At 37.0% G+C, this 288,358-nt stretch overlaps 3 protein-coding genes across 3 annotated transcripts; all 3 read left to right on the forward strand.

The window, feature by feature from the left end:
* Positions 1 to 73,966: 73,966 nt before the first annotated feature.
* On the forward strand, positions 73,967 to 229,172 carry LOC145664815 (uncharacterized). The gene is made up of 2 exons (XM_081731806.1): positions 73,967 to 74,565; positions 225,348 to 229,172. Exons 1-2 carry the CDS (start codon positions 74,561 to 74,563, stop codon positions 225,973 to 225,975), a joined length of 633 nt encoding a protein of 210 aa, XP_081587932.1. The 5' UTR covers positions 73,967 to 74,560; the 3' UTR covers positions 225,976 to 229,172.
* A 50,747-nt stretch (positions 229,173 to 279,919) lies between these two features.
* On the forward strand, positions 279,920 to 283,186 carry LOC145665492 (uncharacterized). Its single transcript, XM_081732800.1, has one exon. It carries the CDS (start codon positions 279,920 to 279,922, stop codon positions 283,184 to 283,186), a length of 3,267 nt encoding a protein of 1,088 aa, XP_081588926.1.
* Positions 283,187 to 283,248: 62 nt separating this feature from the next.
* Positions 283,249 to 285,120, forward strand: LOC145665493 (uncharacterized). Its single transcript, XM_081732801.1, has 2 exons — positions 283,249 to 283,584; positions 283,789 to 285,120. Exons 1-2 carry the CDS (start codon positions 283,249 to 283,251, stop codon positions 285,118 to 285,120), a joined length of 1,668 nt encoding a protein of 555 aa, XP_081588927.1.
* The last annotated feature ends 3,238 nt before the right edge of the window (positions 285,121 to 288,358 follow it).

Below are 288,358 nucleotides of genomic sequence, written 5' to 3' on the forward strand. Positions count from 1 at the left end.
CTAGCAAAATAACGTTGTACATTCTGCTATTACATCTGGTGCACTTTTTGGTAGAACGAAACTAGAACAACATTGTATCAATGTCCCACTTTGTTTCGGACATTGTCCCACAGTCGACACATATGAAAAGAAATCTCTTAATCCATGGTTCAAATTGTGATAGAGCGTGAAAATTACAAACTTGTATCATGTCTCACGTCTTCTCGGACATATGACGTACTCGATATCAAATACCTCCAGAAATATGTATCTTACACACAGTACACATGCCAAGACAAAGACGAAAATGAACCAATTTGGCACATGTAACACTACAGCTGGAACACCATACACATGGAAAATAAAACGACATGAGAAATAGGAAGGAACGTCTTAAAGCTCTGATTGTTTACAACTGTGCAGTAGTAGTAGGAAAATGTAACACACAAACATGTCGGGAGGCTGTACAAGAGCGCTTGCCGAACAAAGAGGGTACTCCTCAAAGAAATGTATACAGAGAAAGTCAGGCTCCGTCGAGCCTCGGGGCTAGAGAGCTTGCTTTCGCTCGCGTGGTCGCAGTTTCCAATCCTACTGGGAGCCCACGGCCTCAGATTCAAGATCCGAGTAGTTATTTTCATATTTTTCCCACGTGGGACGGTGTCCCAGCAGTAGTGGCACATGTTGATATTTCTAAACTAGCTCCATATCGATATCAATACACAAATTGTCCGCATTTCAATATCGATCATGTGATCTCACTAGAGACATTCATTTAGTTTACGCAGTTTCTTAGGGAGTCCCCTTGCACAATTTCAATTTGTCCTCAGTTGTTGCATCCTTATTGGTATGCAACCGTGTACATCATATTGCGTCGGTTTGAGAGAATATTATTGGTGAATTGGTTTTCATGTTCCTGACGCTAATCCTTACATTTCCGACGCTTTGAACTCACGGTTACTGAGTATGAGTGCATTTCTGGGCATTTTTCGTTACGTGTTTCCACACATGTGAATCACCCTGCTCCATGTGTTGCGCTTTACCGACACTCCAGATGTCTTTCTAGAGCATCTGAGTACAATTTCGCTACACTTAATACTCAGAACTTCTTTGTTGGCCAGCATCCGTACCTAGCGATTATGCAACCACACATAACATGCATCAAAGTGTCCGCCATTTTGTATTTGTTCCAAATATCGACTTAATACAAACGAATTATTGTTACTTGGTAGAAACCCCATCAATTCATATGCATTTAGACCGATTTGCATTTAGCAGATTATTCGGGACTCCCTACGTTCCTTTGGGGAATCCCTTGCGCGTGCATGGTAGGATTGTGAAACACGCAAAATTCAATACAGCAGGTATGACTTCTTCAGTGAATTTTTTACAAGCCCTCTTTATGTTGGATAGTTTCCGAACTATTGGCGTCCGAAAGTCATTTTCCCACGCTTTCGGCACCTTGTAGATTTGAAACTATGTCCGATAGCAGAAAGTTGAAGAGAACTTTTTTTCTTGTCTAAGGGGCAGGATTCACCTCCCAAGAGTTGTAATACTTATTTTGCAACACCCGATATATATATATATATATATATATATATATATATATATATATATATATATATATATATATACAAGGTGTGATCAAAAAATACAGTGAACAATTTTATTAGAAACAAAGTAATAAGCTTACATAGAATTCGATTTAATATTTTTCAAAGTACTGTTTATGGAAAGCAATGCACTTATCCCAATGTTGAATCCATGACTGGGAGCATTTTGTGGAAGGCTTCTTTTGGAAGAGTGTTCAGCTGCTCTGTCTTGGCTCTCTCAATGTGAGGAATGGTGTCAAAACGTTTTCCTTTAACCACGGCTTTAATGTTTGGTAAGAGCCAGAAATCGCATGGTGCTAAATCTGGTGAGCGAAGTGGACAGGAACCCTTCTTCGGGCCAAAAACTCGCTGATCAAAACCAGGGTGAAACACGGTGCATTTTCGTGGTGAAGAAGTAAGCCATTTGCTTATATAATCGGTGGTTAAAGTGCTTTTCACGAACCCATACGAGATATTTAGTTCTTCGGAAAGGTATCGAATAGTCATTCACCTCTTTGAGCAAATCATTTGTGCTACTTTTTGCACGTTTTGACCTGTTTTTGACGTCGAAGGACGTCTCGATCGTTGCTCATTTTCAACCGACTCTTTGCCGCTTTTGAATCGCTCATAACACTTATAAACAATATTCAATGCCACACACTGATTTTGACATTTTGCGACCTTCTTTGGCGCCTTTTGTACCTCAGAACAAAACAATGTTTGCGCGCGACAGACACTCTTAACACATCCTCACTCTTCTGTCTCTGGAAGCCAACTAACATGTCACAACTCGTTCAAACTCTACACTGACTATGCCAAAAGATCATTCTATCGTAAGACGGGGTCACTTTGCACATCATGCGTTACTTTTCACAAAATGTGAAAAGAGTTCCATAGTCCTCTGTCGGTAAAACTATGAACAGTAAAAAGGAAGTTTCAACTGTCACCGTAAGATAGAACGTCTAACTGTATTTTTTGTATAATGTTGGCGGTTAACATCAGTTCTAATTACCGGGAGTGTTCGTTGTTGTAGTGGTATGAAAAGCAGTCACTGTAAAGACCACCAAAATTTGAAAGATATTACGTACAAGAATTCACGTCAAAGTTAAATCACTTTCGTAGAATACTACTGTGTATAATGGGACTTTGATGCAATAATTGAAATTGAAATGTGAAACGTTTTAAAGTCATAAAAGAAGTAAAACTGGAAGAAGGCGGTTTCAGCCTCTACTCGGGGTTACTTTGCACCGGTTAAAAATACCCCTTAGATAGGAAATTATTACCACTAGAACCTCCTGCATTCTAAATTTAGGTAAATTTCCTATTTAGGTAGATGCCGGGATGAATTTCTTGTTGGAAAATAAATTACGAACAGTACCGGATCCAGAAAATTAGTTTAAGAAAGTGTTCACTCAGGAAAGCTTAGTTTTTTTTTATTAGAAATCACTGAATTTTTTTTTGGGGGGGGGAGGGCTTGAAGCTTATACACATAGGAATGACTAACATTAGATTTCGAAAAAAAAAAGAAAAAAGAAAGAAAAGAAATAGTGCAATTTGGGTGGGCTTCAGCCTGAAAGTACAAATCCGGTAAATATTCCACTGATTACTTTTGGGATGATATTCTCGGATATAAAGAGCAACCAAGACAAATCAGTTCACGAAATTTTTTTTCTGTTCCTGAGTTGGTATTTTTGTGGGACATGTGCTAAACTATTAGAATGTGGTTCCTGTGCCGGTAACAGAAAATGCATAATTTTCTTTACAAATATCGATAATTCAAACTAAGTACAGATACCGGTACCATCATTCTAATATTAATATTTGTCGACTGCATGCAGTTTTGTGTAGAAAGTAAAATGCACCGAAAACATTGCATAGAAACTTTATGTTCGTATGTTGAACATACTTTTTTGTATGTTGTGCAAAGTAACCTCACTTATGGGATTACTATGGACCAGAGTTTATATTTCAGTAACTATGGTCATACTGAATGTTTACTAATGAACTTGCACTAATGTTTTTCTTATATACCTAGCTATTATATGCTTAAAATACAGTGGTATAAATCATTACGTTTGTAAGGTACATGTGATTTTCTTTTAAATTTCTTAAATCTTGTGCAAAGTAACCCCGTTTTACGGTACCGGTTTTACTAGTTTTTATGAATAGAATATTGATAGATGACACTGTGCTACTATTATGTGGGCGAAGAGCCTTACCGAGACTGAACTTGGCGTATATGTTTTGTGCTCCTTATTTGGTTATTACAAGAATCAATTGCGCCAACCGCCCCCTCTCCGAAAAAGTTTGAAAATGTGCGAAAAGGTGATGATAAGAAAAGTTGTAAAAGATATCTAGATTGATAAAAATATTTAAAGAAAAAAGGTGCTAGTATGGAAGAAAAGTACATAAAGATGGAGCCGAAACACAGTAGTGTTTACTTAATGCGTTGTTTGCAGGCCAAGATAATTTGGTTATTTTAATAGCAAAACATAGGGTCTAATTAAGATGCAGCGTCTAAAATTCCTAGCAGTGGCGGATCTAGGCCAGGACCGGGGGCCTAGGCCCCCAGTTTTTTCAGTGACAAAATAATGTAAGCTATTATTCATATATTTTTGAAAGTTTATATATACCTATCATAGTCTGCGTACTGGCTGCCCTCCCCCAGTTTTTACCTTCTAGATCCGCCACTGATTCCTAGCTCTCGTAGCCCTCGCTAAACCCACCGCCTACCTTTATTCAAACCTACTGAGTAACTTAGACGAAAACCATATCCATGAAGAAATTAAATGTCGACTGGAAGCAAGGAATTCGCGTTATTATTCACTTCAAAATCTTTTGTCGTCACGAATTCTGTCAAGGAATTTGAAGCTTAATATACATAAAACGAGAATCATGTCTGCCATCCTGTATGTTTGCGAAACATGGTCGCTTACTTTGAGGGAAGAACGCAGACACAGTATTTCAGAATAAAATGCTAAAGGCAAAATATTCAGACCCAAGAAGAACGAGAATGGGGAATGCCAGAAAATTCATAACGAGAAACTGCATAATTTATACCATTTTACCAAATATTGAGTCAAGGAGGCTCAGGTGGGCAGGTTATGTAGCCAGAATGGAAGAAAGTAGGAACGCTTTCAAAGCCTTAACTGGAAATCCAAACGGAAAACGATCATTAGGAAGACCTAGGCTCATATAGGAGCACACTATTAACATGAATCTCGCAGAAATACAGAAGAAATACAAAGTAAAAACTGGATCTAGTTGGCTAAGAACACAAGTTATTGGAGAGTTTTTGTGAACGTGGCATTGAATCTCTGGTTTCCATTGGCCATAGACTTAGTTAGTTATTAATTTAAAGGCAATGAAAAATATTAACAAGAATTTTAGGACTGATCCAAAAAAATGCTTCAAAAGATTGCGATCTTGACCAATTATTAGTTTTTGGATCAGGGGCCATAAATTTTTTGAATGGTCCCTAAATCATGTTTCCGTAGTACCGGTATATTTTCTATGGAATAAGCACATCATACTAAGTTAAGTGATAGTTTGGGTTTGGATACACTATACATAGTTCTTCAGGTATAAGGCGTACAAGAAAATTTTTGATTGAATGAGATATATTGGATCTTTTAATCCAAAAGTATGGAAAGTGAATCAAGTCATATAGAAAAAGCTACTAAATAACCTAATAACCTGTTTCATATCTTTGTTTATAGATCAGAAATTTGGATTTAGACCTATAACTCGACAATTGTTTGGCACTCAAATTGATATAGTATACGGACGGTCTTGAAAACAATGATTATTTCATATAATATCGTTCTTGTACATACTATCTGGTTCAATTTCTACATTTCTGATAGTCCTCGTTTTCTTTGTTATTCATTTGTTTAAAAGTACAAAAAAAAAAAAAAAAGTGAGAATGAGCTTACGAAAAAGCCATGTTATGTTATTATATTTCGTTAATTGTTGAACGGCGTGACTGTGCATAAGATCACCATATTCGTGCAAACACACAGATATGGCTAATTATAACTAATAGTGGGCACAAAAACCGGTTTTTGGTCGATCTAAAAACCGAAACCGGTTTTTGAAAATTTTCAAAAAACCTGTTTTGGTTTTCTCCAAAACCCGGTTCGATTTTTCACCGAAACCGGTTATCGGTTTTCTTCAAAACCGGTTCGTTTTTTTTAAATTTCTATTTCTGACCATAATAGTGTTTCGTTGTTCTCTGGAAACCGAATCCGTTTCCACAGATATATAATTTTATGTGTTTTCCAAAAGTTTTCACTGAAAACAGTTTCGATGAAAACCGAACCGGTTTTGAAGAAAACCGAAACCAGTTTCGGTGAGAAACCTAACGGAACCGGTTTCGGTGGAAAAAGAAACCGGTTTCGGTGTAAAACCGAACCGATTTTGGAGAAAACCGAAATGTCGGTTTTTCGGGTTTCGGATTTTCTTGAAACCGGTTTTCAGTTTTTTATACAAACCGGTTTTGCCCATCCCTAATTATAACTCAGTATTTTCTGAAGCTGTGTTGTATTTCGAAGATGATAATTTTCGCCCTTTAGCTCTTAAAATTGTATTTGTACCGCATCTCAAAATGAAGTTGTTTCCATAATACTGTACAGTAATATTCGTAATTCACCATTAAATAATGTTCATAAATAGGGACCGCGGTGGCTCAGTGGTGAACGCTCTAGTGCAATCGGGTCCTTGGTTCGGTCCCAGGTGAAACCAAGTGAAGTCTGTGGTGGACAAACGTCGTGTGCGTGAATTTTCTCGCGGTTCTGCCATTTCTTTCCACTTTCTTCATTCCACCATTTCCTTCCACTTTCTTCATTCCACCATTTCCTTCATTCCTCATAAGCATCGTTTCCTTTAGCCTAGCCGGCATAATCGTTGGAATAAAACTTAAAAGATTTGAATTGATTTCATTTTCATTTTCAGAAATGTAAAAAGATACTGCAGAATGTTTTATTGAGTAATGGAATAACAAAAGGTAAAAGAAAAAAGTTTTTTAAATTAGTAGTAGCCTGCTAATTTTTATTATAAATACAAGCCCTTGAAGCTGTTCTTATGATTCCATGTATGTTTAAGTAAGCCCTAGCTGATCTTTATAATTTACATTTAACATTTGGTCAAAGCATAATTTACGATAATAGCATGAATGGAGTACAATACTCTTGCATCAAAATTTGAGTGGTACAAGATACCAATGTACCCTTGTGTTTCTGCACCTTTGGGTTGGATACAGACCTCCGAATCCTACCATACATTCTTCTACACGTCTGAAACACCGCGGTGGCTCAGTATACAGGGCTCTGTAGAACAAGCTCTTGTGTATCGGGTTATTGGTTCGATCCCAGCTTGCGCTAAGTGAACTTTGTGGTGAACAAGCACCATGTGCGTGGATTTACTGGGGGTTCTTCCGTTTCCTCCCACTTTCTTCATTCCACCATTTCACTCATTTCTCATCATCACAGTTTCCTTTAACCTAACCGGCAAAATCGTGGGACGTAAAACTTAAAGATTCATTTAATTTTTTTACGTCTGAAATACTCAGATACTAAGTAGGTCTTACGTTAGAGTTGTACACAGACACTAGTTACTTGCAAACTAGAACAAACATGATTTAGTTTGTATAAAAAAAGCCACAACTACAACGCACACGATTCATAAATATCTAATGTCATGTGAAATATTGTGTTAGCACTCTTAAGTGATTCATTGAAGTTTTCACTCTTAAAACAGACCTTGAAATTACTATTTACATATCAGATTCATGTATAGTACTATGTAGGTGAATAGCTTCGTGTGTCTTTTTTTTTTTATCTCCATATTCTAAAAGAGAAGGTGAATTCAGCGTTACGAATTAAAAGTGTATTTTCACATATTTGTTTTACCATATTGATGTTTGGCATATACTCATTTCCATGCAATTTGTATGGTATGCAGAAGGAGAACGAAAGACAAATTGGCTTATTTAACAATTTGCCACCACGCACTACGCCGTGTATTTACATAACCTCTTTTAATTTCTCCTTACTCATATGTGTCTCGGGTTTCTCTTTCGTTTCATGCATATACTTACACGTATTTACAATTTTTTTCTGTTCATATGCAAATATCCGTGTTTTAAATGTGTATTGCGAGCTACTTCCTCGAGTTTCCTATAGCATTAGAAAATAATAACTTTCATTAGTGTGTATGCTTTTAATTTTGGAAATGAAGAAATTTTGTACTATGTGGTTAGAGTAAGTGTCCTCGGAGAGGGAGACCCAGGTTTGGTTCAATTGTAATATTGAACAATAACATTGAAAATTAAAAACAAAAGTGTAAAACAATCGTAATATGGCACTGAAGTACTCTAAACTATACTTAGATATTTTCCTCACATATTCTAAAGAAGAAATTTTCTATTCTCTAGATATAAATGTACCACTGAATGTCCTATTAACTTAAGTTCAGAAGACAATTTGAAGAAATTGTTTCGTGTGTACACTCATGTCCAAAGTTATTGTCGCATGTCTATAAATATGTTCCTGTATTAAGACGGCAGACTATTAAATATTTTTTCTTTTGCCCATTTTTCGTAAGTGGAAAGAGGTAATAAAATGTAACTTACCACAATAATTGATAGCCCTAATGTTATTCTACACCCGTAAATACGAATAGGAAGATTTTCAGTGTTGCCATCCATAGAAATTACAGTCTGAACAGAATTTGAATTACTCAAAAATCTAGGTAAAGGCAGCGACTAGAGAAATGAACTCCACGGTAATTGATGACTTATCATGCTGTTCACACTGTAACTTTTATTGATAGCAACAATGAAAATTCTTCCAATTCATATTTCGGGTCTAGAATAACATTATCTATTATTGTGGTAAGTTACATTTTATTACCTCTTTCCACTTACGAAAAATGGGCAAAAGAAAAAAATATTAGTTTTTCAAAAATATTTAGTAGTCTGCCCCTTTAATATAATTTGATAACGAATTCACCCGGTATTTTTACAGCGTTAGTATGTGTATAATCATCAAAGACATGTATGTGGCAAATTTCATGTCAAAAGAGCGGTAAATAAGAACAATAAAACGAAAATAAAACTTTCTTGTCCATTTAGCAACATTTTGTTCTACTCATTCTAATTTTTGTATTTGTAATTTCTTTTCCCTATGAAATTTACCGCAAATATACATTTCCCGATTATACACATACAGTAGTATCAGTATTAAAAGTACCCTGCAGAATTATTATCAAATTATATTCTTACAAGAAGACAGTTATAGATAAGCGACAATCATTTTGGACATGAGTGTACCTGGTAAGTACGACTTCAGTAGAAGTATATATGTAGGTATGGCGTCTTCACGTACTAACATATACAACATACTTTCACGTGCACACGGAACGTATCACCTAATAACGATGTTCCAATAATAGTAACAATTTCATGGTTTATTGCACATTAGATAGGTTATCCTTGAAATAAATAGATGAGAAAATAACATGTAAATAGTAAATAACTTGAAACAGAACCAATAAACGTATTAGCCAATTTCCTGTCGTAAAGATGGTATTTTGCACGAATACTTAAAAAATGATGAGTTTGTGAAAGAAAAAATTATAAAAGTGAAACAAAGAAACCCATTAAAGAAAGTTTTTTGAAGAAAGACGTTGAACAATAGCCTTGTAAAATATTGCATGTTAATGGAAAATAGAAGAGGTATTTTTCTAACGCTCGAGAGAAATATCATTCATTTTACCTTAGATAAAATATTTGAATTAAATATGTTGTAATATTTTTTTCTCTGTTACGTAGCGCTGGCTGACGTTTTTAAACTTTCGAAAAGTTACAGAAACTGATTCTGACTAATTTTAGGTCCCTGAATATGAATATGATATCCATTTTACTACATTAGCTCGCATTTTTGTGTAACGCATAGTTGCCGGATTTACCATAATAGGGAAAATGAGCTGTTTGCGTGCCGAAAGGGAATCAACTTCATTTCGACAGTTGGTCAAGAACGACATTCAGTTTTAAAAATTCTTAAAATTAATTTATTGAATCAAACCAGTTTAAAAAAACTATACATTCTGTTTGTGTATTAGCACTAAAAACTATGTATATTCTGTTAGTGTAGGCCTATTAGCACTAACATACACAGAGTAATTTATAAAGTCTAATGTTTAGAGCTGCAAATAACACCATCTGCTTTACCTTTTTTCTTTTATGAAATGTTGGGTCCTCTTTCTTCACCGACCAGCAATAGTCCTCCATCATTGAAGGGTCCCAACGTCCTTGATATTGAGTTTCCATCGTTCTTATATCCTGGTGAAACCGTTCTTCCATTTCGTCGCTTACATCTGCAAGATTTTCTAAAAACGAAATTGACGTGGGAGTGCAGAAAGTGGATTTTCAAAGACATGCGACATCCCAGAGCTTCATATGCAACCAGAAGTTGCTGCATCAGAGCCTCGTAATTTTGTGCTTTAGTTTTGCCCAAAAAAAACCTTTTTACAACTTGAACAAAAGCACGCCAGGCATTTAACTCTTTGTCGTTTAAACTCTGTTCAAACAATTTGTCATGGATAAGTTTGCGAATATCAGGTCCTGTGAAAACTCTTTCTTTTAATTTACCATCACTTAGTTTTGGAAAACACTGTCTAAGATACTTAAATCCTTTACCTTCTGTTAAAATTAATTCGTTACGTAGGTTCTAGTTTCTTTCTATAAACTCGTAATCTTTCTTAAAATGTCCCCAGTAATCTCTATCGTTCTTCTACAGCAATGCTAGTACAAAATCATTACTTCGCAAATCTTCTTAAGTTGGTTTATTCTCAATCAAAACCTATCTGATTATCTTCTTTACAACTCATTATCATCATACTTTCTTCTACTCATATTTAGCATCCATTTAAACTCTTAATACAATTATCTCAACGGCCTCTTAGCTATGTCTTCCAAAGAACAGAAAGTATCAACCTTGTTTGCACTGATTGGATCAGAAACCTATGAGCAAATATTTCAATATTTGTTGGCCTGCTTCCCTTTCAGATAAGTCTTATGAAGAAATTAAAACAGCGATGAAAACATTTTAAAAACCTTTTTACCTACGTACTCTTATATTCCAACACCTTCTTTGTCCAGAGCTTTTACGAAATTCTTCATGAGGCCTACTTAATATGAAGAGATGGAAGCGGAACCTTGGCTGGATCGATCAGAGGCTCATACTTGACACTGTTGGTACCGGGATTAAATGTCTCTCTGGGAGGCCACTCTTTTTGTGAAAAATGTTTTCCTGTGGCTCTTGAGTCTCAAAGACACAAAAAAAAAAAAAAAACAACAGTACTTTGTAAATCCACTTTGCAGACCAAGTAATATTGCAATAACTTTCAAATCTCCGCAAATTTGCCAACCATATTCTTTGTAGTTAATACGATTTAAAATGAGTGCAAGATTCTCGTAAGTCTCTTTCATCGAAACAGTGTGCCACAGGAATAGACGGCAGCTTATTTCCATTATGAAGTAAAACTGCTTTCAGACTGTACTTAGACGAATTTATGAAAATACGCCAATCGGATGGATCATGTTGAATTTCTAATTCATTCATCAGACCATTGATGTCCGTGCATACGCAAAGGGAACCTTCCATTCTGTAGTATTCTGAAAAGGGCTCGTTCCTTTTCCTGTAGTGAGTGTAAGTGGTTCCAGGAGCCAGTAAATTCCACTCTTTGAGTCTAGCACCCAAAAGTTGAGCTTTCTCTTTCGAAAGTTGTAACTCCCTCACTAAATCATTCAACTCATGTTGTAGGATGAAGTGAGGCTCATCTTTTACGTGGAAGGAACTGTCTCTCGGACCTTCATCTGCAGATATTGAGTTGGTGTCCTCATCGCTTCCTGTAGGCGCTGTAATATCGATAGTTTCCCAATCTTTCGGAGGAGTAGGTACAGGAAAATTTTCTCCATGGGGCACTGGTCTGATCGCGGATTGCAAGTTTGGGTATTCGATGACACGTTGTTTCTTCTTGTTACTTCCTGCTGTATTCGTAATAACAGAAATAGCAATCATCATAATGATTCCGGGTTTCTCTCCATATCATCGGAACAGCAAAAGGCATCCTTCGTTTGGTTCCTTTAAATCAGGCAGTCAGAGTCGCATAACACATCAAACAACACACATGAGGGACCCAGCTTTTATCTTGATCACCAATCTTGTAGCCAAAATAAAAATAATATGCATTTCTAACGTCATTATTTATCGATCTAATCTGCGACTTAACCATAAATACGCCACAGATATAACAAAATCTGTCCGGTGAGTTTTTACATCCTCTGCGTGAAGAACTTGACAGTTTGCACAGGAAAGCGAAACTTAGAGCCACAGCACAACCACTTATTCCATAAAATCACTAAAAGATACTGAAAACACAGGCAAACAGTTCTAAAAATACGGTAAAATAAAACTGAAGTTACTGACGTAAAAATTTCAACTCAATTTTCCCGACAAAATACTTATGCACTTGAGAGATTGCCTTTAAGATTAACTGTAAGATTGCCTTTAAGATTAAAACTATAAGAAAATAGTTATTGGAAGCAAATAGTTATTGTAAAACTGTAACGAAAACAAACTTATATAAAATAAACAAAAATAGCCTAAATAAATGAATAAATAAATATTTCTAGAAGTTCCCTTTAAATATCGTGGTCAGGCATTTGACCAGAGATAAGGATTTGTTTACGTTTTCCGGATTTGGCCAATACAAAGCTTCCTAACTCAATATACATTTGTGCACCTTCCCAATAAAATTATACTTACTAGTTAGTTAACAAAGAAATGATTGATGTAGGAAGACACTTTGATTTTCATCTGTACTCTTTCTCTTACAAAAATCTAGTTCTATCATTTTTTCCTGAAAATATAGATGAAAGTTTTTTACAATTACTTATCGTCTGTTTGGGTGCGGAATAATACCCATTTAATACTATATAGCTGTAGAGGGTTCTAGTATTGGACCTCTTCCCAAAGTTTGGACCCCGAAAGTTTGGATTCCCCCAAAACTTGAATCCTTCTAAAGCTTGGTCCCTTCCCAACAAAAATTGCTGAGTATGCGCCTGCAAATGGATGTGTAATACTGTGGATTCCTCCAAAACTTGAACCCTTCTAAAGCTTGGACCCTTCCCAACAAAAATTTCTTGGTATGCGCCTGCAAATGGATGTGTAATACTGTGGATTCCCCCCAAAACTTGAACCCTTCTAAAGCTTGGACCCTTCCCAACAAAAATTTCTGGGTATGCGCCTGCAAATGGATGTGTAATACTGTGGATTCCTCCAAAACTTGAACCCTTCTAAAGCTTGGACCCTTCCCAACAAAAATTTCTGGGTATGCGCCTGCAAATGGATGTGTAATACTGTGGATTCCTCCAAAACTTGAACCCTTCTAAAGCTTGGACCCTTCCCAACAAAAATTTCTGGGTATGCGCCTGCAAATGGATGTGTAATAGTGTGGATTCCCCCCAAAACTTGAACCCTTCTAAATCTTGGACCCTTCCCAACAAAAATTTCTGGGTATGCGCCTGCAAATGGATGTGTAATAGTGTGGATTCCCCCCAAAACTTGAACCCTTCTAAATCTTGGACCCTTCCCAACAAAAATTTCTGGGTATGCGCCTGCAAATGGATGTGTAATACTGTTGTGTAAATATCTTCTTTCCTTTTTAAAAAAAAAAAAAAAAAACTGTACAACCTGACCGTAGAGCCTGTAGAACCTAAAACCGTAGAACCTAAAACCGTAGAGCCTGTACAACGACATTGCGCAATTTTTTCTAACGATTAAATCGTTGATAATCTCTGCAATCTATGACTCATTAACGAGGAGCAGAAAGTGCTGACATTGCGCAAATATCTACCGCGACGTTGCTAAAAAATAAGATTCCAGAAATTGTGTGAAATTTTACATCGAAATAAAATGAATAAATGAAATTCGTTTTTTGACATATACTTGCATTGCATTCTAATATTTACAAAGCTATCTAATATTTCGATCCTGATTGACTCGTTGTGATTCTCGCTTCTCATTGGATTGTTAAATTATTGTCTAATATCCGCAACCAGCACACTAACCACTCATTCTTGTAACAATTTATACCAGCCTCTTCCAATCTTTTGCACACTGCGTCCCCCTTTTAAAGTCAACAATACATGTGAAGGACCCCTTGTAATACATACGGTTAGTATTCATATTTTTCCCCATATGGGTATAGATGTAAGTGTTTTTGCTTTTCTTTCAGTGGTATAATCACGTTAGAGTGGTATGATGCCTACTTCGTAATCAGGTGGTCCTGGGTTTCAAATCTTGGGCCGGACACCTTGACTAAGATATTGCAAATATATAAATAAACCCAGTAGGTAAACAAAACTGAACCACAATAGCCTACCCATCAGGTACAGAGAAAAGTATTCCCTGAAAAAAAAAGTCAAATGTATTAACTTCAACAAGTTAACATGATAATAAATGTATGACTCAACGAGGTACACAACTTCAGTCAATGTGATGGTTGGTGTTGTCTTTCAGCTACTAGCTTGGAAATGTCAGAATCAAACGAGGAAACTTTTAGGCGAAGATCCGCCTATTCCTGTACTTATTCTTCAAATAAGAAAGGGCAGAAAAAGTTGATTCACAAAAGTATGTTGTGGCAAACGGCATGAAGCGTCGTAGCGCTCTTTCGGAGATTTCAGGACACACTGATCGCACATGCAACCAGAAATCAGTCAATATGGAGGATGTATACTTCATTTTCATAACGGAGTCACATGAAAATTCCAAGAACTGATTTTGTTCGTTCTTTTGGCAACTCATTTTCCGTCTCTAGGAAAGGATTTCTGTTTGAAGATATTTCACAAACACGTATATCAGTCTCTACACGCCTTTTGGCTCTGTCAGAAAACAAAATGCCGTTGGATTATAGGCAAATTCTTATAGGTCAAATATCACTTCTCACTCAAATTGACTTGTCATTATGAATTCGATCACTTAACTTTATTTCTCACCACTGTGTGTGCCTTTCTTAGATTGGCTTGCCGACCCCACGTTGGGAAATTCTGATTTATACAGTAATAATGTATAACAAATCACTCTCACGGCACCTAAGAACAGTAACTAAGATGCAAATACAAATATAAGGATCATCTATGGAAAGGTGAAAAGGACAGTTACTAAGATACGTGGTAGACATACCTGAAATATGCAAACAAATGCTTAATGCAATTCAAATTCATGACGACAAAAAATTTTGAACTGAAAAATTACAAGAATTCCCTGTTCTTAGTTGACATTTGATTTCTTCGTGGATGTGATCTGGTCTGTTTATATTGATTCTAGATATTTGAAAGTATCCACTTTATCCAAGGTATTATTAGATATTTTGAAGCATCCATAAGTTGCAGACTACGATTCAAGCGAATTTCCCAGTTTTCTCTGCATTTGCTTCTAAACCTATATTTCAGTAAGCGTTTAATTAGGCTTAAAGATTATTTTAAAAATGTAATTCCTTTTTAAATATATTTAAATTATTTTAGAATAATTGCAAAATAGTACTGCATTATTATTATTATTATTATTATTATTATTATTATTATTATTATTATTATTATTATTATTATTATTATTATTATTATTATTTTGCAGGTATAGGCTATAAAAATGTGTAAAAGACATTCAGTAATTAATTATAAAGATATATAACATATTTATGAAGCAGATGCACAAATATGCTTTTCACTGGCCAATATTTCTAACCAAGGGCGACCATGTTGTGGTTTTCAACGGGGGGGGGAGGGCAAGTATAAGCGACGTTTCAAAAATAGTTTCAGATTTTGCTGTAACTAATGTAAAAAAATTCTATTGGATTTTCGATATTCTTAAGTACCATTTCCTCTAGGGGGCGAGCACCCCACCTTGCCCCCCTGATGGGCGCCCTTGTTTCTAACGTATATTTTTTTTTAACTTTTTTATTACAGAATTGTTTATACTAGAAAAAGGAACTCAACAAGCATGTAGACAAATTTAACAATGCAAGACAATTTAACAATGTATGTGTAGAAACAGACTATGAGAACAATAATATTGGAAATTGACAACACCTGCGGAACAATTGTTGCGATATATAAAAGAATAAGCAAATGAACGTATTTGTTTTTACATATATTTTGGTGAATACATTATGATACATTGAATTAAACACTAATTCAATTATACACTAAATTATACAAGAATTTAACTTTACATAGAAATCACATATATTAATTACGAACACAAAACATGACAAATGTTGCTTTTCATAGTTATGCGTTCCCATTTCATCGCTTATAAAATTTACAGGCTTGCTGTTTTAAAACTACCTTAATTACATATTTTCTCTATCAAATAAATAAATTATTATCGGAATATGTAATAGTATTTAGGCCCTATTGTATTAGATAATAATTTTTATTGTTTACGTATTGCGTAATTGGTTCTCATTGGCTTCTGTGTTCATTTATTGGCCAATGAGCAAGGGCGCCGATTCTGGGGACCGAGGGGGTCCGAGCCCCCCAAAGCTCATGTGGGCCCCCATGTATTTTTTATGGATATATATTTTCATATGTATTTTTATTGTTATATATATATTGTTATACATATATTTTTATGAATGGGTCCCCCCAAATTTACAGAGAAATCGGCGCCCTTGCCAATGAGAAACATTTCCACTTGCGGATTGTAACTGCCACATTACTCAGTGTTTGTGAAGAACAGTGCAGGATGTCGGAATGATAAAACTGTTCAGAAATAATGAGGAAGTAAAAGCAGTAGTAGGATGACGGCAACATTAGTTATTTTTTTCTTTTTTTTTTCCCTCATGTACGGATATCGACGATGTATGGTTAAAAATAATGGGAACCTCACCTGCTATAGAATTGGTGCAAAAGTTAAATGACTATTTCATGTAGCAGCGATTTGAAAATGAGTTGGAATTATTTTGAGTGGAAGCAGAGAACTACAAACATGGCAGAAAGAATGGCACTATACATCAGTCTGGAAAGTTGCAAAATGGCATCTAAACACTGTTGAACTCGATATTGTTTTAATGAAAGATAGTTTACATCACGATGTATTGAAATTACAGTCAGAACTAAACATGAATAACAAGCAAGAAAAAAATATAAACATCTCGAAAGATGAATAGCTGTCGCCATAGATTTGAATAAAATAGAAACATGGGTCGAACTCTTCGATACTATGAGTGTATAGTTAAACTTGTGTCAGTACTCCCATGACTATTAGCTCCACTACAATGACAAAAGCATGACAAACCACGTAAGAGTTGAATAAGTAGATCAATTTCATCCATTACAGACTTCCAGGTGTATTACGCATGATTGCTTTGTTGTAGCTGAATTAGTTTCTAGAGAAGCTACTGATATGTTTATTTTTTTTTTAAATATTTATTTTGTTATGTATACCTAGGTGCTTCATATTTGTAACTGCTTATTTATTTCGAGTTGTTTCTGAGATTCGAACGTCATTGGAATTAGGGAGAGAAAGTCTCGCTTCGATTAGTGATCGTAAGCCACGTTGAAGGCATAGTGAACATAAACTCATGCAAGCCCGACTGATTCCCGATTGCAAGCTTGCCATCTATGATCTCACCTGCAAGAGCTCGATTACAGGACCACAATCCTTCTAGACATCGATAATATAGTATCTTTACTATATTTAAAAGTATTGAGTTAATATTCCCATCATTAACCTGATGGAAAACCTGCTTAATTTCTGAACAAGAAGGCGGACGCTGAATTGAAAAACTCCAAACTTTGAGACAAAAAGTAACCATATTTACACGCACACAGGCACTTAACCATGATTTGGTGAAGGGGAGGTCCGTCACATGAAATACTGTGGTCATCACAAAGGGACTCGATCATTCTAAACTATTTTACTGGAACATGTGTTGGTTCGTTTAGTCAGGATTTCGTAACGGGGGGAGGGGGCGTGACATGAAATTCTGAAGGCCCAGGAGCTCGATCAGTCTAAACTACTTTACTTTGTTAGTACAATAAAATGAGGATATGTTAGTAAGTATTTTAAAAACAAACTATGAAGAAATCTGGAATAATAATAATAATAATAATAATAATAATAATAATAATAATAATAATAATAATAATAGTAATAAACATATTGAAAAAGATTTTACAATACAGGGTGGCCCAAAAGTAGGTATACACCCCTGCATTGATCAAGTATAACTTTCTAGTTTATGGGTTTATTTGCTTAGGCTCTTCCGAGCTTGAGATATAAGTAATAAGACATTAAGAACAAATAATAAAGAAACTAAATCTATCTGATGGATAACAATAAGAAATTATATAAAATGTAATAAGCTGATCAGTACGTTACGTTTGGGCCACCCTGTATTTACGTCCTTCCTCTGTCCATTCAAATATAACATTTTTTCCTTTCATTATGACCTCAACTATTACAAAAGGTACATATTCACTATCGTAAAAAGTACATAATAATGTCTTGTAAAATATTTTACAATATCTGGTTTCTTTCTCTGTTGAATGAGATGTTAACAGAACTTTCTTTCCACATAATTTTTTATTTTTATTATTCCGTGAACTATTGTCTGTTTCAAATGGCAGGTTAAAGGAGCAGTAGAAAATGGTTTTTGAAATATCATGTTTGATACTGAAAGGGTGCGATGACGAAAAATTATGATAAAAAAATGACCTCGTTGTTACACACTTGAAACTTGAAACTTGAAATCTCCTCACTAGTAGAAGAAATGCTAAGAATTCCGCAGCTTTTCTAGAAATTTCAAATTCCCTGACTCTTCCAGGATATTTCGCTCACCTCGCCAACATATATTGCAAGTAATACAAATCTCCTCATCAGAAAGAGTAACCGAAAGCTTCCTGTAGTTTTTTTTTATTTTTTTAACGCCGATCCTTCTTTTTCTCATTTCATTTTGTTTCACCTTTCCTTACTTTTTTTTTCATTTCTGACCTCGAAGGGGGAGGGGGTCCGGACTCCCCGGGTCTTCCTCTCTTGGCTACGTGCCTGGGTCTGAGTACTTAAAAAGTATTCAATTCAGTCTCAGTGCCAGCCTTACCAATGAATATGATAAGATCTTTTTTTCTTTAAAAAAAAAAAAAAAAAGCAAGTAGTTGAAGTAATTACATGTTTCTCAATACACAAAATTACTGGTTAATTGTTTCAGAAGCTACAGAATGTCTGCAAATAATTTGGAAAGTTTAACCTCAAGGGTTCTAACAACGAGTAACCAGACTAACTAGCTACTATATAGAAAATACTCCATTATTTTTCTCCACAGGCTGGCTTAGATCTACTAAATTTCAGTGTTTCGGAGACAATTTTTTTCTTCTCCCTCCACAACGTAATTACATAATTAGTGCACCACTTTGCGCGACAATTTTAATTACTTGCCAACCGGAAATTGATATATGTGTGAACCGGAATATTTTAACATAGTTTAGAACAAGGAAGGAATTTCTTTCTAAATGAAAATATTAAGTAGCTAGTTTGAAGATTATACTAAAATGGATGAATCGAAGTTTGATGTCTGTTCCTGCATTTAATCAACCAATAGTCTTCGAGAGGATAGAAGGGTGGTTGGTGACAAGCCTCAGCCCTTCGAACGAATTCAGTTTTATTTATTTATTTATTTATTTATTTATTTATTTATTTATTTATTTGTGTGTTTGTGTTGAATAGTTTTGCTCACGAGACAAGATGAGACGAGATTTAGATTTTCTAGTCTTGTGTCGTAAATTTTGTAGAAGTATCATTTTCGTCTCGATTGTCAAAAATATTTTATCGTTTTGTCTCGAAAACTTCATCGTATTGTTTTGTAAATTTATGTTCAGAATTTATGCTTTGATTTTGTTCTTAAATTTCATCTAGAACCAGTGGCGGATCCAGAGAGGCGATCGGGGAGATGGCCCCCTCCCCCAGAAGAGGAAACTTTTTTTTAATTTTATATATTAATAAAACCCATTCCAGAGTTTGGAGCTCTTAAAAGTAGCTCTAAGTAGCAGTATTACAATCCACCGCTTTTCCCCAAAAGGCCGTTCTGGATCCGCCCCCTGTGTAGAACTTATCAATTCAGAATCCATCCGCGTCATGAAAAATCCATGATGAATGTGATGTAACATGTAAACCATATTTATTAATGGAATATATTGTGAAGCGATTTTTTAAAGTCTTTAAATGTTGATAAATCTCTTCATTGTGTTCGTATAGTCACTTAAGGGTCTTCACTACAGCGAAATTAAACTACCGCTAATTTTTGAGTTTTTCTGTAATATCTTCAAAACAAATATAAATATTCGAAAAGCAGAAACGTAGTGAACTAGACAATACGATTTTGCATTTGATACCTTTACCACAATTCACCTATCTGCTTTTGGAATGCCGCTATTTACAGAACCCGCAAAAAAAAAAAAAAAAAAAAAAAAAAAAAAAAATGCTAAATCTATCTTCAGTTCCAAATCGAAAGCAGATAGATGAGTTGTGATAACGGTATCACATGCAAAATCGTATTATCTAGTTCAGTAATTTTCTACTTTCCGAATACTTTTATTTATTTTGAAAATATTACAGAAAAACTCTAAAATTAGCGGTAGTTTAATTTCGCTGTAGTTAAGACCCTTAATCAATTTACAGTTTTTCTACTATGAATCATGTAATACTAACGCTAAGATTTGGGTGAACTTGTGTTACGAAGGGGTCTTGAAATTTCTCGTCTCTTCTCGAATTTAAGAAAAGGGCGGCAAGTTGGGTCAGTGATAGATCACTTGCCTCAGGTGCATAGGGTCCCTGGTTCGATACCTGGCCAACTAATTTTGTGGTGGACAACATCGTGTCCGTGGGTTTTCTCGGGGTACTATAGTTTCCTCCCACACTCTTCTTCAACCAATTTCTACATCATTATTCACTTGCCTTAATCATTGTCTTCCTTAGCCCAAAGAGCGTAATCATGGGACATTAAGGTTGGTGTAAAGGGTCAAGTTTTGCCGACAGATGTCACTACATTCTTAATATCTCTCTCATGTATATTTTACCTTTCACGAAAATTCACGATTTCTCTTACAAATTTTAACCTAGAAACTTGAAATTTTTAGAGAAGGAACTTCATAACATATCGAAGGCAAAAATCCATGCCGATTTTTTATTTAGAATTTTCTTCATTGTTGAAATGGCTTGATTGTTGAAATAGATATCCAAGCCTTTAACAATATAACTGTTTCAAGAATGAAGAAAATCCTAAATAAAAAATCGGCACGGATTGTTGCCTTCGATAGGTTATGAAGTTCCTTCTCTAAAAATTTGGGGTCTGTAGGTTAAAATCTGTAAGAGAAATCGTGAATTTTCGTGAAAGGTAAAAAAATACATAAGAGAGATACGAAGACTGTAGTGACATCTAACGGCAAACCTTGTCCCTTTAAACCATCCTTAAACTGAAAAATTTTCATTTCCTATTAAAAAAAAAAAATGATCCTTTTCCTCGATTCTCACTCGTTTTTGAGATGAAACAAGAGTCCCTCGTGGTCAAGCGGTTAACATAGACGCCTTTGGCTTGGGAGAGCTGGGTTAGATTCCCAGCGGGAGCTCATGCGTTTTGAATCCCACGTTAAGTTGTAGGTCCACGTCTGCTATAGCCTCGCTGCTGAAAGAGACGATAAACTCAAAATTTAATCGAGATGAGACGAGGAACTTCTCATCTAGTGAGCAACACTAGTACTAAAGTAAATACAAGAGATTTAAATATTATAGTATATACGGCATATATATATATATATATATATATATATATATATATATATATATATATATATATATATATATATATATATATACAAGTACGTTACTCAGGATTGATTTTCTAAACAGAAAAATCGAATTAATTTTATGTATAAACAATCAGCTTACAATATATAGACGGAGCATTCTTCTGATCCTTGAGACTAGATATTGCCATTTCTGCAACATATTTATAATGAATTGACCTTTCTTCATCCAAGATGACAACTGCCGTCCTCTCAAGAGTTCAAAGGGTTTTTACATGGTCGCACGTAGTCTGGTCTGCAAAATCCTCAGATGTAAATCCGGTTGGACGGGTGAAAAACAGAAATAGACATCCATGTACTCAGTGACGTGCTTAGAATTTCATAAAGAAGGATATCCAAGCATTCAGTTTCATATTCGTTTAGGACAAGGGTGATTTTTGTATATGTATCTTAATAATAAATGTTTACTTTACCCATAATATCTTGCTCAAGGGAGATTTAAATCCTGAAACTCTTTTGCGTACACTACTACCAACGATGTTATAAAATAGAGGATCTGCCCATATGTATCTTCAATCTATTACATCAATGAAGCCAAAAAACAACCGAGCATCGGCACGTCTGATTGGCTACTCTCGTTTCCGCCACCGTCTGATTGGCTACTTTCGTTTCCGCCATGATTGTTTGCTCAAAACATTGCAATCCTATTGGGCAGAGTGGGCAGAGTAGGTGTGGCGAAACTGTGATGTATGGCTTCAAGGTTTTGTTGTAAGGGCAGATCCTCTATTTTATAACATCCTTGACCACTACCCATATTTTGCTGGAACTATGAGAGGATCTACTGACAAGTAGGTAGATTCACAACTATGTGACATATGTAAAACGATTACGTATTATGAGACTTAATTTCGAGCCGAAGAGTCCAATCAGGCTAAAGGAGGTCCAGTGGCGTGTTAAAGTAAGATTTTGGCGTGATATTTCTAGCTGCTTAAGAACATACTTTACCAGTATCTCAAACTTACTTTAATCAAAGTATGAAATAGCTTTGCCTTATTAAGTAGTTTGTCACAACATAGCTTGAATTGTAGCCATGTTTTCTTGAAAAAAAAAAAAATGAAAATTGAATGGACAAATGGACAAATTGAATGGAAACGAAGTGTTAAGTATACATAGTTTCATAGTTTGTTTAACGATCTTTTTATTGGACAATTTATATGTTTGTTTGTTTGTTTGTTGAAATCTAATGTCCCTTTTCAGCACTGTGGTTATGTGTCACGTGGACTTACCGTTTAAAGTGCATTAAGAAAAACCATAGCTAATGTGTTCAGTACTGTCTTTTACCAGAATTCGAGCTCGGGATCACGTGCACCACAGAAAGTTGTATTTTATGCTTATAAAAATTGAAAAATTTTACGTCGCTAGTGGGAACACAAAGAATAGCCAAAGACGCTTAGATATCAACTCATTCGTACCCGTTACCAACTATACTTCATGTACGCGTTAGACTCGATTTCCGGTGGGATCCATGAGTGTAAAATTAACCCTTATCCGGGCAAGCGGGGCCTGCCAGGCCCAGTAGCTTCATATTTTTTTTTCGAATTTCTCAATAACCATAAATAATTTCGATGACAAAATTCTGAATTCTTCTATCTTTAGTCAAGTTAAAGTCATGAACATATCGAGTTGGTAAAATCTAGTAGAGTTGGTAACGCTAATAGAGTCGGTAAAGACTAATAGAGTTGGTAAGGCTAATAGAGTTAGTAAAGGCTAATAGAGTTGGTAAAGGCTAATAGAGTTGGTAAGGCTAATAGAGTTGGTAAAGGCTAATAGAGTTGGTAAAGGCTAGTAGAGTTGGTAAAGGCTAATAGAGTTGAAGGCTAATAGAGTTGGTAAAGGCTAATAGAGTTGGTAAGGCCCTAGTTGCCGTCTACGTTACAAAAATAGCCTGCCCGGACAAGGGTTAAATAAAATCTTAGTTTAACGTCCCAGGATCATGCCCTTTAGGCTAAGGGAGACGATGATAAGGCAAGTGAGTGATGATGGGAGAATTGGTGGAATGAGAAAGTGAGAGGAAACGGGAGTATGCCGAGAAAACCCATGGACACGATGTTGTCCACCACAAACTTATTTGTCCGGAGATCGAACCAAGGATTCCAGCACCAGAGGTATGCGCTCTACCACTAAGCCATCGTATCCCCTGCATGTTTAAGATTTGACATTAATTCTCACATCATATAACTTCAGTACTAGACAGGGACTTTAAACAGTGGCGTAACTAAAGGTTTGGGGGCCTCTCCGCAAACAGCGTGGAGTGGGGCCCCTTCCCTACATCCCACTTCACGATTTGGGGCCCTCTGATGGTTTGAGTCCCCTAGCAATGCGGGTTCTGCGGGGCCCTTATTTACGCCCCTGACTTTAAAGAAATCAAGCTTCAAAAACATGGTTAGCAGGGGCGTAAATAAGGGCCTCTAAGACCCCGCATTGCGGGAGGAATCAAACCATCAGGGGCCCCCAAATAATGAAGTTGGACGTAAAGAAGGGGCCCCACTCAACGCTGTCTGCTGGGAGGCCCCCAAACCTTTAGTTACGCCACTGATGATTAGGTATTTTTTTGTAGAACAACATGAAAATAAATGTATATACAAAGCATATAGGTTATCGTAAATTGAACTTACAAGGCGCTTTGGAGTTGGTTTAAGATTTACCTTAGATGGATAAAGTAGGTAGGAAATATATAGGAAGCATTTTGACAGGGTATTTGAACTCTGGGCACAATCAGAGTAATTGAAACTGTTATAGCCATGCGTACAAAACCGCTGTTTTCTCCCGCGCTTTACCTCTCGCTTCACTCTTGTGTCCCCCGAGGATTTCTCACGTTCCATCAACACAAGAGATAACGGAACATCAAGGACTTAGAAAGAAAAAAAAAATAAATAAAAAAAAAGTTTTGAGTGAATTCATCTACCTGGTTAAATGATCTGTCAGTTGCTTCCTAAATACGATGAAGCTTTTGCTGCTTGTGTGCACGCGGTTAACTCCCCGCCTTTTCAATGTTGATGCATCCGGCCTTCCTCTAGTGAGCAAGTAAGCTACTTCTCATTCATTCGAACGTGAACCAGTGTTGCCAACTACTGAAGTGAAAAATTAATGTTGGAAGTTATCGTGTACGGTTTCAGATGCAAGACATTTAAAGATAGGGTGTATGTAATATGCGCCGCCGGTTGGCATGGTAGATCGACCCGATGCATTAAGCAGTTGATCGCAAAATTAGTTTCCTGCGGGTTCGAACGCAGCTCAGGGTATGGGTCAGCGCAGTAACAGATTTTTTTTGGGATGGGGAAGCATTAACACGCATATTTGGGCCGCTTAGAAAAGTTGTTTTTCTAATTCTTGGGCCCCCTCTTTCCATCTTGCTCTTACTCTTTATATGCCCCCCGGAGCAACGGCGCTAATTTCTCTGTAAATTTGGGGGGGGGTGTCATTCAGATGCAGAAGGTATATATATATATAAGGATTTTTAACACAAATTGCATTCAAATTATGCCAAATATTGTATATTAATAAATACAATAGTGGGCCCACATCAGCTTTGGGGGGCCCGGTCTCCCGGCCCGACCAGGACCGGCGCCCTTGCCCCTGAGCCTGTGAGCCCTCCCGCATGGCAAGGTCTGTGGGGCCATTAGTTACGCCTCTGTGCCCTTTCCATACATGACAAATTAATTAAGGGGACTATATTGACAAATCTCAGTCATACGAATAAATATTATTTCTAAGGCCCCTAATAGTAGACATTTTTTACTGAAATGGGCGCACGTCTCATTTTTGTTTTATTTACCTTTTGTGTGGTGTTTTGTTTAAATGGAATGTAGTGAACCTGTTTGATGTTTCATTTATAATTTCATGTTCGTATCGTAATGGAGTAAGAACATTTTGTAATAAAATGGGCCCCCTTCGAACATCGGGGAGCTTCTCTGGGGAGGCAGTTGCCCCCTGCTCCCACAAGTTATGGCCCTGCTATGGGTGTGTTATGTATTGCCTAACCAGTGACGGTATCAGCTTTAATTTTTTAGGGGAACAAGCGAAGGAGCAGAGAAATTTTCGGGGGGCAACCAATTTTTCGTATACCGAAAACTACTGTATAGTTTTATTACGTGACATATATAAAAATACAACATTTCTGGGAGGAGGTAGTCGAGAAAATGAAATCTGTCAGTTTAACGTCTCACGTTTATGCCTGTTAGGCTAAGGGAGACGGTTGACTGAGGCAAGTGAACAATCATGGAAGAACCGGTGGAATGGGAATGCGGAAGGAAACGAGAATACTCCGAGAAACCCACGGACGTGATGTTGTTCACCATAAACTTACTTTGCCGAGGATCAAATATGGGACCCCAGTGGTAGGCACCTTACCACTGAGCCACCGTGCAGGGGCAGTCGGGACGGCAGGGTTGCCCCTTCTGGAATCGTTATTGTATCAGTCCTATAACTAGGAGATGACCAGGAGGATATATTCCTCGAGCTTATTCATTAGCTAAATATATGTTTAAAACTAATAAAGCTTAATTTGCCCATCCCTTCTCCGAGACAAAACATCAGGGTTTATTATTATTATTTTATTTATTTATTTATTTATTTATTGAAAGCTCTATTATGGTAGAGGTTTCTGTCGTTATTGACTTAACAACAATTCCTTGCGTCGCTGAATGAAGAATAAGTACACTCATTTCTTGTTCTTAGAAATTCAAATTTTATATCGCAAGCAGCATTTCGCTTATTGTAGACTACTAAATTGGCTACTCTGTTATTTCCTTCTCTCTTTTCAAGGATGAAAGTTGAAAATGTTTTTTTGTCTTCTGCAGGCAGATATTATTTATATGCACTTGATGGAATTACATATTCAATTTCTAGTTAACTTTTAATTTTCAAAAGCTCTTAAACATCACATTAAACTGTGCTAATTGTTCAATGTACTTCAAGTACATTTGTTCGTACGTACTCATTCATTACGGAAAATCGTAATTCAGAATAATAGTACTTATATCTTGTGTGTACTAAGAAAGCTATGGATGTAAAGTGAACCCAAATTAGCCTCCTAAATGGAACTGTCTTTCTGTATCTTACTGTTACACAAAAAAAAAAAAAGAAAAAAGGAAGAAACTGGTCACCCGCCTGTCTTTGAAAAGTCCTCCTTTCTTACCAACAATTGGAATTCAATCAAATAAATGGGTTTCTTTTGACCAATTGAGATCTTTATTTAAGGCCAAACAATTAGAATTCTTATGTACAATTGCTAAAATATCACCCTTTAAAGCAAAATGGGTGGTCTCAGTGAGATTAGCAAGCCTGTGCCCCAGTCAGAGTAGTAAGGTTTAGTTTAAGTGAGATTAGCAAGTTCGTGTCCCAATGATAGTAGTGAGCACGAACCCCAGTGAAATTAGTAAACTTCAGCTCCAGTCACATTAATAAGCTTGTACCCAGTGAGAGTAGTAAGCTCCAGTTGCAGTGAGATTAATAAGCTTGTACCTAGTGAGAGTAGAAAGTTCCAGCTTCAGTGAGATTAGCAAGCTTGTGCCCCAGTGATATTAGCAACTTCGTGCCCCAGTGAGAGTAGTAAGTTCCAGCTTCAGTGAGATTAGCACGCTCGTGCCCCAATGATAGTAGTGAGCGCGAGCTCCAGTGAAATTAGTAAACTCCAGTCAGATTAATAAGCTTGTACCCAGTGAGAGTAGTAAGCTCCAGTTGCAGTGAGATTAATAAGCTTGTACCTAGAAAGAGTAGAAAGTTGCAGCTTAAGTGAGATTAGCAAGCTTGTGCCCCAGTGAGAGTAGTAAGGTTTAGTTTCAGAGAGATTAGCAAGCTCGTGCCTTAATGATAGTAGTGAGCGCGAACCCCAGTGAAATTAGTAAACTCCAGCTCCAGTCACATTAATAAGCTTGTACCCAGTGAGATTAGTAAGCTCCAGTTGCAGTAAGATTAATAAGCTTGTACCTAGTAAGAGTAGAAAGTTCCAGCTTCAGTGAGATAAGCAAGCTTGTGCCCCAGTGAGAGTAGTAAGGTCTAGTTTCAGTGAGATTAGCAAGCTCGTGCCCCAGTGAGATTAGTAAGCTCCAGCTTCAGTGAGATAAGCAAGTTCGTGCCCAGTGATATTAGCAACTTCGTGCCCCAGTGAGAGTAGTAAGTTCCAGCTTCAGTGAGATTAGCAAGCTTGTGCCCTAGTGAAAATAGTAAGGTCTAGTTCAGTAAGATTAGCAAGCTCGTGCCCCAGTGAGATTTGTAAGCTCCAACTTCGGTGAGATTAGAAGTTAATGCCCCAGTGAGATTAGCAACTTCGTGCCCCAGTGACAGTAGTGAGTGCGTGTACAAATCTCTAGAGCAGTTAAGAGGGCTGGGGGTCCAAAGTCGTCAAGTTCCTGGTTATTAATGAAGGAAATTTCATTTTATTTACACTTGTCTTATTTGGTGTTACAATTTTCATAAAAAGAAGCTCACATTATTGAACTTGAACTAAGGATTAGTTTAATACGAAGTAAAAACAGAAAAAAAATTAGCACTACCGAATTGGAATCTCTCAATGTACAGGATATCCGAACTGAAACACACTAATTATAACTGACTACCGCAGTATTTAATGAATGAAGAGAATTTATACTACAATGAAGACAGATTGGCATGAATTTTTGTTTGTGCAATTAGTAAATTTCTGTTTGTGCTCCACAATTAGCTCGGAGACTGTCTAGGCGATACTTAAATTCTTTCCAGGTTGCCTGCAGTATCTGAGGCGTAACTGTCTCAGCACCACCGATCCTCTTATGAAGCTATTCCACAGCTATTACCTTTATTGGATAGGCCATATCGTTAACATACCCCACCATTAGCATAAAAAGGAATCCAGGGAAGCAATATCAGGGTGTCTATTAAAATTTCAAAATGAAATTTTGTGACTTTTTCGTGAGCTTTTTCTTTACCAAACCATAAAATTTCGTAACATTCTCAAGTACGAATTTGGATGTGAATTAAGCCGAATTTTCATACATGCGATAGAAGCATACTTTGGTAGCGTCTAAACCCGATTATAGACATTTTTGATGGTAACTTTTGACGTTTTATAGAACAAAACTTTCCAGTCTGCACTTATATTTGTACAGATAAAAAAAATTCGTGACCCAAAAGCTAAATTTCTTGACTTTCATGACCGTTTTCTGATTTCGTTACTTTGTCGTGACTTTCGTGATCAATAGACACTCTGAATATGGGATGTCCAGGAAATTGGACCGCCTCTCCCAATCAATTTTCCTGGAAATTTATCATTCAATGCGTTACAGACTTCCAAGTATAAATATCATTTATCTTTTATCTGAGGAAACACAAAATTTTGTAGCACATCAAGATATGTGAAACCAGTGATTAGTTTCCTCTACAAAGAAAAATGGTCGAGTGACTACCAATAAACAGCTTTCACTTTCTAAGCTGTTATTTTCAAATATTTTCAAATACAACTGTCATTCAATTGGTTGTTATTTTCAATTTCTCCCACCTGGAACAATAAAATTTAGCGAAATCTTACTATTTAGTTCCTATGTACTCATTTTACACAGCTAGCTGCAAGCTACCATCTACTTAATAAACTGTTAAGAAGTATAAAAAATTTTATGCATTCTAACATGAAACTCATCTCACTTGTGAGATTAGAATGTATATTCTTCATATATTATCAAATATTATACGAGTTGCTCTAAGTTTGCATATGGTTTTTGGCTCCAATGTTCAGTTACAATTGAGAAAGAAATGCTATTACTTCTAGATATTAAAGTATAAATTGAGAAAAGTGTGAACCACTTTCATATTTAACAATCTTGTAAAGTTAGTGTGACTAATGTATCATCATTAAAGGTTTGCCATCTAACGGAAGAAAGCGGAAGAAAGATACAACATTTATTCTCTGCTTTTAAAACAAATGAAGTGAATAAATGAATGGTAATAAGTGAATAAATAAATTTCTTTTGCATGATTCTTCTTGTGTCACGAGTTATTTCATATTAGAGTAGAATGGCTATGTTATTAAATTAAAAAAAAGATCAAAACCATTACAAAAATATTTCTAATGATTTCTTTTTCAATTAAATGCATCATTTAGTGTCATTTTTGCACTATTTGACTATATATAATTGTATGAGAAACAGTGTTAATGCAATTTTATTATTATTAAATGAACTCTTAATTTCGAAAGCGTCACTTTCTCTGTCATTAAGGAAAGTTCCAACAATCTTCTTTCTAGTGCCTATATTTACTGGTATCAGCAGAAAGCATATGAAATGCATTTCTTTTGAATTTTCTTGCTGAATCATGTTTTATAATTACATTTACTAAACAATTAAAAAGTTATATAAACTTCGTGTTTTCAGTGGTTGGGTGCTATCTTAGAATAGAGAAACTTCTGGTGTGATTATTTTTAGTTCATTTGCTTTGATTTCATCTTAAAAGTATAGTTGTTGGTTGGTACATTCAGATATGCTTAGCTTCTTCTTCTTCTTCTTTTAAAAATTAATTCCAATTAGTGCTGGATTTAGGTTTGATGGGACCCTAAGCTATTGGAAGGGTCCCTTTATATGTCCAGCTTTCTTTTTCAGTGACAAAATGTCGCAGTTTTTTAGGTTTGACTATGTGCTATATCCTAATTTATGGACCTATGGATATCTAAATGTAAGCAAGGGCCCATTACAAGCAGGGTTGAGAATCGGGGTCCGCATTATAAGCGGTGCTGGATAAGCCTCATTACAAGTGGGGCTGAGAAATAAGCCCTATTACTTACTTCATAAAAACCTAGCACATAACAATACAAAACACCATTGTTGTATGTGCGTTTTATCTTATTTGCTTTTTTCTTGTTATTTGGAAATTACATTACAATCAGTTTTTTTCTTTAATTTTTGGGCCCCCAAGTGAATGGGGCCCTAAGCTATAGGTATATATATTTTTAAGCAATGCTCAAGATATTTATGAAGTTGAAAAACAATGCTGTAGAGAATCAGGGGAGCAGAGTTATCTTCAACATTGGGAGGCTGGAAAATTTGAGGCATATTCTTAGGGGCAGGGAAGAGACTCATATTACTGTACCGGTAGATTAATCTGATTTCTGAGGTAAACCTGTTGTATATAACCTATTAGGCGATGTAGATGAAGTAATGGTACATATCAGTATTATCTGCAAATCAATGTCGTGAACACATGCTGAAATTTGAATATTCTACATGCATATGTATAATTGGTATGTTTCTACGAGGCATCCACAATGATACTCATTTACAATGTAGATGGAAAATCACATTCCAAATCGGATTATTCGGGGACATATTCTCCTTATCTCTTCGGAATTTACACCAGTGATAAATACTTATATGTATCTAGGATTTATGATTACGTTGGTGTTATTTTTAAAAAAGTTGTACAAAATATTTTGATGTAAACGATACATGCGTTAATGCAGCTGTCCCGATTTAAATTTCATTGGTATATTAAAATTGTACTTTGTCATAATAATATAGTAAAATGTTGTTTATCCACACACCAGTTATCCGCAATTGCACACTGAAAGAAAACCAAATACGAATATGTGTTCGAAATTTGATACAATTTTGAACAAATTTAAGCAATTTCTTCAATGGCTTAAATCTAGATTGTTTTCAGCATTTCAAAAAAAAAAAAAAAAAAAAAAAGGACCGGCTATCCTGCAGAAAGAAAGTTCAGTAATGGACTCTGCAACAAAAACTTCAAACCGCGGCATCATGCGATAACACATGATGCAAAATGCTATAATAGAATATACACCAAGCAGAACGATGGTACCTGTTTCGTGTCTTTCAGTCCACTTGAAAATGAGATATTAGATTTGAATTAACTAAAGTTTCAAGTTATATAAATTCCCCAAAACAAGTGTAAACACGTCTAAACAGAAATTGCTGCATTTAAAAGGCCCAGTTTTTAAGAGCATAAGGGGGCTCCATAATAAGCCATGCTCTCGGCATCGACTATATATACGGTGCCTCGACTCGGGTGCACAAATGCTTCCTTTCGGAGTTATAGGCTGCCCAAAACATGTAAAAATGAATTTTAAAGGTCCATAGCTCCAAAACTATTGGACCTACCGTAGGCGTTCAAGACTTCAATTAGAAACTAGTATTTGCCCTATCCAAATATAAAGTTTCAAAATCCTGCAGTACTTCCACAACAATTTTTATAGAGGTAGTTGGTAGAGGTTTTGGTGAGTAATTCAATTTATATGCCCATAGCCTAACTCCCTCTACAAAAAATGTTTTTGAGTACCTTAGGATTCTGAAACATGTATTTTTGGATATTACAGATATTAGTTCCTAACTGATGTCTTGAACCAATTGCGGTAGGTCCCATAGTTTTGGACCTCTGGACCTTTAACGTTCATTTTTTTTTTCATATTTTCGGTAGCCTATAATTCCGAAAGAAAGCATTTCTGCAGCCAGGTTGGTCTATACTTTTTGTCTATCTTGGTGTGAGGAACCACCTCCCAAACATTGTCGGTGTCGGACCACCTTTCACCCTCAGAACAGATTTGATGCGACTTGAAGTGGAGACATAGAGATCGTTAATGGTAGCAAATCGGATATTACACCATTCCGCACGTAGTGAATCAGTCAGATTTTTGTGAGAGAATAGAGGCGGAAGTGTGCACCGGATTCATCTCTTCAAAATTGACCACAAATGTTCAAAATATATTCAAGTGCAGGATTGAGTGTGCAAGGATACATATTCAACTTTGTCCCAATGTTCCTCAAATCAAGTAAAAATAGCTGCAGTTGGGCCAATGGACGCATTATCATCCTGGAAAATTACGTCATTGCTCAGAAACTACATCTGGGCCATAGAATACGTATGATCGCCCAAAATGGCGACATAATTACAGTCAGTGATGAGAACGGTAAACGCAAGCACAGGACCTAGTATCACGGTTGGGTGGATACACTGCATATCAGTCGCTACTTTGGGCATCCATTTGCCAACCGTTGCGTGGTTTGAAATAAGATGAACGTTGACCCATTTGATCATATCTTACGTTTGTAGTCCTCCATGTTGCATATTTCAGCATCAGTGGCGTCGTTCTAAAGTGTGATAGTCACTTAACATTGCTCTTGCCCATGCAGCTCTACTCCGCATATCCATCATTCAACTCGTGGGGAAATGTGATTGTTAACACAGACTGTTGAAATGCTACTTGAATTCCGCCATCACTTGCACAACAATTACACGATGACTCTGAGTGACATCTACTTCCAGGGCCAATCACTGAAGATTTTTTCCCGACCGCTTTTCCTCTTCGCGGATGTAATTTTGTATGTCGCTATCACCTTGGATACTGTCCCTCGTGAAACATCCAACACACTTGCTACTTTTGTTACGATCATATTACGTAATCCAACGTCAACAATTTGCCCTTTTTAGAAATCAGAATGATAGCCCATTTACACTATTACAATCTAGTCAGATCAGTGCACAGTGACATCCTATTGCTGCTCACGTAGTAGGAAATTTGATCTAATACACGAACCAGCTGTTAAAAAATGATCTTTCCAACTTTGATTGCATAGAACTCAGACATGGGATAGATAAAAAGGTGCAGTATACGGCATAATATTCACATACACACCTAAAGTTTTGTTCTATTCCAATACTTCCAACAAACCTTTCGTCTATAATTTCATTTGCTTTGTATTTACAGGTGAGGCATTGACTAATATGTCTACTTCCCAGGAGATGGAATAGTTTGTGGAATGATGTATAGAGACCAAATCTGCCACCTAGGTTCAGTGGAACTTTCGGACACGTTATAGACGTACATCCTATCATTCAGCAGTGGTACACGAGGTTCAAGAAAACCGGATGTGTCATGAAGAGGAAGAATTCTAGATGTCCAAGCACGAGTGAAACAAATGCAGAACGTGTGCAACAGACATTTCTCCGGAGCCCAACCAAATCAATCCATCAAGTATCTTGATAGTTGCAGCTACTAGTAACCACGGTGCACAGGGTGCTACACAAGCGACTGAAACCTGCATGCCTACGAATTGCAACTACTGCATCCGTCTCAACTTGACGATAAACCAAAGCGCAATGAAAAGTGACCAAGGAAGTTTGCTCTAATATACCACCACCAACAGCCCAGAGCTTCAGACGCCGCCTGACCATTGCCAACCCAAACATCTGACGTGATTCTAACTTGAGATGTTTCAATTAAATCGATAAGTGTCTGTATTTTAATAATTATTTAGTAGTGACGAATACGTTTCGACGTTTCTATAATGAAGAAGTAGTCGTTTCGATAATTCGTTGGTATGTAGTTAACTGAGCGTTTATAATAAAGCTATTATTTGTTAACAAATATAAACATTATTATGATAAATATATTTCGTTAACTTTGCTTATTTCGTTCAACGACCAAGCCTTGGTTTTCAGACACTCCGTAGACACGTTGTTTATATGAGAAATACACAGGAAGAGTAAGATGAAATGGTTCCTGTAAATTCAATATTAAGTACCTAAAAGTTTTTTTTTTTATGTAAGGCAGTGAGCATAGACTTGAAGTATGTACTTTAGATTCTCACTAGTTAAACATGTAGAGCATTCATTAATAAAGCAAACACCATTCACGGAGGCTACATTTGTATATGTAAAAAGACTTAACCTTGTACGTTCAAAAGGAACTTTGACTAAATGAAATAAAATAAAAGATTATATTTATAAGCCTGAGGTCATCAACATTTCATAGATGGTGCGTCTGTTTGTTCATCTGTTAAAGAGGAAAAATTAAGTAACCAAATATGAAATGCAGGTCTCTTAAAGCTAAAATGTTGGCATTCAAGCCTCTGATAAAAACACCTGGGTCATTTTCAATGTTAGTTAATAAATATTATTCAGATTACATGGAAAATTCTTAACTTCAACAATTAGAAATGTTCAAAATGTCTGTATCACGTCCATTTATAGTGTCCAATAATCGTAGATACTCAAATGTCTAACATATGATGTTTTGATGCTTTCTATTAAAATTCAAAGATATGAACGGGCATACTTTAGTTTTGGAGCTCACTAATTACTGTTTGAAATGGGAGCTGGCCATTCACACGTTGGCCTAAAAAACAGTAGCTTCATTCACTTATGTTGTGGGTCCAGGTAAATGGCAACGTTGCATTTTCATTTAATATTGGGCACATAAAGATTGTATAGCTTAAACGGCTCGTCCGATTTAAAATATTCCTTCACTTTAGATTGAAAACATCATATTTGGAGTTGATTTTTCCTCTTACATTTTACTGTAACTCTCATAATAACAGAGTTACCTGGTGTCAGGGGAATTTTGAGACACTCTGTATGTCCTAAGGAAATGAAATGAAATGAAATGAAATCTTTGAGTTTTACGTCCCACGATTATGCCGGTTAGCCTAAAGGAGACGGTGATGATGAGTAATGAATGAAATGGTGGAATGAAGAAAGTGGGAGGAAACGGGAGAACCCCGAGAAAACCCACGCACGCGTTGTTTGTCCACCACACTTGGAAACCCCAAGCACCAGAGATGAACGCTCTACCACTGAGCCACCGCGGCCCATCCTAAGGAAAGGGTGAAGGGGTTTATATACTTTACGTTTTTCAAATAATTCCATTAAAGAGTTCCTTCGTGGCCAAGTAGGAAGTGTACGCACCTTTGGCATGGGAGACCCGGGTTCGATTCCCGGTGGGAGCTCATGTGATTCGGATTCCACCTTATTCAGTAGGTTCACGTCTCATAACCTCGTTGCTGAACGGGAGTTAAACTCAAAATTAACTGGGGGACCGCGGTGGCTCAGTGGTAGAGCGTTCACCTCTGGTGCTTGGGGTCCCGGGTTCGATCCCAGCCCCCGCCAAGTGAACTTTGTGGTGGACAAACACCGTGTGCGTGGGTTTTCTCGGGGTTCTCCCGTTTCCTCCCACTTTCTTCATTCCACCATTTCATTCATTACTCATCATCACCGTCTCCTTTAGCCTCGCCGGCATAAGCGTGGGACGTAAAACTCAAAGATTTCATTTCATTTCAAAATTAACTGAACTCAATTCCATTAAATAGACTTCCCCTGTGCGGAGAACCAACGTTCAGCTATTACAGAAATACATATTTGCTTCCTAATATTTAAGTAATTTGTTAAAATATTACCCCATGTGGCATACTTGCTTTAGAATCATGCATTTGGACTTGTAAGATTGTGTTTTCGTACGTCAGTACGTCCATCCGTTACTCTGCACGATAATTCTTGAATAAATTCAATTTTTTAAATTCTATTTTTTTTTTTTTGCCATAGATAGCTGGAGTGTATCTCGACTGAATTTGTTAATGGAGTCAATGTGTTAAGATATTAACAGATAAAGGCGACTGTTTAGCCAATATTCCATAAATTTAAGCGATTTTTAAAATTATACTTTTTTTTAAGTAGGTGCCTATCGGGGAGTTCCTCGTGATTCAGCGGTTTGCGTACCTGCCTTTAGTGTCGGAGACACGAATTCGATGTCTGGAGGGAGTTCATGTGCTTCGAATCCCACGTTAGGTCCAAGTATCACATAACCTCTCTGCTGAAAGGGGTGTTAAACTGAAAATTGAGATCGAGGAAGCTGAAGCGATTATTTCTGACCAGTTCATTAATAGATTCAATCCATTAGCACATTACCTTAGTAGCAGAGACAGCTTGCAAATCGCTTGCTGTAAGCTTGAATTGCAAGTCGACCAAGCCTGCATCCAGCTTGATTGGAAAACGTGCAAGCATGCCGCAAGTTGGATCCCAGTAACAAAGTTACATGAGGGCAACCTTGCATTTGGTGTTATATTCAAGCTTGACACAAGCGTTGTACAAGTCAAATCAAGTCAATAACCAGTGATGCAATTACGCTTTGTGAAGGGTATAAAAGATCGCTTGCAAGTACAACAAAAGGCAGATGATATGAAAACATGCGTTTCAAATGCAAGTGTAGAAAGCCAAAAGCTAAGCACGCGCCAACTTGCCGAAAGCTTTCTTACTACTAGGATAACGGATAACAGCGATTTTAAGAGGTTATGTACAGTATAACCTATATCCCACACATGTAAGGGATTTTTTCCGGCCGATTTTTGTTTTTATTTGCAACCGATAGATAGAGCGATTATCTCAGCGTAGTTGGTTAATGGATTCAATTCGTTAACATCTTAACGAGTAACGGTGGCTATTCATATCGCATACATGGAAATATTTTACGTAATCCTTTCCAATGTCTTTACCGGAGTTTATTTAAATTCTTTGATCTAGATTTTTGTAGGGAACGCCGTAGTATAGTGGTTAGAGCGCTGGATTCATGTCCGCGTGCTCCCGGGTTCGATTCTTCCCAATTTTCGACGTCGTGAGGTAAACTGAGAAGTCACGCGAATAAAGGAAGTGACGTCACTAGGTCTACAAAGCGCTTGATACTCATGTTAGTGATATTGCGATGGAGCACGCTGATCATGTTTGTTATGCACCACATCAACTTTCAATCCCCGGTTGGAAGTTGCCAAGTTATACGGTAATATTATAATGTACTGTTTTTAAAAGATGTTAAATATAGATTTAAGCTGGATACGAACCTCTGTATTAACTGTTAAACGTTGTCGTGTTCTACTGCAAGTAGACGTCTATAAGCTGTTAGTTTGGGTCCCCCTTGCAATTCAACGACTTCGAAACAGTTCCTAGGTTCTCTTCGATTGAAACAGCTTCCCTTTTAGTTAGCACAGTCCTACGTTGAAACTCCCGGGATTCCTTCGTGAGAATTGAGCCAAATTTTGGCCCAATGCAACGGAGTCGCCACCCTCGCTCAAAATGGCTTGGGGAAATGAAACTTACTGTTAGAAGATGAATAGATTCTAGCGGACATGAGAGTTAACATTTGTGAAATTATTAATAGCGTAATACCAAAGTATAGAAGAGATGAGACCACGACATATTACCTTACATTAACATTATAATAGGCTGTAATTAAAACTCAAATAACACATAATTTCGTTTCAAATCTGTTGATCACAAAATTGAATCAAACTTTTATTACAAGTACTACAGATTATATAACCAAATTTAAGAATTTAATTGGATTCTTCTATTATCCTCTATCGTTATTCCACAACGTTTCTGATATAACTGACTGTATTCTTATCATGCACGTTCTTTTCTTATCATATTATGGAACGGACGTTCTCAGAATTATTTAGATACAGATTAACTTATAAATACCCACCTCTATCTTCTACAATTAGCAGAATAACCATTAATTGTTTAAAGGTAGGAATCTTCTGAAGCATAAGTACGTGGCTATCATTATTATTTCTCATTCTTCATTTATTAATCCCTATTTTTGTATTCTTTTTCTTTATTTTCTACTCTATTTTACTTAATAACATAATTATCAGTTTATTAATTTCATGATAACCCATTCAGCAAATTATTTTGTAGACCATAATAGACACCACTTTATATGGGTTAAGTTCCAAAGTTGGACGTCCGTTTCCAGGAAAATTTATAAAATTTACTGGGAAAAAATGGATAATTTGACCGTTTGCGTGCTTGATAATATATAAGGATCTCGAGAAATCTGTTTATTTGTTATATATAAGCGGTTATAAACATGGGACTATTCGGCGAGCGGAGGGAACTACTTCGCTCAAGGTAACGGAATACAGGCATTGTGGGAAAGAAATGAACATTCATATTATCAACATGGTGGGTAATAAGTCCAAAAGTACTTCTGTTCTAGATCCTAACCTAACCTAACCTAACCTAACCTTTCCCCCACCTCGCGATGTAACGAAAGGAAGCCTAAAGTCAGTTAAGAACGTAGAAATTCAAAATTATAAATTTTAATAGGTTTTATTAAGATTTTGGTAGAAAATTATCGGACGTCCAACTTCGGAATAAATGTCCTTTATATTTTATTATTTTTCTTTTATCACATATACCGACGTACTACAAAGCTTCCAAATCTACCACTTTAAGCAAACGTTATCTACATTGAGGAAATTGGTTGTACAATAATCATTTCCTAAAACGTCACCATTTCGTTTCTGCACACTGAGAAAAAAATGCCCTATGTTTAGCAGAAGGGGTCTAGCTCTTTTCTCTAAAAAATGTTACAATTTTGGTAATTTCTGTTCACATTCGGTTAGTTTAGTTTAGTTTAGGTTAGGTTAGGTTAGTTTATGTTATACTAGTGTAGGGGTCCAGCATAATTCCCCCCCCCCTCAAAAAAAAATAGAATTTCGCTTATTTCTACTAATATTAGGTTAGTTTAGGTTAGTTCAGGTTAGCTTAGGTTAGTTTATGTTAGGTTACGTTAGATTTAGTTACGTTATGTTACGTCTAAGTACTTGCATCATTTATTTCTCCTGGAAATTTTGTGTTTTTACGTGCTCCTGGACCTCTTGTACTAAACATAATCCAAAAAAAAAAAAAAAAAAAATTGTATGTGGCGTACTTAAAAAGATTGGTTACATGCGTAATTCCTGTAGTTTTTGGACTTAACGTATAGCAGACGCATAACTGAAAACGCATGTTTTATAATACTTTCTGTATAAGTGTTCCATCTATACTTACTTTCCGTATGAAACAATTTAGGCGGTCCAAAGTCGTCAAGTTCCTGGTTATTAATGAAGGAAATTTCATTTTATTTACACTTGTCTTATTTGGTGTTACAATTTTCATAAAAAGAAGCTCACATTATTGAACTTGAACTAAGGATTAGTTTAATACGAAGTAAAAACAGAAAAAAAATTAGCACTACCGAATTGGAATCTCTCAATGTACAGGATATCCGAACTGAAACACACTAATTATAACTGACTACCGCAGTATTTAATGAATGAAGAGAATTTATACTACAATGAAGACAGATGGGCATGAATTTTTGTTTGTGCAATTAGTAAATTTCTGTTTGTGCTCCACAATTAGCTCGGAGACTGTCTAGGCGATACTTAAATTCTTTCCAGGTTGCCTGCAGTATCTGAGGCGTAACTGTCTCAGCACCACCGATCCTCTTATGAAGCTATTCCACAGCTATTACCTTTATTGGATAGGCCATATCGTTAACATACCCCACCATTAGCATAAAAAGGAATCCAGGGAAGCAATATCAGGGTGTCTATTAAAATTTCAAAATGAAATTTTGTGACTTTTTCGTGAGCTTTTTCTTTACCAAACCATAAAATTTCGTAACATTCTCAAGTACGAATTTGGATGTGAATTAAGCCGAATTTTCATACATGCGATAGAAGCATACTTTGGTAGCGTCTAAACCCGATTATAGACATTTTTGATGGTAACTTTTGACGTTTTATAGAACAAAACTTTCCAGTCTGCACTTATATTTGTACAGATAAAAAAAATTCGTGACCCAAAAGCTAAATTTCTTGACTTTCATGACCGTTTTCTGATTTCGTTACTTTGTCGTGACTTTCGTGATCAATAGACACTCTGAATATGGGATGTCCAGGAAATTGGACCGCCTCTCCCAATCAATTTTCCTGGAAATTTATCATTCAATGCGTTACAGACTTCCAAGTATAAATATCATTTATCTTTTATCTGAGGAAACACAAAATTTTGTAGCACATCAAGATATGTGAAACCAGTGATTAGTTTCCTCTACAAAGAAAAATGGTCGAGTGACTACCAATAAACAGCTTTCACTTTCTAAGCTGTTATTTTCAAATATTTTCAAATACAACTGTCATTCAATTGGTTGTTATTTTCAATTTCTCCCACCTGGAACAATAAAATTTAGCGAAATCTTACTATTTAGTTCCTATGTACTCATTTTACACAGCTAGCTGCAAGCTACCATCTACTTAATAAACTGTTAAGAAGTATAAAAAATTTTATGCATTCTAACATGAAACTCATCTCACTTGTGAGATTAGAATGTATATTCTTCATATATTATCAAATATTATACGAGTTGCTCTAAGTTTGCATATGGTTTTTGGCTCCAATGTTCAGTTACAATTGAGAAAGAAATGCTATTACTTCTAGATATTAAAGTATAAATTGAGAAAAGTGTGAACCACTTTCATATTTAACAATCTTGTAAAGTTAGTGTGACTAATGTATCATCATTAAAGGTTTGCCATCTAACGGAAGAAAGCGGAAGAAAGATACAACATTTATTCTCTGCTTTTAAAACAAATGAAGTGAATAAATGAATGGTAATAAGTGAATAAATAAATTTCTTTTGCATGATTCTTCTTGTGTCACGAGTTATTTCATATTAGAGTAGAATGGCTATGTTATTAAATTAAAAAAAAGATCAAAACCATTACAAAAATATTTCTAATGATTTCTTTTTCAATTAAATGCATCATTTAGTGTCATTTTTGCACTATTTGACTATATATAATTGTATGAGAAACAGTGTTAATGCAATTTTATTATTATTAAATGAACTCTTAATTTCGAAAGCGTCACTTTCTCTGTCATTAAGGAAAGTTCCAACAATCTTCTTTCTAGTGCCTATATTTACTGGTATCAGCAGAAAGCATATGAAATGCATTTCTTTTGAATTTTCTTGCTGAATCATGTTTTATAATTACATTTACTAAACAATTAAAAAGTTATATAAACTTCGTGTTTTCAGTGGTTGGGTGCTATCTTAGAATAGAGAAACTTCTGGTGTGATTATTTTTAGTTCATTTGCTTTGATTTCATCTTAAAAGTATAGTTGTTGGTTGGTACATTCAGATATGCTTAGCTTCTTCTTCTTCTTCTTTTAAAAATTAATTCCAATTAGTGCTGGATTTAGGTTTGATGGGACCCTAAGCTATTGGAAGGGTCCCTTTATATGTCCAGCTTTCTTTTTCAGTGACAAAATGTCGCAGTTTTTTAGGTTTGACTATGTGCTATATCCTAATTTATGGACCTATGGATATCTAAATGTAAGCAAGGGCCCATTACAAGCAGGGTTGAGAATCGGGGTCCGCATTATAAGCGGTGCTGGATAAGCCTCATTACAAGTGGGGCTGAGAAATAAGCCCTATTACTTACTTCATAAAAACCTAGCACATAACAATACAAAACACCATTGTTGTATGTGCGTTTTATCTTATTTGCTTTTTTCTTGTTATTTGGAAATTACATTACAATCAGTTTTTTTCTTTAATTTTTGGGCCCCCAAGTGAATGGGGCCCTAAGCTATAGGTATATATATTTTTAAGCAATGCTCAAGATATTTATGAAGTTGAAAAACAATGCTGTAGAGAATCAGGGGAGCAGAGTTATCTTCAACATTGGGAGGCTGGAAAATTTGAGGCATATTCTTAGGGGCAGGGAAGAGACTCATATTACTGTACCGGTAGATTAATCTGATTTCTGAGGTAAACCTGTTGTATATAACCTATTAGGCGATGTAGATGAAGTAATGGTACATATCAGTATTATCTGCAAATCAATGTCGTGAACACATGCTGAAATTTGAATATTCTACATGCATATGTATAATTGGTATGTTTCTACGAGGCATCCACAATGATACTCATTTACAATGTAGATGGAAAATCACATTCCAAATCGGATTATTCGGGGACATATTCTCCTTATCTCTTCGGAATTTACACCAGTGATAAATACTTATATGTATCTAGGATTTATGATTACGTTGGTGTTATTTTTAAAAAAGTTGTACAAAATATTTTGATGTAAACGATACATGCGTTAATGCAGCTGTCCCGATTTAAATTTCATTGGTATATTAAAATTGTACTTTGTCATAATAATATAGTAAAATGTTGTTTATCCACACACCAGTTATCCGCAATTGCACACTGAAAGAAAACCAAATACGAATATGTGTTCGAAATTTGATACAATTTTGAACAAATTTAAGCAATTTCTTCAATGGCTTAAATCTAGATTGTTTTCAGCATTTCAAAAAAAAAAAAAAAAAAAAAAAAAAAGGACCGGCTATCCTGCAGAAAGAAAGTTCAGTAATGGACTCTGCAACAAAAACTTCAAACCGCGGCATCATGCGATAACACATGATGCAAAATGCTATAATAGAATATACACCAAGCAGAACGATGGTACCTGTTTCGTGTCTTTCAGTCCACTTGAAAATGAGATATTAGATTTGAATTAACTAAAGTTTCAAGTTATATAAATTCCCCAAAACAAGTGTAAACACGTCTAAACAGAAATTGCTGCATTTAAAAGGCCCAGTTTTTAAGAGCATAAGGGGGCTCCATAATAAGCCATGCTCTCGGCATCGACTATATATACGGTGCCTCGACTCGGGTGCACAAATGCTTCCTTTCGGAGTTATAGGCTGCCCAAAACATGTAAAAATGAATTTTAAAGGTCCATAGCTCCAAAACTATTGGACCTACCGTAGGCGTTCAAGACTTCAATTAGAAACTGGTATTTGCCCTATCCAAATATAAAGTTTCAAAATCCTGCAGTACTTCCACAACAATTTTTATAGAGGTAGTTGGTAGAGGTTTTGGTGAGTAATTCAATTTATATGCCCATAGCCTAACTCCCTCTACAAAAAATGTTTTTGAGTACCTTAGGATTCTGAAACATGTATTTTTGGATATTACAGATATTAGTTCCTAACTGATGTCTTGAACCAATTGCGGTAGGTCCCATAGTTTTGGACCTCTGGACCTTTAACGTTCATTTTTTTTTTTCATATTTTCGGTAGCCTATAATTCCGAAAGAAAGCATTTCTGCAGCCAGGTTGGTCTATACATTTTGTCTATCTTGGTGTGAGGAACCACCTCCCAAACATTGTCGGTGTCGGACCACCTTTCACCCTCAGAACAGATTTGATGCGACTTGAAGTGGAGACATAGAGATCGTTAATGGTAGCAAATCGGATATTACACCATTCCGCACGTAGTGAATCAGTCAGATTTTTGTGAGAGAATAGAGGCGGAAGTGTGCACCGGATTCATCTCTTCAAAATTGACCACAAATGTTCAAAATATATTCAAGTGCAGGATTGAGTGTGCAAGGATACATATTCAACTTTGTCCCAATGTTCCTCAAATCAAGTAAAAATAGCTGCAGTTGGGCCAATGGACGCATTATCATCCTGGAAAATTACGTCATTGCTCAGAAACTACATCTGGGCCATAGAATACGTATGATCGCCCAAAATGGCGACATAATTACAGTCAGTGATGAGAACGGTAAACGCAAGCACAGGACCTAGTATCACGGTTGGGTGGATACACTGCATATCAGTCGCTACTTTGGGCATCCATTTGCCAACCGTTGCGTGGTTTGAAATAAGATGAACGTTGACCCATTTGATCATATCTTACGTTTGTAGTCCTCCATGTTGCATATTTCAGCATCAGTGGCGTCGTTCTAAAGTGTGATAGTCACTTAACATTGCTCTTGCCCATGCAGCTCTACTCCGCATATCCATCATTCAACTCGTGGGGAAATGTGATTGTTAACACAGACTGTTGAAATGCTACTTGAATTCCGCCATCACTTGCACAACAATTACACGATGACTCTGAGTGACATCTACTTCCAGGGCCAATCACTGAAGATTTTTTCCCGACCGCTTTTCCTCTTCGCGGATGTAATTTTGTATGTCGCTATCACCTTGGATACTGTCCCTCGTGAAACATCCAACACACTTGCTACTTTTGTTACGATCATATTACGTAATCCAACGTCAACAATTTGCCCTTTTTAGAAATCAGAATGATAGCCCATTTACACTATTACAATCTAGTCAGATCAGTGCACAGTGACATCCTATTGCTGCTCACGTAGTAGGAAATTTGATCTAATACACGAACCAGCTGTTAAAAAATGATCTTTCCAACTTTGATTGCATAGAACTCAGACATGGGATAGATAAAAAGGTGCAGTATACGGCATAATATTCACATACACACCTAAAGTTTTGTTCTATTCCAATACTTCCAACAAACCTTTCGTCTATAATTTCATTTGCTTTGTATTTACAGGTGAGGCATTGACTAATATGTCTACTTCCCAGGAGATGGAATAGTTTGTGGAATGATGGATAGAGACCAAATCTGCCACCTAGGTTCAGTGGAACTTTCGGACACGTTATAGACGTACATCCTATCATTCAGCAGTGGTACACGAGGTTCAAGAAAACCGGATGTGTCATGAAGAGGAAGAATTCTAGATGTCCAAGCACGAGTGAAACAAATGCAGAACGTGTGCAACAGACATTTCTCCGGAGCCCAACCAAATCAATCCATCAAGTATCTTGATAGTTGCAGCTACTAGTAACCACGGTGCACAGGGTGCTACACAAGCGACTGAAACCTGCATGCCTACGAATTGCAACTACTGCATCCGTCTCAACTTGACGATAAACCAAAGCGCAATGAAAAGTGACCAAGGAAGTTTGCTCTAATATACCACCACCAACAGCCCAGAGCTTCAGACGCCGCCTGACCATTGCCAACCCAAACATCTGACGTGATTCTAACTTGAGATGTTTCAATTAAATCGATAAGTGTCTGTATTTTAATAATTATTTAGTAGTGACGAATACGTTTCGACGTTTCTATAATGAAGAAGTAGTCGTTTCGATAATTCGTTGGTATGTAGTTAACTGAGCGTTTATAATAAAGCTATTATTTGTTAACAAATATAAACATTATTATGATAAATATATTTCGTTAACTTTGCTTATTTCGTTCAACGACCAAGCCTTGGTTTTCAGACACTCCGTAGACACGTTGTTTATATGAGAAATACACAGGAAGAGTAAGATGAAATGGTTCCTGTAAATTCAATATTAAGTACCTAAAAGTTTTTTTTTTTATGTAAGGCAGTGAGCATAGACTTGAAGTATGTACTTTAGATTCTCACTAGTTAAACATGTAGAGCATTCATTAATAAAGCAAACACCATTCACGGAGGCTACATTTGTATATGTAAAAAGACTTAACCTTGTACGTTCAAAAGGAACTTTGACTAAATGAAATAAAATAAAAGATTATATTTATAAGCCTGAGGTCATCAACATTTCATAGATGGTGCGTCTGTTTGTTCATCTGTTAAAGAGGAAAAATTAAGTAACCAAATATGAAATGCAGGTCTCTTAAAGCTAAAATGTTGGCATTCAAGCCTCTGATAAAAACACCTGGGTCATTTTCAATGTTAGTTAATAAATATTATTCAGATTACATGGAAAATTCTTAACTTCAACAATTAGAAATGTTCAAAATGTCTGTATCACGTCCATTTATAGTGTCCAATAATCGTAGATACTCAAATGTCTAACATATGATGTTTTGATGCTTTCTATTAAAATTCAAAGATATGAACGGGCATACTTTAGTTTTGGAGCTCACTAATTACTGTTTGAAATGGGAGCTGGCCATTCACACGTTGGCCTAAAAAACAGTAGCTTCATTCACTTATGTTGTGGGTCCAGGTAAATGGCAACGTTGCATTTTCATTTAATATTGGGCACATAAAGATTGTATAGCTTAAACGGCTCGTCCGATTTAAAATATTCCTTCACTTTAGATTGAAAACATCATATTTGGAGTTGATTTTTCCTCTTACATTTTACTGTAACTCTCATAATAACAGAGTTACCTGGTGTCAGGGGAATTTTGAGACACTCTGTATGTCCTAAGGAAATGAAATGAAATGAAATGAAATCTTTGAGTTTTACGTCCCACGATTATGCCGGTTAGCCTAAAGGAGACGGTGATGATGAGTAATGAATGAAATGGTGGAATGAAGAAAGTGGGAGGAAACGGGAGAACCCCGAGAAAACCCACGCACGCGTTGTTTGTCCACCACACTTGGAAACCCCAAGCACCAGAGATGAACGCTCTACCACTGAGCCACCGCGGCCCATCCTAAGGAAAGGGTGAAGGGGTTTATATACTTTACGTTTTTCAAATAATTCCATTAAAGAGTTCCTTCGTGGCCAAGTAGGAAGTGTACGCACCTTTGGCATGGGAGACCCGGGTTCGATTCCCGGTGGGAGCTCATGTGATTCGGATTCCACCTTATTCAGTAGGTTCACGTCTCATAACCTCGTTGCTGAACGGGAGTTAAACTCAAAATTAACTGGGGGACCGCGGTGGCTCAGTGGTAGAGCGTTCACCTCTGGTGCTTGGGGTCCCGGGTTCGATCCCAGCCCCCGCCAAGTGAACTTTGTGGTGGACAAACACCGTGTGCGTGGGTTTTCTCGGGGTTCTCCCGTTTCCTCCCACTTTCTTCATTCCACCATTTCATTCATTACTCATCATCACCGTCTCCTTTAGCCTCGCCGGCATAAGCGTGGGACGTAAAACTCAAAGATTTCATTTCATTTCAAAATTAACTGAACTCAATTCCATTAAATAGACTTCCCCTGTGCGGAGAACCAACGTTCAGCTATTACAGAAATACATATTTGCTTCCTAATATTTAAGTAATTTGTTAAAATATTACCCCATGTGGCATACTTGCTTTAGAATCATGCATTTGGACTTGTAAGATTGTGTTTTCGTACGTCAGTACGTCCATCCGTTACTCTGCACGATAATTCTTGAATAAATTCAATTTTTTAAATTCTATTTTTTTTTTTTTGCCATAGATAGCTGGAGTGTATCTCGACTGAATTTGTTAATGGAGTCAATGTGTTAAGATATTAACAGATAAAGGCGACTGTTTAGCCAATATTCCATAAATTTAAGCGATTTTTAAAATTATACTTTTTTTTAAGTAGGTGCCTATCGGGGAGTTCCTCGTGATTCAGCGGTTTGCGTACCTGCCTTTAGTGTCGGAGACACGAATTCGATGTCTGGAGGGAGTTCATGTGCTTCGAATCCCACGTTAGGTCCAAGTATCACATAACCTCTCTGCTGAAAGGGGTGTTAAACTGAAAATTGAGATCGAGGAAGCTGAAGCGATTATTTCTGACCAGTTCATTAATAGATTCAATCCATTAGCACATTACCTTAGTAGCAGAGACAGCTTGCAAATCGCTTGCTGTAAGCTTGAATTGCAAGTCGACCAAGCTTGCATCCAGCTTGATTGGAAAACGTGCAAGCATGCCGCAAGTTGGATCCCAGTAACAAAGTTACATGAGGGCAACCTTGCATTTGGTGTTATATTCAAGCTTGACACAAGCGTTGTACAAGTCAAATCAAGTCAATAACCAGTGATGCAATTACGCTTTGTGAAGGGTATAAAAGATCGCTTGCAAGTACAACAAAAGGCAGATGATATGAAAACATGCGTTTCAAATGCAAGTGTAGAAAGCCAAAAGCTAAGCACGCGCCAACTTGCCGAAAGCTTTCTTACTACTAGGATAACGGATAACAGCGATTTTAAGAGGTTATGTACAGTATAACCTATATCCCACACATGTAAGGGATTTTTTCCGGCCGATTTTTGTTTTTATTTGCAACCGATAGATAGAGCGATTATCTCAGCGTAGTTGGTTAATGGATTCAATTCGTTAACATCTTAACGAGTAACGGTGGCTATTCATATCGCATACATGGAAATATTTTACGTAATCCTTTCCAATGTCTTTACCGGAGTTTATTTAAATTCTTTGATCTAGATTTTTGTAGGGAACGCCGTAGTATAGTGGTTAGAGCGCTGGATTCATGTCCGCGTGCTCCCGGGTTCGATTCTTCCCAATTTTCGACGTCGTGAGGTAAACTGAGAAGTCACGCGAATAAAGGAAGTGACGTCACTAGGTCTACAAAGCGCTTGATACTCATGTTAGTGATATTGCGATGGAGCACGCTGATCATGTTTGTTATGCACCACATCAACTTTCAATCCCCGGTTGGAAGTTGCCAAGTTATACGGTAATATTATAATGTACTGTTTTTAAAAGATGTTAAATATAGATTTAAGCTGGATACGAACCTCTGTATTAACTGTTAAACGTTGTCGTGTTCTACTGCAAGTAGACGTCTATAAGCTGTTAGTTTGGGTCCCCCTTGCAATTCAACGACTTCGAAACAGTTCCTAGGTTCTCTTCGATTGAAACAGCTTCCCTTTTAGTTAGCACAGTCCTACGTTGAAACTCCCGGGATTCCTTCGTGAGAATTGAGCCAAATTTTGGCCCAATGCAACGGAGTCGCCACCCTCGCTCAAAATGGCTTGGGGAAATGAAACTTACTGTTAGAAGATGAATAGATTCTAGCGGACATGAGAGTTAACATTTGTGAAATTATTAATAGCGTAATACCAAAGTATAGAAGAGATGAGACCACGACATATTACCTTACATTAACATTATAATAGGCTGTAATTAAAACTCAAATAACACATAATTTCGTTTCAAATCTGTTGATCACAAAATTGAATCAAACTTTTATTACAAGTACTACAGATTATATAACCAAATTTAAGAATTTAATTGGATTCTTCTATTATCCTCTATCGTTATTCCACAACGTTTCTGATATAACTGACTGTATTCTTATCATGCACGTTCTTTTCTTATCATATTATGGAACGGACGTTCTCAGAATTATTTAGATACAGATTAACTTATAAATACCCACCTCTATCTTCTACAATTAGCAGAATAACCATTAATTGTTTAAAGGTAGGAATCTTCTGAAGCATAAGTACGTGGCTATCATTATTATTTCTCATTCTTCATTTATTAATCCCTATTTTTGTATTCTTTTTCTTTATTTTCTACTCTATTTTACTTAATAACATAATTATCAGTTTATTAATTTCATGATAACCCATTCAGCAAATTATTTTGTAGACCATAATAGACACCACTTTATATGGGTTAAGTTCCAAAGTTGGACGTCCGTTTCCAGGAAAATTTATAAAATTTACTGGGAAAAAATGGATAATTTGACCGTTTGCGTGCTTGATAATATATAAGGATCTCGAGAAATCTGTTTATTTGTTATATATAAGCGGTTATAAACATGGGACTATTCGGCGAGCGGAGGGAACTACTTCGCTCAAGGTAACGGAATACAGGCATTGTGGGAAAGAAATGAACATTCATATTATCAACATGGTGGGTAATAAGTCCAAAAGTACTTCTGTTCTAGATCCTAACCTAACCTAACCTAACCTAACCTTTCCCCCACCTCGCGATGTAACGAAAGGAAGCCTAAAGTCAGTTAAGAACGTAGAAATTCAAAATTATAAATTTTAATAGGTTTTATTAAGATTTTGGTAGAAAATTATCGGACGTCCAACTTCGGAATAAATGTCCTTTATATTTTATTATTTTTCTTTTATCACATATACCGACGTACTACAAAGCTTCCAAATCTACCACTTTAAGCAAACGTTATCTACATTGAGGAAATTGGTTGTACAATAATCATTTCCTAAAACGTCACCATTTCGTTTCTGCACACTGAGAAAAAAATGCCCTATGTTTAGCAGAAGGGGTCTAGCTCTTTTCTCTAAAAAATGTTACAATTTTGGTAATTTCTGTTCACATTCGGTTAGTTTAGTTTAGTTTAGGTTAGGTTAGGTTAGTTTATGTTATACTAGTGTAGGGGTCCAGCATAATTCCCCCCCCCTCAAAAAAAAAAATAGAATTTCGCTTATTTCTACTAATATTAGGTTAGTTTAGGTTAGTTCAGGTTAGCTTAGGTTAGTTTATGTTAGGTTACGTTAGATTTAGTTACGTTATGTTACGTCTAAGTACTTGCATCATTTATTTCTCCTGGAAATTTTGTGTTTTTACGTGCTCCTGGACCTCTTGTACTAAACATAATCCAAAAAAAAAAAAAAAAAATTGTATGTGGCGTACTTAAAAAGATTGGTTACATGCGTAATTCCTGTAGTTTTTGGACTTAACGTATAGCAGACGCATAACTGAAAACGCATGTTTTATAATACTTTCTGTATAAGTGTTCCATCTATACTTACTTTCCGTATGAAACAATTTAGGCGGTCAGGTTCTCCCATACAAATGGACGTATATAACATATAACTGACGAAGGTAACATAAGTATATCCATGTGATATACGGAAAACTGTTAGATATGAGACATCCTGCAACGGTATGATGTAACATCTAAGGACAGTGCCTATGTAACATACGGATAGCGTATGCTCCGTACCATAAAGGGGGGGGGGGTACTTTGACATGTTTTGGAAAGTTTATTGAACATAACTCTCGTATTTATTTTCGATATAATATTGCATGAGTGCAGTTACACCAAATGGACCTTCTGCTACAAACCCCTACTAAAACGTTTTCTTATACTAAGTCTTACACCAAAATATTCTGACTTAAATTGGTGGCTATGTAGCCCCACGATTTGGGGCTAGTTTCACACGTTACTTCTTTTCATTTTAGGTCAAATTTGGGTGGCTTTTGGGGCTTGTTTAACACTTGATTTTATTTTTAAAAAAAACATTTTTTTGTTAATGGATGATAAAGGCAGATTTTGGGGTAGTTTTGCACTTTTATTTACCCTTTCTACATTTGACAACACTTTTAACAAATTCTGAAACTAAAACTTGGCTATCAAACAAAGTGAAACAATAGAAAATAATTTAAAAAATTGAAATCGAAACTACAAAATATTTTGTAATAAGAACTGGTATAGTAATGAGTTCTCTTACATATCATCTTGGCAATTTTCGCATTCATAGAACGGATCACTGGATCCTTTGTTACATATCCCGCAGACCCACAACTTACATGACACACAACAAATCCAATCTCTTCCTCAGTAATGGGCGAAATCGCACTTACAAATTGAACAACGATTGTCGTCTATTTTCCTTTTCTTGGCCACATTGGAACACGCTGGCTCATCCAGTGGGAAGACATCACTTTGCGCTTCAAGTTCTGGAAGTTCTTCAGATTCGAGTTGATTGGTGTTCTTGTTGCTTTTCAAAGTAACTGGTGCTCCAGATGCTACGTTTACTTTCTTTCCTCTTCTGTGGCGGATTCTCTCTTGGTTGAAACCTCGTTCTTCCTTCAGAAATTCCAAAGGGCTTTCATCCAAAATCCTTTCAGATGTACCACTGTCACCGCTAGGAAGATTCTTGAGCACAGCCTGCTTATCGAAGGGATAAAGTCCAGTTGTTCTAAAAACACTTCGGAGATTGCTTGGAACTTTAGCAGCCAAAGCGTGCATGAGTCTTTTCAATAAAACTTGAACTTGCTCCTTAGGTATGATTCCCTTCCGACGCAATTCCTTCCTCCATTTTTCCAAGATCTGTCTCCAGTGTTTTTTGAGGGGGGCAAATACTCCGACATCTAAAGGCTGCAGAAGAAGCGTTGAGTTAGACGGGAGACAAGTGAAATAGATTCCTTCTTTCACTGCAGCTTTTACAACATTTGGGGAGAAATGAGATCCCAAGTTGTCTCCTATTACAACAACCTTTTCTTTTCCATCTCGGTGTACTTGAATGTGAGTTAATATCTTGAAGAGCATGGTGTCAAAGTATTACCGAAAATGTCAAAGTTTCCTCCAAAGTTTAAGTAGCTTCCTCTACGGTACTCATTTCTATAGTAAGCAAGAGGATACCGTATATTTGTACAATATACCGCTATCCGGACAACGGATTTTTCTCAGTGCATGCTTAATATATTATGCCAACAAATAAAGAATATTGCATAGTTTATTATAGAGTTTTTAGGATAGGATATCAAGAAATTTTGAAAATTTAATTGTTACAAAATTTGGACTTAAATGTGGTTATATTTTATCTCTTAGAATAAGTAATTTAAAAGATGACATGGTGATAAACAATAATAAGGGAGAGAGACGAGTCTCTTCCGAATAATTTAAACTTTAGCATTTCATATTATTATTTTCTTTTCTTCTCCACAAAATTTATAATTAATTATTTCTAGTTTACCTGGTATCGTTATCTTAATTCTCAAATAAATTCCGTGTGCAGAAAATTACCAGGGAAGCAAGAAAGTTCGTGCGCTTTTTAACCACTCCCATGTCCATTTGACTGCTGCGGCGAAATCTGTCGCCGTAGCATGGAAGTTTTAACTGTTTGGGAAAGCTTATTCATTGACGCATCAGCCACGGTGAATACAACAACGCATTTGTTAGTGTGGTGTGTAAAAATCGCTCGTGATCATGTCAGTGTCAAATGAAGTTCTTAGAGCTTATTTGCTTTACGAGTTTAAATTGGGGACAAATGGTGCAGAAGCAGCTAGGAAACTATGTGTTGCGTTCGGAGAGGGTGTAATAAGTAAACGTACAGCACAAAAAAGGGTCCAGACCTTTTCAACTGGTGACGAGACCTTGCAAGGTAAGCCTCGCTCTGGGAGGCCTAAATCGGTGGATATGGACCACCTGAAGGCCACTATTGAAGATGATTCCAGTCAAACATGTAAGGAACTTGCTCATCGATTCGAGGTAAGCAGGGAATCCATTCGGGTAAGTCTGCATCAGTTGGGGAAAACCTGGAAACTGGGTCAGTGGGTACTAGGGTGCAGTGTTTTACCACTTTTTTTCGGAACGAAATGTAATACCTGGCAAAAGTGGCCCACCCACACGGACATTACAGGTGTAGATTTTTTTTCAAATCGGATAATATCTTCTGTGAGAACTATTGCCTCAAAGTTTCAAAATTTCACTGAAAATTACAAAAAATACCAAAGTTATTCATGAATTTTAGTTATGTTAAAGTAAACATTTTTTGGTTAAATACATGTCAGTTGCTTAGAAAACTGATATTCAAGTATAAAAATGCCAGTTATGTGCCCTTAGGGGGGATAGAAATGGCTCCTGTGGGGCCAGAAAAGGGGGCCAATTCAGTACATTTAAGCGGTTGTGCAGGTCCTCGTTCATCTGGTCATATAGCCTGTCCAAGCGTCCCAGAGTCTACCCCGTGGAGGCGGCAGCACCTAGGGCTCCTGCGCCAGCCCTACCCAACCAACCAACCATATATAGGGACGGATGAACTAATCCAATTCGTCACTGTCAGGATAAATTGTCTCAAATTGGGACTTTGCAATTTAGACACAGCTTGCCTAGAATGTAAGTTTCCGTCCCTAGCATCACTGCCACATACTCGAGAGGCTGCTTCAGTGACTAATTTCACTATCCGTTCTACTGCCACCGTGTGGCATGGATAGACGGTGAAGGACTATTCTGGCACAGTGTTGTCAGAAAGTGAAAGTTTGTCCATGAGTTATTTGTTTGATACCCTCCTTAGAACTGGTGGTACAGTTATTGAAACATCAGTGCTTTCCCGAAAGATCATTTCAGTGTAATCTTTCGCCTCAAAATTCAGTCTATGAATGATGTTATATCTAATAGTGTTATGAAGATTCTCTGCTTCGTGTTTTCGAGCACTAAGAATCTTATGTAAATCATCTTGTCGGACAGCAAGTACCCAGACAGCACAATGCACGTACAGTATCCGTATAATACATGTACAATTGCACGGATGCAACATGTGCATCATCTGTATAAATGCACGCCTGTACATGTGATGCACATATACATGCCAGGTTCTATTCAACATCTTCACGTGCACAGAACATGTGCAATGCACACGTACACGTCGTGCATAAGTGATTTACACCTACCGCGCAGGTGATTTACAAGTAGCACGTATTCGATTTACATGTAGTTCACAGGTGATTTACATGTAGGACAGCGGTGATTTACACGTTGCACACAGGTGATTTACATGTAGCACACAGGTGATTTACACGTAGTAATCAGGTGATTTACATGTAGGACAGAGATGATTTACACGTTAACACACAGGTGATTTACACGCAGTACCCAGGTGAATTACATGTAGGACAGATATGATTTACACGCAACACACAGGTGATTTACATGTAGGACAGAGGTGATTTACATGTAGCACATAGGTGATTTACACGCAGTACCCAGATGATTTACATGTAGGACAGAGATGATTTACACGTAACACACAGGTGATTTACATGTAGGACAGAGGTGATTTACACGCAGTACCCAGATGATTTACATGTACGATAGAGGTGATTTGAAGCAGTACCCAGATGATTTACATGTAGTGCACAGGTGATTTCCTCGTAGTACAGAGGTGATGTAAAAGCAAATTTGAGATGCAACGGAAAAAGGAGTTTATATATTTGCTGTCTAAAGCAGTAACACCATCTATAACTGCAATTTTTTTTAACAAGAGTTTCATTCCCATCCAATGGGATGGGCGGGCCGTAGAAGGCAACACCTTCTCTGTGGCCAGAGATATTATAACTGCAAAAACATCACCTTCAAAGTATATAACAAGCAACTAATAATTGTCAGTGAGAATTGAGGTTTGGAGTTTATTATTTGCAACGAGCAAAGCTTTAGGTAGTATCTTTGACATGTTTGCCAAGTAACAAATAACGCAACATATTCTGCTTTAATCGGTCATGAAAATAATTTTGTAAACCTATGAACTGCCTGACTGTAGTTACATCAGTACAATGCTGCCACCTGTTTATCTTGTATCCTAGCTCAGTGGACGTTATGGAGTTTTTACAATCATTCAGCTGTTATTCGTCGAAAAGTCTCTATAACACCGCCTGGAGGAAAAACGACACCTACTAAAAATGGAGGTTGCTTTCTGTTGATGAGAATGAGAGTAAAAGAATGAAAGTAAAAGTATACACTTGCACGGTATTATGGACGTCTCATACACACGTGCAGTAGCCGTGCAAATACCCATGTGCACACAACGGCTTAAGCACCGGTAATTTAAATGTGCTTCATCCACGCAAATGCACATGTGTACATGCACGGCTCAAGCATGGGTTATGTACATGCGCTGCATCCACGCAAAAGCACATGTATACATAACGGCTACAGCACGGGTTATATAAATATGTGCTTCATCCATACAAATGCACATGTACACATAACGGCTTAAGCACGGGTTACGTACGTGCGCTGCATCCATGCAAATGCACATGCGTATATAACGGCTTAAGCACGGGTTATATAAATATGTGCTTCATCCATGCAAATGCATATGTGCACATAACGGCTTAAGCACGGGCTACGTACGTGCGCTGCATCTACACAAATGCACATGTGTATATAACGGCTACAGCACGTATTATATAAATGTGTACTTCATCCATGCAAATGCACATGTGCACATAGCGGCTTTAAGCACGGGTTCTGTACTTGTGCCTCGTCCACGAAAATGCACATGTGTATGTAACGGCTTAGGCACGGGTTATGTAAATGTGTACTTTATCCATGCAAATGCACATGTTCACATGCACGACTTAGTCACTGGTTATGTACCTGTGCATAACCCACGTAAATGCACATGTGCACATACACGGGTTATGTATGTGTGCTTCATCCACGCAAATTCCCGTGTACAGCTTATGCACGGGTTATGTATGTGTTCATCATCCACACAAATGCACATGTGCAAATGTACGGCTTATGCATGGATAGTGCACATGTGTCGTACACGTACGTGTTGTCTGGGTAGACCATCAGTCATCATGGCGAAAAGAACATTCTCTGGGAGTGCGAGAAATACATTCGTCTGAATGGATGAACGGATTACAGCCTGGTATTCATTTGGTAAGTATTTAAACCTATGAATGGTCTTAAAGTCGTGAAGAGGACCATTAGCAATGGAAGACTTGAAATAAGTATCTCAGGTCTTTGCTGAGTTTTCTGAACTCTTCTGACTATGTCACATTTTTTTGTTTTGAATGACACACCACAGTCAGATATTTTTGAACCTATGGGACCTGTGTAAGAATAGAGGCTTGAATTAGCGCCAATGTGCGTGAAGAGAGCTCGGAAAGGCAGTTCATTAAAATGCAAGGGACAAATAACCTGTTAGTTCCTTTAATTTTCGACGAATACCTCCCTTCCAACCAGTGTTAGTTTTTTCCATCACACCCAAGAACCTCAACTTCATCAAAGCTACCTACGATTTGGTTCATGATGTACTCGAAAATAGCCGTGGCCTCGTCATTGCCAGAGCCATAGGATGGTGTCACGTCACCATCGTATTGAGAGTTAGGTTCAGCAACAAATGATAAGTGCTCTTCTCTAACGATGCCTGCGTGTGTTTTAGTGCCTTCCCTTTGACCATCAAAGTATAGGCTTTTAATGGGATCATCATTTCTAGAACTTTCTTTTAAATTCCGAGAAATTTTAATTTTCGCACGCCTTATTTTGCTCCTGTCCACAATTACAGCAGAGTTATGTTGCTAGATTGTTATGTAGTTATAATTCCAGCCTTTAAAGCTGCCTGAAGCAAAGTTGATGTTATATGTGCCGCAGCACTTTCGCTTACATTGTATCTCTAAGCAATAATAGCAGTTTCAGTCAAATCTAACTTCGGTTTAGATGTTCTGTCTCTGGGTTTGGTCTCTTCCTCAGAAAAGCTTTCCTCTGCTTTCTCTTCAAGGTCTGCATGATTGTCACTGAAGTCATTTTTGTGATATAATAAATAATATTGACTTTTTTAAAAAAGAAATACAGAATTTTCTGTTAAAATAATGTTTAGCAAACTATTATCTGTAACGGCCAATTCATATAAGCTTAAGGCAACAGTAACCAAATATAACGTCGCCCAATTTGAAGCGTATCCGATTCGTTCCTGATAGTGACGCTGAGTTACGCAGATCGGGACAGGAGAGGGCGTTGCAGTATTGTGAGGTGGAGGGGTGAGAGTGTCACGGTGAAAAATAGCAATGCTCTGCTACCACTTAGTCAGGTTCCTTAGGGGCCAATCATGGTGTCCCGTGTGCAGTTTGATGGTTAAGTATTGCGAGTGCTTTCATCTTTTCAGGTGCATATTGAAGAACACGAAAAGCGATGGTGGAGGTCTGAGGTCCGCGACTGGCCAATATGGCGGCCAATTCAAGATGGCGACCAAGCTAGGTTTATAAACCGCTGTATCTTGTTTACCTCTCATCCGATTTTGATGCTCTTTTTTTTAAATTGTAGGTCTATATTAAAGCTATATTTAATGTTACTACACATTTTACGCTAAATACAATAGTTTCCTAGGTATTTCGCAAAAGCCAATTTTTTTTAAAAAAAAATTATTTTTTGTTTATTAAAACAAAAAAATGTTTTCTGTTTATCAGAAAAAAATAGTATTGCGGATGTTTTCATCTTTTCAAGTACTTCTTCGAGAACACGAAAAGCGATGGTGGAAGTCTGAGGTCCGCGACTGGCTAATATGGCGGCGAATTCAAGATCGCAGACCGGTCTGGGACCTCAGACTTCCACCATTGCTTTTCGTGTTCTCCAAGGAGTACTTGAAAAGATGAAAACACCCCCAATATTTAATCATCAAACTGCACATGGAACACGTTAATGAACCTGACTATAACATGAAATTAGAAATTGTACATCCATGAGGAAATTTGTATTGTGTTCGAAAAATCCAGGTGTTCATTAAAAACTTCTATTCTGATGAGTCAATACGATATGTAAAATATATAAGTTATAAGTTGAAATGAATAATATATGAATTGTTAATTGTACTACTAAATAATTATACCATAATTTATAGTATTTAAGACTAATAGTTTCCATTTTCTGGGCCCTTTACTCATTGTCATTTTGGTCAAACTCTTCTTCATCACTCGCGGTGGCTCAGTGGTAGAGCGTTCACCTCTGGTGCTTGGGGTCCCGGGTTCGATCCCAGCCCCCGCCAAGTGAACTTTGTGGTGGACAAACACCGTGCTCGTGGGTTTTCTCGGGGTTCTCCCGTTTCCTCTCACTTTCTTCATTCCACCATTTCATTCATCTCTCATCATCACCGTCTCCTTTAGCCTAACCGGCATAACCGTGGGACGTAAAACTTAAAGATTTCATTTTCATTTTTTTCTTCATCACTGCATCAAATTGTTCACATTCCTCATTTGAAGGATTGTCACAATTTTGTTCATTTCCAGAATAGCTGCACATCTCTGTACATGGAATTCCATGCCTGAAACACTTACAGGGGGGCGCACAACGTGATTGCACACACGAACATTGTATGGATGACAGAATTTCTAGAGGTCCACAGGGAAGCTCACTCATCTCTGTAACAAACTGACCATTTTCCAACTTCCAACCACATTCTAATGCAGATGGGAGGCAAGGTGTAGCAATATCTGATGTATTTCAAATCATTGCTTGCAAATGTGCTCTACTAACTTCAGGACGAAATGAAAATAAAGTTGGAGAAAGACTGGTCCCTTCAACTTGTTTTTTTGAAAATAACCACCATCTTACTTCACTTAACTTTTAAAGATTCGGCTCTTGTAAGTATACTGAACAAAAATACTCTTCCAAACCATTGTAGATTTTATCGGAAACATGCAAAGTTCTGCCAAGAGATGAAAGTGCGTGAAGCACTCTTTCATTTGCTTCCATGAAGTGGTTGCAAAAAGTAGTTTTTGTTCTTCCAGAGAAAGCACCAGTTACGTCAGTACCAGATATAGCATGCATCCCAGTCAGTGCATTTGTTCGCTGTGGTCCCAGTTTCGCATACATTTTCTCTACCTCAATTTTCTGAGGTTTAGTTCCAATGAGAAAGAAGAATGTTTTCGTTGGGGGCTGTGGATACCAACTGATGAGCAATACTAGTACATCAGTGTCAGGGGAGAACACATTTATGACTTTTGCACCTCTTCCAGTGGCACGTAGGGCATGCAAGGTAATTTTCGTGTCAGCCTCTTCTTGAGTAGTTTTCAAATCTGATACAACTAACTTTGAAGCTTCTGCAGTATCCTTGTAGGACACAATGATGATTTTATTGTCGTCATTAGCCTTTTTGATTACTTCTTTACTTAAATACTCCATCAGGGATGCCTTAGTTTATATATGTGAAAGCAGTTTCTTAATGGGAACTGATTTGATGCTGGTGTGAGCCTCAATTTTATATTGAACAGGTGGTTTTCTATGTTGACGACGGTCACGACAAGCATATTTCAATGAAGTTTCGAGATATGTGTCAAACAACATGAACTTCAGAGTAATGCCCATATTTCCGAAAGATTTTTCTGCAGAACTGATTTGCTAAGTCTAACACATTCTTTGCATTATTGTCCAACTTCAGAGAATTGAGCTCTTCCATACCATCTACGATTGCAACTGGCATTACTGGACTGTCAGAAGCTGCAACTTGTGATTCATCAGGATTTTCGCATGTTTCCTTGTCTTGAAGCTATTCTAAATGATGAAGGAGCTTGCTCTTAACTTGTATACGATGCATGGACCCATCACTGCAAAACATAGATCTTGGAACGATACTCAGCTCATATATACCGATACAGTCATCTAATTTTAAATCTGTTCGTGCTCGACACAAAAGGACAAGTCTAGCAAACAACTTCCTGTCCTCCTTAATCTCCACTACCCCCTCTTTAGTTTGCACTTTTACTTTCTTTCCCATCGAACTAAACAGTTTATGTTTCTTCTGGGGAAGACTATCCCAAAACTTTCTTGTCCGTAGCATTATCAGCTCTTCTGCAAAAGACTTGTCCTGTGCTAATCCCTGGACTGGCATGGAAGTGACATCATTGACAACTTCAGATGGTGCGACAGTCATTGTTACAAGGTTGATCAGATCATTACCTTCATGTTTGAAAAGGTTTACAAAATTATGGACACACAGAGTCATCTTGGTCAAATTATTATGGTAGCGTGATGACTTCGATCGGCTTACCTCATGATGAGTCTTTTCTTCTGAACACCTGGAACACGTTCTGTTACTTCTAAACAAATCTTAGCTAGTTCAGGTGTTACCAAATAGAATTTGGTGAGGATCTGTGGGCTTTGTGTTATGCCTACTACTCCACCTGCTACCTTCATTTTTCGGATTTCCTGTTCAAGAGCTTCATCAGATCCAATATTACAAAATAAGACTTCAGATTTATTTGGAGCCCGTACGTTCCTAATATTGGTCCAAGTTTCTGTATCTGACGTCTTTAAAAATTTCATTTCAGCTGTATGCCAAGCACATAATGCATTGTAGTTTCGCATAATCATGGCAAAAAAAAAAAAAAAAAAAAAAAAAAAAAACTTTGTGAACTCCAAAGCTACTAGCCTTAGATCCCAGTCACGACTTCAAATTGCTCTTAGAAAAGCCAGCCAGTTGGAAGTTGATTCCCTGAACATGCTTTTTCACAGAATGCATCAAGCTTTTCAAGCGTGTTTTCTTCAACCAAGGCAGTGTTGAATTGATGATTCTTTAAGGATACTTCTTCACTGTATCCTTTTTGCTACGCTTTCCATAGATTTGTTGCATGTGGAGACATTGTTTGTTTAAGGTCTTTTTCGTCCCTGGAGTGCCATTCCACTTGCTGACTGAACAATGCATGAAGTGTCAGTATATGAGCTCGAAGTGATCGCCGTACAGGTTTCCCTTCTAACATTCTCTTGACAATATTTTCGCTATATATCCCACTTTCAACCCAAATCTCAGGAGTACCACTTTCGTCAATATAGTTACCTATAGCTCTTAATTCTGCCATTAAAATATGCAAGACCCCAGGTATCAAAACCCAATTTTCCTTCGCAATAGTAATTTTTAACCCTTTCCAGCCCGAATTTTTTTGTGTTTTGGAAAAACATATGTACACAGTATTTCCTATTGCAATGATGCCACATCATAGATCCTCGGTTTTGCTTCAACGCGAGTAAGTAGAGATACCAAAGTATGAGATTGACCCGAAAGAAAAGTGTTATGATTACATGGGGAAATTGCATGAATTTATATTAGATTTATGATTATAAAAATTTTGTGATTCCAAATGGCATCATTGGGCTGGAAGTGGTCGATATATGCCCAGGCCAGCTGTGACAACCAATTTCTTAGACTGACTTTGAACTTTTTTATTTACTTTCTCCAAATGACTCATCACAGAGTACAACACAGTAACATTGGTTTGTGTTTCTGGAAGTATTGACATTATGTTGTTCGTTTTTGCATTGCTTTTACCTACCATTAAATTATGTGCAGACCATGTTAGAGGTAGCCCAGACTGATTGCTGGCACTACTTTCAATACCAATGCAACCAGTTAACATCCACACAAAATCTTTGGTTGCGGCAGAAATTAAAAGTTCAGGCTTTTTTCTGGTGGGGGGTCTATAGAGATAATGGACTATTAGGTTTCAACAACTTAGGAATGACCAAGGGCTGAATTGAGTATACTGAGTTTGGTAACTCTCTATTTTCCTTCCTAACAGAGATATGTAGAACATTTTTTAAAATACACTCAAATTTACTACACACAAACAATATAAAAATGTCACACAATTCTATTAATGTTATAATATAATCCTTAAAAACATTGTATTTAGCGTAAACTGAGTAATAACACCAAATATAGCTTTAATAATGACCTAAGACAATTAAAAGAAGATCATCAAAGTCGGACGAGAGGTAGCCGAGATACAGCGGTTTTTAAACCTAGCTTGACCGCCATCTTGAATTCGCTGCCATATTAGCCAGTCGCGTACCTCAGACTTCCACCATCGCTTTTCGTGTTCTCGAAGAAGTACTTGTAAAGATGAAACCATCCGCAATACTATTTTTTCTGATAAACAGAAAACATTTTTTGTTGTTGTAATAAACATAAAACTTTTTTTTCAAAAATCGGCTTTTGCGAAATACCTAGAAAACTATTGTATTTAGCGTAAAATGTGTAATAACATTAAATATAGTTTTAAAATAGACCTGCAATTTAAAAAAAAGAGCATCAAAATCGGATGAGAGGTAAACGAGATACAGCGGTTTTTAAACATAGCTTGGGCGCCATCTTGAATTGGCCGCCATATTGGCCAGTCGCAGACCTCAGACCTCCACCATCGTTTTTCTTGTTCTCCAACATGCGTCTGAAAAGGTGAAACCACCCGCAATACTTAACCATCACACTGCACACGGGACACGTTAAGGAACCTGACTAACTATGAACCACCAGTAGATGGAAAAGGCAAGGACGAAAATAGCTGTAGAAACGCTTAATTGTACTGAATTTGCCCCCTTTGTCGGCCCCAGAGGAGGCACCCCTATCCCAAAGCAGGGGCATATAACTGGCATTTTGAGACTTGACTGTCAGTTTTCATAGCATCTGGCATGTATAAATCCAAAAATATGTTTACTTTAACATAACTAAAAATAATGAACAATTTTGGTATTTTTTGTAATTTTCAGTGAAATTTTGAAACTTTGAGGCAATAGTTCTCACAGAAGATATTATCTGATTTAAAAAAAAATCTATACCTGTAATGTCCGTGTGGGTGGGCCACTTTTGCCAGGTATTACATTTCGTTCCGAAAAAAAAGTGGCAAAACGACCCACCCTAGTGGGTACCTCACCAGCTGACCGCTATGAACCAAGTTCTAAGACTGAATATCTGTTCATCTTTGTTGACGAGACACAAAATTTGTCCAATTTTAGACCGTATATTAACTTGTGACGAGAAGTGGGTCATGTATGACAATAAAAAACGGTCATACCATTGGATATCATCGAATGATCCGAAGCCTTTGACTGCAAATCCGAACATTCATCAACGCAAGGTTTTGCTGTGTGTTTGGTGGACTACAAACGGTATCGTGCACTACGAATTCTTGGAACGTGGTAGGACAATTACCAAAGATGTGTACTCATCACAACTGAGAACGGTAGCCACCAAACTGACCCAGAAACAGCCAGCACTAGTGAACAGAAGAGGTGTGCTCTATCACTAGGACAACGCGCGCCCTCACACCGCAAAACAGACGCTGGAGGTAATCTCAGAACTTTGTTGGGAGCTTCTACCTCATCCTCTTTATTCCCCAGATGTCGCCTCTTCGGATTACCATTTATTCGTGGCCATGGACAACTTTATGTGTGGCAGGCAGTTCAAGACTGAACAAGACGTCAAAAATGCAGTTGCTGAGTTTTTCGAGTCTCGGGAACAAATATTCTACAAAACTGGCATTTACAAGCTTGTTGAGCGCTGGGAGAAGGTTGTAGAAGCAAATAGAGGCTATTTTGCCGAATAAATAAACCGTTAAAACCCTGTAATTGACAGTTTTCTTTCATAGTATAAAAGCGCACGAACTTTCTTGCTTCCCTGGTAAATATATATTTTTCGATAATATGCGCCAACTTTTAACTCTTTAAGTTAATACACTTAGGCCAGGCACGTATCTAGAATTTCGTGAAGAGGGGGGGGGGGTCCGTGACATGAAATACTGTGGTCATCAAGGGCTCGATCATTGGCAACTATTTTACTGAAATATATATTGGTTCGTATAGCCAGGATTTCGTAACGGGGAGGAGGGGGGGTAACATGAAATTCTGAAGGCCCAGGTGCTCGATCAATCTAAACTACTTAACTATCAACATATATTGGTTCGTTAGGACAATAAAATGAGGATATGTTGGTAACTATTTTAATTATAAACTATAAAGAAATCTCGAGTAAAATAATAAGAAAACGTATTGAAAAAGATTATACAATATTTACCTCCTTATTCTGTTTATTCAAATATAACAATTTTCCTTTCATTATGGCTTCAACTATTATAAAAAGTACATACTCAATAATGTCTTGTAAAATATTTTACAATATCTGCGTTCGTTCTTCTGTTGAATCAAATGTTAATAGAACTTTCTTTCCACATAAATTTTTGTTTTCTATTATTCCGTCAACTACTGTCTGTTCCAAATGACAGGTTAAAGGAGCAGTAGAAAATTGTTTTTGAAATAACATGTTTGGTACTGCAAGGATGCGATGACGAAAAATTATGATAAAAATGTCCACGCTGTTACACAACGGCAATATGCTTTCGGAAGCCTGAAATCTCCCAGACTAGTAGCCAGGAGCGGATCCAGGGGGCACGATCGGGGCGATCGCCCCCCCCCCCCCCCCAGAGGACGAAACTTTCTTGATATATAAATAAAACCCATCTCAAAGTTTGGAGCCCTTAAAAGTAACAGTATGACAACCCACCGCCCCCCCCCAGAAGTCGGTCCTGGATCCGCCCCTGCTAGTAGCAGAAATACTGAGAATTTTGTCACTTTTCTCGAAATTTCAAATTCCCTGATTCTTCCACGATATCTCGCTCACCTCGCTACCATGTATTGCAAGTAATACAAATCTCATTGAAAAGAGTAACCAAAAGCTTCCTGTAGTGTCTAGTTTATTTTTAACGCTGATCCTTCTTTTTCTCATTTCATTTTGTTTTATCCTTCCTTATTTTTTTCACTTCTGGTCTCGAAGGGAGGGGTCCGGACCGCCCTTGGCTACGTGCCTGACTTATATATATATATATCTTCTTTTCGATTTGAAAACATTTAATATTTTTCGTAGATTATCAAATTCTAATAACTGGAGATACCGACCAAAATTTAATTCTAACATCTTGGGATACCGACCAAAATCCGAGTTGTTGTTTTCGAATATCAAGTAATGCGCAAGGTTCAGGTATACTTTAATGGCGCATTACACGTGTTCGACGTTAGGCTGGACGTAGTTCTGTCGATCGCTAACAGATGGTGTTGGAGCAGCAGCGGCTCAGGCTCATAAGGGTGGGTATGATGCCTAAAATATTGCATTTCTATTCATATATATAATGACTGAAAACCATTGGGGAGCTTCTCTGTAATTACAGGGACATGGCGAGACTTTGATCCCCTGCCAACAACTTTCTGAAAGAAATAAAATAAAAAATATCCCCTTTGTGTTATATTATAGAGAATTATACACGAAAATGCTCAAAACCTGAGTTTTTACTATATTAATACTTCTCTGCAAGAAAACTCTCGGAATCCATATTCGACTGAGGAGTATTCCAAACCTCTGGATTGTCCGCTCATGCTCAAAACACGACATTTATATGCATTAAAATAAGAACATATACACATACATAAGAAATAAACAATTCAATATGGCACATAAAAACATAAACTAGGTGAACTTCTTTGAATACACCTCATTTTAAAAACAAAAGGTAGGAAGGAAAAAGAAGATTAAAATGTCGGTGTTGTCAACTTAGAAATTACTTCTACGTAAGAAATAAACTCTTTTTACGTACAAAGCTGTTCGTCAATTACTGTGTATAAAAATGGATTTATTAAAGGTATTTAGCATCTACTCTCCAGTGACGGTATGTCTTGATCACTGAAAAACCAGAGGCGGTATGACATACCACCGCATACCGTCTCACTTCGACCACTATATATCGTCGGGGGAGGTAGCTAATGATGTGTTGTTGATGTTGAACCTTCATGAGCAGCCACTCTTTCTTTCGTGATTTTGAAAGCTTTTCTTTTCTTTGCAGGCTTGTATGAAGAGGACAGTTTTCTGTAGTAGTGCCATAATCATGGTGAACAGTAAAGTTGAGCAGCGCTTAATATCAAATTTCTGGTTAAATTAAAAAAAATAAATAAAAACACCGACAGGATGTTGTGCAATGTTAAAAGAGGTGCATAGTAATAATGCTATGTCACGTGCGCGAGTTTTCGAATGGCAGAAACGATTTTCAGAGGTTGAAGATGGTGAAGGACTTTGCTGCCCTTTGACTTCAAGAAATGACGAAAATGTTCAAAAAATAATGAACTTGTACGGAAAGACAGACGTCTGAGCATTCGGATGACCGCAGACATGACGAACATTAACAAAGAGACAGTAAGACAAATTTTGCATGACAATTTAAACATGACAAAAGTTTGTGGAAAAATTGTCCCGAAAAACTTCTCTCAGGAACAAAAAGACATTCGAAAGATCATTTACTGTGACGTCATGGAACGACTCAAAGCAGACCCAGACTTGCTAACATGTGTATGACCCCGAGACTAAGCGTCAATCCATGCACTCACATATCGTCAAGAATGAGAAAAGCACGAAAGAGCAAGTCGAAAGTGAAGGCAAAGCTCATTTTTTTTCGATATCAGGGGTATCATTATGTCTGAATGGGTGCCTCAGGGTCAAACGGTGAATCAGACCTACTACAAAGTAGTCCTAATCAAGCTGAGGGAAAAAATAAGGAAGAGGAGACTGGATTTGTGGAAGAACGATGCATAGATCCTCCACCAAGACAATGCGCCTGGTCATTATGCCCTTTCTGTGAAGCAGTTTTTAGCAGCCAAGCATATTCCTGTGCTCAACCATCCTCCGTGTTCCCCAGACCTGGCTCCCTATGACTTTTATCTATTCCCAAAAGTGAAAAGTGCATTGAAGGGAACACATTTTCAGTCTGTGGAAGAGGTGAAACGAAAAACGGCAGAGTTGTTGAACAGGGTGACATCTGATGACCTACAGCATTGCTTTGAACAATGGAAGGCAGGTATGCTGCGGTGTATAGATAGGGGAGGGAAGTATATTGAAGGGAATAACATTCAATTGTAACTTTCTTTGCAATACATCGCATTTATGACACCAGTCTCGTTACTTACTTGCCACACCACGTATATATATACATAGATATAGGGTGTTTCTAAACAATACCAACAACGTTTGGGAGGTGACTCCTGACACCAAGATAATACAAAAAATATAGACAATCTTGGGTGCACAAATCCTTCCTTTCGGAGTTATAGCCTGCCGTAAACATGAAAAAATGAAGTTTAAACGTATATAGCTCCAAAACTATGGGACTTACCGTAGTCGGGTCAAGGCTTCACTTAGGAACTAATATTTGCCCTATCCAAAAATACATGTTTCAGAATCCTAAGGTACTCACGAAGCAATTTTTATAGAGGGAGTTTGGCTGCGGTCATATTATTTGAAGTACTCTCCAACTGCCTCTATAAATATTGTTACGGAAGTACCGCAGGATTTTGAAACATGAATATTTGGATAGGGCACATATTAATTCCTAAATGAAGTCTTGACCCGACTACGGTAGATTCCATAGTTTTGGAGCTATGAACTTTTAAAATTCATTTTTTTTTTATGTTTTCGGCAGCCTATAACTACGAAAAGAAACATTTGTGCACCTAGGATGTCTATACTTTTTGTCTTAACTTGGTGTCAGGAATCACCTCCCAAACGTTGTCGGTGTTGTTTTGAAACACCCTGTTTAATGTTTTACTTTAATGTCCCAAAAGTATGTTACAAGGCTAAGAAAGACTTTGATGAAAAATGAATGATAATGTGAGAGAATACGGGAAAACTTTGACAAAACACACCTACACGGTGTTTGCTCAATTCACTATCCTCATGGTGCGGGCTGGTATCGAACTGAAGATCCTGTACACCGGAGATGATGGCTGTATTACTGAGTCATCGTAACTCCATAACCTCTACCAGTTTGGGAGTCCCAACTATAGTGTGTGTATGGTACAACCAATTCACTTGAATTTTATTAGAATCACGGAGATAGGACGTATTGTAATTTTCGTATGTAGATACATACTTTCGTTACGCCTCAAGATAACTCTTGAATGGAAGCCAATTTTGTTTTTTTTTTTTCCGGTGATAGACAAGTATAACGATTATCTCAGCCAAATTCACTAACGGAGTCAATCTGTTAACATAACAGGAAACAGTAAGCTATGTTTTGTCCGTTACTGTACACTATATCTCTTAAACGAAAACGAATTTTTGAATTCTGTTTCTTTTTGCAATAGATATCTATGGCAATTATTTCGGCCAGATTCGTTAATGGAGTCAATCCGTTAACACCTTAACGGTTAACGGTGACGTGTTTGTCCGTTAATTCACACGTTAACGCTTGAAGAAAAGCGAGCTTTTGAATTCTGTTTTTTGCAATAGGTAAAATAATTTTCTCGGCTGAATTCGTTAATGTAGTCAATCCGTTAACATCTTAACGGATAACAGTGATTTACCTTTGTCCGTTAGTGCACAAGAAAACTTTAAAACAAAAGTGAATTTTTGAATTCCGTTATGTGCAATACTATAGCTGGAGTAATTATCTCAGCCCAGTTTGTTAAATGAGTCAGTAAGATAATGTTTTAACAAGTAAAGGTGACTCGCGTACACGCATTATCTCACATAATTACTCTCGAACGAAAGTGATTTTTTTTAAAAATTTATGTTTATATTGAAGGTAGTAAAAGTTATCCATCACGCAGGCATTTGTGCTGTATCGTCGGACCACATGAAAATCGAAAAAGAAAGTACCAAAGAATACTACACTTGCTTACATTTGATTAGATTACATTACGTTGCGTTATGTTAGGATACATTAAGATAGGTTAGGTTGAGTTATACGTCAGTTACCTTCAAAACAGTCATATAAACTTTTACAATTTGGCATAGAAAATTACTATTTGCATATAAATACGGCGTCCCGACCTATGATTAAAAGAAAAAGAAAACTACAATGCAAAAAACACAAACCAACCTGTGCTGGGTGGCCACTAAAAAGCACGAATGCTATCTAACCGAGTCAGGGCAGGGCGAAGGTGGTGGGCCCTCGCGATAGTGCGGTGTTTGTCCGAAGGGAGCAGACGCATCAGAGACGGTCAATATGCACTTCAGCAAAGTTAGCGAAAACAGGTGGGTTTAGGCTGGTTTCATCTAGTAACGCTCCACTTATAAATAGTACATCGTGTCTTTCACATAATTTCAACAACTGATGCTAGTTATTTTTGTATATTTCATGATCTATCAGAATCTTGACAATTACACGCCATTACCACACTGCCTTTCCCGTCACTAAATCTTAACAAGTATACTCCTCCATTAAATAGTCCTCTTCGCCTCCACATATAGTGCCGCTTACATCATCAAAAACAGCCTACAACACCCACTTCCTTAACTTCAACTTTAATCCTCACCTGACTCAATCGTCCTCACAAACCAAAATAAATTCTTCAATTCACCCTGTAAATTTCCAAAAATTGGTCCGGCGATACAGCACTTATTCCTATCTCGCTGTTAGATGACAACAAATGTCCTCCAGCGGATGACATCTATCGGAGAAAATTGAAACCTCAAATGCGTGGTCCTTTTTGTTACCTACCGGAATTCATTTTTTTTTAACTAATGTTCAGCCTAAGATGACCACAAAGAGAGATCTCGAAACTATAGCTCAGTGTTGCCACAGTCCTAGCTCTGAAGTGCGCTGAATAATAGTGCCAAATTGAAACAAAAAGGGCTGAATTCATCATTTATACTATTAGTGGTAAAAGTGTGGGGGAACGCGGTCTCCCCACTTTCAGAAAATATCTGTGCCGTCCCCTACTTCTAAAAAGTTACAATGTGCAAAGATAGGCACGGAGACAGCGTGACGTTATGCGTCTCCCTACCTTTTCAGATCCAATTTTACCTCTGAGTGTAATACAAGGCTCTACAACATTAAACTAAAAGAGGTCAAGCTATATAACAGTCCTCCCTTTTCCAAGAGTTCAAATCAAGAAAGTGCTCATTTTAAAAATTCATTTTAAAAAATCCAAATAGGACGACTAAAATTTCTACCGCACTGCTTCTTTCTCGTCTTCTTCATGTACAGCGCGGATGAGCCCATCTAGCGTCATTTGTTTCCCGATATACTTCGAATTACGAATTTTCTACACAAAGTTCGTAGCGTTATGCGATGCAACGTTACAGAAATGAATATTCAACAGCATTTTTTAAGAGTCCAACACACAGTATGAGCAACGTGAGATGTAGGAAAAGTCTTACTAACACTTTTGAAAATGTGACAAGTATTGGTGTTAAAGTATGTGACAATGTTAAATGGTGCTGAACTGGGTAGAATTGTACCAACTTTTTCACAAAAGGGGCTGAAAATGCCAGCGTAGTACCAACGGGCTGATGAATGCCAAAAAGGGCTGAATTTGTTATAACTGTACCAAGTGTGGCAACACTGCCACAGTCAGTGTTGCCAGACCGATCAGTTAGAAAAGCAGAAGACTCGAAGATAAAAAACAGGAGAAAGCAGTAGACACATAAAGTGGCGGAATTTGAGTGCAAATCCAGGGGGAACAAAAAAAAATTGCCATTCTTAATGGAACAGTAGCAGTCCAAAATTCATTATTACTTTCATTTCAAAATAAAACAATACATAAAAAACATAAATTTGAATTTTAATTACTTCAAGATAAGTTTTATAAAGAAAATTTTATCCGATGATTAGGTAATGTCTTGGAGGTAGAAAGACCCTCATGCCCTTTTTACATTAATAATGTTTGATACATACGTGTGTGAAGTAAGACTAGAAAATGTCTTATTATGCACCTAGCGATAGTATAGCTATATGATACACTCTCAGGTGATCGTGACGTAAGAAGATATTTCGCTGACGATCGTGGAGAGGTGTTCTAAGCTACTCTTCCAACCCAAGTTCCAATCTAAAACAACACATACTCGTAAATCTTACAGTAAGTCATAAAGATCGCCAACCATCATGCATATACAAAATGACGTATAGTTGTATCCTTGTATTCATATTATATACAGCAAACCTCTAGTACTATATGCTCTACGAAGGTTTGTGTATGCATACAGAGAAATTTCTTTTTTTTTTATGTAAGGAAAGATATGAAAATTCAATATTATTAATAATATATTTCTTTATCTTCTTGAAGTAGAGAAAAAGCAGGAGATTGTTCACTTTTCATTTTCTTTCGCACTAGATCAGTAGAACGAAGAAAAAGCAGGAGATCTCCTGCAAAATCAGTAGCTCTGGCAACACTGGCCATAGTCTGAGAAAAGTTTATTATATAATTTACTATTCAACGTTATATTCAAATTTCTATTTGTTTCTGTAATTTTAAATTTTCAAATAATTTTAAAAATTGTAGCATTCATACATTATTATTAAACAATTGTAACCTTCAAAAAAAATTACTATTTACGGAAGAGAAAAGCGATGAACATTAAGAATCAGAATGATAGAACAATATCTGAATAATATTTAAACTAAGCAAAGAATTATCTACGAGAAAGTATATGATTTCTTTCTGAGTACATATTAGTTTTTAACACAAATATCAGCTAACGTTTTGAGAAAATTTTCGGATTTTTAGTTATACTTATGAAAGTGTTTGATTTTATATTTGAGCTATTCACAAATTTTCAATAGATTTAGACAATATTATATTAAGGGAGTCATCTATTTTGTGTCTAGAGCGTTGTAAATAATTGTAGCAATAAATTCATTTCCATTAAAGGAAAATACACATTATAGTGTTTATAAAATAAATTATTGTGTTTTTTCTAAATTCTTGGTTCGAATTGAATTCTATCCCATTTTCCTTGTGAGGAGGACATTTAGTTAGTACAGAAGAAGCAGAATGACCACTTTCTTTACCTTGTAATTTTAAATTGATTGTGGTAAACTAGAAATTAAAAAGCTCAAGGGTGAAGTGATACAGTTTCCACCCTAAACAATTTAGTTTGGTTATACATTATGACACTACGGTAGACTTTCCAATTATCCGAATCAATATTGAAACCGGAAATGAGATCTATAAATTTCGGTTTCAATGGAGAATTGAAATGAATGATGAGCTCTATTCTTTTGGACGCCAGAATCTATATAGTTTTTCGCCGTAACTTACGATTATTACTATATAAAACTAATACTGTAATCGAAAGATGCAATAGTTTTTACTTCTTCTGGTTTCAGTCACAGACAGGGCCGTGCCGTAGGGGGGGGGGCGAGCGGGGCTACGGCCCCGGGCACCGAAGTAAAGGGGGCGAAAAAATTCGGGAGAAAAAAGGAAAAAAGATAGGAAAAATTGCATGGAATATATGTATGGGGGTGCCGTCGTATACTCTCGCCCCGGGCGCTGATTTTCCACGGCACGGCCCTGGTCGCAGAATAACAGCTTTGTTAGAGTTAGGATTAGGATTTAGATTTCTGGGCTTTCGGGATCTATATCCACGTTAGCCCGTCAGGGAAGACGTCCCTCGGCGATCACAATATCCGAGGAATAGAAGAGGAAGAAACGAATGGGGAAGGAAGGAAGCGGCCTGGGACCTATAAGTGACGTACCATCTAGGCATTTGCCCAATGTCAATGGGGAAAATCCATGAAAAAAAAACTCACTTAGAATGGCCGACCTGAAAAAGCTGTTTCACCTTTCCGAGCGAGAGTTCCCACCGGGAATCTAACTCGGGACCACTCGCACCGAAGGCGAGAGCGTTAGCGACGTAATCTAAGATAAGAGTTAATTAATAGCCGTAAAATATTTTAATTAACAGCGTTGAACTACAACTGTTGAATCTACGTTGTAATTGACTAGTTTGCCGAACATATATGTATTTCTGTTGAAAGATTTATGTCTCGTCTCGTCTCGTCTCGTCTCGTGCACATCCTTATACGTGAAGCATTAAACTAAGAATTTCACTTTCACAATGCTTTTGTTCGCTTTCTTTAACTTGCACTTTAAATTTCACTCACTTCTGTACTAACTAGAACAAGAATTTTATAGATAATATATATTTTTTTACGTAGTTTTCGCTTATCACTTTACTATAAAGTTAAAACAAAATATTTATTTAGATAATTACAGAGCGCCTGCTGTTTATACAATCCAGCCATGCATGACTGTGTGGTTGGTTGCAGACAACTGGGCGCTATGTTGATATGATCAACAAGTTTGAGCCTTTTTTCCTTTTTGTAATATCTTTCCTCGTGAGATAATCTAAGGCAAGTAGTCCTCGATGTGGCCCGAGGAAAGATAGGTGACCGTTCGAACTCAATAAAGGTATTGATATTGCGAGGTTCATCCTGCGTTGTGAGGGGTGAACTACTTGAAAAGAAAAGAAAGAAACCTGGTCTAGAAAGTTAGGATTAACGGCGAGGGCAGCCAGTGTGCTGACCATACATCACCACGAAGTCATGAATGTCACAAGCCAGCTGGTAGACATTGGTCCCCTAAGGAGTAAATGAAATGAAATTAAATTAAATGAAATATTTCTGTTTAACGTTCCAGGATTTTGTCCTTTAAGTTAAGGGAGACGCGGATTGAGGCAAGTGAATGGTGATGGAAGAATTGGGGGAATGAGAAAGTGGAAGGAAACGGGAGAAAACCTACGGACACGTTGTTGTCTACCACAAAGTTGCTTATCCGGGAATCGAACCAGGGGCCTGATGCATTAGATGTGAGTTCTCCACCACTGAGCCACCATGCATGTGTGCTGTGACAGGAATTTAGGTTTAACAAGCAAAAAAAGAGTAATGCCACCGGCAAGGTAATTTAAAACATTGCATAAAGATCAAATAGTAAAACAAACAATAATAATAACTGTTTTAGAAAGAACTTTTAAAAATAATGCTGTTATAAAAGGATTATTTTTATTTGTGATAATATCAATTAATTTGAACTACTCTTTATATTGAATTATGATGCATAAAGCGAAGCATATAACATCGTCAGAAACTTAATCTTTCACCTTCTTTGAGCAAGTGAAAGAAGTAGTGTTCCACACACAAAACGTTGGAAAGTGGAAGAGCGATTATAGCCTAGATTTGCCGCACGACAACCAAGAGTAAGTTGGCAACACGTAGACTCACCAGCGGTTGCATCCGAGAGAATCACCGAAGAGCACTGAGGCGCTTATAGGCCCGAAAAAGACGGCATGCGACGGCAAACCTAGTTTCTCACAGTTTCATTGGTTGCGAACCGCAAAGGGGCGTGCAGATCCCACTGTCTTCAGTGTAGCGAATGCTACTGTTCTAATTTCTAAACCTTCTCGTTCAGCAAACGTCCTTTCTCGGGAAATCTTCACTTAACGCCAGATCGTCTTTTTTTTATTCTTTCATAGTTTTTTCTTCACGCCAATTTAAGAGCGTACAAGATTCCCGTTTGACTCATTTCATCGTTGGCGCATCACCGTGACAGACCGTGCAAGGACAGTTTGTTTATCTAGATCGTATAGTGAGTGCATGTGTGTGTATGTGTGTTTCTAACGTGTATGTTTTCTATACATACTGGTGCATAAACTTCATATGAAGCCCCTAACTTGACCTTATTAAGTGGTGTGATATATTGAACTACAAATAATTGTAATTAACAAAAACAATACTTCTGATGAGTGATTTAGTGCTGTGATATTTTTTTAAAAATATTTTTCTGTGACAGTTACTTACATAAACAATTAAATACTTTTCGTGTCCATTAATTTTGGATAAGGAAAAGTCTTGATTTCCGGTGCTGATCTTGCATAAATTTACCAGGAGTCACGTAGTGTTAGATAATATTATCAGGACAGCATCATGAGGTAAGTACTCTATAATAATACACATTTTGAGTGTAGATAGATGGTTAGGTGTTCTTGCTTTGAAATTGTTGGGGCCACCGGTGGCTCAGTGGTAGAGCGCTCCCCTCTGGTGCGTGTGGTTCCTGGTTCGATCCCAGCTCACGTCAAGTGAAGTTAATTGTGAAAGAATATCGTGATATAGGACTGTTCAACCTTTGAGATGTTACATGATCTGAGTTCAGCTCAGTGTGAGGCAAATCGGTTTTCATGCATATGTTTTTTTTTCGTGGAGGAATTTTCTCCCACTTTCTTTATTTTACCATTTCATACATTATTACCATTACCATCTCCCTTAGTCTTGGTGCATAATTGTGGGACGTTATAACTGAAATTTCCCACAATTTCATTTAATTTGCTTCGCAATTGGGAAATTCCACATTAAAATTCTAGTGGCTATTCTAACAAATTTTATCCATAAGTTCCCTCCCTTGGATTTATTAGGAGATGAAATACTGATAGGTTAGGAAGCGTGTTATATTGAAACATGCCTCGACTGTTGATGAAATTGAATTTCAAATTTCACGTCCCACGTTTACATACTCTTTAAGCTGAAGGTGAAAGATAATGAAATAATTAGTGGAATGAGAATATAGGAGGAAACGGGAGAAACTCGAGAGAAACCTACAGATGCAGTGTTGTCCACTACAAACTCACTTCGTCTGGCATCGAATCAGAGTCTGCTTACAACAGAAGTGAGCGTTCAACTAGTAAACCAACGTACCCTCTCCAGTACGAAATAGATTTTGACTCTATCTGAAACGGAAATATCTAATATTTTGATGTCAGTAGACTACATTTAGATTGTTTTTTCGGGTAACAGCTCTGGATTTGGTCGAATCTTAAAGTTACGGCAATAGTTATAAAATGTATGGCCTACTGTCGTTGTGTTGTCTAGCTATTACAGGAAGTTATACCTCATTGTATTTGTCATGGAACGAACTTTAAATCCTATCAGAACTTTTCACGTTGTCCTGCCTAGTCTAATACATAGCGTACCCGGCCTTTGATGCACGAAGTCCCAGTTTGATTCCCGATGGTAGAACATTAAAACTTGAACGCATCACGGTGGTTCATATTCCACTGTCCACGTCTCATATAGCCTCTGTGTTGAAAGGGACGTTAACTCAAATTCAACCAGAGCTTCCCATGGCTATATAGTTAGCGTACACATCTTCGGCGCGGGAAAACCGGGTTCAATTACCGGCAGACTTTTAATCTAACCATCCAACCAACCTGGAATAACGAAGTCAACATGACCGGACACAATATTTCCAACAACTTTACTAATTAAGAACACTAACGAATATACTTATTTTTAAAATATACTATTGTATTTATACAGAAAAAATAGATATTACATTAAAAGAAGAACGGAAAGTGAGCCCGGTAACGCTCACAAAAAGTGTTTCTCTCGTAAAAAAAAAAATGTATTAGTTGAATACTATAGATAAATAAATCTAACTAAACATATCCGTCATTGTCCAGCCGAACAGTTGTTTTCTCTTCTAACCAAAAAGCAAGGCAAGAACTCATTATGGCAACTGAACCGGCAATTATATTCTGAAACAAACCAAGTGACCGTATTGTGAAACAGTTTAAAATCATGGAATATATTAAAGGAGACTCTATAAACATCCGGTTCCCATTACAAGTCAGCATTTTTATCATATTCATTTTGCCTCTACTTTCTAACAAACACAAACACGTTTCGTTAATGCAAAACTAGAAAGAATATTTTTAAAGAGAATAATATCGCAATATTTTTCCGTTATCTTGTTTCTTACAGAGGAGTAGAATACTGTTTCCTAATTCGATAGTGAGCTCCCTCGTGGCTAAGCGGTTAGCGTACGCGCCTTTGGCGTGGGAGAGCCGGGTTCGATTCCCGGCGGGGGCTCATGTGGTTCGGATTCCACGTTAATCAGTAGATCCACGTCTCCTATAGCCTCGCTGCTGAAAGGGACGCTAAACTAAAATCCACTCCACTAATTCGATAGTTAAAAATTCAATCTCCTTATTCTAACTTCCTAAGTGTTTTGTTTTTTTCGAATTGAATCGCATTAATTTGATCTTAACGTCCATTTTCAGCATCAGGGATATATGAGACACGAACTACAGTTGTAAATGGAATCCAAATCACTAGTCTGTTTTGTATCCGAGCCAAGTATTCGCACTAGGAGTCGAATCTGGGTCTACGTGTACAGAAAGCAAGTGCGTTTGCCATTCAGCTTCTAGGAGACACAGTAAGTTGATTGGTTGATCAGAAATGAAATATTTCAGTTTAACGTCCCACGATTAGTCCCTTTAAGCTAAAGCACAAGGATGATTAAGGCTAGTGAATTTTGCCGAAAAAAAATAGTGGAATCAAAATGTGGGAGGAAATAGGAGTATTCCCATGAACCCCAAGAGCACGACGTTGCCCATCACAATATTTACTTGGCTGGGGATCGAACGAGGGACCTCACGCAACAGAGGTAAGCGCTCCACCCCTGAGCCGTCGTGTATCCTTTACAGATTGACGTCCCTTTTAGCAGTGAGGCTACATAAAACGTGGATTTACAGCTTAATGTGGGATCCGAATCACATAAGCTATCATCAGGAATCGAATACAGTTCTCCCGCTCTAAATACTCGTATGAGCTACAAGGGAGCTAAGGAACAGTAAGTATTGTTCTGTATGTTGTAATGTGTCGCTAGGCGACTGCTGAAATCACACTTTATATTGATTCTTTTTGAAAGACGATTTCCAAACCATTTTGTTCTTGAAATAAATTTTACTTTAGAGTGTAATAGGAATAGTCCAAGTGGATTTGTAAGCATTATATATATATCCGGGATATGATCAAGGGAGGGGCTAAACCATATTTTGTCGTTTTATCCAGTGTAAAGCAGGATTGAAGACCATTTTATCCAGTGTATATCTGAGTGTCAAGGGTGGGGCCCCCCTTGGATCCGCCACTGTATATATATATATATATATATATATATATATATATATATATATATATATATATATATATATATATAGATAGATAGATAGATAGATAGATAGATATAATATATAAACCCAGCCAGACGATTTTAATTTTGACAATATGTGATCAGCATATGAACTCTTAATTTGCTATCGCTATTACGTCCCATTTTCAGAAGAAAATTGGCTACCCCTTTATAATAATATCACTGAAGTTGAGTCTATGCCGGAAAATATGTCCCTGTCAGAACTGGACCCAGGATAGCGTTCATCAAAAGAATGATTGCTTAGCCATGTCGGTCCCGGCGTCCCCCACAGGGCACATAAAATATGATGACATTATTATTGCTTTACAACTTTAAAATTCTACTGGCAACATTGAAAACTGTTTACAAAGGATGATCCATTTATGATTATCCCCTGTAAAAAAGTTTTCGATGTTGCCAGTCTGATTTGAAATTTGTAAAGCAATAATAATGTCGTCATATTTTATATCCTCTGTGGGGGACGTTAGGACCGACATGGTTATAAGGAGAATTTAAGAGAATGTAATTGGATCACATTCAGATACATGAATTTGAATCACCTTTCCAGGTTGACTGAAATGATTACTCGCTTGCACGAGCGTTTAAATTCCTTCGTTATATGTACTTTTCTAATATCACAGAAGGTTTATTCGTTTAGAATATATTTTTCTTGACATTGTTTATGAGTAGTATGTTTTCAAAGCATAAATTGCAAAATCTAAAATAAACAGTCGGAACAAATGTTTAACATATTAGGGATTGTTTTAAGTGGTTTTGAAGATTGAAAATATGTAGATCTTGCACCTTAACAAAACGTTCCAAACCGAAAATTTTCGAAAAATCTATTTTGGTTATGTGATAAATATTTCCTTTGTTCAGTAGTTTTCGAGCCATTGTTCTGTGCGTAGCGTAAGCTTGCATTATAGTTTTTACATCTATCACCTGCAGCGAATTCAAATCTAGCCGACTCATATGGCCAAGAGTTCAAAGACAGTGGCATTCAACCTGAGGTATGCGTAACCCTTGGGGTACGTGATGACTTCTTACAGGATAGATAAAATTATATAAATAATAAATTATACTATTTATTTGACGCTAACTGTAACAAAGGCATATTAAATATTGAATGATTCTGTTGTTTATAGCAAAATCGGGTTATTTAATTAATAATAATACCTATTACTATATTTTAGGTAAATTCGATAACTTAGTTTAGTTACTTACAATTCGAATTAGAGAAAGCTAAAATCTAAGACTGCACGCTTTAATGAAAATGTATCGGTAGGGATATATGGGAAAAAAGATTGGATACCATTACTCTAAGATAATAGGTTGAAAATCACAAGAGCTGTCTGTGGCAGTCGGCGGTGCCTCAGTAGCAGAGCGCTCATCTCTGTAGTACTTGGTTCAATCCCAGCTCCCACAAAGTGGGTGGGATTAGTGGCGGACAAACACCATCATGTACGTGAATGCTTTGTCGAGGTTCTCCCGTCCCGTTGCTCCTACATTCGTTACTTCCCATTATCATTCATTACATCATCATCGTCTCCTTTAGCCTCAGTGTATAATAATGAGACGGTTAAACTAAAAAAGAAGAAAAGAAAAATAATAACAGTTGTGTCGAGTGATTGAAAAAAAAAATGATGGGTTCGGCTCCTATTCAGACCTGCTATTCTGACATGTTTCAATATTTAAACAGAGCCTGATTTTCAACAGAATATCGTAATATTTCCCACATGAAAAATGAAATCTTTAAGTTTTACGTCCCACGATTATGCCGGTTAGGCTAAAGGAAACGGGTGATGCTGAGAGATGAGTGAAATGGTGGAATAAAGAAAGTGGGAGGAAACGGGACAACCCCGAGAAAACCCACGAGCACGATGTTAGTCCACCACTAGGTCCACACGGCGTGAGTTGGGGTTGAACCAGGGACCCCAAGCACCGGAGGTGAACGCTCTACCACTGAGCCACCGCTACCCCATTTCCCACTGTAATTGAAGTTCCAAGTATATAAGTATCCTTGTGGAAAGATCTGTTGATTTTAATCGTAATATGCAGCCTACGTGAGCTTATCGCGAGCTTTTTTCCACGAGGAAATAATTTGGGTTGTGTAGATCTCATAAGCTTAATTTAATTAGAAAAACGAATCACTGAAGAAAACAACGTTTATTTCAAAATATCTGTGTGACTGTTTTGCCAGCTACTTAAATGAACATGTTGGCTTCATTAGACACGGTTTCGAGTTCAAGTTATTTAACCCTTTGTTTCCTAAAGAATCAATTTATGAAGAGAAAGAAAACAACAAACTTTCAAGGTCAATTGGCTATACAGTTGCAGCGCGAATGAAAATCCTGGAAATAATTTAAACTTTTGTCCTTAGATGGCTGGCAAAGTTCATACTAAAAATGGTTTCCTTCTAAATCCACTAGGCTGCACGGAGAAACATGTTAAAATAGTGGTTTCACACTGAAATCACTGGGCCGGAAAGGGTTAAGTTACCAAAGCTAATGTGAACAAGTTTTTTATTAAGCGTACTTTGAATTTCATACTATTTAGACCTATAATATTAAAACTATTAGCAATGATGACCATTACGTCACTTTCAGTTTCAAACCCTTGCTTCTTGACTTTCTGAAAAGAATTATGAAATTACTAGAATCGAAAAATTCTACGAGTAGCGTATTATATATAATTATTTTGGTTAAGTTTTCGTTATTAATTTCTATTTCCAAGTTTGGAACCATAAATAAAATAAGCTGCAATTTTCTAAACCAATCTTGGTTTTATTTCTAAGCTGAATGTTGAGAAATGCACAAGTCCTTTTAGAGTACAAATCTCTGACATCTATACGATCTAGGAAAGAGCTAGAAGTTAAATAATGCTGGTACGGTAAACGTCATTGCAAAAGTGCTTTAACACATCTTGTATTCGACTGAATTAGATAATTTGATTACTTCTTATTATAACGTACAGCCTTTTTTTTCTCACTGAGAAAACTGTAGGCAGTACATACGTAAGAGGGGCTTTCAGGGTTCAATCCCTTGTGATTTTCCTTGTTTACGGGAAAATAACCATTTACACATTAAGACACACACACACACACACACACACACACACACACATATATATATATATATATATATATATATATATATATATATATATATATATAGTAGGACGTCGATAATACGAACGCAGTCCCTAGAAGTTTTACATTTTGTCTTAATGCTAGCGATAAACAAACAATAGTGTGTCCATCGACGTTGTGTGAAGTCAGTGTTTTTTACAAAAGTTCATTCATATGTAATTGTTCGTCATACATATTTTTATTTTCTCTTAGGCCTATAAGTTTTAAGTGTGACTTACAATATCAGTGTGATTTAGTGTACGAACAGGTTCTTCAGAAACATTAAATGTAAGTAGCCTTACGTATGGTATTGTAATTACTGTATGTACTGAATAACCACTGTATCGATAGAAGAACCTACCGTACAGTATATGTAAGCCTAAATGGCATTTTCTTTGTCATTTTCGAAAATCCGAACAACCTGTGGTCCTAAATAGTTCGAATTTTCAACTTCCTACTATATCTATATATCTATATCTATATCTATATCTATATCTATCTATCTATCTATCTATCTATCTATCTATCTATCTATCTATCTATCTATCTATCTATCTATCTATCTATCTATCTATCTATCTATCTATCTATCTATCTATCTATCTATCTATCTATATATATATATATATATATATATATATATATATATATAGATAGATAGATAGATAGATAGATAGATAGATAGACAGATAGATAGATATAGATATAGATATAGATATATAGATAGATAGATAGATAGGCGTGATCCAAGGGGGCTATATGGACTATAGCCCCCCTTGACGCTCAGGTACACACTTGATAAAATGGACTTCAATCGTGTTTAATACTGGATAAAACGGCAAACTATGGTTTAGCCCCTCCCTTGATTATATCCTGGATCCGCCACTGGATGGCGCTATGGGGCATACAACCAGATTTTAAATTATTGTGACGATACAGCGAGGTCCAAAGGCTTCTGTGCACCGATTACTTTCAAAAAAGTTCCAAAAAAAAAAAAAAGGGAAATAATTATAACATTTTAATTTTTACAAACTCGCCCAAAACAATCACTACATTCAAAGAATTCCTTATTGTTAAGTAGGACTTTAGAAAGTTGATTGAATAAATTCCTCTTGCTCAGAAGTATACTTGAAGGTATTGTCAAGAAACTTCTCATTTTTGAGAAATATATTGAAAAGTTTAGCCAAGAAATTCCTCGCTGTTAATTGAACAACAGCCTATTCGAAAAATTTATTTAAAAGAAAAATAGTCATTGTTGAACAGTGTATATTCAAGAAATTCCCCATTCATCAGCAGTACATTTAAAAGACATTTTGAGAAAATTTTCATTGTTAAGCAGTACATGCAAAAGTTAATTCGAGAAATTCCTCACTGTTGAGATTTACATTACAAAATTAATTCAAGAAATTTCTCCTTATTTATTTTAAAGAAATGTACGGATCGCGAACTTGCTCGTTGTGCAACATTTTTCGATTTGTCCATTCATCTCCTCTAATCACCTAGCGTATCTTTCTTTTTAAATCTTCGAAGGTATGTTTAAATTGTATGCAAACGATAAATTGTAGTGGGTTACTGAACTTAGATACGCAGGATTATGCACGTTAAGAAAGGAAATTTCAAATCATACTAAACTAAACATATACAGTAGTTATCGATTCTCTTGGCCAAGGTCAGTGGAAAGGTAATTGGTTACTTCCGTCAATTTCCGGTTGTTCTATGAATGGATGTATACGTCACACACACACACACACACACAAACACACAGAGAGAAAAAAAAGAGAGAGAATAATGAAATACTTAAATTTTTAATATTGCTTACTTCATGAAGGCTAATTCAGTGGCGAGTTGTGCATTGAATTTTAGGGTGTGACAAAAGCACAGTGATAAATTGACAGATATGAGTAAAAACTAAAACTGACTACAGCAGTATAATGAGCGAGTAGAAGGCATTATCCTATTTTGTAGAAAGGAAATTTTGGTTGGATTCACAGGCGGATCCACGGAGAGGGCAGTCGGGCAACACCCCCGCAAAAGCTACCTTTTTATAGGCCTATATATCAATTATTGCATTATTTTATTCTGATCTGATGTAAAGTTCCGTACTTAAGGCTCACATTATTCATCCAGGATGCTGTCCATCCCCTCCAAACGGCCCCTCTGAATCCGCTGGTAGTTGGATTAGAATTCAGCGTCCCTATCAGGCGAAGCTATATGAAACTTGGATCTATAGTTTTTAAGTCGGCGTTCGAATTTCAAAGTTTTCCTACTGGGAATCGAACCCAAGACCCTATATACCGAATCTGTGTACGCTAATCAGCAGGGTGCAAAGAAGAGAGTTCGTGTCTTTCGTTTTGTTTTTCGTCGATGTATAGTTTTATGAAAGTTCCGCAGAAGCACTGTCAGTAAGATGTTCTATCTGTCAACCGGATGCACTGACTTAGATTCTTCTTGGTACGGAATACACTCTCTCGTTGTACTGTCTTCCAAAATACAGCTCAGGTGTTCATTGAGTCTCTCAGAAATGGGTACCTGAAAAAAAAAAAAAAAATGGAATAAATGCGGCCCAAACATTGTGCTGGTCACATCACCTTCTCGATGTGACGAGATTAGTTCTACTTCATCTAAGTCCGTGAATGGTATTGGCCTTTCCGAAATGGGAAGGGGTTCGTATTTTTATCTTTATATGGATTTTACAAAAGGAGCAGTTACAGTGGTAAGGATCCCGCAGGCCCAATAGTGCGAGAGCGTATACAAGATATAAAATCATTAGCATAGGCACTGATGCCGATCTTAAAGCGGAGCGAGATGGATCGACTCCCCTCCAAAAGGTTTGTTTATGGAAGATGTCTTGCCAAAGTGATGCAGAAATCGGCGCCTCTGAGCATAGGGATTGTTTGTTAGTTCTTGCGGAGAGGAAGGCCCAGAGCCGGTTTTGCCGCCACTGGACAACAGGATAGAGAAATAAGGAGCACCATCTGCTGAGTTTCTGTGTTACCATTACATTATCTCTTTTCCTTTCAACTTACTGTTTAAGGTTGGTTTAAAGGGACAAGTTTTGCCGATAGATAGCACTACTGTCTTCGTATCTCTCCCATGTATTTTTTATCTTTCACGAAAATTCACGTTTTCTCTTACAAATTTCAACCTACAGACTTCAAATTTTTAGAAAAGGAACTTCATAAACTATCAAAGGCAATAATCCGTGCCGATTTTTTATTTAGAATTTTCTTCATTGTTGAAATGGCTTGATTGTAGAAATGGATATCCAAACCTTTAACAATGGAATTGTTTCAACAATGAAGAAAATTCTAAATAAAAAATTGGCACGGATTGTTCCCTTTAATGGCTTATGAAGTTTCTTCTCTAAAAATTTGAAGTCTCTAGGTTGAAATTTGTAAGAGAGATGGTAAACTTTCGCGAAAGGTAAAAAATACATGGGAGAGATACGAAGACTGTAGTGACATCTATCGGCAAAACTTGTCCCTTTACACTAACCTTAAGCGTCACATTTATCTTGCAAATACATTGTTTATTCTTTCAGAAATGCCTGTGAAGTTTTAGATTCGATTTAATTCACATCCTCTCTCTTTCAAATGAAATGAAATAAACTTTGTAACTTTACGTCCGTCGTGTTTTGGCCCTTTAGGCTAATGAAGACGGATGTTTAATGAAAAAGATCGATGATGAAACAATTGGTAGAATGAAAATACCGGAGGAAACAAAAGGAATCCGATAAAACCCATGGATACATTGATATCCACCCAGGAGCGTCATTTCAGATTTTGCTTGGGGGGGCAAGACACCTTGATATAAGTAAAATTTCGCGTTTTCCACTGATTTACTACTATTCTATTGATAAAATCTATATACATCCCAAACTCAGGGGGGGGGGGGGGCAAATAGCCCTCCCTGCCCCCCCCCTGTATCCACCACAAACTTGCGTGAATAGAGATTGAATCAGGGACGCTTCGCACCAGACGTAAGTGCCTGTACTTTCTCTTCTTTCTAATTTAAGAATGCCAAGTAAGAATACAATTTAATATAAAATAGTATTCCAAATTGCAAGACGGTACCAATTTAACCACCACCAAATAAGCTATTATTACTTTCCAAGATACAAAGTAAGGGTTAACTTCATTAGAAATAGTACTGGAATTACATGTTACCAAATATATGTTTCTGCTTTCCAATCTAACTTTGTTCAATTATAAGTGCAGACTCCTGTGTGAAGTACTTCGAAGAACTCATGGTACGAAGACATTGTTCCAGGAAGCACTCGCGACAACGCGACTTCACTAGCTAATGAAAGTAAGATGGGAAAAAAAGAAGCTTTGTCCATTTTGTCAGAATACCGTCAGGGATATAATAAGTAACCTGGTCACGGAATGGCGCGACAGCCAGCTATTTGGACGAGGCACTTCATTTTTAATCCATGCCAAATTCTCTTTCCTGCAGTGCCATTGCTTCTTACTTCTTAAGAGAGAAAAATAAAGAGTGAAAACAAACTAATGATTGTTGGTGGCTGTTCGCCTACGAGACAAGAGTTGTAGTTGTCCCGTCTCGAAAAGATGTTTTAAAATGATGTCTCGTCTCGTCTCTCTTTATATATGTTACTATATAAAGAGCTCTGTCTCCTGGACAGCACTAAGTAACACATTTAACAAAAAATAGTTGGTTGTCGTGTGTTGAGAAATTAAGAACAGTAGGGCCGAAGTTGACTTTTGTTCAGGGCTAGATTTACCTTTTAGAACTCTATAGTCCCATAAACAGAATCTTCTTTCGTATTGATTTAAAATAACTGTAAAACTACTAGTACTACTATTAGTACTAAATAAATAAATAAATAACTTTATGGCCTATGGAACACGGAGTTTCAATGTCGTGTTCACAAAAGCTCTCCACTGACTTCTACCCTTAACCAACTGGATCCAGTTTCAACTTTGTATTCATATTCCTGCGAGATCCATCTTAATATTGTCCTCTTATCTGCGCCTAAGTCTTCCTAGTAGTCTTTGTCCGATTGGACTTCCAGTTAAAACTTTGAAAGGTTTCTACATCGCCTGCCCACCTGAGCCTCTTACATTCGATGACTAACAATGTTTGGTGAATCATTGTGGTTTGGTGTTTTTCAATTACAAAACAAGTGCTAGACCTTTGGAGCAATTTAGCGATACTTTACAATCAGTCATGTGCAACAGCCGGCCCCCGGGCCACTTCCGGTCTACTGAACCCTTTCATCCGGTCCGGTCTACGGAACCGCCTGATGTATAAATTATGTAGTTCCTCGTTATGAAGTTTCCGCCATTCACCATTCCCGTTCCTCTTGGGTTCGAATATTCGTCTCAGGATCTTTTTTTCAAATACTTTCAGTCTACGTTCTTCCATCAGAGTAAGCGACCATGTTTCGCAACCATACAGGACAACAGGCATGATTATCATTTTATATATTTGAAGCTTTAAATTTCTCGACAGAATTCGCAACGACAAAAGATTTTGAACTTGCTTTTAGTCGACATTTAATTTCTTCGTGAATATGGTTTTCCTAAATATTGGGAAATAGAGGTCGTGCCAAGTTATCAGTCCTGGTTCGAGACTTCTGTTTATGTTTCTGAACAAGTGCTTCTTCTTACAAGATGAGGTTATTAGCCTCACGCTAAACTCCCGAGCTGGAGGACCACCCCTTGTCGTCTGTCCGCGACTGCTTATTCAATATATTCGCAGCTAATCTCTATATCTAGGGACCTACTCTAGTACTACTACTACTACTAGTAATAATAATAATAATAATAATAATAATAATAATAATAATAATAATAATAATAATAATAATAATAATAATAATAATCATCATCATCATCATCATCATCTTCTTCTTTTTGGTTGTTAGAATTTTAACCATTTATGAATAAGCAATCTGTTCGTTGCTGTTTCCAATATACATGTAAAGTGACTTCAGAAGTGTATTTCGAATTGTCTCAGTAAATAAATAAACAAATAAGTAATATATCGGAGTGGAGCATTTAGGGTGATATCATCATCATCAACTCATTCTTGGCCAATTTAGAAGCTCCTATGCATAATAGCACTCCACTTCTCTTTGCTCTGACGTAAGAATTACCCTTTTTTAAATAATATCTCAAACCGTTTCAAGTTTTCTTCTTATGCTCCTAACATAACATTTTTACCACATGTTGTATTACACCCTTAATTAGCCAAATTAATTGCCTGCAAAATTGCTTTTCTTTTCCCCCTACTTTGTTAACATTCGAAAAGATCTACCTATGTATCTCTTATGAAATTATCGTCTTGTGTCAATGTGCCGAGAATTGTAGAAGGTTGGGAAATCGTGTCTTGATTAACAATGATGTACACATATGATCGGATGACATTGAATTCGGCCTTGCAGTCATTCACACACAAAAAAACACACTCTCTCACACATATATGCAGACAGCGAGAGTGTTGTTGTACTGAACCCATTAATTTAGATCAAACTGGAAAGAGAGGTTTTGATTTCGTCGCTCAGGGCACTTAAAACATGATGAAGATAAGGCCTTTTCTTATGGTCGATAGACCTGTTTTGGTTCTTCTATTTGTGCATGATGGCTGCTGCATATAAACTCTTTTTTTTATTATTATTATTACTATTTTTAACTTAAAAATACATATTGTTACTTTCCTTCAAAGTAAACTGACAACTTGTACAAGAAACTGATTTGCATTACAGGAATGTTGTCGATAGAGAAAGAGAAGGAGAGATGTTGATCAACTGGCCGCCAAGTGGACAATGTAATAATGATTTTAGTGGTCTGCTTTTTTTTTCCTGTCCTCTGGTCATTTGTATAAACATAGATAATGCCACAAATTATTCTTCCACTTCCGGCCTTAAAACATGACAACCAATTATTCTAAGAAACATATCTTTTTCTTATTTTTCTACGTACTTGAAGGAAAAACAGAAACCATGTATAAGGATGGCTTCACAATATGTATTAATGGCATGTTAAAAAGCAGCTGCATCCATACTTGTAGAGAATTATCATTATGGAGACAGTTTTCTTTATTCTTTTTTCATGCTTAAATACGTACAGCACATTTCAAAAACATTGTGTGGTTTTGAAGACGACGGCAAAATAGTATAGAGGAAAGAAGGTCCGTATTTAGTAGATATTTTACGCCCTTGGATCCAAGAGAAATTTGCTACCCTCCCCCAGGCCCGTATCCAGGGGGTCTAGGGGGTCCGCCCCCCCTAAATTTTCTCTGGCCCCCTAAAATTTTCACGGTAGGCTTGCAAATGAACTATAATACGATGATAAACTATAGTATGGTTGGATCGGTCCCCCCCTACATTTTTGGGCTGGCTACCGGCCTGCCCTCCCCCCGGGGCCAAAGAAAATTTGCCGCTACCCCCTTATTTGTTCGTTGAGTTGAGTTGAATTTCAGTTTAGCGTCCCTTTCAGCAGCGAGGCTATGTGAGACGTGGACCTACTGATTAACGTGGAATCCGAACCACATGAACTCCCGCCGGGAATCGACCTTATTTGTTCGTATTCAGTACTAGTTGAAATACCCATTCTTCTCATGGGGGCTGTATTTGGAAGTCAATGTCTGTGGGAATATCACCATTTATCTCAGCGACCGCGAAAGCTATGGATTGACACTAATAACGGTCATTTTGGATTATTTTTACATGTGTCGGTAATTCCATTTCTCCCCCGAGGTCACTCATGTGGTTCGGATTCCACGTTAATCAGTAGGTCCACATCTCATATAGCCTCGCTGCTGAAAGGGACGCTAAACTAAAATCAACTCAACTCAACTCCCCCGAGGTCACCCCGGCCTACATACAATGCTAGCTGAATTTGAAAGTCATCACTAATGAAAGTGTCACCATTGATCTCAGCGACCGCGAAAACTATGCATTTGACACTAACATGCATAATATCGGCCATTTTGGATTATTTCTACATGTCTTGGTATCCCCTCCGGTACTCCCGGCCCGTAGTCGAATGGGGTGAATTTGGAAGTCAATACGATTGGAGTTTCACCATTGATCTCAGAGACCGCAAAAACTATAAATTCGACACTAATATCTGTCATTTTCTACTACTTTTACATGTCCTGGTAAACGCCTCCCCCCCCCCTGAGACCCTGCTGGTTCAAAACTTAAGAAAGCGCTTAGTCTTGGTCTGGGGCCTGGACCAAGGTACCCGTGATCCAAATTTGGTAACTCTCGGTCGACTTGTCTGGTCCCCAGGCTGCACACAGACAGACAAACAAACTCTTTAATTTATTTACATTAAAAGATAGTACACGATGGTGGACGGCTGTGGACGGTTGGGTTAAGCTACCAGCAACGAGGCGGGCAATAATTGAAGCATTCAAGCTTATATTCTTTCAGGTTACTCTCGATTTTTGTATGTATAAATACGGTTATCTTAATATACTAGAGTCTAAGTGTTTATTTTGACACAACATCTTGAAAAAGAACAAGGGTTTAAACACGGAAACTTTTCTCCGTGCGCTACTGCTCACCCATACTATATTTCGTCACGAAATCTTTAGTAATTTTCAGTGAATCATGTTAGATTCTTTCTTGGCTAAAAGCTAAGCGCTCCCGTCTCATTGATTCTGATACAGCAGACCTGGTTTCGATTTCCGATGGGAACTCATGCAGATCGAATTTCACGTTATACTGTAGGTCCACGTTTTGTGTAGCTTTCTGGTACTGAAAGGAATTTTGAACTTAAAACCAACCAAACAACTGATCTATTTATGAGGCAGACCCGAGACCTACAATTAATCAACAGTATTGAAACTGAAAACTGAAATATCAAAAGAGGAAAGGTTTAGATAAGATCGGTAGTGCATTGGAACATCTCAGTTTTTATCAAATGACCTTCCAACATTGGCAGAATACTTTTGATCATAGGGACTTTCAAAAAATTTGATTTTGAGATTTAGTGTTTCTTTCAGCAATAAGGCTATTTAAGACGTGAATTAGTGTGGGATTCGAACAACATGAGTTCCCACCGGGAATCTAACCCGAGTTTCCTACGCCAAAGACAGGTACGCTAACCTTAGCTACGAGGGGACTCCACATTCGAAAAAGATTGCTCAAAGATTCATAAATTCCTTTTTTTTTTTTTTTTTTTTGTTTCATGCAAGAAAATCAATTTAGTTTAGTCTTGATCTTGACTCTAGGAATGGTCGTTCAGGAGCTGAGGTACAAAAATTATTTTCAGGGTCCCTGAACTTGATTAAGAAAACTGGTAAATACTGTAGATTTCGTAAACATAAGTTCAGAATAAATGTCTTTTCTTCCTTTCTTCTTATGTTTATTTTATAGAATGTCTGTCTGTAATACTTGCAGGAATCTCTGTATTTTCGACCATACTTGCTCTTGATGTTGGTTGGGCCAGATTGAATTGAGTTTAACGTCCCTTTCAGCAACGAGGCTATTTGAAATATGGGACTATAGTTTAACGTGGGATCCGAACCACGTGAGTTTCCACCGGGAATCGAACCCGGGTCTTTCCACTCAAGGCGCGTACTCTATCCGCATAGCCGAGAGAGCTCCTATTCATATTGATCCGGTATCGTAAATCTACTTCTGTTTGACTTCTGAAACTAAAAGCAATTACTTCCTGAATTTATTTTCTTGGAAAAATCGGCTCCGATATGAATTTAACTAAAGTTAAAATAAAAGTAATATTATGTTGTGATTTATATAGTATTTTTATTTAATAGCATTTTAATTGTTAACAATAAATTGTACTAAATGAGTTATGTTAAATAGAAATTAATATAATAGTCATGTAATTAATATAATAGTCATGCAATTAATATAATAGTCATGTTAGCTTTTATTTAAAGAAATTGCATTTCTCTGAATGTGAAACTACATCTAGTATCAGTTACTTCATACATGTATCTATGTACAATAACACAATCATGTGACGTCATTTCACATCAACGTCGTTAATTCTTTAAATATTTTATCTGCAATGTTAGAAAGTAAATTTCAAATTCCATTTCATAACTTTCACCATTATACATTACTGATTAGTATTTAGTTTTTACTTGTGATTAGTTTCAGCGTCAGTGAATAGATTCTTGCTTTTAATAAAAGTAATGAGTATCAAACAATTCTAGATCTGAAAGAGAGTTATATTTATGGTTTATTTCAGATTATTTCTCATATGGATAGACATTAAAGTAGGCCTACGTCTTACTTCTGTTTTGTACTAGTCAATAAAAGTACCTCGGTTAGTTGCATAATTCTTCTCTTTCCAGCTAAACCTTAACAAATACTAAACTATCTCTAATATTGTCTGAAATGGCTAGAAAGCGTGGCGTGATACTGAATTTTGTCCACAATTAGTCGTTCTACTGTCTGCGTATTGAAGGGGAGATATGCGGGATCTTTGTGGAACTCCGACTTGGATAGTTTCGCATACTCTCACATATTCGTCATGAATAATTTTTCTTGTGAAAGTAGGAAATAATTAGTTTGATTTTGTAGTGTAGAAGAGATAAAGAAGAATATTTTGGTTAAGCCTTTATTCCTTATCTTGTCGATTGCCTTCTCTATGTCTAAGAATAGACTCAATGTGTGGCCACAGTCATCAAACCTGGGGTGGATCGCGACCACTTGGACAAGGTGAAGTTCACGTCTGTGAACTGAAGCGTGATTCGATTTCTGTCTTCGGAGAATTTTCACTTTGCAAGGGAACATAAAAATGAATCAAGCAATTATAGCAACTACGACGTCTATCAGAAACTCAAATCCAAGTTTTGTATTGTGTTATAAACCGCTACGTAATCTAAACTAATGGTCTCAGATCAGAGGATTGATTCTGGTACAAACTCCGTTCGAATACTTTACTGATGACCTGTAATTGTTTAGGTAGGTCTGAGTGCCTCCTGGCTTGTGAATAATTATGATCACGGCTTCTTTCAGACCACCGGGAAATGTTCTGTTAGCAGTATGTTGTAAAACATTCCACAGAGTAGTACCAAGGCGTCGTGTGCTGCGTAGCAAAAGAGCAGGAGGCGAAATACGATCGAGTTCTGGCTCCCAATGGGATTGGATCTTTGCGAACGACTACCTGGAATACATGTAGACTGGTTAGGGTCCTCGAGGGCACTGGGCCTTCTAGAAGTGCTCTATGGGCACTTTTACCTACGATTTCTTTGATTTCAGCTGCTACTTGGGTTTCGTTCATGTGGAGTGATTCTTCCACAGTGGATCTTAATAGCTCTGCTTACTCATATAGTTCGTAAATTAAATCCATGAGAATCTTTCAGGAATTATCCTTTGGTACCAGATGGCGGACGGTACTGTTGTGAATAACTTCCAGAAGTCTTAGCTTGATATGTCTAATTCCTCCTTTCTATGCTTCCATGTGTTGAGCTTAATTTTGTGAAGATGTTTACTCACCCTAGAAGTGAGATAGTTCAAAAACAAATTGTAACTGGGCTGTTTTGTTCGGTGCCACTGCCTTTGTGCTTAGCGTTTCAGTTTAGTGAGAATAGTAATTTCGAGATGGTTGGTGTAGTGAAAAATTGGCGCTATTCCTGCTATTGGTAGACGAAGCGCGGACATCATTGATGCAGTGAGAGTCAACAACACCTTTGATTGCGTTCAGTTATGCGACAGAAGGAACTCTTGGTAGATTTGAAGTCCATATTGGTGAATGTAGAGTTTGAGCGTGTGGTAAGTGATGGTTGATGAAGAGTGTTTGCAGTACTGAAATGTGATATGAATGGTAGGGTGTAGTAGACCAAGGAAGGCTAAGTTGGCAGACTGCGTCAGGAATAATCATACCTCAGGAATGACGAAATTTCTATCTGCAATTTACAATCTATTGGTAAGTGTTTGTGCGCTTACAGGGAAGGGCACTTTAACTCTGATTGGTCTTTCACTTATATTGACCCAAATGATTCTTTTGCCCGGACACTCTCCAGCGTGTCATAAGGACACTAGAAACACGTCTGTTGTGGAAACCATCTGACTCCTATCATGTGCACCCCAACGAACCACTGACACGTCATAAATCATATGAGAAACAAATTCACTTTAAGATCTACTCAATTTCTCACAGTTGCAGTATATGGTCACAACCGAGAGCACTTAGTTGCGTAATGTCAGTTCACTGGTATCGTCCTGGCCATTGAAATCAGAGACTGAGCCATACACAACAGGTTTGCAGACACAACTAACACAAACGACCTTGATGTACATGTATCAGGACCTTCAGACTAACTAGGGATGATTCCATTCCGGGACCAAGTACCTGGGGAAAACCTATATATCGTCTGAAAGCTCTTGCCAAAAAAAAAGTACGAAACTGTTTTCAAATCACGGGCAAACCCACAACCTGATCCTATAAGGGGACAGTTTCTTGGTGTTTGTGACCCTATGTATTGCATATTCGACATAAGTAAAAATGAATCTTACGATCCATTACGCGTAAGCACCTAAGCCCATCATGTTCCTTTTTGGCCCATTGCTAGAACGTAACTTGGGCAAGGGTTTGATGATATCGCTTTGCACCCAGACGTGCCCATTTGGTCAGTGTTGCCAACCAATTGTAAATACAATGTAGCAGATGATTTCTGTACCACTGAATGTATATCCATGAAAGTTGGCATAAACATAATTCGTCACTAGGAAAAATATACTGTGAACGTATTCCTCTTACTCGGAGCCAAGTTTGTCAGTATTACCAACCAACTGTAAAAATGAGAAGGTGTAAAGCAGGTTTCGTACTATTCGACGTTTATGCACCAAGATTGGTTGAAACATCACACGACATTATAGCAAAAATACGTTGAGTATGACCTATTTCAACCATTCTAAATTGTCAGTGTTGCCAACCAAATGTAAACATCACAATATTGCAAATGGAGTGCGTGCTATTGAACGAATATAGAACAAATGTGACATAAGCAGCATCGGACAATGGAAAACATAGTGTGAGTGTGCCCAAGCACAACAATTTGGCAGTGTTGTTAACCATTCAAAAATATATTTTCTCGAAAGGTTGCCTGATCATTGCATGCATAGAGACAAAAGTTGGCATAAACATCATTCGACACAACAGCAAACATTCTATGGTTTTTACCATTCCCTAAGCACCCCAGTATGTCAGTATTGCTAACATTTTCAAAATGGAAGTTCTTCAAATAGTAGTATACTACCTTTGTGGTATTTGTATATTGTCTAATGGTATGCATGGTATTTCGTATGATGTTTCCGCCAATCTTGGTGCTTAAACGTCTCATCGTACGAAACCTGTTTTACATCTCATGTTTACAGTTGGTAGGTAACACTAACAAACTGGGGTCCTTGGAGGAGGAATACGTCCACAGTATGTTTTTTCTAGTGACGAATGATGTTTATGCCAACTTTCATGGAGATACATCCAGTGGTACAGAAACCATCTGCCACATTGTATTTACAATTGGTTGGCAACACTGACCAAATGGGTATGTCTGGGTGCAAGGCGATATTATCATACCTTTGCCCGAGTTACGTTCTAGCAATGAGCCAAAAAGGAACATGATGGGCTCAGGTGCTTACGCGTGATAGATCGTAAGATTCAATTTTATGTATGTCGAATATGCAATACTAGGGTCACAAACACCAAAAAACTGTCCCCTTATAGGGTCAGGTTGTGAGTTTGCCCGTGATTTGAAAACGGTTTCGTACTTCTCTTGGCAAGAGCTTTCAGACGATATATAGGTTTTCTCCAGGTACTTGGTCCCGGAATGGAATCATCCCTAGTAAGACCAAAATGCCCTTTATAAACACACATTCTGTGGTGTGTATTTGGTTAGAATCTTCTTCTTACCTTTATCTTCTTATCGTTCATTCTACCTTTGGAAGAAAGTTATAACTCTAGTAAAAGTCAAAATATGTAGGGTTGGCTGCGAAAGAATTGAGGCTGTCTAATCTCGCAAAAGTCTCTTGAAAGTGGTCTCGTCTCGGAAAGGTATCTGTTTCTATTGGAAATGTACTATATCGTCTCGAAAATTAAATTTCGTCTTGCCTCGTACAGAACCCTAAAAATTTACCTTGCTACCAAAATAACAAACTTCGAAATAGACTGTTAATTAACAGATAAAACAACATTGAAATAAACGTTTATCTCAGGCTCGTAATCAGAGCACTTACAGGGAACCGATTTTTTTTTTTTTTTTTTTTTTTTTTTTTTTTTGAGGAGGGAACGAAACTGATTTGAGTTTATCTCTCATACTTAGGGGCTAGATTCCAGAAAAACAACTGACAGTTTTAAGGGAATGAAAATGGCCGCATGGGGACTCATCCTCTGGCCACTCCCTAGCTACTGCCTCCTACAGAAAACAACTGTAGTTATTGCATAGTTTCTCAATCTCGACTCATGTTAGTATGGCTTTCGTGAGTAATATGTTACTTATCACGCATGCACAATCTCTCCTATTGTTGCGTTCAATCAGTGTTTTCGCGATCTACCGTACTTCATGATTGCTCAAACTTTTCGTTCGGGTAGGGATAACGAACACGCATAGCTTGAATGGAATTTTCCAGACTAGCGCTAAACTACGTACAATGTTAGTTTTGACAATGGACTAACACCCACGTATAACGTTTTGAACATTTAACAACACAACTTACCTATGGATTTATACCTAGTGTTTGAGAAAATGTATGCACTTACTTTGCACCATTCACGCAAAACGTTGAAACATATTTTCAGACAATAACTTTTATTAATACACGAATTTAACAGACAATTCTATTTGCAAAGGTGCTAATTCTCCGTTCATTCCAGTTCGCTATCCCCTTTTCTTCCTTCCCAGATTTGGCTCCCGCGCGAACTCTCTTACCGCGCAATCTCTCCTCACTACCTAACAAAAATATGGCGACAACCGACAAACACATAACGACATTTAAAATGAATAAGTAAACCGAAAGCACTGATTCTGAATCTGAAGACCGTCTTTGGGAGCTAGTTTCATATGGGGCATTACGGTACACAGATTTCATGAGGAGCAGAGAAACCGAATGTGTAGGAAATCTTTTCGTTTTTAGCAAGCTAAACAAAAATCTCTCGTAAGTACACTTATCCAACGCGGACGGAGTCAAATCATGGACTGTACTGATTGGATTAATGAGATGGTACATTCTGAATGTGAGGTCTGGCTGAATTACTAAATACAACATTATCTAAGAACATGCTTCAGAAATGCTTTACAGTGAATCTAAGAAACGTCGAAAAAAACCAACGATTAAAAGTGAAAGTGACTTAACTGGTATTCTACGGTCCATGTCAATGAAACTTTGAGATAAACATTTATTCGCAACACAAGAAGAACTTCAACTTACTGAGTAGGGCCAGACAGACGTGTTTCGCTTCAATTACTTACAATGTAAACACTTTTTTCTTTTTTATATATGCTTGTCATAGCGTAAAATCAGAACGTTTAATCTTGAAATGATTTCATGATCGTTTTAAGCTACAGAAGATGTTGATCTATCTCGATTACACGCGGTCTTATATTGACGTTTAATCACGAGCAACTAGACCATAACATTTTTTTCTCTATTTTGTTAATGAAGGTTTGTTTATCTAATGGCTATGCTCTGAGTGAACGACCTTGAACATTAAGTGAAAGGCTGAGTCAATATGCAATAAATCATTATCATTAAAATTGTCCTATCATCATTGGCAAATCATCTGTCGTCAATTAAAATTATTCTATGCACTACAAACTTGTATTGATGTACATGCTAGCTGAAGTACCCATTTCTTTGTACGGGAACAGTAAGATTTATGAAAAGTACTTGATATATACGTATATAAATATATGGTTTCCTTTTCCCCCGTTCCGTGTATTTCAATCAAAGTTAGAGATGCGCATGAAACGAGTCGAGACAGGATTTTCCTGACAAAATTCGAGTCGAGACACGGCCCTTCCAATAGAGAAATATACATTTTTCGAGTCGAGACATCACTTTTACAGCACATTTTCGAGTCGAGACAGCCACAAATCTTGTCACGTGCGCATCCCTAATCAAAGTGAAATGTTCAAGAAAATATGGCCCTAAATCGGGGATGCAAATATCCACTCGCCCACTCGCCCGGGGGCGAGTGGTTCATCGGTGCGGGCGATTTTTTAATATCACTATTATTTATTTCAAAAGTAAATGATTTCTATTGTGGGATGTGGGCTAGTAGCTTTTTCCTTGGGCTAGTAAAATTTTGTTGCTTATTTGCATCCCTGCTCCAAATACTATTTTTAAAAAAAAGTGCAAAACGGTCCATCCGTTCATCACACAGAGTCGAAAATAAAATTACAAATCAGTGGCGGGAAAACCTAGGGCCGGAAAGCCTAGCCCATAAGTTTTTTGAGCGATAAACCTAATTGAAGCTATTATTTATATTTGTTTAAAAGTTTCTAGTAAGCGTTGCTTTTATTCTTTATTGGAAAACTTTTGAAACATTATATGTAGCTTCAATTGCAATTTTCCTGTTTATGCAATGAGTAAAATAATATTTGAGATTCACAATGTCAAATCCAACCTAGTCATAATATCCATCGGGACATAGTTAAGTTGGAAACCTGTGCAGGACCCATGAAAAATTGTAAACTCATTATATACCTGTCATAGTCTGGGTTCTGGTTGTCCCCCCAGTTTTTATCTTGTAGATCCGCCACTGATACAAGTATTAATGAAATTGTCCCATTCCCTCTTTTTTCTACACTTAGGAAGGTGATGTTTTAAAATCCGCTTAGAAACGCGTTGTTTTATTTTTAATATGGAATTTATATGCCAGGTTTCATCTTCGTAACTATAGGGAATCGTGAGATACATTTTTTTTACAACAATAAATTAGTTAATAAATAAAACAAATACATGAACAATTTTATCCCCTCCTAGATTACCATTATAATCAAAGTGAAATGGTGAAAACTTAATTCGGTCCAAATACTAACTACGTTTAAAAAATCATTTCAATTAGTTCAACTGTTTCTTAACACAAATCGGAAATTATAATCTTGATAAACTTTCCATTTTCACCTCAATTGGACACGTGTTCACTTATCAAAATCCACACTATGCTACGCGTAAGTGTCGGAAGTCTTAAGGTTGATTCACACATAGTTTGCTGTACCCATGCCGTTCCGTCTGTACCACGGCCGCGAGCATTCACACATACCATGCCGTGCCGTACCTATAATGGATTGCAAGAAAGGTCAACTTCGTGCCGCTTCTGAGTACTCTGAGGAAAGCTGAAGCATCGCGGCCAGGGTGGTTTCTGTAGCTCAATGAAGGACGAGTTGAAGATTAGAAACACGTCTCAGTTAACTCTTGAGGGGAATTGCTGTAGCTCAATGAAGGACGAGTTGTGATTAGAAACACGTCTCAGTTAACTCTTGAGGTGAATTGTTGTAGCTCAATGAAGGACGAGTTGAAGATTACAAACACGTCTCAGTTAACTCTAGAGGTGAATTGTTGTAGCTGAATGAAGGACGAGTTGAGATTAGAAACACGTCTCAGTTAATTCTAGAGGTGAATTGTTGTAGCTGAATGAAGGACGAGTTGAGATTAGAAACACGTCTCAGTTAACTCTTGAGGTGAATTGTTGTAGCTCAATGAAGGACGAGTTGAAGATTAGAAACACGTCTCAGTTAACTCTTGAGGTGAATTGTTGTAGCTGAATGAAGGACGAGTTGAGATTAGAAACACGTCTCAGTTAACTCTTGAGGTGAATTGTTGTAGCTCAATCAATTACGAGTTTAGATAAGCAACTTTTGAAGTGACTTGATGTAACTCAACGAAGTACGAGCTTTAATGGGAAATATGGATCAGAAACATTTTAGAATAATTTTACGTACTGAATAAGTGAGACATAGAAAGAAAAATTTAAGTGCAGATCCGAACCACACGTAATCTCCCCACAGGGAATCTAACCCAGTTCCCCCATGAAAACCAGAAAAAAAACGTTCATTTAGGTATGAGGTAACCCTTAACATAATATATGAACAGTTCATAGGATAACCAATGACAATTGCATTCTGTTGAAAGAAAGAAGGTCATCAGCCATTGATTTTTATATGGTTACCCATTACAAAGACTGAAACAGTTTTGAAGAAATAGTAAACAAAAAGAACACAAAGAAAATTGAAGGATATGTAATGCACGTACGTCCAATTACAAGGGAAATATCCTTCACGAAATTACGAAAACGAAGCATTTTTCTTACTTCCACATTCACACACGTGCTTAGCATATGGCCATGATAAATATTCAATTAGGTGGGAAGGAAATTTCTTTTCATCGTCTTGCATGCTGTAAAAAACTTCAATGGCAAGAAAATAACACACATGCACGCATGTTCCATACACACTACAACACTGGAGTTCTACCATTATATACCCTCATAAGCATGTTGTATAATTTGCGGACGTGTGAAAAGAGGCAATTGCATTTAAGGAGCGAAATTGAGACATCAAAGAAAGGAAAAGAACAGTAAATGACGTCACGGTCTATGCGCCATTAATTACTAACCGTAACAAGAAAAATGGACATTAATACGAATTGAAATGGAGAGGTTGCCTCTTCCGTTATTCACATATAAAACGTACTTGATGGTAGACGTCTCTCATACGCATCTCAAAAGTTAAAGAGGTGTGTTAATGTGTCAGACTCTCTTCAACGTTAACTGGCGACTCCTCCTTAAAGCAATTCACATGTGTTTCTTTTTTTTATCATCTAGTAAAAGTCTCTCTGTGTGTACATACAATATAATGGAGCATCATTAGCGCGCCCACTGCTTCTATTTTGCCCTATAGGCAAAGAACTACTTATCCTCTCCTAATGGATTTTATGTTACACATATGTACTCTTCCATACCCACAAGAGACGGATCCATATTACGTGAAAGGCTCTAATTCTTTTTCTTGGTCTTTCAACCGAGTAGAAGGATCATTTCTAAAATGAGAGACTAATTATAGCTTTTTTTTATTTTTCATTCCATAAGTGGCGGAAGTACAATGGTAAAGAGGTTCAGGGACGTACTCATGAGTAAAGATGTACACTTTGGTCTAGTGTTGTTTGAACAAGAAATTTTAAAAAACTAGATAAAGAGGTATATTTTTTAAAATCTGAACTAAGACAGAAACATGATTATTCTCGAGGATTCGATTCGAGAAATTTCTTGAGTCTCGTGGACAACAAACAAAACATCCTATAAAACAAAACTATAAATTGATAAAGTGATTGTGCGAACAAAATGAAGAGTATTTATCAACGTTTAAAGTTGCACCAATCATTACGCAATATATTTCAATAACAAATGCGCTTTAAACATTGGTAAATCACATCTCTCATGAATCTCGTGACGCGGAAAGATTCTGACCAATTCTAGATAAAATTACGAAGAAACCAGTTGAGAATGCGCAAACAGCATTGCCAGAATGAACTTAAAAAGAGTAAATTTCTCTTATTAACTTCTACAGGCTTTATACGAATATTGTTTTATGTATTTTATTATTATACTCATTAAACAATTCTTGTAGTATAGCTATCCATTTGTAATTTCCTTGAGTACTGAATGGGGGCGCGGTGGCTCAGTGGTAGAGCGTTCACCTCCGGTGCTTGGGGTCACTGGTTCGATCCCGGCTCGCGCCGTGTGGACTTTATGGTGGACAAACACCGTGCTCGTGGGTTTTCTCGGGGTTCTCCCGTTTCCTCCCACTTTCTTCATTCCACCATTTCACTCATCTCTCATCATCACCGTCTCCTTTAGCCTAACCGGCATAACCGTGGGACGTAAAACTTAAAGATTTCATTTCATTTTCCTTGAGTACTGAACTTTTTCCACATGTTTTGTTTAAGAGTTCTGTTGAGAACATTCTACGATATGTTGTTTTACGAAGACACATGCTCAAAATTGAAGGCTCAAAGTTGAAAAGTTCGCAAAATATTATTTCTCTATGACTTACGGTTCCCGAGATATGGCTTCTTAAATCTCGAGTAATTGGAACTTTTTTGGCCAACATCACGGGGACGGTAAGTTATAGAGAGATGATATTGGTGTTGATCAACACCTAAGAAGATGGTAAATATTTTGGTACCAAATAGTAACGGGTGCCCATTGGCCAAACTAGTGGCCAGTTGGACAGTAGCCACCGGTTATTATTTGGTACCAAAATGTTTACCATCCTCTTAGGTGTTGATCAACACCAATATCATCTCTCTATGACCTACGGTTCCCAAAATTGGAACTTTTTGGGCCAATATCTCGGGAACGGTAAGAGTGACGTAAAAAGATGCTCTATCGAAAGGACGGCTCAAAAAAAAAATCGCAAAAAAGCACACACACACACACACACACACACACACACACACACACACACACACACACACACATAGAGAGAGAGAATTCAGTAACGAACTTGTTAAGTTTGTTAAAAATCAGGGCAGAAATTTTGTACATAAATTTACTAAAGGAAATGAGACAAGAAGTAAGTCTTCGAGAAACTAGACAAGACGAGAGTTCTCAAAAGTTTCAAGAGAAGGAGTGGAAGTCTGATGAAGACACAGTTATTGTGTTGAAACTGTTACGTGATACTTTTTTTTTTTTTTTTTTTACATATTATCACATAGCCTTGATCAGTGTGTTATTGTGTATTAGTACATATGAGATCAGCAATGCCTGGATGCATGGGCACCCAAAGTGGAGGGCAGGGTGGGTCCCGAGCCCATCCTGGCTCACGAAAATGTATTAAATTTCTTAAGATTTTCTTAATACAAATAAAAAATACCACACATAATATATCACCAGGGAGGTCAGCCCCCCCTAGAAAATTTTCTTCAAGCGCCCATGCCTGGATGCCCACGGCCACCACTTCCAGCATCTCTTATAAACAGGTAACTGTTTAACGTTACTATTATCTATTCATTGTTAGTTAGTTCATTGTTGCTGTTAAAGTGTTACTTGAATCTCGTGCGTGAGGCGAAACGGTTTTATGACGGGCATCCTGTACAAATAAAGCGTCAAAAATTCCTTCGTTGCGTTCAGCGATCGCACCCGCGAACACAATTTCTTCTACCAAAAACTCGTGCAACCTAGGATTGAACCAGGGACCCCAGATCACCTCACCGACCTAGTAGCTAGCGCTCGTAGTGCTGGGTTCGACTCACGGTGTCTTGAATATACATGAATGTATCACGGTAATTTCGATTCCACTTTAAGCTATAGGTCCACGCCTTAAATAGTGTCTGGGCTGACAAGGGACACTGAACTCTAACAGGACCCCTCGCAACAGACGTGGGCACTATACCACTAAACCGCCATAGCCCCCTACACTTAATTTTTGTTACACTATTCTGAAAGTCATGGGAAAAATATACTGTAATGCATTACACATAGAAGGCGGAAATATGATTGTAAAGAAAAGAAAAATGATTTCTCTATTATATTTTGTATCTTACATGAATGAGAATGAGTAGGGCAAATCTCTTTCAAACAATGACTTTATTATTATTATTTTTTTTTTTTTTACGGTGAGTACGTTAAAGAATTTACGTACGAGTAATAAACAGGTTTTTAGGTTAATCATACATCGAAAGCTCCACTAAGACTGTTTCAACGACGAAATTGTTATGTTGCTCAGAAAACGAGAGAGAGAGGGACAGCATAGTGATTATTTTTGCATTACTCTCTGCATCTCTTTCTCTTGCTTATTCTTTTATCACGCACATTTTTTTAAACAATGTTTCTGCGTATAGTAATAATGATGGCACCTAAAGAATTTCTAAAAGGTCACGCCCAATCAACGTGAAGGTCAACTAATTTTTGTTTTGACTCCGCGTTGCTTAAAAAATACGCCTCAAATGTGTTATAAAGTAAAATAAAGCAATTTGATTGAGTTTAAATTCCTTAGAAGCTCTATATGGTATTCTTTAGCACAATTACGGAAGATCCGCGTTTTCATTTTTAAAGCTGGAGCACTAAAGAAGTTTTTCTACCATTATTTATTTAGGGCCGCGGTAGCTCAGTGGTAGAGCGTTCACTTCTGGCACATGGGGTCCTTGGCTTCGATTCCAGCTCGCGCCAGGTGAGCTTTGTGGTGGACAAACACCGTGAGCATGGGTTTTCTAGAGGTTCTCCCGTTTCATCCTACTTTCTTCATTCCACCATTCATTCATTTCTCATCATCGCCATCTCCTTTAGTCTAGCCGGCATAACCATGGGACGTAAAACTTAATCATTTTTTTATTATTTTCATTTCAAATGAGTTGGTTAGGAAATAACGTGGTAGCACATTAAACAAAATGTGAATACTTAGAAGTCCTAATGAATTAATTTCTTTATCTCATATACTAATTCTGTATGTAGCAGTTAGTAAACATATACTAGTAACTTTTCTTCCCTAAACTTGAATCAATAAAACAGTATTTATTTATTTATTTATTTAGCCGATGTGACTTCCTTTAAGAACCGCCTTGGACAAGGGTTGCCATCAGGGGGGCGAGGGGGCGCTTGCCCCCCTAAGAGGAAATTGTACTTGGGAATATCGAAAACCCAATAGAATTTTTACATTAGTTACAGCAAAATCTGAAACTATATTTGAAACGTTGCTTGTACTTGCCCCCCCCCCTTGGAAACCATAACATGGGCGCCCTTGGCCTTGGATGATATAAAGCTGTCGGTAACGTCTGTAGTTTAATATGTCATTTCACTCTTTTTACAAAGAACCAATATATTCTTCCTACGGAATGCCAGAGTGCGTGATGATCTCCTTCCTGGTTACATAGTGAGCACACGCTCTGTTGGCGCGGGAGATCCGGTTTCAATTCCAGATGGAACATCATGTGGTTCGAATCCCACGTGAAACAATAATTTCATGTATCAGAACTTCGGTGCTGAAAGAACGCTGAACTTGATAGAACCATGAAATCAACAGAGTTGCTTGATAAAAATGCATAGTCGCTGTGAAGCTTAACTTTTCGGTTGGAGATCACCTCCTTTGGTCAACTCACTATTATTTCTGTGTTTAATATTGTTAGCCCATTAGAACGCACATACATTGAACTTTATTGAACACACCTTAATGTAATCCCTTGGATGAAGAAGATAAGTTGTAGATGTACGTTCGGAGTAACACCATAAGAGATGTCTAACTTTAAAAAATAAATAAACGCTGCACAAGAAATACTATTTCTTGAGAGATCAGTTAATTGAATTTATATTTATAAAATAACACAAACTTTCTTATATGAGAAAAACAAATAAGACTCTATGATATTTTGTTTTCTCATATGTTGTGTAAACCCTGACATCTATTTTGAAGCAGTAGTAAATAGTTTAGAAATTATATCATCAATTAAAGTTATATTTTCCTGTTCAAAAATTCTTTCTTGTTCTTTTTATTCTAAAGAAATGGACGCAAATACGATAATTAGGCCTTCTGTATGTTACGCCAAGGACATTTATGAATTACAATGTTTGGATCAATCATGAGATGGGTTTAATGGAACCAGTGATGAAAATTGTCCGATTCATTATATCATACTTCCAGTGACGTATTTAGGGGGTGGCTTCCGGGCTTAAGCCCCACCCGAAATCTTACTTACTATAGTAAATTATATGAAACAACTTGCAGAATTTTCACATTTTCAGGCAAAGCCCCCCCCGAAAGTTAGCAAAATCCCCCCGAAACAAAATCGTAAACACGCCACTGCATACTCTACTTATTCCTACATCGTTGTTTAGCCCTAAAATTTATTTGTAATAAATATTGTGTGAAAAAAGTTTCATGTGGTGAAAATTTAACGATTCTTCATTTCTGCAGACATGTTTCAAAAACTTCAATTTATTCTTCCCTCAGAATTCACCTTTGATCTCACAAAATCATATTTCGTCAGTTTAATACGCGTAAGACGAAGTTTTCTCATAGCTTTAAACACAATAAAATCAAAGCATTTTTTTTCTTATTTTCTGTTACAAAAATAATCTTCATAAGGAATTTTTAGGTAGTTATTTCATTACATAGGCAGGCATATATGTAAAGAAATAGTGGAATCTTCTGTTTTTGAAATACCTAATAAATTCACAAAGGTTTGATATCGCTTTCTTGTTACATTTTAAATAATAGGATGGGATATTTGTATTCTACGAACTCAATTTACGTCCTCTGCACTTTACACACATACACATACACATACATTTTCCGGTTCCCGAAAGCTAATTGGAAAATCATAATTTGTTGCTGTCTAACTTTCCTCTAGAGGAATTCAATATTATAGCTCAATGTGCACTTAAACATAGTGGGAAATTTTCCACCTAACATCACTGTAACATATATTCAAAATTGTCCGGCTTATGAAAAGTTTTCCCACTTGTTTCTACATCGTAATGAACATTTTCCGATCCATGAAAATTAATTTCACTTGTTTCTACAGAGCAATAAAACTTTCCGATTCGCAAAAATTTGTTTAACTTTTTGCTTCAAAATGATGAAAATTTTCCGACCCATAGTGCCAAGTGATGAAATAATACCAAGTGACTATTTTTCAGATAGATTCAAATGACTTCCGTAAGTGGCACATGCAGTACTGGCAGTGGCGTATTTACGATTGTTTCGGGGGGGGGGATTTGCTAACTTTATTGCTCGAAATGTAAAAATTCTGCAAGATATTTCATTTACTTTAAAATATTAATAATAAAGTTTTGAAGGTGCTTAAGCCCCGAAAGCCGCCCGGCTTAAATACGCCACTGATCAGATATGACTGGTTGCAGCTGTTATCTCGACATCCAGAAATTCGCAACGTATGTGTCATAAACTAAATCCAGGAAGGGCTTTGAAATTGAACCGTACTGTTGTCGGGTTATTATTTTCAGAAACTTGAGAAGGTTATGGCCGGTATAGACGTAATGAATAAACCATATTGTGTTTGGATAAAGAACCATACCTATACACAAGAAAAGGTTCAAAAACTAAACAACCCGTAAACAACCCGCATACTTGTTAATGCGTAGATTTCTGAGATACTTCCTATAATGAAATTCTATTTATTGAAGTTTTACAAGTAATTCAGGTCTTTAATAGCATAATGGAACTATCAATTTTATGTATCAACCTTTTATTTACTTTGCCACAGTTTATTTCAGGGGCTGATCGAGGAAGGACTTCTGGGGGGAGGGGTAGTGGGTTGTAATACTTTTGAGGGCTCCACACTCTAGGATGGGTTTTATTTATGTATAAAATAAGAAAGTTGCCTATTCTGGGGGGAAGGTGGCGATCGCCCCCTGGATCCGCCCCTGGTTTATTTCAACCTAAATATCGATAGATTATTTTATCCTTAATCTGGAAAAATTAAATTTTGGGAAGGGGGGTCTTTTCTTTCTAATTTAGTGCCTTAAAAATGAGTTGAGTTGATTTTGGGTTTAACGTCCCGTTCAGCAGCGAGGCTATATGAGACGTGGACCTACTGATTAACGTGGAATCCGAACCACATGAGCTCCCGCCATGCCTTAAAAAGGAGATAGATTACACTAGATTAGATAAGTAAACATAAATATTCTTTACTATTTAAAACGATTAATTAATGATATCTGATTATAAATTTTCTTCATTACACTCAGTAAATTAAATCAAGTTATGCTGTATTTATTACTAAAACGTTTATTCATGAGATATTAACAAAATTGTAATAGGTGTTTCCAGACATTATGTTTATGGATTATTGAATTGAACGGGTGTTATTCTACACCCGAAAAAGAAAAGGATAAGTAATTTTTAAGTACTGATACCTATATTCTCACGAAAAATGATAATACAGGGTGTCCACATAAAACCTCCCTGTTAACAAATGTTGATTATATGGAAACTATTAGTGCCAGAGAATAAAGGTTTGCGGCATCTTGAAGAGCAACTCAAACAGTCTAGTTATCTATATATCCACTTTTGTATGGGCCCCATTAGTAGCTCTCAGAATGTCCAGTCGATATTCAATCTCCCGCCATGTGTTGTGTAGCATGCCCGATGTGATCGAGTTGATGGCTTCTTCAATTTTGTGACGAAGAGCAGGACTATCATGTACAGGTGTGATGTAGACTTTATCTTTGACATAGCCCCATAGGAAGAAATCAATAGGGGTTATGTCGGGAGATCGCGGTGGCCAAGGAGTGGATCCATTACGTCCAATCCATCGCTGTGGAAACGTTCGTTCTAAAGTCCTACGGAAATCTAAACACCAGTGCGGTGGGGCACCATCCTGTTGGAATATCATGTTTAGTTGCAAAGGAAGTGGCTGTGTACCATGAGGCGTTCACGCATGTCCAGATAAACGGAATCAATTATTGTGTGTACCATGAAGAAAAATGGTGCTTTAATTCTGTCACCCCAAAGCACACCACACTATAATTTACCTTCTCGCTATCTCTGACATATTCACGAAAAACGTAAGGGGGTTCGGAACCCCAAATGCACGCATTGTGACCATTAACCTTGCCTGATGTGTGGAAGGTTGCCTCATCACTTCCTCGATCCGTTTCAGAATCTCTATTGCAAACCTGGTTCGTTTTGGTCGGTCATTGGCCTGTAGCACCTGAATGATTTCCACTTTATATGGAAACAAACGTAGTCTTTTATGGAGCACCTTATGGACCGTTGAACGTGGAATGTTCAGCTCGCGTGAGGCTCTGCGAACTGACTTTGTTGTCTTCTAGTTACGGCGTCTCACAATTTCCTCAGGCGTTCGTGCTTTGTCCGAGCCAGGCTGTCATTGACAGTCCCCGTGGCTAAACACTTCGCAAACCATCTTTTAATGGTCTTGAGGTCTGGTGGATCCCGTTGGTAGTTTCATCTGAAGTTTCTTTGCACGGACATTGGTGATTTAGTCTCAGCCGACCACACAACACTGCGCTCTCTCTTGTGCTGTTGTCATTTTTGTTCATGAACACCTGCAACAAATAACAACAATTAACAATCAATAACAAAAAAAAAAAAAAAAAAACTGAGTTGCTTTTCAAGATGCAAATCGTTATTCTCTGCCACTAATAGTTTTCATGCAATTAATATTTGTAATCAGGAAGGTTTCATGTAGACACCCTGTATTAAGTTGTTGTTATCAGAAAAGAAATAGTACAGATGATGCGCAAAGTCAAATCCTTAGTCTATAACAAGTAAGTACAATTTTATTAAGAAAGTGTACAAATGTATGTAGAGTTACAAAGTTTGAGGGGTGTGGGGTGGACCTCCTGATTGCGTCCCTGTTTCGTACCATTACGCTTAATACAACTACCGTTATTACATTCACTATATTTCATTTACTGTGTCATCGGGGAATTACTAAGAAATTTGTATAAATTTTGCTGAAAAAGTGTAATCTCTATTTCTCTCTTATTCGTTTCTATCTGTTTACATTTTATCATCTTATATTTTCGAGTTCAAATGAATTCGAAATAAATAATCTTTTACATACATCACGATTGATAATTTTGTAAAGCACATGACACATTCTGACCTGGGATTCTCTATCCCTACCCGCCCCCCCTTAGTTGCGAGCATTGTAATCATTTACGTGATAAGCGTGAAAAATTACATATCTTAGTCTGCTAAAACTATTTTCAGGAAAAGACTCGGGTGCAATTCAAAAATATATATACGCCCCATTTTGTTGTTTTATTTGAGTAACATTGTGGGCCTTAGCGAAATCTATTTATTATATAACAACATTTTGGACAGATGCAAATTACTAATCCACAATACTTAGGCTGGTGACAATTATTTATTACTTATCTCACACAAAAATAATGCGATACCTGTTAATATCTCGCGAAAATGTCTCCATACCGTGTTTCTTCTGCTTACTTGCAAAACCGTTCTAACACTTCTTCACATTTTATATTCTTTTTAGCTTCATAATAACGAAATTAATATCCAAGATGTTATTTAGTAAGATATTTCTATTACTTCAAAAGCACTACCCTCCAGTGGAAATTATTTGAAATTTTTAATTGAAGCTTTGGTGTAAGCTCAGCATTATCAGGAAGTTAACTACAAGGGTTCATTATAAGCAGTAATAATATATTGAGAGACAATGACATTATATGTTCCTTTTGTGCAGGAAAGGCTGAGCAGATGGCCAGAAGGGAATACATAGTTTAATTTTTTTTTAGGACTCAACAATTTATGTGTTGTTTCTACTCATCGTAACTTATAACCTTTCAAAATGTCCATTTGCATATACAAATGACTGTAATTTAAGTTCATTATTCCCTGATTGCAATTACATGTTTGTTGGCAGTAGGTCATGTAAAATAAATTACTTATATGAAGTCAACTTTCGTTTTACTAAGGTTCGTTATGTACTTTTTATTGTCATCTCATGTAGAGGTGTTTATTTTCTTTTTTGCTCTTTTCTGGTGGCAAGATACTGTGTGTTTACAGCATTCTTCATATCGAGTATGATATTTTCTTCCCCTGTAACTTAAATGGAGGGTTTAGGTATGTAATTATCTATACAGACGTCATATAATTACAAAGACGCCATAAATAAAAAAGTTTGTTTTTATTTCTTATTAACAACATACATAATCATTCCAATCAGGGGCGGATCCAGGGAAAGGCGATCTGGGCGATCGTCTCCCTCATAAAACGAAAATTTCTTAGTTTATATACAAATAAAATTCATCCCAGAATTTGGAGCTCTTAAAAGTATCTCCAAGTAGCAGTATTACAACCCACCGCCCTCCCTCAGAAGTCCGTCCTGGATCCGCCCCTGATTAATATCCATCAATAATGTTTGAAACTTAAAAAGCAAACAGGAGCGGGACAGTAATTATTGATTAAGATTTCAAACTTTTAATTACATTTCTTAGATATAAGAAGTTATTTTTAGTTGAGAATGATACAATAGTTCGGTGCAAGGGTAAAAGTGGATCTGAAAAGCTAGCAGGACACATGACGTCACCCTGTCCCACATGCCTATCTTTGCCCATTGTAATTTTTTTAGGAAGTGGAAGGACACAGGCCCGTATCCAAGGGGGTCTAGGGGGGCAGCCCATCTACGTTTTTGCTGGCCCTCTAAAATTTTCACGGTAGGCTTGGAAATGAACTATAATATGGTGATGAACTATAGTATGGTTGGATCGGCCCCCCTAACTTCAGCCGGGCCCCCCTACATTTTCGGGCTGGCTACCGGCCTGGAGGGATACCATAGATATTTTTTGGTCCCCGCGTTCCCCCTCACTTTAACCCCTGGTTGAGTGAAAACCATAGACACGTTAATGCTGTTGCGAGACGAGAATTTCTTATCTTTCGTGTCTATCTTAATCTCGAAAATGAGACGAGAAATATATTTTCGTTTAAAGACCCACAAGTCATTACTCAATGTACGCGAATAATGATTATGGTTTTAATATTATTATGTCACTCCCTTCGTTTACTTACCGTGCTGGGCAAGGATTCTGATAGCTTCTAAATGAAGTTACGAAGAAAATCAGGTTATAAACGTACATTGACCAAACGATACAAGGAAGAATTTTTTTAAGGAATTGAATCGAGACGTGGAAACTTTCGAGACGAGATGAGACAAGACAGGAATTTTCAGGAATCGAGACGAGACGAGGAAACTTTCGAGACGGGATAAGACGAGACGGGAATTTTCAGAAATCGAGACGAGACGGGGAAATATCGAGGCGATAAAAAAACTATTCAGAAAGCAAGACGAGGACGAGAATCGTGACGAGAAAGAATTTTTACGAATCGAGACGAGACGGGAAAGTTTCGAAACGAGAAAGATTTTTCAGGAATCGAGAAAAGACGAGAAAACCTTATTTCTTGTCTCGTCTCGTCGCGTCGGTCATACTAAGCTGCGTGAATGGAAGCTTCACGGAAATATTAATGTTGTAATTTATTACAGTAACAAGCACATTTCGTTTCACATTGTGGCCAATAGACTTCCAAACTATGCGAATTCATTACTGAAATTGAACGGAGTAGATCTATAACTTCCAGTTGCAATACAGCAATAAGGTCAGAGAATAGAACTTACGCCCGTCTAGATAGAGAAAGATAAACGTATGTGGCGTAGGGATGGCCAGAACATGTTCCTGATGGAACCGGTTTTCGGGTCTGAACGGATCCAGTTCTAGAAGATCCGGTTCCGGAAGCGCATTTTCGGATCCAGGTCTGGAACCGGTTTTTCCGATCCAGGTCTGGAACCGGTTCTTCGGATCCAGGTCTGGAACCGGTTTCCAAGATCCGGTTCTGGAACCGGATTTTCGGATCCAGATCTGGAACCGGTTCTGGAAACCGGATCTCCAAGAACCGGTTCCTCGTGGAACCGGTTCCGCTGCAACCGAAACTTTGTGTCAACCCCTACGCTAAACCCGAGCTGATGTGAACAGGATGTGAACAGTGTGCTAAATGAAATGGTGGAAGCGATAGGCAGGCGCCCAAGCGGCGGCCACTTGTCTTATTTGGCTAAATAAACTGGGTAACTGGCAAACTCATTGGCTAAACAGGGAAACTGGCCAACTCATTTGACTAAACATCCACTGGTAGACCAATTTTTTTTTTTCTGTTGGCACAAGCGGGTCTGGGCGGGGAGGGCACAAGCGCATGGTCCTCTTTGCAGTGTTCTGAAGATGAACTTTGTGCCTCTTTTACGGGTCTTTGGGGGCTTTCGGATCCAGGTCTGGAACCGGTTATTATTATTATTATTATTATTATTATTATTATTATTATTATTATTATTATTATTATTATTAAAATCCGGTTCTGGAACCGGGTTTTCAGATCCAGGTCCGGAACCGGTTCCAGAAACCCGGATCTTCGAGAACCGGTTCAGGAACCTGTTCCGCTGGAACCGGAACTTTGTGGCCATCCCTAATGTGGCGTACATACGAACGTAGGTTACATATGTAAATCCTGTAGATTTTGGATTTAACGTAAGACTATATGTAACATTCCTGCAGCAAACGTATAACTGAAAACATATTTTATAATACTTTCCGTATAAGTGTTAAATCTATAAGTACTTTCCGTATGAAAGAAAGACCTGTAATATAGGCAGTGAGGATCTTATATACAGATGGACAAATATAAAATATAGGTGATGTAGGGTCTATGTAATATACGTACACGTAGGTCTGTGTAATACGAGGGACACTAGGAAAGTATTGATACACGGGTCTCTAGGTATGCAAAACTTTATTATAGCTATTACAATTTTTCAAAGTATTGTCCATGACGCTCCACAAAGTCTCATCCTTCTGAACCAATTCTGGAAGCATTGGCGCCCGTCTGCTTCAGGCACTGCGCTGAACTCCTCTGTGTAAGCAGTGACATCATCTTCAGGAGAAAGAAACCTACGTCCACGAAGTTTATCCTGTATCGCAGGGAACAAGGAAAAGTAACATGATGCCAGGTCAGGACTGTAGGGTGGGTAGCTAAGACGTTTAACACGTCTGTCTTCTATGAATTCAACTGTGATATTCACTGAATGAGCAGATGCATTGTCATGGTGCAGCATGATTTCCCCGCAGGCCAGTTCTTGGTCGTCTCTCCTGGATTTTCTGGAATACTTCTAGAAGACAAACATCTATGCACCAGACCGCTGGAACTGTTCGTTGATTTTTCCAAAGGAATTTTGGCCATATGTCCACTTGCTGAGAAAAAAAATTGCCACCATTTTCTTTCCAACACTTCTTAACCTTTTGACTTTCATGGATACTGCTTTGCCAAAAAACAACCATACAGACGATTGGCGCTCTGTTTCAGGATCAAATTGTTATATCCATGTTTCGTCACAAGTAAGTACATCTGACATCCTCCTAGAATCACCATTGTTAAATTTCTGGAGCATGTCTTGACACCATTGGACAAGAGTCTGCTTCTGAACACCTGTCAAGTTGTAGGGCACTCAACGTGACAAAACCTTCCTCACACGCAGGTGTTTGTGTAAAATGTTTGAAATACTCGGCAAGCTAATACCAAGGGCACACTCAATGTCACTGTAGGTCATACGCACATCTTCCATGATCATTTTCTCCACCGCATCAATGTTTTCTTCCGTGACAGTTGTGGACGGCCTCCCACTGCGCCCCTCTTCATTGAGCGAGGACCGGCCCCGTTTGAATTCAGCATACCAGTGGAAAACTGTTGCACGTAATGGTGCACTGACCACAAGTACAGCAGACAAACGTTCAAGGCACTTGATTCATTTAAACTACTTTTTTGGTCGTACAAAATAATTGGACAAAAATCTCTCCTTTCCACCTCCATGGTTGAAGCTCAACTATTGACAAATGCAGCGACTTTGCAACACTGCTCTTCCTAACGAGTAGAGTGATTGTTACAAAACTGGTTAACTTCACTTGTAAAGGAACGGAGTTCCTTTCAACGAAAAAAAATTCACTTCCTGCGTTCCAGTTGTTCACATCACAAAACCTTCCTATTGTCCGTCGAATACGGAAGACTGTTAGACGTCAGACACCCTGCAACTGCATGATATAACATCTAAGCGGGAAAAAGGGCTGTACGTATGTAGCATATGGATAACGTATGCTCCGTATAGATTTCCGTAGTAAACATACGGAATACGTATATTTGTACAATATACCGCTGTCTGGATAACGGATTTTTCTCAGTGTAGTTTTGGGACACTGAAGCCTTATCTAAAACCTATTTCTCGCTATATCATATCATTTTTGCTCTATAGACAGCAATATTGAAGCCGGAAGGAGCTGTAAATTTCTACCATTTCTGGTTTTTATGACGATATATGAGTGAAGATGGTATTTTCTTTTTTGATGTTAATCGACTCAAAAGAATAGTCTCCTGCTGTTATCAATTATCGATTTTATTCCATGGCGATCAACATTGAAACCGGAAATCGTTAATTTTTCCACCTCCGGTTTGAATATACAGTTACCAGTTGGGTGAATCCTATTCTTGGGATGCTAAATCGATTACGAGAAACCTCTTGTTGCTATCGTTTACCATTTCTGCTCTATGGAATTCAATATTGAAACCGGAAATGGGAAATTTCCACCACTTCCGGTTTTAATAGAAATATATAAGTGAAGGTAGTATCTTTACTTCTTAAGACGCTGAATGGGTCCCAAGAAAACGATTCTTGCTATCCATTACAGTTTTTGCACTATGGCAATCATTCTTGAAAAAAAAAATGGTTAGAGGGAGTGAGGGTGAGATGCCTATGCGTCGAAGATGCCTACATATGCACTGCTTGGAACTTACGTCACGAGACTGCAGCGGAATGCGCGTAACAGAGAGAGGAGTATAGGTTTGTTACGGTGCCTAAACCATAAAGTAATTGAAGAAGTGTGTGAACGAACAGAAGAAACAAGGTGCGGTAAGTACCATTTGTTATAGCTAAAGATAATCAAGTACACATAAATAGTGGATAATAAGGTGCTATTAAAGTTATTATTCTGAATCCGGACAGGAAACTTGAAGACAGGTTATGTCATGAACTGACATCAGTCAAATGGGTTTGGAGGCACATGATGTGTAGATAAGGGATTAGGCATCTTGAACCGCTAAATGGGATAGATGCCTAGAAGAGTGCGGCGCAAGATGCCTATAATGTTTCTGAGTTGCATGCTGTAGTACAAGATGCCCAGAATAATAGAAAATGCAAGAGAAACATGTGGATATCTGTAGATTGATACAAATGTAAAAGCTAAGATAACAGTACCCTTTCTCGTTCGATGTACTGTTGTCATAGTGACTAAATATGCCCTCTTTCTTCTCTGCACGAACATATCAACGAGCAGAGTGGTCGGAAGGAAGCTTACAATTAGCAGTAGAACAAATACGAACAGAAAGGATGAATGCATTTCAGGCATCACAATTCTACCAGAAACATTATTTTTACAAGGCAGTGCGAAATTGGATGCAAAGTCATCCGGGACAAAAGGTGAGCCGCAATTTGGACTGTTTCTATAGAAGGTTTAGCAGAAGTCTGCAACAAATGGGAACGCAACGTCAGGATTTGAAACCGGTTGAATCTTTTTCTTTTAATCCTTGATGTTGCCTTCTCGATATCTGACAGAATTGATTGTAACGGTTTAGACGCAAAAGAAACTAACTTATCCCCTATTCATGCTGAAGTGGAGCTGCAGCAATGACTTTCTCGCCTTCCCCAGCACGGACGAAGAACTACAAATACACTTAGATCCACAAAGACATCGTCTGACCAGCTTTCACGTCAAGATACGCCACCAAGCTCTGCTTCTTCTGACCGAACGTCGACCAGTGTAGAGCTTACCGCTGCAATTCAAACGTCTCTGCAAATATCCTTCAGTGATATTTGTCCGGCATCAGTTCTCCGACCAAGAAACGTCCGACTAAACGTAATGCGTCTGTATTGAATTTGGATGTTTCAAACACGTCTACGAAACAATTTTACACCTAAACCACCAACACCAGGAGAAGGAAAAGTGCTTGTACTGCACAATCGGATAGCTATTGCAATGTTTGTGGGTTATATTATTTTGATCCAGATGATCCTAAAGTGAATTGGATTAGACGCATTGCCTGCCAGAAATGATTTCATGCTACGTGTTCTGAAGATCCTGTTAAGTGCCCTATTTGTTTGTAATCGTACAGGCTAAGGAAATTTTAGACCCTACTTGTTTTTGCTTACAGGTTAACGAGCAAATAACGTCGTGTTCATGTTACACTGTTCCAAATAATATACCACGTTACGTTTGCAAATGCTTGTTTGTATGTTATAGTTTTCTGAACATTTCTGGTGACTACGGTTTAACATTCCTGATATTATATTCATTGTGCAAAGGTTTATTGTACTTTCTGGTATTGCCTTGATGTTTACTTAACCTATTAAAACTGTATCAAAATTACTTTATTTTCGTCATAAAGGTACGACTTTCTTTATGTTCGATGGTTTTCCTACAGTGTTGAATGTCGTATTGTTTGTACGTATTCCATATAGATTATCTGTGTACATCAGATTGAGCCGTAGTCAGTATTGTATCGATACATAATATATTACACTTTACAATAAAAACATCGTTTTATTTCCCAATGTTCTGTAAATAGCCATGCCAAAAAGGTGTGTCATCTTACCCACACGAAATATGCATCTTATACCGATAGTGCGGGAAAGATGCCTAAGTGTAGATGTTTACTTATCCGTCCCTCAATCACTTACCGTATCTAGTTCTTTCACGACCATTACACAGGGTCTAGCGCAAGGACTAAACTACATATCGTGTAAATTCCAGTCCTCAACCCTTATCCTTGTATTTGCTTTGTCTTATGATTAAAAACTGCGGCATCTTCCCCCCACCCACTCTAATTACTACCATTTTTTGTTTTACTTTTTGACTAGAAGGTTAGTAGTGTAATTTTTGTAACAATTGGTGGGACGCTGGATCGATTCTAAAACCGGCTTCTCGCTATCATTTACCATTTTGGGTTTTTGCTCAATGGAGATCAATATTGAAACCGGAAGCAGCAATAACTTTCTACCATTTCCGGTTTTAATAGTGAGATAGGGCGAAAAAAATATTATTTCTGCAAACACTAAATCGATTCTAATGAAATGGTTTGTCGTTATCTGTGACCGTTTTTGTTTTATGGCGACCAACGTTGAAACTTTTGAATAGAGGTTACCGGATGAGATGGGAAGTATTTTTGGGGCGCTCAATCGAATCCTCTTGGCCATTTTTGCTCGGATATCTGTTGACTAGGGATGGCCAGAACCGGTTCCTTGTGGACCAACCGGGTTTTCGGATCCAAGTCTGGAACCGGTTCTGAAAACCGGATCTTTAAGAACCGGTTCCCCGCGGAGCCGGTTCCGCTAGAATCGAAAATTTGTGACCATCCCTACGCTAAACCCGAGCTGCTGGCAGACTGTGAACAGTGCTAGATGAAATGGTGGAATCGACAGGCAGGCGCCCAGGCGGCGGCCGCTTATCTTATTTGGCTAAATAAACTAGGTAACTGGCAAACTCATTGGCTAAACAGGCAAACTGGCCAACTTATTTGGCTAAACACCCACTGGTGGACCAAATTTTTTCTGGGGGCACAAGCGGGTCTGGACGGGGAGGGCACAAGCGCATGGTCCTCTTTGCAGTGTTTTGAAGGTGAACTTTGTGCCTCCTTTACGGTTATTTGGAGCCTTTCGGATCAAGGTCTGGAACCGGTTCCTAAGATCCGGTTCTGGAACCGGGTTTTCAGATCCAGATCTGGAACCGGTTCCTAAGATCCGGTTCTGGAACCGGGTTTTCAGATCCAGGTCTGGAACCGATTCCTTAGATCCGGTTCTTGAACCGGCTTATCGGAACCAGGTCTGGAACTGGTTCCTAAGATCCGGTTCTGGAACCGGTTTTTCGGATCCAGGTCCGGAACCAGTTTCAGAACCGGTTCTGAAAACCGGATCTCCGAGAACCGGTTCCTCGCGGAACCGGTTCCGCCGGAAACGGAACTTTGTGGCCATCCCTACTGTTGACAACATGGACTGACGGACGAATAAAACCGTTTTGGGAGTCACCCGACACTTACGCATAATACTTCTGTTCCCTCGTAACGCCCATTCTTTAGTTATAAATTTCAAATTCGGAACACTTTCATGAGTAGTGGCTGAACTGTTTGTGTTCTTCCATTGAGGCAAAATATAACGTTCGTTATACTGTAAAATGGACGAACATTCTTCCAGTTTTGATCGATTTATACGAAAAGACCACATTGTTCTATATCTTCTTCTTTCTTTTTTGTTTTCTTGCAATTTATCGCTAAGATTAAAGCTTCAGCTTCTACTGAGTCTAACATGGGTGCCATTTTGGTATCACAATCTTTTGAGCCACTCACAGTGAAGGCGACGTAATTACTACAAAATTCTATTAGAATAAGTTGTCACGAGATGGTAGAATCATTCTTCTGAATATATGAGTGAAATTGTTACTTCCTCTAACGCTATTGGTGCTTACAATTGAGCACAACGCTTTTAATAAAAGTCTTAGAGTAGAAACATTATAATTGTTAACTTTAGTTAGCCATAGTTTTAGAAAGTATGAATCTTGTTCCAAAACTCGAGAGTTAAAGATGTAATAAAAGTAAGAAAAAAAAAAGGATAATTTCAGAAATAACTGGAATTGTGATTAATTGCGGGAATGTTTCATTTTCTTAGTTTTTTTTTGTATCATGGATATACAGTGAGTTTAATTACTTTCAAACACTGTAATTATTGAATAATTTTATATTTGCTCATCAGATAACGGAATAAGAGTATCAGATTTTACCTCGTTTTACGTAGCGATTTGTACTTACTTTTGTCGTTATTACTAGTAAAACTATTGAGAAATCACATAGAGAGAAGACAGGCCTGTAGCCAGCCCAAAAATGTAAGGAGGGCCCGGCTGAATTTAGGGAAGGCCCGATCCACCCATATTATAGTACATTTGCAAGCCTACCGTGAAAATTTTAGGGGGGCCAGCAAAAACTTAGGGGGGGCCTGGCACCCCTTGACTCCCTGGATACGGGCCTGAGAGAAGATGCAACAGAACTTTCTGCTTTATAGTATACCTTATTTTAGACGAAAATATCACATAAAACTTTTTCGACGTGCAGCGATTTTTTTTTTTTTTTTGAATGTGTGATTTATAGTAGTCATTCCCAATGATTCAGAATTTTCCTGTGCTAGTAATCTGTTTCCACATGCTGATTGGTCAAGGAGGACCTATGCCATATAGTCTATGCGTTGATATTCTGCTTTACACATTTACGGCATTGTAGAGAAAAGTCAACTTGTAAAGAAATAATCTATTCCAACAGAATAAAACACTATCAGGGACATCATAACGCTATAAAAACTTGTCTTCTCGATTTTCTCAAAATTGTGAATGAGAATTTAGCATCAATCATGTGTTATCTCCTAGATTTTGGTCCTCAAAATTAATATATGCATTTCTTAAGTGATAACTTCTGGTGTTCAGCAAGGGGCTTTTTTGGGGGGTGGGCACGAATCAGATGTATTTTACGAGGTGGCATTCTTGCACGGGGTGTTTTATTGTAAAATCTTTGAGTCTGGACTTTCAAACATTCCTTACTTCTCTAAAGATATTACTATATGTCTAGATTTACATAGAACAGTTAGTTTCTGCCTTCGTATTCCTGTCAGAATACACGATGCCTGGTTCGGGGGTCCTTGGTTCGATCCCGCGAAGTGAGCTTTTTGGTGAACAAACACCGTATGTACCAGCTTTCCCGTTTTCTCACACTTTCTTCATTCCACGATTTTCATTCCTTATCATCACCGTTTCCCTTAGTCCTCCAACAGACAGCCATAGAATATTAAACTAAAAATCAAACATAAGCATTTACATACTTCGCGATTTGTACCAAGATCGATTAACATTGTGAAGATGTGTGATTCTTTCGCTCACCTCAATTGAATCAAATAAATGTTTACTTAGTAATTTATTTTAGCTACATAACAACCAACAACGTTCCCATAAATGTAACAATGTTGAACATCGCAGCTAATATTGAAAGAAGCAACAACTTGAATATTTTTGCTTCTGTATCGCCGGACCATTAGAAAAAATACTGCTGTATCGCCGGACCAGGGGTGCCCACAAGGGGGTCATTGAAATATTTGGGGGGGGGTTGAAAATCTATATAAATATGTTTGAGAGGGTGTAAAAATTAATCGAAAAGATTTTTTTTCATGGAAGAACACCTACGGATAGACAATTGAGGGAAGGGGTGCGTCATGGACATGAGGGGGGGTTGACACCACTGCGCCGGACCAATTTGAAAATCGTAAAAAGTACCCAAATGTACTGCATTCGGTTATATTTGGTTGGATTACATTACGTTACGTTAGATTATGTTTTTAGGCGTGTAGTTTTACTACACGGATCCCTAATATAAGTAGTAGTAGTAGGAGGAACGGGTTAGAAGCCCCGCAGGGGTTAGTTGGGTTCTGTACTCGATATGAAATGGGTAAATTAAAGACTTGCCCAAATTTTTCTTGCTCCTTTTACAATCTATGGATCCGTATAGTAAAACAACTGTACCTCTCCTCGAAATAGTCCATCCGCCTCCACATATACAGTACCGCTTATAACAACTCCCCTTACCTGGCTTTCAGTCATTCTTCCTCACAAACTTATATAAATTCTCCAATTGACCCGGTAAATTCCCTAAAATTGGTCCGGCGATACAGCAGTTAACCCATATTTTTAATTGAGTGTTTGGGGATTTTTGTACCATAGAATTTCGGCCGCTCCTGGAAAGTAAATCTTCACGCAGTCTTTGATGCCCAGTGTATTTTCTATTTTCTTTTTTCTATCTTCCTTTCGGAAACTTTCAATGACTGTGGTCTTAATCCTGTTACAGACCTCAACTTCCGTTCCGCGAGTAGCTCTGTCATCTTTGTACCTTCCTTCAAGTCAAACTACTTCTTTTTTGCTTACACCGACTTTGCCACGTGAGGTGAACAGCATGAACAACTTGTTTTTTTACTGTTCCTTTTCTGGAATTAGTATTATAATGAGAATATAACAAAAAAAGAGCAACATCCGGCGAAGTAGCTTAAGAAAACAAATATCATATTAAGATTATTACTATTATTATACTCACTATGATGATGATGCTATAATATCCTTGACCAAATGACACCAATTTCTACAAAAAACGTTTAGATTTGATTTTTGCTTATTAATAATATTTCTCTTTTTAGAAAATGTATATGTTTACTTTCTTATGCATTATGTTGTTGCATGTAGAAAAAGAAAACACGTTTTAATAAGAGTTAATGTATTCTGAATTACCTCACTCAAACAACGGTCATTAAAAATGAAGATGATATTCCAGTTGTGAAAATGATTTAACATTTTTCTTTCTTCATGCATCATCATCTGATGAGTCATATATATCGGGTGTCCATTTGTGGTATGTCTTATACAGATTCAGGCCCGTATCCAGATGGGTCTAGGGGGGCCACCCCCCCTAAATTTTTACTGGCCTCTTCTAAAAGTTTCATTGTAGGCTTGCAAATGAACTATAACATGGGATGAACTACTATTTTTGGATAGGGACCTCCCTAACTTCCACCGCCCCCTCCCTACATTTTCAAGCTGGCTACGGGTCTGTACAGAATGTAAATTTGTAAGTGAATATATAGTCTGTTCACCAGTGGCGGAATCAAGGTATGTAAAGGCAGCGGTTGTAATATCAAAAGTGTGCACACCTGGGCATGCTTCCTGCTCGCGAGTGTTGCTTCAATATTTTAGAACATTCGAACAGAAAGATAAATTAATTATCTGTTTCCATAGTTATTGATTTAAGTTTACATTTGCTATTATTACTATGATAATTGTCCAAATGAAAAGGACTTATCTCATCGAAGTGGGGAAATATGTTTGCCGACAGATGGCACCGTGTGATTTCCAGTTTGCAATTGTAGCTAATGGAGTTACCTACTGTTCCCTCAATGGGGAAAACTTTCGTAGTGTGATCGGGTATATTATGGATCCTGCACAACAAGCTGTTATCCAATTTCTTCGCGTAGAAGTCCTTGCATTCATCGATAAGGAGTTCTCATTCTCCTTACAGCGCCGATATCTCCTTGTGCGACTCCCATATCTTCAGCCTTCCGAAAAAAGATCACTGGAAGGTGAATTGTTCACCTGTGTGACAAAGAAGTGTAGAACACTATGGAATAATAGATTCATCAGCAACCCAGAAAAGGGGACACCGATAAAACAACAAAAGTTATATCTATACAAAATACATACTTTGATCTTCTTAAGCACCAGTTACCACTAAATGAAATATTGCGTTTACTGTAAGAGATAAAGTATATTGTACTAATTACATATGTGTTATGTCCAATATGGAAATGAAATTAACTCTTTCAGTTTTACGTCCAACGTTTATGCCGGCTAGGCTAAAGGAGACGGTGATGATTAGTGTTGCCACGAGACGGGACAGAACACATTTAGACGAGACACGAGACGAGACAGACTACTTGTCCCGTCTCGAAAACGAGACGAGACACGAGACGAGACGGGACGTCTCGTGAAATGTCTCGTCTCGTCTCGTGTCTCGAAAATGAAAACGCTGGCGGTGATGGCCAAGATTGAAATTGCCAGTAGTCATATAGATTGCAAAAGGAAAATCCCCTTTGTGAGAAAACATGTTGGAAAGCCTTCATAGGAAAGTGTCCTTTGTCTATTGAATGAAACAATCGTGTTACATGAGCTTCCAGGAATATCATCCTTAATGTCATGTCCTCAATTCCCCTTGCTGTAAACTGAGGAATTCTTATTTTTTTTATTTCTGGCTGGAATGATGAGAAACAAAATCAAAGACAGGGAAGATTTTTACAAGGTCAAGAAACCGAACTACCACCACCATCTATTCAATTTGAAAACTGGGTAAGGTCTACACTCATTACAGGCTGTAGTTGAAAGTTCTGGCTGAGATGGCGGAAGAGAACAGAACAGACTACACTTGTCTTTATTCTCTGGTGGCGGTATTCTTTTTGCTATATGAACCGAAAACGGCAATTGAAGTATGCCATCTTGCAACTAAACTTTTGTCTTCTCTCTCTCTCCCTCTCTCTCTCTCTCTCTCTCTCTCTCTCTCTCACACACACACACACATACAAATAAAAACATACTTTTACCATTTTACCAATCGCTCGCTTATTATACAGCAGCCATGTTGTAAAATTCACCTCTTCATTTGGAAGGCGGGCGAAGGACAAAGAAAGCAAAGATATTATCGACGAACCCTTCAAAATGTTTGCTTTCAGCAAATTTATGATACTAACAATAACACTTTAGGTGAAGAGGTTTTACAGGGGGACCTTCGTTTTGTTACGCGGAAATGTTTGATCTGACCAGAGTGCGAAATTGCCCTCTGTTTCCATGTTGACAGGAGGGGAATACTTCCCTTTCCTAGTGAATAATATTCATTAGGACCTGAATTATCTTCAGAAATTGTTTCTTACAGGCATATAAAACCTCTCGAACTTGATAAGTTTAAAGAACATTTGGTATAATATTCATGGAACTCCGTTGAAAGCAGAAAATATCATGAGAATGATGAAAATTCTAACATTGGAGAACATAATTAACAGAAAAGAAATAGGATACTCAAACCATATTTTTAAACCTGCTATAAAATGTATATCCTATATTTTTACTAATTCCTTACTCCCATGAAAGTGTCCTGGGGAGGATATTCTCTCCATTTTTTCAGACTGAAATCCTTTTATCCCGTACGATTTCGCCCCCTGACACAATACGAAGAAACAAATGCTGTTAAAATCCATACACATGACCCTTCCAGGACTCAACCTGGGGCCTTCAATTCATGTTCTATCGCCGCAGACCGCTCGGCTTGGTATGAAGATGTACGTTGTATGATTGCGAATAGATCACGACAATATAAGAAACTTTAATCCAAAATGGCCAACCAAAAATCAACTTTTTTTAGCCACTAGCTAATCTGGGTGGACTGTCATGAGTTTGTTACACAAACGGGGCAACCACCACATAGTAGCACACACCCCGCGGTTATGGGAACAGATTTGAACCATGGAGGTAAAGACTGGCCCCAAGCATCTTTCGTCCGATGTGTCGTTCAGCTCCCATTACTATGGCACTTTAAGTAGAGCTTACTGTGCAGTAACATATAAAATTTCAATCAAATACTTTCCATTACTCAAAAAAATTATTTGGTTCCGAGCTTTTTAAAAAAAAAAATAATTGCAACAAATCTAAACATGCTAAAATGGAAAGTAGTTTTTGGATTGTTATGGGTTAACACTGTGAAACCTAAAGGCTGGAATATATGAAATCAAAGTGTACACACATATCTATATATCTTTCCATCTCTCTTTCTCTCTCTCTCTCTCTCTCTCTCTCTCTCTCTCTCTATATATATATATATATATATATATATATATATATATATATATATACTATAAAGCAAGTGGGCTGATAGTATACGATAGTGTCGGGGATGGTGACACCTTTACGTCGAACTTTGCTTGTCGTGTAAACATTATTTGACATTAGTGTCTTCATCTTCGACGTACCTATGAGCAATTTGCTGTATATTCGTGTGTTGAAACTCGTGAAACAAATTTCAATGTTTCAGAATGTAAAAAAAAAAAAAAAAAAAAAAAAAAAAAAAGCCAGGGTCGAGAAGCCCTCACACAACTAACAGCAGAGATATATTATCTTTTAATCTATTCGTCCTTGCCTTGTGAGCTTATTTGAATTTATTTTTAAGACCTTTAGGCAACTTTGGCAGAATGGATGATGATGGGGAAATTAGTGGAATGAAGAAAGTGGTAGGATACTACACAACTTCGAGAAAACACACACATTCGAAAAATGAAATGAAATGAAATGAAATCTTTGAGTTTTACGTCTCACGGTTATACCGGTTAGGCTAAAAAAGACAGTGATGATGAGTAATGAATGAAATGGTGGAATGAAGAAAGTGGGAGGAAACGGGAGAACCCTGAGAAAACTCACGCACACTGTGTTTGTCCACCACAAAGTTCACTTGGTGGGGCTGGGATCGAACCCCAGACCCCAAGCACCAGAGGTGAACGCTCTACCACTGAGCCACCGCGGTCCCCACAAACATTCAATGTTTGTCCATCACAAAGCTCACATAGCACTAACCGAGATCGAACCGACTACCACATACACTAGAGGTGAAGGCTTCACGGTGTAGCTACCGTGACATTTCTTGTCTTGTGTGTTCTGGGTAATACTTGCAACTTAGTTGTATCTTGATCAGCATGGTGCAGTCTGCTACATTTTACTTTCGTTCCCATGGTATGCTGCTATATTTTTTTACGAGACAACACAAGACGAGACGAGACGGGACAGAACCTCTCGAGACGAGACGAGCACATTTTTTCGAGACGAGACACGAGACGAGACATGCTTTGCGCGAGACGAGACGAGACAGCCTGAATTCTCGTCTCGTCTCGTCTCGTGGCAACACTAGTGATGATGAAAAATGAATGAAATCGTAGAACGAATAAAGTAGGATAAAACGCGAGAACTCCGAGAAAGCCCACGCAGACGGTGTTTGTCCACCACAGAGTTCACTTATTGCAAGCTGGGATCGAACCAGGCACCCCTTGCACCAGAGGTGAAGGCTTTACCACTCAGCCATCGTGGCTCGAAGTCCGTTATATAATAATAATAATAATATTATTAATAATAATAATAATAATAATAATAATAATAATAATAATAATAATAATAATAATAATAATAATAATAATAATAATAAACGCTCAATGACTTTGGTGAATCCCACCCATATTTACCATTCTTCCTTCGAATTTACCATCGTGCCCTCCGAAAATCCACTTTTCTCGCCGGATTATACTCCAATTTGATTGCACAATTTCCAATGAAAAACTATACCCCCAATACTCTCGTGTACATAACTTGCACCCTAAAGCTTTTCTGTGGGCACTTCTGCTGAGGCCCGTATCCACAGGGGGTCTAAGAGGGACCGCCCCCCCCTAAATTTTTGCTGCCCCCCTAAAATTTTCACGGTAGGCTTCCAAATGAACTATAATATGGTGATGAACTATAATAAGGTTGGATCGGGCCCCCCTAACTTCAGCCGGCCCACCTTACATTTTTGAGCTGACTACGGGCCTGCTTCTGCTACTACATTCTCCAGGTGGTACACTTACAATTAAATAAGATTTTAAAAAAAGAGTACTTAACTTTGTATCCATATGTAATGCTAGATTTCTTATTAGGTATAGACTATGCATGACCGTTTTCAACATTACAGTGTTTACCTACCCTCTTATAGGCTCGTTCTTTCAGAAATCTAAACTTAAGTATACGCTGGACTATAAAGATAGTATGTGATTATTATATCCCATATACTCCTGTACCCTCCCCATTACAACCTTATATAGGAGGAGTAAACACAGATTCCGAACATTTTAAACAACACTCCCCCTGCCCTCATGGAAATTATCCGAATACAAATATACTTTGCACTACCATTACGCTCAGGTTTTGCTAAGCGCGTTTCCATTTTGTGAATCATTTATTCTCCTCTCTTTCTTCTCACTCCTCCGCCTCGTGGTCACAAGGGATTTGAAAAAAAAAAAAGTTGAGCGAAGCGCTGCTAAGTGGAGAAATTCATGTTATTGAGTGATTGCAACCATTTGTCGACAATACGCAGTGATGCGTGCGATGCAAATATAAATGTGCTTTTCTGTGTTTAGAAATATAAGCTTGCTGCCATATGCTCAATGTTACGGGATGTAGTTGCTGTGCTCGCGCAACTATAAACGTAAATAGCTCTCTTTCTTTCAGTTCTTTTTCATTGAATTTTTGAGACATCCTGTCCTCCTCTGAAGATTAAACACTACTCTAATACTTCAAAAATAGAACATTTTAACCAGTTCCGGTTTTGGTAGAGTATTGTCGATAGTCACCGCTCTTGGCTATCTGTTACCGTTTTTCGTTCTACGTCGATAAATGTTGAAACCGGAAATTTCAAATTTGGAACACTTCCTGTCTGAATAGGAGGTTAACAGAGGAGATAAACCAGTTATTAAAACGGTGAATCGAACACAGAAAACAGCTTCTTCATATATCCCATACCGTTTTTGCTCTGATAGCTGTCGATAGACGGACGGACAAAGTCGTTCTATAAAACTTCCGACACTTACGCACAGCATTGTTCGGAAGTCCAATAAAATTGGGAACCGGACTTTTGAAATTGTTTATCGTATGAAGATTTGGAATGCAGAGGTCACTATAACACTTGATTCAGTAGTTTATACTTTTTGCTAGCACTTATAAGCTTTATTTTAATAGCACACACTTATAAACAAAACAAATTCATTTTATGCTCAGTTTTGAGTCGTTATTTGTTTATTTTGACAAAGAAAACCTAAAATACTTCCAATATGCTAGATTCTTGGCAAAATTAGTTACTTCATTTTATACTTAATCCTTATATATAATACTTAAGCAAAATCGTTTTATACTTAGGCCTGGTACAAATATTGGTTAATACGTATTCTAGTGTGTGCAGCGTAGTGTATGATTGTGTAGATAATGTGATTTAAATTTTGTACTAATTTTAGTTACACAGGGTCGCCATCATTAAAGTCAAGCTATGTCTTATACATTAAAAAAGACAGGTATTGGTATTTGACAGGTGGAACTGCGAGAGAAAGACTTACAGTTAGAAGAAATCTCGATTAAAGTGGCAGGCCACCGAATTTTTCTTATTTTTATTCGGAACATTTTAGTTTCTGAAGCGAAAAAAAACACTTTATACTGCACTAACGTTTCATATTTTGAAACTATAGTAGTTCTTTTTAAACTATGAGGACTTAATATTTAAACCGGAAATTTTAGATCGATGACCTTCCGGTTTGTCATAGAGGGATAAAGTCGGACATTTAACCTTTTCTTGATATGCTTCGCTCATAATAATATCGATACCTTTATGCTTTAAGCTGGATCACTAGGTATTCCCAGTGCCATGCTAAACGCTGCTTGAATAGTGCGGCGTTGCAAGCTAGTGTCGAGTGTTTACTGATGCCAGATAATAAAAGGAGTAATCATGGAATTCTGCTTGGATACTTACTAGAGAAATTAGTTTTCGACCTTTACCGCAATTTCGCTTCTCGAACTGCAACGCTAGAATCCAGGAATTTTCTTATTGTGACTACTACAATAAGCGTACAAATTTGGCAACAACGCATTATGGCGTTCTGCGCAAGTTTCTTCTCAAAATCTGTTTCCTTAAATGTAAATTAATATTTAAACAAAATATGAAACATAACATAAAAAAGGTCAAACAATATATCTATTTTGTGATAAGATTGTTACTTTAAAATACTTTACACGTACAAATAAACATTTCATAAAATGGAACACTTCTAGTAAGATCTAACAGCAAGTGCCATCTTGTGTGCTCATTGTAAAACGAATCAAATATTTTCTTTTATTTGTCACATTTTTCGTTATCAGGAGACAAGCAAATGGATCAGTTTCTTGTGCTGTAGCTGAAATATTACTGTATCTTATAGTACAATATTTATAATATGTTACGTTTCATTGCGTAGTAGTTAAGGGAATGAGCTAAAATATGTACTGATTTCCGGGTGGTGATCCACCTTAAGGAGATAAGAATTACAACCGGAATCTGTAGATTAGTACAGCTTTCTTAAAAAAAAGTACCATAAGGGCAGAGAGATAAGCTGTTCTTGCTATGATGAATCCATTGTAAAAAAAAAAAAAAAAAATGCTATTTATCTTTTATGTTTTATGGTAATCAACGTTGAAACCAAAAATTATTTATTTCTAGGACTTCCGGTTTAATTAGAAGGTTAAGAAAGAAGATGAAAACTCTCCTTTTGACACTGAGTCTTCAAGAACACATTCTTCGTTACCTTCTACTGTTTTTGCTGTGATACCTGCAGACAGATGGACGTTAGCATTCTATAGGATAATTCACACATAGTGTGTTGCGTCTACGCTATTTCTCTGCCATGCTCTGTCCGTGCCACGTCCAAAGCCATCTTTCTACACCATTTCCCTTGGTTCTGCTCAACTTCGTGTCCCTTCGTGTGCTCCGAAGAAAGCCGAAGGATCGCGGCTGACGAGTCACGGCCGAGTTCGTTTCTCTTCAAGATGGCCTGTCGGGGAACAGCGCAAGCACGGCACGTAAGGTGTGAATGATGAAAAGAGAACCCAATGACTTTTCAATGTCGAAGTCTGAAAAGAAACTTTGTGAATTAACTTTAAGATCTACTATACTTGTAAATGGCATAGCTGCGAGAGGATAAGCTGAATATTGAGAAATGAAGAAATGAAATGACATTTTTCAGTTTTACGTCCCACTTTTATGCCGGCTAGGCTAAAGGAGACAGGTCCATAGAAAAGTTTTTTTTTATCTCTCACTGCCTTTTGAAACCGAATACTACTTCCGGTTCTGGTAGAGCAGTAAACACAAAGATTGAATTGATCGAATGTGGGAATAATCGGGACATCAACAGCGGGGCCATTTGTCCCCGTCACGATAGAAATTAAGAAATGAAAAGAATAAATTGCCGAAATATCTATTGTGAAAATAAACGTTGCAACAATAAAATCATAAAATAAAAGGTAAAAAAGAAAGAAAATAAGTAGACCGGATAACACTAGTAACAATATAATGGAAAAGGATGAAATATCTTAAAAGAATAGAGAAATCATATTGAATCCCCCCATAGTTTTGGAAATCTAACGAAAACAAATTGTTTCATCATAGATTTCTTCTAAGAAATGTTATTTTATTTTATGTTTAGAACAAGATACTAATCGGTGACATAGCGTGTGTTCATCCGTGACGGTACAAAAACATAGTTACTTCTGAAACAGAAAAAAAAAGAAAGGAATGAAAACCTTATAGTTTCTCAAGATATAACAAAAAAAAAAGAAAAAAAACTTTGACGTGTGTTTTATCGAGAGGATCCACTCCAAAAGAATTCGTGTTGTGTAAACAAAATAGTAATTAATGCTAGAAACTTCATTTTTTTTCTTTATTCAATATTCTTAGTAACTGTTTTTCGAAGAGCTTTACAAGGACATAAAAGTGGACAGTGGTATTACAACACATGTATCGTCAGTCGAGCATACATACATTATACATGAGAGAAAGGGCAGAATGAGAAAAGGCCCTACTTATTGCCTATTTCCAATTGGTTCATATGTGTAAAAACACTATGGATGGTGCTTCTGAAGCGATGTGTCATCTATTATTATACATGTTGAAACCATTTACGCAAAAGCTTGACATCTAGGATTTTCCTACTAAAAACATGCTAATGTAATGCCTTTTCCTTCCCTAGCGAGTTAAGAACTTCGGTCAAGCGATATGTCGAAATACGACCTCGAAATTGTTAATGTTTGCTTAAAATTTTGAGACATTCTTTCATAGATAACATGCTCTGTCCAGGATGTGATTTCTTGTCATTTAACTAGCAGCATCAATTTAGGATTTCCCTGGGGGGCGGGAGAGGAAGTTAAGACGCACCACCGATATGAGTAGAGCATACATTCTTCATTAGTATACGGGCGCGCCCACGGAGGGTTGATCCACCAGGTCCGGCCCCACCTCTAAACCTCCTAACCAGTGGTGTATTTACGATTTTGTTTTGGGGGGGTGCTTTGCCTGAAAATGTGGTAATTCTGCAAGATATTTCATATACTTTACTATAGTAAGTAACATTTCGGGAGGGGGGCTTAAGCCCGGAATCCCCCCCCCTAAATACGTCACTGCTCCTAACTCAACATACATTTGTACACTTTCTTAATGACACTACATTTGTTTAGCACTGAAATGATTGATAGAGCATGAACATTTGATTTTACACTTTATCTGTACTCTTTATCTTATAAATACAATCTAGTTAGGCTATATATTTTTTTCCTAAAAAAATACGTAGAAGTATTTTACAATTACTTATCGAGTACAGAATAATAACTGTTCAATACTACTAGACGTAGTAGCTTGCAGTATTGGATCCCCGAACAAAAAAATCTTGGTGCGCGTCTATACGGTACTATACTATTGATAAAAATGGATATGTACAATATATATCAAGCACAGGGAGAAATTCCCTTGACTCCCTTGCATATAGCATAATATGCCCATGGCATGTCTTACAGATCTCATATGTTTTCCAAAACCATGTTCACCAATCCTGGGGCAGAGTATCCCCCTCCCTCCCGAAGTTTTGTTGGGATCCCTAGGTTCTGGATACTTTTACTTGAATATTTGCTTAGATATCTGACAAGGAAATATCAGAACTGAACCCCCACCCCCATCCCCACGCTACCCAAAGTTATACAGAAATCTCGCGTTCCAAATGCAACATTCAGTCTCTCAGGGGAAGCTTTAAGGACAATACAAATATCCACTTGATTTCCTTTGGATTTCACTTCACAACATTTGGATATTCAAAACTTTTCTTGTGGTTATCCCGCAAAGACGCCGGAAATGTCTCAAAGAAATCCCGTTTCCAGAACATAAAGCTAACTAACACCATATCCGCACTGGAATACCGCTTGATATTGACGAAGTTAAGCAGTGCTGGGTGGTCATAAAAGATGGGTAACTATTCATACTTACAAGAAGGTGTTGCCGTTGCGGCGTCCAATCAGGATCGTGAGCAGACCCAAAATCAGAGGGGGTCTAGGAGGACCTGGCCACCCCAAACTTTTCGTGCCCCCTCCAGACCTTAACACAAAATGCTATTATTAATACAAAAAAAAAAAAAAAACAATTTAGCTATTTGTAAGAGAATTTTTAATGACTTGGCCCCCTAACATATCCATGGCCCCCAAAACCTTTGTGGCTGGTTGCGGGCCTGGTCGTGAGGAGAATTGGGGACCCACTAGCACAAAGAAACCATACGCTCTTCGATCTAGAAAAGCAATCATTAACGTGGAGGAAGTTGATGTGCTGATCATACTTCTTCTCAAAGGCATAAGTGCCATAAGCCTACTTGAAGGCCTTAGCCCACTGAGCAGCTAGTGCGCCAGGAGTTTAATTTAGTTCAGAACATAAGCAAGCATCTGGTTTCCACAAAATGTCCACGGAACGTCCACTGGGGAAAATGGTAAAAAAGAAAAAAAAGGTCGATATTCTGCGACAAACATTCCTTGAACTTCCAAGGAACTTCTTTGTGTTACGTTACATTCCTTTTCAGTACCAAGATGTATTGAAAAGCTTTCAGTTTAACGTCCCACGATTATGTCCTTAAGGCTAAGGGAGACGGATGATTAAGGCAAGTGAATGATGATGCAAGAATTGGTGGAATGAGAGTGTTGGTGGACAACAAAACAGACTTGGCTAGGAATCGAACCAGAGACTTCACGCACCAAAGGTGAGCGCTCTACCACTGAGGCACCGTGCTCCTACCAAGATATATATGGAGGCACGCACAGTTTAAAGTGGAATCACTTGGATTTGCATACGAGGCAATTGCCATACATGGGAGGAACCCGAAAACACACACACAAGTTAACCAATAAATGCCAGGAGCGAACAAAGTGTCAGAACATGAGCTTCTTATGAGATTCATCCAGAAAGTAAGTTTCCCTACGTTGGGAAACACAAAGAAGATCAGTGATCTTGAAACATTTATTACCATAGATACAGCACAGGTGGTACTACTTTTCAACATATCCACTATCGGAATCCAGACACTTGTCACATCGTGGGATTAACTTTTGTATTCCGATGTCGTAGAAGTCAGTCGCCCGGGAGTGGAACCAGTGTATGGGAACCGTCTCCAGTTCTTCGTTACTTACCAGACAAGAATGACTTAATGTGTATAAAGACATGAAAATAACACGAAGCAAGATCAGGGTTATATGGGGGAGTGATCAAATATGTCTGAGTGAAAATACTGTAGAAGAGCTGTTATCATCCCCGTCGCATAACCCTATGGCATAGATACGCCCCTTGGACCCCAAGGAACTTTAGACCTGGGATATCATGATATACTTCTGTATACCATGGAGGTGATCATGCGGAAATCGACATATCTTCTTACTCCTTGAAAATATGACCTTCGATGGAATTTCTGGGTTCTGTGCGGGATAATCATATGTCATCTGAACATTCAAGTATTGTTTTATGACAGATACACCTAGGGATGCGCAGGAGACAAGATTTGTGGCTGTCTCGTCTCGAAAATGTGCTGTAAAAGTGATGTCTCGACTCGAAAAATGTATATTTCCCTATTGGAAAAGCCGTGGTCTCGACTCGAATTTTGTCAGGAAAATCCTGTCTCTACTCGTTTCGTGCGCATCCCTAGGTACATCCCACTGAAATCCAAAGGAAATCTCGTGGATATTTCCTTTCTCCTTAAAGTTTCTACTAGTATTGGTTTTTCGTCTCTGTCGTAAATCTTTATAAAAATTTCACTCCGTCGCGAGTCTCGAAAAAGCCTTTCTTGTCTTATCTGAATTTTTTCGTTTTGTAAATTTATGCCTTTATTTTTTTCTTAGTTTTATCTAAAAGCTATCAGAATTCTTTTTCGTCACGAGAAACTCACGAAGGGAACAATATAGCAAGATTCAAATCATATTTATTAATGGAGTAATGTGTTAATGACTTTTATATCTTTTAAATGTTGATAAATGCTCTTCATTGTGTTAATTAGTTTATCAATTTATAGGTTTTATACTGTAAATCATGTAAAGCCAAAATAGAATTTGAGGTCTAAGACTTTTAAACACTGGCGCAAATCCCGGGGGGTCATGAGGGGGACATGTCCCCCCTTCAATCTTTAAACTGGGGAGACTGTACCCCCAGGAATCCGATTTAAAACGTGTTTATGGAGAGAAATTTGGTGATTTGTGCTCGATTGCCACAAAAGAAAGTGAGATGAAATTGATGTCCTCCGCCCCCCCAAAAAAAGTAATTTTCAAATCTGCCCGACCCCCAATGTTGAAGACACCCCTGATTCTCCACAGCATTGTTTTTCAACTTCATAAATATTTTGAACATCGGTTTAAAAAGTTTATAGGGACGGTTTTACCCTTCCCCCATGTTAAAGAGAGATTTGTGCCGCTGCTTTTAAATGAAATAGCATAGCTCGTAAGGCTAATTAAATTTATCGTCTCGTTTTCGAAACGAGCATTGTCATGTTTTCCGTTTCGTTTAGAATTTAGAAAGGTATTTCTTGTCTTGATTTTCTTTTAAAAAAGTACCTGTTATCTCATTTTTGATATATGAATCTAGACGACATGAGACATGTTTCGTCTCATGGGAAACACTAGTTTCTAGTGCAAGCTCGAATGCACCAAGACCGGTATTGGGTTCTGTGGGACGTGTCATGGGCATATAGTGTTATTGTCTTTTGCACCGAGACCGGCATGGGTTCTGTGGGACGTTCCATAAGCATGTTGTGCTTTCGTGTTTTGTACCGAGAAAGGTACGGGTCCTGTCGGACGTTCCACAAACATGTTGTGCTATTGTGTTTTGTACCGAGATTGGCATGGATCTTGTGGGACGTACCATGAGCATGTTGAGATACTGTGATTTACATCGAGACCGGCATGGGTCCTGTAGGACGTCCCATGGGCATGTTGTGCTATTATGTTTTGTACCGAGACCACCATGGGTTCTGTGGGACGTCCCATGGGCATGTTATGCTATTTTTTGTATGGAGATGAGGAATTCTCTATCCCTAGCTATAGGAATAATTAATTGTTAAATAGTTATGATAGTCGGACAAAAAGTGTTTTCATAATTGCAAATTCAGATTATATTGACATGTAGTTAAATTTTTCAGTTCCTTCTTTTTGTTTTCTAATTAATATTATTTTTTCGTCTTCAATAAGTGTGTTATTAATAGTATAGCTTTACGCATCACACCGTAACTAACTTAATATTTCCTCTTCACGCACATAAAAATTACTTTTTAACTTTTACTAGCAAAAGAACCATTAAAAATATACTCAAAATTCCAACTTTTGTGTTAATTATGATGAGTGATCTCGTTAAAAAGGCTTTAATTATCTGATTAATTATGGTTATTACAAATCTAGACGGAAAGTTATTTTCGTTTTCTATATATATTATGTAGTCTATATACGTTTAAATATTGTCTGTCCAAGTGAAAAAAAAAGAGATATTTTTTAAATAACAAATTATGAATTAATTTTCTCCTTTCTTCCGTTTAGTTATTTTAATAGTTGTTTAATTTCTTCCCTGTTTTCTCCTGTCATCTTTCTTCTTCTTCTTCTTTTAATATATCATTACATATGGTTTCGTTGGTAAACCAGTCGTGAAAAAAATATTGGACACGAATCAACAATTATTTATATATGCACATATTTCTATGTAATAGTTTTGGACAAGTTTGTTTTAAATAAGATGCTTGTTTCTTCTTGATGATATATATATATATATATATATATATTTTAAAGGAAGTATTTGGACTAATGGCGATTTTATAGTTATGTTTTATTATTTGGGAAGAGAAAGGATATTTAATTTAATTTTTGTCCTTATTGAGCTAATTATTTCGTTATCACTAATTTCCATGTTGTGAACATCAATTTTGTCCAAGGCCGTATAGTGAGAGTTTACTGGCCAAATGTACCATCAAAGCTTCCTCTTGGTTAAGCGGTTAGCTGGCGTGGGAGGTCCAAATTGAATTCCGAACGAGAGGTGATATCGTTCGGATCCCACGTTAAACTGTAGATCCACGTCTCATATAGCCTTGCTGCTAAAAGGGACGGTAACCTAAAAATCTAATCTAATCTAATCTAAGATCATGAATGATCATAGCAATGATGATTTCAAGAGGTTCCCTAGGAGGCAATTCCTCACTTCCCCGGAGCTAAGGGATAGGATACCTCCAACGCCATATGTCCGATCATGTTCAATTCAGGTAAACCCCCCTCCCAAATGTATTGAAAGTCCCTCTGAAAAACAGTACTGTGGAAATATCTATGTCCGTAAGATATTGCCTAACATTGTGCCTGATTGAGGTATGGTCTCGAGCACGGAGGAAAATTATGTAGACCCCTAAAATTATCAGTATACAGACGTATCCATTCGTTTCATTTACAAAGGAACAATTTTAACTTGAAGTAAAATACAGGTTGGTCACAAAGTCCCTTTATACCTGATAATAAGTAACATAAAGCACTAAAAGTACGTAAATAACTACACTGAGAAAACTGAATGACATGAACACCAATGCTTTCGAGAAATTTTATTGAAATAGGAAACACTAAATGTCCAAAGAATCAGTCTGTCAACCGCCATTCTGTGCGACAGTTTATTCGTGGGTTTTCTTGGGGTTCTCCCGTTCATTCCACCATTTCATTCATTTCTCATCTTCACCGGCTTCTTTAACCTAACCGGCATAACTGTGGGACGTAAAACTCAAAGATTTCATTTCATTTTTATTTTGTGCAACATTTTGACGAGCATTGCAGGTGTAACTTTAGTGAAAGCTTGTTTCACAGCTTCTGTCAGTTTGGCAGTGCTATCATAATGATTTTGTGTAACGATGTCCTTTACGAACCCCTCCACCATAACGCATTATCACAGGTGGTGAGAGTGGTGAGGTGAGAAACGACATGTTTCTGCTCATGTGGACGGTCTGTCACTTCATTCCTTATCTTTCACACTTCCTGTGGCGCAGGGCCGTGCCGTGGGGGAGGGGTGAGCGGGGCGACGGCCCCGGGCGCCGAAGTAAGGGGGCGAAAAATTTGGGAGAAAAAAAGGAAGAAAGTTAGGAAAAATTGCTTGGAATATATGTATGGGGGCGCTGCCGTATACTCTCGCCCCGGGCGCTGATTTTCCACGACACGGCCCTGCTGTGGCGAATAGTTTCTATTCTCATCGTAAAAGTGTTTGTTTCGGGAAGGATCTTGTTGAAACCTTGTCCGAAAGTCTGAAGGCACTTCTGCCAGTGCTCCTTACCTGTGTGGTTTCTCTCTTTCCAGCACCCAACAACTTGCAGTAACACGTTCTTCGATACTGTAACTAAAAGTACCAGACATAGTTCATCCAATCTGAAACCTTACATTAGCATTTATAAAGGGGTAATGGGAAAATTTTACATTAGTATTTATAAAGGGGCAACAGGAAAACTTAGATTAGCATTTATCAAGGGGTAACGGGAAAACTTACATTAGCATTTATCAAAGAGTAACGAAACTTTGTGGCCATCCTGTACGTATAGGCTAATGAAGAGGTTGATGAAAATGTAGTTTAGTATTGCTTTTACGTTAATAGATGGTATAACTATTAAAGAACATCATTTTTACAATAACAGCAGGGTTTTTCTAAGTTATCTCGAAAACTAGGAAAGGTAGTTTACTCACCGATATTGTTTTCTTGTGGCTCAATATGAATATGAACTGAGATATGTCCAGAGCTATCAGATTTTTATACTAAAAATGCCGGACATCCTATGAACATTTCCAGTATAGTCATTGTTAAGTACCTGCTTGTTGCTAAAACATGAGAATTAATTAAATGTGTATATCAATTGTATACACAAAAAGATCCGTTCTCCGGACAGCGGTATATTGTAGAAATATACGGTATCCTCTTGCTTACTATAGAAATCAGTACGGAGCATACGTTATCCGTATGCTACATAGGCACTGCCCTTAGATGTTACATCATGCCGTTGCAGAATGTCTGACATCTAACAGTTTTCCGTATATCACATGCATATACTTATGTTATATTCCTTAGCTATATTGTTATATACGTCCATTTGTATGTGAGATCCTGACCACCTATATTGTTTCATACGGAAAGTACGTATAGATGGAACACTTATACAGAAAGTATTATAAAACATGCGTTTTCAGTTACACGTCTGCTGTACGTTAAGTCCAAAAACTACAGGAATTACGCATGTAACCTATCTTTTTAAGTAAGCCACCTATTTCTTTCTTTCTTTTTTTTTTTATCTCAGAGTAGGCTATAATATAAATCAAGTTGATCTTAACAGTTGAGCACTCATGATTAAAGACAGTGTATTCTTTTCTTTAAATGTTGCATGAGTGATTTTAAGTTTTGGAGGAAAACCAGGACATTACGAATATTGAATATATTTTTTTAGGGGGAGGGGTTGATAATATAAATACGGCACTGCCCGGCTGAACCAGGACGTTTGGGAGACTTACATATATATATCTCATTTTGGGACATTTCGTGTTCTGTTACACGTTAATAATATAGTAAAATTATTTGTATTGCCCCCCTGGTTTATATCCGTCCCGTATTTCCAAGTTAAAATTCTGATTACCTTCGCCCCGCTTTGATCCCCCTTATGGACGCCATTGGTTGTATGGTTAAACAGATATATAACAAAATGACGATTATCTTTAAAAACTTTAAGTTTTGTTTATCTATAATCCAATATCTAAAAATAAGACATATCAATGGATATATCCAGTAGCGTAGCCAGGATGTGTGTTTGGAGGGGTAACTGCTGTTATAGGTACATATAGAAAAATTACAAACAAAATAATATATAAACATAAAAATATATAAAAAAATACACACATCAAAGTACCAAAGTACATTGTCGGATCTCTTTGAAGGGGGGCGGCCCCTCTGGGCCCCCCTTTACTACGCCACTGGATAGATCAGATCATTCTTAACAAAATGGCTCTTGAGGGTAAATTGGTGGTGTCACTTGCGGCACCAGGAAGGTTGTAATTGCCTCCACCCCATGAATTTGAGAATTATGTACACTTTAATTAATACGATAACAATATATCAATGAAAAACGTGAAAGTCAACGGGGGTGTTCGTCACCCTCCACCACCCACCCGCAAGCAAAATCTGAAATGGTGTTGCTGGGGTTAGTGCAGGCCGGTAGCCAGCCCAAAACTGTAAGGGGGGCCCGGTAGAAGTTAGGGAGGGCCCGACCCAATCATATTATAGTTCATTTTCAAGGATACCGTGAAAATTTTAGGGGGGATGCAGCAAAAATTTAGAGGGCCAGGCCCCCCTAGACCACTTGTAGATACGGGTCTGGGTCAGTGTTCATAGATTTCCTTAAGAAAATTTCCCTCGACTGCCACAAAATTTTCGCTTTCCTTATAAAATTTTCCTTAGTTTGTTGAGTGTTCAATTGAAAGTGAATTTTTATAGCGTTACGAAACATGTCGTTATTTGACAAATGAATTCAGTTGATACTTTCTTCTTTTTGCTAAAATATGTAACCTATTAATTTATTTTCTGTGTATGAAAATACACACTCCTAAGTAGAAGATTGTACCTACTTGCTCCGTGTCTCCTAACAGTGTAACAAATGGTATTGTTGTAACGAAACTTTTTAAAACATTGTGGACGAACTTTAGATAAGTACGCCTTCCCTTCAACTACCAATATTTATGAAGAATTATTTATTTATTTACAGAAGAAGTATACAAAGGTTACTGCCCAATTACAATATTCTATAGTGATCCTGATGATTTATAGAACTAAATGCACCTGATGATTCATAGATCCTGATGCACCACTCACGTTTGATGCTTCGGAAGAATTCGGTATGATTCGTGGAGCTGGCTTCCGAACATACACGTGAGAGAACGTGAAACGGTAGAAGTGCATCGTTAGTGTTGCCAAACTTAGGAGACACGACGAACGAGCGACAAAAAGCACTTAAAGACCTATAACACGAACACTAACAATTATTCAAATGAAATGATAATAATAACAATAGCAAAATTATGAAAGAACAACAAAAATAAACAAGACGAAACTTAGTGCCAATCCGATAACACTGAACGCTAAGTTGTTCTCCGTACAGAGCCAGAGACGGCGAAATATTATTGATGGGAGTTCTCGACTGAATCCTCGCATTCATTTGGGTACTGAAATTGGTAGATCTAGGTCAAGCTTCACGACTCCTTGCGATCACTGTAAGCTACAGTAATAATATTCATGATGTTATTTATTTAATACAACATTATTAAGACTATACATGTACGTCATTAGTGTATAAGATTTACCCAAGATACTGATTATAATATACCTAAAAACAATCGGTCAAGTTGCATTTTTAATTTATTCTCATTCTAATTAAGAGTATCTGTTTTATTTATCCAAAATAGTGAACCCTGTTGTAGGAAGCACATATCCGCCCTATAGGAGACTACTTTACGATATTCGTTTCAGCTTTATTGTGAAAGAACCGAACGTTATTTCGATCTGGTGTGTTTGCATGAGCCATTCTATTTTTTTTTTTTCAAGAACTCAATACGTTAGTTCTATTGTATATTACTTTACATAGTAACACAAAATCATAAGTACTTAACATCCGTTATAAAAATTATCAATTACATTGAGCGTTTAGTTGAGTCTTTCGTCTTTTAGTTGGTCTTGAACTAGAAGACGCAGCGACATTTTATAGAGTTGCCATATTACCCAATTTTAGCGGGTACTACCCGATTTGCAGGTCCTATATTCTTCCCATGTTTAATCACGAAAAAGCACCCGCTTTTTTGGATTGGAGAAAAGTCTAAGACGACTTTGATGATAAAGGGTTGTTATATTCAGCGTAAACTGCTACATCTATGTGTCAATCTCAATCACGATTGAGTTAAATTTGGACACGCTCAGGCTAAGGCTGTGAGCTATTTGCTCTTAGCATTTTGTTTTAGATTAGATTCATTAATATTTTTTCTTTTAAAATATTAATAAAATGATTAATTAAATATTAATTAATTTTTTTATGTTGTGTTTAATACATTGTGAAACCGTGTTAATTTTGTATGTTAGTACGATGCCAAGTAGCAATCTTTAAAAAATATTAGAAATTTTATAAGAGATGGACCAAGACTCCTAAATGTGCCTTACCTTTCTTATGATAAAAATTTAGAAATTATTTTGTGCTTCTTAGAGAGAAAACCGTATGGACAATGTCTGCCATATATCGCTTACTTTTTCTTTCTTTCTTTCTTTCTTTCTTCTTTTTCTTTTTTGGAAAACTTGCAGATATCCTTACATTTACAGACATCTTAATATAATACTTACTTAATACTTACTCTATAATTCGAGACTCACATTAGTCGAACTTAATAAAACATTAAAGGCAAAAACTAAATTTGCTTTACTTTAGTTTCGTTAGAGAAGTACATTGGAAATATCACTTAACAAAAGAAATCACTTTAAAAAAATGGTCTGAAGGACCCCAGGTCAGTATTTGTAATACACAAGTTCACATCAGTACTTACGGTTTAGAATCCCCCGCTTTTCTAATTTTAAAATATGGCAACCCTACATTTTACCAACATACAAACTTGTTTGCTTCTCTTAGAAATATAAACATACGTAATTGCAGACATTTCTCACCTGTTTGTATTAAAAGGAAAGGAATTAACTAAAATGAAGCAGATTCAATCTCGTCTCAGGGAAAAAAAGTAAATTAAATTTGATCCAGTTTTCACACCATCTTCCAAAGGCAATTGTAGTTAATTTTCTCTCTGGCTGGAGAAATAATAATACCTCTAACGCTAGTGAGAAGAAAATAATACTGGTAATTACAGTTTGGAATGTCAAAAAATGTAATAATGATAAGATATGCAGAAAGGAACCATTTCTTATTACCAAAAAAGGGAATCGGAAACACAACAGACAGATAGAAAATTTGATAATTGAAGTAAATACGTGAGCGAAATATTTTCTTTTATAATAATGATTTCTTTTCTCTCCATATTTGTTCATTTTTAAAATTTATGTGTCTTTTATCTGTTCGGCTAATTTACTTTTCAGCGTTTTTTTTCTCTTTAAATGCATTTTCTTCACGACAATGTGTCAAATTACTTGTTTACTAGTGTTAAATCATGTGGGTTTTTTTTCGCTATATTCTTTCTTATTTTATTTTGAAGTTTCGTAAAGGCAAGAAAAAAATCGCACGCACATTTACGTGATTGAGGCTCTATCTCTTTGTGCATCACGCAAAAATTATCTTTCGATTATTTACTTGAGACTACTGAACGACAAGTTCTTTGGTAGACTATTACTACTTCTTCTAAGTCAGTGGTTCCCCAATCTTGTTTACTTGGCGTCTTCCTTAGTGAAACCTATCTATTTCACTCACTCCGGTTCCTGTTCGTTGATCATATGTGCTTTTTGTCTACCCTCTCCTGCGGTTTGACATGTACAGCGGCGCAAACTTCTCTTCAACATTGGGAGGGACGGGTAAGATCGTTCCCATTTTTTTAAACCATGTTCGAAATGATGTTGAAAAGAAGTTGAAGTTGAAAAAAAAATGCTGTGGAGGATCTGAGGAACAGAGTTGTCTTCAACATTGGGAGGCGGCCAGATTTGAGGCTTATTCTTGGCGGGACATCAATTTCATCTCACTTTCCTTTGTGACAATCGGACACAAGTCATCACATTTTGTTTCCAAAAAACATATTTCAAATCGGATTATTGGGGGTACAGTTCCCCCCAGTTGCAAGATTGGAGGGGACATGTCTCCCTCATCCTCGGGATTTGCGTCAGTGGACATGTAGGATTGAATTCTCAAATCTTCAATAATAATAATAATAATAATAATAATAATAATAATAATAATAATAATAATAATAATAATAATAATAATAATAATAATAATAATAATAATAATAATAATATTGGCCCGCTTAGCGTAGTCGTTAACGTTCTTGCCTTGAGTGCGACCGGTACCAGGTCCGATTCCTATTGGGGGCACTCAGCCGAAAAGTGTAAAAAGCTTTTTCAGGCCAGCCACCCTGAATGAGGTTTTCCTGGGTTTTCCTCATTCACACCAGGCAAATGCCGGGGTGGTACCTAACATACAGGCCCCATGCCGATTGATTCCTTCCCCAATCCTTTCTTCCTTCCCTTTCCTCGTATAGTGTACTTGGATACGTCATCCCTCAAAACTTGCCGACATCCCATAAATCTAAAATCCTAAATAATAATAATAATAATAATAATAATAATAATAATAATAATAATAATAATAATAATAATAATAATAATAATAATAATAATAATAATAAAGAATGGCCAACAGACACACTTCCTCGCAGATATTTATTTCTCAATTTGATTGTAAATTGATACTTTCTGAAACTTCCTAAATTAAGGAAGGTCCTTCTTTGTTCCTGTATGCTGCGAAAATTAATATCCTTGTAGATAGGTCCCAGATTTGGAAAAGATGAAAAAAATGCTTGTCTCATAAGTAAAATAAATTTCAAATAGGTAGTGAGGGACAATGTTTAGCAGACGGGGTCCAACTATTTTTTTAAAAAAGTTACAATTTCGGCAGTTTCTGTTCACATTAGGTTAGTTTAGGTTAGTTCAGGTTAGTTTACGTTAGGTTAGGTTAGTTTCGGCTAGGTTAGGATAGTTTCTGTTAGATTATATTAGTGTAGGAATACAGCATAATTTCCGGAAAAAATGATATAATTTCGATTATTTCTGTTAATATTAGGTTAGTTTAAGTTAGTTTAGTTTAGGTTAGATTAGAATTGGTTAGGTTATGTTAGGTCTAAGTGCTTGCATCTTCCATTTCTCCCATAAATTTTGTATTTTTTACGTAGTTCTGGACCCCGTTTGCTAAACATATACCGTAATGAGATAGTTTATAATCTATTCCCTCGGCACACGGAAATGAAAATTTCATCAGTACATAAAATTAATAAAATTTAATTTTAGAAATTTGTTACTACTCTTCCGAAAGACCTAAATGGTTCATCAGTTGTTCTAATTTTTTTATATTCAATAGTTTTACATATTTCAAAACTCTGCTTTGTAAAAGCATAGGAAGTCTTATCTTCATCTCTGTCAACATGTATCAGATGAAAAGCAATAAGAAATAATGTAAAAATGAAATGAAATCTTCCAGTTTAAAGTTCCACAATTATGCCCTTTAGGCTAAGCGAGGTGGTTGATTAGTAATAATAATAATAATAATAATAATAATAATAATAATAATAATAATAATAATAATAATAATAATAATAATAATAATAATAATAATAATAATAATAGTGTAAAAATTGGTAGAATAAGAATGTGGGAGAAAACGTGAGTATCTCGAGAAAAGCCGAAAACACAATGCAAACTATCACAAATTTACTTGGGTGGTGATAGATCCAGGGACTCCAACTACTGGAGATAAGGCTTTATCACTAAGCCAACCGTGCCCTCTCAAGAAATATCGAGGAGTAGTTTTCTGGAAACTATTCATAGTCTGGAATAGATTTTTCTCATATCTTAATCCTATATTCATACTAGCTGGTATGAATTAAGTACTTCCGGTTTTGAACTTTAATCGGCATAGAACAAATATACTGTAGATAGGGACAAACGCTTTTCTGCTTTTTTTTTTTTTTTTTTTTTTTTAGGAGGAGGGAATAGATTCCCAGTGGAAGGTACTATCTTCATCCGCATTTTTCTACTAAAACCTGAAGTAGAATTCCAGTTTCAACGTTAATTAAGGGAGAGCAGAAACGGAAGAGAAGCGGTTTCCTGGAATCGATTTATCGTTCCAAAAATAGGTCCTGTCACCTCTCTTAACCATCTATTCAAAACAGACGTGGTAGAAATATTAATCATTTCCGGTTTTAATGTTGATCACCATACAACACAGACGATAACAGGAAGCGAGAAGCAGTTTCTTGATATGGATTCAGTACCGTAAGAATATGTTCCATAACTAACTGTATTTCTCTAGTGCAACCGGAAGTTGTAGAAAGCTAATACCACTTCCGGTTTAAACATGGCAAAATAGGTCAGAGGTAACAGGAACTGGCTTCTTGATATGACTGCAATATCCAAAGAATAAGTTCCATATCAGACCTCAACCTTGTATTACAATTTTGAGTTATAGATGTACTACGACCAGTTTCACCATTGAGTTTCCACCGAAGTTTATCATTGTTCCACATTGTACTTTTCTTTATTGTATATCAAAGTAATGATCTTCGATTAAACTTAAATCAAAATTCTTAGTAGTTACATACACTTGGATTAAGTGCCTTAGTAGTGACAGGAACTTAGATTAAAAATTTAAATCTTCAGTGCTCACAGGAAGTTCGATTTAAAAGCCCTACTGGAGTCAGTAACTTACATTAAAAACCTTAGTGGAGACAGTAACTTAGGTTAAAAGCCTTAGTGGAGACAGTAATTTAGGTTAAAAGCGTTAGTGGAGACAGCAATTTAGATTGAAAACCTTAGTGGAGACAGTAATTTACATTAAAAACTTTACTGGAGGCAGTTAAAAATCTTAGTGGAGACAGTAACTTAGGTTAAAAGCCTTAGTGAAGACAGTAATTTACATTAAAAACCTTAGTGGAGACAGTAGCATAGATTAAAAGCCTTAGTGGAGACAGTAATTTAGGTTAAAAGCCTTAGTGCAGACAGTAACTTACATTAAAAGCCTTAGTGGAGACAGCAATTTAGATTAAAAGCCTTAGTGGAGACAGTAATTTAGATTAAAAACCTTAGCGGGAACAGTAACATAGATGAAAAGCCTTAGTGGAGACAGTAATTTAAGTTAAATATCTTAGTGCAACAGTAACTTACATTAAAAGCCTTAGTGAAGACAGTAACTTAGATTAAAAATCTTTGTAGTAGTAGGGACTTACAAGGAACCCTAGGTATCTATCAAAGCCCGATTTTCATGAAACTTGGTATATAGAGAGAGTACCTCGGGAAACTCGCACAGCCAAAATTGTAGCTGCAGAGTCCAAGACGTTGGAACACTAGGACCCGAGAAAGATCAAAAGTGGAACGTCAGTACATTAAGGACATGGTGACAAAATGCACGTTTTTGTTTAAAACTAATCATTGTAGCGACACGAAATGAACATACATCGATACGAGATGGTCGATATGATCTGTTAAAAGTTATAAAAAGAATATCCGCCATCTTGAAAGAGGCCATGTTGAAACTGGTGCGATTGGTGTAAATGAGAAGAGGGTCACCTGATGCATTAATTTGAACGTAAATAGCCACAAAAACCTGTTGGTGAAGTCTGTGGTGGGATTACATTATTCCTGTGCTTCTGGTAGAGTGATTTAGGTACAAGATGAGCAAAGTATCTTATAACACTCGAGCAGATGCACATTATGGAGCGCTATGAGTGGGATCAGTGGAACTAGAAAACCGAGCGCAATATAATTTTAGCACTATATCATTTGTGTCAGAGTCAACATGTAATTGGTGTCGATGTGCTGATATGACGGGTTCAATCTTCATAATAATGTCATGGTTGACATTAACTTGTAACTCTTTATTAGACTTAAATTAATTCGAACAGAAATCAGAACGTGATATCAGTCCACCTATAGCCCTCCATACCCTCCATCTGCTCGAGTGTCATGAGATACACTTTGCTTATCTTGTACCTAAATCACTCTACCAGAAGCACAGGAATAATGTAATCCCACCACAGACTTCACCAACAGGTTTTTGTGGCTATTTACGTTCAAATTAATGCATCAGGTGACCCTCTTCTCATTTACACCAATCGCACCAGTTTCAACATGGCCTCTTTCAAGATGGCGGATATTCTTTTTATAACTTTTAACAGATCATATCGACCATCTCGTATCGATGTATGTTCATTTCGTGTCGCTACAATGATTAGTTTTAAACAAAAACGTGCATTTTGTCACCATGTCCTTAATGTACTGACGTTCCACTTTTGATCTTTCTCGGGTCCTAGTGTCCCAACGTCTTGGACTCTGCAGCTACAATTTTGGCTGTGCGAGTTTCCCGAGGTACTCTCTCTATATACCAAGTTTCATGAAAATCGGGCTCTCATAGATACCTAGGGTTCCTTGTTAGTTTAAAAACTTTAGCGGTTACAGACACTCAGAAAGCTCAACTAGTGCCTTCTCTACAACTGTATGAATGTGATTACAAATGAAATGTTATTTTTTAAAAAATGTGCCAGGATACAGTATATTGTAGGTAATTAGTCTACTGGTTGTTATAAACCCTAAAGAATAACACTTGGTTGAAAGTAAGAGTGGAAACTGGATTGAGGTTTATGAAACACGATGCAATCGTGTCAGCATTATTTCTGCAAATGCTTCGGGCGGTCGGATGCAAAACCGTTATGAAGAACGCGTAATAAAAACAAATCAAAAACAACTTCATATTATGATATAGTTATTCAAACTTTCTAAGCACCATCTATCCAGATCATCCAACTTCTATAAGGATATTATAGAGATTATTGGCGTGTCAGTATTTTAAAAGATTTTAGTTAGAATATATACTTAAATGTATATAAATTTGTTCATCGTCAAGTTGGAAGATATTTTGCAAATTATTTTATTAAATTAACTGGAACACAGTGGCTACTATTAAACGTTTTACTATCTGAGTGTGATTTTGTGATTTCTCTTTCAAAAGTAGAATTTTACACGGAAATGTGTGTAATTCTATTCCTACAATATAAAAAGAATAAAACTATATATATAGGGTAGGATCCAGGATTTTCTGAGGTGGAGCACCAAAATACCAAACTACCAAAATAATCAATCACACTGAAACTCTACAAAGTGGCATGCCGGGTGGGGGTAGTATTTTAAAGAGGGTCGCAAGTGATATGCAGGAGAAAATGTTCTCTTCTCCTGGTTTCCGTTTTCTTCCCCCATTTGATAAATGTTATATTGTTTTGCTTGGTGAATCCTTTTCCTTCAACGTTAAGAAAAATTGACATAAACTATTGCCTTTGCAAAGCTTTGATTTTTCTTAAGCCCCAAATAGAAAAATAATGGCAGAAAGTTTTGGAAAGTGTTGCTATTTTCACTCCTAGCTCCTCTAGTGTATATTTACAACGAAGGGGGTGAACGCTCCCGCAAATCCGGCCCTGCATATATATCCGGTCCAAAAAGGAAACATACCAATTGATAGAGCTCATTTAGCTGAACGAAGTAACATTAATAAGGATAAACATAAATCATCATGCGTCGTTTTCGAGGAAAACAAAAAAATCAATTTTTGTTATTAACATGTAACAGATACTGAAGCATATCCTGATCAAGGTTTTTTTTTTTTTTTAAATATGAAACCAGCGAAACGATAGTGCATATAATAATTAATAAGATATAGTTGAAAATTATGACTAACTTTTAATTATTTTTTATTTAATTTAATATTACACAAGGATGAGACCTATATAGCCGTCAATAGATAGATGTCAATAACCTGAACAAAATGGTGTGCTTTTGAGTATAAACTCTGATGCAAAATTTTTGAAACGAAATGAAATGAAATCTTTGAGTTTAACGTCCCATGTTATGTCCTTTAGGTTAAGGGAGACGGATGATTAAGGCAATTGAATGAATGATGGGAGAATTTGGTGGAATGAGAACGTAAGAGGAAACGAGAGTACCCTGAGGAAACCCACGGAGACGATGTTGTCCACCACAAACTTACTTTGTCGGGTATCGAACCGGGGACCTGACGAATCAGAGGGAAGCGCTCTACGATTGATCAACCATGCTGTGCTTTGGTAGAGATCACAGAATAATCTGTGGAATTTTTAAAATATTTTTTTTTTATTATTGTTAAGAGATTTCATTATCGGGAACATGTTAATAATGAGTAAAATTAAATGCTCTCAACAATAAATAGTAAACGAAAAAAACTTAAAACTGCATCAATTATTCTCTGGATATATATTTAGTTTATCCTTGAACAAACTTTAAATATTCACCCCATTGAAATTGGCTCAATTATAGTGAATATTTTCGCTCCTTACCAAGGGCGCCTATGTTGTGGTTTCCAAATGGGGCAAATATAAGCTAGGTTTCAGATATAGTTTCAAATTTTGCTATAACTAATGTAAAAATTCCATTGGGCTTTCGATATTCCCAAGTACAATTTCCTCTTAGGGGGGAACGTGCTCCCCACCTTGCCCCCCCCCTGATGGGCGCCCTTGCTCCTTACTAAATACATTGGAAAAGCAGGGGAAAAGGTGGTGCCATCTACTGGCAATAGTCGAGCCCTTTACATTTACCTGAAATGTTCAGATGCCAACAGAACGCTGGCTACTAACATGTAAGAAGAAAGAACCTCCTAGAGCCTCCTTTTTTCCCCTTTATTGTATGATCTGTCAGGAAAGTAAATGTACACCTATTTTTCGAGTCTGGCATTCCTGCGCTCCATCCGTGGAGAGTATGAGAATTAAATCAATCAATTGTTTACTGAGGGGAAAAAAGAAAAGCTTAATCTGAATAAGACATTGCAGAGGGCACAAGCTGTGAATACGAATAGTGCATTGTGTAAATAAAGGACGACACCGAAAGAGAAAGCCAGAAACAGCTGTTAAACTTACAAAAAAAGAGTAAAAATTGTTGAAGTGGGAACATAAAACATAAATACAACAAATACGCCGACAACTAAACGATCACCATGCCATGACCTTAGTGTAGTGGTTAATGTGCTGGCTTACAAATACAAAGGACGCAAGTTCGAATCCTCGGCAAGGACATTTTTAAAAATTTTTGTTAATAATACATACAAATCATGAGAGATGGTGAAAGAGGTCGTATTTAGTTTTTCGTAGCAATTATTATTGGTAATGTTTAGTACTGATAATACTTTTTGTCTTTGCGTATTGCTTTTATTCTTTTCTTCATTTCCAAAGAGAAGAATATCCGAACAAATGCCACCAAAATTCCTCATATTTTGAATGTAAACGCCATTTGCAATTAGTGAAGAATAAAAATTGAACGTTCCGATGTAGCTGCAAAAAGTAAAAAGAAAAACATGGAAGTGGACCATACTCATGGTTATTAAAAATACAATTTCTACATGCCTTACACCTCAAGACCACGTTTCTACGTTAGCAAGTAAGAGGTTTGTGTTTAGGTTAGGTTGGTCAATACGTTTTGCAAAGGGGCCCGGTTTAGCTCTGACGCACCACAGGTGCGAGAAGGGAGAAAAACACTTTTTCTCTCTCCCTCTGTGTGTCTATTTATCTATCTATTTGTATATATATAACGCTATTTGTGAATGCCATAACCACCCTAATTTTCAGCGGATTGAGACGAAACTTGGCACAAACATTAATTGTTGAAATATCTTGATGAGTTCGTTAACCAGAATAATCAGATGAAAATGTTCAAAATGGTGGCCCTTCAAACTCTTAAAAAGTTCCAAGGGAACCAAATTTCGCCCATAAATAGGTATTCAGAAAGTTTGAATAAATTTTCCTCTTTTACTGAAATATTTGTGTGCAGAAACTTATTGAAATATTGGACCCGATTAATCGCCTAAAGAAGGTTCACGCCCTTTCGCTACGATCAGGTTTTTTTTTTTTTTTTTTTTTTTTTTTGCAGGAGGGGGTTATCTTCCTATCGGAACAAGATGATTGTTAGTGATGATATGAAATTACACATTGAAAGTGAAGTAACTTGTGTAACGTGTTATTTGAAAGAATAATATAATAAATGTGCATTCCTCTAACACAGAGAACTCATGTATTTCGAGTTCGGGAGCCTGAATGGCGAGGAGTGTTATTTGATTTGCTTTTTAGTAACACATTGCATTGCAAATAAAGGTAGGCAACATTAGTGGTAAGTAAAATAATAATAATAATAATAATAATAATAATAATAATAATAATAATAATAATAATAATAATAATAGGTGTTGTTTGTGGCAAGGTAATATCTTAATCAATTCTTCTTCAAACGTAATGATTGTAACGCCATATCTCCCTTACAAACAAAATATTAGCAATTTATATCGAGAGAACGAGAAACTGTAGAGCGATGGGAGCAACGTTGGACAGTATGCACTCATAGTACTCAGAAAAGTAAGCAATTTCAATGCAAAAGGAACGAAGAGTCATTGTCATGGGTAGTCATGGGGCCACGGCAGAGCCCTCTTTAGGCAAAGTGTCAATAACTTATATCGAGAGGTGATACTGGGATGGGACCAACTTTGGACACCGTGGACCAATAAAGCGCATCGAAAAAAATAGGGGGGGGGGGGCGCCAGCCAGCCTTACTTATTTCCACATAATAATATAAAATTATGTTGTCGAAATACACACACGAGTTAGCTACTAATATTTCATATTATTATTATTATTATTATCGACAGCGTCTTTTCATTACGTGTGCGTGTTTGACATGAAGCCAAAGAGAAGATCCATCATTCGTAGAAAGAATAATAGTCAGTTACTTTAACTGTGAACGACAGCGAAAAATACGAAAAGAGTGGACTACCTGTAACGTAAAGAAGCAATATTTTCTCTCAAATGGATAAAAAATAAAGCCGAGATTAATTTGAACTCGCATGGACGGCGCGAAAAGCCAGTGCTTTGTCCACTTTTTTTTTAACTGACTCACTGAACGTGTTTCAGTAACTTACTTATTGCTAATTTTACTTGCTTCACTCGTTTAACTTGCTTTTTCTAATAACTTATAACGACAGAGACACGAACACAGAAACATCGAGAACAGTTAAAAATGATAGATGCTCTCCCGCCGGGAATCGAACCCGGAAGTCCATACACCAAAGGCGCACGTGCTAGCGACTAGACCAGCGGGAAGGGCACCACTCTCTCCCTGTGTCGTTAGGGATTACGACCACTGTCTTGCCAGCTATCACTTCTGTGGGTTGTATACTATGATCACATGTTTCTTCTTTGCTGCAAGAGTAAAACCTACATTATATGTAATACATGAGGTATTTAGACCTACATACTCTTCATATAATGTAATAAAAGGGTCATGCTGGGAATAAGAAAAAGAACATTCCTTGGACTATTGGCATCAGAAATATTTATCTACGAGGCATGCGCAGTAGTATATTTCCGAATAGTTACTGTTTTGTTCAGTAAACGAAGAAAGGGGTATAAAAAAGCAAATATGTCGCGTCAACGAGATCGACCAGATTTGACAGGGGCGGAAGCAGATGTATAGTAATACAACAACTTCCCTCAGTTGATACGAGCCGAGCCGGTTGATATCACTACCCGAGTTGGTCTTCTGCTTGGGCTCAAGAATTCGACCGTGCAGGTCTCAGCCTTAATTTTAAGAACTACAGTATAATTTTAAGTACTACAAGAAAAATACCTTTGACTCGACTCGGATTGAACTCGAGTCGAGTCGAATTTTGGCTCGACTCCTGCTCATCCCTATTCGTATTTGTATTTTGTTTCCACTTCAACAATTTCTACTCTTTTTTTTTTCTTCTTCGTTTACCTATTGTTTCTGGATTTCTCTGTCGGTGTCGTCCTTTATTAACACCATGCACTATTCTTATTCCCAGCTTGTGACCCGCTTCAATGTCTTATTCAGTTTAGGCTTTTCTCCTTATATTGACTTGACATGTGATTGATTTAATTCTCACTTTCCGCGCACGACCGATGAAAATGTTTTATTATTATTATTATTATTATTATTATTATTATTATTATTATTATTATTATTATTATTATTATTATTATTATTATTATTATACTATTGAACTTGCACGGCGAAATTACTGTATAATACGATATCATTTCAGTAATTTTATTCCATTGTATGTTATTTAATTTATTAATGGGCACTAAATTGTCTCCAGATCAACGAATAAATTAACTACGGCATGCACTTTGGTGGAAATATCATTACATGAACATGTTTGGAACGAACCAATAATCTTATTGCAATGATATTTCCACCAAAGTGCATGCCGTAGTTAATTTATTCGTTGATCTGGAGACAATTTAGTGCCCATTAATAAACTAAATAACATACAATGGAATAAAATTACTGAAATGATATCGTATTATACAGTAATTTCGCCGTGCAAGTTCAATAGTATAATAATAATAATAATAATAATAATAATAATAATAATAATAATAATAATAATAATAATAATAATAATAATAATAATAATAATAATAATAAAACATTTTCATCGGTCGTGCGCGGAAAGTGAGAATTAAATCAATCACATGTCAAGTCAATATAAGGAGAAAAGCCTAAACTGAATAAGACATTGAAGCGGGTCACAAGCTGGGAATAAGAATAGTGCATGGTGTTAATAAAGGACGACACCGACAGAGAAATCCAGAAACAATAGGTAAACGAAGAAGAAAAAAAAGAGTAGAAATTGTTGAAGTGGAAACAAAATACAAATACGAATAGGGATGAGCAGGAGTCGAGCCAAAATTCGACTCGACTCGAGTTCAATCCGAGTCGAGTCAAAGGTATTTTTCTTGTAGTACTTAAAATTATACTGTAGTTCTTAAAATTAAGGCTGAGACCTGCACGGTCGAATTCTTGAGCCCAAGCAGAAGACCAACTCGGGTAGTGATATCAACCGGCTCGGCTCGTATCAAATGAGCGAACAGCTCGAGTCGGCTCGGTTGGGATGAGCCGATGACTCGAGCCGGCTTAGTTGGAACAAGCCATCGACTCAGCTCAATTGAACCGATGGCTCGAGCTTTCTCGGTTGGGATGGGTCACCTACTCGGCTCATGTGAACCGGTTCGAGCCAGCTAAGTTGAAACTAGTTCATCAGCACGTTTCGACTCAGCTCAACTAAGCCGATGGCTCAAATCGGCTCGGTGTGGTGAGCTGTTGGCTCGGCTCACTTCTCGACTCGGTTCGATATTGAATGAGCTGTAAGCCGAGCCGCTCGAGCCGTTGAGAAGCCCAAACCCGGTCCCAGCTGTTTTGAATATGTTTGGATGAAGCCTATAACTTTTAACAATTTTTAGCTCGAGCCCGAATACTTGCCCCTTCGGAACTCAAACCCAGAACGTGACCGATGTCCTTGCCTCCTGAAGACTTCCAGACGACCGAGATCGACAGTCAATTAGCTTTTACTATTCAGATACAAACCGTATATCTTTTAAAGATTATACATGGAGTTGATATAATAATAATAATAATAATAATAATAATAATAATAATAATAATAATAATAATAATAGTTTTAAACTTGCCCTGAAATTTGGCAAAACTTACTTAAAAGTAGAGATTTCGGGGAAAGGGTTCCGTACCTTCAAGACACACCTCTGCAACTACCAACATTTTAAACTAGAACCTTTTATTGAAGTTTCATGTAGAAAGTATGTTTTGAGGAAAATAACTGTAATAAATATAACTGAATATCACGCGAAAGTAAGGCATATAATAAACTAATTTTTAGAATATGCAGAGGTAAATATAAAAGCTTTGCTACAAAAATACCTACACAGAGCATAATTCAATGAGCTCTGAAATACAATGTAACGAAATAGCCTATGAGATTCAGTCTACAGAGCAATTGTTACTTAAAGAATGGACATACACTATTTCGAGAATCGAGACAAGACGGGAAATGTTTACGATACTTTTCGTCTCGTCTCGATTCTCATCTCCAAAGACAGACGAAAATTTCGATTTAGCCCTGACCCGTCTCGAATGTAAAATGTTAATTCTCATGTTATTTTATTTGTTTTAGAAACGAGATGAGAAACTCCTCCTCTCGTGAGCAACATTAAACCAAACCGAAATATTATTTCCAAATGTCACGTTTCTCCTTGTAATGGTATGACCTGAGCGATAATTTAGCTTCTAGCTTTTAATCTTCTACGAGATAATAATAATTATTATTATTACTATTATTATTCCTGAAGATTTGATAGTTCAAGTATTGAAACATCTGAGTATTCAAATATCTGAATATAATAAAACGTATGTTATCGATGATCAATCGCCATCAAAAATTCTAAAGTAAGAAAAAAAAATTGCAACGTGCATTCGCAGAAGCACCTTGACCACTGAACCGCGATCGCTACGCGGTAAACGATCCGTCTTTAGTCTGGTTACGTTAGGTTTCTTTGTCTCCGCTTGCAAACTTGTATGTTATATTTTTCGATTCAAAATGTCTTTCGTATTTCTTTTATGAAGTCGGCAAAGTTTATATTAATAACTTGAGTTTTTCTTAAACCACTGGTTCACAAGTTCGTTCTTTCTCCACACGAAACTACAAATATGACAGATTTAATTCTCATACTCCCCATTTCTTTCAAAGCAGTCGCCATTACCTGGTCAAAGACTTATTTCCGCCACGATTCATATTAACCAAAATAAATTCATTTTTCGGAAGCGGAACTTTCACTTTCCGGATTTCGCAAAATTATGGAATTCAGTTATACTCCGGAATTCAGAAGAATTTCGGAACTCGGAAAGAATCCGGAATTTAGAAAATTCCTGAATTGAGAAAAACTCCGACTTTCGAAAAAATCCGGATTTTCCGAATTCCGGAATGTTAACGAAATCAGAAATTTCTAAATTCCGGATTTTTCCGAATTCCGAAATTATTACAAAATTGGAATTTTCCGAATTCCGGAATTTGTCCGGCTTTACTTTCGGGAGTCCGAAAACTAATAATTCCGGAACGGGCTATCCCTAGTTTATACACAACCTTTCAGAACACTAAGCTAGTAGCTGTCTACAAACAAACAAGTAATGCAAAGCATGTTGTATACTGCAATACGTCATGTATTAAAATCCGACACCATGACCCTTTTATTACATTATATGAAGAGCATGTAGGTCTAAATACCCCATGTATTACATATAATGTAGGTTTTACTCTTCCAGCAAAGAAGAAACATGTGATCATAGTATACAACCCACAGAAGTGATAGCTGGCAATACAGTGGTCGTAATCCCTAACGACACAGGAAGTGAGCGTTGCTATCGCCGGTGGTCTAGAGGCTAGCACGTGAGCCTTGGGTGTATGGAGTCTCGGGTTCGATTCTCGGCGGGAGAGCATCTATCATTTTTAACTGTTCTCGATGTTTCTGTGTTCGTGTCCCTGTCGTTATAAGTTATTAGAAAAAGCAAGTTAAACGAGTGAAGCAAGTAAAATTAGCAATAAGTAAGTTACTGAAACGCGTTCGGTGAGTCAGTTAAAAAAATAGTGGACAAAGCACTGGCTTTTCGCGCCGTCCATGCGAGTTCGAATCAATCTCGGCTTGATATTTTATCCATTTGAGAGAAAGTATTGTTTCTTTTCGCTACAGGATGGATTTTCTCTTTGGTTTCATGTCAAACATGCTCACGTAATGAAAAGACGCTGTAGATAATAATAATAATAATAATAATAATAATAATAATAATAATAATAATAATAATAATAATAATAATAATATGAAATATTAGTAGCTAACTCGTGTGTGTATTTCGACAATATAATTTTATATTATTATGTGGAAATAAGTAAGGCTGCCTGGCGCCCGCCTCCCTAATTTTTTCGATGCGCCTTATGGGTCCACGGTGTCCAACGTTGGTCCCATCCCAGTATCACCTCCTGTTTTCTCGATATAAGCTATCGACATTTTGCCTAAAGAGGGCTCTGCCGTGGCCCCATGAGTACCCATGACAATGACTCTTCGTTCCTTTTGCATTGAAATCGCTTACTTTTCTGAGTACTATGAGTGCATACTGTCCAACGTTGCTCCCATCGCTCTACAGTTTCCCGTTCTCTCGATATAAATTGCTAATATTTTGTTTGTAAGGGAGATATGGCGTTACAATCATTACGTTTGAAGAAGAACTGAGGAAGATATTGCCTTGCCACAAACAACACCTATTATTATTATTACTATTATTATTATTATTATTATTATTATTATTATTATTATTATTATTATTATTATTATTATTATTATTATTATTATTATTGTTTTACTTACCACTAATGTTGCCTACCTTTATTTGCAATGCAATGTGTTACTAAAAAGCAAATCAAATAACACTCCTCGCCATTCAGGCTCCCGAACTCGAAATACATGAGTTCTCTGTGTTAGAGGAATGCACATTTATTATATTATTCTTTCAAATAACACGTTACAAAAGTTTCTTCACTTTCAATGTGTAATTTCATATCATCACTAACAATCATCTTGTTCCAATAGGAAGATAACCCCCTCCTGCAAAAAAAAAAAAAAAAAACTGATTGTAGCGAAAGGGCGTGAACCTTCTTTAGGCGATTAATCGGGTCCAATATTTCAATATTTTTCTGCACACAAATATTTCAGTAAAAGAGGAAAATTTATTCAAACTTTCTGAATACCTATTTATGGGCGAAATTTGGTTCCCTTGGAACTTTTTAAGAGTTTGAAGGGCCACTATTTTGAACATTTTCATCTGATTATTCTGGTTAACGAACTCATCAAGATATTTCAACAATTAATGTTTGTGCCAAGTTTCGTCTCAATCCGCTGAAAATTAGGGTGGTTATGGCATTCACAAATAGCGTTATATATATACAAATAGATAGATAAATAGACACACAGAGGGAGAGAGAAAAAGTGTTTTTCTCCCTTCTCGCACCTGTGGTGCGTCAGAGCTAAACCGGGTCCCTTTGCAAAACGTATTGACGAGCCTAACCTAAACACAAGCCTCTTACTTGCTAACGTAGAAACGTGGTCGGGAGGTGTAAGGCATGTAGAAATTGTATTTTTAATAACCATGAGTATGGTCCACTTCCATGTTTTTCTTTTTACTTTTTGCAGCTACATCGGAACGTTCAATTTTTATTCTTTACTAATTGCAAATGGCGTTTACATTCAAAATATGAGGAATTTTGGTGACATTTGTTCGGATATTCTTCTCTTTCGAAATGAAGACAAGAACAAAAGCAATACGCAAAGACAAAAAGTATTATCAGTACTAAACATTACCAATAATAATTGCTACGAAAAACTAAATACGACCTCTTTTACCATCTCTCATGATTTGTATGTATTATTAACAAAAATTTTTAAAAATGCCCTTGCCGAGGATTCGAACTTGCGTCCTTTGCATTTGTAAGCCAGCACCTTCATAACTACACCAAGATCATGGCATGGTGATCGGTTAGTTGTCGGCGTATTTGTTGTATTTGTGTTTTATGTTCCCACTTCAACAATTTTTACTCTTTTTTTGTAAGTTTAACAGCTGTTTCTGGCTTTCTCTTTCGGTGTCGTCCTTTATTTACACAATGCACTATTCGTATTCACAGCTTGTGCCCTCTGCAATGTCTTATTCAGATTAAGCTTTTCTTTTTTCCCCCTCAGTAAACAATTGATTGATTTAATTCTCATACTCTCCACGGATGGAGCGCAGGAATGCCAGACTCGAAAAATAGGTGTACATTTACTTTCCTGACAGATCATACAGGGGCGAAGGAAAGAGGTAATGAAACATGTTTAAACAGCAGAAAAGAAAGAACTACATTTATAAAAATTCTCTCATTTTTCTGGTTTTCCTGATGGATTTTAAGATTAAGGTTTCTATAACATTCTCCAATTTTTGTTTCTTGAATTTATGTATGTATATAACTAGCGAAATCGACTAATTTTCCAAAACCACATTTCAACTATAACTGCACTACAAGCAGGGCCGTGCTGTGGAAAATCAGCGCCCGGGGCGAGAGTATACGACGGCGCCCCTATACATATATTCCAAGTAATTTTTCCTATCTTTTTTCCTTTTTACTCCCAAAATTTTCACCCCTTTACTTCGGCGCCCGGGGCCGTCGCCCCACTCGCCCCCCTTCATAGCACGGCCCTGACTACAAGTTGGATTTAATTTTGGAAGTGAGAAAATTTTATGTGGTCATCCGTATTCTTAAGTAAAACTCTTTTGATATTCTATATGATTTTTTACCCAGCTCTTCCTTATATTTATGGTAAAGGACAACCTCCGTGAATTTTATTTAGCTTTAAATTTTGTCAATATTTCTGTGAAGTCACAACTGTTCATATTACTTAAAATATATTATTAGTAGTAATATTACTACTATTATAGATTATTATTCTAATGCATTACTTTTTCTCTTTTCTTTTAACAGGTAAGCATTCGTATCCAGACACAACTCAGAGATATCAGCATCTTTTAACTGACAAGAGGTATGATGCTCTACAAATTAACTTCTTCACAACATTGGAATACTATTCAGGGAAAACTTTCAAAGGTGATTCTCAACGTTAATTTCGGCATTTATTAGATTTTTAAAATCAATATTCATTTGTAATTCCTCAGAAAATGTTCTACTGTTATTTACAGCTTTGACCACACAAGCTTCAGATCTGTTTATCAAAGATATTTAATTGACATTATGTATTTTGACTTCCACTCCGAAGAAATGAAACACATGGGCATAAATTGATACACTGCTCAAAATGACGTATATACTAATAGTTGTTGATTTACTTCGCTTCTTTAACATTGCAACAATAGTTTTTTGTTCCGACATTTTGGTAGCTATAATTACAAAAAAAATTCTCGCAATTACATGATTTTGAACAGTGTTCCCAACTTTACCTATATTTGTCTTATCTGCGGAACGGTTTGAGACAGGGGCGGATCCAGGACGGACTTCTGGGGGGGGGAGGGCAGTGTGTTGTAATACTGCTACTTAGAGCTACTTTTAAGAGCTCCAAACTCTGGAATGGGTTTTATTTATATGTATAAAATAAGAAAGTTTCCTCTTCCTGGGGGAAAGTTGGACGATTGCCCCGATCACCCCCCTGGATCCGCCCCTGGTTTGAGATATCATGCTGATGTAAACGGCATTATAATACGTATTTCCTTGCATTTGTAAACCATCTACTGGTTGAATGCAATACTTTTTAATTTTTATTTTTGAAATAACACCTTTTGTAAGAAGTCGCGTTTTGAATGCTTTGCAACTTCGTTCCTATTAATTAGAAATGGTTCATATCACGTGCTATTCAACATCAAGGTACAATTATTTTCTTTAGTTGTGCATTGCTTCGTTCATCTCACTTGGATTATTACTGTTCTAAACGCCTCTAAAATTTAGTCGTTCATACGCCAAGTAGTATGTGCTATTGCCAATTTTTATTTAACATGTGCACTGCAAAAAAATAAACAATGTTTGAACGTGATTTTGATATTTTTAGGAATGATTATTGTCTAATACGTTCAAAAATGTGCTGAAATGTTACATTAGTGAATAAAAAAAATCTAAAATGTATCGTAACAGTGGTTAATAGGAAATGTCCTTAGAGTACTCAAAATGTACACTGTATTGCAATTCGTCACCGAATACCCTTCAAAAAGTGCTTGGGATCGTCTGTATACGTTCTACAACGTAGAAAAGACATTACTGGTTGACAATATAGCATATCAGCTATAGCAGTCTATATGGACAGACTATACGAACATAGTGGGGAGAAAAGAGGGAGTTCATTGGAGACTACAGGTTTGCACATTCAACTCGTGAGTTTTCCATCGGTCAACAGTAAGGATGTTATGGTGAAGTCGAAGCTAGAGGGGGTTATGGTATTCTGACTCAGCCGCATTAAAGCAAAAAAAATAATGGATTGTGAGCATCGATGCTTGAAACGTGTGGTGAAGCCAAACCAGGAAGCGTCATTAGAAATGGTAGCACAAGTGTTTCAATCGGCTTCCAATAGTGCTGCAAGTGATTGTACCGTCCGCCGGGGAATCGCCGCACTTGGTTTTCACAGTCGAGCAGCAGTTCACAACCCACATATCACAACCCCCAATGCAACCCGTTGTTTACAGCGGTGTCAAGGAATAAATCCGTTCTATGAAGTGATGAATGACGCTGCCAGATGTGGCGATCCGATGGACGTGTCTAGGTCGGCGCATGCCGGGAGAATGCTATTTACAGAGTTGTATCGTACCGACCAAGGATGTTGTAAAATAGTGGATCTGCCCATACATATCTTCGTCCTATGAACTCAATGAAGCCAAAAAAACAACCGAGCATCGTCTGAGCCGGCACGTGTGATTGGCTACTCTCGTTTTCGCCATGATTGTTGGCTCGAAACATTGCGATCTTAGTGGCGCGGACTGGGCAGAGTAGGTGTGGCGAAGCTGTGACGTGTGGCTTCACAATTTTGTTGTATGGGCAGATCCTCTATTTTATAACATCCTTGGTACCGACAGTGAAATTCAGCAGAGGTGGTATTGTGGTGTGGTCCTGCTTGTCATGGTATAGTCTTGGTTCTCTTGTTTTATTCGGGAAAACAGAAATGCCGAAACATGCCAAACAACTCGGGGCAATTCTGCGCTACTGACATTATGGACACAATTTGGTCCACACCTGTTTCAGCACGACAATCCTCCATGTCATAGGGTAGGCATTATAAACACATGGTTTGAGGACATGGTCGTGGAAAAACTTCATTAGTCAGCCCAAAGTCCGACCCCGTTGAACACCTTTGGGATGAATTGGAGTGCCGTTTGGAGCTAGACCAGCCACCCAAAAACACCACTGAGCTATTTACCGCTTTTTATGATGAATAGGCCAAGATTCCCGTCGATACATATCGCAAATTGGTGGAAAGTCTTCCTCAAAAGGTTGTGGACATCATTGCGGCAAAAGGTGACCGTATAAGATATTGATGTTGTGCTGAGAGATTAGATTAAGGTACTGATATGGGTATCCAGTGGCGAGTGACCATATAGTGTATTAGAACATCAGATGCACCCAACAACTAGACAGATACAGAAATGACGTTTAAGCAAGGTTAGAAAACCTTAGGCTATACATTACAAGTCCTTTTTGCCCGTATACTCATTGGACACACCAGAAGCTCTGTATATTTTGAATAGTCTTAGGGAAGTTCCTGCTACGCACTGTTTGGAAGCATTTTAGACATTTTTTGTTCCCTTATAGAACACTTGAATACTTTTTCGTACATGTTAAATAAACAATGACCAAAAATCATTTCTAAATCATAATCCAAACACTGATTTTCTTTTTTCAGAGTAGATTTGAGAGATGCAATAACCTGACACAGTGCCATTTGATTAAATATAAGTTTGTTCGGTTGCCAAGAGTGTAAGTCTGATGGTATTGCAGAGTATGTCAAACTGTATTTCCCTCGATTGATATTTGTCTCCTACAAGAGTTTTAAAATATATTTTTTAACAACACCGTGTCAAGACAGATGATCCTATTTATACAAAGTTTCCCGTGTATATTCAATAGTATAGCAATATACTAATAAGAAACGTGAAACTTGACTTATATCGGTAGGAAAACTAATTCCTCCTTCACCCTCCCCGAAAGCAGTTGACACACAGGAGCTACCGTGAGCGCTTTAATAATATATTGAACATAAATATATGAAAGTACATGAGGGGGGGGGGGAGACAAGGTAGCTCAGCTGTAGAGTGCTTACCTCTGATGAGTGGAATCCTTGGTTCGATTCCCCTACCAAGTAAGTTTGTGATAAACAGTATCGCATCCGTTAGTTTTCTCGGGGTACTCCCGTTTCCTCCCACTTTCTCATTCTACGAATCCTTTAATCATTATTCAGTTGCCTTAATCATCGTCTTCCTCAGCCTAACAGGGATAAATGTGAGACGTTAAAATGATAAATTTCATTTCATGTTATTTCACGAAAGTACATCATGTTTACCAATTTTAGCGTTGATGGGTTCAGTATTTTTAAAAGCATGCTTATCAGGCCCGCAACCAGAAGGGGGCCACGGGGCCCTGACCCCCTAAACTTTTCGTGGCCCCTCCAGACCTTAACACAAAATGCTATTATTAATACAAAAAACAAAATTTAGCTATTGGTAAGAGAAGGTATAATGACTTAGCCCCCCCTAACATATTCATGGTCCCCCCAAACCTCTGTGGCTGCTTGCGGGCCTGATGTTCATAAAGTCTAACATTATAACAATTCATACACCTTTCAGAAATAGTTACTAAAAAGAAAAAAAATGAGCGTTGTGTTATCTGAGATGAAAAAATGAAATTTTTGAGTTTTACGTCCCACGGTTATGCCGGTTAGGCTAAAGGAGACGGTGATGATGAGAGAGATGAATTAAATAGTGGAATGAAGAAAGTGGGAAGAAACGGGAGAACCCCGAGAAAATCCAAGCACACGGGGTTTGTCCACCACAAAGTTCACTTGGTGGGAGCAGGGTTCGAACGCGGGACCCCAAGCACTAGAGGTGAACGCTCTACCACTTTTTTTTAAACTTCCTGACTTATTTTCTACGTTCACCACTTTTCGGGACTACTAGACTCGACAGGGACACGAACACAGAAACATTGAGGACAGTTAAAATTTCACCCTTGCTCTTCAGAGGGATTCGAACCCCCAATGAGTTTCACCTCACGATTGCCAGCCTAACGCCTCAGACCGCTCGGCTACACCCACCGGCTGCCACTGAGCCACCGCGGCCCCTTATCTGAGATGAAATTCACATGCAGTTCGGTCGAATCAGGATCTCTTGCACCAGAGGGGGAGCGCCTTAACACTGATTAATTCTGAAATATGAGAGAAATAATAATAATACAATAAAATTTGCTAATTACAGATTTAAAAATGCAATACTTTTTCTAGTTTTGCTCTCAAGTTCTGAAGACAAACTTAATCCCTAAAATGGACCTGTTTATCACTTTTATAAATCATTAGATAGTATTAAACAATAAAACAAATCCCTTTTACTGTAATCTTTCTTTTGTCTTTGAAGGTTATTTTTTAAAAAATGTAAAAGAAAAAAGAAGTGGCTATAATAACCATAAAATGTCCGTTGGGTGGTCCTCGTTGTGCCTTTTTATTTGCAATACAAACGCATTAAGACTGAAATTTCGAAAAAAATGAAGAAGAAGAAGAAGAAGAAATATGTTTTAAACCAAGGAATGCATTGTCTTTCCAATTCGTACTTGACCTACGAGATCAAAATTACATCAAGGTCCCCTTCCCACAGAAACATTATCCCCTTATTTATTCTTTATATATTTTATTTTACGCTTAATCTGTGTTTATTTTAGCCGGTTCTTTTCTTTCTTACCCAAGATATATATTTAACGAGACAACAAAATAATAGAAAACATGAAGACAAGAAGCATGGCTATTTGTGCCAACGTACATTGTAATTTTCGCAATGTCTCGATGACATCAAATCTACAAACATTATCTTTGCACGTAACGCTAGATGGAAGGTCATAACATAGTCGAAAAGACAAGACAATGTCATTTGTGAGTCATAAAAAAAGTGTACACAATTATCTGTGTATGTTCATACAATTGCATGTTATACGTATGACAGTTTGATTATATGACTGACATATGTGGATATTCTTGCAAAAACAGCTTGACCATATCTCCTTCTTTGGGAAAGACAGAAAGAAAGAAGAAAAAGAGCGAGATATGAAGTGCTTAGAGAATGCTTCAAGTTTCCTCGCAATTTGATGTGCAATAACTGGCCAATAAAGCAATCCCTTTGGTTTACCACGTACAAAATTGAAGACCAAGTCTTAAATACTTAAATACAGTTAACAGGTTTTCTCGTAAAGATGATGAGAATTGGTCGACGAACGTATGTCATGGTTGCCAGCTTGCATCATAAAATATTTAATCATTTTCAAGTAAAACCAGTTGAAAATGCTCTTAAGAGCATTGCCAGAGCGAACTTAAAAAAGAAATAGTCTTTTTGAAATTTATACTAAATTGTATATTATATTTATTTTATTAAATTGAATAGATAATACACTTACATATTTGGAACCTGCATATTAAGGAATCTATTGACTATATTGAGTTGTCATTTTTTTTATCACCGTATATATAGGGTCTATATATACCGAAAATGCAAATATAAGTGGCCACAGTTGCTACTTGGTACCAAAATGTTTAACATACTCTTAGGTATTGATTACACAATATTATCTCTCTATGACTTACGGTTTCCGAGATATGGATCCTTTAATCTTCCGAAATCCGAACTTTTTTGGCCAGTACCTTCGGAACAGTGGCCACCGGTTACTATTTGATACCGAATATTCACCATCATCTTACGTATTGATTAACACCAATATAATCTCTCTATGACTTACGGTTCCCGAAATATTGCTCCTTGAATCTCCCGAAATCGGCACTTTTTGGGCCAATAACTCGGGAACGGTAAGAGTGACGGTATTTGAGATAGTTTTTGATGTTCTATCGAATGGAGGGCTCAAAATTAAAAAAAAGAAAAAATGAAAATGAAAATAACAGACCCCATTTAAGCCTTACACATACACACAGACATAGAAAATTCAGTAGCTTTAGTTCGTTTAATGTCTAACGTGCTGTAAGGCTTAAATTCTAGAACACATATTGCCTAACGGGTGCAACATTTTAACCTAAGTGATGCGTGGTCAGTACCGTCATAAATTTTATTGTTGTTTGGATCGTAGGTCACTGCTTCTTAATTTAAATAACTTCTCAATAACCTCATGATGCTGTACCCTCTCCGGGAATCGAACTCGATATCATAGTAAGTTGACATTTTTGATAATACCAGATGCAATAAAGATTTATAACGACTATCGTACGAGGGTAATTCAGAAAGTAATGCTTCCAAGGCGATACGTTTATTTGTGTTTGACAGATAGATCCGATACAGCTATCAGTGGAAAGCTTGCAATATCAGCTACAAATGGTGATATAATTTCTCAACGTAGTTCCCATACGGGCAACACACTAGCGCCAACGCGAAACAAGGTTTTTCGTTCCGTCGGCGAAGAATTGTGGTAGCTGCTGGCGACACTATTGCCAAACTGCTGCTTCCATCTAGGGCTGTGCGATATGTCGATATATCGATATCGTCGATATCGATATCATCTTATATCGATAATCGATATTGCAAAAATATCGATGTCGATATATCGATATCGTCGATATTCGATATCGATATCCGATATCGTCGATATTCGATGTCGATATCCGATATCGTCGATATTCGATATCCGATATTGTCGATATCGATATCCGATATTGTCGATATCGATATCGATATTGTCGATATCGATATATCTATTCAATATCGATATCAGAAAAATATCGAATGTCGATATCGAAATTTCGATATCGCACAGCCCTACTTCCATCTCCGCGTCACAGCTGTAGCGTTGGCCCTTAAGGTGATCCTTAAGTTTGGGGAAGAGCCAAAAGTCGCAGGGCGCAAGATCCCGACTATAGGCAGCATCAGGCAGAATGTCAACAACACTTTGCCAACAGATGGGACAACTTGAAATATTTTGACGGAGGACAGATCGTGTGGTACTGCATCGACTGATTCTTCGTTTCCGAGACGTAATGGTATCTCTACGAATTGTCACCGGCAATGAATGTTCTGCGCGCACAATCTTCCGCAGACAGAAATTCAATGACAGCCCGCTGTTTCAACTGGACGCCATGCCACGGATTGATCCTTTACTCTGGGGCGAGAAGGGATAGGAAGTTGAGTTGAGTTGATTTTGAGTTTATCGTCCCGTTCAGCAGCGAGGCTATATGAGACGTGGACCTACTGATTAACGTGGAATCCGAACCACATGAGCTCCCGCCGGGAATCGAACCCGGGTCTCCCGCGCCAAAGGCGCGTACGCTAACCGCTTAGCCACGGAGGAGCTCTAAGGGCTAGGAAGGTGAAACAAGTGACATTCTCTAGCTTAAACATCAGTGTATTAATGATAAACAGTTAAGAATGTTTGCAGTACTATTGGCCAAGTAGTGGACTTGGAGACATTGCTTACTGAATCATCCTCGTATTTACGCATGTGTAATGTGTACACTGTTTCCGATAGGAAAAAGTGTCATATAATCTATAATACGCAGAATATTCTACAATATTATTAGTATGGTAAATTTTGGATTTTTTTTTTTTTTTTTTTTTTAAGATTCACAATAAAGTAATATTTAAAACTAGCAACTCGCAGAATCCCGCGCAAGCGCGAGAAAATATGTTAATATGTTTAATTTGCTCAAATTACAGTAGTTACAAATTAGCTAGCTTACCTGATTATTGTTAAAAAACAGTCTCTCCCACGCCATTTATTCCACCCCAAGGGATGAGGATGAACTTGAACATCATGAAAACTAATACCGTTAATCTCAGTGACCTCGAAAACTATGAATTCAACACTAATATATGTCGTTTTGTATTATTTTTAAAATCTCGCTCTCTCCCTGGGAGTGGAGTATGACCTTGAAGTTGAATTGGATTAAAACTGCCACTACTCATCTTAGCTACCTTAAAAATTAATTCAACTCTAAGTTTAGTCTTTTCGGGGGAGGGGGGAATTTTGTGGGGGGCGGCAAATTATTTAGAACACAGGGGAGCACAATATATAAATACGGGCCTGGTAATGGATAGAGCTCATTCAGCTGAACATAATTATATGCATGAGTCTAAAAGCTCATACTAGTTTTTGAGAAAAAAATTGAAAACCTAAAAATTGATGCTGTGCGAAAATCATGCCACTTATTCAGGTGAAACTGGTATCAAAATATACTCTCATTAAGTTCTTCATTATGACACACACACACACACACAAATGAAATCTTTCAGTTTAACGCCCTACAGTTGTGTCCTTATAGGCTAAGGGATACTTGATTACAGCAAGTGAATAACGATAGAAGAAGCGGTGCAAATTGATTGTGGGAGGAAACGGGTATACCGCGAGAAAACCCACGGACACGATGTTGTACACCACAAACTTATATGGCTGAGGATCGAACGAGCAACCTCACGCACTATAGGTAAGCGCAATACTTTTGAGCCACTCTAACCCCCTGGTATTCTTCTTTGTGAGTTTCATCTTAATACGTGTAGCTAGTCTGGTTCAAGGGGGCCTATCCTGGGGGCCGAGGGGGCCCGGCCCCCATAGCTCATGTAGGCTCCCCTCATTGTATTTGTAAATTTACAATATTTGGCATAATTTGAATGCAATTTGTCTTAAAATCTTCATATATGTTTTCTGCATCTGAATGTCCCCCTCCCAATTTACAGAGAAACCGGTGCCCTTGGCCTGGTTATCGTACACAATCAATTTTTCTTTTTCGTTTTTTAATAAATCGTTTTTCTGTATTTTCTGGGAAACTACGCATGAGGCTTCTGATCAGCTTAATGATATCTCTAGTTTGCTTTATCTCTAAGGCTCTCACACCTCCTTGTTTAACCAGCACAGGGATGCAATTCAAGAGTAGTATCTTCCCCAAATCCAGCGACTGCTCCATAGCCGGTACTGTGACTTATACTGAACCGTTGTAAGTGATTACTGGAAAATCTAACCTAATTTAACCCAAAACATCAATGAGTAAATCATAGTTACAAATAAGGAACCGTAATCACCAGCAGGTAACTCAGAGCTACTACTAAATGATTTAGGAGAGAAACTAAATAACACCCCAGCAAAGTCCCAAACTTACATAATCTATCCTCTCAAATATTATTCAAAATTCCAATTGCTTAAAAAAGTTAATATCACAAAAGCCGTATTTTAAAAAAGCTACTTTTATTAATCATCGATACTCAACGAATAGCAATAATCCACTTTCTGAGACTTACTTTTGAGGAATTTTAACCTATTATTTAATTCTGATATTTTGGCAACTATGACTATACTAGAAATTTTCATAAGATATCTCGGTATTTAGTGTTAATTTTCATTGATTGTTCCGCCTTTTTAGTCTAAAAATCTGTACCTCCTATATGTATCATTTTTTAAAAAAATATTTTTTTTCCTCGTTAAACATAGTGTTACTATATTCTGAAATGGCAAGTGGATATGACCGCATAAATACTTATGTGTAGTAAGCTGTCATTTGATTACTATTTGAGTGGCTATTTCTCGTTTGTTTTTAAAATTGATTTCTGTATGAACTTAGTGATGCCGACCCGCGGCAAAAATTCCATTTTGTGTGTGTGTTTTTTTACACCAATTTCTTCAATAGGGATAAAGGAAATTTTTGTAGAAATCAGCAGCATATATGGGATTTTTTAATACATTTACTTCATCAACGCCTACAAACTTCGATTTGGATGGGAAGTAAACTAATAATTCTTCTATAAACGTGAAATCAGTGTTAATCGTCAAATTTTGTTACTGGACAGTTGATTCTAGTATGGAAATGAAAGGTGATTTTTGCACCTTTTGTTTTGATTGCTTTTAACGTTTTTCAAGATATTTACTTTAAACGGACATAATTCCATGATATAGTTTTTTTTTTTTTTTTTTTTTTTTTTTTTTTGATATTCAAGTGTTGAAGTCCTAACCTTCTGGTCCACAGCACCTTAAATTTTGCTCATTTTCGTTTCTCATGATGCTCTATCAGATGTTCTATGTGGTAATCTGATTTGAGCGACAACTTGTAGGACCTTCCCTTATGAGTAGCCCCAGAGCAGAAGATAACACCCTTGTTTGTAGAACTCGTCTCAATCTTCGAAAACCTCTTTTTCTTTCGTCTTGCCTCGAAATTGTTTTCGTCTTGTTTCGTAAATTTATGTGCAAAATTTATGCCCTGAGTTTTTTTTACTTAGTTTCATCTAGAAGGTGTCAGAATCGTTCCGCGTTACGAGCGGTCCACGAAAAGTCTGATATAACAAAATTCAAACCATATTTATCAATGACTTTCGTATTTTTTAAACGTTGATAAATACTCATTTTATATAGATCCAGGGATGGATAAAAATATGGCAATATCGGGTATAAAGGAGGTAGTCACTTCAAACACGATTTGCGTCTGAATGATAGTTGTCGCTGTGGTCACCGGTACATCCTGTAAGGTACACAACCTGGCCAATCACACACTAAGGCCATTTACAGTTCTGCGACCGTCCCTTCAGATTATCGTGAATCATGTCTGAGCTGACAGAGTTTCAAAGAGGGCAAATTGTGGATGCGCGTATGGTGGGAGCTTTCGGAAGACCGCGGAAGTAGCGGAAATGTTTGGTGTATCAAGATATTCAATCTCGAAGATCATAACTCCGTACGAGTGTTCCGGAAAACCGCATCACCGAAGCACCAGCGTGGATGCAAGTGTGTGTTGTGTGACAGAGATAGACACACACTGGGAAGGATTGTGACCAAGTAGAAGATCACCACGGCGCCAAAAGTCACAGCTGTGATAAATACAGTCTTTACAAACCCTATTAGCGTCAAAACAGTCAGAAGTGAACGCTACAAGCAGGGTATTTGTGACAGATCTGCAATTCCCAATCCACTCGTGACTGTTGGTTATAATGGTTACACGAGAAAGTATTGCAGCACTCTTAAAAACTGATCACTGAAGCAATGAAAGACTGTTGTCTGTCTGGTCGGACTCTTCCTTTATTGTTTCCAACTGCTGCCCAAGCTTACGTGTGGAAAAAAGCAGCAAAGAATACGATACGGACTGTTTGTTACCAAGAGTTAATGAAATATGGTGGTGGTTCAGTGATGATTTGGGCAGTCATATCCTGGTATTCTGCCGGACTCATCATCACTCTGCAGGGACATGTCACTGCCAAGCCATACGTAACCATTTTGGGTGTCTAGCCGAAATCCCATGCTGCAAAATTTGTTCCCAGATGGCAATGAGATTTTTCAAGATGACAGAGCCCCTATTTATACAGCTCACATCGTCCAAGACTGGTTTGATGAACACGAAAATGAAGTGTCACATCTGCCATGGCCTCTGCAATTGCCAGACCTCTATATTTATTGAGCCCTTCTGGTCAGTCTTATAGATGAAGATGCAAGCCTGCTACCCACCAGCGTCGTCTCTACAACAACTTGCAGCCACTTTGGTGGAAGAATTGTACAACATTCCTTTGACAAATATACGCAACCTGTATTTTTCCACATCGTTCTGCATACCAATGGTGGTTCGGCTCGTTATTAATAAAGGTAATGTGTAATTTTTCAAGTGTTTCCATATTTTTGTCCATCCCCTGTGAATATACTATGAATCATGTTACACTGAAACAGTGTGTACGATCTAAGACTTGAGTGAACTAGTTGCCTCGTCTCGAAAATGAATAATTATAATATTTCTTGTCTTGTTTCGAATTTGAAAATGTACTTCTCGTGTCGTGAGCAACACTGAGTTCAACCAAGAAATAATTTTTCTCTTAAATCATCAAATGAAATTTTGAAACTGAATAACAATTTTTCGTCCAAAGAGTAGCCTCGTTAAATATTTTCAGTTTTGCTATAAATTACTTATAGCTAGCAACACTGACAAATGAGTAATATTTTAAAAAAAATAACATCCTCCCGATCTTCCCCCTCTTCCCTCTAGAAGGACGTTCTTCTTTTATAATTGGTTTCCTGCATGTTCGTCCTTGAACCCGTTCAAAGTGTCTCATCAACAGCTGCTCATATGTATAAAAGGCCTCCAGGGCAAACGGGGAATTCTCTCTCTCTTAACTTTCATCAGTAACTTTTTATTTTTTTACCTTCTTTGTAATTTAAAAAAGGGCTGACGCATACACAGGTAGCAGGAGGTTCTTATCCTCAAGTCAGTTTCTTTATTTTTAGATCCGTTACTAAAAAGATTCTCCAGTCACGTTCGTAGAAAACTGTCAAGAACTGGATCTATTACTTTTGAGTATGGGGCTTTTGCCGCTTGCAAAACCACTTGGCAATGCACTGCAGAAACACTTCACGTAAAGGTGTATACACATGTAATGAAGTATGAATTTAATGGATATGCTTATGGTCCAAACTACTTTTTTTTCGCTTCCTTTTTTTCCTTTCTTGGGAGCCCATGTTATAGATAGCCATCAGGATGAGAATCTTTAAATATGTGCATACATACATACATATTCTTGAATGGATTGCTGTTTCTTGTTAAAAGGTAGTGAGTTCAATGCCCGTTCTTGATACTCTTAAATTTATTTGTTTAATTTTGTTACCGCCATAGTCCTATGCGGAAAAATTGAATGAAATACTAATCACTTCGAAGAAACAAACTTTGCCGCATCATTTTATCCAGATTTGTTAGAGGGAAATACCATCCAAATTTCTTAAACACATTCCAAATTTTGGAGATATAGACCTTGTAAATAGATGGTGAGTATGGTGTCCCCCTAAAGTTTTAATTTCCTGCTCCCTCCCTGCAGAACTGAGAAGATTAAATAAAGTACTGCTTTACCGTATATGAATAGAGGTACGCCATCCATTTGGGGCAGGTAATAAGTTTGCAGCATATAGGCGCAGACTTTTATTTAACGCATTTCGGCACTCTAGCCTGTACTTCTGAAACTGTCTCTCCTTCCACCCACACCCCCAAAAAGTAATCTAACATAATTTCAAACTCATTTGTACTTACCGAGTTAGAAAATGCTATTGTTCAGTATCTGTAATTTCGGAAGGGCAAAACCGGTTTCAGTTTTCTTCTAAAACCGGTTCGATTTTTTATATACCTGAAACCGGTTTCGCTTTTCTTCAATAATTTTGGGAATTTACTGAAACCAGTGTGATATTCGCCAAAGTCGATATCCTTTCTTGTTTTCGTAATAATCATTTCCAAACAAGTTTACGAAGTACAGTAGAGCGTCGATTATCCGAACGTCGGTCAACCGAACGACCGCTTAACCGAACTGTGTACTCGCTCGCACCTGATACTCTCCCACCCTACCGTCCATCATCCCCCTCACTCCCAAACCAAGTTTCCCACAGTAGTCGCCGCACTGAACCACCGCTGGCGGAACATTGCTTCTAATGGGGCCTTCATAAGGCGCTGCTGACCGGCCAAGCCGCCAGTCGCTGTGTTTCAACAATCAGCACACTTCTTTTCATGAATAAATTTACTGTACAGTACTTCTTTTTGGCAAATAAACATGTACAGTTCGATTATCCGAACAAACCAGTTTTCCGAACACCCATGTCCCCCAATTACTTCGGATAATCGACGCTCTACTGTAGTAACAAGATTTCGATAAGAAATCGAACCGGTTGATTTTAAGACCAAAATCGTGTTGATAGAAAGCCGAAACCGGTTTTTTAAACAAAACCGAACGGGTTTTAAAAACGCGACCACTTTGATAGAAAACCGAATTGTTTCCATATATATATATATATATATATATATATATATATATATATATATATATATATATATATATATATATATAAAGAAAACTGAACCGGTTTCGAAAAGAGCTGTTTTTTGAAAGTTTTCAAAAAACTAGTTTCGGTTTTCTCAAAAACAAAAAGAAACGACTTTTCTGTCCATCATTATTTTTAATACTTGAACCAAATTTTCTCTTGATCGATCTATATTTTGAAAAAAATGAAATGAAATCTTTAAGTTTTACGTCCCACGTTTATGCGGTTTGGCTAAAGCAGGCGGTGATAATGAGAAATGAATAAAATGGTGGAATGAAGAAAGTGGGAGGAAACGGGAGAACACCGAGAAAACCCACGAGCACGGTGTTTGTTCACAACAAGGTCCACACAGCGCGAGCTGGGATCGAATCAGGGACCCCCAAGCACCGGAGGTGAACCCTTTACCACGGAGCCGCCGGTCCCTAGATGGCCTTTAGCAAAGAAATCCATTATGTGAACTTGTACTGTATCTGGCGTTACGTGAATAGAATGCCTACGCAATAGGAAAGGATATATTCGTATCACGCATATGTTACATGCTGTTATACCAAGGACAATGGGAATCTTCCGGGAAAAACAAAGAAAGCGGAATTCTCATAATGTCAGTTATACATTTTTTTTACTCACAGTATATTCTTTAAGTTTTTTTTTTTTTTTAAATCAAAGATGAAGGCCTTCTAGATTCTTTCGTCAATTTTGGAAATACTGAACATTTTGTCTTGTTATCAGTATATTATAGATGAGCATTTGCATAATGAATATGAATATGGTGTGTGTTGCATGCTAATACCTTGAACACTTCTGTTTTGTAAGAAACTTTATATCAGAGTTGCCAACTCCAGGGAACAAAATTATCGATTTTTGCCTTTAAAATTTCTATATTACAAATATTATCGTATCTTCGTTATGCACGTGATAATTGTAGAATTAAATATAGTACTACTACTACTAATAATAATATATAATAAACTTATCTGGTACTCTTCAGTTTCAAACTCCAAATTGGAGTCACTGTCATCACCATTTCTTTAATCTTTATTAACACCACTCTGAACAACAATATTATCACACCCTCGTAAACGTAATTGACTTTAAAGGATGGATACTAAGTAGCCATTCGCTAATTCTCAAATCGTTATTGATTTATTTTAGTTGGAATGACTGTTAAGAAAACCTCAGTGTGTGCATATGCTTTACAATTGTTTAATGCACATCTACAATTTATTTGCGCCTTCTAAAACTACGAAAAATGTGTGCGTTTTAATGTTATTGTGCGTATATTCACCTATTACGCAAAAACATTATCGTATATAACAGCGTTTCCCAACCGGTGTGCTGCGGCACATTGGTGTGCCGTGAATGGGCCACTAGTGTGCCGCGAGGTATCGAAACAAAATTATTAATTTTATAGCAATCAAATTGCAAAAGTAGGGAAAAATGTATATTTGTATTTCACATTACTATGAATCTACAATTTTAAGTTTCATACCGGGTTACTGTTCTGTACATTTCAAATGTTGAAATAAGTATTTGTTATCATTGTTATGACCATTATTGCTTCTTTAATGTTGCATACTATTTCGTAACTTGAAAATTTAAAATATCATCCAATCCTTTCGAAAAATTAGCTACATTTGTGTTTTAAAAGTGAAAATGATTTGTTTGTTCGATCGTTATTTAGTGATCTTCCTCTTAGTAAAATGTTGGACAGAGTTTTTAAAGAGAAAGCGTATTTTTAAAAACCTGAGTCCAATATTTCATTGCAATTGTTTTCTATTTTTAAATTAGAATGAAAAATAAGCATAATGATTTACCACGCTGAAAAAAATAAACAGTGATAGAGCTTCTTCCCTGTGAGATGGAGATCAATAATCACAGAAAAAATACCACTGTGTTTTATATTTACAAATAATAATATCTATAAGTGTGCCGCGAGAATCCAAGTAACACCCGTAGTGTGCCGCAAGTTGAAAAAAGGTTGGGAAACGCTGGTATATAACATTAAGACTTAAATTATGGTGTTTCACGATAAATTATCGTATGATTGGCAAGCCTGCTTTACGACTACATGTTCAGTAGAACTGTTCGAACATGGAATTATATTTTGAAAATAGGATTGCCAACTGACCGATATTTTACTGACAGACCAATATTTTTTGGCAGTTTAAATATGGCCCCACTGGTAATTTTATTTTTTAGAGTAACTTTTACCGTGCAGAAGGAAACCCAAGAAGAGGAAGGCCAAGGATAGAATATCTAGATGCAGTTACGAAGAAGAGACCTTATTTAAGTATAAAACAGCTCTACCAAGCGTGAGAAAAGTTTTAAAATTTCCATGTTACCCACCTACATATGGTTTAGAGGGCGCCCATCAGTGGAAGCAAGGGGGCGTTTGCCCCCCCCTAGAGAAAATTGTACTTCGGAATATCGAAATTTCAATAGAATCTTTAGAATAGTTACATCAAAATTTGAAACTATATTTGAAATGTCACTTATACTTGCCCCTCCCTTGGAAACCACAACATGGGTGCCCTTGGGTTTAGGTGAACAAGAAGAAGATCTTCATTCGTAGCTCACTGCGAAGTGTAAAAGTTTAAGCAAACGAATGCAAGCGAGCCGAATAAAGGAAGTATTATTATTATTATTATTGCTAGTTGTTACCTCCAAACCTTCATCTCGTCAGCAAATTTTCTGCACGCTAGTGATATCTCTTAGCGTGAGGTAGCCCACTTTGCACAGTAATGCCAACTTGAAACGCTATAGAATCCCTAGTTTGAGATTTTAAAAAAAATCTCATTTTGCACCTTAATTTCCACCGTCATAAAATAATTTATGAGAATAACAAGTTTCCTAATCGAAAACGAATATATTTTGTTATATTGTCAGAAATGCAGTGAGTCCATCAGACTGTTGTACCTTATACTGAACCGAACGATACTAGGAATAGTTGTTCTCAAGGTCGCCGATATCTCTGTAACTTTCTGTGAGGTGTCATTCAGGTGTGTGTTTGGTTGCAGACAAGGGTCTAAGAAGGCGTATAGTCTACTTATATGATAATTTTAAGACAAATTGAATTCAAATTCTGCCAAATATTGAATATTCACAAAAATACATATAACAATAAACAATACATATAAAAATACATATTCATAAAAATACATGACGGCCCACATGAGCAATGGGGGGCTCTGCCCTGCCCCCAAAAGTAATGTAAACGCCCTTGTTCGTTCTCCACACATTTCGTATGAAATGTTTGGCGTTCCAGTGGCGGATCTAGCCTGGAGCCGGTGGGGGGGGGGGAGGTCCCCCCAGTTTTTTGGGTGACAAAAGCAATTTAAGCTATTATTTATATGTTTTTAAAAGTTTATAGTAAATTCATCATATAACTATCATAGTCTGGGTTCTGGTTACCCCCCCCCCAGTTTTTACCTTCTAGACCCGCCACTGTTTCGTTCATTGTTTTGGTTTTCTTTTTCTTTCTTTAAACACCGGAGAACAAATTTCGTTTCTTGGTACTTGATTTTTAAGAATCACTTTATGATTAAGTCACTCCTCACTAGCATGGACTTCGTCGTACCATTAATAAAAAAAAAAAAACTTCAGGGTGAAACTCGACAACACGTATATTGATGCCTTATTATTAGGGACGTGAAGTTTTGGTTTTAACGGTAACATCGAAAAACTTGAAAAAGGCAAAGTAAAGTATATAGATACACCTAAATATATGATAGAAGGCCGTTTTTGGTGTTTCCAAATCACGAAATTACGCTAATTTGGCACTTTAAAAAAAATAACATCGAAATACACTGTATAAAGCAATATATTCGCGAAATCACCATGTTAGCCGGTAATACTAATAAAATAGCAGAAGTTCCTTTGCAACAAAATGTGATTCACAGAACACCATCTGTCCTGTTATTTTTAGACCGGTTGGTTAGTGAAAGTTTGCCCCTGAGATTTTGCTGCCTGCACTCTTGAAGCAATATCTTTGCCAGCTTCCAGCGTTGATTCTGAAAGATATTTTTCAGAATACAAGTCCGTAGTTACGGTAGGGAGGCAAAACTTTAAAGAAAATGTGGAAACTTTGACAATTTTGTCCTTTGAAAAATAAGAAACATTGAAGAAGCTATAAATTCGCCATTAAGCGAAAATGTGTTTGATAATGATATGAATTGCGTTTTAAATAAGTATATTGTGAGTTGATTTTTTTGAAGGAAGAAAATGTTAAAAACCACTAAGCCATGAATTACGTTTTATATAATTATATTATGAATTGATTGTTTTTTAAACTGAAGAAAATGTTAAACATTGCAGAGTGGTTTTTAGTCGATATATGTATTCATATCATACATTAAATAAACCCAATTTTAGGTGTGATATCGAGCCATTTTTCTCAGATAGTACAGTAAGTCCAATAATATAATTTATTCCTTTAAATATAAGATGTAAAATTTAAAACTATTTGTTTAAAATTATATTATATTTTAATTAGCTTTCACAGACTGCTTGCTCTATGTTTACAATATATTTGCTTTTCAAAATTGTTGCAGAATAAAGCGAGTAACCCCTATTTGCTTGTAATAAATCGCTAAAAATAACACCGATTTTGGGCAAAAAATAACACCGATTTTAGAGATAAAATAAAACGAAAACTTCACGTCCCCACTTATTATGTCTATTTTCGCCTCGTAGAGAATTTTATTGGCTTGTACTATACATGTAATAAGAAATCCCATGTATGTTCGCAATTTCTATGAAATTTTCCTATATCCCATTTCAATTAGTCAGAAAATCTCACAAAATGGGATTTTTCCTACGAGTTGGCACCACTGCTTGTGCAACTAGCGACAACTATTAGTTTGACTAGCGTGACTGAAAGACTGAGGCGTCTTGCTTTCATAATAAAGATTGCAAAATTGAAATTTTGGTTTAATTGCTGTATCGGCGGACCAATTTTAGAAAATTTACCTGGTGAATTGGAGAATGTATTTTGGCTTGTGAAGAGGAGTGAGCAGTAGCGGGCTTAAGCCCCGCCCCTCGAAATTTTATTTACTATATCTTGCCGAGATTTCACATTTCCAGGAATAAAGTTAGCAAAGCCCTCCCGACACAAGATTGTAAATACGCCACTAGGAGTGAGTGAAAGTCACTTGACTGGAATAGTTAAAGTTTCGAAAATACTTGTTGTTAGTTAGTTGTTTCTGATGTTGTAAGTGGGGGGCGCGGTGACTCCGTGGTAGAGCGTTCACCTCTGGTGCTTGGGGTCCCGGGTTCGATCCCAGCCTCCGCCAAGTGAACTTTGTGGTGGACAAACACCGTGCTCGTGGGTTTTCTCGGGGTACTCCCGTTTCCTCCCACTTTCTTTGTTCCACCATTTCACTCATCTCTCATCATCACCGTCTCCTTTAGCCTAACCGGCATAACCGTGGGACGTAAAACTAGAGATTTCATTTCATGTCATTTGATGTTGTAAGCGGCACTATAAGTGGAAGCGAAAGGGACTATTTGGCGGAGAGGTACACTTGTTATAATTTATGGGAAAGGCAGTGTGGAAATGGAGCGTAAATGACAAGATGGTCTCGTATTATGTTAGTTTTTTTTTATCGAAGTTGTTCAAAAATAAGAAGTGTCAGTTGTTGAAATTGTGTGAAACACATGGTCCACTTAACAGAAGAACAGTTTGTCGTAAGTGTAGAAACGAATTAAAACTACAGAAAAGAAGAGGAAAATCTAAGCCTAATCAAATCTAACCGAATTTCGTACATTTTGATACTTTTTGGATGGCATTTACTATCTCCCCCAAAGATGTGCAACACATAAGCCATGTATTTTATGACATATAAAGTGTTTTTCCACTATCCTTGTTTATGGGTATATCTTCTGCCGCTGAGGCGCCTGCTCCTTTCAGTCGCATTCCTTCGGGCCCCCTTGCTGCGCATCTGCCCTGATTCGGTTAGATAGCATTCGTGCTTTTTTATTGCCCACCTAGCACAAGTTGGTTGGTGTTTTATGCAGTAGTTTTTATGTTATACGTCCACACTGTATTTCTGAAACAATAATCACTACCAGATGAGCAAGGGTCACAACCTAGTATTTTGCAGGAGAAACTAAATAATATTCCCTTTTTTTCGATCTTCGTGTGGTCCGGTGATACAACAGTAATGTCGAAAGTTTATCGAATTTACACGTTATGTGACCTTACATGTTCAAAAAGTGGATTTTAGATATATGTATGCCTTCTATCCCATTCCCATTCCTAAGCGACTGATGATTATGTGCAAATGTTAATTCGAATCTTTTCGTCTAAATCTTATCAATCACAAGTGAAATATAAATACGGTAGAGGGTAGTAAATCTAACTTGTATAATATACTTGAACATTTTCTTAGAAATGTTCACCTTTTACTATCCTGTAGGAAATATATTCTTTAAAAATAAAGTGTTGAACCTGCATTTCTAAAGAAAACTAATTATGCTTAACAAGGGCTAACACTAAATTCTAATCTTAATGCTTACAGAGACTGAAATATTGATTTTTCTTATTTTCTTCATCCACGATACGAATTGACAATTACCGTAAATAATTTGTTTAGTACGTAATCCATACTTTCATTACTTCAAAATTTTGAAAAGGGCGGTTGTAGTTCCAAATATTGTATAGCTGTAAATAAGTTTAACATAGCAAATGAAATACAATCCGTGTATGTTATTCGAAATTATTTGTCTAGAAAGATAAAATATTGAATATCATAGTGTTCTATCGAAATTTGAGCTAAACTCCTTGCCGTTTATGGCTTACGATTGCTCAGTAGACGTTTTTGTTGACTGGTGGATTGTTAACTCAAAGATATCAACCTTATCAGTAGTTATTTCTTACTTTCTAATGGTGAGTCAGGCCCGTATCCAGGGTGCGTCTAGGGGGTCCGGGCCCCCTAAACTTTTGCTAGCCCCCATAAAATTTTCACGGTAGGCTTTGCAAATGAATGGTGATGAACTATAATATGGTGATGAACTATAATATGGTTGGATCGGCCCCCCTAACTTCAGCCGGGCCCCCTACATTTTTGGGTTGGCTACGGGCTTGTATTGAGTTGAGAACAGTAAGATATGTATGATTCGTTTGTTTCAAATTCATAACAAATGGAGCAAAAAAATATCCTATATCTTTGTCGCCAGTAGGGTAGGGCAAAGTGGACAATTGTCCACCCCTGGATTTTCGAAGGGGATGCATAGTTCTTCAAAATACTTGTGAAAACACAGTAGCTACATTTAATTACTTACCATAATATTTAATATACTTTTTAAGAACTAAGCATATTTACCGGAGAGGCGGTGGACTCAGAGGTAGAAAGTATATCCTGTAAAACAGAGGGTCCCTGGCTCTATCCCAGCGTGAGTCAAGTGAGCTTTATGGTGGACAAGCACCGCGTATCTGAATTTTCTCGGGGTTCTTTCTACTTTCTTCATTCCACTATTTCGTTCATTCTCATCATCAGCGTCTCGTATATTGGTAGGCCTATGCAATCGAGTAAGAAGTATGGCCCTCTCAAACTCAGGTTTGCCCCCTGGCCCCTAAATGACACTCCTAGAGTGATCTATCTACTGATATATGCTTTATCTTTAGACAATATCTTAATTAAACAGAAATTAAAACTTTATGATAATGATAATTGTGATAGTTAATGATAATTCCGCACTGTGACTCATTAACCATACTGTGATAATTCTGGACTGTGACTCATTACCCATACTGTGAGAATTCTGCACTGTGACTCATTAACTATACTGTGAGAATTCTGGACTGTGACTCATTACCCATACTGTGAGAATTCTGTACTGTGACTCATTATCCATACTGTGATAATTCTGGACTGTGACTCATTAACCATATTGTGATAATTCTCGGCTGTGACATTAACCATATTGTGATAATTCTGGGCTGTGACTCATTAACCATACTGTGATAATTCTGCACTGTGGTTCATTAAGCATACTGTGATAATTCTGCACTGTGACTCATTAACCATACTGTGATAATTCTGGGCTGTGACTCATTAACCACACTGTGATATTTCAGTATGAATTTCACATTAACAGATCCGCATGCTTCCCACAGAGCATCAATTTTAAGGTGGACAATGAATTATTTTTTCTCGGAAACTAAGCATCATGTACATCAATTTGTGCAGTTCAATCTGCATATTGGTCATTATCTTTCCCCATTAACTGCTAATAATATTTTAGAACAAGCACATACCCAGAAATTTTTGTTAGGAGTCCAAACTTTGGGGGGGGGGGGAAGGGGGAGTCCAATATTACAACCACAACGTCTATGTAGTATTGAACAGGTGATATTCTAAACTCGAAAAGACGATAAGTAATTGTTAAGCTTTTCCACCTATATTTTCATTTTAAAAATGAAAGATTGTTTCTCTAAGAAACAGAGCACAGATCTAGTGTAAAATCAAATATTCATGCTACATCAATCACTCTCCTGTTAAACAAGTATAGTTTTAACAAGAAAGCGCATAAATCTGTGTTGAGTTAGGAAGTTTATTATTTTTTTGGGGGGGGGGAGGTCCAGGCCGGTAGCCAGCCCAAAAGTGTACGGAGGGCCGGTAGAAGTTAGGGGGCTCAATCCAACCATATTATAGGTCATTTGAAAGCCTACCGTGAAAAATTTAGTGGGGGGCAGTAAAAATTTTAGGGGGCTCGGCCCCCTAGACCCTGTATGCCTGGGGGATCCGGATCCAATTTAGCTCCCGTGGGTGTGCCCCTGCACAATCTATATATCTGTGCGTGAACAGTTTGAATACTGTGTGAACACAATTTTTCATTTTGTTTCTCACTGACGTCATGCAGCCATGCAGCAATTAGTAAATAATGATTTTAGTTCACTTTATCACCGCTCTCCACCTTGTCGCGACTGACAAGTTTATTTTTTCTTCTCCTTCATGTATGTCGTGCACTTCATCGGTGCACTCAACTCTGTATGTATGACGTCGTTAAACATTCGTACCATGTAATAACCATTATAGGATCATCATTTTTTTTACTTTCATGTTGAACCACACCAAAAGGTAAAGGTTAACTAGGAAAGCTGATGATGTGAGAGCAAAGATGATGTTTATAACAAATGTATGGGTGTTGACGCGTGATGTGCAAAAATGCTTTCGTGCAGGAATGGATTTTCTTTAAGTAATGAACGTTGGCGTAGCTAAAAGGTAGCTCAGGGTGACCTAATCCAATCCAAGCCTTTAAAAATAGTTATGTAAAATGTGTATTCTCTTATTTATTAAAAGGGTGCATCGTAGCTCAGTGGTACAGCTCTGATTTCTGGTACAAGGTTTCGTTGGTTCAGTCTCAAATTATCTGAGTTTGTGGTGGACAGCATCGTTTCGGTGGGTTTTCTAGAGGTACTCCCGTTTCCTCCCACTTTCTCATCCCACCAATGCTTCCACCACAGAATAAGTATGAGCGGAAAGTGTGTATTGGTATACAAGCTTTTCTTTCATATCTATTCCGTCTATCAATACAAAACTTCGTTCAAACATTTCCTATTCTCTATAGTATATTTTGAGATACATTTGGATTGTGTGCTTTTACGCAAGACCACTCCATAGGGGTCCAAAGTTGATGGAAGGGATTTCTGGAGGAAATTTTCCCGACATTCTCCCAATTTTCCCTGTTCAAATACGTTATGGGCCCCAATACATAGAACCTCTGGAAAGATTGTTTTATGCTGAAGAGAATGAACTATAAACCATGACTTTCCAATGAACCGTGTTGATGCAATAGCTATTTCACTGCGAGTCTACGATTTTCTTCATATTAACAGGGTTAATGGACCCCAGGGACTTACTCTGTTGTCCATGGCACCTAATTTTTTGTGCATGATCATGTCTTTGTTATGTTTATCGAATGAACTAGGTTTGATTCGGATGTCCGGATGACAGGTTCATGTCTGTTCCTCGTGAGAAAGTGAACCTTCGGAAAAGTGTTCGTGTAAATATAGATGAATTAGGCGGCTTCAAGTAATTAGTGAAGTGAGAAAGCTGAACTCATGGGTGTCACATGACTTGACATCGGCAACCAATCATCGCAGTCTGGAGAAGAGAACTGCACACCACTAAACTGCGATCATCAGTTGTCGATGTCAAGTTATGAGACACCCATGAGTTCAGCTTTCTCACCTCACTGATTACGCGGAGCCGCCGAATGACAGCGATACAGTGTATGCCTGATTCATCTACATTTGCACGAACACTTTTCCGAAGGTTCACTTCCTCGGTGTTTCCTAAGGAACTCGTCAGAGTTCGTTGGTCACTGTTCGTCGCTGGCCACGTGGCTCTGTTTTCAATGCACGTTACCGACAGATAGATTCATAACCCATAGTGATGCTACGATCATTCACCGCTCCTGACTCAAAAACATTATGAATATTTTGAGTAGCTACATTTCCAGAATGTTTCAGTTCGAGCTCGTAATGGAAAACTACTCCCAATTATGTGTTCTCCGTGGTTCACTTTCATCCGACACTGCTCACAATACACTATATCCTGATTGACTGGACACTCTAGCTTGTTTTGTGAACATGTACAGAGTTTTTAATGTCTATGCGTGACTTCAGTCCATTCATTACTCTCGTTACAGAAAATACTTTCCTATCAGACGTTTCAATAGTACCAGCCCCAATGTAAATCTATCTCTATAAATAAAAATGAAATTACTATGTTTGCGACTCAATAACTCTTGAACCACCAACCGATCTCGATCAAATTTTGAACATAGATGAGGTTCACGGTATTTCACTTTGACGGTGCAAGTTAGTCGAGGGATATACATAAATTATAACACTGGAAAAACAAACAGATCAGACAGACATTTCTTAGCGGGTTTTCGGTTCGTTCAAGTTTCGGGTTAGTTGCTCATGCATATCATTTTTTGGGAGGGAGGGTAGTTGTAGTGGAATGGGACGTAACTATCACGCTTCCATTGTGTGCAACACCCTCTTATTCTTGCTGTGTGTGTGGTGACCACCCCTTTTCGTCCAAAGATAATTCATCCAAAGGACATTAAGTCCAAAGACATTTGGTCCAGGGACATTTTTTCCAAAGGACATTTCGTCCAAATGATAATTGGTCCAAAGCACATTTCGTCCAAAGGACATTTCGTGCAAAAGACATTTGGTCTAAAGGCTATTTCGTCCAAAAGACATTTGGTCCAAAGGACATTTGGTCCAAATGACATTTCGTCCAAAAGACAATTGATCCAAAGAACATTTCGTCCAAAGACATTTGGTCCAAAGGACATTTCGTCCAAAAGACAATCGGTCCAAGGGACATTTCGTCCAGGGATGTTTAGTTCAAAGCACATTTCTTCCAAAGGACATTTGGTCCGATAACGCTTAGGGGTCCGGGGTTTGTTTCTATTAGAAGAGTAAAAAAGTGATGCCTATAACATTATGACTCAGTAGCTTCTTATTTTTAAAGGAAATTTGAAGTAGAGAGTTATTCCACAATTTTCATTTCAATAGAACAAATATATGCTGAGATATTCAGAAAAACGTAAACGCCTGAAAACAAAATTGCCGAACAACAGGAATGAGGGAAAGGTTGGAGTGTGAAGTATGTTGCTGCAACAACTGCTAACATGACATCTAAAATTTTAATGTTGTGAATGAAATAGTTTTAAAATAAGTACCGGTAACTACAATTAATGGAGTTTAAATTTGAGTAAGTTAAATATTAGGTATTCAAACCCGTGTGTTAGAAAAGTAAAAAATAATGTATGTCAAGTTTCTCTGAAGAAATACTAAGAATAGAAAAATACACATGTGTGAAGTATTTTCTTTTTACCGTTAATAATACTCTTAAACAGTCACATTCTAGGCTGCAACATTGTAATAAGTGATTGACAAATATAAGATAAAAGTTGCAACATTTCGTGTAGGATATACATATCTTTTCAGGTTAACCACAAGTCTGATTTCTATTCGTAGACTATTGATAGTGTGTAACTTCAGCAGACGTTTCTACATGATTAGTGAGTTGTTTGAAAAACAAAAATTGTTAACCTTTCTTGTATTTTTATTTCAGTGTTATTCGTCATGCAAATACAGTACATACTTTGGCTTTCATATTAATTTTCTCGGTACAATACAGTACATTTAAGATAACCATTGCAAAGTCTCAAACCAAATAGAAGATTGAAATGACCATGCGGAGGCAGTTTTGTCCTCAAATGAAGAGGGTTTATCATTTTGGGAGGAGGTGAATTGTTTAACCAACGAAGCTACAACTGTATTTATGCGAAGCTAAAACCGTATTTTTGTAAAATTATTAATGAAAGCAAAGATAGGTGGCCATTTTGTTTTCAGGCGTTTACGTTTTTCTGAATGTCTCATCATATATTTGTTCTATCGAAATGAAAATTGCGGAATAAGTCTCTATTTCAAATTTTCTTTAGAAATAAGAAGCTACTGAGTCATAATCTTATAAGCATCTCTTTTACTCTTCTAATATAAACAAACCCCGGACCCGCAAGCGTTACCGGACCAAATGTCCTTTGGATCAAATGTGTTTGGACTAAATGTCCTTTGGACGAAATATTCTTAGACGAAACGACCCCCAACCGTGTGTGTGATCATCATGATGAACAGTGAAGCCATATCTAGCATCTTGGTGCTAGATCTAGCATAATTCACATGCATTTAGCATCTAGCATCTTGACTTTAGCATCTTGGCCAAATCTAGCATAATTTCATTCTTTCTTCTGATGAACAGAAAAAGAATGAAAATTTAGATGGTTCAAGGACCGTGGGAAATTATTCTTCTTAGTTGAAGCGATAGTTGGAACAATGAGACCAGTCAGTATTTCCGCGGTTGTAATTTATTATTGAATTCAGAGAAATGTTGAAAAATAGCAAAACGTGACTCTACAAAACATATTTACTTACCCATAGTCTGTCAACTGAAACCTGAATGTTTGGTTATCTGGGATGATTCTGTCTCTTTCAATTTACAACTTGAGAGGGGAGGGATATGGGTGTCAGGGGACAGCTAGTAATACACTAAAAGAAATGCTTCATAAAACGTAAATTCGACATTCCTCTCCTATAATGTGCCATTTGCCAATTTATTTCATTATCATTCCTGACAGCGTCATATTAGCTTTGAACATGAATACAGTTGAAACACTTCGTTAAAATAATGAAGATAGATAGGGGCGGGTCATTAAAATTAGTTAGGAAAGATAATTTGAAAATCTGGCATAATTTACAAAAATCTAGCATAATTCAGACCCGTGTTTGGCATCATCGCGAGTCTCGAGTGTGGCAACCCTGATGATGAACGACGCATTCAAGATCTTTTATTAGAGTAGAAGATTACCAGTCTCGCGATTTCCGGATTTGAAGATGTGCACAGTTTTAAATAGAAAGTGACAGAGCTTTTGATACATTCTTCTTAAACTTCAACATTAAAAAGTAAAGCTAACTTTGTTACAAAGTAGTGGGGGAAAATACAAAAGAAAACTCTGTAAATCTACAAAATAATTCAATTAGACGCAAAAATTAAAAACAAATTATATTTCTTTGCAGTAGCTAACCGTTAGGTGAATCCGTTTATGATCAATAAAAATTTAAGATTAGTAGGTTTTTGTTCCATCTCGTGTGGTTTTATTACACTATAACAGACTTCTTAATATACATTGCTTAACATGATATAAAACAGTAAAATAATGTTTCGAAAATTAGTTGCACGATTTTTGATGGTTAAATAAAGAGCCATAAGGAGAATAATATTCATGCCAAAACATTTTATTGCTTACTTCCTGTGGATATCTTTAGGCAAAGAGAAGGTCCGGTTAATGTAGGTTTATATGACATTGTAATGTAGAATCGACACAAATCATAGTTTTGATGTTGAGAAAAGGAATTTGTATTAAATAGATGTTAATTCTTTGCACCTTTTCCAAATGAAACTTATATCTAGTGTTGCCAATGTTTGGGAAAGTCGCTAAATCTAGGGGATTTGACTTCCAAGATAACGGGAAAAAAATCCGTTTAACGCCTTTTTTTAGTGATTTTTTTAAATGACCACTTTTGCAACTTTGTTCTCGGAATAACTTTCCATCTGTAATCAAGAACTTTTAGTTTTAAATAGTTTTTTTTTTTTGCTACATGTTGTATTTTTCACCTTTTTGTTCTTTTTAATCAGAAAACTGAGAAAAATTCGTTATCCGGGCAGCGGTACAAATGTACGGGATCGATAAGTTTACTACGGAAATCTGTACGGAGCGTACGTCCGCCATATGCTACAAACATACTACCCTTTTTCCCGGTTAGATGTTACATCATGCCGCTGAAGAACTTCTGACATCTAACAGTCTTACGTATATTACATTATATGTTACATACGTCAGCTATATGTTACATACGTATATTTGTATGTGACACACATATTTGCTGACCGCCTATATACACATTTCTTTGTTTCATACGGAAAACACGTATAGATGGAACACTTAATACGAAAAGTATTATAAAAAATACGTTAGCAGTTATGTATACATTTGCTCCAAGGTCTTACCTATAGTATGTTAAGTTCAAAAACTACAGGATTTACACACGTAACCTACGTTTTTATATACGCCACATACGTTCTTTTTTTTGTGTGCAGACGGGGCGAGGAGTTGGATAAATATGTTTGACCACCCCCTGAAGAATTCTGCTTTGTTTCCTGCTACTACTTGCTCGATAATAGAAGATAATTCTAATTAGTATTACGTTAGCCAGCCGATTAACTCTTAGCTTTAGAAGTGTGAATGAAAGTAAAGTGGGTGTTAGTATAATAATATACTAAGCAAAACGTTGAAACTCTATTTATATCGGCAGCAAGGACGTACACGTGGGTATCTTCTCAGGGCCTAAACCCCCAAAATTCCCACTTTTCTGTAAATTTAATCCAATTTTAGGGATATTTTTAAATAATTTATTTTCATATTGAATTCGGACTCTCCGAATCGGACTCCGCAAGTAAATTCCTGCATACACCTCTTATCGGCGTAGTCTTCCCCCGTTCCCCAACGAAGCAAAACCTAAAATGTATCTACTGCTTGAAATTACGAATAGAAGTACAGAGAACAATAGAAAATGAACCCCAAATTCAACGGCTGGTTGCGTCCTGTAGACAGAGATATGACTAGAGCGTATTGCGTGTATGTGTAGCAGTAGTAGTATTATCTAGTTCTGGATTAGTAGTAGTAGAAGGAGGCTTGACCTTATTGTAAACATTTTAAGTTATATAAATCACATCTGAAAGTTGAAAACAGTGCATATAGGAAGAAACTTCATGAATAATTTTTGGCGACTTTTTACATCAAATTGAAGTCTGTTCATCTCTCATTTAGCGATTTTCTTGTTTAATGTTTTGGCAACACTGTGTATGGCACTTTCATTAGTAATCTCGCTCGTATGTCACAGAACAATTTAATGTCTTTGTTACAGTTTGTAACTTTCAAATATATTTTATGGGTTTAGCATTACATTACAAAGATGATCATTCCATTCAATTTGCGAAAGATGGAAAGAAGCTTCTCTCTAGCTTAGCTTTACGTGCAGATTGAAAAGAGTCATGTATACAAACCGCAATAAATAAATAAATGTTTGAATATAAATTGGGCTTTTTTAAAAAAGAAGCAACTTTTGGTAATTGCTTATCATATCCAAAAGTCTTGAAGTGTTCTATCTGTAAACAAAAATGTCTAGAAGTGTTCTATTTGTAAACAAAAATGTCTTGAAGTGTTCTATTTGTAAACAAAAATGTCTTGAAGTGTTCTATTTGTAAACAAAAATGTCTGGAAGTGTTCTATTTGTAAACAAAAAGGTCTAGAATCCATCCTAACAGCGATTAAGAAGGACTGCCCAGTGTTCAAAATGTACGTGAACTTCTTAATGTGTTCAATAAGTGTAAGGACACAGAAACTATTTTTAAAATAGTGATGGAACACTTTTCACATTACCATTTACAAGTTGGAGGTCATTTCTGCTCATAACTGAAAATAAAATACCAAATGGAAAGTAAAACGCTCAGGAATGCAAGTAGAATCACATCAAAAATATCCTCGACACACACACACACACATTTAAGACCGTGGATAATAAGCTAATAAGAATAACACACAAAGAGAAAATCTAAACCGGATCTTTCCGAGCCATTTGGTTTCAATTGAATATAACTCGATTTATTTTGTTTCGTTACTTTTTCTTCTTCTTTTTCAGATTTACGCTATCTTTATATGTTAATATTACCGTTACCTATTTTTAATAATTTAGTCTGGTGATATATAAAATTTCTCCTTTTTCTGTGGTTTAACGTGAAAATGAAGACAAAAATACAAAGAATCACGGTATGAGATAATGAGGCCCAGGAATTGTTTGTGGCTTTTGTCTCGTCTCCAATTTCTATGCTAGTAGCACTATTGCGGCTGCCAATAACCATGTGTGGGAATCAAAACTGAAAAATTGAAATTGTAATTGAAGAGAAAATGACCAACTATTTCTTCGTATTTTATTTATTTTTTGTTTATAAAAAAAATATGTGACATTGCCCACACAAGTTGTTATCTTACAAAGAAAAAAATATGGTTTAAATGCTATATAATTTTTGTTCTTCAAATGTTAGTTTTTTAAAAAAATTCAGGGAACTGAACATATTTAGTTTGTAGTTCTTGGAGAGAAATTAACAAAAGTGTGTTGATTTATGATTTATAGATTAGTGGCAGAAGAAGATACAGTATCTATACCGATATATATACAAATAGAAGGGTACCACTTCAGGTTTGTGAACGATTGTTCAGAAATCTTCCGTCAAAATGGCTAGTTTCAGACGTCTGGGATTAACATTAACGGACCAAAATTACAAGAAATACCAAATTTATGTATATGTATATCGTAATATGTATCCACGAAGAAATTTAAATGTCGTCTGAAAGTAGGGAATTTGTCTTATTATTCGCTCCAAAAAAGTTTGTCCTCGCGAATCGTACCGCGAATTTGAAGCTTAAATATATACAACGACAATTACGCTTGATGTTTTGCATAGCTTTGAACATTCTGAAGAACACAGACTGAAAGCATTTGAAACTAAAATCCTGAAGTGAATATTCGAACTCAAGAGGGACGGGAATGGGGAATGGCTAAACTTTATAACGAGAAACTGCATAATTTATACTGTTTACCTAACACGTTAGATTCATCAAGTCTATGAGGCTCAGGTGGACAGGTCGTGTACCAAGAACGGAAAACAAATAGATACGCTTTTAGAATTTTAACTGGAAACCCAATAAAAAAAAAATAAAAAAACTATGAATACCTAGGAGCAGATGGGAGGACAATATTAAGATGAATCTCACAACTCACGCTCATTTGTGACAGGTATTTTGTGTTGGACCCCTTCAGATGCAGCAGTAAACATTTGAATCTTCTATACTACTACTACTACAACCTGCGCCCATTCTACTTAAAAATATCTCTGTCCACAGAAACCGTATTACCTTCTACGGCCCGCTCGTCCTCGGATGGGAATGAAAACTCTTGTTTTCTATTTTTAAAAAAATCTCGATCAATCTGCGTTTTGATTGTTCACCCTTACCTATCTTCTTCGGCTGCTATGGGCTAGGATATCCTTACCTACTCAACTTTTCCCCAATTTCCGTGGGCTAGAAAAACTTCCCGGACACTAAATTTTATTAACCCTACAACAATTACTAAGGCACATTCAAAAAAGGATCAGAAGTTGTTGTAACATTGATGTATAAACTTTTGATATATTTTGTAATAAACAAAATGAGAGAAATTGCATCTGTGTAACGTTAGCTCTACCAACACCCACACAGAAAATGTTACTTTTAATCAAACACATTTTATCCAATCTGACAGTGTAAAATATTTGTATGAACTGCAATACAGTAAACTGAAAATTTTTAGTTTTAAATCAGGACTTTCAAACTGAATCGGCTGTTCTAGATTTTGTTCGTTATTTTCGATAGGCCTGTCCGTTAAATGGAAGTCCATTAAACCGACAGATTCACTCTTCTCCCCCTTTTACTAGTCGAATTTCATAAAATCTTTTATTTTTTTACATTCTAGAAATTTCCCAGTTTAAAAGGCGTAACACCTTTTCCAGGCCAGATATCCTGAGTGAAGCTTTTCTTGGGTTTTCCTCATCCACAGCACGCAAATGCCAGAATAGTACTTAACATTTCGCCATTCGTTGCTTCCTCCGGATAATGTGCTCGTCGAGGGGTGTCATACGTGCTGAGCTTAAAGCCATAGATACCGGTGATGCCCAGAAAGGGGACGCGGCAGAAGTCCTAAATGGCAGAAGTCCTAAAATGCAGAAGTCCTAAACGGCATTAGACCTAAAATGCACAAGTCCTAAAAATTATTTCGCGGCACAAGTCCTAAAGTGCAGAAGTCCTAAAGTGCAGAAGTCCTAAAGTGCAGAAGTCCTAAAGTGCAGAAGTCCTAAAATGCAGAAGTCCTAAAGTGCAGAAGTCCTAAAATGCAGAAGTCCTAAAAGGCAGAAGTCCTAAAAATCATACCGAGGCAGAAGTCCTAAAGTGCAGAAGTCCTAAAGTGCAGAAGTCCTAAAAATCTCTTGTGGCGCTACCATCGCGTCCGTAAGAAGAATACTGTCAATCTGTTAGTCAAGTTTTAGATATACTGTTTCATATTACAGAGCCTTAGTTCTTACAAGTTATTTGTATAAATACATATTCTATCGTTCTGAAATAATAAATAAATAAATAAATAAATGAAGCCTATTGTCCTTTCTTACTCTTTCCATGATATATTTCTATGTTGACAAAATTTTAACTTTCTACCAAATGTGATTCCCAGATCTTTCATAATGTCTGTTTTTCTCTATTTCCACACCATTGACTTCATATTAGTAACATAATATTGTGTTTTAGTTATGTACGTCATAAATTTTGCTTTCCTTGTGTTGTTTTGAAGTAAATTATTTTTACACATATATTTCTTGTACAGAAGTCTTTCTGTAGCAAATAATTGTCATATTCGTAATTAACTACTCCTGGAATACGGCTGTTTCGGTGTAGGACGTTTTGGTGCAGGGCGTTTCGGTGTACGGATTGCTCGGTGTAAGGACGTTTAGGTGTGAGGCTGGTTCGGTGTAAAAGTTCTAATGTTTACACCGAAACGTCCACTCTTCAAAATGAAAATTATTCGTTAGGGAGAAATAAATTCACGAAGTAGAATATATAAATTAATAAATAAAATAAAAGTTAAATATTTCTGTAATTGGCAAGGGTTACTTATTTATAGTGAGGCCCCTCGCTTCACTCTATGTAGAACTTCTTATATCCTCAAATGTTATAATTATTAATTGATTGGGAAAACGTTTTACGGTAATGATATATAGTAAAAAAGTGTGTGATGCATAAACATTGTGTACACCACACACACCTTATTACGGCAATAACTGTGCACAAATTGCAAAATGCTGCACAATCTTTGAAAGACAATTTTCAAACACAGATGGTTTTTCTTCCAATAACCGCTTTTATATCATGCATACCCAGTAAGATTAGCAAATCTAGGAAAAGAAAACTGATTATGAATCAATGATGAGATCTTAATTATATTATTACGGAGATGTAAATTCATGTTATAGTTGTAGAGAAGAACAGTGTCAGAAAAATGTCTCAAGAAAATTTTTAACGGCCTAAAGAACACAACAAGAGGCTGAATCCTACCAGTTGTTCCAGCAGAAATGGTTTATATTATGAGTTACTCTTTTGTTCTTAATTGGCGTGGGAGACCCGGGTTCGATTCCCGGCGGGAGCTCATGTGGTTCGGATTCCACGTTAATCAGTAGGTCCACGTCTCGCTGCTGAAAGGGACGCTAAACTAAAATCAACTCAATTCTTTTGTTCTTAAACGTGTTTAATAATTACAGCAAATGAAGGATGTTTATAATAGAATGTGAAAGAATACAGTTTTAAAAGAATTAAACTACGTCAACATGTTAAAATAATTAAAAGAACCTAATTAATTAGCCACTTTGTACTCTCATTTGCTTAACTGGAATAACCGAGGCCTAAAGGAAAAGAGTTTTCTGCCCAAATCTTATAAGCAGTGGGATATTTTAATATTATAGAAATTGACCCTCCTTCCCCTTAGAAGTGTAATTTTCAAGATACTGAAACATATATTTAATAGTATTTTATTACTTTTAGTTAAAAGTTCAAATACCGAGTTTCACGCATCTAGCTTAAACAAATCCTTCCTTAATTTATTTACATATTTTCTGAATAAGTAATGGGGAATTCGAACATAAAAAAAGTGCTCCCTTTGCTCTTTCCTTTTTATGTGTTCAATTTTCAGTTTTTTTTTTTTTTTTAACAGGAAAGATTATATGCCAAGTTTCATTTTACTAGCTTCAGAAACTTGCGAGATACACTACCCTTTAAAAAAATCTTGCCCCACCCGTTTTACGATACGTATTTCCAAAAATTCTTTCTTATGTCCTGCTTTCATAAGAAAATTATATTTTATAATTAAAATTTAACGACTCTACTTGTAGTAGTATGCCCAAAAAAATCACTCATCTTTACTCTTTTATATAAGAGTACAGAAGATAAATACAGTCAAACAAATGGATTTCCATGAACAGTTTCCAATTTCTTATAACTACCTGATTCGTACATTTACCACAAGCTGTGATTTTAAATTTACGCTCTGTCAAGGTCCAGGTTTCAAAAAGGAACTAACTGGAAATATAATAATATTATGTATTTGTGTACATGTGTAATATGTATAAATTTATTGTCTTATTGAAACTTTCGTAATCTGGAAATAAACTTTTGATTTGCTTTTAATATATAAAAATCACGTTCCCCTAGAAAAATTTGCAGGCTACACCCCTAAATGACTATGTAGTAATTTCTGCAAAAATGGCACAGGACCTAAAATTTAGGTCTAATGCCTATATTTTTAGGACTTGTGCCATTTAAGACTTATTAATGTCACCCACTGTATTGCATAATAAATGTTCTTTGCTCAATTTTAAATTTACTGCGTTCTTTATGTATACAGTTGGTATTTAATGTTCACTCGTGAAATGTCTAGTGAGCTTTTGTCCTAATTAAGTAAACTTTGGTGGATTTTTGTCCTACTCTTAATAAAATACGCTCCGCACAGTATATATTGCAATTCTGAATGTTTGCTTGGTTTCAGAAGTCTGGTAAAATATGCTTTTTAAACATTTTTTATTATTTATTTATTTATTTATTTTTGTTTTAGGAATTTGTCTTGGGATTCTCGTATCTCCATTCGAAAGAAACGAATTTCTTAAATTATGTAATTAATTCTTAGAATGAAATAGGTTGTATTATGTAATTCGTGTATAAGTGCAGAACAGATAGTGATAATAACGATCTTAGTAGTACAAATATAGCTGTTACTGTTGGAATTAGATACGTTCGTAACATTATTGCCAACTAGTTGCTGCATCGTCCCAATTTCGTGTGGTGGTGGCGAATTTCAGAACTAAAGCAAGTGAATGATAAAGGCACAAGTCCTAAATGGCACAAGTCCTAAAAGGCACAAGTCCTAAAAATCATATCGCGGCAGAAGTCCTAAAAGGCAGAAGTCCTAAAGTGCAGAAGTCCTAAAATGCAGAAGTCCTAAAGTGCAGAAGTATTAAAATGCAGAAGTCCTAAAATGCAGAAGTCCTAAAGTGCAGAAGTCCTAAAGTGCAGAAGTCCTAAAATTTAGGTCTAGTGTCCATATTTTTAGGACTTCTGCATTTTAGGACTTCTGCACTTTAGGACTTCTGGATGTCATCCCCCAGAAATACAGGGTTGTTCAAAAAGCGTGCTGGTCTTGGATCGTCTGGTAAATTTTTGTTTCTTGGTTGTCGACATTGTTTTGTATTGTTGCTCTACCCACAAATATTCCGATTGTCTTCTTAGACTGAATTTCTCGCATGTCTTCAGTCTGTGTCTAGCCATGGAGCGTTTACTATAGAGCAACGCGTGCTAATTCTGAAAACTTTTTTTTTTTTTATCGGAATGTAGAAAGTTGTCCAGCAACTGTCAGGCGACTTCGCGCGGTTCTAGGGCGAAATGAAGCACCGAATAAATCAACAGCTCGGATAATTACGAATAAGTTTATCAAAACGGGTTCAACAGTGAACACTAAAAGTCCTGGGCGTTGTCGTAGTGGTCGTTGTCAGCAAAACATTGTGATGATTCGTGACAGTGTGTTTGTTAGTATAATGAAATAGGTTCCTCGCCGTTCCCAAGAATTGTGCATAGGATGTTCTTCAGTACAGAGAATTCTCCAGCCATTCACCATACCTGAAATCGGAATGTGATGAACATGTTAATGAATTTTGTTGGTGTGTTTTGAAAAAAAAATAAATAAATAAAGTTCATAATTTGATGTAACAATACCGGCGCGCTTTTTGAATAACCTTTTATGTATGAATAAAATAAAACATTCTAGAATTTAAGTAGAATATTTGTACACAAATTGAAGTTTTCATAAGTTCAGCAATTTTGAAAGTCTAGAAAATCGTAACATGTTTTGGTCTTGTTCCTTCGTCGGTAAAAGTTAAATTTGCACAAACCAGTTGAAATTACAAAGAAATGATGTAAAAAATACTGTGGATGCGAGACACCCATAGGACTGCTAGAGCTGGAAGTGGGAAGTGATATAAAAACAATTGAAAACGACCTATTGTGGTGTCGAATCCATACTTTTCGATTTCACTCAAATTAATAGGGAAACTGTCGATACCGTAGAAATCGAAATTCAGCCTCCATCGGCATGGGAATGAGAAAGTATGCAAAATAAAATGACCCAGTTTAGAATTGAATCCATAGCTTTCGGGATCTCTATGCTGATTGGTATTAAGTCCTGGTGACATTTAAACCCAAGTTTTAGTCGAATAGAATTCTCCCTTTTCGAATTGTTGTGGAAATGAGTAAAATAATATATATTAGAAGCTTGTGGAAATAATTAGAACTTTCTAGCAGCTTTGAAATGTGTATCAAAATGCAGCGTTGCCAGACTCATAGCTCGGAATTATTCCAAAACCTGATCGAAATTATGCTAGATTCGGTCAACTTATGCTAGATCCTCATAATTATTAATTCAGAAATATTTTTAACTTAAAATACACAGAGCGCAAGAATACGAGGATAGATCTCAATACTACACGCACCAAATTTTTAACTCTACTAAACTAGTGCAGTCGTTGCCAGACTTACAACTTGGAATTATTCTGAATAATCTTTTATTTTAAGAGCAGAAAAAGCTTGGCTTCTAAGAAGAATAAAGAAAGAGAAATATGTCGTATAAATGAATGCAAAGTGTTTGTTTACATATTTTCAAAGAAAATGACCTCGCAGTCAAAGGATTAGAAAACCCTGGGTGAAGCTACAAAAAAAAAAAAAAAAAAAAAAAAAAAAAAAATCTTTGGGGTGGACTGGGTCAAACACATGGCGAAAGGCCTTTGAGTCATCTGCATTTGTGTGCTATATGTTTCTCTTAACGTCAAGAAGCTACTGTCTCCAATAAAACTCGTTTTCTAACTCATTTGCAGAAATATTAAATTGTTTTTTTTTTATTCCCACACTCCTTCCCTAAAGGCATCGGTAAAGAGATGACATCTCGCCGTTTCGAACTTGCTTCGAACAATAGGACTGACTTAGGGTGACCAACCGTCCCGTAAAAACGGGATTGTCCCGTTTTTTCACTACCATTCCCGGCGTCCCGAAATTTTTTCCCGGGACGCCAAAATGTCCCGTATTTCCGTACATTCGGTACAAAAAACTTTCTAATCTAAAATTTCGTAATTTATATTATTTTCTTGATTACATTGGAATATGTCTAATTACTGAGCAATGTCATTACGACATTTGCGATATTGGATGTGGTGGCTGCACTGTTTTCCCTCCTAGGCCTCCCCCTCCAAGACTCCCACCCCGCAGACGACAGTGCAAGGGGCTCAAAGTCTTATGAAAAACAAACTGTTTCGGGCGATGGAAGACTGAGGCGCTACAGTACAGTACAGTGTTTCCGTGATTTGACTTAGATGTAACATACTGTCATTTACGAAAGGGGAACAAAAGTATAGAACTATGAAAGTTAAACTAAAAAGAAAACTAGTTGTAAGTGAAATAACGTTCAAAAGTAAAAAAAAAAAAAAAAAAGGAAATAAAGGGAGATAAATCCGATGCTGAGAGTAGTTTGTTATAAATTCTGCCGGTGAAAGATTTTGTTGATTGACAGATATTGATGAATGTTTCATATATTTTAGTAATGTTTTCAAAATTTCATTTTTTGTTAGTTGCTGATAGTTACTTGTTATTTAAATAATTTCACAACCTTTTCAATAGGTTTTAAAACGAAGAAGTGCAAATTTGCCCTTTTTGTGAGAGATACAGTGAGAGAGGGGGGGGGGAGAACGGAGAGACAAAAAAAAAAATATTTAGGGGAGCAACCTATCCAAAAGTAAAAAGTTGTCCCGCTTTTCCTAGTTGACGATTTGGTCACCCTAGACTGACTGCCTGTATGGTTTACCGACTAAATGATTCAATTGAAGAGGATACATTTTTGTCGTTATTTTTCTTCCCAGGACCAACTTTTTTTTTTCTTATCTTCAGGTTTTGCGGCTTTTTGATAAACTCGCTGAAATTATGCTAGATTTGGGCAGGATGCTAAAGACGTGCAAGGTGCTAAAGATGTGCAAGATGCTAGATGCTAAGGACGTGCAAATTATGCTAGATCTGGCATTGCTGAAACAGAGTATACATTTTTCACAAAAAGTAATGCTGCACAGTTTGAGTTGCACTTGCGTTAAGCAAAGTTAGGGTTGTAACTTATGTTTGATTCATATACGTACCATAGAGAGAGAAAGAAGAATTACCCATTTACTAAATCGATATACCAGGGAAGCAAGAAAGTTCGTGCGCTTTTGAACCGCTCCCGCTTCCATTTGGCTGCTGCGGCGACATCTATCCCCGTAGCATGAAAGTTTTGACTGTTTGGGAAAGCTTATTCATTGACGCATCAGCCACGGTGAATATAACAACGCATTTGTCAGTGTAGTGTGTAAAAATCGCTCGTGATCATGTCAGTGTCAAATGAAGTTTTTAGAGCTTGTTTGCTTTACGAGTTTAAATTGGGGACAAATGGTGCAGAAGCAGCTAGAAAAATATGTGTTGCGCTCGGAGAGGGTGTAATAAGTAAATGTACAGCACAAAAATGGTTCCAGACCTTTTCAACTGCTGACGAGACCTTGCAAGATAAGCCTCGCTCTGGAAGGCCTAAATCAGTGGATATGGACCACCTGAAGTCCGCTATTGAAGACGATTGCAGTCAAACACATGAGGAACTTGCTCATCGATTCGAGGTAAGCAGGAAAACCATTCGGGTAAATCTGCATCAGTTGGGGAAGATCTGGAAACTGGGTGAGTGGGTCCCTCACCAGCTGACCGCTATGAGCCAAGTTCTAAGACTGAATATCTGTTCATCTTTGTTGACGAGACACAAAATCTATCCAATTTTGGACCGTATATTAACTTGTGACGAGAAGTGGGTCATGTATGACAATAAAAAACGGTCATACCATTGGCTATCACCGAATGATCCGAAGCCTTTGACTGCAAAACCGAACATCCATCAACACAAGGTTTTGCTCTGTTTTTGGTGGACTACAAACGGTATCGTGCACTACGAATTCTTGGAACGTGGTAAGACAATTACCAAAGATGTGTACTCATCACAACTGAGAACGGTAGTCACCAAATGACCCAGAAACAGCCAGCACTAGTAAACAAAAGAGGTGTGCTATATAACAAGGACAACGCGCGCCCTCACACCGCAAAACAGGCGCTGGAAGTAATCTCAGAACTTGGTTGGGAGCTTGTATCTCATTCTCCCTATTCCCCAGATGTCGCCCCTTCGGATTGCCATTTATTCTTGGCCATAGACAACTTTATGCGTGGCAGGCAGTTCAAGACTGAACAAGACGTCAAAAATGCAGTTGCTGAGTTTTCCGAGTCTCGGGAACAAATATTCTACAAAACTGGCATTTACAAGCTTGTTCAGCGCTGGGAGAAGGTTGTAGAAGCAAATGGAGGCTATTTTGCCGAATAAACAAACCGTTAAAACCCTGTAATTGACAGTTTTCTTCCATAGTATAAAAGCGCACGAACTTTCTTGCTTCCCTGGTAATAGCATACTTTAGATGCGTAGATGTCATGAGTCTTTTATATTGGTAGATTTACTATTATATAACTGTGGGTAGTTAAATAATTGATATGTCTCCCAAATTCGTTCTTCTCTGGAGACATTATAAATTTTGTACTTAAATAAACTGCAAACTATTTCTAACCTGTGGCCAACACCTGACTCTAAATCGGTTACTACCAAGCTGTCACGATCCAAAATGTATGTGCTGATGATACACCCATCTAGCAATTTTATTTACGAATAGAACTACCGGTGTTTGCTGTTTTGCGAAATATGTGCCGTTACACTTCACAGCACATTTGGAGCGCTTTGCATTGTCTTTCTTCTTTTAGTTTTACTCCAAAAATACTGAAGGATTTCTTTCTATTGTTAATATTATGGTCACCCATCCTTTTTTTCTTTCTTTCTTCATGGTTTTCGAGTGTTAAGAGAAAAAAAAATGAAAATAAAATCGTAACAGGACATTCAGTGTTATAAAGAGATACTTTTCTGCTTGATTGATGGATCTGTTCCGAAATAATTTTCCACTTAGTTAGCGAAAGCCTAGTTTAGTTTTTCTTTCGTTTTCTTTGCGAAGAAAAATAAAAAACGAAAGGAAAGAAAAACGGCAAAAAGAAGTAGAATTTCAGAGAATTTCTGAATTCAATCTGCGCCGCTCTGTATGGCTCGAAACAAGCTTTCACCCTCAGACGATTTAAACGATCTATACAGAAACTGTAAATTAACAGGATTAAAATGTAGCAACAGGTGAGGCAGTGGAGTACGCAGACTTTTCTCAAAGGAGTGGTAAAGAATGAATTTCATTTCCTTTTAGGGAAATACGCAATATATACATATATCCATTTTCGTGGATGGGTACAGTAGGAAATCGAAAATTCGAACTAATTCCGAAAACCACAGGTAGTTCGAATTTTCGAAAAGACAAAGAAAATGCCATTTAGGCTTACATATACTGTACGGTAGGTTCTTCTATCGATACAGTGGTTATACAGTACATATAGTAATTACAATACCATACGTAAGGCTACTTACAGCTCACAGATGACGAGAAGAACCCTAGCAGAAGTAGTGTGACGTAGGTATGGGCTCGCCCACTTTTCGCACGGGGGTTTCAAATGACACCACGGAATAGCACACATATAACTTTACCCGGATTGGCAGACGACATCTAAGTATAGACCACACCTCAAAAACCTTAAATGGACTTGACCGTGTCGTTGATCTTTCCCCGCTGAACCTTGTTTTAGAGTTCTTCTCGTCATCTGTGAGCTGTACATTTAATGTTTCTGAAGAGCCTGCTCGTACACTAAATTGCACTGTTCTTGTAACTCACACTTAAAACTTAACTTGTATAGGCCTAAGGGAAAATAAAAATATGTATGACAAACGATTACATATGAATGAGCTTTTGTAAAAACACCGACTTCACACAAAGAAAATTGAATTATTGTACTGTCACTGATTCTAGGGACTGCGTTCGGATTTTTGACGTTCGTCGATGTCTTACTGTATTCCGATAACATAATGCCTTGCTAGATGTGGTAGGATTTCTGCATCAATGTATATCTGATATTTAGAAATATATTAAGTAGTGCATATTATTGATTATAATTATCGGCATCATATTGGATCTTTCTTCATACTCGACTCAACACATTTAAGATATAGAAAATAGCTAACATTAGTAGATATTGTTCAGCTGCGTATATATATATACAAAGTCGGATCCAGGATTGTCTGAGGGGGGTTGCAACAATAGCTACCAAAATAACCAATCATACTGAAACTCTTCAAAGTGGCATGTGACAATATTCTTTACCCCTGGCAACACTGATGCATAGAACGGAGGAAACTGTTTTAAAGAGAATCGGAAGTGTTATGTAGGAGAAAAAAAAATGTTCTTCTCTCTTCCTGGCTTCTGTTTTATTCTCTACTTGACAAACGCTATATTGTTTTGCTTGGTGAATCCTTTTCCTTCAGCCTTAAGAAAATCGACTTAAATTATTGCTTTTGCAAAGCTCTGCTTTCTTTTAACGGAAACATGATGTCAGAAAGTTTCGGAAAGTGTTGGTATTTTCACAGCTAACTTTTTATCTTATATAGTGTATATTTAAAACGAAGGGGGGGGGGGTGCACGTGCACCTTTGCATCCCCGCTAAATCCGACCGTATATATATATATACACATTAGCGGATCCAAGGGGGGGCTATAGTGGCTATAGACCCCCCTTGACGCTCAGATATACACTGGATAAAATGGGCTTCAATCCTGCTTTACACTGGATAAAACGGCAAAATATGGTTCAGCCCTCCCTTGATCATATCCTGGATCCGCCCCTGTATATATATATATATATATATATATATATATATATATATATATATATATATATATATATATATATATATATATATATATATATATATATATATATATATAAGGTAAACGCGCCTGAATTCGACAGGCACCCGAATTCGACATACCTGTGCTTAAATGTTGTGAAATAAGCGTAAGATGTCATCCCTGCAATCGTGCATAGAAATGCAATATTATGGGAGTGTCTTTTCTCATGTCAAAAGCACGGTTACAGTAGATGAATCATATGTATGGAGAAAAGAAATACATTGTTGTGTGTGTGATACACTCTTCGAGAAAAAACACATAATCTTAAGAAAATCATAAGACGTCAAGTTATTTTCGTAAGACTTTTATTAAAGCTAGGTTTGCTTCAAGCAAATACTGGTACTTTAATGTTGTAAAGGAGTTTCAATTAGTGCGTTTTGTTTTCTTCTGTGAGGACAAAGGTTATGATGTAAAATGAACGGGGAGTTGTCGAAAACACGAGCCTTTATTTGTATCGTGAACCGGATTTCGACAAGGTTGTCGAATTCATGCTCAGTAGTGCAAATCTAATTTTAACTAAATATCTAAACGTACAAGTATGTTCAAAGTCTTTCATAAAGCTGTTTGTTGCATAATTCTCCGATAGTTGTAACCTCAGTTCGATATGGAATGTCGAAATCAGGTTCCTGCATGTCGAATTGAAGACCATCGAAGTAACTACTCAGTTCAGAAAATTTAAGTTGTGTTCTTTTGCCCGTCTGATAATTTCTGCATAATAATAAAACAATATTTGAAGCTGAGATGAGATTACTACTACTAATAATGCCGACTTAATGTTTTACATGAATATAATTGAAGGTGTCGAATTCAGGTACCCCAACCGTCGAAAGCAGGTGAAGTGTGTCGAATTCGGGTTCCATTGGCGAGTTCCAGTTTCATAAAAAAATTTAACATTAGCATTTGAGCCTTGAAGTGACTTTTAGTATTAGTAGAGACTGTATATTTCAAGGAAAAAAATGGACCAACACCGACCAATATTATGGCCATAATAGGCAATTGATTTTGAAAAAGGTTCTTAACCTGTCGAAATCCGGCGCGTTTACCTTATATATATATATATATATATATATATATATATATATATATATATATATATATATATATATATTCCCTTTGGCTTGCAATGCACTTATTCCAACGTTATTTCATGATTGGAAGCACTTTTAGTCGTATTCTTTCTTCACGGTCTTCAACAGCGCCGTCATCATTCTCTCAATGTCGGGAATGATGTCAAAACGTCTTCCTTTTAGTACGATTTTCATTATTGGGAAGAGCCAGAAGTTGCATGGTGCTAAATCCAGAGAGTACGGTGAATGCAGACAGACAGGAATATTTTTTTCAACTAAAAATTCGCGGGTCACAAGCGAGGTAATGAAGGAGGAAACTATTTGCTCATTTAATACAAAGTTAAAATACTTTGCATGGACCCCTAGGAGACGTTTAGTTCTTCGGAAGCTCTCGGATAAAAATTTGTCTCTTTCATCGGATCATTTGTGCCACTATTGCACATTTTCATCTGTTTTCACGTTGAAGGACTTCCCGATCGTTGCTCGTCCTCAACCGACTCATTGTAGTTTTGAACTGTTTATATCACTTATAAACATTTTTTTTAATACCACCGCTTCGTCATCATACACTGACTTTAATATACAGGGTGTTTGAAAAAGAACTAAAGATATACCACATTGACTTGATCTCTAGCAGTCCGTTGCAAGCGCTGCTATCGGCTGAAGGAAATCCACTCGCTTTCTCTCGCTTAGCAACAGCTGAACCCTTATTGGCTCAACGCGTGGGTGTGTGAGGATGTGAGCTTTAGTTCGCATTTTTGCCACGGCTCAAGACATTTTGGCAGCACAATACCTAGTTTTAAGTATACATTTAATTGGGAAATGAATGAAAACTTACATCAATTAGTTCATACCATGAAAGAGAATTCTTTGAAGTTTTGTTTAATGTTGGTAGACTTCAACGTGGGATCCATTTGTGGCCCTGCACACGTCGAGACGATATTCCATTGCATGACGTCCTTGGTTCAATTCCAACTCGCGCCAAATGATCTTTGTGGTGGACAAACACCATGTGCGTGGGTTTTTTCCACTGTTCTACCGTTTCCTTCCATTTCCTTCATTCCATCATTTTCATTCATTTCTCATCATCATCGTCTCCTTTAGCCTAGACGGCCTAATCGTGGGACGTAAAACTAAAAGATTTCATTTTTATGTATACATGTATGTATACAGTCAATCACAAAAAATAGTACCAGTGAGAACCAATGTAGATGTTTCCTGATAATATATTGTGCACTGTTGATTGTGTTCACTTAATGTATAAAGTTTAGGGTTTTGTTTGAATGTTCATATGTGTACTACAGTGACAACATATAAGTATTAGAATACTATTAGAACAAGAATACTGCTAATATTAAAAATATAACAGTTTTTCGAAGTGGTGCTATTTTTTGTACTTGACTATATATGGTGTTTCAAAACAACACTGACAACGTTTGGGAGGTGATTCCTGACACCAAGGTACGATAAAAAGCAGAGACCAACCTGGGTGCTGAAATCTGTCAATTCGGAGTTACAGGCTGCCGAAAACATGATAAAATGAACTTTAAAGGTCCATAGGTCCAAAAGTATGCGACCTACCGTAGTCGGGTCAAGACTTCACTTAGGAATTAATATGAGCGCTATCCAAAAATACATGTTTCAGAATCCTATCCTTAGGTACTCATGCAACAACTTTTATGATGGGAGTTTGGATACAGGCATATAATTTGAAGTTCTCACCAATTATCTCTATAAAAATTGTTGCGGAAGTACCACAGGATTCTGAGACATCAATATTTAGATAGGGCACATAGGCTACTAGTTCCTAAGTGAAGTCTTGACCCGACTACGGAAGTCACATAGTTTTGGAGCTATGGACTTTTAAAGTTCATTTTTTCATGTTTTCGGTAGGCTATAAGTCCGAAATGTCGGATTTCTGCACCCAGGTTGGTTTATACTTTTTGTCTTGTCTTGGTGTCAGGAATCACCTCCCAAACGTTGTCGGTGTTGTTTTGAATCACCCTGTATATTTATTCAGGAAATATTTCAGTTTAACGTCCCACGTTCTTTGCCCTTTAGGCTAAGGGAGACGGATGATTAAGGCAAGTGAATGGTGATGGCAGGATTGGTAGAATGAGAAAGTGGAAGGAAACGGGAGTACCCCGAGAAACCACGAACACCATGTTGTCGATCACTTACTTATCCGGGGACCGAACCACGGACTCCACGCGTACCAGAGGTAGACGCTCTGCTCTACCAGTAATCTATTGTACCCTCGCCCTCTCTCCCGTTGCAAATTAAAATTATTCTACTTTAGTATGTGTGAAACCATATACAGTGGAGTATCGTTAATTCGAACTTGGATAATTCGAAATATTGGATAATTTGAACAGAAGTCCATTCCCCCTTGAAAACTGTATTGAAAACAATAGTAAACAATCGTGAATAAATCGAACTTTTGAACCTATGTTTTGGATAATGCGAAATAAATACAGTTGAAGATTTTTAATGTTGGACAGATGTAAACAGAGAAATACAGTTTTAACGTGTTTTCAGTTATGCAGATGCAGCCATAGGGAAGAGTAATACAAAAGATAAATAGAAAATTTATATAATGATAAAGATGAAGGTGAGCTGGGGAAGAAATAAAGATAGAGAACGTGTGCCAATCTCATCTTGTTTCAGAATTGGTTGAAAATTTAAGATTAATTATTGATAAAGTTAACCAAATGTTATTAATATCGTATTCCATGCAATAATGAAATTCAAGATTTATTCACCGTACATAAACAATCAAATTTAAGCAAATGAGGTTTACGACTTCTTACAAGTGAGAACAGAATATTCAAATTGTTACTGATGTTTAATTGTTTGGGCTATGTTGTAGTGTTGTACGTAAATATATTTTCCATTGTACACGTAGTTTGAATTATGTAGAGTCAATGTCGTTTGTTAGTTTGCGATATTCGATCACGCAAATAATAAGCTGGTTTAAAGGTTAAGTCTACACCATATGAATATGTTTTTGATGCACAGTACTTTGGTTTATTTGTTGTTATATATGTGAAAATGAATGTTATTGGATAATTCGAAGTTTTCTCGTGTCCCCTTGGACTTCGAATTAAAAAGAGTCCACTGTATAAGTTTGTTATATGTAAATTTTGAATATCACCTATTTTGCTGCAACTATCCCTAATTATGTAAAATCTTATTATTATTATTATTTTCTCCGAAAAGTCTGGGAACTGGAAGTTCAGCATTCATACGTGCCGGGAAACATTTCATACATGCTGGACATGTTTCGATAAAACTCTTGAAGAATGTTTCTTTTGAGATTGGCAAATTCTAACAAAGACAACAATAATAAGAAATATAAACCAAGACAAAAGCCAAACGTGATAGTAAAAGCAGAAGATGATCTCTGTGACCACCAACGACATAAGCTTTCTTGTTTTACCTGTTGACCCGGATTCTGCGTCACTCCCACCTGCCGACCACTGTGGAGTTGTTTGCTGATTGCATTCACGTTTAGTTTGGTCATCTTATACCCAAAGGAGGATGCCGACGCATGCCATTTGTACAAGGAATCACCATGGAGAAATCAAAAGAGTCAAGAGAAACATAAAGTCAATTGACCGTGAAATTTGACACCTGACCTCGAAATACAAAATTTATTTTCTTAAAACATCATTTTTTATTTTTTTATTTTTACGTCTTTGGCACACTCTTCAGGAAGCAAACATATGTTATGTTATATTTATACTGTTACATACATATATTTGTAATACAAAATAGACAAGATTTATTTGACGTTTCATATTTTGTTTTCGGAAATGGTGGCAATTATTATTGTACGATCGGGTTTAAAAGCTGCTTTGTTTATAACTGTAAAGTAGAAGTACCATCTTCAATCTACTGATTTTGTATGGGAAGATACGAGGATAATTCAGGAACTAGGATAGTTTTTCATATATAAATTTGTAGACTTCGTACACCTAAACTACTTCTAAATTATGCCTTTGTTCTTGATACAGATTACTGGATATTTGATGGTCGATTTGGAGTTCAGCGTCTCTTTTGGCATCAAGGCTATATGAGACGTGGACCTACAGAGAAATGGGGGGAGGATCGGAAGCTAATGAGTAGGGCTGCGCGGGAAACGAGACGAGACAGAACTCTTCCAGTATAAACATATATATTTTTCGATACGTGACAGAGCTCTTGCAATACATTTTCTTAGACGAGACATGACTTCCACGACACATTTTTCGAGTCGAGATATCCTCAATTCTTGTCTTGTGCTTATCCTTCAATATGAGCTCTTATCGGGAATTGAACCAGCGACTTCCATACTGAAGACATCCATGCTAACTACATACAAGTCACGAGGAGGCTTAACACGGATTATTTTTTCCACAGTTGCCTTAAAATTTGTTTCAATGGTACACTCAGACATCTGCAGTATGGAAATCCTGTACTATTTATTTACTTCATGAACTCAAGTCTAAATAGAGTTGCTGAAGATATTTTCATATGTTATGGAAATAATAACAGTGTAATACAGAGGTTGGAAGGGATTTTAATTCTTGAATAGTTATATACAAAATTACATTTATAAACCTATTTTCTTTTCTAATATAACCTACATTATATATATATATATATATATATATATATATATATATATATATATATATATATATATATATATATAACAACACAACAGGCTTAATGCCTAATTATAGTGTCGTATAACACATACATATACATATATACTTTTACCCGTATAATTAATCAATTCACTTCGAGTATCAGGTACTCGGTAATAATCCTGTTTCTAAATACATATTCTGACATACTGAATATATCTAATACATCAGTTTTATGACTTAATTCATTGTAGGAGTCGCACATTCTCCACAGCGGAGATTTACTGAGAATATTTGTTCGTGCCCTTTCACAGAAAAAATATACCAGTATTGCCTGGTCTTGTTCTGCCTGTTGGAACGCTCAGATATATTTTCGTGAGTAGCTCTGGACAGTCAATTTTATTATTTAATACTTAATATAAAAATAGTAAATGAAACATCTTTCGTCGACTCGTCAACGTTAGGAAATTCAAACTGCTTACTAAATCCATGTATTTCTTAATACCATATATACCGGTAATTCCTTATTGTAACAGTTGAGATGCTAGACACATGCTGAAAAGGTGTAAAGTCCTTACATGATTTATTCGTTTTGTATTTAAGTAGAATCTTAATATCTATCTCTTGAGTTTGGCTGAACATTGTGAACCAAGTCGCCGTTTACAAATATTCATTTGCAAAAATATATTAAATATTCTGGCATCTGTTGGTGGTTAGGTCGTTCTACAAGCTTTTGTATATTAAAGAAGTTCCAGTTCGAGCGTAAAATGACCTTGTATGTCCCTCAACACTATAATTTGTGTTTATTTTCAATTTTCTTGGCCTTTTTGAAGTATTTCTGCTGAGAGGTACAGCATTAATCACTGACTTGCTTTACAATGGAAAGATAACGCTTATCGCATCACCTCGTTTCAACCGAAGTTGCTGTTCAACACAGACAGTGTTGCCATCAATCACACTTATCCATTCGATAGGTAAAGTTATTAGTTTGTCATCTAATGAAGTTTGTAAGATGATATATTTATAGCTTGAGAAGGAAATAAAATAATATAAAGGAGAGAAGTTACCGTGTTATGTGAAATAATAAATTGCAAATTAGATATGACCTGACTGTGTTAGCAAATTAGATATGACCTGACTGTGAAATAATAAATAGCAAAGTAGACTGTGTTATGTGAAATAATAAATAGCAAATTAGGTATGATCTGACTGTTATGTGAAATAATAAATGGCAAATTAGATATGATCTGACTGTGTTACGTGGAATAATAAATAGCAAGTATGATCAGGGTGTTTTATGTGGATTTCAATAAGGAATTGTAATTTCTCATTTCACCAATTCTTTCATCATCATTCACTTGTTTCAACCATCCGTCGTTCTGAACCTAAGGGGCATAATTGTGAGACGTAAAACTAAAATATTTCATATCATTTCATTTAAAAGTGGTGAAATCTTGATGTGGATTCTTATTTTAGTTTATCTACTTGGTATAAAGCAGTAATGTCCAATTTGGCGACACGAGAGTGCTTAATCTGTCCCGTGAATAAAAATAAAATAAAATAAAAATATAGCCCCGAGAAGCGTATTCGCTAACGCTCTCGACTTTGGTGTGAGCAGTCCCGGGTTCGATTCTCGATAGGAATGCTCTGTCGAAAACATGTAAGAACTTTTAAGATCAGCCATCTTGAGTGAGGGTTTTCTTGGGTTTTCCTCCTTCATACCAGGCAAATGCCAGGATGGTGCCTAACATACTGCCTCAGGCCCCTTTCCTTCCTTCTTCAATCCTTTCTTCTTTCCCTTTACTCTGACAATGTGATTACCGAGATATACCTAATAGTACGTGACGGACGACCGACGGCGTGAGTAATTTTTCCAAGATATGAGCAACAACAAGGAGCAGATTCAGCTATGGGCAAGAGCGCCCATCAGGGGGGGCAAGGTGAGGCGCTGGCCCCCCTAGAGGAAATTGTACTTCAAAATATCGAAAACCCAACAGAATTTTTACATTAATTACAGCAAAATTTGAACCTATATATGAAACATTGCTTATACTTGGCCCCCTTGGAAAGCACAACATGGGCGCCCTTGGCTTTGGATTGCGAAAAAACAAAGACAAAAAAAAAAAAAAACGATGATGTGCTACCTGTGAATACCATTCTCTGGGAAACACAGTCAGCATTTGCTGAAATTTAATAGGTCACATCAAGACAGTGATAAGACATGGAGTAAAACAGTGCCTTATTGAAATACCCATGTATCGAGAGACCTAAGTAAAATGTTTACACTAAGATATTTATACCTTTAATTTCATTATAAATCTGAATCTTAAAATATTAATAGTATGAACATATGAATGAAGAACATACGGTATACTGAAAACCAGCACTAATTATATAAATATTTTTTTAAAAAATGTAATCCTTGTGATAATGATAAAACTGTAATTTGACGTGATAATGATGACCAACTAAGTATTGTTTATGGGATAATAGAAATATATTTCATAAAGAAAACTTTGATAATAAAAATAGATACAATTTTTAATAAGAAATATTTTTATATAAACTCATTATATTTTTATTTGTAATAATAATAATAATTATTATAATAATAAATCACAAAATGTCAGTATACAGAAATGTGTTCATAATAAATTGCATACAATCACATATAGTTATAGAAATGATTAAATTTAAGTGAGCGCCGCGCTCCCCAGTCATTACTCGCGTTATAAATTAACACTCACCGTCACGTATGTTTCTGTTGAAGGATCAGGCATAGGATAAATCGAATTCTAGAGATACCGCGAAACATATAATTATTACCTAAAATGAAACTAGATTCGTGAAGTTCAAATAATCTTCATTAACTCTCTAAACCAAAAAGAAGTATATATTTTCTCCATTGAGTTTATCACAATTCTTTAAATGAAATGAATGTTCAACCATCTATCATTTTTCACTGACTTGCGCGACATCTAGTATTCCTTTTCGTGTCTTCACTAATAAGGTTAAGAACAGAGATTTAACACGGAGATAAACGATACTTCATGTTAAGTTTTCACATTTTATTTGGTTAGAACATTTTCTAAGCCGGTTCACCGTTATGTAGGATGAGAACTAAAAACATAAGATTTATATTTCCAGAGTGACATGCTAGCTAGGAAAGTCTATTTGTATCAACCTGGAGCAAATGTTATTTGCATTGCATTCAATGTGAAATTTAAAGGAAAAAGAAGACGAAGAATCGTGAGGTCAATCTTTCATTGGAGAAAACTGTTGTTTTGGAGCATCACTGTACCATCTGTCGCGTACGCTATTTATTATTATTTTAATGTAACTTTTGACAACAGATGCAGGCCCTATTTGGTATAGTGAAAGTTGCTAAACTAAGTATGTTAACAAACGATGCTTGTTATTGGACTTTGTCCATTTCTTCTTTCCTGAGGTTTCTTGCAACTAAGTGGTTAGGGTGCTTTTGTGTAGAAGACCTTGGGTCACTTCCGTTAATAAGCATATTCCTAGAACCCAGGAGCGAACCTACGGGAGAGGCTCACAGGGTTCGGAGCCCCCAAACTTTCTAAATCAACATACATTTGTACATTTTCTTAATGAAACTCACCTTGTTTACCAGGGAATTGATTGGAGCAAGCTGACTATTTGATCTTACGGGGTATGTTTAGTACAAGGGGTCCAGAAGCACGTAAAAAACACAAAATTTACAGGAGAAATGAGTGATGCAAGTATTTAGACATAACATAACGTAACCAAATCTAACCTAACCTAACATAAACTAACGTAAGCTAACCTGAACTAACCTAAACTAACGTAATATTAGTAGAAATAAGCAAAATTCTATCATTTTTTTGGAAAATTATGCGGAACTCCTACACTAATATAACATAAACTAAACTAACCTAACGTAACTAAACTAGCCTAACCTAACTTAAACTAACCAACCCTACCCTAAACTAACCGAATGTGAACAGAAATTACCAAAATTGTAACATTTTTTAGAGAAAAGAACTGGACCCCTTCTGCTAAACATAGGCCGATCTTACACTTCATCTGTACTCTTTCTCTTATAAAAACAATCTAGTTCTACACTCAACGAACTTAAAAAGTTCGTTACTGAGTCCTCTGTCCCGTCTGTGCAAGGGCGCCGATCCCGGTGGGGGGAGGGGCGAGGGGGCCTGGCCCCCCAAAGCTCATGTGGACCCCCTATTGTATTTATGAATATACAATATTTGGCATAATTTGAGTGCAATTTGTTTTAAAATCTTCATATATATACCTTCTGCATCTGAATGCCCCCCCCCCACAAATTTACAGAGAAACCGGCGCCCTTGTGCCTGTGTGTCTGTTATTTACGAATTTTTCAATTTTGAGCCCTCCATTCGATAGGGCGTCAAAAACTATCTGAGAGAAGTGATGGAACTTTTCGCGTCACTTTTATCGTTCCCGAGATATTGGACAAAAAATTTCCGATTTCGAGAGATTTAAGGAGACATATCTCGGGAATGGTAAGTCAAAGAGAGATGATATTGGTGTTGATCAATATCTAAGAGGATGGTGAACATTTTGGTACCAAGAAGAAACCGCTGGCCACTGGTTTAGCCAGTGCCAAAATGTTTACTATCCTCTTAGGTATTGATCAACATCAATATCATCTCTCTATGACTTTCCATTCCCGAAATATTGGCCAAAAAGATCGGATTTCGGGAAATTAAAGGAGCTATGTCTCGGAAACCGTAAATCGTAGAGAGATGATATTTTGCGAATTTTTCAATTTTGAGCCTCCCGTTTTGAGCATATGTCTTCGTAAAACAACATAGTGAAACGTTTTAAGAGAACTCAAACAAAACATATGGAAGAAAATTCGTACTCAAGGAAATTAAAAATGGGAAATTAATTTATTGCAAGAATTGCTTAATGAGTATAATAATACAGTACATTGAACAATTAGTATAAAGCTTGTAGAAGTTAATAAAAAAATCTTAAATTTCGTTCTGGCAATGCTCTTGGAGCATTCTCAACTATTTTTATTTATTTATTTTTTTTTGAAAATATAGGTGGAAGTATTTTACAATTACTTATCACCTTTTAAAGTACAGAAGGATATCCGTTGACTACTACATAGACCTATTGGCTACTGGACACCCCCTAAAAAACTTGCACCCAACGCCGTAACTTAGATTTTTTTCTAGGTTAGCAAGCATTAATATTTGGGCCCTTAAAAACGTTAATATTTGGGCCCCTAAAACTATGATCGCATGGGCACTCCCCCAAAATTCGAAAATAGCCCCTTCTTTCCATCTTTCTCTTACTCTTTGTGGGTTCCGTGGAGCCTGTGGGCCCTTCCGCACGTCAAGGTCTGCGGGGCCGTTAGTTACGCTCCTGGGCTGATTCCATACATGACAAATTAATTAAGGGAACAGTACTGACAAATCTCAAAGCCGTACGTATAAATATTATTTCTAGGGCCCCTAATAGTATATATATATATATATATATATATACTGAAATGAGCCACGACTCATTTTTCTTTTATTTAGCTTTTGTGTGCTGTTTTAGTTATGTAGTGTAATGAATCTGTTTGATGCTTAATTTATAATTTCATGTTCGTATTGTATATGGAGTACGAAAATTTTGTCTTAAAATGGGCCTCCTCGAACAGCAAGGAGCTTTCCTGGGGGCAGTTGCCCCCTTGCCCCCCACAAGTTACAGCCCTGCTTGCACCCCTCCCAATAAAAATCGCTGGGTGCCTAACAGTGAGCATTGATAAGACAGCTAGCAGGTTAAATCTGGTATATTTGCCTAGTGAAGAATGTATGTATATACCGGTGGCTGGCTACTCTGTCAGAAGATAACTGGGAAATTTCTCATGCATAGTAATTAGTTTTCGGCACTTCTCTATGGTAATTATTACGTAGAGTAAACACTATAACACGGAACAAACTAGAATCATGACCTGATTACACCCTCTATTTTTATATTATTTCCTTTGGGAAAAGAGCATTGTCTGTTTTCGTAACACACCCAAGTTCTTGCCGATGAACGCCAGGGAAACATTTTGTGTTTTCTAACATGATCTGCTGGATGTTAATAATTCTCTTTTTGTTTCTCTTTTCTTTTTTATAAAAAAAAAAAGAATGAGAATTTTAGGTGTAAGAGTCACGCTTGTCCGCAAGATATGAAAAATTACAGCTGTTAAAATGAAAGTTTAATCTGTTAATATGGCTATTATTTGGAGACAGATCTTCTTTTGTTTAGTACGCCTTTTCTATCTTCTTTTGTTCAGAAAACAAATTATAGGCTATCTTTTTACTCTCCAGTTATATTCTAAGAAAAATAAGACTGTAATAACGGAGCTAATCTGTCAGACAATTATTAGCTGACACCTCTGTTGCTTTTGTTTGAAGTTTCTAATCGCCACTAGGTGTTACTAGCAACTCCTTAAGAGGATGTACTCTCTAAATTCCCTTAGAAGTATCATGTTCCTTATCTCGGTCAGAAATAAGCTTCAAGCATATTCTTTTGTTTATAATCCAGGTTTTTGCGTGTCCTGGTTCTTACTAGGCTCTTTGCAATAGTGTTCAAGTTGTAGAAATAGATAATAGCTCATTTAATTTCTAAAATTTTCTATGATCATGACTTTTCAACTTCTAAAATATTACTAAATGTCTATATATTAAAATGTATGTTTTATATGTTTGTCTCCAATCCTTTCGACAATGAGATCTCAGAAACTACAAGTGCTAGAAACGTACAGTTTTCACTGGTCGATTCTAAATTTTGTGTTGATTGTCCAATTCTGATTGAATATTTTAAAAACATGGCCGTTATTTCTTTACTACATTTTTAGGGGTACACTGAGAGTGTTGATTTTTTTTTTTAAAAAAAGTAAAGCATCATACCCTATGTTATACATTCCAACACAACATATTTGTATACAGGGGTTGTATTCCCTCAGGCGTTTGTTTCATGACCATATGATAATGAAAAACGAAGGATAGCCATTTCTCCAGGCTAAGATGAATCTTTATCGTTTGGAGTGTTTTGCGCAATGAACACCATATATATCATTGACATTATAATTAATTGTGTATGTAATGTATTTGCTTGTTACATACTGCGTGCATGAAGAAAGCAAACACTGATCATACATGAATTAGAAACTCTGCGAGATATTGAAAAAGTAATTGAAAATCTTCCTTTCATGGTACCCTTGCCGATTTTTTATCAAGACGTCTTTCACTTGTGTCTGTAAAGGGACATGTACAAATATTGTGAGGAATGACAAGGAGATTCATGCTCATATGTAAATGATGCGCTGTGTAGAGAGCGCAGGTTCAGCTACTTAGTTATAATAGTTTTGGAAGAAATGAAATTTGGAAGTATTATTAAATCTATGGAACTTCGGAGAAAACATGGGGGTATTACGATGGCAGTAAAAAGTGAGAATGGGAAGATAGTCAGTCAGAGAAGTGAAGTCTTCCGAGAATGGAAAGGCAACCGGGATAGACAATAAAGCGATGGAATTCATTAAGAATATGAGAGACAAAAGAAAGAAAGAATTGTTCCGACTCTGCAATGAAATAAATGAAACTAGAGAGTGACCAAAAACTTCCTGAAGACAATCATAACACTGATGGCTAAGAAACCAAACCCAGAGAGATATGAAGATTATAGAACTATTAGTCTTATATCTCGCGCAGCAAAAATTTTGGGTTCAAATCCTGAACAGAAAGTTCTACGGAAGAACAAATGAAAAGGTTGAGGGATTCAAAAAAGGTTAGGGCAAAAGAGGTGCAACTGGACTATTAAGGGTGATCGGTAAAGGTTTAAAGGAAAAGGGAAAGAGGTGTATGCGGTATTTATTGATCTAGAAAAGGCTTTTGACCGCGTGAATTGGGAATTCTTGCTGGAAGTTCTGAGAAAGGTTCGGTTGAAATGTAAAGATCAAAGACGCATAAGAAACTTATATATGAACCAACAAGTAAGTATTAGAATATTGTAGGAAATGACATAACATGCTGCAGCTTTAAAGGGAAGTTCGACAGTCTCTGGCCAACGTTATTTAATATCGATCTAGAAAAGATATAGCAAAAGAGACCACATAATGAAGACAATATTTCGTTAGGAGGTAGAATGAATAGGTGTAAACGGTTTGCAGATAATATGGCGCTTGTTGCGGAATCTGAAAAGAAAATCAATAAAATGTTAAAAAAAACTTAAGGAAGATCTGTGAAGAATATGGGATGAAAATGTTAGAAAGACAAAAACCATGGTGATTGGAACGAAGCAGTCGGTGTCAAATATTGAAGGGGAAAATATAGAACAGGTGACTAGTTTTCGATACCTAGGTAATATTATTAGTGATGATATGAAATGTGAACATAAAATAAAAGCAATGATAAGAACGGGAAAAGAAGCCTTTAGCAGGAAGAAAATACTATTTTGTGGGACCTTGATTAAAGAATTAAGAAAAAGACTTATAAAATGCTTCATGTAGAATATTGTATTGAGTGGTCATAAACATGGACATTATGCAAAAATGATGAAAAACAACTGGAAACTTTCGTGTGGAGGAGAATGAAGAAAATTTGCTTCATCGAGCGGAAAATGAATGAGAGGCTGCTAAGAATGGTGAGGAAGAAAAGAACAATTTTAGATGTTATTAAGAAGAAGAAGATAAACTAGTTGAGACATTGACTAAGAAGCAACTGTATCACTAGGAACGTGGTAGAGGGTATTGTGGCAGGAAAGAGAGGAAGGGGCGACGGAGCTACAATTGATGGACGATATCAAAATGAAAAAAATCGTACGTGAAGATGAAGAGATTAGCATAAGGTTGTGGAGCATGGAAGCTTCTCAGTTGCTGCAAGTGACTTGCCAATAATGGCAGAATACATATGATGATGATAATTGGTAAAACAAAACTCTCAAAAGGACTAAATATACAGGTTGATTATAAAAGTTCCGATCCATTTCTGTTAAAAACAGATTTCAGGATCAAACCAACATCCTAACTCATAGTAACATATTCTTTTGTAGGAGATCGAAAAGATATTATCCAAGGAGAAAATAATAGTTGCAGTTTGTGAGTGTTTGAGGTTAAGTAGGTACTGGAAGATACAAGAGAATTTTGAACTCAAATTCCATAAACCTACCCATACCAGGAGTAGTATGCCAGACTTATGTACAGAAATCCAAGATCACATATAGTGTGCGGGATGTGAAACGTTCCGGTAGGCCGAGGGTGTCAGCGGGTAGAGGATGCGTATTACCAGATGCCCGATAGTATCAACAAAGAGCCTAAATCGGAAGTTGAATTGTATTCTTCTGAGTTAGCTTTTAAATTTTCAGTTGTTTGGATTAATTCTGGGTTATTATGTGTTAGGGGTTACATAATAATTATTGGTTCGGTTCTAATATTCGTTTTTCATTATATATATATATATATATATATATATATATATATATATATATATATATATATCCTGTATATTAACACCTGTGTTTCGGCAGGTAAAGTCGCCTTCATCAGACACGTTATGAATAATCAATCCAAGAATAATAAATATAAACAGAAAGTGAAAGGACATTCCCACTCTTCGCAGAGCCAGTCAAGGGACGTAAATTTTTAATTAGTATATCACCATTTTTTAAACTTTTGGCAGACACTAAGGTCGACTTTTGGGATCATTGTTGTCCATCCACCTGTTTCTACCTTGTGTCCTATCCACTGAGACACCACACAACACCATATCACGATCCCCTCATTTCTTCTTTGATCAACCTCTCACTCGTTTCCCATTGTTCTATAGCATCCACTCTCTGAGCTACGTATTCCGAATGTCTCCTTCTTACAAGTCCAAACCAATGAAGTCTACTTTCTTGTAGCTTTTCTACTACAGCTTCTACCTTTACTGCTCCTTAGATCACTGCATTCATAGTTTTATTCTTCGACGTCACTGTACATCCACCACAGCACCAGCATCTCTACAACATACAACTTCTGTTGTTCACTTTTCTTCGTTGTTGAACGTTCTGTTTCGTATAATTATGGCTGGTCTCACTACTGTTTTGTAAACATTTCCTTTAAAGCATAGTGGTACCCTACTGCTACACAATACTCCTGTCACATCTCTCCATTTTATCTAATCCTTGCTTAGGATGTTTACTTCTTCTGTTCCTGCATTTTCTATAATATAATCCTCAAACCATTGAATTTCTTTATCATTACTACATCGTCTTTGTGCAGCGAAAATTTACACTAAAAACTGGAACACTCTATAACAATTTACAGCGTAGTTATGCACTTACGTTTTGCTGAAATATCTGAACTACTAAATGTTAGGTCAATATTCACCAAAAGTGAGTGGCAAAAGAGTAGTTCATTCCTATTAATTCAATATCGATGATTAGTAAAAGTTACACTTTTCTAGATATTGCATGAATAACATGTTTTGGAAAGAAACTTGACATCTTTAATTTTCAGCAATTGTTGGAGAGATACATGAAATTATTGCTAGACTTGAGAGACCCCTACCCTTATGGCTACATACATAGCCTTGTGCGATTTGTATTATTGACGTCATTTGAAGAGGGCTTCTCTGAGGAACACACGCTTTTTAATCAATTTTATACTGATAAAAATGTGAAACTTGTGTCTGTGGACAATCTTGTCGCCCTGCCCCTCCTGGAAAAATCTCAAATAATTATAGTTCCCTAGTTATTTCGTAAATACTGTCACAAGTTTCGAAATGAAACACAGACATAGTGTTCACGATATGTTAATATCCGTTCGCAAGATGATACATTCGAGTGTGGAGCATGAAAAGTGCAATCAGTTTTTCAAAATATCCACCTTCAGTCTGGATATTGACCCGGAGTTTGGCGGTCCACTCGTCAATGGAATTACCAACAGTATCGATAGCAATGTTCCAGATCTACTGATTTTGCAGGAGATCTCCTGATTTTTCTACGTTCTACTGATCTACTGCGAAAGAAAATGAGAAGTGAACAATCTCCTGCTTTTTCCTTACTTCGAAAAGTTGAAGAAATATATTATTATTAATATTGGATTTTCAATGTTTCCTCACATAAAAAGATGAAATTTCTCTGTTATAATACACAAAGCTCTGTAGAGCATATAGTTATAGAGCTTTACTGTATATACTATGAATCCAATAGATACAACTGTATGTCATCTTCTATATGCATTATGGTTAGCGTTTTTATGACTTTCTTTAAGATTTACAAGTAAGTGTTGTTTAGATTGGGATTTGGGTTGTAAGAGTGACTTGGATCATTTCTCCACGATCGTCAGCAAGAAATAATCTTACTCCACGATCACGTGTGACTGTATCATATAGATACGTTATCGCTACGTGCATGAAAAGACATTTTCCCACTGCACTTTGCTCTTTCACTACGTTTTACCTCACACACGTGTGTATCAAATAATATTAATATAAATCGGGACTTCTCCCTTTCATTTGCTCAACATAGTTCATCGGAAATGAATTCTGAACTGCTTGTTTTGACTACTGCGCCCGTAATAATGGCAAATTTATTGCCCCTCCCCCGGATTTACATTCAAACGCCACCACTGTATGTGTCTACTGCTTTCTCCTGTTTTTTTATCTTCGAATCTCCTGCTTTTCCAACTGACTGGTCTGGCAACACTGATCGATAGGGAAGTAGCGGGCTGTTTTGACCAGGGCCCACTTCAGGTAGTCCACATTAGGGTATCTTTTTTCAGGCTATTGATTGAAGCACTGACCACAGTTCGTAGTCGAGTGGGTTCAGATCTGACTACTGGAGGGCCACTATAATGTGCACATGAAGTCTGGGACATTTGCTCGGGAGCAGAATCTTGTTGGAAGGTCTCTGTTGATTGAGAAATATGGTGGTAATATGGTTAGGCGATGTCTTCTCCCCTTGTTCACAGAAATTGAACCGTGTTGTGGCGTTGAAGCTCACAACCCACCACACCGTGACTGATGCAGTGTGATAGCTTCTTTGCATCCTGGAAACATGCTCAGCGCCTTGCACTGATGATGATGCGTACAAATGGTCATTTTGAGCCCTGATTACTTGTGAACAGCTTCTTTTCGAAGAGAAAATTGTCCTGAAATCATTTCTGGCGTAACTTAGCAGAGGCTTGACTTCTATCAACTCCCTACTGGCGTAACACAACAGTCAGGAAGTGATCAACACATTGCTCGTAGGCGCTGACTTTCAGGTCCTGATCAAGCACTTGTGACATGATTGGTTTCGAAATAAACATGTTTTGGGACTCATTGAGTCCTGACAGGATTTCGCTGAGCCCTTGCAGCCACGGCTTTAACTGCCTGCAGTGTTCTTAGTGTGCGTAGTAGTCTGCCACTACGTTGCCGATCATTGACACTTTCCGTACCATTTGTAACGCTGGATAGTGGGGGTTAGGCGCAAATCGTTCACTGATTTGCAGGAGTTTCAAGATGGTGAAGATACGGTCTAGTGGCATACCCAACTTGTGTAGCGCTATGACTACAACACGTTAATCAGTCGGTCCACGTTCATGTAGTCTCGTTGCTGAAAGGGACTCTAAACTAAAATGAACTCAACTCAACGATTATAGTAGTCGCCCCATTCCGTTGTTACTCGTTCCACACGTCTCACAGTGGAATAAACAGCCCAGGAAGCCACTTCGTTCACTTATTCACACCAAACATGGTCAAGCGACCTTCAATAGCCCTGACAGAATTTTTGAAATAAAGACCCATTCCAATTATAGATGAGCAATCCGTGGAGTGAATTCAAAACACTCTCACGTAAGGAGTATGAAGTTCAATGACATCAGCAATGGCATACCACCATGGATCAAAAATCCCTGTTGGAAAATATTATTAAGATATTAAATTTTTAAATCGCCTTAAAATAATTACGGAAGAAAACGACTATGTGTAACAACTTTGAAAAGATTCGTTCACAAGAAAGGAAATCCATTCCGTGCTTAGGTAGTAATCAGCTGTTATTATATCTTCTTGTATTTTCGAAATAGGATGAAAATGCACGGATGTGACCTATTAATATTGCATACATCTTTTCTCTCCTGACACCTATTGAGCCAAAGCGTAACAGTTTCATAAAAGTACAGCAAAAGTGGTAGACGCTAATTTGTATCCTAGTTTTCAGTCCGACCTTGACCGTGTGTTGAGGAAGCCAAACAGAGCATTTATACAGGAATGTTTCAAGCTGTCTGTGCTTGACATCTTCATTTTGTCTTAGCTTCTTTTCTTAAAACGAGACTATATCATTAGTTCCATGACTTGCGAGATATGACGAATAACTTCTGTTAAAAAAAGAAACTGGATATTTTCTTCTTAAAAAGAGAGAAAAATGATGTTGCCGCCATGGTTGAGAGAACGCAGTGACCATCATCACAGCAAATGTTTGCATTCAGAGATTGTGGAGAAAAGAAGACATCAACAGGCCATGGACCACACAATGGCCAAAGGAATGTGCCCGTGACATCTTTATACCATTTATGCCTTTTTAATGTTCTTTTTTCTTGAGTATATGACAAATGCAAGAGCGTACTAGAATACCTCATTCATCAAAATGACAAAATGTCTTTAGATGAACGAAACAAACTAATTAATACGGTATACAGTACTCTAAGGGCAATTCGTAGTATAGTTAGTGGAACGTTGGACTCACGTCAGTGTGGTCTCGAGTTCGATTTCCCGGCCGATGCTTCCCAATTTTCGGTGACCACTCGGCGTCGTGAGCAGTGGCGTAGCACACTTTTGCGGCCCCCCCCCGCAAAGTATAGAGAAGGGGCCCCACTTCTAAAGCCGACACAAGTAAGGTGGAAGTTCTACTTCTTTAAAACTTTATTCATCGCAAGACTTCGGGGCCCCTATACATCGGCCCCCCCCCGCACTGCGGGGGTTGCGGGGGCAGCTGCTACGCCACTGGTCGTGAGGCAAACCAAGTGAATAAAAGACGTGACGGTCACTAGGTCTTCAAATCTACTTATACGCCTGCTAGAGACACGTAGGAATGGGTACGAGCGAGTTTTCTTTGAAACTCGACTTGACTCGAAACAGACATCAGGGGGGCGCGGTGGCGTTCACCTCCGGTGCTTGGGGTCCCGGATTCGATCCCAGCTAGCGCCGTGTGGACTTTGTGGTGGACAAACACCGTGCTCGTGGGTTTTCTCGGCGTTCTCCCGTTTCCTCCCACTTTCTTCATTCCACCATTTCACTCATCTCTCATCATCACCGTCTCCTTTAGCCTAACCGGCATAACCATGGGACGTAAAACTTAAAGATTTCATTTCATTTTCATTTTCGAAACAGACATCTTTAAGATCGACTCGAGAACTCGGCTCGAAAAGTATCCACCATCTCGACTCGAAACTCGACTCGAATTTGGGTTTTGAGTCGAGTCGAGCCCAAACGAGCCAAATCCTGTATGTAGTTTCAAGTACTCTCTTCAAGTATCCTACGTAGACAATATAATTATTACCAATACTACTACTACTACTACTACTACTACTATAAATTATATTATTATTATTATTATTATTATTATTATTATTATTACAATACCGTGTATAAACATGAAAGATAGGCGGTTTGTATATGAATACTAAAAACTAGTTGACTGGTCAACCGAATCAACCGTGCCGGTTCAAGCCGTCGACTCAATTTAGCCTAGCTGATGGCTCATCCTAACAGAACCGACTCAGCTGTTCACTCTGTTGAACCGAACCGAGCCGATTGACATCACTACCTGGGTTGGGCTTTTGCTTAGGATCAAAAATTCGACCGTACAGGTCTCAGTCTTGATGATAAGAACTACGGTATATACTTAGGTTCTATATTGGTGTTCCGACATTTGAGGCTGTTTCGCTATCGAGACGAGACGAGATGCGAGTTGCGTCCCCTCTTGTGAACAACACTAAAAGTAATCCACATTACTGCTTACATTTCTCATGGCGTTCGAATTCCAGTCTAATCAGCCCATGAAATCAAAACGAGTTAAGACGAGCTGAACGAGTGAGCTATTTATCAAACTTGACTTGACTCGAAACTCGACCTCAAAAACTGTTACTCGGCTCGGAACCCGATTCGAGAAAATTACTTTGGACTCGACTCGTGCCCTTTCCTAGAGACAAGGTGAATATTCTTAAGGGGCGAGCTAACTTTACCTTTGGCGGGAACCTTTATTTCTCGAATAAAATCGTTATTTTTGCAAAAGTAATGTAAACTAACGATAAACTAGCGATATGAGTTGCAAGTTTATGAGAATTCACTTTCGGCGGGCTAATTCACAGTTCGCGGGAAACTTTATTTCTAAATAAAATCTTTATTTTGCGAAACTAACGATAGTTTTAGCAAAACTAACGTAGACTAACGATAAACTAACGACGTGATAGAAAAACCTTTGAAATTTATTTGCGGGTGGGAAACCGTAAAGTTGGCCTGCCCATTTATTTCTCGAATAAAATCGTTATTTTTCCAAAACAAACGTTAATTTTAGCAAAACTAACGATATAAGTTGGAATTTTATGAGAATTCAATATGGGCGGGCTAATTCACAGTTGGCGGGAAGCTTTATTTTTGCAATAAAATCGTTATTTTTGCGAAACTAACGATAATTTTAGCAAAACTAACGTAAACTTACGATGTGATACGAAAAAACTTTTGAAATTGGTTTGTGGATGGGAACCCGTGAAGTTGGCCGGCCTATTTATTTTTTTGAATAAAAATTTTATTTTTTCGAAACTAACGATAATTTTAGCAAAACTAACATAAACTAACGATAAACTAACGATGTAGATAAGAAAAAGAAAAATTCGTTAGGTGGTGCGCGGACAACTTCACAGAGGTGATAAATAGTTAAGCAACTTAATGAGGCACGTTCGATGTATCAGTTAACTTTAAAAGAAGTGGTAGAATGGTGTGCGTTCCCTGGTTCGATCTCCGTTCAAGTAAGTTTGTTTGTAGTTGTCAACATCGTGTACGTGGGTTTTCTCGGGGTAGGCTAGTTTCGTTTCCTTTCACTTTCTCATTCCACCAATTCTTCCATCATTATTCATTTGCTTTAAATTATCTTCTTCTTTAGGCTAAAGGGCGTAACGTGGGACGTTAAACTCAAATATTTCGTTTTCTTATTTTGATAAAGAAGGTGGAAAGTATAGAAGGAAAATCTGATCCTCTGTAATAGAACTGATGTTCAAGCTTCTTTCTTCTTTCACAGTTTTCTTTCTTGGTCAAATATCTTAAGAAACAAACCAATAATATATAGTTTTGGTGGCTACGACCTTTCAAGGTTAATGCACCGTCACGCCATTTTAACTTTTTGGCGTTTGCTCATTGAAATAATTATATCTGAAAGCCGAAAGAAAGAAAGAAAGAAATGTTAAAAACCATCAAAGAATGGGATTTCGAAACGTGAATATACATTTGTTTTAAAAGAAGGGGAAAAAATTAAAAAGAAAATGTTTTTTTTTTTTTTTTTTTGTAATAAGAAAGAGATTTTAAGGCGTGGCAACCATTTACAGACATATTATATATATATATATATATAACCTAGCACCTTAAGAATTTTCCTATTTCTTTTTCTTGTTTTTTTTTTCAGAAAAGTTAAAAATGGTTTTTTCTTCTTTAGTTAGCTAACAACTTCTAAGCTAAAATAATTCTTCCGTGAGATGGTGATCAAAAATCATTATAAGAGATATCACATAGCTACAGGAAAATGTTTTATGTATTATGGATTTTAAACTAGAAGAAGTGTGTGCCTTAGTGTGAGCAGTATGTGTGTCACCATTGGCGTACGTTAAAGGGGGTTTCGACGATTTAACAATCCCTTGAGCAGGATGATATGCAATAACAAACATTTATCGTAATTAAGATACGTATACCAATACCTGAAATTAAACGAACATGGAAGATTGAACCTCCTCCTTTACAAACTTCTGCGTGCGCCACTGTGTGTCAATTTTAGGAAAAATTCGAACAATAAATAAAATCTATTATTTAACAGTATCTAAATAAATTATTTATTTCAATAGAGTAAAAGCTATCATATTGATAATGAACTACATAATTTTTGAATGGCATAGAAATAGTTTCTCATTATTTTCTCAAAAACGATGCATGAGAATCAACCTTAAGCATATTATTTTGTTAAGTTCGACGTCGCTTTTCGATTGGACAGTATTATTGTTAAATTACAAGTATCAGTGTCTCGTGTACATCACGTAAAAATGTTTGGTTTGTGTGATTGATATGGTGCAACTTAGGGGCGAGATATAGATGTATAAAAATAATCGATAATGACCAATATTAATGTCGAATCCATAGGTTTTTGGTCGCTGAGATGAAACATGACACTTCCGATTCCGTTTAAATCCAAATTCATCCCAGCAACTTAGGGGAGGGAGAGATATTTAACAATGATCGAAAATAACCGATATTAGTTTTGAATCCATAGTTTTCGGGATCGCTGAAATGAACAGTGACACTTCCGATGCAATTTAAATCCAAATTCAGTCCCCATTAGTACTTTATGTCCAAAATGAAACATATTCTCCCCGTGCGAAGAACGGGTATTTTTCTAGTTATGATATAAACCGAAAATGGTAATAGATTTATACCACTTTCGGCTTTAGTAAAGAGATTAGAATGGAAACGTAATGTATACTTAGGATGCTTAACTGATTAAAAAAAAAATCAGCTTCTCGCTATCTGTTACTGTTTTCAGTCTATAACAATGAACGTTAAAATCGGAAATGGTTGATTTCTGGAACTTCACGTTTTATAAGGGGGTTAAGAAAGAAATGTTACCTATTCTTAGAACGCTAAATCGATTCCATAAAACCTCTTCTCGTTATCTCTTACAGGCACGTAGCCAAGGGGTGGGTCCGGGGTGTCCGGAACCCCCTTTCGAAACTACAAATGAAAAAATTAAGGAACGATTTTTTTTTCGGGAGTATTCTTACATAAAATTTACGGGCCACTGCTAAACTTTCTTGTTCTGATTCCCTAAACTAAATCACGTTATGCTGCAAACATTTTCTTGTGAAATACGAACAAAATTATAAGTTATTGAAGAAATTTTTTGGGAAAGTTAAGTTTACTTAAGAAAATTGGGTGGCAATACTGATTCCCAAATTTCTCTCAATAAATTCTCTTTCAAATATATCAGTGCCACATGATGTATACCGTTGGAAAAGCTGTTCAATCACGTTTCAAGTGCGCTATGTCTGACGTTTTTAGAATAACTACACGGTGAGCAGTAAGCAATGTAAGGTTAAAAATGGTTTACAACCTGTGTCTTTCCAATTGTTTAAAATATGACCCATGTTCATATAAAACTATTTTTTCAAACTGGAATCACCGTACCACAACTTCCTAAAGCATTGCCACGAAAGTGTTCAGAAACTAAGGTGGAGCACATACTTTACCGACTTACTTCCATCAAAAACTTCCATTACTAATGTCAGAAGTATAGACAACCCGGAAATTACATATAATAATCCTCTCTGATTAAAAGAAAACATTGATTATTAGAGATTAAATTTAAAGGAGCAACGGTTATATAAAATCATAATTTAATCATTCTATCATTTTTTCATAAAAGTGGAGTATCGATTTCATGCTGAATACTGCTCATGATGTATAATTTATGCTCTATCTTGTTACTTTGGTTATAAGTAATAGTAATTACAGTGTGTCTGTAATAGGAATCCAGCAAAGACTGACATCTATCTATTTTATTCTTTACAGGTTTCCTATGCTGTATCTGACGACTGCACTCTGCATTATTTTATCATCACTACCAGGGATGTCCTCGTTTCCTATTGGAGATGGAGTTGCACAACCTGAAGATGGCTCTAGTGACAGCAAATACCAAAGACGTAATAACAAGGCTTTAAGGTTCTTCGGTTTATTACCACCTGGCGGAGAAATTACAAACCAACTTGCAAGAACGGAACCCCATAAAGTGTCACCACATTTCCCTAATTCACCCATTTATTACATACGTCTTCCACCGTCACCATACGTGTTCGTTCCAGGACTTGGATATGTAAGCCCACCACAAACGTCCGGTTTTGCCAGTTACAATCCGTTGATTAACTTACCACTTGAATTTGTAGCCAATGGAAAACCAACAAATGTGTACGAATGGAGTCCTCACACGTCACCAGTACCCATAATTCCTACTACAACAACTACCACTACTACAACAACGCCTAGGCCAGTCAAACCTAGTTATTCAAAACCAAAACCCGATTCATCGGTAACAAATCTCAAAGGACCTTATCTTTTTAATGGTAAACCAAGCAGTATATTCATTATGCGGAATCCATACGCAACGCTTCTTAACGATGCCTTACAAAGCTTCTATCCTTAGACGTTTTTCTTGGTGTAATTAACGGTTTAAACGAAGTTGGAGAAAATAGTTACTGATTATTTGATATCAAGAACTGTGAAGCGCTGTTTACGTGTTAAAACAAAAAACTTATTTAAAAATACAAACAATATTTCTGACTTTTCAGTTTCACTAAGACAGTTAATTGCAATTACGGCTTTTTGTATGTGCAATATTAATGAACTTTGAACAAATGCTGATAAAAAAAAAATACTACACGATACTCAGTATTAGATATCATTGTTATCGATATATTGTTGATTATTGCATTGATTCTTGTTCCTACAATTTTATAAGTCGTTAGTATACAAAGCTGGTAGTTACAGTGAAGTATTTTCAAACGTCTTGTTACAATTGCAAATCAATTAAATGTGAAATCAAACATAATTAAAATAATAGCAACGGTTAATATTAATGTAAGAAATGTGTAGCCAACCAGTATATTTAATTGCTAACGGAATTGAAAACTAATATTAAAATACCAGAACAGACAGTTACATTGACAAATACAGAAGCTAGTATTGATTAATACCGGATAAACAGTTGTAAGCAGACGCCAAAGGAATGTTGCGTCTGCGTATAGACTAAAGTTCTTTTAGTGTTATGGATATCAATTCATTGTAGACATGTTATACCAACCATATTTCTTGTTGTTTTTTCGCTGAATTGTAATTTAACTATTGTATTACGGAAATAATTTTGTCAATATTGCGTTGTCAATTTGAAAAGTGATATCCTCACGTTACCATAGTGATCTTTATATTTCTAACTTAACGTTTCTATACTGACTGTATCAAAAGTCTGAGGTCATAAGGTCTAAGTGATGGAATATTCACTGTAAAATGGTGAACTTTTTCTAATCGTACCACCTGTTTGGGACCTACACTGGTAAGACACCCTTCATTAAATGAAAAAGGTTCTTCCATTGGGCCCCTAACCATAGCAACAATACAGCATTGTTGGGAAAGAGATTTGGAATGTTCTGGATCACACAACAATCTGCATGTTTCCAGTGTTATTTTTGCGTACCTTATGTTGTATTCGAATAACCTGCTGAACTTGACACGAAACGTAACTTCAACATAGGGCGTCTTTTAGTAGTATGGAGCTCAAACAGTTGGTACAGTTTGAAAATTCCATCATTTTCGGCTGAAAACTACCTATTTCCAAACAACTGTCGTCCGGACTTCTTGATATACCCAGTATTTTGGTATTGAAAGTTAACCTCATTTGAGCTAATTCAAGTGGCGAAACAGGCTGGTATAAGACTACAACTGTGTCTTTATGAGTAATTTTTTTAGTACTGCAATAATTATACTTCATTTCCATTACTAATTGAGCTTTGGAAAATTTTCTGGTAGGCTTCGCTGCAGCAACTCTTACGTTATTGCCAGTCAAAGAATTATTTTTAGAGAAGAATGTTACATATAAGGGATATATCCTGTATTTGTTCTGTCAATTCAGTGTTGAACGAGATTTGCAATGTGTTAAAGTATTGTTATTGAGTAATTCATTTTATGCTTACGATAGGCAATTTTTCCCAAATTTAATTTCTTACAGAAAACAAAAAAAAAGTCCTTCTACTTAGAACAGTTTGTTGTTGTCTCCATGACTACGAACAAAAGTGACTTGTCACTTTCTTTATCTATTGATTGAATCAAACACAGTGGCGGATCTATGATAGAAGGCAAAAGCTGAGGGGGCCAGCCAGAACCCACACTATGATAGGTGTATCATGAGTTTACTATAAACTTCAAAAAATATATAAATAATAGCTTAAGTTATGTTGGTCACTCAGAAAACTGGGGGAAAACTAGGCCCCCCTGCTAGATACGCCACTGATCAAACAGAGAGCGATTGTACATATTAACTTCATACAAGAATAAAAAATGAAGAAAATGAAATAAGAATACTATGAGTGACAGCAAATCTTAAAGATACGGTAGGCACTGGCAGCTACAGTTCTATATAATAATAATATCATTTTTTGTTGTTGGTTAGAATACAATAATAAACGTGAATATATAGTAATTTAATTAAATGTAAATTAAAATCTAAGGCTTGTCATCAAGAATGTTCGGTGAGTAACTTCGTATGGCAAACTGAAATTATTTCTGGAACGCATGTAAGGACTGTGTATATTAAGTAAAGGAAGTTTTGGGAAGGCTTTTAATTACGAAGTAATGATTAATCAAATTATAGTTCTGGCTGAAGAGTACTGATTGCAATTTTAGTGCTTTGATACAAAATAATAAACATTTATACACACTAAAAGAAGAAAATAATAAATATTGGTAGAAGAAACGATTAAGCTCATAAATGTATACAAATTTGAATAGTGATTATTTGTACACTTCTTTCAAAATTGGTATTAAATTAACTATGCATTTTCAGAGCCACCATGTGACCATTAGGAAAATCAAGAAAATAGTGGAGATATACTTAAATAGTACTACGAATGGCTTGCTGATATACCTCCGGTAAAAGATGGTCTTCTGATATAAATACAACGCTCTAAAAACGATTTCTATCTCTCCACTTGTTTCTCTGTATTGAAACCAGAAATTATAAATCTTCTGTTTCCCAAATAACACATAGTTTGCTATTTGGAATGATACAGTTTGCACTGCAAACAATACATCTAGCTATTTGGGCATTTAAAATAGTATTTTGACCTTTGTTTAACAGTTCCGAAATTTTCGTACGTGTTCCATCAGTGAAGCAAAAATGTCTAGAATCCATTGTAACAGTGGTTAATTGTAGTGGCCCTAAGAGAATTCAAAATGTATCTGAACTTTTGATGTGTTCTTTAAGTATATGGATAGAAAGGTCTCCTAACATGGTTTAAGAGTTGTTTCTGTGTTTGTACATTCATTGGACACATCAGATTATTAGATATATTTTGAACATTTTCTTACAAAGTTCCTATTAATCACATTTTTAGGAAGCATTCTAGACACTTCTGCTTCACTGATAGGAACACTTTAGGACATTTTTGAACATGTTAAACAAAATAGTAGGTTTTTAACGTCTAAATCATGTTCGAACACTGATTTATATTTTGCAGTGTGTAAGTCTAATTTAACAATACATAACAAAACTCATTTGCTTAAATTAATAGAATACATTCTCTGTTGAGTGCAAGAAAAAGGATATGTAATAATTCAGTTACTTACAAATATATGTTAAAAAGTAGTAAGTCTATGTTAAATTTGTATAAGGTATGCAAATAATGTACAGAATAGTAACAATTTAAAATAAACTCTGAACCCTATGTCTAGAAGTAAAATTACAAAGACATTTGTATTGTCATCATCAAATGATTAAATACTATATTACAGGCTAAGGCTAATACGTATAAGTGACCGTATGTCGTATATCGTTGCATATATGTATAATCTTCATATACAACCCAGTGATGTATTATTACATCTGCATGAGCATACTAAAACACAGTAGTTGCTTTTGTCGAATGTGTAGTAAGAATTAAGCACATATCGTACCAATTTCGTTAAAAATGTAATATAGACATGTGTTGTGCACACATAATAAACAATACTGAAATATATAAATGTACTTTATACATATCATCACAAAATGTACGAACACTAGGTATTTACAACGATAAAACTAGTATAACAGAGAAGAGCTCTACATTTTAATGCGACCTTCAGATTTGAAGGTAACGAAAAAAGCTCAATATATCTGAATATACGTATTTTACTTATAAAAGATCAAAAAATAAGTTAGTTTCTTTGTTTTAAACAACAAAGAAATGTTTGTTTATAATATATATAATAGACTGCATTTATTACTTCATGTCTGCAGTTTTTTAAAAATGTATTTATAAATGTATATTTATAAAAATGTAATTTATTTTTTTATATGAAAATGTTACGATATATATTCTAGTGTGTTATGTGTGAGTTTAGAACACATCAAACGAACAATTAGTAGTTATATGAATGAGGTCAGTGAAAAGCAAGCTATGACTTTTTTTTAAAAAAAAATACATATTGTAAAAAGATAAGTGCTTTTAGTAACTTCATAATTCTTTTTAATATTGTGTTTTATAATTATGTTTCTCCAAATTTTTTCCCCATACAATGTACTTGTTATTTTGTATATACTAAAAATTAAAATATTTTTAATATAAATTAGTTTTTATTTATTATAGACGCCATTACCACAACTTATGAAAATGATTGGTAATCTGTTATATGGTATTAAGGGTGTACCAATGGCGGTGCCAGCCTTAATTTCTTGCGGAGAGTGTAAGTGCAGAGACATTTTTCGGGTGCCAGTTACATTTTAGGTATGCCAAAAATAGGTTTTATGTTACTTGATGTGTACAATAATAAAACATGTCTGAGGGTAGTCAGGGAAAGTCATCGTAGGGAAGGGAGGGGGTTACCAACTGAAATTTTGACTAAAGAACTACATGGTTTATACAAGCCTAGGAAGATCAGACATTAAGAGTATTCATCTCGGCGAAATTAAAATACCGCTAATTTTACAGTAATTATGTGATATCTTGAAATAGATAAAATATAATCGAAATGTGGAACAAGAGCGGCCTAGACAATATTATTTTACATGAGAAACCTTAATCACGACTCACTTATCTATTTTGAGTCATTTTGAAAATCGGCATTTATTTTCGCGTTTCTAAACAGCTGAAAACGGAAAGCCGCAAGGTGACTTGTGATAACGGTACCTCACGCAAAATAACATTGTCTACGGCTCTCTTGTTCCACATTTCAGTTATCTTTTATCTACTTGAAGATATCACATAATTACTGTAAGATTAGCAGTATTTTAATTTCGCCGGGATGAAGACTCTTAATGGGGGGATTGGTGTATTACAGCTCAGAACCATTAATAAATTCAACAGCACACATTCTTTGCCGGATAAATCTCAGAATAATTTGATAAATTGTCATGTACTCTTTGAGCGGGGAGTGGGAAATAGGCAACCCTGAATGGAATGCACGAGGAATGATCAGAAAGTAAACTTACGAAGCCTGTAAGGAAACGTGTATATATTATTTCATACAACCAATACTGTCAAGAGGTAGTACACACATTACGTTTTTTTTTCTTTTTTTTTACAGTCTCCAAATGGGTTCAGGCACTCGTGGGGTAAGTCATGGGATAAGCGTGAAGATTTCCTCCTGGCAAGAATCAACATGTTCAGCCACATTGTCATGAAGTGTTTCACCTCCTCGTCTGAAGCGAAGCGACGGCCTCCCTGGTGCTCCTTCAAGTGCGGGAACAGTTGAAAGTTGCTTGGAGCGAGGTCTGGGCTGTAGGAAGGGTGGCTGATGATGTTCAAATCTGTTGATGCCGTGCTGGGTCGGCGAATGGACGCCTCATCGGTGAAGTTTTCTCTACTAACCACAAACTTTCGACACCATTCTGCGACATGCTGACGAGACATTACAGTCTCATCATAAACCTCTACCAGCTGCCGGTGAATTTCAGACGTAGTTACATGTTTCAACTACAGAAATCGAAGAAGTGAGAGGACTTTTTCGCGAGACCAGTTTTCCAAACGAGTCACCATTTGTGTTTACATTCAGCTAGCACCGTAGGTGCAGGGTGGCTGAAACTTTGCAGAGTTTCCAACTCCAATATATCAAAAATTCTACTTATTGTTTACTCCTCTATAACAGACGAAACTCCAGAAAAATCTGCCTTGTAACCTTAGTTTCTGATTCTCCCTCGTTGTAAATTTGTGCATTTGTATCTTATAAATATACAATGCATTTGAGAAGTGCCTATACATCTCTATAAACATTGTCTACTGCAAGACTTATTTCATACGTGAGAAATGTTTACTAGAAAGGTTGGTTATCTTGAGGGTTGTGTAGTTTGTTTCCAGAAGCCAGCCAGGCTGGTGACCGTATAGACCAGAAGGTATTTCTAGTTCCTTATTGTTCATTGTGTACTCATTGCCTATAAACAAACGAGATTGAGTCGTTTCCTATGCGCTTAGAATGGTATTAACTTTCCGACACTATGTACTTAGGTATATATATAGGTGTATATCGCTGAATATATCTTCCATGAGAATAGTGAGTATACATAGACAGCAACAGACCAGTTTTCCGTTAGGTTTTCAGGTACAGCTCTTACTAATCAACAAACTGTACATTTGTGAAAAGGTTTTAATCAAACTGAGCACTAATCGAGTTATTTGAGGAGACTGTACCAGTGTAGGACTATACATTTGTATCTTTTAAGTATACAGTGCTTTCGGGAAATACTTTATATAAAGGAGATTATATGATACTCGCAGTGGCGTATTTACGATTTCGTTTCGGGAGGGGCTTTGCTAACTTTCGGGGGGGGGGCTTTGCCTGAAAATGTGAACATTCTGCAAGATATTTCATATACTTTACTATAGTAAGTAAGATTTCAGGGGGGGCTTAAGCCCGGAAGCCCCCCCCCTAAATACGCCACTGGATACTCGTTAAAGAAAAACTCCAAGACATACGTTAGTCTATTATGCAACACAATGCTCTTCAGGCCTTCTCGTGATTTTACGGTTAGCGCAAGCGCCTTCGACATTGGGAGACCACAGGGTTCGATTCCCAACGAGAGTTCGTGTGGTTCGGTTTCCATGGTAAGACACGGTAGGTTCATACCTTATATGACATCGCTGCAGAAAGGGACGCGAAACTCTAATTCATCCCAGCAACGTAGTCTCAACAAGTCCATGCGAAAACTGGCTCGGTAGAGAAGCATTGCAGTTGCAACTGCATATAAGGCAGTTAGTAAGAAGTTCAGTTTGATAGGTGTAGAGTTATCATCAACAACAAACAACAAACATTAAGCACCAACGGGGTGTGCAACTGCACCCCACTAACGAAACTAAATATTCAAAGCCTAACTATTTGCTGAAATGTTCTGAAAGTTTTGTCAAAGAAACGTGACACTTACAAAAGCAATGTCCTAAATGTATACATTTCTGCTAAAACACACAAAAGAATTGTGCATAAAAAATTGAAGTTGGGGTGCACGTGCACCCCCCCTTGGGGCTACGAGGGCTAATAATGATCATACATGAACAAGGAAGGGAAGGAATATTACGGATCACAGCCACTGACTAAGTTTAAAACAACATATAGGAAATTATGAAGAGGGAAAGTCAAGAACCCTGGGAAGAAGGAATGGGCATCCGTAGAGAGATAAGTATATATTTGTATCGTGTATTTGTATCGTACAACTTCTTCATATAATAATAATAATAATAATAATAATAATAATAATAATAATAATAATAATAATAATAATAATAATAATAATAATAATAATAATAATAATAATACACTAAAAGAAGCTAAATATTTCAATTAACCAAATTATGAACTTTTTATATGAATATCTAAACAAATTGGTCCTCAACATAAAATTTTAGTTAAAATGATTAAGATTTAAGTTCAGGTTCTTAATCAAAACTGAAATATGGTCAGAGGAACTAAACTGAAAAAAAAGAACAAATATGTACTTTCTTGCTTATTTTACTTAATTTTACGCTTAAGTGCTTATCATTTGCTTATCTCGTTTCACTATATGTACATTAACCGGAATTTAACCGCTTAAAACAGAGTCGAGTTGAGTTGATTCTAGTTTAGCGTCCCTTTCAGCACCGAGGCTACATGAGACGTGGACCTACTGGTTAGCGTGGAATTCGAACCACATGAGATCCCGTGCTGCCCATATATCTTAGGATTAAGATTTAGGTTTCTGGGCTTTCGACATCTATTGGCCATGTTAGCCCGTCACGTTTGAGGGATGACGTCCCTCGGCCAGCACACTATTCGGGGGAAGGAAAGGAAGAAAGGATTGGGGAAGGAAGGAAGCTGCCTGGGGCTTAAGTTAGGTATCACCCCGGCAATGAGGAAAACCCTGGAAAACCTCATTCAGGATGACTAGCCTAAGAAAGCTTTTTTTTCACTTTTTCGACCGAGTGTCCCCACTATTCATATATCTATTGGGATAAATTAATAATGGATTAACTGAATTATACTGTTTTTTCAGTGTAATACAGTAAAAGCTCTTTATTCGCCGGGTATATGTTCCATAAATATGCCGCGAATACAGAAACTGTGAATACGGAATGGTAACGGGATTATGGGGGATACGTTCCTAGGTGACAAAATTAAAAAAAAAAAAAAAAAACAAATACATATATTAAAAAATCAATTTACTGTAATTGAAGTTTTTGACCATGTTGATTAATTATCATCTTCAGGCTTAGGCAATGGTTTGAAGAATTTTGTAATTTTTTCTTGCTTGGCAGTTTTTAAAAGCTCCTTCAATTCAGACTGATATTCAGCAGTGGCGTTAGCAATTTGCCTCTTAAAAATAAAGACTTCGTTCCATACACGGATCAATTTTCATATAGAAATCACAAAGCTCATTTGCCATTCTTAAACCTTCACTAAGATTTTTTAAATTAAATGTCACGTTTCCAGTGCTTGTTGAAGCCTCTTCTTCAATGGGCTGTGAACTTAACATTTCCTCCAAGTCGATTTCAGTCAAATCTTCATCTTGCGATTCAAGCAGATTATGTAGGCCCCCCTCATTGTATTTGTGAATTTACAATATTTGGCATAGTTTGAATGCAATTTATCTTAAACTCCTTATATATATGCTGTCTACATCTGAATGGGCTCCCCTAAATTTACAGAGAAATCGGCGCCCTTGACAACAGACAAATCTCTTTTTTTTTTTTTTTTTTTTAAATATAAAAACGTTATTGAAATGACAGGACATGCAAATCAACAACAATAGAGCCATGTCAGTGAATATGAAGCAAACACCAAATAAACAATTCATATAAATAAACAAACAATAGCAACGGAATTCGACAAAGCAACACATCTGAATTTTAAAATAATAAACACCAAAATAAGAAACCAAAATAAGAATTATTTGCACACAGAGATCGATCTGCAAATTCTTGAAAAAAAAAAAAAAAAAAAAAAAAAAAGGGGCCTATGGATGAGAACAACACATAGGATCAACACTCACATTTTCATCGCAATGATTACAATTGAGAATTCACGTTTTATTTAAAAGGGATTATAATAATAACCAGCTATTTGAAACATTGTATTTATTACTATAAGGAACATAAGAAAGAAAAAAAGAGATCCGCGAGTTACTAAACGAACATATATAAATGCGTTGTTCAATCCCAACTGTTAACAGAAAATTGAGCTTGAAAATTATTAACAGAGAGAGGGAGAGAGAGAGGGGGCGTAGTTGTTGGATTTTCCTATTCGCGTTGCATGAATTCAATGAATTCTAGACCTAATTTCACTCATAAACAACATCTATAAATAAAAATTTCAGTAATATTCTCTGTGTAACACTATTCCATCTTGTAATAGTTCAAATAAACAAAATGTGATGGAAGAATTGACAAATAGCTTGTACGGGCAAAGAAAAGAAAGGCTCACGTAATACCAAACAACCTACTTCTTTCGGTTCTATTATACCTACATAATTGTCATGGTCAAATCAGCCGAATCAATCAATCCTGCAGCAAATGAGTGAGATATTCTCCCAATATCCACACACATAAACAAACACATAATACAACCAGTGTTGAATTCAGACTTTTGTACAGTGTGGGTCAATAAAAGTTTAAGCGGGTTCTGTTCTATGCATTAGTGCAGCAGGAATCTGTCGCAACAAAACTTGAGATTTGTTATTGTCTGGTCGGTTGCAATAACGAACGTATTACCATTTTTTTTCCTAAGTAACATTGTAAATTGTTCGCGTGTTTCTGTATCTAATGTCCAAGTATTTTTATTTAGCTTCTACTTTATACGAGAACGCGGTTTGTTAATTTGAACAATTAAGTTGGGCAAAAGAGGAAACTAATTTTCTTTAAAAAACAAAAATCTTTACTTTTAACAATCTTTTATTTCCGAAAAAAATAAACAGAAAAAAAAAACAAATATTTCAATGCATGTGTAATTATAGATATTCTAGGGGGCGCATATATATTCTAAGGGGAATTCAGCTCCCCTTGAACATGCCTGAATTCAACACTGACAAGGGAGGTATGCGAACCGTGATAGCTAGCTATTTATGAAAATTGGTACCCTGAATAATCGTGAATCGCTAATCATCATGGTGATAGTCACTCAGTACGGAAATGTCTTGTTTACCCGCTACGTATATTATATATACTAGGGTGGGCCGAAACAAACCATTTTTTGGAATTTCGATTGGTTGGGTTGCGGAAAAGTTGCTCGTGTTAGTGGTAGTATGCACAGAAAATTTGGATTTTTTTGGTCATCCCGTTCCTTTGCCTCATGGAATTTGAACATTTTATAGCTGCAGCTATGCAACCCGCACGACGCTATGAAGAAAAGTATGCTGCACAGGTATAACCTTTCGTTCTTTTTCACACTGAAGCGCTCTGAGGTCGAAAATAAAACGCAAGATAAAAGTGAGGTGCGATATTGTTCCTATGTGGTTAAAAATTATAATCAATTAGACGAAGAAATTGTATTGATGTTTTCAAAACACATTATGCATATAGGTCATGAAAAATTGTTGATAAACCTTCCCTTGTATCTCTTAGCTCGTCCTAGCACATACACTCCGAAACTCTCCAGAACCCACCACCAGGAGCTGGCCTGACCTGACAAAATAGTGTTAAAAGATTTGAGTAATGATCAGCCATACTTTTTGGACATTTGTCGAGGCGTTTCAAAAGGTTTTTGCCCGCCAGACCTTCTGAAGGAAAAACCTGGACCAATTGTCATGTCTTGATGGTTAATGACAGCTTCTAGCATTCTCCGATTATATATTTGCACCGAAGATACCGAAGAAGCATTTCGTTGGCTTGCACAGTATGTCTGCAAAGTATTTACACAAGTTTGGTTTGAAATAAAGCGAAATTCTTTTCTCTCTCACAAACTGGACGCGACACTTGTGGCTACTCGCTCGATCTGCGTTCTTTCTTCCAGAGGAATTAAGAAGAACTAACTAACTAACTAACTAACTAACTAACTAACTCTATGGCCTATGGAACCCGGAGGTTCAGTGCCGCGTTCACAAAAGCTCTCCACTGACTTCTATCCTTAGCTAATTGGCTCCAGTTTCTACTTTGTATTCCTATCTCTGCGAGATCCATCTTAATATTATCCTCCCATCTGCGCCTAGGTCTTCCTAATGGTCGTTTTCCTATGGGTCTACCAGTCAAGACTTTGAAAGCGTTTCTACTTTCTTCCATTCTAGTTACATGACCTGCCCACCTAAGCCTCCTAGACTTGACGACCCTAACAATGTTGGGTAAACCGTATAAACTATGTAGTTCCTCGTTATGAAGCTTCCGCCATTCCCCATTCTCGTTCCTCTTGGGTCCGAATATTCTTCTCAGGATCCTGTTCTCAAATACTTTCAGTCTATGTTCTTCCCTCAGAGTAAGCGACCATGTTTCGCAACCATACAGAACAACAGGCATGATTATCGTTTTATATATTTTAAGCTTCAAATTCCTCGACAGAATTCGCGACGACAAGAGATTTTGAACCGAATAGTAACACGAATTCCCTGCTTTTAGTCGACATTTAATTTCTTCGTGAATATGATTTTCGTCTGTTAATATTGATCCTAAATATTTGAAAGTATCCACTTTATCAAAAGTATTATTTAATATTTTAACGCCTCCACCATTTGCCGTATTACGGTCCCGACGCACTTCCATGTATCTAGTTTTCTCTGCATTTACTTCTAAACCCATGTCCCTGCAAGCGTTTAATAAGATCTCTGCATTTCTTTCTATTGTTCTCCTATCATCCCCTATTAAATTTACATCATCAGCATATGCCATAACCTGGTGAATGCCGTTCAACTCTAGGCCTTGGTTGCTATCTTTGATTTTCCTTATGGCGTATTCCAGCACAAAGTTAAATAATAATGGCGACAACGCATCTCCTTGTTTCAGGCCATTTTCGACGTGGAAGCTCGTGGACAAAAATTTTCCTACCCGGACTTTACTTTGGGATTCACTTAAACATATCTTAATTAATCTAATTAGCTTTCTCGGTATTCCAAGCTCTGTAAGAACGTTGTATAATGTTTCTCTCCTAACCGAGTCGTAAGCCTTTCTAAAATCAATAAATAGTTGATGTACCGGGGTATTGTATTCCCACTTCTTTTCGAGTATTTGGCGAATGGTAAATATTTGGTCGATAGTTGATCGATTTCGTCTAAATCCGCACTGATAATCTCCAATAATTTCATCTGCGTATGGGGTCAATCTTGCTAACAGAATATTTGAAAGGATTTTATAGGATGTTGACAGAAGAGAAATGCCTCGATAATTATTACAGTCAGTTTTGTCGCCTTTCTTGTGAATTGGAACAATGATTGACTCTTTCCACTCTTGTGGCAATTCTTCCTTGTTCCAGATAAGGAGAATGAGTTTGTGTATCTTGTTCCACAACTTTTCGCCTCCAGCTAAAATTAACTCAGCCGGAATTTCATCTACACCCGGAGATTTGTGTTTCTTTAATTTCTTTATAGCGGCTTCCACTTCTATTCGATTGGGTTCTGGAATATACGGTTCTGCGGTGTGTATCTCCTTTTCTCCACGCACATTAGTTTTTGGCTGCGTGTTCAGCAAATCGTCAAAGAAATCTTTCCATCTATTTAAGAGGCTATCCGTATCAGTGAGAACTGTTCCGTCAGATTTCTTTAATATATAAGCACGAGGTTGATAGCCTTTCTTAAATTCGCTGATCCCCTTATACATGTCCCGAATGTTTTTATTTTTACTATTATCTTCAAGTTCCTTAATTTTAGCTTTCAAAAAATCCCGTTTCTTTGTTCTAAAAGTTTTGGAAGTTTCCCGCCTGATATCTGCGAAATTTTGTGTAGTTGTTTCATTCGGATTTTGTAGCCACCGTAATTTTGCCTGTTTTCTCTTCTCTACTAGTTTAATGCATTCTTGGTCGAACCATGGTTTGTTCCTACGTATTTCCGCGTGTCCCAATTTTTCTATTGCTGAACTTTTAATGCTATCTCTAATTTCAATCCAAGTATCCTCAACACTAGTGCACTCCGAGTCTTCTAAAACCGAGAATCTATTCGAAACTTCAATCTGGTATTCCTCTCTTACCTGGCTCTCTTCTAATTTCTTTAAATTAAATCTCTCCGTTTTCGGACATTGAGTATTACATTTATTCAACGAATTTAAGAAGAATCCTGTATATTGTGATTAGCTGCAGCGCTTACTTTGCCCATCCGGAAAACTTGTTGTTGGCAATGATCACCGACAGGAACCAGAACCTCCAGAAACTAACGCAAGTAAATATCATGAGATGATTGATTGTTTCTCAACGAATATCTCTAAGCCCCCATTAACGAGAGAATGTTCTTTGAGCCAGATTGAAGAAAATATTATAACGATGACTACAGCTTCTGAGGAAATTAGATGTTTCTCGTGCCATACGAAAGTGGTGGAAAGGTTGATAAAACTAGTTACAGAAGCGTCAGCATTAGTGTGTGGACCGGATCGAAGTGAAGTCTTTATTATGGCAAAATTAGAGTCTCGAAGAAAAAATGCAAAAATTGAACTCCCAGCAGGACTATCAAATGTAAATGAGTCAAAAAACGGAAGCAAGTTGGTAGACGGGTGGAACTCAAATTTCAGACACCTAATCGTGGTGGGTTCTGGGGAGTTTCGGAGTGTATGTGCCAAGACGAGCTAAAAGATACAAGGGTAGGTTTATAAACAATTTTTCATGACCTATATTCATAATGTGTTTTGAAAACATCAATACAATTTTTTCGTTTAATTGATTATAATTTTTAACCACATAGGAACAATATCGCACCTCACTTTTATCTTGCGTTTTATTTTTGGCCTCAGAGCGCTTTAGTGTGAAAAAGAACGAAAGGTCATAGCTGTGCAGCATAATTTTCTTCGTAGCGTCGTGCGGGTTGCATAGCTGCAGCTATAAAATATTCAAGTTCCATGAGGCAAAGGAAGGGTATGATAAAAAAATCCATATTTTCTGTGTAGACTACCAATAACACGAGCAACGTTTCCACCACCCGGCCAATCGCAAATTAAAACAAAAATGGCTGTGGAGCACAATTTCCTTCGTGGAATTGTGCGGGTTGCATAGCTGCAGCTATAAAAATATTTAAGTCCGATGAAGTAAAGGAAGGGGTTGCCAAAAAAAAATTAAATTTTGTGTGTTGACTACCACTAACACGAGGCAACTTTTCCGCAATCGAAATTCCAAAGAAAGGTTTCTTTTTCGGCCCATCCTATCAAACAGTGACTGGATGAGGCTGTGTCGAGTTATACCCCCAAAACGCCGGAAAAACGTAGAAAATGAAAAATGTCTGCAGGTAACCTGAGGGTGACATGCGACCAAGAACACTACATTAGTGTCACGCAAGCAGTGTTGCCATCCGAATACAAACTTATAGCTTTTCAAATAGAAAGTATATCATTTTATGGCATCAAAACAATTGGCATAAAACGTGAAAGAAAATTTGCAAAAAGTGGGTTATCAGTGTTGCCAAATAAGGGAGACATAAGGCTCTGAAGTTGAGAAATTATAGGGTCCGTACAATGAAACGAACAAATGTATAACAACAACAACAAGACTGCAGAAGGACCAAATGTACACTAGGGAGTACAAACCACAGCATGCACAGCACCCAGGGACTAACGGGCTTGATACGCCATATCGAGTGTGCGGCTAGGGCGAGAAATGTATGTATTTTGCGATCCTATCAATGCCTTTTCTGTTGTATTTTTTGGTGTATTAGACACTATGTTAAAATATTTTGGGATTGTATATTACTGGTAAACCGAATGCAGTGTGTTTTATCTTCATCGTTGTCTCACATGCTTACTATACGTTTCCTATATTCTCGACTGACACCTATCACAGTTCATTAATTTTTGCGAATCGATTCTGACGTATATTCTTGTCACAGATTTATTACCTTTCGTGCCACAGATTTTCTGTACTCTTTTCAGGCGCTACACCTTTGTTTCTGTGGTTTGGAAGGCATGCATGGTTTTATACAGTGTTGCAACCCCAAGACAATTCGTTTTATACCTCTCGGGAAAGGTTCGAGATATCGATTCCACACAAACGCCATTGAAATTGCTGCACTACAGGAAGACTTGTTGTTACATTTCCACATAATATCTCATGGAACTTCTTTCTACGGCAATTCTACCATGTGCCCTTTTTGGGTGAATCCTGTATCAAGCCCGTTAGTCACTGGATACTGTGCATTCAGTTGTTTACTCTCTACTATACATTTGGTCCTTCTGCAGTTTTCTTCTTGTTGTACGTTGTCCATTTCTCTGTACGAACCCCATAATTTTTGTACTTCAGAGACTCATATCTCCCTTATTTGGCAACAATAACTCACCTTTTGCTTATTTTCTTTCACGTTTTATGCCAATTGTTTTAATACCATAAAATGGTATAGTTCTATCTGAAAAAAACTATAAAGTTGTATTTGGATGGCAACAGTGTTTGTGTGACACTACTGCTGTGTTCTTGGTCACGCGTTCCGCTCCTGTAGGTACCAGCTTACCTGGATACAGTTTTCATTTTCTGCCTTTTTCTGGCGTTTCTGGGGTATAACTCGGCACAGCCTCACCCGGTCACTGCTTGGTAGGGTACGGCGGGGTAATTTGAATAATTTCAGACATTTTCTCATATATCTCGGAAACTGGAATTGGTATTCAAATATAAAATTGTGAACAAAAACTTTGAACCTTACTATTACTTAACAATTTTTCTCAAGATAGTATCTGAGATACATCATTGTGAAATTTGGGTATTCAATTTCCCCGCCGAAATTTGGAAAAACGTAAAAGTGAGGGGCAATTTGAATAACGAGTGGGGTAATATGAATAATCAACAAAATAAACAAATCTTATAGAAATAATGTGTAAACTATTTAATAGTTAGATTGCAATTTCTACCGTAGTTGAAATATGCTGGAGGCCTACATAAATTGTAAATATTCGTCACCTATAGCTATCTTTTTGAATGTAGGCCTACACTAAAAAAAATGTTCAGAACACTGTCTAAGGCAAAGAGCCGTAATTGGTTAATTCATCTTCCATCGTTCGTATTTAACGACAACGACAACAGATAAACTGTTTTCGACCTTCTGCACCGACACAGACTTCGTAGAACTATGTCTTAACAACGCTGGGAACGAATCCAGACTCCCTTTCTAGCAGAACGTTCTGAATAGTAATTAAGAAGGCAAAAACAGCAATTCCTTGTCTGACTTTCATTACCTGCAGCCATCTTTAGACTTAGGCCTACATTTTCGTCACTGAAAGGGGTAGATGATATCAGTTTCTTTCGAGCATTCATTTGTTTTTTTCTTGGCAGGTTCTGTATTAGCACTCTTCTTTCTTGTAGTGCTATTGGATTTTGTTGCACCCGATGCTTGCATCTTTCATCAGAGGTGTTTTATTCTCATTGCCAGAATATTTTCAGAAGTTGAGTGGCATGATTTTATTGCGACATGACGTCTCTTCTGCACACAAACTTTTTTTGGGGAAGGACTTGTTGTATGGGTTCATCTATAGACTTCGTTGGGACAAAGTTTTGAGAGCCATGACCGGAAGAAGAAGGCGCGTTGTTAAGATCTTCTTCCCGAGAAGACTGCTCCTCAAAATGTATAATAAGGCCATACGTTTCCGAAGGGGCGAATCGAAATTCTTCAATACCTTGTGGACTAAACGGGTAGATACCAGTACATGAAAACCCATTTACTGCCAGTCCAACAGAAGCTGTCAACTTCTAGGCTTTAGTAAACAAAATGCAGAACTGAGATTTACTAATCACTGACCTCAGGTTTTAGTGAATCTAGATAGTTGCCTCTTGGTGGTAATTGGCTTTAAGGGCCTTAAAAACAGAGCGATCGAGTGGTTATAATACGTGTGTTGTGTCTGGACGTAGGTAAAGCATTTCGATGTCATGACTTTGGTAGAACTCTAAGGACAAAAGTTGTGAGTGAGATTTTGGGTTTTAAAGTCCGGATTTAAGCGTACGCCTTTGAATATTACTACAGGAGTTATAAAAGACCTTCTGGCATTGCAGCATGCTATCACCGTTACATTTCCCCTCGCTCAACAGATATTAAACTTACCACCTCTTTTCTACCCTTTTCTGCAAAAATTTTAGGGGTCTGTTATTTAGAGGAAGATTACTTTCGTCCATATTATAAATACGGTTACGATGGTTTATGGAGATCATACTCGTTCATTAATTTTCTCAGTAAGTCAAAATAAGAATTCGCAGTTTCCTTGTTAACACTAGAAGCTTTTGCGTTTGACAAACAAATATAAAATAGTAGGCCTATAGTTCTAATTTCACTGCTATTCAAATTGCCCCGTTTTGAATTATCCAAATTGCCCCGCAATCGACGAACTTTCCATTCAGAACGTGATATGAAAACTGCTGATTAGTTGACGCCAGTGTACACTATACCAATGCCCCACATGTTACTGATACGATTATAATCCAGAGCGGTTTCATTTTATCCAGTTAATAAGAAGGAAAGCTTAAGGAAACAACGTTGAAAATTATAACGACCTAAAAATACACACATTCGTACTTACCTTGCAGCAAACAAAAAATCGTCTAAGCCTTCAGAACCGAAGGAATAGTTTGTATTTCTGAGAGCGACTTCTGCAAACCACCACCTACAAATCCACCACAGGTTCACTAACATGGCGAGCCGCGTTTCCACTCCAGCTGGCAAAATGCTTAACATTATTCAAATTCCCCGCCTATTCGAATTACCCCGCTGTACCCTATATGTATTATACGTAGCGGGTAAGCAAGGCATTTCCTCACTGAGTGACTATCACTACGATTATTAGTGATTCACTATTAGTCAGGGTACCAATTTTCATAAATATCTAGCTGTCACGGTTTGCATAGGTCCCTTGTGAGTACAACATATTAAAATACTGATTAGATAGGAAGAAAATCTAAATCATGACCCAAAAGATCAACTATGAACCATGCCTCTTTAGTTTCGGACAGTCTGCAAATACGTAGGTGCGGTCATTTGTGCAACTTATATATAAAACAGAGTAAACCATACCTTCACTCGTCTTCACAAACATATACTAGGACTGACAATTCAACAAACAAACAAACATACATACACACACCACACAATATTACTAGAAGGTATCAGATAGGACACTTCATGGGAACTCCCAAAAAAATAAAAGTCTTAGATTGGTAACGACCATGGACGAACTTTGTGTGAGTGACTGCATGAATAATAATAATAATAATAATAATAATAATAATAATAATAATAATAATAATAATAATAATAATAATAATAATAATAATAATAATAAATGGTATAGCCCTCCTAATTATTTTCCATTAGTTGAAAATAGCCTCAAAACGTACGTAAACATTTCGGAACATCTACACAGTAAAACTCGAAACTTCGGAGGTGTAGAAAAGCCAATGCGAAACTAAACAAAAGATTTAGTCCTCGAATATTAGGAGCAATAGCAAGGAAAAAACGTTGTGAAAATAAAAATACCACTTTGAAACACCAAATAAGGGACGCACTTTGAGGAACAGTTACATTTTATGTTGGACTATGCTCCTCACATATTAAAAATTTATCAATTCCTTGGTTACCATATGAACACATACATTCAAAATAAATGTTGTAATATAGAAATCTTTTAAAATCAGTGGCTGGATATTACCTTATTACTTTTCTGTCTACTGATCGATGAGATGTAGAATGAAGGAGTATCACCTATTAATCACAAAATGGATGCTGTCTTGGATGTAAATATCCAAGTGAACGGAAGGAAGCAACTTCACAATTCAACGAGTATGATCTACAATACAGGGGCTGATCAAGGACCGACTTCTCGGGGGAAGGGAGCGGTGGGTTGTCATAATGCTACTTTTAAGGTTGCAAAGAGAAGGAGAGAAGGAGATTATTTCTATCTGGTTCACAATCCATGTGGCATGAAACTTTCAAGGCATTTTGACAATGAAAGTTAAAAAAAATAAAATTTAAAAATAATATAATTCAATCCAAATATTAAGAAGAAAGCAGGAAATATATTTCAAAGTCCTGAAAAAAATTCACAAAGGAGAGTAAATAATAATAATAATTAGAGTAAATAATTGATGAGAAATTTGAGTGTACTCACATTATAGTATCAAAGAAATACTCAAGCGATCTAAAATACAACATTATTAGGATTCTTTTATTCTCGCGGTTGCTCAATCGTTGCGTTTTGAAAATCTAACCGCTAGTAGTTACGGTTCACGGCGGTTAGATAGTTTCTATTTAAATTGACTATCATATGAGACTTTTATCCACAGCAGTACGGATCACGCTGAAAGCTCATTTGACTCAATATAGTTAGAGAAACCCGGCGGTTGAGGAACTGATACCAGAAAACCGCGTGGAGAAAGAGAATCGACAAGGGGCATAAAGGATCCGAGGCAGTCGAGCAACCGCTAGGACGAAAGGACCCTTAGAAATGTACGTTATGAAATACAGACAAAAGAAAAGCTGATAATTATTATTAAGTTATGTTAAATTTAAATTTAACCCTTTATTTGCACTGGCAGATCCAGGGGGATATCGGAGAGATTGGTCCCCCAGAAGAGGAATATTTCTTATTTTATATATATAAATAAAAACCATCCCATAGTTTGAAGCTCTTAAAAGTAGCTTTAAGTAGCAGTATGACAATCCACCGCCCCCCCAGAAGTTGGCCATGGATCCGCCCCTGGCAGCAAGCAAATACATGGTGATGCTCGAGTTCTTATCCACCGATGCAGAAATATCTGTAATGGATGGATGTTCTTATCTTAGCTAGAGATTCCATGGCGATTTTGTTGTGTTTGTCACTTCCTGTAATATAAAATAAAAGAACCACGTTTGTGTTGATTAAGATTACTTTAATGTGTCCCTTTCCCTCGTTGAACCTGACCAAATGTAGAGGTTTTGGAAGTATACCTTGCTGTACAATTTCAAAATGAATAAATTCCTGACGAGTAGGTATGAGACGAAGAACAGTTTTGGGATTTTTCAGGCAATTCCTAAGACAATTTTAAGTCTTTTAACTAACAACTTATTACACAACTATAAGCACTATTTTTATTAATGGAAGACGACGATTGATATTTAGTAAATATAACCTAATAACAGACAAGCCAGAGCGTTTTGCAAGGGTTTTGCTCTTGATGCTATTTTCATAGTATCTCTGAAATATTAAATACATATCTGCATCTTGTAAGTATTTGCTAATGTATTCTGTGCACGTCCTGATAAACACTAAAATAGTCCTGCTCGATGGCTAAGGCATCATTATTCAAAATATAAGCATTAGATAGGTATTCTGATTGTATTCAGTCAGATTTTCTAAATGCAACACTTATTTCAAGGTTACTTTTGAAGTACTTCTCATCGAATCATTGTCGTGGAAGAGAAACGTCGGTTCTGGTGCCAATTCATGCTTTAAGATTTTGGAGACATCCGTCTGGAACATAACAGGAGAGTATATGTGTTGTCAACATAGGAGCCCTGTTTATACTTACATACTTCTCCAGTATACTCATAGTCATAACCGCCTTCTTTTCAATGAGGAATATGTATTTTTTTGAAAATGTTGGAAAATATGTAGTGTAAAATAAGTTTCACATTATTCATGTAGTCGAAAAATCGTAACGTACGTAACATTTAAAGTTGAAAATGGTGTAAAGTGTGTATGTAATTTGCATGTAGAAAAAAGTTCGAAGCTATACAGAGTGTTTCAAAACAACACCGACAACGTTTGGGAGGTGATTCCTGGCCTGGGTGCACAAATGCTCCTTTCGGAGTTATAGGCTGCCGAAAACACGAAAAAAATGAAAGTTAAAGGTCCATACTTCCAAAACTATGGGATCTACCGTAGTCGGGTCAAGACTTCACTTAGAAACTAATATGTACCCTATCCAAAAATCCATGTTCAGAATCCTAAGGTCCTCACGAAGCAATTTTTACTGAGGGAGTTTGGCTATGGTCATATAATTTGAAGTACTCTCCAACTGACTCTATAAAAATTGTTGCGGAAGTACCAGGATGGCTTATACTTTTTGTCTTATTTTGGTGTCAGGAATCACCTCCCAAGTGTTGTCGGTGTTGTTTTGAAACACCCTGTATAACGATATATGCAGTGTAAAGCTGGGAAGATAGTTAAATTGGTTCGAAAGGCATGACGTTGAAAATAAGGGAAAATCTTGAGCAGCTACATTGAATTGAAGCGAATAGATACAATATCAATTTTCACTTCACTTTATTTAATTTGGTCATTTGCATATTTACGTTTTGGCGTAATGAAGTGAAATCTTTTAGTTTCACCTTCCACGGTTATGCCAGCTAGGCTAAAGGAGACAGCGATGATGAGAAATGAATGAAATAGTGGAATGAAGAAAGTGGGAGGAAACGGGACAACCCCAAGAAAACCCACGCACACGATGTTTGTCCACCACAAAGTTCACTTGGTTCGAGCTGGGACCGAACCAAGGACCCCACGCACCAGAGGTGAACAATGTAAAACAATTAGTAAAATGTCTTTTAAATAAATCTTTCACTGGGGGGACGCGGTGGCTCAGTGGTAGAGCGTTCCCCTCCGCTGCTTGGAGTCCCTCATTCACCATTTCACTCATTTCTCATCATCATCGTCTCGTTTAGCCTAACCGGCATAAGCGTGGGACGTAAAACTTAAAGATTTCATTTCATTTCATTTCAAATCTTTCACTGGGAAGTAAAGGTTGTTAAATTATCCTTTTATCCAAATAAAACATACGTCAAGTTAAAGTAAATTTAACGATCTTTGAAAGTTATTCCATATGTCTTACGATTATTCTAGCCATTTGCTTACATTTAGAAAATATATGATTGAAAAGCTGTTAAAAATTAAATATTTTGATTTCAATTATTTGTCTTGTTACTAATCTTAAGTATGAATAACAAATGGTATCACCTTTCATTCTGTTAGCTTCTACATAATTTACTGCTTGAACGATAAAAGTTGGGCTAGTATTTTAGGAGATATAAAAACGAGATAATCCAAGAGTATGCCTAACCTCTAACCGCCATATTGAATGACTACTACTTTGGATTACCCAGGGGTGGTAAGGTGGCATCTGTCGATTCGAACTTAGGGTTGTCTCAAGAGTAAGAAAATGAAAAAATACAATAGTGTGCATATCATAACGCAATATTGACCTGCATTCAAGGGCGCCGATTTCTCTGTAACTTTTGGGAGGCCATTCATATATATATAACAATACATATAAAAATATATATTCATAAAAATACATGGAGGTGCACATGAGCTTTGGGGGGCCTCCCCCCCAGGATCGGCGCCGTTGCCTACTTTATTGCTATCTGCTACCGGACTATTGGTACAATTTCATTGGCTGATTATTTTTAAAATTTTAATTCACAAGTTTCATAAAAGTTTCTGAAAACTTTAGTACAAAATTACTTGATCATTATTTTAAATAAATGAACCTTAGGATTGTATTTATGACCTTAGGATTGTATTTATGACCTTAGGATTGTATTTATTGTCTAAGATCATTGATGAAGATTCTTAAGAATTGAAATCTGATAGTTTATTATTAAAACCGATTGGTTTGTAATACAATAATTTTCATACGTTGAACTTTAGTCACAATTCATTGTACAAAATTATTAGTGGAAAGTTATCCTTAGTGCAATTTGATTGGATGATCACTTTTAAAATTTCAATTAAAACTGTTTGTTTAACATTTATTATCAAAATTTTAAAATGTATGTTCGAAAGTAATCGAAAAGTTATCGTTCAGTCGAATTTGTTTGTAACGATTGACAAAAAACAACAAAAGAATTCATAATATATATTTTTAACGATACCCAATTTCAATAGGTGGGCCCATGTACCCATCTACCGTTAAATTTTAAAAGGAAAGCATCAATGTATCTATCTCCTATGAAAGAGAATTGAGAACATAATACAATGAAGTGTCGTCAAAGACCAAATATTAGATCAAAAACCTCCAAATTGTTGAGTTATTGACATTTTTTTAGCCCACAAAATGGAACACATACAAGACCAATCAATTTTATAGAAATATATATTCGAGCTCCAGTAAATGTTTACCAAATATTGTTTTTAGCAATTCCTAAATTTAGGGGAAGACCAACGTACCCGTCCCGAAATTTAAGAGCAGTGTGTCAATGTATGAAAGAGAATGAACTCCTATATAAAAGTATATAACCAAATAACGTCATAAGCCATAGCGAAAGGGAATAAATTAGGTGAAAAACCTTCGAAATTTAAATTTATGTTAAGGTGGGTTCAGGTAAATACGCCATGGTAAGGGTGTTGTATTTTTTATGGCCTTAATTTTCATGAAATACAAAGAAAAAGACATGTGCGTTGCAGGGTAGCGTTTACCAGGAGTAGAAGAAAATGTGACAATGATGCGACTCACTTCTATTTTGTACCCAAGGTAAAAGAAAAAAAAGTGTTATAAAGTGGCGTATTTACCATCACGTGCAGGTAATTACGCCAAGTCTAGGGTACTACTAGAAATCTGTAATAAATTTCAAATATAACTCAAATATTACTATTCAACATGGCTGAAGAAAATAAAGAATGACCAAAGTGCAAGATGAAGATAAAAAGATAAAATTTAAAAACGATAATCTCCAAAGTTGAAATGAAGTTCCAAACTGAAAAGTTTTAGTCCATATGAAGATAAACAAAAGTGTCAGTGTACTGTGACTTAAAAAAAAAAAAAACACCGATATTAGCCTACATGGAACATGTGGGACAAATGAAAACATTTTTGTCTTTTGCAGTCAATCATGGCGTATTTCGCTGCACCATGCTTCGTATTGATTTAGTAGCCATGAAATCACAAATACCAAATTACACTCACAAAACAAAGTGTTCCTAGATGGGCACGAAATAAAGTGTACATTGCTGTCTGGGTTCGCATGGAACTAATGACGGATTCTTATCTCTATTGAAATAATAATGTCCTTCCGCGGAACCTTCCTGAAGCAAACAACTCTGAATGGCTTGGCGCTCTCAGCACTGTCTCCCAGAGTATTCGTCAAATCGGACTTGTCCAAGACCGTGGCACATATTGGAAGCGAAGAATTCGTCAGAACGTCCCAGCACTAACTACTTGGTGTATTTAACTGCACTGGCTTATATACCTGCAGTTACCTTATTTGTTTATCCATGAGAGGAAGTTAGATAAACCAACCAAACTTACAGTGGTAAATACTCCTGTATCACAGTACAATACCATTTGTTTAATTTGGTAATTTACTAAATTTAAGAGTGTGTGGTCTTATATCTTCCAAAGTTTAGGGGTGGGTCAAAGCACCCCTGACAAAATCCAGAGTGGTGGTTCTGCGTACCCCTAGATCATTGACTACTTCCCCGGAGACTATGGGATCTGAAACAGGGACCCAGAAGCACAGAAGTTCGGCCAAGTGATGCACTTACTCAGTGGTGCTATTCTACCTAGGTAATTTTTTAACAACCTTTTTTCTCTCTATATACTATGGGTATTCTAGAAGTAAGGGCCGTAGACGTATAGTGAAATGGGGGTACTCCGGAACATAATTTCACTCATGCAGCACCAACGACGGACTATTGACGAAGCTACTACAGTGGTTGTCTTGAGTCAGCAGAAGTTTGGCAGCTGTGGAAGGCAGATCGCAATGGCAGCGAGAATGATTTCTTCTGCTAGTTGCGAAGTGCGCCGTGTGAAACGATTTTTGCTTGCAAAGGGAACTTCTGCTGCTGATATTCATCGGGAATTGTGCCTACTGTATGAACCTACAATAATGAGTGCAGGAAGGGTTCGCAAATGGTGTCGCGAGTTTCAAAATGATGACACCAACGTGGACGATGAAGACCGGAGTGGCAGGTGTAGTGTTCAGACGGATGACCTCGTGGAGCAAGTGAACTAAAAACTGCGAAGTAATCGGGAATTGACGATCAGTGCTCCGGCTCTTGACTTTCCCCATGTTGCACGAACCACCAACTACAGGACTGTCACAGAAATGCTTGGATGCCACAAGTTAAGTGCAAGGTGGGTGCCGAAAATCCTAACGGATCAGCACAAAGAGCAACGAATGTGCTGTGCCCGACAGTTTTTGGATCGCTATGAGAAACAGGTAGATGATTTGTTTTCCTACATTGTGAGGGCGATGAGACGTGGATCTCGTACACAAACGGCAAATCCATACAACAGTCTGTGTAGTGGCGCCATTCAGGTTCCCCCAAACCAAAAAGTTAAAACAATCGCCGCACTCGAGTCGCAAACTGAAGGCTACCGTCCTTTGGGACGACAAGGGCGTCCTGTTTTGTTTGATTTCTTGGAACATGGGAAAACAGTTACAGCTGACGTGTACTGCGACACGCTCATCAAACTGCGACATGAGATTCAAAATCGACGCCACGGGAAACTGTCGCCCGGAATTATCTTCGTTCACGACAACGCTCTTTCTCATAACGCTGCTGTCGTCGAGAAGAATGTCCAAGATTTTCGTTATTACCTGTTTGACCACCCTCCATATAGTCCCGACGTTGTCCCTAACGATTACTTCTTTTTCTTGCATCTGAAACGGTGGCTTGGTGGACAACGGTTTGAAAACGACGATTATCTCAAGACTGCCATTGTCAACTGGTTCCAATCCCAGGCTGCAAACTTCTATTCAGAGGGTTTACGGAAGATGGTGCAGCGTACGAAAAAGTGTTTGGGACGGCAAAGTGATTATGTGCGAAAGTGAAGTAGCTCCGTAGGCACCCATTTCTGGCAATACATCCGCACGAGCGTGTATTTTTCTAGTCATCAAACGGCCCTTACTTTAGGAAAACGCCTCGGATATATATGGAGTGTCCCACTAGGAAAGGGACATGTTTTTAGGAATGACAGTATGGGTCATGACAAGCAATCGTTCGAGATATCGTTGGAAAGATCAATATTTGAACAACACATATCTCCGGAACTGAAGAAGATATCGGAATTATATAAAAACAAATAGGTAACACACGTAGTAGGCATTATATACCTACACATCACTCACGGGTCCCGGAATTCCGGACGAATTTCCGGAATTCGTATTGAAATTTCTGTCTGCCCATTGAAATGAAATAATTCAAAGTTGCTTGCTTTCACAACAATACAAGCGAGCGGGAAAATAGGAGATGTTTTCACAAATTTGTTTGGCTTTTTCCTTTCACTCTTGGATAGGTCTTGCGTGTGTGTGTGTGTGTGTGTGTCTGTTTATGTCTGGGTATAACTAGAGATGTGGGTCGGGTAAATACCCAGTGGGTAGGTAAATAAAAAATGGGTATTTACCCGGGTATTTACCCCTTTTGTATTTACCTACCCAAAAAATGGGTATTTTACCAAAGTTCAATTATTATGAAGTTTTAAGAATTGTTAACCGTACCGGTGACGTTTTTCTGTATTTTGGAGTCTCTCGAGCGTGATGTTTCATTCATTCACTATAAATATGCAAAATAATAACCAATTGACCCCTTTCAGGTGCGGTGCGGGTTTGAAGGCAATTTTAACCATGGCGCACCAGCGGTACACTTTTGGACATCATAGGTTATTCTAGGTTAAAGCGTTATCTAAAACCTACTTTTTAAAAATAATTTTTCTCGAAGAACTTCATAGGTAAAGAGATCACAATATTGAATCGAATGTTTTGAAAGGGAGAGATGGTGGGGGTGAGTTGTTACATTTTTCAGACGAAGTTCTCGTGTACACCTATACGTACATCAAAGTTTGATCAACGTCGATCAAGCCAATTTTGAGAAATAATTCACATCACATTTCCGATTTTACGTCTTCGCTCACGAACAAATCAGATTGAGAATCAGAATCAGAGTTGAAACTTGAGGGATTAATCTCTCCTCGGGGTACCTACATTACCACCCACTTGCCTCTCAAGATTTATCTGGGTCTATTTTAGTATACTTATGCGTCTATGCCCTTTCTTCACCAAGGTGTGAACGGCTTTCAAACTTGGATTAGTTTTACACCAAGACTTAAAAAAATCTTAGTATGACTTCAAGCCTTAGGTTGTCCAAACATAGAAATCGTACATAAACCCTCTTTGTTGAATCTTTGGGAGACAGCCCCAATTTTAAATGTAAAGTCTGCAATAGGCCATCAATTTTCAAGAACCCTTTCAAGTTATTGTGTATTTTCATTTGAGAGCAGATGTTTTGAGAGTACTTCAATCCAACAGTTTTTCCAGAAACGTGCAATTTTGAAATTTTGAAGTTCTCAGAAATGTTTCACAGAAAACAACTCAGACACCCGACACATAAATAAAAGATAAAAGAAAGCTGGATTATGTATCTAAAGCATGACATATCAGAGGCTATAACTAGTTGAATAAAGACAACCAAAATTATCAAAATCTTTCCAAGAACATTGTGGACTTCAAGTTAATCATGAAAAAAGTGTGCCCTATGTCTACTAGTTTCGAACTTAAAAGGACATTTTAGAGTAGTTGAACATGAAAGGAGAAAATGAGTTCGATATATTTGATGTAGTCGCATTTATTATATGAAAATATGCTGAAATAAAAAAACATTACATCAATTTCCATCAAATGTACAGGTTTTCCTTAACTTTTATGTCTTCTTAGGTTCAACGTTACTATTTAGGATTTTTGATAGAATCTTAATATTGACGTTTCTTAAAACAAATAACGACGTATGGAACGTTAATGAAGTCTTACGAGAAGTATATTACAGGAAGTGTTGAACGAAAGCCTTGTCAACGCGATCTCGTTAGTGGGTGTCCCCTGTCACTTGTTGGTCACCCTTTGTGGATTGAATTTTTTAAAGAAAATTCGTCCTTCGTATCGCCTGGTTACGAGTTACTTGGATGCTCAATACGATGAAATGCAAGGGGAAATTAAAATGAAGTTAGAGGAATTCTCCAAATCTAGATTTACAGTGTGATGGGTGGAGTAACTTGAGAAATGAATCTATCAGTTATTTCGTCATTTCAAAGTCTGAACCTGTTTTTTTTTTTATTTCAAGTTGTCGAAAGATGCACATTACTTGTCTGAAGAGATCATGAATGTTCTGTAAACAATATAACCCTAAAAAAAATTTAGTAATCTTAGGAGACAACGCGTGAGAGCAGCTTTTATATTAATAAAACAGAAGTATTCTAATATAGTATCTTTGAGTTGTCTTGCTCATCTCCATTTGCTTTGTTCTGACATCCTCGGATGTCCATCGGATAATATCCTCGGATGTCCCAGTAAAGACATTACTGCGAAGTGCAACTGATGTTGTTAATACAAACATAGACATCACTTCCAAGCACTATTTACACAAATCTCAAATTAAAGAATTGTTACAATTTCGTTAAAGTCGCTTGGAAAAACAAGATGGGGAAGCCATTTACACTGCCTCCAAAGTTTCTTGTCAATAAAACTAGGCTTCAGACGCTCGCTGTGATTGAGGAATTGCCATTACCTTTAGAAATCAAGAAAATACCTCTTGATAATGTACATATTCTGGGTTTGTATTGAAAAACTTGCAGCCATTTTGAAACCTATAGTGGGTTTGATTACTAGCTTCGAGTAAAATAAGCCTCATATAGACATTGTGTATTCAAAATTCCAGAGAATTCATCAAACTCGGACAGAACAATTACCATCGTCAATCCTTTCAAAAACAGAAGAGCAGTCAATAATGGAAAAATTTAAAGAATGAAGTGAATTCGGCTTGGGTCCAATTCATCTGGCTGCATATCTCCTCAATTCCACTTTTCAGGGCTGCAAATTGACAGCTGAATAATTGCTTGATGAATAAATTTCATTTGTGAAGTTTGAAAACAAATGGGATTGAATTCTGTTTTACTGAGAGCACATTTGACTGACTACAGGGACAAGGAAGGAATATGGGCAAGGAAGCTTTTGTGGGACGGACTGGAACAAATGAGCTCACTACTTTGGTGGAGAGGGTTTCGAGGCATCACTAAATTAGTTGATGTTGCCATTAGAATCCTTAGTGCTTCGGTTACATCTGCTGCCACAGAAAGAACTTTCTCTACATTTACTTGGACCATAGTAAAACAATAAATTGTTTATCATCGGAAAGGGCAGGGAAACTAAAATATCTTTCATATAACTGGAAGCTTGTAAATAAGAAATTACGTGAAGTTTCACAGATGACACTCTCAGAACCATGGTCTAGAAGGAAGAAGTCACCAGCTGTTGGCATGGAACAGAACAAAATACCAGAGACATTGGAAAAGGATACAGAAGAAATGAGTGACATAGAAGAACGTAAAGGAACGATTGATACTGATGTTGATACTGAAGAAATGTGTGATGATTCCGAATCTGAACTTACGGTTGATACTGAGTAGAACAGTAAAACTTGTGATCGTGTTATTTACAATGCACCAAATATGATAGGGGTTAACTGTTGTTCTATATTGAATAATTTAAGGTGTAAATATTACCTTCACTTAGTTACTATACAACTTAACGTTTTTTTTATCCATTAGTATTTTAAATATGCTATTCCAATAAATACTTTCACAAAGCATTATCGATTGTGTTAAACTCCATTTAGTGAACACTTCTAAAAATCAGGAATTAGTTACTTACGAATTAGTGTTTTACGAAGTGTTATTTCTTATTTTATGGATCATTTTCTTTCAACGGCATATTTAGTAAATAATTTGATCGAACAGTTTATTAAATTCAGTTACTTTGATTATTCTGCAACTTTCGTAATTATATAATTACTTCTACAGAATGGCAAATTAGTAAATGTGTAATTTCTTTAGTTTCTGAATATTTTCTAGGTTATTACTTACTAAAGTCGAGTTTCTGTACTTATAACTATATCCACAACTTAGATGTTACAGTAGATAGTTTCTCAATCAGATTTAATTTGTTAATTCAGTAAATCAGGAGTAAAATATAAGAATCTTTTTTTTTTTTTAATTGACAATTCAGTACATCTCATTGCCTTATACATAAAATACCAAAAATAACATTATTTTGCGCGAAAAAAGTAACCAGCTGTATTTGGAATATCAGTTCAGTTTTTTTAATTATTAAAGAAGTTGTTTTTCATCAGTACTATTCACATTTTTAAGGTAATGTAAACTTTAGATCCTTATAATAGGAAAGTAATTATTAATAATTCATTTTCTGCAATTAATGAATTTGGTAAACCTAAAGGAAAAGTGGTTGTTCATTTTAGTTATAGAGATCCCACTGTTACTTAAATAGTTTAGTTAATGTGCTCAGCGGTGATTTGAAAAACTGGAGAAGGTATTGGAAATAAAAGAAAATGTGCCAGATCGAGAGAAATGAAGAAAGCAATTTCATCAAACGCGAACCTAAGGAATAACTTAAATTTCGTGTTATTAATACCAGGAGCTGCTGGCAGACAAAATACTTAATAATAGTGTATGATTAGTTTGGTGACAACTGACTTCACTTTCTTTGGTCATCGTCATGTTCTATCATAAATTTTATATTTTCGTGTTGGTTTGCTCCATTATCGAATTCTATACCCTGCAACTGATTGGACGCTTCGGGGGGACACTAAGGTAAGAATTTACGGGGTAGAATGGACAATTATTTTCCGCCAAGGATAATAGTAGGAAATTTAGTACGAGTAGAAAGAAAAATAATGGGAAGTAGCTAGGAAATCAGTACTGTGTTACTTAATAAATATCAAATTCATTCTTTAATTAATAGAAAAAGTGGTTAATTTAGTGGTTATTTAGTGCTCCTTTTGCAGGTGATACAAATGACCATTATATTTTTCATTGACAACGATAAAATTTATTTATTGGTAATTGAAACATAAAATACCCACTAAAATACCCATTTTGGGTAAATACCCGGGTATTTACCCAGGGTATTTACCCGCTGAAATAAATACCCAGGTATTTTACATCCCTAGGTATAACAGACGCTTCTGCGAACTCGAAATATTTTAACAACCGGTTCTCGCGAACCGGCTGGTTAGCACCACTGCATTTACTACTGCAAAAGGCCTGCGCGATCATAATAATCGTACGTTGGTAGTTCATTTTATTAATGTGCCTTAGTTCAATGTTATTTACAGAAATATTTTGGAACACCAAATCCACAAGAAACTTCAAACGTAAATGTACACATCAACTCGAACACTTTTGCAATACGTTAATATTCGTGAAAAGAGCTAAATAGTTTTGATATTTGAATAGTACACACCATGTGGAAATCAATGTACTTATTTCCATGTGTACACATTTATGCAGCTGAAACCATTACTTAGTTGATTATATATAAAGGTACTCCATCTACAGATATTCAAAATTCTATTCGTTATTACTACTGAAACTTTCTGTGACAACAATAAGCTGTATAAAGTCGTTCGAAAGAAATTAAATGTTATTTCTGACAAACAAATTTTAACGACATTGTATCTGCCACCTATACTTAACACAGTGATTTATATGAGCAAGTATTTTTGTATTTTTCCTTGGAAAAAAGTGTAATTTTACTTGTTTGATTTTACGGATTTATTCTTCAAATTTCTTTTAATGCCCTTGAATTCGTAAAATTTTAATTTGGCAATAATACAGTTTCTAGGGTTGTGATATTTCCAGTGATTGCACAAATGCAACATAGAAAGCAATCGGTACTGGAATTTGTCACTTCTGGCCATCCACTTCTGATAGCCTACACGATCTGATTCAGTTCTACGGGTGGAGTGTTTTACCAGAAGTGACTTATTCCAGTATCGATCGCTTTCTTTCGTCAATACGAGTTGATTGATATATATTTTGCATGTGTGCAAACGCTGAAAATACTCCATCCCCGCAAACTGTATTACCTTTAATTTTGTTCTATTTATTTTAATATTATCAAGTCAAATTCAAGTAATATTAGGTGTATATATAACTAGTAGAAGCCCGTTCCGAGCACGTGGAAATTAGATTTATGAGAAATATTTGAACCCCGTTCGTCCCTTCAATGTTGACATGATAAAAATCCAGATTGACATAAGTACTTTATTCGAAAATTTATTTCAAACATAGCTGTTTTCTTATATATATTAGGGTGTCCATTATATAAGGTAATTTCGTGTTACGAATCGCACACCCGCGGAATATATCATATGTGGCCGTAAATACGGATTAGTGAAATAGCAGCTCCCTATGAGAACGTTAACCCGTTCCAACCAGACGACGAAATCATAAAATGACATGACCTCCTTCGTGGCTAAGCGGTTAGCATAAGCGCCTTTGGCATGGGAGACCCGGCTTCTATTACCGGCGGGAGCTCATGTGGTTTGGATTCCACGTTAATCAGTAGGTCCACGTCTCATATAGCCTTGCTGCTGAAAGGGACGTTAAACTCAGGAAAACCTCACCTCACCTCATAAAATGACGTTTTCATATTACAACTTAGAATGTCCAATCGTGATAACGGAGAAATCAAAAGAGCCAGAGAAACGAAACTTTGCACGAAGTAACTAGAGAAAAGAGGACACCTGCCCGTGTATTGACCAACATCACCGTATAAACAGTGTTGCCAACCCAAGAAAAAGTTTTGTTTTTGTAAATCGAATGGAATAAATTGGATATAATCATTGGAAGCAATAGTGAAAATAAAGACAAAAGAAATGGTAAACGCAGATCAGTTTTGTAAATTTTAAGAGAAATAACGTGAAACATATGTTCAACGCAAATGTCGTTGGCATACGCAGTGTTATCATCTTTTACAAACTACACTTCTCAGTTTAACAAGATACAGAATATCTCAGTCAATACATGACTTATCGATCTCACATAACCACAGTACTTCTCCACATGGTCTACCGCCTTGCATTATAGTTTTTAAACCATACTGCACTAGTGGCCTTTTCCGAGTTAGACATTATACCTTCTCCAAACTCAGCTTTTCTTTTCCGTTAATGGAAAAACTGTTCAATGGACCCTTCTAGACTTGGAGTCAGCATAAACAGTTGTCGTAAATGTTTAATTTATGGTGTACAAAATGTTAGGATCTCGTTCCCTGTGTGCGCCAACGGAGTTTCCATTTAACAAATACTTCACGTTATTTCTCGAAAAGTTTGCAACACTGATCTGTGTTTACATTTCCTTTGTCTTTATTTTCATTGTTACTTCCAATGATGATTCCAATTTAGGTCATTCGATTTACAAAAACATAACTTTCTCTTGGGTTGGCAACACCGTTCATCCGGTGATGTTCGTCAATACACGGGCAAGTGTCTTCCTTTCTATAGTTGCTTCGTACAAAGTTTCGTTTTTCTCTCTCTTTTGTTTCTCCGTTATCGTGGTTGGACATTCTAAATTATATTACAATGTGGAAACGTGATTTCATGATTTTATCGTCAAGTCGGCATTTGTTAACGTTCTCGTAGGGAGCTGCTATTTCACTAATCCGTGTTTACGGCCACGTAAAATACATTTCGCGGGTATGAGTATCGTAACACAAAATTATCTTATATAAGGGACACCCTATATATATATACAGTTTTCCCCACCCCTCCTTAGAACGGGAAAAACGCTGGAACACGTGTTCACTATTTTTGATGAGGAGTTTATATACCAAGTTTCATGAAATCTTTAACTTTTACGCCCATAGTTATGTCGGTTAGGCTAAGGGAGACGCTGATGATGAGAATGAATGAAGTGATGGAATGGAGAAAGCGGTAGGAAATTGGAGAATCCCGTGAAAATCGATGCATACGGTGTTTGTCCACCACAAAGCTCACTTGACGCGAGCTAGGATTGAACCAGGAACCCATGCACCAGAGGTGAACACTCTACCACTGAGCCAAGGCGGCCTCTACCAAGTTTAATGTTCCCCGCATAAGGTGCTCGTGTAATACTCTATTTCTAGTTTAAAATTTGAATACTCGTCATCTCCCTTCGAATACTCCCTCGAATCTAAGTGAAACGTTAGAAATCTACCTTAAGGTAGGTACTTACTATGTTTCCAAATTCGTTTCAAACTGTTCAGCCATTTTCCCATGATGCGATTACAAACATCAGTGTCTCTTTCAATGTGCCGAAAATAAAATCACAGACCATTAGAGAAATGTATCCGTCTATTTCCAATGACTAGTTTATATACCGGATTTCATCTTCCTAACCCGACGGGCTTGTAGGATACTGTTTTTTTTTTTTTTTAATATAACATTCCACTCTCCCCTTAGGATATATGTTTTAATGAACTGGACATGGTGAAAACATAGTTCGAGATAAGTGATAACCATCTTCCAAAATTCTTTTAACGTGATTGAATCATTTAAAAGTTTTTTTTTGTTTTTTTAAGATTTAAATGAGATACAAATACATTTTCACAAAGCAAGTGTCACTTTATACTTAAATAACCGTGTGCATGGGTATCCTCTCGGTGTTCTCCCGTTTCCTCCCACTTTCTTCATTCCACCATTTCATTCATTTCTCATTATCGCCGCCTCCTTTAGCCTAGCTGGCATAAACGTGGGACGTAAAACTCAAAGATTTAATTTTATTTACGTAAATAAGCTTGAAGAAGAAATAAACGCTGGTAAAGGCTGAGTTATTAATAACTTTTAATTTCATCCGGTAGATGTCATTAACTGGACAACGTTTGCTGCCACCTAACGGGGAGAGATGTAACTTCAAGTACATTTCTTTCAGTTAAAAAGAATGAAGATATGAATAGCTACAATTGAAGTCGCTGTTATCCATTAACATATTAATGGATTGACTCCATTAAGAATCTCAGCTGATATACTATTACTCTAACTATCTATTACAAATAATAATAATAATAATAATTGAAAAATTCGCTTCTGTTCAAGAGTTATCGTGTGATGTAACGGACGTAATAACATTTCAATCTTATGAGTCCCACTTGCGTGGTACTAATAAGTAAAATTATATATTTAAAATACCAGTTAATTTAAAAAGAAAATAGAGAACCAATCTCCATATTAATCAAATAAACAAAAAGTGTGATAGTTTTAGGGCAACAGTCTTCGGTATGAAAAATGGGACGTTACTATACTTTCGCTAGATTCCCTGTAATGCCGTCGCTGCCAAAATGTGGAAATCTGATAAAATAATATTGTGGATTTTGATGACAAAATAACAGGGTACTTGAGCTTAGTCGAGAGATGCAATGGCCGCCATGAGTTTGACGCTTACATACAGGGTATCCCAAAGGTCAGGACCGAGCTATTTATTGAAATAAGTGGAATAGGTAGCATTAGTTTGAGGATGTTTGACGGAATTGATTAGGCTGTTTTGAGATGAAAGTTCTCTAAGTCCAATTTTACGTATCTTAGGAAAGTGTAAACCAAAGATGCCAAGTTCAAATCCCCAAGGGATCTGTCTCAGTAGCTAGCCCTGTCACCAGCAAACATAGTGCTAGTTTTATCCAATATGAACAGTTGTTTCTAGGTTTGGTTCTTGCTCCTCGGTATCCAGTCTTTTACCTATTTTTTTTTTTTCATGTCTTGCCACTGCGTTGCCCACTATTCTGTTTTGACTGTGAGAAGTAATAAGTTCTTCTGCCGGGTTTAACATAAATTAAAATCTTCGGTCATCTTCTGCAACACGGCCCGAATAATTTGTAACATACTAACCCTATGCACTTGCTGTTTCCACATCGATGGGATACTCCACGTGTAGTACAGTGATGGAACGTCCATGATCCGGAAGCCAAAGAGGAAGTCAGTGCCATGACTCACTAGACCCGGCGACTCGATCTGATCCGTACAGACCCGTCATCTGGAGTGACCCGATTTGACCCAGACAGACCTATGGCTCGAAATGACTCGATCCATGACCCGAGTAGATCGACAAACATCGTCTACACATGAGAAATAGGCTAAAGTAATGCTAACAAACACGGTTCTCTCGTGTGTCTTCTAACTAAATCTATAATTGTCTTTCTCCCTTGTTAGTTGCGTTTGTGCATCTCAAAGAATTGCACTAAAGATAACTTCAAGGTTTACTAGAGCATGAACACCTGAAAATTTCTGAAAAGATTTTTTTTTTAATGAATCACCCAAGTTTAATGGAGAACCTTCAAAACTTGTCGTTTAGAACACTACAGATGCTGCTGAGTCCAAAACAGTGTGTCTCATTAAATCTTTTTTTTATATTCTTTGTTCAAACAGCACTATATTATTTTTCAGTATGGGAAGACAAAAAAAAAATATGAAATTGTATTTGAAATATAAAAGTAATGGTTTCTTAGGAAACGCCACACCGGGATTCAAACATAAATAAATGAGTAGTGATCATCATATATCAACTATGAAGTTTCGCAGATGTATCCTGATGACCCTTGCAAGTTCCTTTGAGATGCTAGCTCGGAAGTGTTTAAGTGTTCGTGCGTTATTACGGTACACACGAGCCTTCAGTTAACATCATAGGGAGTAATCTTGGGACTTAACATCAGGAGATCTCGGGGACCAGAAGTTATTAGAAATGATCCGATCACCAAAGTAACGGCTGATCACGGCCAAACTTTTATGAGACGTATGTCATATGACCCCATCGTACAGGTAATAACTTTCTTTTTTAACAAAAGTATTATAGTTGTTGTACAAATTTATTAAAAATTTCCATAACGAGCTGTATTCACTGTCCCCTTTAAAAAAGGGCCCCATTATTGCTATTGCGGACCAGGCAAACTACACTACAATTTTGAGGTGTGGAGCCAGTGGCGGATCCAGGGGGGGCGATCGCAGAAGAGGAAAGTTTTTTTATTTTATATATAAATAAAACCCATCCCAGAGTTTGGAGCTCTTAAAAGTAGCTCTAAGTAGCAGTATTACAACCCACCGCCTCCCTCCCAGAAGTCCGTCCTGGATACACTCCTGTGTGGAGCGGTACCTCAATTAGCTTAAGTGGGGTTTCTGATACCCACGGGCATAATTGCATATTCTGAAAGTTCACGTAGCCAGACTAGTTGAACCATGATTGTCTGTAAAGCAAGTGATTTGGAAAATGTCTGGGATACCCGTAATGATCTGAAGAAATCATTGACAATAGGTAACCTGTTTAGTCCGGTCTGGAAAACGTAATTTTTGAGCACTAGTTACTTTGTAAGATCGAAATCATGCTGCGTTGGTGGATTTCTAGCAAGTAGAGTAGCTGTATCCCATCTCCTGTGATAAACACTGGAGATACTTTTATGGTGACCTTATAAGACAAGCCGCGACATCAGCAACGACACTTTCACGTCGTGAACGATGCTTACCTCTTTCAGTAAATAGTTAGTCAGTCGTTTTCCAGCTTCTTTACCAGAGCCAATATTGTGTCCCATTCAGATGCAAGTACACTATACTATAGCTGATATGGTCGTTGCATGGCAATAATAGAATCAGTTTTCTAGTACGTTTTCTACTAAATACCGTTTCTCCAAAGTGCATTACATAATAACAATACGGACGTTAAATTTAACTGAGAAACCAGTCTAAACTGCTTATCGCATCAACCTTAATCAATGCGTCTCGTGGTGACAAATGTCACTTAAACGTGAAAATGTTTATGTGATTTACCGATGTTGCCAGGGGCTTTAATGTTTCAGATCAGGACTTCCACCATTTTCGCTTTAAAGCGCTGAAGTATTTTGGCGGTTTTCCAATTATCTCACTGCTTGCATATACCGGACACTACCACAATGCATTGTGTGTAATCTTTTCTTTTCTGAGCCATTTAAAACAATGTACACGGAAATTGGACAACTTTTACAGATACCATGATCGAATGAAATCCACCAGCTCTAAAATCATCACTTGTATAAGTTATATATATATATATATATATATATATATATATATATATATATATATATATATATATATATATATTGCTACGCCATTTACAAGATTTATTGACTATTTTTTTTGTTGTGAAAACTAAAAATATTATTGTTTTAAAAGTCTTTGATATGTCAACCATAGTTTTACATATTCGCGCGATTAAACTTTGGCAACCCTTCATAAGAAAAACATAGGAAACCGTGGTGGCTCAGTGGTAGAGTGTTCATCTCTGGCGTTGAGTCCATGGTTCGATCCCAGTTCGCGCGAAGTGAACTTTGCGGTTGCGTGTGTATGGGTTTGCCCGGAGTTATCTCCTTTCCTCCGAATTTCATCAATCCACTGTTTCATTCATTCTCATCACCACAGTCTCTTTTAGCCTACACGGCATAACCGTACGACATAAAACTGAAAGATTTCATTTCATATGAAAAAAACATGTATTTCTGTGATTCTTACGGTCAAATGTTGTAATTATCTTGTTGGACTTATACAAAGCTAGTGTTGCCACGAGACAAGACAGAACATTTTAGACGAGACACGGGACGAGACAGACTACTTGTCCCGTCTCGAAAACGAGACGAGACACGAGACGAGACGGGATGTCTCTTGAAATGTCTCGTCTCGTCTCGTGTCTCGAAAATGAAAACGCTGGCGGAAATGGCCAAGATTGAAATTGCCAATAGTCATATAGATTGCAAAAGGAGAAGACATGTTTGTGTGAAAACATGTTGAAAGCCTTCATAGAAAAGTGTCCTCTGTCTATTGAATGAAACAATCGTGATACATGAGCTTCCAGGAATATCATCCTTAATGTCTTGTCCCCAATTCCCCTTGCTGTAAACTGAGGAATTCTCATTTTTTTCATTTCTGGCTGGAATGATGACAAACAAAATCAAAGACAGGGAAGATTTTTACAAGGTCAAGAAACCGAACTACCACGACCATCTATTCAATTTGAAAACTGGATAAGGTCTACACTCATTACAGGCTGTACCGTAGTTGAAAGTTCTGGCTGAGGAAGAGAACAGAACACAATACAGTTGGTCTTTATTCTCTGGTGGCGGTATTCTTTTTGTTATATGAACCGAAAACAGCAATTGAAGTATGTCATCTTGCAACTAAAATTTTGTCTTCTCTCTCTCTCTCTCAGACACACACACACACACATACACATAAAAACACACTTTTACCATTTTACCAATCGCTCGCTTATTATACAGCAGTCATGTTGTAAAGTTCACCTCTTTGTTTGCAAGGCGGTCGAAGGACAAAAAAAAAAAAAAAAGCAAAGATATTATCGACGAACCCTTCAAATTGGTTGCTTTCGGCAAATTTATGATACTAACAATAACACTTTAAGTGAAGAGGTTTTACTGGGGGACCTTCGTTTTGTTACGCGGAAATGTTTGATCTGACCTCTGCGAAATTGCCCTCTGCTTCCATGTTCAGAGGAGGGGAATACTTCCCTTTCCTAGTGAATAATATTCATTAGGACCTAAATTATCTTCAGAAATGGTTTCTTACAGAGTGTAAAGAACATTTGGTATAATATTCATGGGACTCCGTTGAAAGCAGAAAATATCATGAGAATGATCAAAATTCGAACATTGAAAAACATAATTAACAGAAAAGAAATAGGATACCCATAATTTTAAACCTGCTATAAAATGTATATCCTATATTTTTACTAATTTCTTACTCCCATGAAATTATCCTGGGGAGGATATTCTCTCCAATTTTTTCAGACTGAAATCCTTTTTTCCCGTACGATTTCGCCCCCTGACACAATACGAAAAAACAAATGCTGTTAAAATCCATACACATGACCCTTCCGGGACTCAACCTGGGGCCTTCAAGCCGATGGTCTATCGCCGCAGACCGCTCGGCTTGGTATGAAGATGTACGTTGTATGATTGCGAATAGATCACGACAATATAAGAAACTTTAATCCAAAATGGCCACCCAAAAATCAACTACTTTTTTAGACCACTAGCTAATCTGGGTGTACTGTCATGAGTTTGTTACACAGACGGGGAACCGCCATATAGTGGCACACACCCCGCGGTTATGGGAACAGATTTGTACCATGGAGGTGAAGACTGGCCCCAAGCATTCTTTGGTCCGATGTGTCTTTCAGCTACCATTACTATGGCACTTTAAGTAGAGCTTACTGTGCAGTAACATATAACATTTCAATCAAATACTTTCCATTACTCAATAAAATTATTTGGTTCCGAGCTTTTTTTTTTTTTTTTTAAAAAAAAAAAAGAATAATTGCAATAAATCTAAATATGCTAAAATGGAAAGTAGTTTTTGGATTGGTATGGAAACCTAAAGGCTGGAATATATGAAATCAAAGTGTACACATATATCTATCTCTCTATTTATCTATATATCTTTCCATCTCTCTCTCTCTTTCTCTCTCTCTCTCTCTCTCTCTCTCTCTCTCTATATATATATATATATATATATATATATATATATATATACACTATAAAGCAAGTGGGCTGCACTGGTATACAAATTTTGATCAAGGTTGTGCTTATGTTGGTCTTTCGTCGGTTTCTTAATGATTTGCACCCGCTGAACACGAGTATGGTAGTTATTTTCCCGTAATGTCAAAATTTGTGATAATATAAGCATATCAGATTTTATTAAAACAGTAACATACAATTGTATATTACGAGAACATTGAACTACAAGCATAACACAAGCATTGTAGTAGTGCTTCTGTTAATTTTTCATTGGTTTCTTAATGATTTGCACCCGCTGAACACGAGTATGACAGTTACTTTCTCGTAATGCCAAAATGTGTAATGCTATAAGCATATTAGATTTTACTCAAACAGTAATATATTATACAATTGTGTCTTATAGGAACATGGAATTACAAACATAACATATTTTGGACATCAACTTTCTGGGTAACAAAAATCTACATAACAATACATAAATACTAAAATATATGAATATTACATTTCTTATAAAAATTATATACAAAAGTACTGAGATTGGAGGAAAGTTTTCATCAAGTACTGGAATTCCGTAGTCAAAAGTGAAAGTTAGTGGTTCTTTTTCTTTTGTGGAAAACGTTTACTTCGTCATGGACTAACCCCCAAATATAATCACCCATCATTGCACAGTCCCACCTTTCTTGGTATCTGCTTTCCATTACCTCAATGCCCTTATGGAAACGTTCCCCTGCTCTTCGCTAACATCTCCTTAATTCTCCCTAAAGAAATCCAAGTACGAATGTAGCATATGTAATTTTAAAGACATTCTACATCCCAATGCTCGATATTGATCAATGAGTGTCTTAACTTGGTGTTCAAACGCTTCACTTCGGTTCTGCACATGAAATCCCGTCACCAATTTATGAAAGGCCCCCCCAAGCGTTTCTTTCCAACTCCGTCATTTTTTGTTTAAGTGGACCACTATTAAGCATGACATGAATCTGAGGCCCTGTGAAAATGCCAGCCAGAACTTTTGCCTCTGATAAAGCTGGAAACATTTGTTTGATACATTGTAGGGCAGGTGAATTGCGACCCAGAGCTTTCACAAATTGTTTTGCCAATCCCAGCTTAATATGTAATGTTGGCATGAGAATCTTCTCCCTGGGCACTAATGCTTCATTTATCACATTATGTGTTCCTGGAATAAGCTCCGTTCTTTCAGGCCACGTGGTTTGATCATAATGCTGGTTAGTTGTCCGACTGTCCCACAGACATAGAAAGCAGGAATATTTAGTATAATCACTTTGCAGCCCAAGAAGAAAACCAATAATTTTGAAATCCCCACACAGTCCCATTGATGTTCCTTATATTTTGTTTCCTCCAAAATCAGCTTCACACTTGAATAACTCTATTTAATAAATTTACAATTCTGCTATGTATCTTTAGAATCTATATTCTCTGTTTCGTACTCCGAACAATTATCTTTAATAACAAATGCGATACCACCTAGCGAGTATCGAAGTAAAAGGACGCAAATTACTCTGCATAAATCAGTATAGGAGAAAAATAAAACATGATTATATCATTGAAAATATTGACACTACATAAAAATAAGTGCCAGATTCGTGTTCAGGGGGTCAAAATACATAAAAATTCATCAAGAAATAATAATAAGCAAAATTTTGTATACCAGTGTAGTATACGATAATGTCGGGGATGGTGACACTTTTACATCGAACTTTGCTTGTTGTGTAAATATTATTTGACATTAGTGTCTTCATCTTCGACGTACCTATGAGCAATTTACTGTATTCGTGTATTGAAACTGGTGAAACAAATTACAGTTTCAGAATGTTAAAAAAAAAAAAAAAAAAAAAAGCCAGGGTCGAGAAGCCTCAGACAACTAACAGCAGAGATATATTATCTTGTAAACTATTTTTCCTTGCCTCGTGAGCTTATTTGAATTTATTTTTAAGACCTTTAGGCAACTTTGGCCCACCCCGAATGGATGTTGATGGGAAAATTAGTGGAATGAAGAAAGTGGTAGGATACTAGACAACTTCGAGAAAACACACACATACGAAAAATGAAATGAAATCTTTGAGTTTTACGTCCCACGGTTATGCCGGTTAGGCTAAAGGAGACGGTGATGATGAGTAATGAATGAAATGGTGGAATGAAGAAAGTGGGAGGAAACGGGAGAACCCCAGGAAAACCCACGCACACGGTGTTTGTCCACCACAAAGTTTACTTGGCGGGGGCTGGGATCGAACCCGAGAGTCCAAGCACCAGAGGTGAACGCTCTACCACTGACCTACCGCGGCCCCCACACACATTCGACTTTTGTCCACCACAAAGCTCACATGGCACTAACCGAGATCGAACCGACTACCACATACACCAGAGCCAGGCTTCACGGTGTAGCTACCGTGACATTTCTTGTTTTGTGTGTTCTGGGTAATACTTGTAACTTAGTTGTATCTTGATTAGCATGGTGCAGTCTGCTACATTTTACTTTCGTTTCCATGGTATGCTGCTATATTTTTTACGAGACAAGACGAGACAAAACGAGACAAACGAGACGAGATGAGACGAGACGGAACAGAACCTCTCGAGACGAGACACGAGACGGGACGAGCACATTTTTTCGAGACGAGACACGAGACGAGACACGCTTTACACGAGACGAGACGAGACAGTCTAAAGTCTCGTCTCGTCTCGTCTCGTGGCAACACTATACACAGCACGATTCACCAACAGTCTTTTTGGAAGAAGCAAATCTAAGCTAACCCTTATGAAACAATTACTTACAAGGAAAGGGCATGAACCTGTCAAAGGGACTTCCTAATCAAACCTAGTCCTTGAGATAAACATAAGAAAGATATGTTCATTCACAAAAAAATATGTGCCATGGACAACGGAGTAAGTCCCTGGGGCCCATTAACCCTGTTAGTATAAAGAAATTCGTAGACTCGCATTGAAATAGCTATTGCATCAACACTGTTCATTGGAAAGTCATGGTTTATAGTTCATTCTCCTCAGCATGAAACAAACTTTCCAGAGGTGTTATGTATTGGGGCCCAAGGGCGCCCATCAAGAGGGGCAAGATGGGCACTCGCCTCCTAGATGTAATTGTACTTCAGAATATCGAAAACCCAAAAGAATTTTTACATTACTTACAGCAAAATTTGAAACTATATTTGAAACGTCGGTTATACTTGCCTCTCCTTTGAAACCACAACATGGGCGACCTTATTGGGGCCCCTAACGTACTTGAACAGATATGAGGGAAAATCTTGTATACCAATACACGATTTCCCCTCACACCTATTCTGTCTATCAATATAAAACTTAGTACACACATCTATTATTCCATGTAGTATTTTTCGAGATACATTTGGATTGTGTACTTTTACGTGGGGCCACTCCAGAAGGGTTCAAAGTTGATGTGAGGGATTTCTTGAGGGATTTTTTGGACATTCTCCCAGTTTTCCCAGTTATGGGCTCTAATACATAGAACCTCTGGAAAGCTTGTCTTATGCTGAAGAGAATGAACTATAAACCATGATTTTCCAATGAACAATGTTGATGCAATAGCTATTTCAATACGAGTCTACGATTTTCTTTATATTAACAGTGTTAGTGGGCCCCAGGGAATTACCTCGTTGTCCATGGCACCTATTTTTTGTGCATGAACATATCTTTGTTATCTTTATCGAATGGACTAGTTTTGATTAGGAAGTCCCGTTGACAAGTTCATTTCCTTTCCCTGTTAGAAATAATTTATAACGACACGTGACATCAATATTATATGATAATATCTCATCTATGCAAATAAGCATCGAGTTGAAGCTATCACAATATTTCAGTCTTCAGTCTTCAGTCTTGTCTTCGCGGGTTTTGATTTGTTGAAGTGTCGGGCTATTGCCCCTGCCTTCCATTTCTTTTGTGTCTTCCTTGGCTTTGTTTTCTGACGTATATGTGGTGGTGGAGTCGCTACTGTCGCGCCCTCCTGTGTTTTTCCCTGTGGCTGGTTTGTTGGTTTACGATTCTCTCACGGGGGTCGTGGCATTCTGTAAAGTCTTCTTCGTGGGTTTGCATTTCCTATTGCTCTTATTGTGGGGTTGGTTGAGAGTTCTTTCTTTCTCCAGAATTTGGTGGATTGGTGTCGTCTAACTTCCTCAAGCAACGGGAGGTCCAGGTCTTCGTGCAGTTGTGCTACTCGCGTGTCCCTGGAGTGGCCGGTTATGGTCCTAATCACCTTGTTTTGCAACACCTGCAGTGGACGTAGATGTGTTCTATACGTATGCTGCCAGGCATTGTGCCCGTATAGTAGTATCGGTCTAATGGACATCTTGTAGATGTGCCGCTTGATGTTTTGAGACAGGGACGCTGCGAGTAGCATTGGAAGTAGAGCCATGAAGCGCTGTAGTGCCTTCTTGGTGGTGTTCTGCAGGTGAGTGGCAAATGTTAGGCGTCTATTTTCATCACCATAAATTTATAGAAAAGAGGTTTTTAAATATTGTTGCATTTTCTCACCTCGGAAAATATTTTTACAGTATTGGATAAGTTGCTTTTTCACCAATATGTGGAAAAATTTTAGAGTGCTATTTATATCTGAATTAAAGTGAATTATTTGTTGCGCAAATATTACGAATTAGTTTGTCATTAATCATCTCAGGGAATAATAACTCAATAGCCATCTATTGTTGATGCTAATTGAAATGAACATTAAATTACATTTCGAACTTTTATTTTGTTTGTCAACCTCAAGGTTTTTCACAAAGCTTAATCCTCCCTTTTTTAAAGTTTAGAGAATAATTTAAAAGAATGCAGAATACTAAAAATGTACAAAGTAAATCAGATAGTATCCTTTAAAAAATGTTATTGTATAAACTAATGTTTCCGAAAACTTTCATATATGACAGGAGCCGATCCAGGGGAGATGGCGATCGGATCGAAGGGGAAACTTTATTATTTTATATATAAATAAAATCCATCCCACAGTTTGGAGGTCTTAAAAGTAGCTCTAAGTGGCAGTATTACAACCCCCCCCCCCAAAAGTCCGTTCTGGATCCGCCCCTGCAGGGTGGTTGTAAATTCAGTACATAGGCTACCGTATTTTACTTACTATAAGACGCACTTTTATCTTCAAAAAATTGCCTCCAAAATTCAGGTGTCTTATACTCGAAATGAATATTAAAATTTCCAGTGTTTGATTTAAAATTACCGCCAGTATTAAAAATGGCCATATATTCGATGACTCGGAAAACCTTTTTCTAAGTGGCAACATTTGATTCAACTTGCAGCAGCAACGCATCGATGCGACGAACATGAGTTGTGGGCATTCACAACCTTGCTTACACTGTTTCTTTCCTGTCCCGCCATCACAAACCCAGAACAACAGACTAGAATATACATACCGTAAACTCTGCGAAAAACTGGAAACAAGGCGAACCGTTGCGCCTATAACAGGCAACGACGGAACTAACCAGTTAATCTGCTAGTCGACAACCCATGTCGTCACGCTCGAAAACCAATGGCAGTGCGAACTCCACTTACGACAAAACATCGTTCTCCACCAAAAGTTGATTGGCTCTTTCCCGGTATTTTTTTAAATGCTTAAAAATTAAAGTGTGTCTTAATAGTCCGTCAAATACGGTATTTTTAGTTTAGATTATCTTAGAAACTAGCATCATCTCTAGATGGCGTGCAATACTGTTTACTAAGTTGATCCAATGAAAACAGCAAAATGGCTGGTGTATACAAAGTAGAAAACAGAGCTAAGATTGCCGCCAGGTATGGCGTTTGGAAGTCGATGGTGCAAGTGCAGAGATGGTGGAGGCAGGTGCGAAGTAGGATTGCAATGCTTAACCTCAAGACAATTAAAAAAACTGTCATAAGAAATTAATGACAACTGGCAGTTTTTTAGATGCAGATCGACCTGGACGGCCCTCAACATCCAAATCTGAAGACAATGTGCTATGTTGTTCAAAACATGTTTGAACGTAGCCCTTCAAAGTCCACAAGACAAGCTGCTAGGAAAACGGAATTGTCACGTCACTACAGTCTTGAACAAAATATCAGTGAAGTGTTCGCAAATGTTCCAGTTGAGATGCTGTGCATTTCAGAAGTTTGTGGAAAATCGGGTGCATACGTTAAAATCTAAATTAATAACGCAATGGTACACCCTAATAATGTATTCAATTGAAATAAAACTGTGATAGGTTGTTTATTTATTTATTTATTTTTTTTTGAAATATTCATTGCTACAAATAGATACTGATTTTACAGTCACCCTGTACTTACGAGGTCTGTCTAAAAAGTATCCGACCTTAATTTTTTCCACGCAAAGTAGTGATTCTCAGGCGGCGCCACCGTGCACGGTGGAAGGAGGAACCTTAATGCGCATGCTTGAATTTTTTCACCGCGTTCGAGTGTGCCAGTCGTGAGCTGGTGGTCGCGAAGTGAGGTGCTGTTGGTAGTGTTCGTCGGATTTAGTGTTTCTCGCAAGATGACTGAACGAATTGAGCAAAGATACTGCATCAAATTCTGTCAAAGGCTGGGTGATTCTCAAAGCCAAACAATTCGTAAGATTCAGCAGGTGTTTGGAGAAGATGCGATGGGTGTAACACAAATTAAACAATGGTTCAACCGATTCAAAGATGGCCGCACATCAGTCGAGAGTGAGCAGCGTAGCGGCAGGCCCCAAACTGCTCGGAATGCAGCTGTTGAGCGGGTGCGAAATTTGGTGATGGCAGATCGCCGTTTGACAGTGCGGGAGATTGCAGAAGATGTTGGAGTGAGTAAAGATTCTGCACATGCAATTTTGCGTGACGATTTGAACATGAAACGAGTGGCTGCTAAATTTGTACCCAAGTTGTTGTCTCAGGAACAAAAAGACACCCGTTTTGACGTTGCACAGGACCTTCTGGACACCACCAACACTGATCCTGGGTATCTGAATTCCGTGATAACTGGAGATGAGTCATGGGTGTACGGGTACGACCCAGAAACAAAACAACAATCGTCTCAATGGAAGCATCCCGATTCTCCAAGGCCGAAGAAAGCGCGGCAGGTGCGAAGCAAAATCAAGGTGTTGCTGACTGTTTTCTTCGATGCCGTGGAATTGTGCATCACGAGTACGCACCGGAAGGACAAACAGTGACAAAGGTGTACTATCAAGATGTTCTCAGGCGATTCCGTGACGCAGTCCGGCGCAAAAGACCAGACATGTAGACAGCGAAGAACTGGCACGTCCATCATGACAACGCCCCAGCACATTCATCCCAATTGATCCACACGTTCTTAGCCAAACATGGAATTACAACCGTTCGCCAACCTCCCTACTCTCCAGACCTGGCTCCTTGTGACTTCTGGTTGTTTCCAAAATTGAAGAAGCCTCTGAAGGGATCCCGTTTTGAGAGTAGAGAAGACATAATGCGGAACACGACGACGGAGCTGAACAACATTCCAAAAGAAGACTTCCAGCGGTGTTTCCAGCAGTGGAAGGATCGGTGGGCTAAGTGTGTGGAAGCACAAGGGGCCTACTTTGAAGGGGATTAGGGTCCCAAATCTGTCAGGTATTCGCAACTATTTTTCTGGCCAAAGGTCGGATACTTTTTAGACAGCCCTCGTATAAATTTGGATACCGAATAATTAGGACGTTATAAACTGCGCACCCAAATTTTAGTCTATAGACATTTATTAATTAGTCTACTAAATAGAGTTTTGTATACTCTACTTGGCATTGGTAATCCTCGTATCTAAAGGTTTATAAGCAGCTCTTAGATTTCTCACGCAAACGAAATGGAACATGAAAAACTTTCAGAAAACACTCCTACTGTTTAGCTCAAATCACTTGACGTTTGGTTTATCTAATACTTAATGCTACAAAGAAATATTATTTGCATTCAAAAATGTGTTTGTTAATAGAATGTTAGTATATGTTTAGGATAAAAGAAAATCGCTTCTAAGTAACTAGGGGAGAAAAGCACGATTTTACTTAAATTGTCCATTATTTTATGGTAAGAATTTTTCTTTATATAGAAGCCAATCTAAATCAGTGTTTATTCTTTCACGTTCTCGGGTTGAAGAGTTTTCTCCCACCTGTGTTCTACTAAGGAAACGTTTCACGTTATACTTGTAGACGAAAGGAAATGAAATCTGACAACGTCGCTCTTACGCGCCATTGGCTTTTGCCAAACGTCAAGAAGTTTGAGTCGGACAGTAAGTTTCTTTGTGTCTTTTGTGTCTGCTTATTTGTTTTAAAGATAATATTTTATTTAAAAGTATGTATTTACGTTAAGAAGTCAACGTAATATTTTCATTTAAGTAAATGCAAACACAAATCGCACGAAAATAGTTTTACTTTACTATTTTAATTTAATTTTCTAATAATAATAATAATAATAATAATAATAATAATAATAATAATAATAATAATAATAATAATAATATGTACACTAAGATATAAAGTGACGTACGCACACAAATATATGAATATCATTTCAAAATAAAACAAAATTTGTTATACCCACTAGGTTATTCTTTTATGAACTAATTACCTCCAGCAGCGACGCAAATCTGTCTTCAACATTGGAGCGGACAGGTAAGACCATTCCCATTATCTTATTTTTTTAAAGCGATGTTCAAAATATTTATGAACAACAATGCTATGAAGGATCTGGGGAACACAGTTTTGAACATTGAGAGGTGGGCAGATTTGAGGCTTATTCTGGGGGAGGGGAGAGATGATACTCATCGGTAGATGAATCTGATTTATGACTTGAACCTGTGTTATACTATGTATCAGGCAATATATATGAAGTGACAGTCGGACATAAATCATCACATTTCTCCCCAAGAAACACATTTCAAATCCGATTATTGCGGGGGACAGTCCCCCCAGTTCCAAGATTGAGAAGGGGCATGTCTTCCTCCTCCTCCCTGGATTTGCGCCAGTGATCTCCAGTAGTCTCAGGTCCAAATTATGAAACACAGATTGATGTTGAGTGGAGTATCGCTAAACTGTCCTATGAGTTTCTTCTGCTGCATTATAGATACGAAAAATGTCTTCGGTCGGCACGGAGCACTGAATGACTTCTTGATTGTAGCTGTTGTCAATGGACAACGCAGAGGTACATCATGACTATGACAATTTCAAACAGGAGATCCTGGAGGTCATTGTCTTGCAAGAGAAATTTTCATACGTCATGCATGGTGTTTAGAAATACTCTCTTCTGTTTGACAATATCAAGTAGGGAGACGTGTAAGAAGAGCCTATCGCCAAGTAAATCTTTGCGAAATAATTTGCGAGCTTACTTGAAGTTTGTTGTGCATCTATTCACACTTGAGATGAATACTTTTTCTACGGTTATTGGTTTTTACAGTACTTTTATATACATGTCTTTGTTTAACACATGATTTTACTGTGTCATACACGTCAGTGTAGCCTATATTGATTTTTGAGTTGAAATGTGGACTTGTGAGATTTGGCAACATTGGTATTTCAAATCTTTTAGGGAAGTGACGATGTCGGGGCCATTGCCCACTGCCCTTCCCAAATTACGTCCCAGACCCATGACAAATATATTATTCCTTATTTGAATGCTTTGATAAATTACTGTATATATCGTGTGCCAGATAATAGTATTAACCTCTGTTAATGCTGGTTTACATAAGGCACTTTACTAGGTATGTATTTGTACTTGTACCTAACATTTGTACTTGTACCAGTTGTGAACACAACTGGTCTGTGTGACTGGCAAACCTACAATATTTTTGAACATTCATTTATTTCATCTTTCGGTGTCAAATTGCTACTAAACTTAATACCTTATCATATTATAATATTATGTGTGCTTTCTCATTACATTCAAAATATTTAATTTCTATCTTGTTTCCAATGTGTCCCAATGCTTAACTAGCACTACACAAAATAGCCAAACAGACAGCATTTTACATAGTACTTGGCTTCAGCTGCATTTTTTTTTCGGGCTCGACCTTAGCCATAGGAACTAAATACATATTTCTGATTGGTTAAAGTTATCTGTTCCCTCGCCCCCGTAGTACACATATTAATCCAAGTTGCACCACCCAAGTTGACGTAATGTCACGTGGTATTATCATTGGGGCAAAGACAGAATAAAACGAACCCTGCGGGGCTTCTAACCTCCTTCCCTCGCTCAGCTATGATTCGTAACATGAGTAAATCACTTTGTTTTATATATCAATAAAGTTGAGTGTGCGAAGTGGACTAATTTACCACGCAACATTACATCGCGACCGGATAGTGCAACTTCAATGTATGTTTAACTATATCCCAAGGAAGGCAAGGAAGAGTATGCCTACCTTTTCCCCTTCTCGTGCCTCCGGCATCTCCCCCTTTCTAACTCTACACTACCCCTTACAACCCCTTGCTTCGCGAGGGCCCCACTTCTTACCTCCTGTTGGTATATAACGTCATTGTTTAAAAGGGCTATCAGAAATCTCTAGGTAAATGGTGGAAGAAAACACAATGTATGCATTATATATTAGACCCCTACGTAAAAGGGTAAATGAGTATTATTTTCATTTTATTTTAATAATAAAAGTGTTATGAATTTTTTTAAAAAAAAAAGAAAAATAACTTTACTTGGGCCTGGTTTAAACTGACGCCAAAAGTGATTTTCATTACCAGCCCGGTCACTAGCATCTGGTGTTTGATTTGTGCTATATGTATGCTACGTGGCGAGAAACGGTAACTCCCAACCAATCAGAACCACGTATTTAGCTCCTATGGCTAGGATCTAGTGCGATTAAAATATATGCGCTCCAGCTAACACAGTAGGCTTAAATACGATACGTGACTACAAAAAGCTCTCTCCTGTTCCAAGTTCTTGTAAAATTTGTCAGAAACAGAAATTACAAAAAAAACTTGTAACAATTAAACTCGTACATTGTAGCTTGTGAAGTATTATGCTAGTGTGTTTCAGAAATAAACCGCCTGGTCCTCTTTACCAAATATCAAATCAGACACATTTACTTGACAGTGCAATCATCTATTCTCCTGAAGATCTTGGGAGTTTGTTTGATTTGCCTGCCATCTGTTAACAGCTTCAACACTAATAAATGTCATGTGCTGCCTCTATTGTCATTTATAGGAACTCAATGATATAGTCCTGAAGTAAGTTAAATCGCCTGTAGATACAGTAGTAATTTAACAAATTTAAATCAATATCAATATACAGTATACGTACTAAATAAAAAAAATAAAAATAAGAAAAGTACAAAAATAAGGAAGTTGATAACAATTATTTAAGGTGCATAGGTCTCTGATTCGATTTCAATTTGTGGCGTGTGAACTTTATGGTGGACAAACATCATGTGCATAAGTTTTCCCATTTCCTCTCGCTTAGTTCATATTATTTCATTCATTATCACCATCATAATTACCAAGTCCCTTAGCCTTGGTGTGTAATTAGGAGATGTTAAACTCAGTGGTTGTAGATGGTTCTGGACACACAGAAACATTTTTCCGGAAAATATTTGTCAATGGCGTGGGAGAACCGGGTTCAGTTCCCGGCGGGATCTCATGTGGTTCAGATCCCACTTTAAGCTGTAGGTCGGAAGATGGTACATCCATCTCGGTAGACTTAGATGGTGTAAGTTGTGATGAGTAGTGCTTATTTTGGCGGTGGCGAATTATGCTGACTGCACGTGCTACGCGTTGGAGCTGGAGATCGCGAGCGAGATCGAACACCTGCCCGGAATCTTTTGCTGTTTCGCGTTTATCAATCTTGCCAGAGATGCCATTTGAAGTAGAAGTTGACAATTGCTGATTGTCCATTATGGATATCCAAAACGATAGCGATGAATAAAGAATATGAAAATGAAAGATGATACAATGCCAAAAATATTTGGCCTCTCTCGGCTGAAACTCTATCTTGCCGCACCACTACGCCCGTAGCAATGATTGCCTGGTTGCGTCCATAACTCAGGATCGATTACAACCTAGAGTCGATACCTATACAAGGTACCTCGATCGGAGGGGGGGGGGGTATTTGTGTCCTTGCCCTACGTAAATGAAGTCTCTGCTACAGAGACGCTAACCTCTTTTTTTTTTTTTTTTTTAATTACAATTAAGTTCGATGCGACTACCTTATTATACTCGTAAGTGGAACGACGAACGTAACTTTCGCAATCTTTTGTACTATACTTGCTATATTGACATATATGTATAACCGATGTGGAAACAAAATTGTCGTGTCTATTTGGTTAGCACACGAACCCGAATTCGAATCCAGGCATCAGCTCATGTTGCTCGAATTCCATGTTAAGTTGTAGTCTCTTGGCTCATTTGGCGTCGCTGCTGAGAGAAAGCCTTTAAAATCCAAAAATATGTTTCAAACAGGAAACTTCAATTACAGTGTTTTCAATTGTTTTCCCCTGTAATGTTAACAACCTCAATACATGATATAAAACATAGATAAAACTTGTTCCTCATACTCTCCTATGTGAACTATGTTTTTAGGTCCTATAACGTTCATAAGTGAAGTTTTAGTTTATAGATGAATTGAAGATAATAATATTGATCCACGAAATCTAACTACAAACAGTCTTCGACTTACGTACTGTGTTACCACCCAACCAAAATATTTCGTACTAAGCTAAGCAGAAATAAGTACTAGATCTGGGGGAAAAGTACTAAAATTTTATCTGCTCCCGTTTCACCCTATTTATGAGATTTTACGATATTAATATCTTATTAGAAGGTTTCCGGCAGCTCCCCCTCCCCTGTTGGTGGAAAGTAACCCCACGTTCTTGAAAGAATCCCAACTTTAAATTTTTTACAGTCAAAATTTGATACAAACCGTGCAAACCAATTGCACCGGCCCAATTTAGGCTTTACACTCCCTAAAGAAAAAATCATGGCGGAATCTCTGCTTCATTGTCGTATCAGCAATGTAAAAACCACTCTCTGTAAAAAACACTAAAGTAACACAAGAATGACAAATACAAACGGTGTCAGGAGAAAACGAAATATCATAAAATGAGCTTGTAGAGACTTTTATTGTGAGTTTGTATCATTGTCATTATATGTGCATAACGTTTCTCTTTTGTTTTTAAAAGTTAGTTTGTGTGTGTGAGTGTCAGCAAGTTGAGCACCAAGAGATCCATACAAGACGGTCCTCCGGAATTCGTACAAAAAAGACAATATAACAGTAAGTTGTAAGTGTTTCAGTTGTTGTGTAGTTAGTGCAAATAAACATTTATTCATTCATCACAATTAAGCCGTTTTGTGAACATTTATTCAACAAAAGACAGAACATTGGTCAGCTCCGACCGGATCACAGTGAACTAGCGTGTGATACAAACTGTGAATGTGTATGTGAACAATTGTTACATTGCTCTTTGTTTAGTGCGGTTCATGTGTGCAGTGACATTTATTAATTCTTCTGGAAACTATGTGAATAGACATAAGTGAGAACACGTTCATCAGTGTGGACTTGTGTTTATTAGTTAGTGTGGACTTACAACATTTTTCAAGATGGAGGACTCAGAAAGAAGCAAGTTAGTGAAACAACGTGGTGTGTGCAAAAGTCAACTGACAAGAATTCAAAACTACGTAAGTAATATTAATTCAACAACTACAATTAGTCAGGTGAAAGTACGTAAGACTGCAATGATTGAGTTGTATAAAAAGTTCGATGAAGTACAATCACAGTTAGAAATAAATTACGAACAAGTAGAGGACGATGCATATAGAGAGGACTTTGAAACCAGTTACTATGATGTATTAGCGCAACTAGAGGATTGTATTATTCAGCGTAGCCAGGAATCTCATTCAAACAATTCCTCAAAAAATGAGAATCAGGTGTCAAATAATCAATTAAAATTGCCTCGTGTTGAATTGCCATCATTTGAAGGACAATACGAAAATTGGCTTTCATTTTCAGACAATTTTAAAGTTATGATTCATAATAACGATAACGTGTCAGTGTTGCAAAAGTTCCATTACCTTAGGAGTGCATTGAGAGGGGAGGCGTATGATTTAATAGCGAATCTGCAAGTTACAGAAGCTAATTATAAAATTGCATGGCAATTATTGAAAGACAGGTATGAAAATAAGCGTTTGATTGCAGCTACTCATGTCCGTAATTTGTTACATATTAAATGTATCACAAAGGAAACTACATCAGAATTCAGAGAATTTATTAATACAGCTACTAGTAACTTGAATGCATTACGAGCTTTAGATTTGCAGACATCACTAGAAGAGGTTTTGTTAGTTCAACATTTCGTTTCACAATTAGACAATAACACTAGGCGTGCGTGGGAGTTACAAATCACAGACCATTCTTTCCCTCCCTTATCAGAGTTCTTTGCTTTCTTGGAACGTAGGTGTCAAGCATTTGAAACTATAAAAAATACACCATCGCAGGAAGTAGTGTCAAGGTCAAGGGGCGATAAAAATAGACAGAGTGCTGAACCGAAACAAAAAGAAAAAACAACCAAATCATACGTGACAACAACTCAGTCTTTCTGTAACTTTTGTAAACAAAACCTAATACATCAGCTATTTAAATGTCCTGCATTTTTAAATGCTGAAGCAAAAGAAAGACAAGACTATGTTCGAGATAATTTATTGTGTTTCAACTGTCTCAAAAAAGAATGTAAAGTAAAGACGTGCAGATCAGGTGGCTGTAAACGTTGTTCCAAAAAGCATAATACCTTGCTGCATTATGATGTAATGTCAAAAGCAGATGAGAAAACCAGTGTTGCTAATTCACAATCAAGAAATTTTTCGAGTCATTCTAATACGAATAGGGAAAATATGACACAAGGTTCTTATTGCATTTTCAAGGGAAAACCAAATGTTACTGTTATGTTATCTACTGCTATAGTAAATGTACGAGATGCAAATGGTAAATTACATCCATGTAGAGTATTATTAGATTCTGCCAGTCAAAGTAATTTTGTAACTGAAGATTTAGTTCAAAGGTTGCGTCTACCTAAAAATAAACACCGAGTTCCAATTCAAGGTATTAATAGTGTGATTAGTGAAACAAAGCATTGTGTAGATGTACATATAGAATCAAGAATTCGTGATTTTGCAATTGATGTAAACTGTTTAGTTTTGCTCAAAATAACAGATAACATTCCAAGTAGGCCAATAGATCATGCTGATTGGAACTTGCCGACAGACATAGTGTATGCAGATCCTAACTTTCACCAACCAGATACTATTGACATTTTGTTAGGCGCGGAAGTGTTTTTGGACATTTTGCGATCACATAAGCTGACTAGACCAGGGAATTATCCAGTGGTACAAGAGACTGAATTTGGGTACATTTTGGCGGGTAAAGTTCCTACAACAAGAGATTCTAGTATACCACAAGTGTCATTTTTTGTGCAAGAAAGTAACCTTGATAGACAGTTGCAGACATTTTGGGAGCTCGAAACTATACATTCAACAGTTATGACTCAAGAAGAAAAGCAATGTGAACGACACTTTGAGGAACACACTACCAGAGATAGCAGTGGTCGATTCGTTGTACGTCTGCCAATTAAGCCAAATCATAAACCATTAGGAGAATCATATAATTTAGCTCTTCGTAGATTTTACCAGCTAGAAAGACGGTTGCAGCAGTGTCCAGAAATTAACGAGCAGTACCGTAACTTTATGAGGGAATATGAAGAATTAGATCATATGAAACCAGTGAAAGAAGAACATGAAGATAATGGTATGAAATGTTATCTGCCACATCATGCAGTATTGAAACCATCCAGTACCACAACAAAGCTAAGAGTGGTTTTCGACGCTTCTGCAAAGACTTCAACGGGGGTTTCATTAAACGACATACTTATGACAGGACCAACAATCCAGCAAGATTTACATTCAATTGTCACGAGATTTCGAACCTTTCCTATTGCTTTTACGGCGGATATTCAGTCAATGTATCGAATGATTAAAGTTCATGAAGATGACATTGGACTTCAAAGAATTCTGTGGAGATATTCATCAGTGGAACCAGTCAAGATTTATGAGTTGCAGCGGGTCGCATATGGTGAAGCATCATCACCATATTTGGCGACTGCGTGTCTTCGAAGGTTAGCGGAAGAAGAAAGAAGTAAATATCCTCAAGCAGCAATAGTATTGGAACGTGATTTTTATATGGATGATGTAAGCTCAGGATGCCATAATGTCGAACAGGCGTTAAAGCTTCAGAAAGAACTTATTCAATTATTGCAAAGCGGTGGGTTTACTTTAAGAAAATGGTGTTCGAACGAGCCAGCATTGTTGGAAGCAGTGCCAGAAGAACATAGGGAAATTCACTTACCGTTTGAATTTGAGTCCGAGTCAGGTGTTTCAACATTGGGTTTATCGTGGAATCCTGCATCAGATAAGCTTCTCATCACCAACAAGTCAGTTAGAGAATGTCTCACGACCAACATACCAACCAAACGTCAAGTGACTTCGACCATAGCAAAAATATTTGATCCTTTAGGACTTATAAGCCCTGTAGTTACTCCATTCAAGATTTTCTTACAACAAATGTGGATCCATAAGATCAATTGGGATGATCAAATACCATCAGAGCTCTATCAGCAATGGTTAGACCTGTGTCATCATCTTCCAAGTGTTAAGGAAATACAAATTGATAGATGTGTAGTATTGAAGAATTATGTTCATGTCGAGATACATGGGTTTGCTGACAGCAGTCAACTTGCGTACGGCTGTTGCATATATGTTAAAACGGTAGACATTTCAGGCAAACTACTGTTAAACTTTTGGGTTCTAAATCGAGAATAGCTCCTATTAAAAAGGTAACGTTACCAAGACTTGAACTTTGTGCGGCAGTACTTTTGAGCAGGATGTATCGAAAAATAATTCCGATATTAAACATTTCAGTGAATAGTACTTACTTCTGGACCGATTCAAAAATAGTGCTTGCATGGATATCATCTCCAGCTGCCAGATGGAAGGAGTTCGTGGCAAACAGGGTTGCAGAGATACAGGAGATCACATCAGTCAACCAGTGGCATCATGTGTCTTCAATGGACAATCCAGCCGACATTATTACACGGGGAATGGATCCGAAACAGTTGAAAGAAGCAGATATTTGGTGGCATGGACCCGCATGGCTTCAATCATCTGCATGGCCCGAACAATCAGAAGTGGTAGACGAAGATGTTCCAGAAGAAAGGAAAGTAACGAGCATATCTTTAGTCAGTTATGAAGGTGACATAAGCTTTCTGGAAAAATTTTCATCATTGTGGAAACTATTGCGAGTTATTTGTTTGTGTCGTCGTTTTATTTACAATTGTAAAAATCACAACGAGAAGAAAGTAGGAACTATTTCCACTACTGAAATTAGTGATACTTTACAACAATGCATTAAGCTAATCCAGCAGGTTAGTTATTCGCAAGAATTCAAGGACTTAGCTTCATCAGGCCAAGTTTCATCCCAAAGTGAACTTAAATCTTTGTATCCATTTATAGATAATGAACAGTTGCTACGAGTGGGAGGACGGCTAAAAAACTCCGACTTACCGTATGATAGCCGACATCAGATCATCTTACCACCTAAAGAGCATCTCACCAAATTGATAATTGAAGCGGAACATAGAAGATTGTTACATGCTGGACCGCAGTTATTGATTTCATCATTGAGGCAAAAATATTGGATCCCACGAGCTAAACAAGTCGTTCGATCTATCATTCATCAGTGTCTAGTTTGTTTTAAATTGAAAGCGTCAGCCTCAGAACAACTCATGGGTCAATTACCATCAGCACGAGTACAGCCAGCTCGAGCTTTTATTCACGTAGGGGTGGATTTCGCCGGTCCCCTAATGATTAAGCAAGGAACTAGATCTCGTAAAGTGACAAAGGCGTATGTTGCAATATTTGTGTGCTTAGCAACCAAAGCGATTCATATGGAGTTAGTGAGTGATTTGAGTAGCCAAGCATTTTTAGCAGCTCTTCGAAGATTTGTATCAAGAAGAGGTAAATTTTCGAACATCTATAGTGACAACGGAACCAATTTCGTTGGAGCGCAGCGAGAACTTAAGGAGCTTCAACAACTACTCAGTTCACAACAATTTCAAAACTCAATTCAAGATGTTGCAGTGCAAGAAGGATTTACATGGCATTTCATTCCACCCAGAGCAAGTCATTTTGCAGGCATTTGGGAAAGTGCAGTGAAGTCATTTAAGTTTCATTTAAGAAGAATAGTAGGTTGCACGATTCTGACATTTGAAGAACTCAACACAGTCATAACACAAATAGAAGCCTGTTTGAATTCAAGACCAATCACCGTTCTATCCAATGTTCCCGATGATCCTTCATTTTTGTCACCAGGACATTTCCTTATTGGTGAACCTTTGATGAGCATTCCTGAACCAGATCTAGTGGACATTCCGACCAACCGATTATCAAGATGGAATCACCTTCAGAAGATGAAGCAGCATTTTTGGAAAAGATGGTCTCAGGATTATCTACATGAACTCCAGCAGAGAAGAAAATGGACAACAAAACAACCTAATATTTCTATTGGAGATGTGGTTCTAATCAAAGAAGACAATTCTCCTCCATTGTCATGGAAATTAGGTGTCATTCAACAAGTGTTTCCGGGAAAAGATGGACTAGTGAGAGTAGTGAGTGTAAAGTGTAAGACAGGGACTGTTAAGAGACCAATTACTAAAATTGTACCTTTACCAAAAAATGATCATGTGGATTGTGTGTAAGTTGATTGACTTGGTTCAATCAAGAGAGGGGAGAATGTAGAGACTTTTATTGTGAGTTTGTATCATTGTCATTATATGTGCATAACGTTTCTCTTTTGTTTTTAAAAGTTAGTTTGTGTGTGTGAGTGTCAGCAAGTTGAGCACCAAGAAATCCATACAAGACGGTCCTCCGGAATTCGTACAAAAAAACAATATAACAGTAAGTTGTAAGTGTTTCAGTTGTTGTGTAGTTAGTGCAAATAAACATTTATTCATTCATCACAATTAAGCCGTTTTGTGAACATTTATTCAACAAAAGACAGAACAGAGCTTTTTGAGAAAATAGAGTATTAATTTCTTAATAGCCTACTGTTTAAACAGATCACCAAATATGTAATATTATTTACTGTGGTCATTTATTTGTTGGAGGAGGCGACCGGATGACACCTGTCCCACTTCCGCTCTTGTAAATATCACTGTTGGGGGAAAAAAGCAGGCAAAAAAAAAAAAAAAAAGTTACCAGAAACAATGAAATTTTCGAACATTGCCAAAGGGTCTTTCCTAGTAAGATAGCGAAATCGGCCCTTGATCCAAATTGGGTCGCTATTGACCCAAAACGTTATTCCTGACCTAAAACTACCTTAAAAAAATGACCCACTTCCCTTACCGAATTATCGTATCATACATGCTCAAAATTGATTTTTTTTAAATTTTGGTGGAGGTGGTCGAAAAATTTTGAAAGTTTCACAGATTGTAGATACTGTCTAGATGTAAATGTGCAATTCGTTTCAAAATCATCGATGCGTATTTTCTTTATTTTTTTGTGTGTTGAAAACTTCAAAAAATTGTAGATTTTTTTTTGGGGGGGGGACACGTCGCTGATTTTTTGTTAAAAAAATGTTATACTTTTAGGTACAACATATATCTTTTTCGGGGCCTGAAAGTGAAGGCAACATTGTCAAAAAGAAATAAAACTGAAAACAAACGTGTTTGTCGCACAGTTTTTCCACCATTTTAGGGCCCTTAACGTGAGTGCCCCTTCAAACAATCCTTTGCCAGAGTTCACAATTTTCCTTTTCTTGCGTCCCTTCCGCTTCTGTCTTTCTTCGGCTGCTTCGATTGTGTCCGTTTCGGAACAGAAACACCAAATATATCTCCGTAACAGTGCTTCCACTGCAACCGACTCTTGCACAACGAAGTTACACACATCTCGCATCAGCTCCTCGCATCTATCAATGCTTGCTTCACTGGCCGCACACAGTGGCACTCTCTACCGGTAGCGCTCTCTACCGCGAGCTATGTCAACTTAGATTTTAGGGGCATTGTTTTTCTGATAACACTGTAATTTCTATGGATGGCAACACTGAAAATCCATCAGGTTCATATTTTCTGTTGTAGAACAACATTATCTATGATTGTGGTAAGTTGTATTTCATTATCTCCTTTCACTTATGAAAAACAACCAAAATAAAAAATTGTAAATTTTGTATTATTTTTAATGTTAGGCTCATAATGTGCTTAATCATTTATTATGTAATATGATTTATTAACAAGATACAGAAGCTTTATATTCTTATTAAGCTGATGGTAATAATAATAAAATTATTAACTATTCAACAATATACTTCTTATATCGATAATTTCTGAGTTCTGTTACGTAACTCGAGAACTGTTTGTAGTACTTTTTCAGAACAGCTTTTCAAACACCTTAACTAAAACATTTTTGCATTGAACGTTATAGCTGTTTTCTTTCAATGTCTTTGCACCTCTACTGATTTTAACTGTTTTCGGTATATCTGTGTTCGTGTCCGTGTTAAGTCGAATAGGAGTTCCAAGTCTCAAAAACGTGTTATATCAGAGCATGAATTATGTGCGATGGTTCAGATTCTTTAACCCGTAATACACCAAGCGGGGTCCTGTAGGGACCCCAGAGTGTGATATTTGGTGATACTGCTGCAACTATAAGAACCAATTTATTCTCGATCTTTATATGTGCCCTGCATCCTTTTGGGATCTCTGCTACATAATTAGATCAATGATACGTTCGTTAAAAAAATGCAAAAGAATGAGTTGAGAAACTAAAATAATACTTGGGGTTCCAAGAAGACGCCAGCTTGATGATTTAGGCAACGTTGATGATTTAGGCTTGGTGACTTAAGGGTTAAAGTGGCATATCGCTCACTTGCGATATGAAGAGCACCTGTTTCAGTGTATAAGCGGATCTGAAAAGGTAGGGGGATGGATGACGTCACGCCTTCCCCTGTGCCTATCTTTGCCTAGTGTAATTTTTAGGAAGTGAAGGGACGCCGTAGATACTTTTTGGAAGTGGGGGAACTCTTCCCCCACACTTGTACCCCTGCTCCTGTTTAGGAACCTGTGGGTTAGTGCTGAACAACTTGCTACGGGTTCTTCCTTTTTTACTATATTGGCATTTGCTTTCATTAAATATTTGCGTCTCCTTCGGCCTAAATTGGTTAGTCGTGAATATTAAATTTAATATTTTATTTATTTTTCCTTGTTATAATATAGCCGTGGGCTGGACCTTCTTAATTAACACAATTACTATAGTTGTGATCAGAGCCGTAGCTAGGGGAAGGGGGCGAGCAAGGAGAAATTGAAAGGACATTCAATTTCTTTTTGCATATGATTTTGATATGAAACCTAAATATCTGTAAATTTTCATAACTGTTCTCCAAGTGGATTTGTATACAACCAAAGGTAATTTTGTGAAGTTTTAATCCAAAATAGTCTCTTGAAAAGAGCTCGTATTTGTAAAAGAATATATAATGATCGTTTCTAGATGTTGCAATGGTCTATACAAGCAGCTTGATAAAAATTCTACATAGCACAACAATAAAAGCTGCTTCTCTTATATGAAGAAAAAAAAAAGGCAAAAGTTTGGTATGGTAAATGAAGGGGGGTCCGAATTCTGCTTTGTCCCGGTCGCCGAAATCTCTAGCTACGGCTTTGGTTGTGATATTCATCGCTTTTAACAGCAATCCTTCTCCGGAATACTTTTAATTTTCCTGCCATCTGTTGACAAACACATACACTAATAATACCAACATGTGCTGCCACTATTGGTGATCTTTGGAACTCAGTGACACACATCCGAAGCAAACCCAGTCGCTTGTATATTCTGTCTTTTAATAGTAATCAAATAATTAATAATGATAAAACAAGGTTAGGTCAACCGAACTCAACACCCGGCGTGCAAAGCAGTGGAACGCAGTATCTGCTGTCCAGCCGAGCCTGTTCT

Source organism: Thermobia domestica, chromosome 11 (genome assembly GCF_964235325.1).
Source record: "Thermobia domestica chromosome 11, izTheDome1.hap1.1, whole genome shotgun sequence".
Lineage (NCBI taxonomy): Eukaryota > Metazoa > Arthropoda > Insecta > Zygentoma > Lepismatidae > Thermobia > Thermobia domestica.

What these genes read in the sequence shown, in the direction of transcription:
- LOC145665492 (XM_081732800.1), top strand. Translation starts at nt 279,920, where the DNA reads ATGGAGGACTCAGAAAGAAGCAAGTTAGTGAAACAACGTGGTGTGTGC.
- LOC145665493 (XM_081732801.1), top strand. Translation starts at nt 283,249, where the DNA reads ATGTATCGAAAAATAATTCCGATATTAAACATTTCAGTGAATAGTACT. An exon ending in ATGTTCCAGAAGAAAGGAAA is followed by an intron (nt 283,585 to 283,788) that starts GTAACGAGCATA and finishes CTAATCCAGCAG; the next exon opens with GTTAGTTATTCGCAAGAATT.